General features: G+C 42.5%; 3 protein-coding genes and 1 long non-coding RNA gene across 6 annotated transcripts; 1 reads left to right on the forward strand and 3 right to left on the reverse strand.

Annotated features, from left to right (window-relative positions):
* Positions 1–7105: 7105 nt before the first annotated feature.
* On the reverse strand, positions 7106–68112 carry LOC142661905 (ATPase family AAA domain-containing protein 3-B). 2 transcript variants are annotated; one of them, XM_075839608.1, is made up of 16 exons: positions 67820–68108; positions 65534–65610; positions 63159–63260; positions 61337–61396; positions 59572–59641; positions 58278–58443; positions 58124–58193; positions 46126–46281; positions 45291–45347; positions 43895–44020; positions 38977–39101; positions 38649–38700; positions 34056–34126; positions 30310–30477; positions 24958–25066; positions 7106–7697 (listed from the first exon to the last, which is right to left on the reverse strand). In XM_075839608.1, the coding sequence occupies exons 1-16, from the start codon at positions 68010–68012 to the stop codon at positions 7518–7520; spliced, it is 1782 nt and encodes a 593-aa protein (XP_075695723.1). In that variant the 5' UTR covers positions 68013–68108; the 3' UTR covers positions 7106–7517. The 2 variants fall into 2 exon arrangements, with proteins under 2 accessions (XP_075695723.1, XP_075695724.1); XM_075839609.1 differs by lacking the exon at positions 24958–25066 and having other exon boundaries at positions 7572–7697; positions 67820–68112.
* A 67-nt stretch (positions 68113–68179) lies between these two features.
* Positions 68180–82382, forward strand: LOC142661906 (uncharacterized). Its single transcript, XM_075839610.1, has 5 exons — positions 68180–68399; positions 76634–76770; positions 77383–78217; positions 79634–79807; positions 80721–82382. The coding sequence occupies exons 1-5, from the start codon at positions 68344–68346 to the stop codon at positions 80884–80886; spliced, it is 1368 nt and encodes a 455-aa protein (XP_075695725.1). The 5' UTR covers positions 68180–68343; the 3' UTR covers positions 80887–82382.
* A 1031-nt stretch (positions 82383–83413) lies between these two features.
* Positions 83414–156951, reverse strand: VWA1 (von Willebrand factor A domain containing 1). Of its 2 annotated transcripts, XM_075839611.1 has the most exons (15): positions 156838–156951; positions 155749–155882; positions 150525–151015; positions 117897–118463; positions 103232–103510; positions 101796–102071; positions 99662–99937; positions 98869–99141; positions 97766–98041; positions 96923–97189; positions 96536–96811; positions 95228–95503; positions 93286–93558; positions 91203–91472; positions 83414–86480 (listed from the first exon to the last, which is right to left on the reverse strand). In XM_075839611.1, exons 3-15 carry the CDS (start codon positions 150595–150597, stop codon positions 86440–86442), a joined length of 3423 nt encoding a protein of 1140 aa, XP_075695726.1. In that variant the 5' UTR covers positions 150598–151015; positions 155749–155882; positions 156838–156951; the 3' UTR covers positions 83414–86439. The 2 variants fall into 2 exon arrangements, with proteins under 2 accessions (XP_075695726.1, XP_075695727.1); XM_075839612.1 differs by lacking the exon at positions 155749–155882.
* Positions 156952–162732: 5781 nt separating this feature from the next.
* On the reverse strand, positions 162733–165741 carry LOC142661499 (uncharacterized). The gene is made up of 3 exons (XR_012850751.1): positions 165570–165741; positions 163954–164048; positions 162733–162903 (listed from the first exon to the last, which is right to left on the reverse strand). It is a non-coding gene; the product is annotated as an uncharacterized LOC142661499 (long non-coding RNA).
* Positions 165742–282011: the final 116270 nt, after the last annotated feature.

The raw sequence follows: 282011 nt of genomic DNA on the forward strand, positions 1-282011 counted from the left end.
ACCGTTGGTCTCCAATCGGTGACTCTCCAGCTGTTGTGAGGCTACAACTTTACGTCTGTCAGGGCATGCTGGGAGTTGTAGTTTCACATCAGCTGGAGAGCCACAGGTTGGAGAACATTTCAGTAAAGGGGTTATGTGTGGACCGAAAATTATTAGCAGTGTAGTCCCTGCAGTATGTGAGTACACTCGCTAATATACATTCCGGTCCCCCGTCACGTGATTCTGAGATTTTCATCGGTTTTTATAGTTCTGCCGGGGGACTGGGAGTCTAGTTGCACAGTCCCCCGGCAGAACTATAACTATATTGTTTTACTCACAATAATGCGCGGCCATTAACAGGGTGTTTGACAGCCGCGACTGTGTCAGGGCTGCTCCGTGTGGCCTTACCCTAAATTTTTTTGCTATCCTTCTCCGTTATTTAGATATTGGTGCCGTTATATTTGGTGCCTGATATGTAAATAACTCCCTGAACTGTCAATAGGGCGTTTCTTTATTTCTAAATGGTAGGGGGCGTGATACTCATCGCTCTGACACTGTCCAATCAGCTACAGACAGTGTCATAGCGGCTTGTGCTGTGTGATCTCTCTCGCGTGATCACAGAGTCTTGTCGTTCTGCAGAGAGCATCAGGCGTCGCTGCTGCCGACTGTCGCTGATTGGACCGTGTCAGAGCGATAAATAACACGCCCCCGTGCCATTTAGAAATAAAGTAAAGGCTAGAGTGACTCAAGGTTTGTTCATCACGGCCTATTACATGGTGCACTCAGCTGCACATATACGGGCAGGTGAAAGGTTCTCTTTAAGGCCTTATTCACACTAATGTGTTATACGTGCGTGTGCCGGCCGTTAAAACAACGGCCGTCCCACGGACCTATGTAATTCAATGGGGCCGTTCACACAGCCGTTGTTTCAACGGACCGCGTGAAGGGTCCGTGAGAAAATAGGACATGTCCTATTTTTTCACGCTTCACGCATCCCTCCATAGACTCTAGTCTATGGGGGATGCGTGATAACGCGTCCCGCAGCGCAGAGTATGGATGCACCTCGGTCGTGAAAAACAGCCTTAGGAGCACGCTGGAAAAACATGACACAGACTTTTTCCTTGTTTGTTTTTTTTAATCCCCTAATGCCTTGAACTGGGCATAACATATTATATGAGTGCCGCCTGGAATGTGTTCCTTTAGGCTATGTTCACAAAGGGCGGATAGGCTACGTAAAAGCACACAGCAAAAGTATCCGCTCTGGTCGTCACAGGGAATTCCGGCTGAAAAACCTGCACCAAATTGTGATGCGGTTTGTTGGCTGGAATGTACGCTGCGGAAAACTGCAGCCCGGCCTCCTGAGATGACGTTACATCCCATGTGACCACCGCTACATACCTATGTTCACACGATTAACAAAATACGTCTGCAAATACAGAGCTGTTTTCAAGAGAAAACAGCTCCTGATTTTCAGACGTTTTTTGAGCAACTCGCATTTTTCATGGCCGTTTTTGGAGCTGTTTTCAATAGAGTCCATGAGAAAACTACTCCAAAAACGTCCCAAGAAGTCTCCTGGGGCTGTAATTTTACGCGCCGTATTTTGACAGGTCGTCGGCACAGAACATCATAAAGCCCATTGAAAGTAATGGGCAGATGTTTGCCGGCGTATTGGAGGCGTTTTTTCAGACGTAATTCGAGGCGTAAAACGCCTCCATTACGTCTGAAAATAGGTCGTGTGAACCCAGACTTATGCCTTAGTCAGACGAGCGTATTTTATGTCCGTGTGCTGTCCGTTTTTTTCACGGACACCACACGGACCTATGAAATTCGATGGGGCTATTCAGACATGCATTGTTTTTTACGCAGCGTATGTCCGTTGCGTGAAACTCACTGCATGTCCTTTGGTGCGTTTTTGCGGATCGCGCACCTATTGAAGTGATTCACACACCAGTTGCTAAAGAAATGCAAAGAAAAAACAATAAAAAATGTGCAACAACACAAAGAACGGATGCCACACAGAACACACACAGATGGCACATGGAACTGCAACGCATGAACAACGCTGCGTTTTTTACGCGCGCAAAACAGACACATACGTGTGAATCTAGCCTTATAGGGATGTCATTCGTTTGGCACAGTTGGGCACTGTATGGTGGTATTATTTTGGTGCACTGTGCCAGAATTTTTTGGTGCATTGTTCGGTGTTATTATTGAAAAGTTAAAAGGTGATCGGTGCCAGTGGCCTCCATAGTCTTTGATTCAGTCCTGCCGATATACAACAGGAGAATATCTACGGAATACAGCAGATAGAACATAACACTTCTTTTCCGACAGACTCTGTATAAAATCAGAGGCATATAGGTAAAGTATTGGCCATAAACTTCTATGGGGGCCGTATTATAGATCCATACGAGCTCCGAGATGTAATACGGCTTCGTGCAGGTTTCCGAACAGATCATTAAAATTGGAAATAAACGCACATATGTTTTTCCAACACTAAAAATCACCTCAGGGAAGTGCAGGCGCTCAGTAATAGATCCACATAATTAAATACGTATACACGTATCCTAATGCCGTATAGTGATGGCACACAGGAAGAGGGTTAAACCATCTCCTCCCGCCTGGCACGACGTTACGAAAAAAAGGTGAAGCTGTTGGCAAGCATTTTTCAGAAAATAAGAGCCGGATTCATTTAGTTGTCACCCTGACCAACACGATCTGCCGCTCACTGGCCACTGGGGCATGAAATAAGATGCCAGAAAGACTTGTGTAGGGGTTAGATGAGCAATGTGTGTTGAAGGCCAAGAATCCAGGGCAGAAACTGGTGTTAATAAAGAGATGTCTTCATTTGGCAGCGCTGTCTGAATGTGGATGAGTATTTGGGCAGAGTGCGGGGGAGGGGGGAATACAGTCATAGGCTTCCTGCAATAGACTGAGAAAATCCGGTATCCGAAATCCCTATAGACATATACACAAGTTAGACGGCAGATGGAGAAAGTCAATTCGAAGAAAATTTCAATATGTTGAGTATATTTGTGAAGAGTAAATATAAATGATTCCTTTGTCTACTTCGGTCAGGTTTATCAGATTCTGAGAAAGCTGGGTCACAATTGCAATGTCTGCCTTTAAAGCTTTCGCACTGCTACCCCAGATAAACCTGCTTAGTTATGATTAACCTCCAAGTCCAGAATTATTGCATAATGAAAGATTTGCCTTTCAGGATTCTAAGAAAGCTGAGTGACAACTTGTGGTAAACTGCAATAGTTGTCAATCTTTCATACAGATAACTGAGAATTGAGGGTAAAATATTTAACGGGTTTGTCGGATTTGGAGAATCTTTTTTTTTATTTTTTTATTTTTTTTTACTAGAAGGGCCGTCCGACAATAAACTGATCACTAGATGTCTCTCACTTTGGACCCACAGCGATCAGCTGCACTCTGTGGAGGAACAGGACAGCAAGTGTTTAATTTCTCTGCAGCACCACCACAGGTGAAATGAAGCATTACACATGTCTCACTGAAAACTGGGGTGTGCGTGCGTGCGTGCGTGCGTGACAGATGTGTTAAGTCCTCCAAAGAGACGCTCTTTCCTCTAACAGATGAGGGTCCTGATATGGTATCTGAATATATATTTTAGGAGTGAGAATAAGGGTATGTGCACACACACTAATTACGTCCGTAATGGACGGACGTATTTCGGCCGCAAGTACCGGACCGAACACAGTGCAGGGAGCCGGGCTCCTAGCATTATACTTATGTACGATGCTAGGAGTCCCTGCCTCTCCGTGGAACTACTGTCCCGTACTGAAAACATGATTACAGTACGGGACAGTTGTCCTGCAGCGAGGCAGGGACTCCTAGCATCGTACATAAGTATGATGCTAGGAGCCCGGCTCCCTGCACTGTGTTCGGTCCGGTACTTGCGGCCGAAATACGTCCGTCCATTACGGACGTAATTAGTGTGTGTGCACATACCCTAAAACAGTTTCATGCTTATGGGGCTTTTGCAATAGGACGCTGCGGAATCTCAGAAAAGGCGAGAGGCAAGTGGAAAGAATTTAAAAATAATATAATGAAGTGAATGGATGTAGATATTTGTAATGCCTCAGCAGCAGATGTTCTATCTGCATTACAGACTCCTATTCATATTAACATCTGCAGAACATTCTACCCCTGGAGGAAGGAATATACTGCTGCAGAGGGGTGGGAGAAATTGTGGACAATGAACATGCAGCCACCAGATAATAATGCATTAACAACTGAACTGTAGGTCTATTGTTTTTGCAGTCTCTTACCTTTTAGTTGACCAGACCAATTTTATCCAAGAATGTGTATGAAGAGGACCATGGATTATAAGAACTATGGGACTATCCCAAATTCTACTGGAGGCTATATGTCAGCAGTAAGTTAAAACAGGGGGAAAAAAAATAATTAATATTTAAAGGGGTTTTCCCCATAAGGGATATTTATGACACATCCACAGGATATGTCATAAATGTCAGTTACATGCGGATCCCACCTCTGAGACCCGCACCTATCTCTAGAACGTGGCCCCCTAATTCCCGTTCTAGCTTTCTGTGATCACGCTGCCTCCCGGCCACTTACTGATGACATGGTCGGGAGTTACGGAAACTGCGTAACTCGTCGAGCTACGTGGTTTCCGTAGCTCCATTGGTAGTGAATGACAGCTACGGAAGCAGCGTAGCACGCGAGCTAAGCGGTTTCCGGAACTACTATTCAGTTCTATGGGAGTAATGAAAACAGCGTAGCTCAGCGAGTTACACTGTTTCCGTAACTCCCGACCATGTAATCAGGAAGTGGCCGGGAGGCAGCGTGAGCACAAAAAGCTAGAACGGGGATTAGGGGGCCACGTTCTAGAGATAGGGGTGGGACCCACATCTGACATTTAGGACAGATCCTGTGAATATGTCATAAATGTCCTTCATGGGAAAAGCCCTTTAAATTCAACACTGGACCTACACTGCCGATCAACTTAGTCCCCCACGATTCCTGATGTCATCAGAGTGCATGTGTTATCAACCACAGTGATGTCACCACTGCAAGCAGTATTTGGCTGCCACAGTCACGTGGCGATAGATGGCAACAAGTAGCGGGAAGTCCGGTGACCACGCAGTGTGACAAATCTGCAATAATAGAGGCGACCCTGGCTTTTTTAGATCACTTGGTCTGTATATTAGCAGCACTTTATAAGCTTGACTTTAATAAGTTGTAGATTTTCTATATAGGTCTGCGTCCATGGCAGGGGCGTAGCTGGGTAAGGGGGCTGGAGGGGCATGCGTCCAGTGCTCGGTGTAGGGGGCTCTCGTTGCACAGTGGAAGTGGCCTGTAACAATCTTTCCCCCGGGTAGAAGCCTAGCTTTATCCCTGGTCTGTGCACTGGACCATTATATTGCAGAGTCTAGTCTACTAGAACGATCGGTCTCTATATGTATATGTGGTCAAGCTGCCCAGGTTTACACATCACCTAAAACAAATTTACATACAGATGCAAATATGGTAAACGGCTGGCAGAGAGAGGTAGGTCATCGGGATAACAACAGTCCCTCTAATGTAAAGATCTAGTTATCCCAGCAGCCCGGACATTAATAACCATTAGTGTATAGGACGATAGGTGGAGGTGTCCATAGCAATCAATTAGGTCATTGCTTTCTATAAATCCGTCCCACTGTGTGCAACGGGATATAATCACTGTGCCCTTTAAATTAGTGCATCTATAGAAGTCAGACGTTTATTGGGGAGTAAATAAATGAGGAACGCACTATATGCAAATTACACACGTCAGTGCCCCCTCTCAGTCAGTCAGAGAAGCCAAGAGAGCAGCTCGGACTACCGGGGTCTCTATGAGGAGTAATGGGTCTGTAACAAGTAGAGTGTATAAATCCATCTACAAAATAAATGAGAATCGGTCATCTCTTTATATGAGGGTATCTATTAGCAGTGCCGGTACAAAATCCCCATCGAACCACACCCTGGACTTCCAATTGGGAGTTTTAAGTACAATATGTAAAGCAGTGACTCACACGGACCCTCTTCTTGGCAGCTTTGTCGGGTGGGTCAGGTATCGATCAGATGGAGGATATGAGCGGTTTTACATACAGCGCACACATGTAATCATTGTTTGACCCAGGATTCTGGGAGGTGCGATCAGTGGGTACAAGTAGATAAAACATATTAAAAAGGGAACCCGTCACCATCATTTCACCTGTTAAACCAGCAATACCTGGTAGAAGTGGGGGAAAAATAATTTTTGTGTAACCTATAATTATCTTCTAAGTGGTCTCTGCACCTTGAGGTGAGGAGAGTTCAAGAGGTGAAATGCTGGTGACTGGTTCCCCTCCCAGCCCACACCCCCATAACGACATCCAAACTGCATCCATTAACAGTGCCAGAAGGGTGTTTTTTTTTTTTATTCACACAACACAAAAAAAAAATCGGCCTGCAGTGGCCACAAGGGGGAGCTAACTGCATACATCCTTATACAGCTCCCCACTAAAAAGTCAAAAGGTAGCAATATAAATACATAAGGCAGCAGGCTCCCCCTAGTGGTGGCTTCCAACAGCCCGTCCAGGAGACTTGCCTGCTGAGTCCAGGAACAGTCATGCAGACAGTATGTGACACCTGGGCTTTGGCGGGTTCTTAATGGAGAGCAGGGAACAGAACATGAATTGGGCACTCCTGGAATAGACCGCACAGGAATATTATTTGCATGGAAAAGTTTTAGTGAACCATCGTAAAGGGCAAGCACACTTTTCTACGCGGGGACTCACCGATTGAGCACATCTAGCGTCCACACATTGTAATACACATGCTGCCCAAATTCAGTCCCTGAGATCTAATAAAGGAGACCGTGTTTGCTTACAATTCTGCACTGACGATCATGGCTGTAAGGACGAGCTACTTCCGTATAATAAGTGTCCCCTTATAGCGGTGAATCAGGACTGAAATGAGGCAGAAGTTGCAAATTTTAAGCAATAAATGTGCTCGGTCTAATTAGGCTATTGTAAGAAAAAGTGGACTCCCCCTTTAAATAGCATCTTTAAGTCCTGTTGACCGACAAAGCACATAAACGAATGACACACAGAATAATAAAGAAGTTCTGTACGGCTGAGTTCATCTTCTTTATATAAGTTTGTAAATGGACGTTCTTGAACAATGACATTTCGCTACATTCACCCAGAGATCACTTTACAGCAGCTTCATTCAGGTTTAAAACCAATGTAATACATGTCTAGCATACATTAATAATTATGGGTACCCTAAAACAAATATAAAAAAAGAGAAGACACAAGTCCATCGGGGAATGAATGGTGAAGATGACGTGGCGGTTTCCTGAATGGAAGAGCCGTGGCCTCTGCTTCCTGTAACCCCTCGGGACTAGGAGGCAGCCATTGTTCCACTTGGTCCTCCCGTATATAGAGAAGGCACGCAGCGGACGTGGTCACGCGCAGCTATTGGCTAATCTCCCTTGTCAGAAGGTGGAGGCGGTTGAGTGGTCACCTGGAGACTTTCCCAGCTATTCATACAGGTGTCCCCTCTAGGTGAGGGAGCAGAGGGTTTCTTCCAGGTTCTTTGCCCTCTTCCTTGCCCTCTGCTTTCAGCCATTCCATCTTCTGCTGGTGCTGCCGGATAGCTTCGACCACGCGGGCATCAATCATGGCTTCTGTCAACACACCATCTTCTGACGCATATGCTGCAGCCTAGAATATAGAATGTCAAAAGGTAATACAATCATAAGGGAAGCCGATAATAAAACATCAAAAAGAAGCCTTACAATTCTGGAAAGAACGGAACACCCATAGATTTAGTGCTGTAACTATAAACGCTGAGCATTATGTGAGAGGGGCGAGATTGGGAGGAAACCCATGAGAACCCGGTCAGAACATGCAAACTTCATGTAGATGTTGACCCATTTAGATCAAAATTGTATTCACATGTGGCGTAATTTTACACCACGGCCGCAGCGAGTCCGCCGCATAATCTGCCGCAGAACTGCTGCGTATTTCCCACTTTTCATTGCAGAAGTCCGGAATAAATTAAAAACATGTAAAACAAACCATGTAAAACAAACCAATTTTGCGGCGGGTTCACTGTGGCCATATCCGTGGAATAAAATTACGGCACATGTGTATTCAACCTTAACCGATTACCTACTTCCAACGCACAGATATTTCATTATGAATGTGCACTACCTCAACATGACCGGGGCACAGGAGCCGAGCCCGCGCCAGACTTGTCGGGTGCAGGATGTTCCAAACAGCTGCCATCTGCCCGGAATCAGAACTTAAATTCTGGCTATTTAATTCCTCAGAAGCCGTGGTCTGTAGCAACCACGGCATCTGAGTGGCTAGACAGAGGAAGGGGACTTCCGTTGTACCCCAATCGCATGGTGCCAATCGGTTGCCATAGAAGCCAGAGGACTTTTGAAGGCCTCAAGGTCTGCCACCAGTGCCCTACAATTAAGCCTTGAAAAAAGGCAAGGTTTAATAGTAGAGCACAGATAAGTATTGCAGTGTATTGCATGAGCGATCTAACGATCAGGCCTTCAAGGGGCGGAGCATGACTTCTAGCTTTGATGTTCGTTAAATCCCTGGTGTCATGCTCCGCCCCCTCAGGCCCTGCAGTAGGCATAACAAGTTTTCCCTGGAACGTTACTTTAACATTAAAAAGTGGATTTAAGGTTTAGCCAGTCAATTGTCAAATGCTTTCTTACAGGCACTCTGAGCTATTAGATTGTGTCCCTGGCAGGGCCTCCCATTTATTAGTGGAGAGTTGTTAAACCCCGCACAAATCAGCCTACAATTTGGGTCCCTGAAAACACACAGGACATCCCCTTTAAAACCAGGAATGCAAGGGCCAATTTGATATCACTGAAGTCCAGACAAGAGACATATGGCCCTTTAATCAGTATCTAACTGCAGCACATTCACTGAAATAACCGTCAGCGCAAGAAAACCAAGAGAAATCACTTGTACAAATGTCTCCTCACTTCATCATGTAAATGAGGGTGTCACAAGAGGATTCGGTGCCTGGTACTTGTCCTATTCCCCGTGAATCATTCAATGTCAAACACCCTTATTAAACATGGAAATAAAAGTGTCACGGTCCAGTCCTGCCCTCCGCAGCCAGACCAAAGAATTCAACTGTGGCTAAACGGAGAAACCAGAGCTAGAAAAGTATGGACCGCCCTCCCCGGCAACAGACCGGGTGATTTAAAAAGCTTTTTCCCCAAAAATCTTAACCTACGATATAAATACAGGGCGATTTATCCTACAAAATTGCAAATTTGAATAACCCATTTTATAGTTCGATCGGTTACTGGGAAAGTGTGGTGGCAAAAGATATAGCCACCATTACAGCTCTTGGAGGTTGTCACCCAGCTTTCCCAGACTCCTGAAGAGCAAATAAGCCTCGTCACGCAATGCTACATCTCTTGCACCACTGCTTAATGTGATAGCGCTGCCATTCAGGAGTCTGAAAAAGCTTGGTGACATACAATAGGAGAGCTTTTATTGCAGCCATATTGTCGTAGAAAGTGATAATCGGGACCTTGACCTTGTTTGGTTACTTCCAGTAAATAACAATCTATCCAGGGCATGTCGTAAAGCATCTTTTCGTATAACTCTGCATTGTGCCATTCCTCTTTTATTCCTCTTGGAAATGTACGAATAAATTGATAAGTGGGTGTCACCATTTTCCTAGTCAAAGGGGCGTATACTTACGCGCAGACACTGTGCTGACAATGTCAGAGTATGTAGATACACGCTCCGTTGACAAGGTGAATGGTACCGCCCAGTTGTTAATTTATTCATACATTTCCAAGAGTAACAACAGAGGAATGGCGCAAGATGCTCCAGAATTTTCATTTAATGGGGAAAACAAGTATTTACTAAAACAGACATGTCAGGAGGGGCGACAAGTCCTCTTCAATGCTACATTCATACATGCACATTGCATCCATCTTTTCCCGGTGGATATCCCGATCATTGCATTAGACTCTTTACAATATTGGAAGACGAAACCAAACTAATGCGTTTCTTCATACATATAGCAAATCCGGAAAAGATAAATATGGCCCATCAACATGCACCAATTTTCTGGCGGGTTTGCTGACACTTCCACTCTCCATGGGATATTTTTCGCTAATATGTCTCCTATTAACTCAACATCGCTCTTCCCTTCTCCGAATGTCAATGGTGCAGGGAAGGGGGGGGGGGGGCGGGCGACGACTTCTGCTGACTGTGCATTCAGCTTCGGGTCAGGAATGATATAGAAATGAAGTGACAAGTCTTCCCAAGCTGAAAATAGGTGTTTGTATCTAGTGTAGTACATCGATGTGATATGTGACAGTTCCCGGGCTGCATCCTCCTCACAATGGCGGCAGCAAGAACATGAAGAAAAAAAAAAAAAAGAAGGAGTAAGCAGCTAAAATAGGGTCAAGTGGCCTCATACTGCAACCAGGCACTGGGAAGGATCAGGTACAGTAAATGACATGTGGAGTTGCTGTTGACTACTCTACATTGGTACAGAGTCAGTGGCGCGCAACTTTTTAAACTAAGGCAGATAGGTCCTCCACCTCCAGAGCCACAGTCAAGCACAATTCATAGTAATGAGACACCAATAGGGCAATTTACATAGGGTTCCTACGGAGTTAAACCAGCGGGCACTAAGAGAGTCCGCTGTCCAACTGAATTAGATGGTGGGGTGAATGAGCTGAAGAAGAGCACCATCAGCAACGTTCCTCCAATTATAGGGCATCCAACCCAGCTGGACCATGGAAGTGGCTTACAGCACCGCCGAACAACTTATTATCATGGCTCTTTAGGGGCATCCTATAGATAGTCCAATTAAAAGTGAACCAATGACAATGAAATGTGGACTCTCGATTCATATTAAACACATTCATGAAATGATCTCAAACATTTACTAGAACTAAGGATCAGTCAGTATGTGGACAGGGTGATCAATGGCAAGAAGCAGAGATACGGGGCCAAGTCCAGTTCTATGGAGCAAAGAGTTGTGCCGAGAGCCTGTTCTATGCTCCGGTGATGCGACTCAATCATAGATCCTGGAGCCAAGTTTTAACGACACTATAAGGCGGCATGCACACGTTGCGTCATTTTTTTAAATGCCTTTTTTAGGTGCGGTTTTTACATTTTGATGCGGAAATGGGTGCAGTTTTTATCCTGCGGATTTTGGTGCGTTTTTTTAAAAATTAACAGACAATTCTCAGGAGGAAACGCAAGATGAATTGACACGCTGCAGATTTTAAAATACGCACGGCAAATCAATTTACGCGCGGAAAAATTCTGCAACGTGTAGATGAGATTACTTGAAATCTCATTTACTTTATTACGCTGCGGATTTACAAAAATATGCGTGGCAAATCCACACGTAATACGCATCACGTCACTGGACGCAGCGTTCCTGGTTTCATTGGTATACAATTATATCTGCGGCTGCCAACCACTAGGGAACCACCACATGGAGCTGCTCAACAGCCACATGCTTGGGGATCACTTTCACGGGTCGGACATGTTCTTCGGGTACTGTAAAAGTTTATACGGGCTCACTCCATAGGACGGCGAGTCCAGGATAAACAGAGCTGAGCGCAAGGCCTTATTCACACCAGTTTGTCTGATTTAGATCTGCAAAACCGGACCGATTTTTAAAGCATATGAATGCCCGTGTCATTTTCAGGTCATTCTTTTTGCAAGCACTTCCCGGTTTCACGTTTTTTTTTTTTGCGTTTCTTTAGCAACTGATCTGTGATAAGCGGACAGCGCGCGGATGTCGTCACAAAGATCCTGAATGGGTTAATGACGGAATGAGAAGTTCGGCAGGCAGTTAAAGTGAACACATGCTCCGGCTAATGATGCCCCATTTCTATTCATGAATGCCGGGGAAGTTGGAGTATTCACATTCGGCAGCAATTCAGTGTACGCAGTTTGACTTCGGCAGCTGGTAGGTGAAAGGCCCATCCTCCCACAAATGGCTTTCTTGAGGGATTTTCCAGAGCAGCGGCCGTGTAATGTAGATTAACTGGAAAGGGAGAGTTCTCCCTCCTCTCATCTCCAGCTGAAGGTCATAGGAACGAGGAGATGCATTCAAGGAACACGAGAACACCTAACACGGGGTGGTTAAATAGGGAGTCCAGCGGATCCAGGGGTCACGGGAACAGACCGTGGACTCCACCGCCCAGTTAATACTTGCAATGAACCATAGGTTGCCAACAGATCTGGTTGAAAGTATGGACGTGGCATCTGCTGAGTCAATGTTTCATGCAGAAAGGACACTGGGGACCTATGGATACCTTAAGTACCTGCGTTGGGAGAATTCCTGGCGCATACGCCGTAGAGAAAAAACGTAATGGATGGCTAGGCTACATGCATGTTTATCACAAGCGTCTAGTTACCTGTATTAATCAGGGGCTTTATTAAACTTTCACCTCTGAGCTCACAAAGTAGCTGCACCCCCTGATAACGAATAGTGGAATGAATGCATAATCTACCACAACCAAACCAGATTTTTCTCGATATCTGAACAAAACAAGGTAATTCAAGTGAGCCGGCTCTACAGACGTCTTCATATCTACATAGAACATAAACTGTGCTTTGAATCTCAATAATTAATTGTGCGTTTAAAAATTAAATCGCCATTAAACATTTACAAATGACAACAAGAAGAGCTTGAAGGCGTCTATTATATAGACATAATTGCATGTTTTTATTTCAAATCAAACAGAATCTGCAGCCGGTGGCCATTATAATGGCAAGCTTTAAAGCATTGTCTAACGCAGGGGTCCTCAACGGTTGGACCATGGACGTCAGTTGCCCGGACCACTGGTGTCGCCAGGCGGATCCCCTGGCGTCTACCACATTCAATTGTATCTGCGTCCTCAGGAAGCTATCAGCACCTTGCTCCGCCATTCACTAGGCTACAAGCGATGGAAGGCCTGCAGCCTATAAGATGCTGGGGTAGGTTCCCTGCGAAGGCCGGCGCGATGATGTCACTGCATCATGCCGGCCTGCGAATGGGTCCCGTCTTGGTGTCTTATAAGCTGCCGGCCTAACATGGCTTAGTAGGCTGTGCAGCTCCATTCGTCGCAGGAATGAGGCTAGCCGAGAACAAGTTTTTTTATTTGTTTGGGGGGCACTAACTTCAGGGGGAAGTATAGGGCGCTATCTACAAGGGGCATTGTGTGGCATTGTCTTCAGGGGGCACTGTGTGGCAACGATCTACAAATGGCCACTGTGTGTGGCACCATCTACATGAGGAACTGAATGGCACTCTCTACAAGGGCAGTGGCAGATTAGTCTCGGATTTCTGCTGCAGATCCAAGGACCTATGGCAAATCCGACCTGTATGAATATAGTCTTACTATTGATGTTCAGCAGACCCAGGTAAATGAACCTTTACTAAAAATAGTTGAGTACCCCCGGTCTAAGAAGTTAGTGGTCAGCAGCATGATGAGAGGATGGTATAAAAATCGGATACAGAAAAGCACAAATCATCGAGAGACCTATTAAATATCAAAGAACATGTACTGTAACCCACACCCGGTATTATTAGGGATCCTCACCATGGTGCGGTGCCTCAGTGGGCAACAAGGTGGCATACTAGTCATTGCTGGCAGAGACGTGCAAGAAAAGTGCAAAAAAAAAAAAAAAAAAAAGCAAACACAAACGACACCGGGACGAACCAGGTCTATTAAAAAAGGGCATCGCAGTTCGAGGGTTGGACTTTTGAGGTTTGTGCCTGATGGATGAGCCAGTCAGACCCTAAAACATGCTGCCTTTTCAGCACACTTCATTGTTAGCCTGGACTCGAACATCTGAACTACGATTGTATGTTCTCCCTCATGTCCAAGGTTCCTCACACTCCAATTCATGCTCATAGGTCAATAGGCTTCCCATAAGATTTACCATTTTTGATCTAAAATTGAACAGCATTCGGTTTTATTTGGGGCAAAGAAAAATATAGATACAATCTGTATAACGGCCATCATAGCGCTGCATACAGGGGCAGTTATATTGTGAAATACCCATGAGTGTATTTTCTATTCAGTGTTGCTTTGGCTACGTGGCCCCAACACAATGCAGAGATATTCATTTGGAATCGGCAACGTTCCAGAATATTCCACATTCAAACTATTCTCCAATGTTAAAGGCAATCCCTAAAAAAAATTAATTTCAACTTTTTGGACAATTTCTTGGAAATGTAATGGTACGGCAGTCAAGAATGCACGCTGCGCTCCATTCAAAATCTATAGGAAGTGCGGAAACAGCCAAGTACATCGCTCTGCTATTCCGGTCAGTTCCATAGACCTAAAATGGAAAGGCAGGCGAGTGCTCGACCGCCGCTTCATACAACCTCTTTCTCACAGTGAGGAGGATCTGGTGGTTTGGGACGCTCATTCCCACGATCGTTGGGGGTCTCAGAGGTGGGGCACCTAGTGATCAGACAATTCACCTATCCCGTGCATAGGTAATAATGGTTGATTCTGGACAACCCCTTTAAAGGCGGACAACGTGGCTCCCATGAAAAACTTCCCAATTCTGCAGGGTATGGGAGAAGGGGGATGTGTAATGGAATAACTAGGAAGTGTTTCTCTTCAGGAGTAAGGTAAACGTGGGTAAAAAAAAAACAACATATGGCAATCATACTGGCAGCCATATTGATGGTCACCCGGCTTTCTATAATGGTTATATCCTTGGAACAAGTACTTTCTTCCTGGAAAGTGGATTGGTCGTCGTGGGCCAGTTGAATGGCCCCCTAGGTCTCCCGATCTGACCCCCTTAGACTTTTATCTTTGGGGTCATCTGAAGGCAATTGTCTATGCTGTGAAGATACGAGATGTGCAGCAACTGAAACTACGGATACTGGAAGCCTGTGCTAGCATTTCTTCTGCGGTGTTGCTATCAGTGTGTGAAGAGTGGGAGAAGAGGGTTGCATTGACAATCCAACACAATGGGCAGCACTTTGAATACATTTTATAAGTGGTCAGAAACTTGTAAATAACTCATGAAAGAATAAAGTAACGTTAAAACCAAGCACAGCATTGTTTTTCTTGTGAAATTCTCGATAAGTTTGATGTGTCACATGACCCTCTTCCCATTGAAAAAACTAAAGTTGGATACAAAATGGCCGACTTCAAAATGGCCACCATGGTCAACACCCAGCTTGAAAAGTTTCCCCCTCCCATATACTAATGTGCCACAAACAGGAAGTTAATATCACCAACCATTCCCATTTTATTTAGGTGTATCCATATAAATGGCCCACTCTGTATACTCTTTGGCCCTGTTCACACAGAGCTTTTTTGCAGATGTAAAAAATCTGCCTCAAATGCAGATTTTGACCTGCGTGTACTCTGCCGCATTTTTCGGCCGCGGCCATTGAGCACGGCAGGCAAAAAACGAAGCGAAAACAGATTTCCCTGCCTCCTATTGATGTCAATGGGAGGTCAGAGACGAACACCCGAAGAAAGGGCATAACGCTTCTTTCCGTGAGCGTATAAAAACCCTCGTGGAGAAATAACGCCTCCGTTTCCCACTAAAAGCATTGGGAGGCATTTTAGTGCGTTTTCCGACCCGGTTTCTGCGTCAAAAAAGTGCGAACAGGCCCTTACACCGTTATCTGGTTATCGATGTCATACTTTAAACTGCAGCACAACATTTCAAATAAAATTGTGCCTTCAAGTAATGTACCAATGTCATTTAAATGGCCACTTACCTATTGTGGATGATCCAGACTTTAGGTTGCGTCGTTGAATATAATTTATCGTTCTCGGTTATCAGCTATTTTGGGTTGGGGGTAGAGGCTGACAGAAGTAAACTTCAATAGGGTTACTAAAGGAAATCCAGAAATAACTCTGCGACCCTGCCCCATGATCAGTTCTTTAAATCGCTTGTTCTAAGACCCTTCAGAAACATTGAAATAACTACATCTGATAATATTGTCCCTCTTAAAGATGACCATGGGAAGACAATTGTAGAGGACAAAGGGAGGGCTGAGATATTAAACACGTACTTTTCCTCGGTGTTCACTGATGAGCTGCAAGTGCCAAATATTCAGGGGGACAGCGATAAAGGTTCCTCACCCAATATTACCTGCTTAACACAGGAGGAAATACAGCTGCGTCTGAGCAAATTAAATATTGATAAATCCCCTGGCCCAGACGGTGTTCACCCACGGGTATTAAGGGAATTAAGCTCAGTATTGGACAGACTCATCTTCTTAGATTTTCTCGTAACAGGATCAGTGCCACAGGATTGGAGGACGTCTGATGTTGTACCAATATTTAAGAAGAGTAAAAAGGTAGAACCGAGTAACTACCGTCCAGTAAGTCTGACATCTGTGGTATGTGAAGTATTTGAGGGTATTCTAAGAGATGAATTACAAATGTATATAGCGGAGAAAAGTCTAACAACGGATAAACCACATGGATTCATGAAAAACAGGTCGTGCCTAACCAACATACCCTGTTTCTATGAGGAGGTCAGCGCAGATCTGGATGTTGGTCATGCGGCTGATGTGATTTATTTGGATTTTGCAAAAGCATTTGATACTGTTCCACACAGCAGTCTTGTTCTGAAGCTACAGACACAGGGACTGGGGGAACGTGTATGAAAGCGGGTAAAGAATTGGTTAAGGGACAGAAAACGAAAAGCAGTTATAAATGGAACTTAGTCAAAATGGGTTGAAGTCAGCAGCGGGGTACCACAAGGACCGGTGTTAGGCCCAATTCTTTTTAATCTCTTTATTAATGACATTGTGGAAGGTGTCAGTTTTTGCGGACGATACGATACTTAAAACTCAGCTGGACTTTAAAATATTACAGAAAGACCTAGATACGCTGGCAGCATGGGCAAAAACATGGATGAAATTTAATGTCGATAAATGTAAAGTAATGCACTTAAGATGCAATAATAGCATTAATTCATATACATTAAATGGAACAAAACTGGGGATAACGGAACAGGAGAAGGACCTGGGTATTCTGGTTACAAATAAGCTAAGCAGCAGCACTCAATGTCAGGCAGCAGCTGCAAAAGCAAGTAGGATTTTAGGGTGTATAAAAAGAGAGAGATAAAAACCCAGGACTCAAATGTAATATTACCCCTCTATAAATCCCTTGTTAGGACACATCTAGAATATGGAATTCAGTTTTGGGCTCCACATTGTAAAAAGGACACATAGGAGAACTGTAGAGGGTTCAAAGGCAGGCAACTAGATTATTAAATGGGATGGGAGGGGTCACTTATAATGAAACGCTTGAGAAATTGGGCTTGATCAGCTTGAAAAAAAAAAAGACGTCTTAGAGGGGATCTTATTAATATGTATAAGTATATGTGCGGTCAATACAGAGAAGTCGCACATGATCTGTTCCTTCCAAGGACTCTCCAAAGGACCAGGCGACATTCATGGAAGAAAGACGTTTCAGACATCAATACAGGAAAGGGTTCTTTGCAGTTAGAGTGGTCAAGCTATGGAATACCATTCCCCAAGAGGTAGTAATGGCAGATACTATGTCAGCATTTAAAAAAAGGCTAGATGCTTATTTATTTAGGAATGGGATTGAGGGTTATAGTTAATCAAGCAATGAATGACGGGTAATTTATTGAGAAAGGTTGAACCTGATGGACCCGTGTATTTATTCAACCTATGTAACTATGTACAGGAAAATAGTCACAGCTCATAGGGCGACTTTATAGTCCTCGCGGTCTGCCTGATTGTGCCACTAATGATTCACTTAATAATCTAAAATTTGGCGCAATGTACTTGCATGTATAAATATTCAAGCCCCATTTCTAACCTTATACATGTACAACACCTGTAACAACTTAACATAAGAGGATTGCTCAAGAACGTCTATGTAATGCAAAATTTAAATTTTTAGGGGGGGGGGGGCAGTCCTCTATGAAATATTTTTAATATGTCAAACGCTTTAATGATGATTTAATTCGGACCATACACCCACACCTGGAGACATTCATCTTGACCAAATGAATGGCGTCAAGTGGACGCAGGTTTGAAAAAAAACAAACAAAACGTAATAATCAAATACAGACGCTACATAAAAAATAACCACAAAAGGCGGCTTCGAGGATAAAGGATCCGGTAAAGACGGTCGTCAATAAAAATGAGCAATTCAATGTGTCGCGTTTTAACCAAGTCTATTACGTATGAAGGATTGTCAAGGTTATGGCGCGTCTTTTTATGCACGCAGCACTATGCCCTTGAAATTTACCATATCAGCAAAGACAGGAAAACGTCTGATAACACAAAGAGGGAGTAAAATAGATTATTAGAGCACATGGGAATACGTCACCATCCCCACCGCTGGCAACAAAAGGGTTAATGCTTCCGTTTATTGGAGGCGCTGCAGTGTCTGGCTGCATTAATACCTATAAAGTGCTCATCCCTCACTAGTCATCACCAAACCCCTGCATCTCGCCGCCGAATACTGCGATGGTTTGCGCTTGGCTGCTTTTCTGAATGACTTTCTAAAAATAGCCAAGCTGCGGGGTCCCTGCCTGTCAGGGGATGTGAAGGGGGGGGAATAGGAAGAGGAATGAGAAAAGATGACGGAGGAAGAGGGAGAGAGAGCGTGAGCGGCTGTCCCTGCTGAGAGCTGCTAGCGTACTAAAAACCAGCATCCCGCCTCATTCATATTCATACTTTTTATCTCCCCCTGCGGACACGTTAACCCATTTCCGCAGACTTGGCTGACAAAGCAAGTCTTGAGCCAAGCTGGAAGGCGAGATACCCTTTAACAAGGTTACCCTCTCAGCGGAGACTGGAAGAGGGGGGGGGGGGGGGGGACTGGAGGTTACAGTGACAGAGTTCATGCGTTTATCAGGACAGATTCCTCTCGCTGCCGGATGCATAGGTGACCATGTGTTCCTCGACTCTCTAGGGCTACTAAATAATGCAGCATTTAGTGGCACAAGTGTAATGGCATCCATTAAATACACGGCACTTCTATGTTCTTCTCCGGCTCGGATGGAATTCTACAATTCGATATAAATTGGTGTAAAAGATTAACTGCAGTCTCCTCACCCTGAACCTTTTACCCTCTTGAATCAGCAATATTAGAACCAAGTCCCTTTCCCACTCACAAAATACATACACACACACATATATATATATATATATACACATACACACAACAATATAACAGTGAGCCTTGAGAGTTCCCTAATAAATCGTTCTGATGGTAAAACATGTTTTTATTTACCAGAGTTCCTCTTAAAAATATTTAAAAAGAGCAGAATGCAGGTTTAAATTGCATAAAGAGCATGATGTGGCCCAAAAATATATTTTCAGTTCCAAAAGAAACAAACTTGTAAAGATGAGGTTCGATTTAAAAGGGGTTTTCCGACCAAGTACAGGATATGCCATATATGTAACGTCTGATAGGAGAATGGGCTTCTGTGACCCCTGTTTTTTAATATGGCAGCCGTCACCAGCTGCAGATAGGACGAGAACAGGAGAGCGCTGGCTATCCATTTCAATCAATGTGGGAGTCATGGGATCCCTTTTCCCCCCCAAAGATGGGGGCTTTATACCCTACCTGTCAGACATATATGGCATACCCTGCAAGCATATCCAGTGAAAAAATGTTTACAACATGCCAAGTGCTTGTTGGGGGTTCAGCAATCAGATCCCTGACCCCAAACGTCAATTGTGAGGAAGCTGCACGTGTGGCCCCTCTCCTCTGCAATGAATGGAAAACTCATTTCACCTAATAAACTAAAATGATGCTGCATGTTCTGTGCGCCACCGCCCCATTCGTTCTATTCTATGGGACGGCCAGAGATAGCCAAACAATGTACTCGGCTATCTCCGGCAGTCCTGTAGAGAATGAATGGAGCGTTTGCACGTATGGGTGACCGCTGCTTGATTAATTCAGGGTACTGGGGACATCCAGAGGGCTACAAAAGTGACAACAGTGGCTCGGAGTAGCTGTCAAATCTAAGACAGAAGGCATCTCCATACGACACCCACCAGTGCCCTGAATGCCGATATTTATGGGTACCCCCCCTCTCAGTCACCCCCCCCATATCCTACATTTATTCATTCTGCAGTTGCACCCATGAACTAGGCTCGGCGTATCTTCTGCGGATGTGAGAAAAAAAACAAAATAAAAAAAACAGTTTCTCACAATCAAGCAAATCCTGACAAAAGGCAAGACGGCCTGTGGGGAGAGTCAATGTAAACGCTTTCGTTCAATGCAGTAGCATTGAGGCCTCCTGCTCCCTGGCCCTCGCTAATGCAAATGGTTATCCACCCAGCGGAGATAATGGTCTTGAAACACTGCTCTGCAGTCATTTTCTGCAATTTGTCACACCGGCTCAGCTGCCTGAGCTCAATCGGGTGTCGCGGCGTCGTTTTGCGCTCCCGCTCCCTTTTTTATACCATTATTTAGTTCTGCATTTTTCTACAAGTGTCGTGAAAAACATGCAGAAATAATGGGAAAAGCTGGAATCCAACAGCAAATAGATTCTAATTAGAGCGCCATACGCAGACCTTTTGTACAGTCTCGCCAACGAGAAGAATGTTAGAAGAAATCGCCGCCGCAAACATTACTCAGACACGGAAGTTCAGATCGTAAAGGTCCTACCATCCCTGGAAAGAATATATTTTTCAAAGACATTACTAAGATACCTTTTACCCTTAAGAGTGTTGCATTCAATTAGGTATAAGGTAGAAAAATCTCAGTCTGAACAAGGGACTAGAACCTGTGAATTAAAGCATTTAAAGAATGGTGGATAATTTAGGAGCCATTCAGCCCGATCGGGCAGCACTTTGTGACGTTCCACGAGCCAAGAAAGATTAAAGGGGTTGTACGATTTTTTTTTTCAGAAACAGCGGCACTCTGGTAGACAGGCTGAATCTGGTATTGCAGCTCAGCCTCATTGAAGCAACTAAAGCTAAACTGCAATACCAGTCGCAGTCAATATACAAGAGGAGTTGGCACAGTTTCTGAAAAAAAAACAAAAACATAAAAAGGCCCTTTTTTTCTAAAGCCAAACTTTTTCAAAGAGGATCTCTCTGCGCTCCTGAGATGTCCGTTATAATAAATACGAATATTCCCCCCCAAAAAAAACCAATTGTGGAGCATTTTAGTCTGCATTGTGCGGTTCCTCCTGGAAATATAGGAATAAGATTGACAACTGTTCGTTAACATTCCCCTTTCCAGTAGGGTGAGTTTTTACACAATATAACATAGTCAAGGGGGAATGTGTAGAGATAAACCCCCTTTGACAAGGGGAATGGTTTCGGCTAGTTATCAATTCATGCATACATTTCCAGGAGGAATAACAGAGGAACAGAATAATGAAGAGTTCTAAGAAAAGATGCTCCAGAATCGGTATTTTAGGTCAGAGACATTTTAGAAGAGCGGACAGGTCCTCTTCAAGGAGAGAAACTGAAATTGAATCCAAAATTTAGAAGACCGGTTCCACATGTGAAGGATGGTTCATTTGCTTATATTCTCTGTATGAAATTACATTATTAATTATCAAGCAGGATGCCGAATTACTAAGATATGTATTATGTGAAAGGGATTATAATAATGTTTAAATGGTTTAGTTTCGTGCAGCAGCCATCTTGTCTGGAGTTCCCATCTTGGTTTTTTTGTAGTGAATAGGAAAGTCATTGTTCCTTTAATACAAGTAATGTTGATTTTGTATGTTTTATCTTTGACCTTGGCTCCCATACGAAGTTTGCAGAGAAGGAACAGGGAGTGAGATGGGAGGGTGGCAAATATGCGTGTGGGAAGGTCTCCCCCATCTTACGGGAACATTCTGCCCAAGAGAGATAAGGCCACCTGCAAACCTGATGTGTGAAGAATTATAATGATGTATCTGGAATGTATCGTGTCTGTAATTGGCTGAATAAGTAATATTGTCACATTGTCTCCGATTGGTTAACCTCAAGCCTGCACCCCTTCTGAATTTCAGTATTATAGTTTGAGTTTGGAAATAAACCTTCAGAGGAGTATTTTGAGCATATCAGCAGCGTCTGTGTGTTTTCTTCTCCTCTCTCGATATATATCGGTGAAATATCCTAATTAGGATACTGAATAATCGGGCCTGGCCTGAGAGTCCCTTGGACTCGTATAAATTTCAGTCTAATATATTTTGAGCGATGGATTTCCACGACACACAACATTCCAACAGATTATAGAAGTTCTTATACCTCAACAGAAAGGACATGCAGAGTAATGGATAGCTCCAACCAATGTGGAAAATGACAACATTAATGGACCATTGTCGACTTGATACCTTTGCCATACAAATCTGCTAAATGTACAATACCTTATTCCGAAACCCATTTTTGCCATCAAAAATAGTCCCAATACAAAAATTATTTTACTAAAATCAGGCACAAAAGGATTTGTTGCCGCTTGAATATGTTTGGCTGCTGCTTATCAATGTGGGCCACGGCCAACAGATGACCTATGGATCTCCAGATTTATTTATGAAGATCAGGATAGATCACATTTAGTAACACTTCTGTATCAGAAATGGAAAAAGAAGAACAATTGCTATCTTTCTATAAGTTCCAAAAACAGTCGTGTAGAAGTCTGTAATAGAAGTCATTCACCTATGGATCGCTACAATGGCTTAGAGAGAGGGTCAGGCTCAGTCTCCACTGCAGACAGAGCAGTAGGGGGAAGGTTTCTGTTGCAGAAAGCTGCCACCAACCCAGAGAAAGAGTAACCTAGGCCCATGTCCATCATCCAAACCTACTGTCCACATGCTGAATTTGAGGGAAGAATTAGGCTTGATGCACACCACGTCTACAGTGTTTGCATATATGCTGGAAAATTCTCCCAATGTATGCTCTGATGCGCCTATAGACTTTAACGGGGTTGTAGCAGAATCGATAATTATTACGGATTGCGAGAATGAGCGTCCTGAACCCCCACGGCACCGCCCGCAGTGAGGTGGAGTTTGAATGAAGTGGAGGACGAGCCAGCTCCTGCCGCCCAAAAGGACATCTATGGGACTGACGGAAACAGTCGAGCGCTGTACTCCGATGTTTCGGTCAGTCCCATAGACTTTGAATTCAACAACTTTAGAAAAGTCGCAAATAGAAAAAGTGTCGCAATTTGCGGAAAAAATTGCTCCTATCTGGCGTATATTTCACTCTGTGGAGCACGGAGAGTTGAGGATGTGACAACTTTATTGGGGAGGTGTGCGCTTTTTAATAAATTTGTCGCATCTTACTGCTGCAGGCATTAAGCCAAGACTGGCGCATTAAATAGTAAATCTACCCCATTGAGTCAGAGAGGGGCATCATGGGAAGTTTTACTAGAATTTTTTCTTTCAGACTTTAGGGACACCCTCTAAACTGTCTGGATACATTACAGTAAACTGCAGAGAAACAAGCAGACAATAGCAAATCTCTCTGTAGAAAGGCATCAATGTTGAGGCAGTGGGTGTATGGTAATAAGAGCAATCCAAGCATTTTCCTCCACCCCATGTACTTCAACCAACGAGTATCACAATTTACAGAAAACCTACTATTGCGCCTTACAGACTATTTTTGTGACCATTATTTTCAGTTTTCTAGCGTAGAAAGGTTGTAAAAATTGCGTCTTTTTAACCATTTCCATGGCTCTCCCCAATTTGCAAAAAGGCGGGTGGAGCTTAAAACCAGGGGCGCGGCCAATTGCCCCATTTACTATAATTTACACCAGAAACTGGAATTTTAATGTGGTGTGTGCCTCTTAATAATTTGTCGTATCTTACTCCAGCTTGTTTTTTTAAAATTAAGATTGGCACAGACTTAATACATATACGGTAGTTTAATGATAGGACTATCTGCCCGCAGCCACTTAAGAGCTTACTGCATATGTATTTATACATTAGACACGATACTAAGGCCCCACGCACACGACCGTAAAAGTCATCCATAATTACGGCCCACAATTACGGACCCATTCACTTCTATTGTCCATGGACACCTTCCCGTATATTTACGGGAAGGTTTTCTGTGCCGTAGAAGCCTTCCGCAAAAGATAGGACATCTCCTACCTTTTGCTTTTACGTACCGTGCTCCCATGCTTTATAATGGCCTGTAAAGTCTGCGACAGTTATTACGGGCACACGACCGTAGATTTCAACCAACCATAAATACTGTCCGTAAATACGGATCCGAATTAACTTATAGTTATCCGTAAATCATCCTCAATTATGAAACGGTGTCCGTAAATACGGTCCGTAGTGCATCCGTATTTATGGATCCGCAAAATGAAGAAAACACAAAATGATATGCAACATCTGCAAACCCGATATCGCCAAGCAATGCTTCCGTAATTACAAACGGCTACGGGTGCACATCCGTAGGCGTTCATAATTACGGAAGCGCCCATAGACTTCTATGGGGAGTCCGTGCCGTAATTACGGACAAGACTAGGACGTGTTCTATATTTTACGGAACGGACACCCATCTGTAAAAATAGTTGTTCGTAACCCATAGAAATGAATAGTTCCGTAATCATGGATGAAAAATACGGTCGTGTACATGGGGGTCTTACTCTGTATGCAGTAAGCTCCTGAGCTCCCCCCTGTGGATGAAAAAAAGGCAGCCAAAATGTTAGTATTTAACCCGATGGTTTGTGAAGGGAAGCAGGGAATTTAAAGCTCTGAAAAACTAAGTTAAAACCCTGATAAAGAAATATTTTTAAATTAAAATCGGCACAGAAATTTGCATTTACAAACTCCATGGAGATGATACCCTGGTTAGATTTGAACTCAGGAGCCAGGTGCTGCAAAGCTGAACATAAATCAAGGTTCAATAGCCCCCTGACCCCATATATATGTATTTCTTTAACTATACAATATAGTAATACATTGGAAACTGGACATTGCTTCACATCATTCGTTTTCTGAACAGCCCATTAGTTGTCAAGTGCCCAAAAACTGCCAAATGACAACATACCTGCCAGGCGACACCCAGCTTGGAGATCTCTCGGCCAGACATGCTTTCGGTAAGTTTCGCCAGCTCGGAGCACTTCTTCCCGTAGTCAAACTGTGTAATTTTCAGCCGCCTAAACAAAATAATGAAACCAGATTGTAATGGCTCAGAGACATGAACTAATGGTGCACTTTTCTCTGCATGGGAGAAAGTACACAGTGCAGGACAATGGCTTCTAAAACGTAGCTAATGCATAGCGCAAGGTAAACATTGCGGGAGCGATTACTGTCTGGCTAGATGAAGAAGTGCTCGATTTCCTCCATTTAGTACACACTTACGTCACAGACCCATTCAAAACACATTTACGGACAAAAAAGAAACCAGAAAAATAGGGAACTGACAAGAGCCGCGAACACACATTTATACAGGATGTGATGGATCCGAAAAAACAAGATTTTTGTACTCACCATAAAATCCATTTCTCGTTGAATCCATTGGCAGACACCGCACTATGGGTACATTCTGCTGCCACTAGGAGGCGACACTAGCTAGGAAAGTCTAAGCTCCGCCCAAGAAGGCCATACCCTTCCTATAGACACTTGCTAAGAAGTGTTTGTACAAAAGCAGTAGGGGGGAAAAAAAAAAAAAAAAAGAAGAAGAATACAAACATGTCCACAGTCCCAGTAGAAAACCACACAGAACCAGGGCTCGGAATAAACAAAAAACCTGTGTCCCCCAATGAATTCAACGAGAAAGCCATTGAAAAACGCTTTGTCTGCCTCCCATTGATTTCAATGGGAGGTTAGAGACGGAACCGCAGGATTAAAGAGAAGATTACTTTTTTTTCCCCCGCAAGCATTTTTTTCTCTCTTCACGGGACAAAAAAAAACACCTGATTTCAATGTGAGGCAATTTCTGCAGTTTTTTGGCGCAGTTTCCCAAAAACTACAGCCATGCGACCCTTCTAACACTATAGATACAGACTGGCATCAGCAGAGGCCAGACAATGAATTTAGTAAAACAGTAAAAGTGTGAACAGAAGCCCTGGTAGCAGCCTTGAAAACCTGAGCAACTGAAGCTTTATAACGGACCGCCGAGGAGGCACCAACAGCCATCGCAGAATGGGCAGCAATCCGAAGGGGAGTAACTTTACCTTTGGACCAATAGGTTTACAAAAATCACAGACCAGAACCAACACGCAATCGTGGCCATGGATGCAGCCAAACCCATGCATGCCACTTAAGGACTCACAAAAAATAATTGCAGAACCGAAACGACCCAGTCATTCGCATGGGATTGGAAGGGTCAAAAAGAAGGGAGAACAATCTCTTCATTAATATGGAAGGTAGAGACTACCTTCTGCAAAAAAAAAAAAAAAAAAAAAAAAAAAAAAAAAAAAAAAAAAAAGACAGGACAGGTTGGAACACCACCTTATCCTTTTGGACGACAAAAAAAACGGTGACTTGCAGGACAAGGCAGTAAGTTCTGAAACCTGTCTGATGGAGGTAATAGCCACCAGAAAAAACACTTTCCCGGTAAGAAGACGAAGCGAAATGTATTTCAAAGGTTCGAAAGCAGTCCACTGAAGAGCTCAGAGAATTAAATTAATTTCCCAAGGCTCAAAGGGGTGTCTGAAAGGGGGGACCGCACGCACGAGCCACACCCTGAAAAAAAAAATAAAATAAAATAAAAAGTCTTCACCTGAGAACGAAAAGCCAAAGTTCTCTGAAACAGAATGGACAGAGCAGAAATCTGACACTAAGGGAAGATAAGTCAAGTCCATGTTCAAGGCCCGATTGCAGAAAAGGACAGGAATCTAGGTGTGGAACATTTTTTAAGATAGAAATGATTGCGTTCACACCAGCGGAAATAAGCCTTCCACGTACGGTGGTATACCTTGGCTGAATGAGGTTATCTGGCCTTCATTATTGACTGGATGACTGGCTCAGGGAGACCAGAGCCTTCGGCTTCAACAGTCACGCCGTTAAATGTTTCTGAGGTAAAGTGGGGTGGAATAGCAGACCTTGGGAAAAGAGGTTTGGAAAAAGCAGAAGACAACATGGTGCGGCTGCGAGAATGTAGATTAGATGTGCGCACCAGAACCGGAAAGGTCAGTCTGGAGCCACCAGAATCGCAGGAAGGCCCTCCCACTTGAGCACTTTGGGCAAGAGTGTAAGTGGAGAGAAAAGATACAGGAAAGAACTCTTTCCATGGCATGACCAGTGCGTCGACTGCGATGGCCTTAGGATCCCGTGACCTGTCCATGGAGGTAGGGACCTTGTGGTTAAGACGGGACGCAAAGAATTCCACATCTGGGTAGCCCCACCTTTGGCACAGTTGATGAAATGCCATTGGGTGAAGAGACCACTCTCCTGGATCCAGTCTCTCGGCTGAAAAATCATGCGGCACAATTGTCCACTCCTGGTTTGTGGACCGCTGACGTAACTGGAATATGATGCCCCGCCCACAGGAGGATCCGAGAGAATTCCAACAGAGTCAGCTGATTCCTGGTGCTGCCCTGGTGGTTCAGATAAGCAATCACCGTAGAGTTGTCAGGCTGGATCCTGACTGGCCAAATCTAAAGAAGTGTCCAGTGGGAGAGGGTTAGGAATTTTGCCCTCAATTCCAACAGGTCGATCTGCAAGGACCTTTCGTCCTGCAACTAAGTTCCTGAATTCCATCATGACTAAAATCTGCACCCCACCGGGACAGAATAGAATCTGTTGGGATGACCAGCAACTGAATGTGAGGAAAAGACCAACCCCATCGAGATGGTCGGTGAGGTCTGACCCCATCTTCTGATGGGACTCAAGTGCGCAGGAGAATAGATTTGTCCAGGGAGTTCTGAGACTTGTTCCAGTGTGAAAGCATTGCCCTCTGAATGTGCCTGGAGTGGAACAGAGCATATGGAAGGCCTCGAAGGACCACACCATTCTGCCCAGTACTCGCATGCAGAAAACAGATAGCTAAAAGTGTCCTGGCAAAGAAGTTACCTCGGTTCAAATAAAGGCTACATTATCCACTGGTAGAAAGACCTTTGCTGTCCTAATGATAAACATCAATCCCAAAAACCATCATGCTCGGAGTTGGGACCAATAGGGATTTTTACATGTTGACGATCCATCCAGATGGCAATAGAATTAACAGAACGACGGGCTTTTAAACGGACTGGCTCTAGGGACGCATCAAAAATAAACTTTGACGGATAAATTGAGAGAAGCCGCCTCAGCCAGAGGAATAGTAGAGGATCTTGATAGCCTAGCAAAAGAACATCACCAGAAAGACCACAATGAGACCAAATCCTCCTAAAAAAGCAAAAAGCATCTGTGCGTTTAGAAACAAAGACTTATGTCAACTCCTTGGTTATTAACTTCTAAAATTGCTATGGTTTGGAATACCTAGCTTGCGGCGCCGCTGGTGTTGTAAGGGTGTTTCCTCCTGAGAAGGAGAGATGGGGTCATCCCTTACAGGAAAAGCATCTCTTACAGCACGTATTAATGCCTGTATAGCAGCGGACAACCATGATACCCGTTTTGATTCTGAATAAAAAGACACATGTGAAGAAAGAGACTGATACACATTGGAGGCAACATGATCATTGAATACTGCAATGGGATTTCCCTGGAAAGAACTGGACGAGGAACGAGACCTGTCCAAGGCACCGCCTACACCTCTTATGGGATCTAAGTCGAGAAGTAGTCGGGAGTATTATCCAAAGGAAAGTAAGGAGGGCCCCTGAACAGCCACAATCTGGAAAAGCAAACGTTCCAAAACTGCACCATGTATTGCGTTAGTATGGAAATGTCCCCTGGGGCCTAAGGAAAAAAAAAAATATATACATTTAAAACAAAAAAAATTGCCCCTTCAGTAAGTGCCATATCCCCAGGGGGTGGGAGCCATCTGGGGGGGCCCTGGATAGCAAGCACTCTGGGCAGAATGGGGCAGGCCGGCTGCAACTAATCTTTAGATCACAACCACCACAGGCATTAGAAAGTAGCCTTGTCCACCTGTAGAGACTGCACGGTAACATCCGCCCAAGGGGTAGACATGACAGAAAGGGAAAAGAAAATACAGCAATGTTTGAAAAAGAAAAAAGGCCCCCCTGGGGAAGTACAAGAAAAAAACAAAACAAAACAATACAGCCAAAAAGTCTGGTCTACCAGACCCTTGGAGCGGTGTACCCCTGTGGATGAAGACAAGAAAGAGATGGCACCTGAATAGCTGAAGTCCTTAAATATTTCAAAATGGCGACGGCATTCAAAAGACCTAAGCTCTGCCCCACAAACCCGTCTCCCGTAAAAGGTCTTCCTCCAATCAAGAGCAGACACGAGGCAAGAGGCAATAGCCTGAAAAGGAACACCCGCCTGGGAGGAGGTGGAGCAAAAACGGCACAAACAAACGCGGCCGAGGCCAGACGCCAGCCGGAGGAAGATTAGAAAGCAAGGCCGGACTGACATTCTCAGAGAAGGGACTCCCATCACTTCCCCAGACAGCAGTAGAAACAGAGGGCGGATGGAACATACTTACCCTCAGACTTCTGCGGGTGAACGCAGGGTCACCTCCTCAGTAACCTGGCAGATACAGGGGAGCACTGGCACTCCGTCTGTGGAAGCAGAAAATATAACTTGACTGGCGGAGAGGGAAAAACAGAGCAGAGGACAGCCTGGTTTACGGCACCCGCAGTCGGTTAACAGACTGTAACCCCATCTGCAGCTAATGAAAGAAAATAAATAAAAGTAAAATAAAAAAATAGAAGCAGACCTGCCTGGGCGGAGCCAAGACTTTCCCTCTTAAGTGTCGCCTCCTAGTGGCAGGAGCATATACCCAGGGTGCTATTTCCCCAAATGATCAACAAGAAACACTTCCTACCGTAATGTGCCCTTAGAAGGAAACCGCGTACAGATAAATATAAAAATCATTCTCAGCAGCAGAAAGACGTCACTGATGAATCCCACTTATATGAATTCCTTACATTCATTTCTAGTAATTGCCGACATTCCCTTCATAGGAGTTATTACTATGGAGATGGGGGAAATATTAGACACCTCAAACCTTTTTGATTTATAACACACATCACTGCTATAAAGAACTCTCTATACGGTATAGCTCCCCTAATACATGTATGGCTCCACTAGATCTAATCACAAGGATCAAATGTTGCTGAATGGGTACGGTTATCATTCTAGTATAAAAAAGTGATCCATTGTAACTGGAATTTTCACATTTGATGCCATATTCCTGCTGCCATCCTCGTGTATATGACGGATTTAAGGCCCGTTTACACTAGTCAATTATATATTATACAAGTTGCTAATGAAACATTTTGGAACAGAAACCCCTCCGTTTTATTTGATCCCAAGAGTTGTAGGCACTTACTGCTTTCCCTCGCTTGCCGGCTTCAGGACATATTTATCAAAGTAAAGACGGACCAGGCGCTCCCTCTCCTCAAGCCCTGGAAGAGCAAAGTTGACAATCTCGTCTATTCGATCGTTGATGGCCCAGTCAAACTGTTCCGGCTGGTTACTGGCCAGCACCAACATGAATCTGCAAGGAATAACATACACAGGTTATGACCTCAAACCACCATGAGCAACGCGTCCGCAGTACTACTGAAGAACCCAAGACTGGAACAATCATGAGAGCCAATCCTTTCAAGATAGCAGATAACCCCGGTTGATTATCGGGCAGACAAGCGTTCATAGTAAACAGGGCAGCGATCAGCAGATGAAGGAGCAAACGCTCAATCATCTGCAGATCGTATCGTTTTAAAATCGTAAAATATAATTGTCGACAGCACATCTGCCTGTGTAAACAGGGGGACGCGCTGCCAACATGATAATGTACGGGGATGAGCGATCGGAGTAATGGAGTAACAACCGCTCGTCCCCATCCATAGCTCCTTGTGACAGGAACAAACGAGCACCGACCAACGAGGTCTCGATGATCGGCACTTGCTGCACCGGCCAAAATCAGCCGATGTAACAGGGGCTTAAAGGAGAATTACAATGTCTGTGTTAATTTTACCTGAAGCGCTTCTATAGGGGAAATGAAACGTTATACAGCACCCGTTAACCCATTTGGTTCGAATATGCCTCCAATTTCTAATCGGTGGGGGTCCAGCTGCAAGGACACCCACGATCTTCAGAATACAGGCCACAGAGCTGGTTAAGCATTTAGCACATGCGCACATACAGAATATTCTGCAAGCAGCCATAGCTTAGCGCTGGCGCGGAAAAACCAGGCATCCGGAAAGGCGGCTACGTTGGTAAATCACTTGATCGCTGTCATCTTGAGAGCGATTGACACTATCACCCCCGCCGTCCACTGCTAAACACAGCAGTTTAGGCCATTTTACAAGAAAGTAGACAACCCCTTTAAGGACGCATCTATTTTGGGCTTTGAGGACACAGGGATTTTTTTGTTTATTAATAACTGTGTTCCGAGAGCCATCATTTTATAAATTTTCCATATGAGGGCTTGGTTTTTGCAAAACGAAATGTATTTTGTTTAACTTTTTTTTTTTTAAACTTGTGATAGAGCTTTAGGAGGGCTTATTTATTGAGAGTTCTCTGACCCCACTGTTGCAGCAGAGTGTCTGTAAAAGTGTTGTAAATGTACGGCACATGCCGCCAAGGGCTTAAACAAAGGGCTCATTTATCAAACATTGTATTAAAAAGAAAATTAAAAAAATTGTCCTTGTTCATAGCAACCAATTACAGTGCAGCTTTCATTTTTCCACAGCAATTTAGGAAATGAAAGCAGAGCTCCGATTGGCTGCTTTGGGCATTTTCGATAAATGAGGCCGAAAAAAACTCTATTTATTCATTTATTAGTTATACCAGTTTTACCCAAAATACAGTTCCTATGGTTGCCATCACCCAGCTTTTCCAGACTTCAGAATGGCAAATCTGCCTAGTTACGTGGTTATACCTCCCCTCTCCAGTATTGCTGTATATCTAGTCAACTTTAGCTTCAAGGAGCCTCGGAATGACAACTCCTGTAAAGTCATATTGAGTGTAACCCAGCATTTCCAGAAAATAACACAAAAAAAAAAAAAAAGTGTTCTATAGGCCGTTAGTGTTTTTTTTTTTCTCCCATGAAGATAACCCCTTTTTAAAAAGCTTCTGTGGCGCTCAGCTGATCGCCGTGAGGGTCCAACTTCTTTAACCCCTGCTGATCAGCTGTTATCAGTGGAGGCCGCATCTGGCTGTACATTTCCCCTGCAGCAGACACTAAAGGGGTAAAGTCTCATAATATGCCGGCCATCCAGACCTGCTCTCCGTTCTGGCTCATAGCCAAGCAGAAGGACAGGGGTTGACGTGGCAAGACAGCCCCTTTAAATAACACAGGGACAGCTCAAGGAATATATAGGTTTGGGTTGATTATGTGGAATGAGCAATAACAGACTATCACCTACTCTTCGGCAACACAGAAGATATTAACCGACCTAAATAAATCCTAAAAACATTCCAAGATCAAAATCAGAAATGCATCATATCGTGCCTCCCAGACCAATAAAAGCTGCGGAATACGATTGGGCAGGTTTTTATTTGTCCTGTGTATTTCACGTCCCACCGTGTGCACAGAATACATGTCATCTTAACAAGCCGGACCATTAGCATTGCTCATTATAGAACAAAAAGTCTTTATCACAAGACATTAATCTGCTCCACAGGCAGAACTGAAGGGTGACATTAACCATCTGCAGTTCAGATAAGAACAAGAGTAATATCCTCCACACGGTTTGAATAGGTTGAGGTTGCTGCTTAGCAACACAGGACGCGGTATGTGGGTGACAACTCTGGATCTGAATACCCGGCATAGTCACCAACATAGATGGACTGTTGCAAGAATTCATGTAAAAGTCTGGAACAAAATGCTGGACCCTAGATTTCTAGGCAATGTATTTAAAGAGTCTCTGTCACCACATTATAAGTGCCCTATCTCCTATATAAGAAGATCGGCGCTGTAATGTAGGTGACAGCAGTGCTTTTTATTCAGAAAAACAAACTATTTTTACCACGTTAGGAGCGATTTTAGCTTTATGCTAATTAGTTTCTTAATGCCAAAGTGGGCGTGTTTTTACTTTAGACCAAGTGGGCGTTGTACAGAGGAGTGTATGATGCTGACCAAAGTAAAAACACGCCCACTTGAGCATTGAGAAACTAATTAGCATAAAGCTAAAATCGCTCCTAACGTGGTAAAAATAGATTGTTTTTCTGAATAAAAAGCACTGCTGTCACCTACATTACAGCGCCCATCTCCTTATGTAGGGAATAGGGCACTTATAATGTGGTGACAGAGCCTCTTTAAGTAAACGAGCAACCATGATGTTTTACATTAAAGCAGTTTCCTAGGACTGTTCCTTTAAGAAATATCTATGGCATTTACATATGACTAGAGAAGGGCGCTTGGTCCCTGTTACAATGGTGAGGGGGTCCACACTGAATGGGAATCCAGGATGTTATTAGGAGTACCCACCTTTCAGGATATTTTCCCGTCTTTAACATAAATCATCAGTAAAGTGTCTAAAAATGTATATCACCATATATTCAAGGGGGTCGGTAAATGTCAGCTGAAGAGGGATTCCTAGGATCCAACTGAACTCAGCGGGTACATAAAAAAAACCCAATAAAAATGTTCCCTTTGTTGATATTCCTTAGTTCTTTATCGATAACAATAATATTTTGGGGGGAGATCCGGGAGGTTTGGGTTGTTGCTTAGGAACAGATGCGGCTGCCAGCAGAGGACTACACTGGAGCTCCTCATCCCTACGGAGACCCGGGTAGTCACTCACTATTCCTCAGCTGTCATGGTGGGACAGATTGATGACAGCACCAGCACTTCATTATCTTGCTTTCCCTGTGAAAATATGGCTGACAAACCCTAGGGCTGGACAGGAGCCAAAATAAGTCAATGATTTATATTTCGTTTTACCTCCACAGTCGGTTTATGAAGCCGGTGAGGCATCAGAATGAGAACTAAATCCTTGCCCGAGTTTTTCTGAAGAACAGATTTATTTACAAGCCATACAATCGGAAAGCCTAGCCCTCTGGGCAGCTTTGAAAGTGGCATGAAGAGAATACAAAGATGTTGACGTGCAACATGAAGACGTGACTCACTTGTTACTCTGCTCCCCAGTCCTGTAGAGAAAAGCATTTAGTGTCGCTCTCAGATCCTCACTGATTTTCTCCTGTAAAATAAAACAAAGGAGGCAGCTGTCCAATCACATCTGTCTTTATTAAACGGTGACGCCGGCTATCCTGCCTCGTAAAACAGCTAGGTGAGAGAGTTAAAAAGTCAGCGGAAACCTGCCTCGGGTACCTCATTACTCTCCCGCAGTAGACCGCAGATCTCCTCACTGTAAGCGGGCTTAGGACGACAGTACGTCTTGCTATTATTCTGCCATCATGCCTCTCCTGACTGAGCAGTTACATTGTAGGACACAAACTGGAGCAGGTAGAGAAATAGAAAAGCTGGGATTTCTAAATCAAGTATAAAGTATTCACTCATGCGTTATTTGCAAAAGATTTTGTAGATGAACATCCCAAAAGCAAGATCAATAATTAAAGGAACACTCATAACAAAACTGACGCAATAGAGAAGGGCCCAAAAGGGGCGGAGCATGACAAAGGGATTCTCTTTGGGTTTTGAACCCCTGTCTAACACGCCTCGCCCTGCACTAGGTATAACATAATGGTTTTGCCATAGTATTCCTTTAAAAACCAAGTTATAGGGTGATACGGTCAAATACATCACACTCCGCTACAGGACCTCTTACAGTGTACATTTATACTACACATGATCTGACATGACCCTAGATGGCATCATTGGGGGTCCATGAAATGATACTCCCATAGATCCCTAGAACAAAGGGGCATTGGTGTTCTTTCAACTATAGACACCTAGAGGGGTGCTCCAACAAAAGACATTTGTGGCACTTCTGGGACCCCAAACTATCAGGAAAATGATCCCCCTGACCCCCTAAGGTCCAAGGAAAGAGATCAGCAGCACATCAGTCCCAGAAAAACTCATGAGGGGCATTAAGCAGGAGAAACTTTCAATCGGTGAAAGCAGTGTCGAGTCGTAGCCAGTCCAACTCCAAATAGACACAAAGAAAATAGAGAGACCGCAGCACATACAGTTGTCAAGGTATCAAAAAAAGGTGTCTTATAGCGGCGTTTCGACCCAAGTGAGGGTCTTTCTCAAGCAATTCTAAGGCCTGCGTCAGTGTCCAAGAGAATGCAATACCAAAGAAAACCCACCTCAAGATCTCCTCCTCATAGCGGTCGCTTGACCTACTGCAGAGAGAGGGTCAGAGGAGCCCGTTCTCCAGATAGGCGGGGTCACAGTGGTGCCCTTTAAAAAAGACAGTTGATTTCAATTCGTTTAATGCTGGTTCCTACCATCCCCAGGTATATACGTAGGCTTAGTCCCAGTTCTGGGTGTATGTGCAGAGTAGGTCCCCACCTATGGAGGTCGCCTTGTCGTGGCAGCTGGGCAAACACCGTTTTGATCGAAATGTGCACGAACAACCTCCCTATTGTAAGTAGATTTAGCAGTAATACATATTTATATTTAGTGGTTTAGGTGACATTGGTGTTCGCAGTGTGCTGTTGCCATTTTTTTGTGTCATTATATATATATATATATATATATTTATTTTTTTTCCCCATATTTAACTGCCTGCTATATATCCCATTGTAGAAATAATACCACCTTCCAAATTCCGCTAATCAAAATGGTTCTCATCCTGAGATCTATGGACTCCAGTGAGGGCCGTAAATTTTTTTTTTTTTTTAGCATTTCCTTTAATTATGCTGTAATATTACAGTATTAACAGAACAGGTCACCCGTAGGATTCATCTCACAATACTCAAAACGTCATTTACCCTGGTCCGCACTACTTCAGGTAGTCTGAGATTAGTTTGTGGTCTTTCCAGAAACAGTGCCACTCTTGTCCACGGGTTGTGTATGGTATTGCAGCTCATTCCCCTTTACTTGTATGGGGCTGAGCTGCAATACAAGACAGTCCATGGACAAAGTAGACAACTCCTTTAAAGGGGTTTTCCAGTCACAAGAAATTGATGGCCTATCCTCAGGATAGGACATCAATATCTGATCGATATCGGACCATCAATAGCTAAGTGAATGGGAGAAGTGACAGTAATGAAGGGGATACAACGCTCACATGACGGCCGCTTCAAAAAACAGATGATCGGCGAGGGTGCAGGGAGTTGGACCCCCACTGATCAGATATTGATGTCCTATCCTGATAGGCCATCAATTTCTTATGACTGGAAAACCCTAAACTAATTCCTGAAGAACATAGGTTTGCACATCTTCTTACTTGTACCGGATGCCATGAATATAATTTCATCCAAAATACCAGGAGGTTTTTCTTCACCATATGTACCAGTAATAAACAACTGCTTGATAGAAAACCCAACTATTGTATAGAAAGTACAGGAGGGAATGTGCAATCCAATAAAAGAAAGTGGCCAGAGCAAAATCCAATTTTAAAGCCCTATATGGGATTTGAAGGCCCTGAACCGATTACAAAGAACGCAGAATGGGACCAGTGCCTCAAGATGTCCTTTTGCCAATAATGATTTAAAAGGAGAAATATAAATCTGCATGTGGAGTCACTTAATTAAGCAAGAGGCGGTCAGCTGCCGGCTCAAACTCGCCGCGTCCTTACCAGACGGAATTAATTAGACCTTACAACTGGAGCACATGGATTGCTGACAGGGCAATACTGTCCTCAAATCTGTACTCCAAGCAACTGCTCTGCGTTTTAGAACATGCTCACCTATTGACAGGGAGGGCCTTCTCTGGAGAGAGCGAGCGATATTCCTAAAGCTGCGCTGCGACTCAGAAGCCGGCAAACCATAAGGGGATGCAAAGGTCTTGATTCTCACAAAATCAGCTATAAAGGGGTTTTACCATGAAGGACATTTATGACATATCCACAGGATAGGTCATAAATGTCAGATAGGTGCGTGTCCCAGAGGTGGGACCTGCATCTATCTCCAGAACGGGACCCCCTAAACCCTATTCAGCCGCTGTGTGTTTCGGCTGAATGAGGCGTTATCCGACCATGAAAAAGGTTATATTGTCGTGAGTTACGTAAACAGCTGAGCTGCGATGTTTCTGTAACTCCAATAGTAGTGAACGACAGTTCCAGAAGTAGCGTAGCATGCGAGCTCAGCTGTTTGCGTAACTCACGACAATAGAACGTTTTTCATGGTCGGAATTTCACCTTATTCAGCTGCACAGAGCAGCTGAACGGGGTTTAAGGGGCCCCATTCTGGAGATAGGTGCGGGTCCCAGAGGTGGGACCCGCATCTGACATTTATGACATATCCTGAGGATGCGTCATAAATGTCTCTCGTGGGAAAACCCCTTTAAGGCTTGTGCCGGTGTTACAGTATCTGTATCTGGTGATAGCCTGAGGCCTACATAGGATAATTAGCACATGTTCTACACGACATTCAAGGCAAAAAGCTGATCCGCCTTGTTATGCCCAGTTTAGGCCCCGAGAATGCGGTGCATGAGATTCAAAGAACGCCAAAGTGAGAACCCATCAAGCTTCACCCCGCACTAGGCACAAACCAGTGGTACAAGTGGTGTGCCATGTTTATTATGAGTTTTAGACACTCTTCACACCTACCTTGACAGGTAGGTGTACTTTAATAAGGGTCATTGATGTAAATTTAGACCAATAGAAACGTTCTCCGACTACTCCAATCACACTTAAAGAGGTTCTCCGGAATAGAACATTGATGGCCTATCCAATCAGCACATCGAAAGGTTGTGTTGCTCCGGCAATCACTGCAGCCCCCTAATGGTCTACTTTGGTACAGAGGCTTGTCCGTATGAGCGGCTGTGCTTGGTACTGCAGCTCATCCCATTCAAGTGGCTGCAGTCGCTTTATTGTGTCAATCGGCGGGGGTCCTAGAGGTCGTACTGCTGACCAAACATTGATAGCCTGTCCTAAAGACAGGCCATCAATGTCGCGGTCCTGGAGAAACTCTAGGGGGGGGGGGGGACTAAAGCTGAAGTCGGACTTTACTCCCTGCATTATATACATTAAGGCAATCTGCTGTGCTCTGTTGTCGGAATCCTGACAAACAAATGGAAACCATAGGTTTCCGTTTGCATCACCATTGATTTCAATGGTGACGGATTCGGTGCAAATGGTTTCCGTTTGTCTCAGTTGTGCAAGGGTTCCGTCGTTTTGACGGAATGAATAGCGCAGTCAACGACGCTATTGATTCCGTAAAAACGACGGAACCCTTGCATAACTGAGACAAACGGAAACCATTTGCGTCCGATCCGTCACCATTGTTTCAGTCAGGGTTCCTTTGTGACGGGAACCTCAGAACGGAACCCTGACACTTTTCAATGTACCACCTCTTGGTTGGCTTAGTCTACACCAATTAATTGAGCCAAAATTTTGGTGCATGACAGCGCATTTTAAGTCAAACCCTTTCCGAGAGACCACAACCCTTGTCGAAGAAGGCACAAAAATAGTCCAAAACTTAATAAATGTGGCGCACGGCATGTGCGCCAGAATTCTGCCTCATTTTGAATAGTAAATCCGCCCGAATGTGGGATTGACATCAGCTGCTCTATAGAAGTTGCACTTCTGTATCCTGCCGACTTTAGTTTTAGTGGCCCCTGTAAGCACAGACAGCCACGTGATTACATACCGTGGATCTCTTCCTCAGGAAAGCGTCGGCTTCATCCACAAACAACAGGAGGCTGAAGAACGATACAAGAGTTGTAGGAGCTAAAAATCTCATATCGATTATTGTCAAACTTTATGGTCACAGAAAATCCATTTGAACAGAACGGCTTTCATGTCATATACACGAAGTATTACACATTTAGAGGCGGGCATATGGCGGCGGCCATAGAGGGCGGGGGAGGGGTCCCACTCACAAAGTGGTTGATCGGTACAACGCCCTCTATTACACAGGACCAAACATTTCCCTTCACCATTATTATGAACACCTCATATTACTGGACATCACTCACCCTCTCTTGCTGGTGTTCGCCCAGTCGAAAACTTTATGCATTGCAGTAACTCCATCACGCCCCATGGGGGCAACATCACCACCAGTCATGATGGCGTAATCCATGCCGGAATGCACGGCTAATTTCTGAAGAAGAACAGGAAAGCAAAGCAGTGAATAAAACTTGATTTACAGCAACTCCAACAAGCACGGGGGGAACACCACCATATGGGCGTATTAAGAGTAACCGGTGGTCGGTAATGCACCGTATACCCCGGCCAGGCGAGGGACTTAAGATGAGGTTTTTGATCTTGAAAGCCATTCATTTCTCATTGCTGCCTCCATCAATGATCTTGTTAAACATTCTGAAATGGCCACAAGGGAGAGATCTCATATATCTTTCTTTTTGGAAGGTGGGAGGGGGCGGCCATTAATCCCATCAAGTGATGTGCTGTGTGTGCGCCTGTCACATAAATATAGCCCATTTCTCAATTAGGGAGACGACCAACGTTGGCTTTAAACATGGTCAGCGCACAAATCAATAGTGGCAGCTTCTGTATTACACAGCCACAACACAGCAAAATGAGCAGGGCAACTATTAGCCAGTGCAGAGGCCGAGACAGTCAGCCAAAAACCACAGAAGTCGTCTGATCATCTAATTAAAAAGCCGAAAAGAAACGAAGCGGCTGAGCGCTCACACAAGCGCTTCTTCGGCTTCGTTTTAGCGATCGGTGGGGGACTCCGTGCTCGGACCCCGACCAATCCAAACTTCTGACATGTCACTATGACAGGTCAGGAGTTTGTTAAACGTTTAGCTACATTTTAACCCCTTAGTGACCAGCTAAAAAAAAAATCCCGTTTTTGCCCCTCTGCCTTTCAGCGACCAAAGCTTTGATTGGCGTGGCTACATGAGACCTTGTTTCACGCGGGAGAAATGATTTATTTTTCTTCTGTCCAGTTTGGGGGTACAAAACGTTTATTGTGCAAGTTATATCATTTATTTATGTGGTGTGAATATAGGAAAAAGCTATTTTTGCCATTTTAGTTTTTTATCCTGTTCACGTGTCATGCGAAATAACCAGGTAAATTAATTCTTCAGTTTATTATAGTCATGTAGGTACAGAATAGGTGTAGGTTTTTTTTGTTTTTGTAATGTATTGGCAATAAAATATATTTTATGCTACATAACTGTTTTTGGGATATTTTTTTATTATTTCCGTTTGCATTTTTTTTTTATTTAATCCCATGAAGGGATAATTTATTTTTTTCCTACAACATGATGTTTTACTTATAATGTATTACCACATTCCTGCATGTGAATGGCATAGTGAAGGCATACTGAACAGACTACCCTGAGGTGCTTTCTAGGTCCCCATGGCTGAATGCAGAGGGTTCCCCAGTCTTCGATCGCTTTATCGGGTTTCAGGTGACACTAGCAAAGAAAGGAGCACCCTTTGATCGTGCCGCAGTCATGGACCTCGGACATCAAAGAGTTAAACAGCTTTCTCCGATCCCAGCTGTATTTACTAGGCTTCTCTAAGTATAGGAGATGTAAGTAACAGCTCCTGCTTAGAGAATGAGCACTCACTGGAGCGCTTGTAAACGTCTTTTGGCATCACTGAAGACTAAAACCCTGCCCCGCCTGCCATAAAAATACAGTGGGCCGTCGTGAAGACCATTTTACACAGGCCAGTGATCGGGCAAACGAGCGTTTATCGGCTTTTCTGCTAGTTTATGCGGTCAATAAAATAATCACTAGTCGGCAGCAGATCTCCTTGTGTAAACAGGGAAATGTGCTGCCGACACGATGGAAATGTATGGGGTCGAATGATCATAGTAATGATTGCTCGTCCCATACAAAACCGATCATTGCTCCTTGTGAAAGGAGAAAACGAGTGCTGAATGACGAGCTGTCTCGTTGATCGGCGCTCGTTTTCGCAGCCCATGTCGGGCCGTGTAAAAGGACCTTTAGAAGCGCCAACAAATTATCTTGCATATACTGTACTAGTCTAATTTTATAGGACTATAGGAAGGACTATTGCTTTCAATGACAACTGTGTATATACTTCACTTCCCCTGTGGTGGTGCTGCAGGGATAATGAACACTTGCTGCCCGATTCCTCCACAAACCACATGTGACCAATAAGGCTTACAGCAGAGTGACACCCTTTGATCCTTTTAATATTGGGGGATCTTTCCAACAAAAGGGGATTGTTGAAAGTAGACAACCCCTTTAATAAAATTGTACCACAGAGGCTGGAATTGGGAGGTGGTGCAACTTTCTCCTATACCCATCACCCAGATTCTGCCTCTTTGCATGAATCACAGGGCTTGTATTCAAGATAAACAGTTCGTGACTGTACATAACTTTGTCCATATAGTTATGTAACATCCAGTGCCAAAAACCGGACGACGCGGTAATATGATGTTACGTAACAGGTTTGTTTTTAGGGATTTTTCTGAATCGTGGACGGACAACCCCTTTAAAAGTGGAACTCAATACAATATGGTTAGGGCCAGTTCAAATCACCGTTCGCTTTCCTTTCCGGGGTTCCGTCGGAGGTTTCCGTCGGGTGAACCCCGCAACGGAAAGTGAAATCACAGCTTCCGTTTCAGTCACCACTGATATCAATGCTGACGGAAAAATCGCTAATAATTTCCGTTCGTCACCATTCCGGCAGGTTTCCGTTTTAACGACGGAATCAATAGCAGAGTCGCCTGCGCTATTGATTCAGTCGGAAAACCGGAAACCTGCCGGAATCGTGCCGAACGGAAACCATTAGCGAGGTTTCCATCACCATTGATATCAATGGTGACTGAAACGGAAGCTGTGGTTTCACTTTCCGTTGCAGGGTTCACTCGACAGAAACCTCCGACGGAACCCCGGAACGGAAAGCGAACGGTGATGTGAACAGGCCCTAATAATTTTATTCTTTAAGGATTTAGATTCCTCTCCTGTGCTCTGGTTCCGTTGCTTAGCAACAGTGCCACCTAAGAACATGTTGAACACTGCCACAGATTCTCAGTTTCGCTGTACTGCGGTGGTCAGTGCTAATAAGAATGTGACCTCTCTTCTTCCAGATACAAGACAAGAAGGAACCAGCCGAGAGTCGTCCTTCATATCTAATCTCATAATTAACGAAAAAACATTGAGACAATTTTTGTAATTGAAGACTGGGACAACAGGTTCATGTGGTGTCAGGTGTCAAATGTTTCTTTAACCCTTTCCCTGCCAACGATGTATGTAATACGCCAGGTCTTTAAATTATTGCTGCGACTAGAACCTTAAAGCGGCTCTGTCACCAGATTAGAAGTGCCCTGTCTCCTACATAATCTGATTGGCGCTGTAATGTAGAGAACAGCAGTGGTTTTTATTTTGAAAACGATCATTTTTGAGCAAGTTCTGAGCAATTTTAGATTTATGCTAATTCGTTTCTTAATAGACAACTGGGCGTTTAACTTTTGACCAAGTGGGCGTTGTAAAGAGAAGTGTATGACGCTGACCAATCAGTGACCAGACAGCGACCAATCAGCATCATACACTTCTCTCCATTCATGTCCGTCTGTATTCACAGCACAGCGTGATCTCAGTCCCACAGAAACTTTACCGAAGTGTCGAGAGTGTGAATAGACATCGCGTCCCGGCTGGAGGTGATGTCTATTCACCCTCAAGACACTTCAGTAAAGGTAATGTGGGTGTATGTGCCAGCACAGCGAGATCTTGCGAGATCACGCTGTGCTGTGAATGCAGATGGGCATGAATGGAGAGAAGTGCATGACGCTGATTGGTCAGCGTCATACACTCCTCTGTACAACGCCCACTTGGTCAAAAGTTAAAAACACACCCAGTTGGGCATTAAGAAACTAATTAGCATAAATCTAAAATTGTTCATAACTTGCTCAAAAATGACCGTTTTTCAAAATAAAAACCACTGTTGTTATCACTTATAATCTGGTGACAGAGCCTCTTTGATCCTGACATCATGAAAGCTTAAAGCTCTAGGTGCAATATTTGGGTTGCAGCACTAGTTTGCAGTCGGGAGCAGGAATAAACGTTTTACTTCCTGAATCTGTGAAGGGGGGGGGGGGAGGGAGCTGCAAGCGAGAGCAGGGAGGAAGAACACAGCCTGTAACTGTCCTCTCTCACAGCCTTCCAAAAAACTGCACCACAATTTGGTGCGGTTTTTCATCCAGAATTCCCTGCGGGACCAGGGCGGATACACTGTGTACTTTTATAATTTTTGTAAAGTGTGAAAATTGGCTGTCATGCATTATCCAATTGCTGTGATACTTTGTATGTGATATTTTGAATAAACGAATAAAAAAAAAAAAAAAAAGAAGTGTGAAAATTGTCCAGAAACCCTTGGCAGCTAAATGGTTAAAGAAGTTGCCTAGGATTAGAAAAAAAGTTGAGTTTTTTCCCAGAAATGGAGCAGACTGTTGTCCATGGGCTGTGTCTTGTATTGCAACTCAGCTTTAGTCAAGTGAATGGGGTTGAATTGCAATACCAAACACAGCCAAAAGACAAGTATGGCGCTGTGTCTTAGAGAAAAAAAAAAAAAAAAAAGGAAGACCCCGCCCTTTTTTTTTTTTCCCTAACCTTGGACAACCTTCTTAATTATTCAATGCTCCTAACATACTGTTCACAATGGAATTCTCCATGGTGGGAAATATTGTATCCCCGATCTGTTCACATGTATTTCTTTTACTACCAATGAGAAAAAAAAAAAAAATCACAACAGGCGCAATAGGTGTTCTGACCAATGAAGCCGATTTTTTGGAGAACCGATCATTAACGATCGTCTTTTCTGGTTGGTTAGTTAACGATGTTTATTATGTACATGGCCAACTACATGTAGTAAGAAATACTCATTACAATTCTACTACTTTACAACTATGCCATATGGCAATGGGAAACCGGCTACCTGTAAATGTTTTACCTTGGCAAAAAGAGTCTTCCCTGTCCCTGGAGGACCGTACATTAAAATATTCCTGTAGAGACCTTTGTTCTGCTTCGTGTTCCTTGTAGCAATTGCAATATCTCTTACTCGTTCTTCCAGTTTTGGCTGAAACACAAAGAAATAGATCATTCCCCACCCAGTCATGCCACCCATAGAAGAGCGAGCATTAAATGACAAAAGGGGACGGTGCCTATCTTTATGGCTCAATCAATAGCAGTCACAGGCCACTTCAAAAGATAAATGCCAGTTTGTTTTATGGCAGGGCCTCGACACATGGGCTTGTTAAAGGGAGGACGGACTCACTCAACCAATTAATCTGTTTAGTACATAACACAAGGATGACCTCATTGGTCAGTGGGTAAGAGCAAGTGACAGATAGAAGAGACTAAAAGGCAATTTTTAGCTACAGAAGGGCAGGGGGCAGTCGATTTTAGCATCGAGCATTTATGATCTGGATATTTTTAACTTGACAGGTCATGAATGTTAGATTATTGGGACCTCCGACTGCTAGAATAGGGGCCTGAATGAAGCCATGGGTATCTTGCACGCAACCGTTCCAGTTTTGTGGACCGCAAAATACGGATCCTAGTGGCTCCATGGGTTTGACCGTTATCTTTTTTGCAAACCCATACGCTAAAATGGGTGGGTCAGACCGCAAACGCGGACAAGAATAGGACCTGTATAACATTTGCATGACGGGCACACGGATCCGCAAATAAACTAATGTGTGCATGACCCCATAGAAAGGAACGGTTCAGTATGCGAACTGCAAAAAAACAAAACTGGATAGGACTGAAGAAGACAATGTTTGTGTGCATGAGCCCTAAAGTTGGGTTTACATTAGAAGATGTGCCCATAATGAGCGCCGATAACTAGAGGTCGATTGGCACTCATTTAAAGGCGAACGATCAATCGGGCCACATACAGTTTACATAATGTCGGAAGCACATCCCCAGTTTACATGGGGAGATGAGCTGCCAACAACAATGATTTTTAGGGCAGCATAAAAAAAACAAAAAAAACCTAAAATTAGTCGGAGAACGAGCATTTGCTCGATTGATCGCTGCCCTGTTTACACAGAGCAATGATCGGGAGCGAGCATTCATACAAACGCTCGTTCGCCTGATCAGTGGCCCGTGTATATGGGCCTTAAATGGTGTTCAACATTCAGCCTATATGTGAGATAAATCCCACAAATGAATAGAGGAGCCCTGGCCAACCGATTTGATGTTCCATAACGGTTAATTTCTAACATTTCAGATGAAGACTAAAATTTGTTGACTTTCTAAGAAAATTGGTAAGCACTTCCTAAAAAATTATAAGGAAGAGAATGGTACAAATACCATCCACTGCTCAATAGGTCAAATATACTTACACTAAGAACGACTCCTTCTAAGGCATCCTGGACTTTGCTGAAAAGACGTTTGCTGACCTATTGATGAAAAAAACAAAACAAAAAAAACACAAAAATGTCAATAGTAGTGAAGTAGAATATAATAGATAGATAGATATATATATATCTATCTCACACACACACTTTATAGCATGGTGATTTTTTTTACCTTTACTTGCTACAGAAAGTTTGTTAGGTTCCATGTTTGTGAAATGGCTCATACCCTAGATGAGAAATCTACCTAAAAGCGGTCTTCTCTGTATGTGATTCAGACAAGTTAGAAGATTACACTGGTGGAGTCAGAGTTCAGACCACCAATTTCCCAAAATATGGAGCAGCTAAACTCTAATCCTACGCTTTCCACTGTTTAATAGAGCACCACAGCCCATTGGCTCTGGAAATGGATGGTGGTCATGAACTCCACCTTTGCTATTTTCTGATGTGTACCCATGATACGTTAAAAAGGACACTTTGGGCTGGATTTCTCCTTTAAAATGTGGACTTCGGCATATTAGTTGAATGTGGCTGAGCTGCAATTCCAGACAAAGACAGTAGGACAAGAGTGGCGCTGTTTCTGGAAAAACAAAGTTGACCCCTTTTCTCATCTCAGACAACTCAATGAAAAAAATGGCCACCTAGCAATAACGTAATGCTTTACCTGCACTCGAAATATACTATACATGAACTATCTGCAGGGCAGGACAGAGATGGCTGGACTCTCCATTAGAGCAACTGCAGGTTATGGTCAGTGCTTACCTAACAGAAGGTATTTAACAAACAGGCCTAAAATATCCCACTAAACCCATAAACCTCTTACCTTCACTGGATGCTTGGCTGCCTCCAACACGGTTATACGGGATGTGTCTCTAACCAGAGAGGGCTTTCCAAGGCGTGCTTCAATATAACGACCAGCTACACCGGTGGCGTTCTTGGCAGAGTAAACACCTAATGCAAGTAGGGTCAACCCAGCTGCCTGCAGGAAGGACGACATCAGACGGGTCAGGCACACAGAGGATACACACACATGTCATAAAGCAACGAATGTACATAAATAGCATGTGCGAGCAGATTGCTCTACCGCCTGATGCCCACTCAGCTGGAGATCGGATAAAAATATGGATTCATCTAGTTCGCCCAGCAGGAAGGTGAATTAGGTCCAGTGAATTAAAATCGGGGTTCTTTCAGCGGATCTCTACTTGATCAGGGGACTTGACCTCTGACCAGATTATTAATAAGAGCCTCATCGCTGCTCCGTCCGAATACGGAGGTGTAGGAATAAAGTGAAACGGCTGACAACTTGATAGTGCTGATAAATAACAACAGCAAAGACCAATATTGTACAATAACGAGCTCCTCCGATTCATACACAGATAAAGAGGAAACCATCCTCATCCATGTAGAAACGCGGCATCAGCTCTAAAAGCACTTTGTAGAATGGAATACTTCTAACTGTGGAGTCAGAGGGGGCGAAAACGGCTCTGGGTACATTTTACGCTCAGTGGAAGTTGTCACTTTTCCGTACCACCTACCACAACCTGGCCTCTACAGCAGTTCTCATGTAGGTACGCAGATATTGAGAAAGGGCAGTAATGCTTAAAGGGTAACTAAACTTTTAAAAAACTTTTGACACGTCGTAGCGACATGTCAGAAGTCTTGATTGATCAGGGTCCGAGCACGGAGACCCCCACTGAGCGCTAAAACGAAGCAGCAGAAAAACTTGTGTGAGCGCTGTGTCGCTACGTTTCGGATAGCCTTAATGACATACCAACACGATCTGCTACTAGAATGGTGTTTTTTTATTTTTATAATGAGAATTATTTTATGTATTTGTTTCGGAGCGTCTGACTATTGGATGCCGCATTAAAGGAATTTCACAGTTTTCGATCTGTATAGGATAAAATAAAATGATCTGCCATCACACAGGTCCAGTGGTTCCCAGATTACGAGAAAATGACTAGACGATGTCATACTGTAGGTCTATGCAGTTATATACTTCTATGTGAACTTTACATCCGTTGCATTGTTCAAAACCAGATATATGTTTCCTTGTGTCTTCCATAGATCGGTATTCAAAACCGAACCTGGAAATAAAAGCCCCCGAGTTGTCATATCCCATTCCAATAGGGGGTATCCCTACACAGATTACCGTGCGAGGGGATACGCCCTATTGACAACGGGTATGGCAAAAACCAGTTGTCAATTTATTCATCCGTTTCCAGGAGGAATGACAGATTGACGGCACAATGCGGAGTATCAAGATACTTCATGGGCAAGCAAGTATTGGACTACAACAGACATGTCAGGAGAGATGACAGGCCCGCTTTAAATTAGAAAATATATTGTTGCATCGTCCGTCTATGCCAGCAATATATAAAGTGGCAGCCCGGCTGATATTGTGTAGGATGTAACAAATTTAGGTGCCAAGGAAAGGTGCCAAAGCAGCATGAAACCAGCAGATGACTGAACGCCTGCAAGAAGATCACACAGACCCGCCGCAGCATGGAGAGCAGGAAACAGCTATTATTGCGAGATCAAATTTAGATCATGACTGTATATATTCTGCAAAGACAAATGGGCCACTTTCCGTATGACAGAAGCTCGCCATCTCTGCTTGGCAAGCGGCAATCATCCTGCACTCACCAGGAAAAATCAAGACACAAGGGGGAATCTGACAACTTCTATTAGGGAAGTGGCAGAGGAGCCAAAAGAACGGATGCAGAGCAGAGAAGCTGGAATAGTCCCCGGGGAGGAGAGTAAATCACCAGCCGCTGGCATGATGAGGGGGTCACAAGTGGCACCAGACACCTGGGTGACAGAAGATTCTGTAAAAGTAAGCAATCTGAATGGGTACTACAATTTACACTCCAAGGAAAAGAGAGCAATGTGGGTCAGAAACAGCGGATGCCGATGGCACAGAATAGGTGCCAAAGTCTAATGTCTCGAGGGTATCAATTAAAAAATAAGTCGCTTCTACAGCCAGCTAACGGCGGTATCTTCAGCCGAAATCAGAGCGCAACATTAAAAAAGGGGTCCTCCATCTTTATAAAATACAGATCAAATCACCAGAACAATCTCTGTAGAGATTGAGCTGGCAAGGAATTCTGGGAAATTTCAGTTCTGAAGCCGGCAGAATTGTGAATGCAGCTCTGCAGTAGAACACAGGCTGTAATTCGGGTCAATACAAGATGACCAAAATGCTGTTCAAAAGGTGGACATACAACGATAGGAAGTTTTGTGCCAACCACAATATACGCTGAATAGAAGCAGCCGGGAATTTGACCCTCTGGACGGTCACAAAGGGAAGGAGTTCATATACATATCCAGAAATGACATTCAGAACATTGCGATGTGTATAAAACATCAGTTTAAGAAAATCTCATTTGAATAAAGATCTGGTTATGTGTTTGTATCATAGAAATATGTGACGTTGGTATTGGAGAAGCAATTGGCAATATCGTCCTCGTATCACCATGGTAACAGAGGGCAGAACGTCCGACATAGAATATTTATAAGAACTACATATTGATTATGGCAGAACCCTTACAAAACGGAACGTGCATATTTCTAGATCGCTTCAAGAACACAGGAGCACTACCCCCGCTATGAAGATTATATTATATATGAGCGAATACGCCATATTTAATGCGGACAGTTTCCTATTAGAGATTATATCCCATGTACAAACTCATATGGCAGCTCCGATGTACAGCCGCCTTTTTTGTTTTAAATCGAATATTAAATGCAGAATATATTTATTTGTACTGATATTGAATGACATCACGTCTTCTACTCCAGTCACATCCACAGCTGCATTCAAAATTCTGTTCCCAAGCTACTTGCAAGTTTATACCAGGCCCTGCACCAGTGTTGGATATAGTAAAAAAACAACATCTTCCGCAACGCGCCGCAGCAGAGCTATTTGTGGTATTTGATTCAGGTCAGTGGAATCCAACAGTATTTTGAATGCAGCTTTAGATGTGACTGCAGGAGTGGACACGATGTCACCCAAGATAAGTAAAGCGAAGTTATTCCAAAATATATGAAGACATACCACAGTAAAATGCTGCCAACCTTTTAAAATATCACAAGTACCTATCAAATTCTGACAAAACAAGGTGACCCAAAACCAAAAATTATCCATATATTAAAGTCAACACAATAGGGGGAGTCGTAGGCATTTAGCGCCGAAACACGCGATGGGGTGGACGCCCCCTGCGTTGTTACTTCTGAACTTATCATGGGTATATTATGTCCCTTTGCTCTTATTCATGCACTGACTATTTTTACACTGTATAGCCAGTCATTCACGCCATTTATATACTACTTATTATACGCAGGTTTGTGTAGTAATGGGGTCTTATGTAATTATTATTTCTCTTGCGAGTCACAGGGAGTTGTCTTTTTTTTCTCTGTAGGTCCGTGGATTCTTTTTAATTGTATATTAACTTCGCTTTTATTGGTCATTTCAATAAAGATTTTTGAATTTTCTATATCTTCACTTTGTAGGTCGGACATTAAGGGGAGGTTTATCAAAGGAAAAAGCAGAGGAGTTGCCCATAGCAACCAATCAGGTTCGAAAACTCGTTTTTCTGAGGCACTTTAGAAAATGAAAGAAGCAATCTGATTGGTTGCTTTGGTCAACTGCTCCCCTCTTCCTTTTTGATAAAGCTACCCTATTGGACCTCACTTATCAAAACTGAAGACAGGAAACCAGTCCTTGTTGCCCATAGCAACCAATAAGCGCTCAGCTTTCATTTCTTAAAGGGAACCTGTCACCAGCATTTCACCTATTGAACTCTCCTCACCGCCTGCTGGCCGCCACTGTCAAAAGTTCATTGCGGTTATCCCCTCTTATAAACTCCTCCTCTGACCGTAAATAACGGTCTGCAAACATTTTGCACCCTTTTATGGTAATAATGCGGCAGTCTCGTTCGTTCCTCTTCTTATGCCCAGCCACCGCCGAAAACTGTCCCGCCCTGAATGCCAAAATCTCGTCATACACCCGTGATGTATGGTCCGACACCCTTTTCGGCTTCATCCGAGCCCCAAATCTAGTAACTACGCATGCGCCACTATGGTGTCCTGTTACGTGCACGCACCAGAACATCGATGCACAAGCAAAGCTCTGATTAGTGGTTACGATGGGCAACAAAGACCGTCCACTGTTACTTTTGATAAATAAGGCCCATTGGCTGCAGGGACATCAGAGAGGTTGATCGCCTAGGGAGGGTGCGATTAAATTTACAGAGAAGGGGTCGTTTATAGCACCGATAAAACTACGCACGAGATACGGACATAACAAATTAGCTAAAATAAACCAAAACTGTAGTAGAAATGCAAATGGGAATTCAGGCCAGGATCAAAGCCATTGCCCCGGTGGGTTGCATTGAAATAGTTAACAGGCCCCAATTTCTGCCTCACAGCCGAAATCTTCACTCGTATACGTCTTGGAGGTTTCAATGAATCATTGCTGAGCCCTTCCGGAACCACGGTGGTTAAATGAGGCCCCTTCTGTGCCTTGCTCAAAACTAAATGACTTTTCAGACCTTGTTAAGACTCATTAGTGCAGTGATGGAAGGCCACAGGTAAAGTAATTTTCCTCATTAGCCATGGCTCAGTAGTCCCGGCGGTCCGGTCTAGAGCCCGCCCTGTCTGGGGTGAGATACACACAGATCACAGGCAAACGACAATAGACTATATAACATACATGCGGATAACTCCATATTTTGACAGGATATTTGCTACAAAATACTATGGCCACATTTACGAAGGCCGGCCATCTATATGCCAGTAAAAAGGGTAGTTGGGGTGATTTGCGCCAAGTTTAAATACTTAATGAATGTGGCACATTTTTATTTGAGTGCCAGTCAGGAAATTAAATATACACCTGTTATGAGAAGTTGTAGATTTGCGCCAAAACTTGCGCCTTTTCCACCTACCTCCTTTGGAGACCCCGCCCACTTTTCCAGGACTAAAATGACGCGTGTCACGATCACATTTCAGTGGTACAGTTCATGGTAAAAACGGACGTAGACTGCTTTATAAATGTGGGCTTATGTTCGGTCATTGAGTAAGGAACTTAAGGGTGTAAAACACGTAAGGGCGAGTTCAGATGTGGCAAAATGGTCGTGCATTCCCGGTGCGGATTATGTAATGTGTATTTTGCTAGATGCGCGGTGTTAGATATCCGCAAGGTCTAGTCTTGTCCTAAGGGTTCAACCATCAATAGTGCGGTTGTATAACACGTAAGCTCAAAATAAAAAAGTGAACCCCTCCTCTGCCTGTTTAACAGGAAACTCAGTAAAATAACTTCTATCTATTATAAAAAGCTAAATCCTCCTCAGCCATTAATAAGAAAATATGGAGGGTCCGCCAGGAGCATATGGTCTTATTTTCTCTATCAGGCTTCTCAATTATCTTACATCCGTGTTTTAAAGTGCACCTTTAACTAAAAATATGACCACACTCCTGAATTATGTGCAGTCTAAGATCAAAAGTTTGTACTTTAGAGACTTCTCCTGTTTTCAGTTTTAACAGGAAGTAGCTACCTGCCAACTCTCATTGTCAGCCATGTTTGCTTTCATGGTGCCAATTTCTCGGTCACCCAGTGCTGTCTTGACTTAGATCTTACAGTGCAGAGACCTGCCTGACAATCATCTATGACGAATCAATATCACAACAGGATCAGATTCACTGGCCAGCTTTTTATTTGTCAATCAGGGAAGGATCAGACAGACCGGAACCTTCACCCTCAACTATAGCCTATGAAGAAGTTACAAGGTTTTGTTTCTTTGTATGGAGATAAAAAACAAGGAATGATGGGAAAGTGTAGTTCAACGGACAACACCAGTGAGGGTGGAAGTAGCTAGCTTCTTCTACTCGGGTTTCAATACAAAAATCAGTATAGCTAGATGCCTGGGCACCCTGAAACACTTCTGTTCATATATGGCTTCATAAATTAGACTTGGGGAGGGGTGGTAAATTTGTATATGTCAATCCTATGGCATAATACATATGCAGGGGGGGGAGGAGGGTTAGGTGGCGCACCTACATAATTGTGACATAAGTTTTGCCTTCCATATTTTATGATGCATTTGCTCAATTTTTCCATACATGAACCCTGAAAAAAAAAAATCTTGCAAAAGGAGCACCTGTGAGCTGGCATCATGACGATTAATTATCTCCATTTGCTTCTATCAAAAGAATTTTGACTTCGATCTCTGGCGCGAGAATAACATTTTGCTTTGTCGAGTCGTTTCTTTTTTAAGCTCATGCAGGGGGCCGGGAAGGAGCTTTTATCCCGCTTCTGACATCTGTGCACGCATTAGGAAACAGACAATTACGTGCTCATCAAATCGAACTTCATGTCCTCTTTGCTTTGGAAGGTTCTCCATTATCAGAACGAGCTGCAGGGAATTAAACTCGCTTTTCAAAGGCAGAGTTGAGCGTTTAACGTCCAGGTTTATTTGTGACTTAGATCTATATTATTTGGTGGAAACCACCATACAAAATTGCTGCATTGGCAGAAGAGCCATTATCGGCCGATCTGCTCATTTTTCAGTCTTAAACTATATATCTTTCTAACTTACCGCAGGAGGAACTTACACTTGTATATTAGGAAATTGCACTGCGAGCAATACCATAATACACTTCATCATGCTAGGGGTCAATTTGAGTAATAGGGGCGGTCAGCCGTGGAAAGCAAATACCTAGCGGCTGCCCTCAATGGTGGTGTCAGCAGAATACAGGATCTGTATGCGGTCAATGGAGAGGGCAGAGGGGTGAAGGTCATCACAACCGAGCAGAGAGAATACAGGAGCCGTAAAGAGAATCTCTAAATTAGGATAATAGAAACATATGAGTAACATGCTCGCCAGGTCCATCAAAGCCCTTGACATAGAGAACTATCAGCAGCTTTTTTTTTTGTCTAGTTTAATGGGTAAAGGGGTTGTCTCATAAAGGAAACCGATTTACATATTTCCTATTTGAACATATGGACTTTATAGAGGGGGATTCTCTGCTGGGGACTCCCGTCTATGAGCCAGAATGACACAGGGCAATTATCGGGAACGAGCGTTCCATGAATGCTTGTCTGCCCGATAATTGCTTAGTGTAAAAGGGCCTTAAGACTACCACCAATCGTGAGAACAAGGGTCCTGAACACCACGCTCTTCCTCACTGCACCCCCAGCAGTGAGGGAGGGGCTTGAATAGAGCAGTTGTCAAGCAGGTGCCCGCCGCGCCACTCAACGTCCTCTTCCCTGCAGTCGAGCAGCGAGGACGTACAGGGGACTCTCATTCTAACAATCGGTGGGTGCCCCGGCGGTGAGTCTTTCAGCGATCAGAAAATGATCACCTATCTTGTGGACAGGTGATAATATTTGATTTTGGGAATACCCCTTGAACTAAACTTCTCACATGTAGGACGCATTGACGAAGTTGTAATGAGTGCAGCTTAATCCTATGCACTAAAAGCTTAGTGTCACATGTACTTTAAAAGTTAATTGTGGGTTTCTATTTTAGAATAGTACCCAAAAAGGGGTAATACACACACGGCTGCAACCCTGTCACTGGAAGTGGACATTGATATAGATGCTCATTTGGATTCACAATTACAAGGATGTACGAGGCCAGAGCAATGACAGGAAGTGTTGATGTGGGGACACAGATGCTGCAGGACTCGGACCTCTAAATTCAGAGTACACAGCAAAAGCCCAAGCGATTAACATGTACACCAAATGGCACTCCGAGAAGTCCCAATACGGGAAATGCAAACACTCCATTATAGCAAAGATTCTCGATGCATCATATATGAAGATGGAAAAATCATCCACCTGTATTGTGTTTATAGGTCAGGGGAAACGTAACAAAACGGATGGCCTCACCCCTGAAATGTTAGTGTACACACGGGGCCTTATGTATAGCGCAGATAGGAAGTTGCCCATAGCAGCCAGTCATGTTCCCTCTTCATTTTCCACGCTGTAATCTGATTGGTTGCTATAGGCAACTGCCTGAGTTTTTTTGCACGAGGCCCGTCGTTTATAAAAATCGTGAGATAAGAAGATCAGTCAAAATCGAATTTGTGACACTTTGTCAAAGAAATAAAAATAGATCTATAAGTTGTAAATAGAATTATGTTTTGTATAGAAACCCAGCACGAAGTGCGCCAGGCATAATGTTACCAAAGGAGAGCCCTGCATTGCACTACAGACACCGTCAGCTCAGAAATCCGCCATGTTTACCAGTAAATCCCTAACCGCAGAAAACGGCTACCTGCAGATAACTCTGTAGCACCATCTTCTGGTACAAATATGAAACTACACGTGCACGCTCAACAATCACAAGATCAACCTCCTAGCACAAGAAGATTAATGGCGCTAGCGTTTAAAGGGGTTCCCTTAAAAAGACGACCCCTTTTAGACTGAAGCTGCAGGTCAGGCTTCTCACATCCGGAAACAGCTGATTGCAAGAGACAGACGCTGTAGAATGTGCGCCCGCCGCTACTTTCAACGTCCTCCTAACTGCGGCGAGCAGGAACAGGACATTCGGGACCCGCGTTCACACGATCGGTGGGGGTCCCAGTGATCACATAATTATTACCGATCGTGTGTATAGGAAGAGGACCTTCGATTCTGGGAATACCTCTTTAAGCTGTATGGTCTATATAAAAGTACATTGCAACTTACTTCTTTGCACATCCTAACTGGCTTGAGTAATGTGTGTGTAAATCTGCGGACATTGATGTGGATGGCGATCTGCAGGCTTTGGGCCTGTCACCTCAATCATCAATAACTTGGCAAAGAAGTTAAATTATTAAAGAAGTGGCGGAAGACGGCAGCACCTGAAAACCACCCCAAGATAGGGCATGACTTATTCCGCAAGCGAACAAAAAAAAAACACCCGCAAATAAAAAAAAAAGAAAGAAAAGACAAAAACCTCTCTTTTCAAAATCAATAGAGGGGGATTTGGGTAATTTTCGCCACTGATTCGAACACCGTTTCCGCAGCAAGAATTGCTGTGAGAAATGGGGCCCTAATGTTGTTTCACGAGCATATAAAACGCCAAATCCTCCAAAAAAAAATAAATAAAAAAAGGTCTTTATTTCAGACAATACATGTGCAACGTTTCAACCCCCCCCCCCCAGGTATTTCCCAAGCAATTACAAAGTGCAGCATATAAGCTTCAGGAAGGGACACAATGGTAAAGATAGAGAGAAACAACTCGAAAAAATTAATTCAAATGGAACTGGATAAATTCCCCGGGGAATACCCAGCCTGGCGATCGCAAAAAAAACAGTGTCTATTAGTGATATTTTAGGACAATTTCTATTTTATTGGATCAGGCCTCATTCAACAATACTGTCTAACTGTAAAACTGTCCATGTTGCCAATAGCAACCAATCAGAGCTCAGCTTTCCCTTCTCCTGAGCAGTCAAAGGCTGGATTCACACGACCATGTTATGTCCGTAATGGACGGAACGTTTTTCGGCCGGAAGTCCCGGACCGAACACCGTGCAGGGAGCCGGGCTCCTAGCATCATAGTTATGTACGACGCTAGGAGTCCCTGCCTCGCCGTGGAACTACCGAACTGAAAACATGATTACAGTACGGGACAGTTGTCCTGCAGCGAGGCAGGGACTCCTAGCATCGTACATAACTATGATGCTAGGAGCCCGGCTCCCTGCACTGTGTTCGGTCCGGGACTTGTGGCCGAAATACGTCCGTCCATTACGGACGTAACATGGTCGTGTGAATCCAGCCTAAGAATTGAAAGCTGAGCTCCGATTGGTTGCTACGAGCAACAAGGCCAGTTTAACTGTTAAGACAGTTTTGATAAACGACGCCCGTGCCGTTTCCGAGATGGGGTTGGAACTACGGACTTCACCTGCAGAACTTCATTTTATCAACGTCTGGCGATTATATTGCCGTTTATAAAGGTTTCTGAGCGGTGATTTGTATTTAGATCATTTCATCACACGCGTATTTATGTCACATGTCGTAGTTAAGAACTTCTTGTGCGCATGGTGTATCCGGATTTTCAGTTATGTTTCTACTCTTAAAAAGTTGGTTTACACGATACGACTTCTTTTTGCGTTATGTATACTGTAAAAAATATCTTAATATGAGTAAATACCACGCTTTTTTTTTTTTTTTTTTTTAAAGTGACAAACTTCTGCCTTAATATCCCATTATATATGAGGTCAGAGGGTATGGGATATGTAAGGTCACCTCATGCGTCAAACTGGCAGAAAATTCTGATCATGTCCCACACAGGGATATGGGATTGACAATACCGAGACCCGCAGGGTTTAGGGTGTTCGAGTTGACATATGGATCAAAATGTGTCCCTTATATAGGGAAACAAGATGACACTGCGGACACTAATATTGTAACGAAGTGGTATACTTATAATTATCAGCAATGAAGATAGAGAGTATTCATTTAGATGCATGTAATGAAAGGGATACCATTATGTGTGTCCACTGTATAAAATATGAATCCTTTAGGGGGGGGGGGGGGGGTTTCCGGGACTTTGGTATTGATGATCCTTTTCATCAGAAGGTTGTGCCAGACTCTCAGTTCCGGGACCAAAGCTTCACCAATGTGACATTCTCACATATATCAATGACATAGATAGACTAAGGACACGTGAGTGCAGCGGTGTATACGAAGGCTAGGGCTACACGGCGACTTTGGCTGTGCGGCTAAAGATCACTGTGTTGCCCGCCCTGAATGTAATAAAAGCCAATGTGACCGCGTTGCGACCCACAGGTTGCCGTGATTTGACAGTTGTAAGAAATCCGAGCCTGCTGAATTTTTGTGAATGCGTGTCGCGGCAAATTGCGGCTCGCAACGTGGCCTAATTGACTTTCATTACCTGTGACGCAGGCAGGGCGACTCAGCGATCTCCGGCCACAGTCGCTGTATAGACCCTAGCCTTAATAGTCTCTCAAAGGCTGATTCGGAGGCTTGAAAATAGCTTGCCACCAATGTTTCAGCAGCCATTAAAGGAAGACAAGCCTCTTTTATACAGAAGTCAGTAGATTGCTGTGGTTTCGGATTCTCTAACCCCGAGTCCTGAACCGGGGAGCCCCCTCTAGGGTGCCAGCATGTCCTAGGAAGGCATATGGACTGGAGTTGTCCTGACACATGACACTCCGGGTATATTCACACGAGGTCATTACGTCCGTAATTGACGGACGTATTTCTGCCGCAAGTCCCGGACCGAACACAGTGCAGGGAGCCGGGCTCCTAGCATCATACTTATGTACGACGCTAGGAGTCCCTGCCTCTCCGTGGAATTACTGTCCCGTACTGTAATCATGTTTTCAGTACGGGACAGTTGTCTGGCAGCGAGGCAGGGGCTCCTAGCATCGTACATAAGTATGATGCTAGGAGCCCGGCACCCTGCACTGTGTTCGGTCCGGTACTTGCGGCAGATATACGTCCGTCAATTACGGACATAATGACCTTGTGTGAACATACCCTTACTAGGAAACTGGTGTCCTCTGGCACCCTGATTGGCACTTCTGAGGACCGGTCAGATACAAGGTGCAGTTATACCCCCTAGTTTACCTTGTCCTGGTAACAGATTCCTTTTCTGGGGCTGGTAGAATGACTGTATAGATACATCGCTACTCAGTGCCCGGTTTTTTGCTTCTTTTGGACACTGGCCATTCTATTATTCAGCTATTACTCCAAAATCACAGTGACGGCAAAGCTATATAAGATTTCAAGCGATGGTGCCTGGTTTTAAAGGCTGAATTTGGGTTGGGGAGGAGGATGCCCTATGAGCAGTAACTTAATGGGTACTCACAGCAGCAGTCACTTTGTCCCAGTCTGATACGAACGCCCGAAAACCTTCTCCAAACACCGTCCCTGCCGTCCTATAGGAAGAAACATCATCTTATGTAACGGACAAGCATAGAGTTAAAATAAGATCCTCGTCTAGAATCAGACTCTTCACATACTTGATGGACTCCAGAACCGTCTGCCGGTGTTCTGCAGCTTTCAGGCGGATCTGCTCACGGATGATGTCAGCATTTTCCCGCTCCACCTTGGCTCGAGCCCGCGCCTCTGCTTCTATCCGCAGCATTTCATTCTTGTGCCGTAACTCCATCTCATGCTGGATTGTGGCTGGACAGAGAGCACACGGCGTATCACTACCCATAAACATGGCCGACTTATAAGACAATATTTATTGGTCGTCTTCATGCTCTACTAAAAGGGAGGTGGGGCAGGGCTCAATGACAAACTAAAGAGAAAGAAAGGTAGGATCCAGCGAGGTGTAGTGGTAAAAGGAAACTCAGTTTCCACTTTATTAGACGTGAGCGATAAAATAAAGAACACAGGAGAAGGAACGCAATACAAGGTGGTCTAGATGGCAAAATGAGGGAGCCTACGCGTTTCGAACACGATCTGTGTTCTTATTCATGGCTAGTGACAAACAGTTATTGCTTCCTGCATCTCTGATCAAACTTCCCACTGTCGCACAGTGGGGTCATCACTGCTCCCAGGAACAGAATCATGTACCTATTAATATAAAACCTACAGGTGAAAACATGAATCTCACCAGTTGTGCCGCGCAGGGAGATCCATCTCTGCGGCCGGGAAATTATCCACAACGTTTCTAACTACTAAATGAATAAGAGGTTACACTGCGTTAACAGGACTCCATCTAGGGATTTCATGCTACAGGTCCAAATGCCCCATAAAAACCGGCGTTTATACATTCTACATACCTAATACTGCCAGATGGGTCAACGCCCCCCTCTTGGTATTTATTTTGCCTGCACAATCATCCAAGTCCCTAGTACAAGGGGTGATAGAAGACTCAAGGGCTGCCAATCCATAGGGAACTACGGCGCCACTTTAGAACTCCGTACCTGGTAAAGTGCAGCTATCGAGTATTCCGGTCAGTGGTTTAGAGAATCTGCTGTCACAGCACCTGACAAGCCTGCAGTTACTCTCATTGGAGAAAACACCTAGGAAGACCGGAGGTGCTGCTTTCCGTATTCTCTGGCGCCTATAAACCTGGTGTCTTCTTAAAAGGGAGGTGTATTCTTTTTTTTTTCCCCAGAAACAGCGCTACTACTGCTCATGGGCTATTACTGGTATTACAGCTCACCCACTTTCAAGTGAACGTGGCCGAGTTGCAATACCAGACATATGAAGAACCAGTGATTAAAGAAAAGTGTAGAAACAATTGGAACACACAATAATAAAAAGTCTAAGACGTCTAAAGATGAAAGATTCCCTATTTACCTTTGCGCATGGCCTCCTGTTTTTGGACAGATTCCTCTTGTTTTCGCAGATTCTCTTCATTCAGCAATTGCTTTACAGATAAAAATAGAAAACGGTTAGATTAACGAAGGCAATAAAAGTAGGACACATTGGCTATCGCCGAGCACACTCACTTAAAGAGGTTTTCCACAACCGGATCGGTGCGGGTCCGACACAGAATAGCGACCGAGCTGCAGTGGTCAGAGCCATCTGTTTCTGGCTCCAACTACTGCATACCCTTCAAAACATCCGGCGCCCCGGAGGCAGCCAGAGCAGCAGATCTCTGCGGGGTCCAGATGTCGGACCCGCACCGATCATATACTGATGACCTATCCTGTGGACAGGTCATCAGTTGTCCGCTCGTGGAAAACCCCTTTAACTTTTTCTGTGTCTCCCACTCTTTTCCATGGAGCACGACCATGGGTGGCAAGATCAGGGACCCACCAATAGCACTTAAAAGGTGTACGGTTTTTCATGGTTAAGACTAAGCCCCTAATTTCTAGTGAAGGGAAATCTTAATGCTACAATATATCAATGACATTGTAGAGAACTGCATGCCTGAAACTTAAAGTGTAGCTAAGGGTATGTTCACACGGCTTAACAAATTACGGCTGAAATTACGGAGCGGATTTCAGGCGAAAACAGCTCCTGAATTTCAGAAGTTTTTTCAAGTACTCGCGTTTTTCGTGGCATCCATTACGGACGTAATTGGAGCTGTTTTTCAATGGAGTCAATGAAAAACGGCTCCAATTACGTCCCAAGAAGTGACATGAACTTCTTTGACACGGGCGTCTCTTTACGCGCCGCCTTTTAACAGCGACGCGTAAAATTACGCCTCGTTCGAACAGAACATCGTAAAACCCATTGCAAGCAATGCGCAAATAGGCCGTGTGAACGTACCCTAAACGTTCGGCAAACTTCTGACATGTCATAGTGACATGTCAGAAGTTTGGATTGGTGGGGGTCTGAGCACTGTGACCCCCACCAAATCGCTAGAACGAAGCAGCTGAAGTGTTCGCGTGAGCACTCAGCTGCTTCATGTCTGTTCGGCTTTTTCCGGAAATAAACGTATCGGTGTATGGACTCAATAGAAAGTCTATGAGCCCGTACACAGATACATTTATTTCCGGAAAAAGCCGAACAGAAACAAAGCGGCCGAGCACTTCAGCTGCTTCGTTCTAGCGATTGGTGGCGGTCTCAGTGCTCGGACCCCCACCAATCCAAACTTCTGATATGTCACTATGACATGTAAGAAGGTTGCCGAACGTTTAGCTACACTTTAACAATAATTTGGGGAAGGGTCTGTCCTGTTCTGGTATGACACTACTCCAGTACACGAGGCACGTGCCAAAAATGGTTTGAGCTGGAAATGCCAGACTACTTTGCAAATATTCTTGATTAGAAATCTCCTACCCTTTTGTGTTTCAATCTCCTATGCAGACCTATGCGTTTCCTTGGTTACAGACTACATACCGTGTGCAGTCAAATGCCCTAAGGCTCTGTTCACATAAGATTTTTGCCTTCCGTCAGGAGGTATACATTGCACATATCAGTACCTGACTTCTGCTGTGACATTTACTTTTTACCTATTTTACCCCCTACCTGGGAACTTAGTTTCGCATTTGTTTAGCCGGAGGTAGAATCTGGTCCGGCTTTGAAACGCGTCGACATCTCTAATAAAACTGTAAAACTATCCTCGATAACATGAGCAATAATAGGCCATCTACACGCTGGACATAATTCTTACTTGTTGTCGTAACTGTTCTTCGTACCGCTGTCTTGCTAGTTTGTCTTGATACTGGGCTCTCTACAAGACAAAGAGATACAAGATAATCCATAAATGGGGACTGAACCAATTGAAAGAAAAATACTTATGATCAAGATTTTACAACTTCTTTCCGTTTAAAAGTATTTATGACATCTGGACAACCCCTTCTCGAAAGGGGAACCCGGCAGCTGAACCGCGCAGTGACCAACTGTTACCGCTGGTGGACATTGCAGACAGCAGGAGAAATGTAGTATTGCCTGGTCCCCACGCAAAACATGGTCAAGCTGGGTCCTACAGAGTAAGGGCCACTTTTTGCAGGGTCTTGAGTAGGGAATTAGATGTCCCATTAGAACACCCTGTCAAAGGCTGTACATGTTGTGGAATTACACCTTTAGAGACAACACAAAGGCTCTTGAAAAAAGAAACGCCCTTAAGAATGTGTTTAACCCCTACACACACCACAACGTAATAGCATGTCGTGGTGTGGGGCGTGATGTTTGGAGCGGGCTCACCCGCTGAGCCTGCTCCATATGCAGCGGGTGTCAGCTGTGTATTACAGCCGACACCTGGGACTAACTGCCAGGAACAGTGATCATTCTGTTCTTGGCCGTTTAACCCCTTAGATGCTGCGATCGTGATTGATCGCAGCATCTAAGATGTTAGAAAGATGGGGGGATGCCAATAGTTGTCATGACAGCCCAGGAGCCCAATGAAGGCAACCAGGACTGCCTGTCTTCATCTCCTGCTAAGGGCTTAACAGAAAATGAAAATGACAATATACTGTAATACATTAGTATTGCAGTGTATTGTACCAGCGATCTAACTGGTTCAAGTCCCCTAAGGGGACTAATAAAAAGTGTAAAAAACTAAATTTTTCCTCTGAAGTAATGTAAAAAATAAAATAAATAAATATACATAATTGGTATCGCTGCGTCCATAAAAGTTTGAACTATTACAATATACCATTATTTAACTCGCACGGTGAATGGCGTAAAAAGAATATAAAACGCCAGAATTTCTGTTTTTTGGTCACTTCATATCCCGCAAAAAATAAGCCCTCGTACCGCTCAAGCGACGGAAAAATAAAAAAGTTATGGCTCTCCGAACGTGGCGACAAAACACAAATTTTATTTTTAACAATTAGTCTCTTCCTTGTAAAAGTAGTATAACATAAAAGAACTATATAAATTTGGTATCACCGTAACCGTATTGACGGGTAGAATAAAGTTAACATGTCGTTTTTACCGTACGGTGAAAGCCATAAAAACTAAACCGCTCAAAGTAATGAGAAATCACAGTTTTTTTCCTATTCCACCCCACAAATAATTTTTCCCCAGTTTCCCAATACGTTATATGATACAATAAATGGTGGCGTGAAAAACTACAAATTGTCCCGTAAAAAACAAGCCCTCATACAGGTTTAGCGACAGAAAATAAAAAGTTATGACTTTCGGATCGTGGGGAGGAAAAAATGAAGACGAAAATCAAAAAAATGCCTGTGACGGGAAAGGGTTAAAGGGAAATAATGATAGAGCGTAAAATAGCCCGAATAGCTACAGCAGAAACTATGACCATTACATCCCCCAAACACTGCTCAAAGTAACACATGGACCTACGGAGTTATGCCCCTTGTATGAGGTGCCAAGGGAACACGCAACCACGCAGAATATCTGGATTAGAAACTGGTTGTCCCTTTTCAAGCCCATATAAATCCTGACAAATAAAATACTGTCGCCCCCTATGGAAGAAATTGTGTACCTGGACACACGGAAGTATTTTTCACTAGGAAATCTCAACTCACCGCTTGATTCTGCTTTGTCTCTTCATTTAAGGTTTTCCTGCGCTCGTCTCCTTGCACTCGGATCTGCTCGTTCTTCAGCTGTTCTACGGCGGCTTCATATTCCTAAAATCAAAATGTTTTTTAAAAGATGCAGAAAAAAAACACCATATGGAGCGCGGAGATATTCATGCTCTTCTATAGTTACCCCTATAAGCGACCCCTTGAAAAAGCTGACTGCGAAACGCGCGTCAGGGTGTCTGTTTGTGGTCTGTGGTTTGTCTTTTGGGGGAATCAATATGCAAAACATGGGTTGGTACTTGACCTAATTTGGATTTTTCCTGGTTACTTGTACATCTGTACCCCTTGTCTAGTAGTCATGAACTTACATACTAGTAATCTATGAGGTGTATTTTTGTATAGTGTTATTGAATATTTATAGACCAGACCCCAATATTGATTGTATATGTAATTTGATGCATTGTGATCCCTCACACCACCACATTTTATATATATTTTTATAATATGTACTAATAAAGGTATTTTTTATATACTGGATTATGCTATATTTTGTACTATTGGTTATTTTTGGGATTTATTGTGTCTATATGTTTCTACAAGTATTTTCTTTCTAGTGTTGATATATATGGACGTTAATTGTTGAAACGGTTTTGTTTGGCTTGGACTTTATAGGTATTGATAAACTTCTATAGTTGCGCTGACTATTTATACACATGAGATGGGAGTCAGGTTGAACATCTTTGTGTCCGGCAGCTATCTCCCCCATAAACATCCATTACAATTCTTGTACTGACTCAGAATTATAGCCTGTATATAACCAGGAGCTGCATTCACAATTCTGCTGGTTGTCAGACACACCCTTAACATCTTATCTGAGCTCCTATAATGCAGGAAAAAGATAGTTTCTCTGAAATTGAGATTTCTGTACACTGCCTGCTGTGAAGATGACAATTCTAAGAATGCAAAATAACCGGAGCACCCTCTGTGCAAAGCAGGTAATGCTGGAAGATTTGCACTCTGAAGCTGCAGAATAGCGAATGCAGCTCTGAAGTATCATACAGGCTGTAAGGGTGGTTTTAAACAGGCAGATTCTCTGCCAGGTAACTAACGGCGATAGATGATAACAGTATGTCGACGATTTACATGGAGCAATGACTGGGAGTATGGTAACAAACGATAGTTAATGCGATTATACGTCCTCTTAGGCCCCACGCGCACGACCCTAGTTTTCATCCGTAAATACGGATGAAATTGCGGACCCATTCATTTCTATTGGCCACGGACACCTTTCCGGATATATACCCGAGAAGTAGAAATGATCCGCAAAATATAGAACATGTCCTGTTCCTGTCCGCAATGGCGACACAGACTTGCCCATAGAAGTCTATGGGAACTTCCACAATTGCAGATGATCGGCGTTTGTTTGCTCCTGTCACAAGGAGCTATGGATGGGGACGAGCGGTGGTTACTCAGATCGCTCGTCCCCATACATTATTATGTCGGCAGCGCGTCGCCCTGTTTACACCGGGAGATGTTCTGCCGACAACGATAATATTTTACTTTTTTAAAATGATACGACCAGCAAATGATCGAGCTTGCTCGTTCATCTGCCGATCGCTGCCCTGTTTACACGGAGCAATTATCGGCAACGAGCGTTCTATGCCCGATAATCGTCATGTGTAAAACCAATAAATATTCGAAATTCCCTAAACTTAATCTAATGTGTTAACGAATACTGATTTATTTAGTGGAACTAGTTGGAAATGAAGGTTTATGGCGACAGAGGCTGAAAACGTATTTTCTGACAGAAATATTTTCCATCCATCAGAAATGGATCAGATATTCCTCTCTAGTGATAATGGACATTGCTATGACTGGTATTGCTAAAGAAAGCGTGCAGCAGATTTTACGCTAAAGATCGGGTATGGACAGGACAGGAACAGTGTAAAATGTGCAAACGTTATTGATGTGGCGTGTGATTGTTTTGCGAGTGCTTGGTGCAACTATTTTGATGTCGCAATTTTAGATGCTGGTAAAAATCCGGATCGTGTAGTCAATAAACGGCCTAATTAGGCACACAGGGGTGATTGTTATTTGATGAGGGGGGAATAACATGAAGAAAAGTCCATGCTGCCCCTCCCTTTGGGGTCATCTGCGGTCATACGGGGACAGGAGGAGAATCACAGCCTCTCCTCCTCTCCCTGCACACTGCAGAGATGGTCATCTATATACGGTCATCTGTATTCAGTACAGTCTGAAGAACCTCCTAGGGAGTAATTACAATTTTTTAATTTTTCCGCAGTTCACGCTCCATATTTCAAAGCCTCAGCACTCTCCTAAAGAACGGTTTACATTTTAGGTCTCCATTACTGATGTACCTTAATTTTAGCATTCTGCTCCATTTGAAGGGTCTCTTCTTGCATCTTTGCAAGGCCAAGGGCTTCTTTGGCATGTCCTGAAAGATGAAACAAGCAAAAGAAAGATGAATAAAGTGTTCCACTCCAGTCCTCTATTTAGACGGCTACAAAGAGCATCTCTCCCTTAGGAGGACCCGTCTCATCCAGGCATTTTAAACAGCACATTGATTTCAATGGGTGACGTATAATGCTAAATTTCTCCTGCAATTGCTTGTTCTCTGTTATCAGCCATTTCAAGCTGGGGAGGGGCAAACTGTAGGGATTACAGAAGGATATCTCCAGTTCTCAGACCCTGCAGGAATATTTACATACACACAGTTTCAGCTTGGGGGAACATATTTAAAACTTATGTTTTCCTACTGGAAAAATGAATACGACCTACGACACTATTCATAAATCTCCCCCAGGGTGTATTAATGGGGTTGTGTCATTCACCGCCAATCCTGGCAACGTCCTGCTCACACAGCTGAAAGGTTGTTACAATGCATCAGCCTGACCAATTTTTGTAAACGAAAAGTAGCAGCCGAAAGTGCTGTCCGATCCTGGGCTTCAGGGTGATAGTGCTTACGAACACTGATACATTGCAACAAACTGTCGCTGTGTGCGTAGGACTATGTCTGTAAGCATTAGCCTTTACATGTAAACAAGAACGTTTCCATTCACTGCCAGCAAACAGATTTTAAGAATAGCAAGGAATTGAAACGCAAAGTGTAATATAAAAATAAAGTGTGGAAACTGGAAAGCCTTTTATATAGCCAGTGGTGACAATACTGCAGCAACCAGAAGGCAATAACTTCATCACGTGACCTACAGTCCATAGACCAAGAGGAATGATGCAACCGTGGGTAAACAGTGACATTAGCAAATCAGGGCTGAGCGGGGGACACAGACACAACATGACAAGGACGTTACATAGAACAAGATACACGGCAGGTCGTGACATTGTGGAAACTGGGTAAAGGCTCAATTACAAAAAGCAACTTTTAGGCTGGGTTCACACTGTGCGTTTCTAGCATGCTTTTTTTGTGTTTTAGTAGATAAACAAAAAAAGTCTCAATTGGGAGTTTATCAACCAACTAAAAAAACAAAATATAAAAAAAAGGAAGTTAAAAACGCAACAAAAACTCAGTGTGAACCCAGCCATAGGGTCTGGAATGATAATTGATATATATATATATATATATATATATATACACATATACATACATATACATACACACAATAGTACATTTCCAGCGCCAGAGGATGACAGGTTATTGGAACGTAAAGTGGACCTTTCATTTCTCCAGACACGTCTACAAGTAAATACTTGTTTTCTCCATGAAATAATTCTGTAACATATTTTCTTATAACTCTACGTTCTGCCATTCCTCTGTTATTCCTCCTAGAAAGTATGAATACATTGACAACTGGGTGTTATCATTCCCCTTGTCAAAGGGCTGTGTCCCCCCCACAGTCACTGTCAGCACTGATTGGACAATGTCAGAATGTGTAGGAACACACCCCCAACTGGTAACATCCAGTTGTCAATTTATTCAGAACATTTCTAAGAGGAATAACAGAGGAACGACCCAACAAAGAGTTCTAAGTAAAGACGTCTCAGAATTGTTACTGCACAGGAAATTCAAGTATTTACTGACACAGACACGTCAGGAGAGGTGACAGGTCCTCTCTTTACCCCATCGATATATATATATATATAATTGATACGTTATCAATGTCTAGAACAAATGGGCCATGGCGATCGGTAAAACGCAGCAGGTCTTTGGGTATTTTACGAAACAGCGGCACTCACGGTTAGGCGCTTTAATAGTCATACTGCCATGTTTCCATCAAAGTGATCAGGCTGCTTAGCAACAATGGGCATAGCCCACATATAAGGAATAACAGCCAACTGGCATAATACAATGGCTGGTACCGTCATGCATGGGCTGAGGTGACGCGTCGCACTCTATGACATGGAGTAGGTAGACACTCAGAACACGCGCCATATTTATAAATTAGTTACGCCATTTTAAAGGTCAACGCTAGTCGGTGACGTGTAACACTAAGTATCTGTCATAGCGACAGACCACTCTTTTACGGTAACAAGTGACGCACACGAACAACATTTTGAGGAGCACATCGCGCAGAAAGACGACAAATGTAACATACAAGTGACAACATAGAGAATGCATGGGGGGACTACAAGTCCCAACACAACCTGTCATTGTTGCACCTGGATTTATTAGACTACCGTGCACTTACGTGATTGGTCGAGATCCCTGGCTGCTTTAGCTGCCCTCTCAAGGCCTGTGGGGTCGAAGTTGCTCCATTTGTCCTTGGGCTTGTTCTTGTCTCCCCCATCTCCATCCCCTCCAGGAGGTGGTGGGGGCATTGGCAAGCCTGGCACATCTGGCGGCGCAGGCTGCCCCTTGTTATAGCCGAATAACCAGGACATGCTCTATGAGAGGGGAGCGTACAGTAATATCACTGATCTCCTCTCACTGATACACACGTGGGGTATCCAGCGAAACACTACGCATGCGCATCAACCTCTACACAAGGTCATTTTCCGTACACCCACCCCGACTGATGACGTCACGGACCACACCAGAATGTCATTGGCTAAGCTCTGACCGGCATTCGGCTTCCTATATACGGAAAACGCGTGGGAACAAAAATGTTTTACACTTGTCGGAAAAGCGAAGTTTTGTTGAAGAGACTTCCGCTTAGCAACGTCTTGTTTGGCTCCTCCCCTAGTAACGTAGGATAGCATCAGAGAAGCCACCATGGCTCAGGGAGCGGAGGGAGCGTTCGTCCTGCACGGGAGAAAAGCGGCACTCAGGTAGGTGGAGAGGGCGGATGAAGGGAGACGTGGTGGCTCCTTAGAGGGGACATTATTCTCAGGAAGACTCCATAATTGCATCATTAACGGTTTAGGATTTGTTTGGTCTAATACTTGGTGGGGGTTAATTTGTATCAGTCATAGCACTACAACTCTCAGCATGCACTGCCAGCTGGGGTTATACACCCACTTGTGTATGGGCTTTGAGACTTTAATACAATTTGAGTCTTGCAAGAGGGTAAAAAGGGGAGGGGGATGGTGGGGGTACAACCTCTGTGACCCCCCGTTATCCCGTTTCTGGTGGAGTAGCGGTTGTACATAGGAATTAAAGGGGTTATCCAGGACATGGTGGGACGGATGGTAATTAAAGTTTAGGTCGCTGCAACGTTTCTACCGTAGTGATATTACGTAATCAATCATGTGACCACTGACAAAACGTCACCTACAGATAATGCAGGGCGAGGGCCACGTAAAAAGTAATGGTAAGGATATTAGGGAGTTTCTCCATCACCTTCCTGGGGCTTGTTTGCCACCCGCCAAGTCCTGGACACCCCCTGGAAAATTTATGGGAGATTGTACGACTTCTACGATACAAGAGAAGTCATTGTAGAGCTCTAGCCCAAATCTGCCCCATACATAAGCCGGCAGATCCTGATGAGACGTGCTGCCCCCTGCCGCAAGGGGTTCGATTTTAATTTCATGGGGTCGGGGCTGATAGACAACATCTATGTCATGTCTGTCTTCACCTCTTCTGAATTAAGCCAAATAGTAAACCGCTCTCTTCTTAGCGTTACAGCCCCTTTATTTGGGTAACTGCACGAACCCCCCGGCTATGAGAACTTTTGACAGGTCTCCAGCTCTTACGAAACTCCAAATCCCAGCATGTCCTGACAGCCACTGGCATGCTGGGAGTTGTAGTTTACAACTACTGGATCTTCGTGCAAAAAAATACAATATACTAAAATGGCGACAGTACTCTGCGAACAATAATGCCACCTAAACACTATAACTAGATAAATATGCAAAACTGCTGAATCTACTTACAATAGTAGGTTTTAGCGCATATTTTGATCAAATTGTGTGAGCCCACCTGCCACGACAAGGCGTCCTCCATAAGGTGGGTCCCTACGCTGAACATACACCCAGAACTGGGACTAAGCCTACATATACTTGGGCAGTGGCGTAGCTATAGGGGTCGCAATTGCGACCAGGCCCCCCACACCACATCAATATAATAATAATAAACTTTATTTATATAGCGTGTATCCGTGTATGATGGACATGAAGAGAAGGAGTGTGAGGCAATCTTATTCTGATGACTAATCTAAAAGGAGGACCATGGAAAGGAGTCAGATTAGGGAATGTTATAGGCCTGCCTAAATAGATGTGTTTTCAGGGCACGTTTAAAACTGTGGATATTGGGAATTAATCTGATTGTCTGCGGTAGCGCATTCCAGAGGACGGGTGCAGCACGAGAGAAATCCTGGAGACGGGAGTGGGAGGTTCGGATTATGGAGGATTTTAATCTAAGGTCGTTGGCAGAACGTAGTGCGTGAGTAGGGTGGTGGACAGAGATGAGGGAGGAGATGTAAGGAGGTGCAGCACTGTGGAGAGCTTTGTGGGTGAGAGTAATAAGTTTGAATTTTATTCGGAAGGGGATGGGCAAAGAGTGCAGTGACTGGCACAGATTAGAGGCGTTGGTGTAGCGGTTGGTCATAAAGATGAGCCTGGCTGCTGCATTGAAGATAGATTGGAGAGGGGAGAGTTTGGTGAGGGGAAGACCGACTAGTAATGAGTTACAGTAGTCAAGACGAGAGTGAATCAGAGCAACAATGAGAGTTTTGGCGTTTTCCTCCGTAAGAAAAGAGCGGATTCTGGAGATTTTTTTGAGGTGAAAATGACAGGAGCGTGAAAGTGATTGTATGTGAGGAGTAAAGGAAAGATCTGAGTCAAAAATAACCCCAAGACAGCGGGCGTGCTGCTTAGGAGTTATGATAGTGCCACACACAGAGATGGAGACATCAGGTTTAGGGAGGTTAGTAGATGGTGGGAACACAAGGAGCTCAGTTTTAGAAAGATTCAGTTTCAGATAGAGAGAGGACATGATGTTAGAGACAGCGGACAGACAATCACTGGTGTTCTGTATTAGAGCAGGAGTGATGTCACGGGAAGAGGTATATAATTGGGTGTCATCAGCGTAGAGATGGTACTGGAAGCCAAATCTGCTAATGGTGTGTACAATAGAAGCTGTGTAGAGAGAAAAGAGGAGCGGACCTAGGACTGATCCCTGAGGAACCCCGATAGCAAGGGGAAGAAGTGGAACCAGCAAATGATACACTGAATGAGCGGTCAGAGAGATAGAAGGAAAACCAAGAGAGAGCAACGTCCTTGAGGCCAATAGAGTGGAGCATGTTCAGTAGGAGTTTGTGGTCTACAGTGTCAAAGGCTGCAGAGAGTTCCAGAAGAATAAGGAGAGAGGATTTACCGTCCGATTTAGCCGCCAAGAGATCATTTGAGACTTTAGTAAGGGCAGTTTCTGTGGAGTGTAGAGTGCGGAAACCAGATTGTAAGGGGTCAAGAATGGAGTTAGCAGAGAGATAGCGGATAAGGCGAGAGTAGACCAAGCGTTCCAGGAGTTTGGAGATGAAGGGCAGATTAGAGACTGGTCGGTAGTTGGCAGCGCTGGATGGGTCAAGAGTTGGTTTTTTCAGTAATGGGTTTATAATGGCATGTTTAAAAGTGGAGGGAAAGATATCAGAGGAAAGAGAGAGGTTAAATATTTTAGTCAGGTGACTAGTGACAGCTGGGGAGAGGGACTGGAGGAGGTGTGAGGGGACAGGATCACTAGGGCAGGTAGTAGGACGAGAAGAAGAGAGGAGCCTGGAGACTTCTTCTGTTATTGGGTCAAATGCTGAGAGTGAAGAAGATGGAGTGCGGGAGGGAAGGGGATCGATGTTGCTTGGGGACTGGGAGATAATATCATGCCGGATGTTGTCAATTTTAACTTTAAAATAATTGGCCAGGTCTTCAGCACAGAGATCTGTGATCGGCGTCTGCACTTTAGGACTAAGGAGGGAGTGAAAAAGTTACTACGGTAACTCGGGCCGCGGGCCCCTGTTACTATAGTAACTGACAGTACTTACCTTCCTGGTTCCGGATCACAGCAGAGGTCCTGACGTCACAACGCTATTCGCTGCGCACAACAAGGTGATCCCGGATAGAGTCAGGACAGAACTTCCGCCGCGGCTGAAGAGGAGGGTAAGATCTCTGTCTGCTGAAGCTGATTGGCGGTGTCCGACTCCCAGGAGCCGGCCAGTCAGCTGTTTTGAAGGGGCCGCAGCACTCGTACGAGAGCTGCTTCCCCTTCATTCCCGTCACTTGTTCACATTGTGAATCCGTGTCGGTGATTCACAGTGTGAGCGAGTAGTGAAATGAAGGGGAAGCAGCTCTCGTACGAGTGCTGCGGCCCCTTCAAAACAGCTGACTGGCCGGCTCCTGGGAGACTGACCCCGACACATCAGCTATTGATGGCCTGTCCTGAGGACAGGCCATCAATGTTTATGGACTGGACAACCCCTTTAAGCCTACGATGTAGCAGGCTTAGAGGGCCCATGAGACAGGATCACAGATTGTGTGATGCTGTCTGCTGGGCCCTGTATCTAAGCCAATCACATGGTAGGCTTAGATACATGGCCCATGTGTGATCCTGTCTGATGGCCCCTGTATACAGTATAAGCCTACCACACTGTAGGTTTAGATACAGGGCCCCAGCACACAGTAATCTTATACTGTATAACATTACTGTCTGCTGGACCCTGTATCTAAGCCTACCTTGTGGTAGGCTTAGATACAGGGTCCCACTGACAGTATCAAACATGGGCCCTGTATCTAAGGGCTTATTCAGATGAACGGGATATACGTCCGTGCAACGCGCGTGATTTTCACGCGCGTCGCACGGACCTATATTAGTCTATGGGGCAGTGCAGACAGGTGCGTGATTTTTATGCTGCGTGAGTCCGCTGCGAAAAAGTCACGACATGTCCGTTCTTTGTGCGTATTTCGCGCATCACGCACCCATTGAAGTCAATGGGTGCGTGAAAATCACGCGCACCACACGGAAGCACTTCCGTGGGATGAGCGTGATTCGCGCAACAGCTGTGAAAAGGATGAATGAAAACAGAAAACCACCACGTGCTTTTCTGTTTACAAACATCCAAACGGAGTGTCATAATGATGGCGGCTGCGTGAAAAGCACGCAGCCACGCATCATACGGGGCTGACACACGGAGCTGTCAAGTGCCTTTTGCACATGTGTTACTAATCGTTTTTTGTGTGTTTTCTTACAGGTTCGGTCATTGGACTACATCAGATTCGCGGACTACTTCGATGACGGCTTTTTTTTATTATCAATAAAATGGTTAATGAGGGTTGTGTGTTTTTTTTATTTTTTTTATTTCAATAAAATATTTTTTCTATGTCTGTGTTTTTTTTAACTATATTAGTACCGCCTTAGTAATGGCCGCCGGCTGATTTACAGCGTCCATTGCTAAGGCGGGGCTTAGTGTTAGCCGGTGCAAAGGCTAACATTAACCCCCATTAATACCCCGGTACCCACCGCCACCAGGGTTGCTGGGAAGAGTCGGATACGATCCGGTACCTGACCCTCTGTAGTGATGGTAGGTCACTGGGGTGGCCGCAGGCTGGTATTATCAGGCAGGGACAGGCCAGAAACGGTGGCCCTTCCCACCCTGGTAATGCTAGGCTGCTGCTGCTTTATTGTATCTGGTTATGAAAAATGGGGGGGACCCCACGCCATTTAAAAAAAGATAAAATAAAAAATAATTGGAGAGAACGATGTGGGGTCCCCCCCCCAATTTTCATAACCAGCCAGATACAACACAGCAGCAGCAGGCAGCATTACGAAGTTGGGAGGGCCGCTGTTTTTGGCCTTCCCCAGCCTAATACTACCAGCCTGCGGCCGCCCCGGTGCCTGCCCGTCACTACAGATGGTCGGGTACTGTTTCGTACCCAGCTCTTCCCAGCATCCCTGGTGGCGGTGGGTACCGGGGTAATAATGGGGGTTAGTATAGCCTCTGCACCTGCTAACATTAAGCCCTGCCTTAGTAATGGAGGTTGTCAATCAGCCAGCGGCCATTACTAAGGCGGTGATAATAAAGTTTAAAAAAATAGAAAAAATATTTTATTGAAATAAAAAAACAAACACAACCTTCATTAACCATTTTATTGAGAATAAAAAAACGCTGTCATTGAAGTCTTCGTATCCGAAGTCCAAGAACCGAACCTGTAAAAAAACACAAACACACAAAAATAATCAGTAACACAAAGAAGCAAAATTATTATTCTTACCTTTCCTGGATCCAGCGCTGGAGCCGCAATGTCAGCGAGCTGAGCCCTGTATCTAATCCAATCATGTGTGATACTGTCTGCTGAGACAATGTATCTAATCCAATCATGTGTGATACTGTCTGTTGAGCTACTGTATCCAATCCCATCATGTGTGATACTGTCTGCTGGGCCCTATCTCTAATCCTATCATGTTTAATACTGACTGCTGAGCCACTGTATCTAATCCTATCGTGTGATACTGTCTGCTGGGCCACTGTATCTAATCCTATCATGTGTGATACTGTCTGCTGGGCCCAATAAGAACTTTTGTATCGGGGCCCATGAGCCTTTAGCTACGCCCCTGTACTTGGGGATGGTAGGAACCTGCATTAAACGAATTCAAATCACCCATGGCAGAATGGGAGGAGTGCAAGATCAAAAAATGGAGGCCGTCACTAACCCCACATGTATGCAATACATAAGAGACAAGAAAATTTGATCAGCACATTCCAACTTTCTTGTCTCTTATGTATTGCATATATGTGGGGTTAGTGACGGCCTCCATTGCTGATCTTGCACTCCTCCCATTCTGCCCTGGGTGATTTTTAAGTAGTTTAATGCGGGTTCCTACCATGCCCAGATATATGTAGGCTTAGTCCCAGTTCTGACGCCTTGTCGTGGCAGGTGGGCTCACACAATTTGATCAAAATGTGTTCTAAGAACCCCCATATTGTAAGAAGATTCAGCAGAAATGCATATTTATTTATTTATAGTGTTTAGGTGGCATTAGTGTTCGCAGAGTGCGGTCGCCATTTTTGGATTATCTATCTATCTATCTATCTATCTATCTATCTATCTATCTATCTATCTATCTATCTATCTATCTATCTATCTATCTATCTCATATCTATCTCATATCTATCTATCTAATCTCAGATCATATAACGATTAGTTCTCTAGATCAGACATTCCCTTTTAAGTTAAAAACAAAAATCTACGACATCTCTGAAAATAAGAAAACAAAATATTCGTTCCAATTTGAAAGTATTATGAGATTTAAGACACATTTTCTCAGATTAAATCCATAGTCTGCAGCTGCTGGCGAGTTCTCCTCTCCTCTTCGGTTTCCTGTAGCTACTTCCATGTCGTCAGTAACGATGTACGCTGTGAATAGGGAGATTTCGCTGTAGGGCCGCTCGCTGTCATGGAAACCTCTGGAGCCGTCCCACACATCCTCAATAACTGAGCCAGTAGAGGAGATTATGGAGGATCCCGGGCCTGACACATGATGATTATACTGCATTAGATTTTACCAACCTTGGGGGCTAAATTATTAAAGGGCACATGCCGTGTGTGTCACATTCATCCTCCTACTGCACTGGTATATAATGCAATTACCTGCTAATAAATACATTTACCTTCCCAATCGGTTAAGACCGGTTTACGGAAAATAAACATCATAACCAGTATGAGCGGTCCCAGATTCAGGCTCTCACGGATTTAGGACTAAAGAGTAAATTCTTAAAATCTGCACGATATACCAGGGAAATGGAAGCTATATTTACTAGAAAATGTCATGAAAAGCTGTGACCCTGTGCATGTAGTTCATGACTATTATTATTAACAATAGTAAATCATATTAATAATAAGGGCCAGATGAAAGCACGGGCAATTGGGGCATTTGTCCCAGTCCCCTTCTGAGGACCTTCAATGCCCCGCCCCCACTAATTATATATATATATATATATATATCTATAACATTATTGTGATGGTGTTACGGAGATGACAAAAAAGATTTGCTTCACCAATGTTTTGTCGGCGGGCAAATCTTTTACAGAGCCGTATTTGCCGCTTATACGACAACAGAGGTGGAAATGTGGATCTGTATTTCAGACTTTCAGCCTCCTTTGTCTTATATCTGGCAAAGATCATTATCCATAATATACTTTTTAGCTGCGATAATTCTAATAATAATATAATTAAAGGGGTTGTTTAGAAAACCCATTTTCATATACCCTATTAGTGAATTATTAGAGGGGGTCCTCTGTTCAGGATCCTCATTCTTTGGCCAGAGTATATAAAGAGCGTCTCTCTCTGGAGGACCTGTCCTGGCATGCATTACTTAGACAGCCCATTGACTTGAATGATCACGGTGTGATACTTAATTTCCCCTGTGGTGGCGCTGCAGGGAAATTTAATAATTACTGACAGGCTTCCCCACCAATTATAGGTGATCGCGGGGGGCCACAGTGGAGGGACACTTTGTGATTAGCTCATTATTAAGGGGCCCTTCTAACAAGTGGAGATTTTCCAAAGTGGAGAACCTGTTTAATGTAGAGCTCCACAGATCCGGCGCCCTTCACATCACGTTCATTCACTGCGTTTAGCGTGTACACCAGGAAATCTCCCAGGTTACACACTAAACATGTACATAGGCCTCCATTAGCTAGACGAAGGCCAAAGAGTGTCCTTTTGGCCCCTGTTGGGCTGGTTTACATCTGTATACTTTTTTTAAGTATGGAACATCACTGTATAATACACTATTACATACAACCGAATCCTGTAAAAACCTGCCGTTTTCCAATATACTTTCTTATCAATTCCTTGTGGTTTCCAAGATCTCTGCTTGCTGTCATTCAATAAGAACCTTCATTGTTTACTACCAGTGAAAAAAAACATATCCGTCCTGGTTATATGCATGTTTATGGGGGAGTCATGAGGAATAGCTGTCGGCTGAACAAGCTTTAGACCTCATATGTTAAATATACAGGGCTCTTGAGACATTTTGGAGGGGACGCCACCTTTTCTTTTTGTAATGTTCGTATAGATTATTCCGTTATTGTCTATTTCTACTCCGTTCTAAGTTTTATATCCTGCTACTTTATTAGGGAGAAGCCGTATGAATTCCTCAGTAATACACAAAAGACCACAAGCACCCATAAACTTAGCTTTCATGGGTCTTCGAACAACCATAGACTACATGGCAGCCGAGGTGGTGGACGCACGTTTTCGGAAGAATCAAATGGTAGGCACTAACCTATTTTCTATTTCGGTAGAACTTTCTTTTTAAAGGGTCCTCTGTATGTGTTGTACTTTATTAGGCTGTAGATATTTCAAAGGGTAACTAAACTTGCAAAAACTTCTGACATGTCATAGTGACATGTCAGAAGATTTGATCGGTGAGGGTCTGGGCACTGAGACCCCCAACGATCGATAAAACGAAGCTGCAGAAGAACTCGGGTGAGCGCTGAGCCGCTTCATTTCAGATCGGCTCTTCTCCGAAAGCCGAGCAGTTGGTGTACGGGCTCATAGTTTTTATTGAGCCCGTACACCAATTGCTCGGCTCTCAGAGAAAAGATGATCAGAAACTAAGCGGCACAACCCTCACCCGAGCGCTTCTGCCGCTTCGTTTTACCGATCGGTGGGGGCCTCAGTGCTCGAAACCCCACCAATCAAAACTTCTGACATGTCACTATGACATGTCAGAAGTTTTTTGAAAGTTTAGTTACCCTTTAAGTCGTCTTTCATGGGTGGGGTGCAAATAACGGTGGGGCGTCAAGAGAAGGTTAGCAAAAAAAGTGAAAATGGGAAATGTAAATAGTCGTGTTTCTAACCAGTAATCCCGCATTAAAACCAGGTAACACATTCTCTCCATATACCGGAGACAGTCTCACCATCGATGACCTGGAGAACAATTTAAGGAAACTCAAGGTACAGGTGGATAGTTTGGCTTCTAGTCTAAATTTCGAAAGCAAGAAACCAAAAACTCATATCCATGAGTGGCCAAAGAAAAGAGACAACTCCTTGTATAAAGACACCAGTGATCCTGCTCTAGACTCTGACTGGTTTTTAACGTCCAATCATCTCAACAAGCCACATGAAAAGTTTTCTGCTGAACAGAGTTCTGGGCTACCTACATTTTCTAAGTTATCCGTTAGCCATCCAGCTGTCGGCAATACATTTTCGGAGTTGAACTCCGCGTCTTTATCTTTGACCCCATCAGATGTTGCTTATAGAGAATCCATCCCTGTGAAGCTCGGTGCTCCTCATATTGTTGGAGTCAAATCCTTATTACCTCCCAAGATTGCTGTACGTTCTCGCTCTCCAGAAAGAACTAGAGTCTCCACAGTACGAGGAAGATCTCAGTCTCTAGATCGTTCCCACTCATTCTCCCCTGCCTCTAAGAAAGCAAGATGGCTGAGGTCACGTTCTCAATCACCAAAACCCATCTGGAGGCCAAACTCTGCCAAAGCCAATGCTTGTGCTCAACCTCTGCCAAGACTGAAATCCAGTGGCAAGACATCATCGTCCAACAGGCAGTCCCGCTCACGCTTCTACAGACCGGGAACGTTGGTCACAAGGTCCTTCACTCCTCCGAGGAAGATCAAGAGCTGTCTGAACCATTCATGGTCTCCTTACAGTGTCCCATCATCTGCAATATCGGCACCAACTGCAGAAGAGATCAGTGAGAGGTAAAGTCTTTACTTGGGTTTCAGGTATGCCATATCTTTTTGATTATTTATGTATTCAAAGGGGTTACACCATTTTATAAAGTGACGGCATATCCCAAGAATATTTCATCACTATATGATTGGTTGGGGTCCGACCTCTGGGACCCCCCACCGGTCCTGAGAGCGAAGGGACCAAAGCGCTGGTTTAGCGCTGCATCCCCTTCACTGTTTTTTCCTGCACCGTGGCACTCCTGCCACCTGCTGTGCAAGTAAATTCGGCTGTTCTGTAGTTACCTGCACATCTGGGTGTCCGGGAACTTCGATTTGCAGGGAAAACTTAGAGGGGAACACGGTGCTAGATCAGCTCTGCAGCCCCTATATTCTCAGTATTGGTAAAGGTCCTGGAGGTCAGACCCCCACTGATCATAAAGTTATGGCATAACCTAGGGATGTGCCATCACCTCATAAGATGAGAATAACCCTTTGATGTAGTATGAGGTGCTCCTGAACCCTGGTGTTTTGAAGCTGGTGAGTGCCCTCCGTTTGCCCAGACTTTTAACAACTAAACAAGGTTCATACCAACATTATTTTCAGTATGTTGGCTAAAGCCCATGATAGAGAGGAATAGGGACTTTTTCGAGTGGTGTACGATGACTCTGGCCGCTGTCTGGGCCCCGTACAGCAAATGATGAGCTCTGTCACATATCTCCTACACTCCAACTTGTACCCCATCATATGCATTTGGTTGGTATATGAGGGATCATGTTGGGAGTGGAGGAATAACATTATCATAATGCATAAAGATCATATTATCCCCCTTTCTCCTGCACAGTGGTCCACATATTGAGTAATTCATGGGCCCCTCTGTGAGAGTGAATATTATGACCTATATGAACCCATATAACAGACCCCATGTTTGCACAGTATTGTCTATTAAATGGTGCCCATTTATTTAATACAGGTGTTATTGTACGGGCCCCATACTGTGACTCACAGGAGGTCGGTGGTAGCTTCTTTGGACCCATTAGTTTGGACCCCTGACTACAGTATTATCTGTACTTCCCTGCTGGTAGCCCTGTCATGATGCGGCGCATGGACACTCTTTAAAATATACTCTATAAACTTAATTTTATAAATAATTTAGAATATATATTGATATATGCAAGTCTCTGCCATTTTTCTACTGAATAAAGCATACCCTCAATGATATTTTTTTTTTGTATGTGGGATTACATTATACCAACCTTAAACTGGTCCGATGCAATGCAAAAGGAGCCAACCCAACAACCAAAAACAACTGGCCTACGCTGTAGCACCACTGCAGCCCCAGCCGTACACAACCTGATCATTACTGTAAGGATCCCTGTAGTGCAGGCATACTCGCCCCTTTTCATCCCATATATGCTATTCTAATGAATACTGACTTATTTGTGTTAGATTCCTGAGGACACTGACAGGGGCAGATGTGGGGATTTCTGTAGTGGAAGCCTCTCCCTATCAGCAAGAGCTTACTCGGTTACGACTGGAGCGATTCCGCGTGGAGGAGGAAATGTTGTTGGAGATAAAAAGGCAGCAAGAGTTGGAAAGGACACGAGGACCAAAGCCCAAGTGGTGAGATTTACCATTTGTGAAGCCTCATAGGAACACCAGATGACCAGTTTTGTATTAAAGGGTTATTCCCGGCACTGAAAGTGTTGGCATATAGCCAAAACATCACATTTTGATGGTTGGAGGTCCGATTTTTAGGACCCCCCTGATCCTGAGAATAAAGGGGCCGCAGCGATGGTTTGGCATTGTAGCCCCTTGTTTTTCCCTGCATAGCGGCACTTCCAGCCACTCGCTGTGCAGGAACTGCAACACCACTCCATTGAATTCTCAGAATCGGGGGGCATCCCCGCAGTTGGGAAATTAAAGCATATCCTAGCAATATGTATTCACTTTCAGAGATGTGAATAAGCCTTTAGGTTTTGAGTAAAGTTCTTCTTGAAGCTTAATACTGCCAACCACCCTGTGCTGCCCGCGATCATTAATGTCAGAGATATTATTATTTGATCTGAGATACGATATGTTGGTGAATTCTTTTTAAGTAGGTGTTACTTTTTAAGTAGAAGCCTGCTTAGCGATCAGAGGCTTGCTACAGATCTGCCTTTTCTAGCCCCCACATCTGGCCATGCATTTCGCTTGCAGCACCCACTACAGGGGGAATTTAGCATTACATGCCAGCTATTCAAATGGATGGCCAACCATACAACGCATGGATTGGCTGTGTCTGCCAGAGATGTCCCTCTTTGTGCTGGTGAGTGAACCCCTTTAAAGCTCCTGGGCCCCAAACCAAAATCTGTAACAGGGCCCACAGGCCTGGGGTGCAACTGCAACCTCTGCACCCCTTATAGTTATACCTAGATGGCGTTATTTAATAAAACCAGTCCTGGTGATTAGTCCCTTTTGACAGGGTAAATTACATTTTAGGAAAGTGACCTTGTTTGTTCTAAACCAAGTTTACCGTCTTCGTTTTACCTCCCAGGTATGAGATGAAGAGCTCACAGTTCCATTATGAAGCTCGCAAGAATAATGAGCTGCTGAAGACCAGCAAGGATTACCAATCAATCTTCAATTACCGTCAGGATCTCTCTGCCTCGTCCAAGGATTTTCTGGAGCACTTCAAGATTACACACTTGGAGCCGGTATAAATTGTACCTCTGCTTGCAGATAATGTGTTTCCGCTTCCTGCGCCAATGTAGAGCTATGGGGGATGGTAATAAGGCAATGCAATGCAAATATTTGAACAAAGCTTGGTGTGTTGAATAAAAAAGGATTCAGAAGAACTGTATTCATTTCTGTATTTGAAAAAGCCTAGAATACATTGTCCCTAAAACACGGATATGGGTGTATGTGTTACTATAACTCAGGGGTATATGTTTAGAACCAGTGCTGTGGATTTGCTACAATTGTCTAAAGCCTAGTTCACATCTGCGTTGGAGGATCCGTTAGGGGCCTCCGTCGCAGAGTCCGCCAAAAATACCATAAACCGTAACGCAGGATGCTGCATTATTGTTTTCGGTAAAACCATGGACACCACGACAGAAAGCCGATGGAACCTATTAAAGTCAATGGGTTCCGTCGGCCGCCGGAGGTGTCCATGTTATTCCCTTGTTCTGAGCCTCTGACGGAGCAGAACAGCGGAATGACCAGCGCAGGTGTGAACAACCCCTGACATGGTCATACCATGATGCAGTAAAAGGGGTTGGCTCACCGTATAGATTGGTGGCATACCGCTAGGTAACACCACCAATCTATAATTGGCAGAAAGGCCCCTGGGAAAGCACGGTGCCGGTTTGTCTCCTGTAGCTACCATCAGGCGGTCGCATGGTCAGCCATTGACCATTATAAACCGACCATACAGGCTGAGCAGAGCCGACTGGAAACTAAACGGTCACTATCTCTACTAGTCATCAGCAGGGGTTAAAGCAGTGAGGACCCCACTATTCGGACATTATCCTGGCGGTCTGCTATTACAATCTATGCTGAGACGACCCCTTTTTAGACCTTACCACAGCAGATGTGTTGTTACTCTTTACTATAAAGGAAGGCAGCATTTGGTACTGTATTCATTTCAACTACTCTCTCTGCGTTTTACTATTTGATTACTGGGGAATGATAGAAATTCTTGTGTGTAGTGTGATCTGAACTATGAGAAGTAAACACTTGTACATGCATTTATTTAATTACTGTGCTAATTAATTAAAAAAGGGAAAGATAATTAAAACGGATGTGTCATGGGAGTCTGTTGTCTGGTAATGCTGGGGAGCAACCTCCTTCCACCAGTCATGAGAAACAACATAGAACCGTGATATAAACGGTAACCGATTGGTAATTTCTGGGGCGCCCACACATGTAAGTGAATTGGGGCATGTTCTATATGTCCTAGTTTAATGCGGTTTGTCATCGAGACTCTGTAATCATAAATTTGAAGAAAAAGTTATCTATATCCTTCGAATGGCTGTGATATTTTATTAACACCTGGACGAGAGAGGAAAGATTACTGTAAAAGAATTATTCCTGAATTCTGTACGTTTTACCGAAGAAACTTAGGTCCCTTTATTTCATGATTGCTCCTAGTGCCGTGTTTGTATAATCCAATCTGATCTTCTATCAATCTACGCCTAATAAATGAACTTTGAACATAGATCCATGTTAAATAATGTGTCATTTGTAAACCGTTATGGGGAGATCACTGATGGATAAAAGAGGTTTCTTGAGGTGCGTATCCTATGCTTGGGCCCTGATGCAAAAGTCATTCCTGGGGCCTTTCCTAACCGTTAAAGGGGTATTCCCAGAATCCACATTTATCACCTATCCACAGGAAAGGTGATAAATGACTGACTGCTTGGACCCCCACGATCACTAGGAAGGTTGTTCAGAGCCCCCTGATCCTTCTCACTGCACCCCCTACAGGGAAGAAGAGCTTGAATGGAGCTGCGGTCGATCATGCGCGCAGCCACTCTATTCGATGTCTATGGGACTGGCGGAAACAGCCTTGCATTGCACAATAGTGCATGCTCTTCTGCCACTCCATTCAAAGTTCAATTCACTGTGGTCGTACGGTGAGATGGAACGGGAGGATCAGGACCCCTGCATGAGTGATCAGTGGGTCCCCCAGCAATTAGGCACCTATCTAGGTGTTAAATGTTTATTCTGGGAATACCCTTTAAAGCAGTCCTATTATGGCCCTTTACACTGGCCAATTATTAGGCAAACAAGCATTGATAAACAGGGCAGCGATCAGCAGATGAATGAGCAAACGCTCAATCATCTTCTGATTGTATCGTTTTAAAAAGTAAAATATTATTGTTGTCGGCAGCGCATCTCCCGGTGTAAACAGGAAGACGCGCTGCCGACATGATAAATGTGTGGGGACGAGCGATCGGAGTAACGAGCACCGATCAACAAGCTGTCTCATTGATCGGTGCTTGTTGCACCGGCCAAAATTAAAGCTCTGTTCTGCCTCTGTTGCAGATTTGACGGGAAGAATAGAGCTGCATGCACCACTGAGAACCCTATTATAAGTCACTGGGGTCTGTAGGGCACTGGTGGTATGACTCGTATGACCGATTCGGCACTGCATCGTGTTCTAAATTATAAACAGAAACAAGGACGCAAGTCTGAACAGAGCCTTATAATTTTTGTTTTGTTTGCCGTAATATATCTTCTTACAGGGACGCGGCACATTCCTGCAGCCTGTAGAGCCCTTACCCTGAGTTTTACTTTTGAATAATTAAATTAACAATTTAATTCGTTCATTTCATTCCAATGAAAAAAAAAAGACAACTTATTTGTTCTTGTTCAACCCGCTGTTAACTTTTTTTTTAATATGAAAAATATGAAAGTTAGTAAAAATACAAAAAAAATGTTACAAACTTGATGCTGTGCTACCGGAAGCTGCAGGGAATTTTTGTTTGCCTGCAGCACCTCTGCTCTAAGTTTATAACAATTCTGCCTTCATGAAGAGCAGCTCGACTGATGAAAATCTATTAAAAAAGGGGTTGTGCAGGATTAAAAAACACATGGCTGCTTTCTTCCAAACACAGGGCCACACATGTCCTTCAATAGAGCTGAGCTACAATACCCTACACAACCCATGGACAGGTTTGGTTCCTGTTTAAGGCCTCATGCACATGGCCGTAGCTGTGTGCACAGTCCGTGATTACGGCACCGACGGGCTGTGGAGTGTCATCCATGGGTCGTCCACAATTCATTGATTTCAATGAGCCCGGACTGGAATCTGGACCGTATAATGACATGTCCTATTTTTTTTTTGCGGAAACCACAATCGTGTGCATTGTCCCATAGGTTAACATGTGTTTTATACTATCCGCAATTGCGGATAGTATACGGCCGCAAATGCACGGTCGTGTGCCTGAGACCTAATGCACGGATAGCCTCGGAGTGTCCTCTGCGGGCCGTCCGCAATTCAAGGACCGTGCACAAATTGATTTCAATGAGCCTGTACCGCAAATGAGGCCCGTATAATGACTTGTCCTATCTTTTTGTGGTCCGGGCTCCCGGCCAATGCACGGACCGTGGAAACTACGGTCGTGTGCATGGGCCCATAGAAATGAATGAGTCCGCAATTCATCCGGATTTTTGAGGATAAATTGCGGATGCAAAAACACGGTCGTGTGCATGAGGCCTTAGTCCGGGTCCCTCAAAACTGAACTTGTCCTCTGTTATACAGGGTTGAAAAAAAGGATCTGCTTTTTTCCAGAAACTGCACCACTCTCTTCCATGGGTTTTTTCTGATATAACCGCTCCGTTCCATTCACTTGAATGGGGCTGAGCTGCAATACCAGATGCAACCAATGTACAAGAGTGGCGCTCTATTTTGAAAAAAAGAGGACCCTTTTTTCTAATCCTGGACAAGTCCTTTATACAGTAAAGGAATAGCACAAAGCAGAGGAAAATAACTTTCTGACTGTAGTAGCTCTCCATAAATATCCTATATGACCATACATAATATCAGAGATGTAAGATTGCTCCTCCTTAATACTAAAATAGAGCAGCTCGCCAAAGGTTTATGATGATGGCCATAGACTCATTTGGGGGATTTTTTCAGGATAAAACTTTGATAATCTAATCTCTAAATTTCGGTCATGGTAGAAAATGTCCAGTTCATAGAACAACATTTTTTTGTGTTTTGGCACTAGATACGCACATGACGCTTGACATGTCAGTTCGTGACATTTGCACTAGAACCAGTGCAAAAGCAACTTATACTTTATTTCTCTGTAGATATGACAATAAAAAATGTTTTGTTTCTTGCATCTTGTATGGTGCATCTGACCTTCTAGCACAATGTCTGTTAAAAGGGTAACTAAACGTTAAAAAAAACTTTTGACATGTAAGAAGTTTTGATCGGTGGGGGTTCGATCACCGAGACCCACAGCGATGACTAAAACGAAGCGGCAGAAGCGATCGGGTGTGCTTTGTGCCGCTTCGTTTCTGATCGGCTTTCCTCGGAGCGGTCTACTGGCTCAATAAAAAGTCTGAGTCTGTACACTGCTCGCTCGGCTTTCCGGCACAGCGCTCACCCAAGCTCTTCTGCCGCTTTGTTTTAGTGATCGGTGGGGGTTGCAGTGCTTTGACTTCCACTGATCAAAACTACTGACATGTTACAAGTTTAGTTACCCTATTAGGAGTTAACAGTGGGGGGACCTCTATTACCAGTTTGCCCCATAGATTATAGTTGATGGCTTGGGGGTCCCAACAGTGGGACACTTTGTAATCCGCTTATTATCAAGGGACCTTTTAAACAAGAAGGGACTGTCCAAATTGGAGAACCCCTTTAAAGTGAATCTGTCTACAGACAGAAGCATTATAAACATGGACTCCAGTAGTTTAAATATGGACACCTTTTATACGTCCAAACAGGATAAAACCAGTGGGCGCTAACTGTGCCCACTACACAGCCCTCAAGCTTAAAAGTGAAGGGCTAAAAACTGCTTACTCTTATTCATTAAATTGGATTTTGAGGGAATTCCTGCTAATCTCCCTACCTGTCAAGCAAAGCCGAGATGGTTGGTAATTGGCCAAGAACTAGGAGACTTGCAGGGATTCCCTCACACTACACCACCTACCCAACTAAGTAGGCAAAATTAGTGTGCCCCAATCTGTGACTTGGGGTAAGGGATGTATTGTAGGTGGAACTTTTTGGTTTAGTCCTTTGTGGACTACTCTACTCTCGTGACAGGTGCCCTTTCATCTTGGTGCATTTCTTTTTGCTCAGGAGAGTTTTTTTCCCTCTTGTAACAGATCTCCTCATTTGCTGATATTTACATTTATATAAAAACATATAACATTAAACTTAATCTTGGACCACGAATATTAGGCCCATGTTCAAACCAGATGTCCATTGTATTATACAGCGGATAACCAGCCCTCTTGTGTTCACTCTCTTTCTTGCAGGTTACATATTAGGAACAATCTGAAGTGGTTATAAGAGAAATACACAGATTCACTGATGTCAGCAGATATCTTGTTGACCACAAGGATGTTAAAAAAATATTATCCCAAGATGATCTCCTCTTCTTCTAGTGGCCAAAATGCCCAAACTCTTCTTCCCGTTGACTGTACTTTTTTCCTTCTACAAAAATGTCCAATTAGATAAGGTTTCTCATCCTGTAGAGCTTGTGGCTTTCGTGCGCCTCCATTCATGATGACCATTATGGCATCTTCTTAACCTCCTTTTATCGAGTCAATATTCCTGAATAGTTGTTTGCCGATGTTCCTTAAGAGAAAAAGTACGTTGTCAATAGCTGAAATTAATTTACATATGAATTGGGTCCACTGTTCTCTTTAAGATGCGCTCAGGAAAAGTCTGCTACTATCCAGACAACCTGAGCTCTCCCCTAAGTGATCGTGCCGATCGCTCCATAAAAGATCTGCCTGATCATAGAGAGAACTGTGCTGCAGTTCAATCACAGCCGCATAGTCCTCTCTATACTTGACCTGTTCTGATCTGAACGATTATCTTCCTGTTACAGAGACAATGCTAAAGCCTGAAGAAGTAAGTAAACCACTAGACACCGGGTATGAAGTACTGACCTAGTCTCTAGACCACCAGGCATGCTGACATCAATCCCGTCACTGCCCTAGACCACCAGGGATTCAGACATAAACTTCTCATCTGCCCTAGACCACCAGGAATATTACCATAAACTCCTTGACTACCCTAGACCACCAGAGATGTGGGAATTGACCCCTTCAATGCCCTAGACCCCTAGGAATGTTGTCATAGACATTGTATAAAACCATTTACCTGGACGCCTTGTGGTGCTGTGTATCTGACTGCTGTATGGCCAATTATTTCGGCTTTCTACGGCAATAATTATTTGATGCGGTTTTGGATCGCCCGGCTCGGAGGGAATAGCATCCAGGCCCCTTACTGTTCCTCACACTAGCTACAATTGCTTAGTGGGAAAATTGCTTGGACAGATGTTTTTGGAATATATCGTTTTCTCTCTGATCCCTTTAAGGTCTCATATACATGGTAGATCCGGTACGCAGTCCCTGCACCTCCATGCTACAGAGCCGTAGTTACTCCATGTGCTGTTATATGGCGCCTCCATATTGCAGATGTTTTACTTCTAGGTGAGAATACAGATCCCGATGATACATGGCACATTTTTTTTTTGTCTGATTCATATGGGATCTAGCAGAGAAATAACTCTGTATGCCCCTACTAATTTCAAGTGGCATTTGCGACTGGTGGGGGTGGAATTTAAACCCCTGGGTTTAGGGCATAGAATTGCTACATTTTCAGTTTATTGCCAACCCAATTGACCATGTATTTTACCATTCATGTAACCTAGACATGGTAGATGGCATCAGGTGAGATGATCTGCAGAAGTCAAATCCTCTTCATATTGATACGCTCTTGAATTCTATTTAGCTAAATGCCGAGATACAGTTTCATGCCATGAACCTTCAGCATTTGTCAAGGATACTGCTCGATCCCTAATCATATTGAATGCTGAGTGGAATTGCTTATTGCATTCATTCTGTATTTCTTTGTCAAGGACAGTTCATAATTTTATACAAAGAGCTCTGTGAAAATCTCTCACCCCTGCTTAACTCACTCAATATTATTAATGTTGGCTGAAGACATTTCCTTCCAATGTAAATTATTTCTATTTTTGGCAGTTTGTTGCTTGGGTAGATTCCTTATACTATAGTGAACACAAACAGTTAAAAGAAAAGACCTAAAGAGGTTTGCAGACCTTTCAAGACGTTCTATATACTTTGTGCTTTATATTACGTTCAAATAGTTTTAGCCCTAATGCACACGACTGTGTGCGCCGCCCGAGTCTTCTCCGTGATCAGTGGAAAGATAAGACATGTTCTATCTTTCCACGAATCGGAGAGTCACCCACTAAAGCGAATGGGTTCGTGAAACTATCGGTTGCCAATCGGATGCTGTGAAAAAAGGGTCCGAGTAGCACTCCGTCACGTCCAACTGGGCTTAGGGTACTTAACACAGTAGATTCAGGTTGTGAAGCCAATGGCAACCATATTCTGTGCCGAAAACATGATCTGAGCGTCACTTTCCATTCCCGGCTTCTCTTGTGTATTATTCAGCAGAGGGTGACAAAGAGGAGAAAGAAAGTATGGCATCTATGGTCCAGCCTGATGCATGATGGGAGTGAACTTCTCAAAAAGGTTTCTAGTTATCTTTTTGGAAATATCTTGAAGGGAAGGTGTCACGAAATATATATATTTTTTTTATATATAATATTGCTTTTAGTATGATATTAAAGAGGCTCTGTCACCACATTATAAGTGCCCTATCTCCTACATAAGGAGATGGGCGCTGTAATGTAGGTGACAGTAATGCTTTTTATTTAAAAAAACGATATTTTTTCACAAAGTTAGGAGCAATTTAAGTTTATGCTAATGAGCTTTCTTAATGCCCAAGTGGGCGTACTTTTACTTTCGACCAAGTGGGCGTTGTACAGAGGAGTGCATGACGCTGACCAATCAGCATCATGCACTCCTCTCCATTAATTTACACTGCACTAGCGATATAGATATATCACTATGTGCAGCCTCATACACAAGCCCTAACATTACTAGTGTCCTGATAATGAATACACATGACCATCCAGCCTGGACGTCATGTGTACTCAGAATCCTGACACTTCTGACTCTTTTTTTGTGAGATTCCGGCAAGTGAAACGAAATCTCGTTTACCTCGTAATCTCGCGAGATTTCGTATCCGTTGCTGGAATCTCACAAAAAAGAGAGTCAGAAGTGTCAGGATTCTGAGTACACATGACGTCCAGGCTGAATGGTCATGTGTATTCATTATCAGGACACTGTAGTAATGTTAGGGTTCGTGTATGTGGCTGCACATAGTGATATATCTATATCGCTAGTGCAGTGTAAATGAATGGAGAGGAGTGCATGATGCCGATTGGTCAGCGTCATGCACTCCTCTGTACAACGCCCACTTGGTCGAAAGTAAAAATACGCCCACTTGGGCATTAAGAAAGCTCATTAGCATAAACCAAAATCGCTCCTAACGTTCTGAAAATAGATAGTTTTTTTAAATAAAAAGCATTACTGTCACCTACATTACAGCGCCCATCTCCTTATATAGGAGACAGGGCACTTATAATGTGGTGACAGAGCCTCTTTAAAATAAATGTTATTTATTTGTGTTTTTGTGTTGTCATTTTTACTTTTTTCTTTCTTTTACTTCTCTATGGGGGCTGCCATTTTTTTTTCATCTCTGTATGTGTCTATTAATGACACATACAGAGATAGAATATGGCACATACATCCCCATGCGCCGCTCCCACACAGACCAAAAAGAAGTTCTTTGGTAGAGCGACATCCGGCGCCATTTTCATGTGGACCGGAAGCCGCGGCCGGACAGTAAGATGACGACTTCCGGTCGCGTCTTCCGGCCATATGTTCAAGGCAGCGCAGACCCAAGGACTAGGAGCGGAGGCGGCGGCAGGAGCAGGTAAGTTATGTTTGTGTATGTGATGTGTGTGTATGTTAGTGTTATACTGTCTGATTACCACTGTATCTAATCCTCCTACACTGTGCAATCGCTCAGAAAATGGCGGCACACAGTGTAGGAGGTTTGAAGATTCAACCCCCTCCTTTCTCTTGGCACTAGCCAGGATAAGGGAGGGGGGATTGTGTGAGCACACTAGAGCGAGTGTGTCTACTCCAAATTTGCAGCATAAAGCAATGAGGTTGCTTTACCACACTGCCAATGCTGCAATTTTGGGAATTGCTCCCTCTAGTGACCAGCACATGGAAATGTTATAAATTAGAATATCATTTATAATATTTCCTGACTTGTGAAAAAATGTAAAAAATTAAAACAATGTGTAATCATTTATATACTAACTGTTTAACTGAACAAAAAATTAAATAAAAACATTTCTAGCGACACATTCCCTTTAAAGGGGTTTAGAATGCAGCCGTTGTTCCCAGGCACCCCAAGCAAACAGCTGATGGATGGCCATTCACGGTGGAGTCTCCCACAGCGGGGTCTCTATTACAGTGTGGCTCTATGTTCCAGGTCATAGAGGGAAATTCTGAGTGGGGTATGACGTACATCTTTGCAACCAACTGTATTTATTGATGTAATGTATCTAAAATAGTCTTGTTTAAAAATATCTTACCATTTTGTGTATACAGCTACTATGCAGACCTATGTTACATAGTTACATAGTTACATAGTTAGTACGGCTGAAAAAAGACACATGTCCATCATCCATGTGTCTGGCAAACATCTATTCTCTACTTTTTGACTACCTCCAAAGTGTCAGTTGCCAAAGAAGTAAGGGATAGGTGGAAGGGAGTAAAGGCCCTTTTACACGGGCCAACTATCAGGCAAACGCTCGTTCACAGAATGCTCGATCCCGATAATCGCCCTGTGTAAACAGGGCAGTGATCAGCAGATAAACGGGCAAACGCTCGATCATCTGCTGATCGTATTGTTTTAAAAATGAAAAATATTATTATTGTTGTCGGCAGCACATCTTGGTGTGTAAGCAGGGAGACGCGCTGCCGACAGGATAATAATGTATGGGGACGAGCGATCTGAGTAACTAGCGCTCGTCCCCATCCATAGCTCCGTGCGACAGGAGCAAACGAGCGCCGATCAACGATGTCTCATTGATCGGCGCTCGTTTACACCATGGAGATGCATAGGAGCTGTAGACACAAAATGGTGAATTCTAAGGGATTGTCTGGGATTAGAATAAAGGGTTCACTGTTTTTTTTTTAAAAAAAACAAAAAAAAAACCTCTTTTCATGTCCATGGGCCGTGTCTTGTCTTTCAAATTATCCCCATTCAAGCGAGCTGCAATACCAAACACAGTCAATGGACATAAGTGGCGCTGTTTCTGAAGACATTTTTTTAAAGTTCTGGACAACCCCTTTAAATTGAGGAGCTTTGTTAGGACTATCCATCAGTTTTGCCACATACCTGGTTGCATCTGAATCTTTCGGCACAAGTTTTTCCCCTCTCCATTCTTATAAATAGGCATGACACAGATCTTGTTAATGGTTCCTTCTGCCAAGTCTGTTAAATATGTACTGTGAGCCTGTGGAGCCACGCTAATGACCGAGGAGCGGCCTGCTTGCCTTCGGCATCGCACTCGATAACCCTGAACTTCACCATCTGCGGATCCCCATGTGGCCTTCACACTGTTGGTGCCCAGGTCTTTGAAATGCAGATACTTTACCTTTGTATCATCTAACAAAAGAAACAAATGTTTACAACTATGTTCACTTCTATTCTCGTGTCAGAAGTATTATAAATGCTGAAAACTGATGCATAGATTAAGGGCTATGTACACCTTTGCAACCAATGCATCTAAAATAGAAAATTAGCTAATTGCGCATAGTCTTGGTATATGCTACCGTTTAGTGTATACAGCTCCTTTGCAGAACTAAGTAACTTTCTGGTTACAGACTACAAACAGGTTATGTGGAATCCAAATGGTGTATAGACGCTGCACAATAAGGGTATGTGCACACAACCTATTTTCAGACGTAATTCGGGCGTTTTACGCCTCGATTTACGCCTGAAAAGACGGCTCCATTACACCTGCAAACATCTGCCCATTGCTTGCAATGGGTTTTACGGTGTTCTGTGCAGACGAGGTGTAAAAAGACGCCCGCGTCAAAGAAGTGCATGTCACTTCTTTGGACGTTTTTGGAGCCGTTTTTCATTGACTCCATTGAAAAACAGCTCCAATTCTGTCCGTAATGGACGCCGCGAAATACGCGAGTACTTGCAAAAACGTCTGAAATTCAGGAGCTGTTTTTGCCTGAAAACAGCTCCATAATTTCAGACATGATTTGTTAAAACGTGTGAACATACCCTCATAGGAAACCAAAAAATGTGTGTAGTCTGATCCTGCATATGTTAGTCCTTTCATCTTCCCCTTCTATTGTCTAAGGGTATGTTCACACGGCTTATTTTCGGGCCGAAAAACTGCCGAAAAATTGGAAGCAGAACGCCTCCAAACATCTGCCCATTGATTTCAATGGGAAAAACGGCGTTCTGTTCCGACAGGGCGTTTTTTTACGCAGCTGTTTTGAAAAGCGGCCACTTAAAAAAGCGACTGCGAAAAAGAAGTGCATGTTTCATAGAAAAACAGCTCCAAAAACGGCCATAAAAAACGCAGTGAAAAACGCGAGTTGCTAAAAAAAACTGCTGAAAATCAGGAGCTGTTTTCCCTTCAAATCAGCTCCGTATTTTCAGACGTTTTTTGCGAAGCGCGTGAACATACCCTGAAGACAGGCTTAGGGTATGTTTACACGCTTAATAAAAAACATCTGAAAATACGGTGCTGATTTTCAGCCGTTTTTTAGAAACTGTTTTTTTCGCAGCGTTTTTTACGGCCGTTTTTGGAGCTGTTTGTCAGCGTTATATCTCCTTTCTTTTTCGGGCGTTTACGGCCCGAAAAACGTCCGAAAATAGGCCGTGTGAACATACCCTTATTGTTACACATAAATGCATGTCTTTAGAATGTTATTAACTTACTATATTGTTGATCGGCGCTGGTTTTTTACCAATTTATCTTCATGTGTTAAAGAACGTCTATAAAGATTAGAAAAACATTTTTCTAAACTTTCCAGGTACTGAATTGCACCCATTACCTTAATTATTTTGGCCAGCTGCCTCTGAAGCTGCTCCAGCACTTTTATGTCTTTCTCATACACAGGTTGCCAAAACTGTATACAATATTCCATCTAAGCCCCTTTGTACGATCTAATGATTTTACCTGCCTTGGCAGCAGCTGCCTGGCACTGGTTGCTAAAGTTAATTTTGCCATCTAATTATATCCCCAAGTCCTTTTCTATTACCCTATAGATATAGAGCATATTATCAACTGCAAATATAGAAATCTTATTTTGTAATACAGTTTCCATGTAAATATATTTTAAAAAAAATAGATCCTCATATAAGTAACAGTATCAAGTATTTTTGAAAAGTCTAGATATACAAGATCCGACGTCCCCATCCTGTTAAAATCACGATGCTAGATGCAATCACTTACTGTCTTGGGTGCAGGCTATAGCAGATAATGTTTTTTCACCCCCATTTTTAAATATGGCAGACACTGTGACCAGGTACGTTGTATTGGATTTCAAGTTTTCCAGAACAGTGCTATTCACCCTGCTGTCCACCTGCAAGGTTTTTACGATATTGCTGGGGATTGGTCCATATTGAATTTCATATCCAGCAACACTGTCAAGACTGGGACCCCAACTGACCCGGAAATTGTGTTCACTGGGGTCAGAAATCAGGATGTGGTCTGGAGAAAGTTGTTCTGAAAAAAAATTAATATATATATATTATTCTTATACACCTAATCTGAAGTTAAAGATACAACGCCAGAGATTGGAGATCCACCGATGTCCCGAACTTCCTGCTGCTCCTTTTGCTAAGCAATAGCACAAATATATTAAGGTAGTATGCTCAAATAATTAAAGCGGCTGTCCAGGATTAGAGAAACAGTGCCACACTTCTTCATGGGCTGTGTCTGGTATTGCAGCTTTACCTCATCTAAGTGAATGGGGCTGAGATACAATACCGGACACACACCACTGAACGGACTGAACTGCAATATTAAACACATCCCATGTACAGGAGTGGCGCTGTTTCTAAAATAAGCAGATCCTTTGTCTAATCCTGGACAACCCTTTTAAAACCACAGTGTCTACAAAGAACAGTTCCATTCAGACCTGCAATTTAGTGCTATATGATCTATAGTAGGTGCATATCCTGCAATATTATAGTGACCTGTCTTGCAGTTTCTTCACTGCAGTTAAAGAGGATATTTTTGGGACCTATAAGTGCCCCCTCTATATTATCCCCATAGGAATAAATGGGCGGAGGGGTACAGCTGCTAAAATGGGCAGAAGGGACTTGAAGCAGTTTGGTGCTGTGCCCTATTGATTAATGGCACTAGATCATAAAATCAACATTTTTAGGACATTTTGCTATATTGATACATGGATGTATGGAACACTATTTTGTTTTTTGTGTTTTGATCCTCAGGCTCACAATTCTGCGCGGATTTATTTTCAAATTTATCCTTATTGCGGTGAAAGCTCAGTTTTTCTGATACAGAGATCAAAATCCCCTGCATATCCAGAGAGATAAACAATAAAATGCTGTCTTCCTGCAGCCACCACTAGAGGGAGCTTACTGTATACATTTATACATAGAACTCAATAATAAATCAATATTCACATCATATAATAAATTAATATTCACATCTTAATAATGTGGCCCACCTACAACCCCAGTGCCCAGATAAAATGCGAGTAGTATGAGACTTAAAGGGGTTGTCCACTACCGGACAACGGATGACCTATCCACCGGATTGGTCATCAGTATATCATCGGTTAAGGGTCTGACAACCGGACCCCGCACCGATCAGCTGCTTCAGCTGCCTTTGGATACCGGATGTCATTGCACACTATGCAGTGTACGGCGCCTGAAGCAGTTGGCTTCGTACATTGCATAGCGGCCGTGCTGCCGCTATTCACTTAAATAGGAGCAGAGTTGCAGTACTGTAGCTCGGCCACTATTCTGTGACCGGAGCCATCTGCTTTGGGCATGGATGTCTGGTGCCCGGACGCAGCCGTAGGAGCCGATTGGTGTGTGCACCAGGTGTTGGACCCCCACCGGTCATATACTAATGACCTATCTGGGGGTCATCAGTTGTCCGGTAGTGGACAACTCCTTTAATACTAAGCCATGAGATAGGTAGGAAATTATTTATTAGACAGGGATCAGTCTCTTCTCTATCTCCAACTATAACCACCTGGCTCCATAGTAAAACCATTGCTTGGCCCTCATGCGGTATCCTCCTATATCAGATGAAAGGAGGGAAGAAAATCTGATTGACGATTCTATGTTTATGTGACTATTTACATTTTCTTTGCCCTAGTGTTCCCAGGTCCTCTTCAAGTTATTGTGATGGCACTTACCCTCAAGGGTTGAGACTTGAATGCTCTGTGGTGGGACATATTGGACATTTGATTCAGAAAACACTGTGGCCCGGAATTGAGTATTTGGGCTTAAATTACTAAGAATCATATTCGTCTGGTCAAGGGATAGAGTTTTCCAAAGTTTCCTCCTTGGGTCTGATACTAATACAAGCTCCAATATGTAGGACCCTCTGTCTCCTGGCATCCTTGACCAGGCCACCTGGAAACTTGATGTTGTAATATCCCGAACATAGACAGCTCTCTTTTGATTGAGTTCTGTGAAGGTAAGCAGGAATGGTTATTCATCCTTTATATTGTATGTTTGTATTGGAAGTTTGCATAATGTTGGAAAACCACATATTTCAGTTAAAAAGGACCTGTTACCAGGTTATTCCCTATGCAATAAACATTAAGTATAAAAGTTCCCTTACCAAGGGTCATGGAAAGTGCATGAAGGTTAACCCCAACACTAAGACCTTCTGCTTTGGGTGCACTATCTCCATAGACTTCTGAGGTCAGCGTCTGTATCTGTGTCTCTCTCTCCCTGCTCTCTACTCATCCTCCCCTCTGACTTCTATTGGCAGCAGCATCTGTGTCTCCTTCTCTCCCTCTCCCTCTCTCTCCCTCCTCCTGCTCCCCCACAGACTTCTATGAGCAGTGTGTCTGTGTGTCTCTCTCTGCTCTCTACTCCCCCTCCCCTCCCTATAGACTTCTATCGGCGCTATATGTATCTGCGTCTTTCTCTGCTCTCTCATCCTGCTCCCCCTTTCCTCTCCATAGACTTTTATGGGCGGCATCTGTGTTTGTATCTGTGTCTCTATCTCCCTGCTCTCTACTCCTGCTCTTCCTCCCCTCTCCTCAGACTTCTATGGGCAGCAGCATCTGTCTCTCTCTCTCTCTGCTCTCTTCCCTAAAGACTTCTGAAGAGGCACACCCCCCACTTCATGGAGTCTGTCTCCTCTGCTCTGTAATTAGGGGTGGATTTTGCTTGATAACAGAGGATAGACAGCAGATTACTATAAAGGAAACACCTAGTGGCAGTAACTTCACATAGAATTTGCATGGATAAAACAACTACATTTTAACAGTAAGTAAATTACATAGTTGATATATATCAGGTATACTACTATATAAACATAAATTATTTAATAGTTAGTGTCCATTTAAGCATAGAAGTTTATTTGGTGTAGACATGGTGAGGTACCAAGTCAAATATCCAATTCAATCAGTAGCCAACGTTAAGGCCGTTCAATATATGAAAGGTTATACAGAAACTAGTGATCATGATTTCATTGTAATTCTGTATACCTGGGAGGGTGGAAACCCTGATATTCAAATTCTGGTCAAACTGCCCCTTGGAGTCAGGGATAAAGGTGACCATATATACGGTATCTGGGGTTAGGTTCTTAAATATAACACTGGTCTGATCCCCATAGAAATTGTGCTGTATGGTCTTGCTTAAATCCGTTAATGGTGCATATTCCAAAACATATTGCCCTGTGTCTCCAGGCAACTCAGACCAGGACAACTGGAAACTTGTAGATGTTCTGTCCTGAACTCGCAGGTTTCTTGCTTTAATGGGATCTGCAAACAGACACAAAGACTATTATAAATCATAAAACTAACTTATATTAATATACAGACTATCCCAAGAAATTAAATACTAGACTCAGGCTTCACCACCAATAAACTTACCTATAAGAGTAGAAACTTGAATTGTTCCATTCCGGACCCCGGACTCATGGATAAGGGAGACTTGGTAGGTGGTATTGGGGGTTAAGTTCTTAAACATCATGCTACTCTCATCCCCCGACAAAGTTTTCCGTAATTTTCCACTTAGATCCAAAATAGGGGAATATTCCACTACATAACTGCCCGAGTCTCCAGGAACTCTGGACCAGGTTAGCAAAAAACTTGTCGCTGTTATATTAATAACCTGCAACTTCCTTTGGTGAACTGGTTCTAAAACAAGATGGAGTCGTTATTATCTATACACAACACTCACTAATATTCGACATATAAGATGGGAAACACAACAAAGTCATTTTAGCTGCCATAAAAATATGAAACCATATCACAGTTCATTTGGGCATGAAGCAAACGGCTCTTACATGTACCATTCCTATTTGGGGGCGGTCCTGGGCAAAATTGAGGCAGGGCTTAAAATGACCCGCGATTAGAGATTCACATGTTGGGAGGCACCTTTTTCAGCTGCACTTATTTTACATGTCAGATTGCCTAGCACCCACTTTGTCCGAGTCACCAAAAATTGGAATTCCATGTATAGAAGGGGGTCACATGAAGTATCTGTTGTACAAGAGACTGGACCTCTTTCCTGCACAGGCTTGTTTTAGATCCCGCCCATATAGGCAAAAGGAAGAAAAAGAAGCCTAATGGGCATTGATTGCAGGTTATTGTGATCCTGCCATTAGAGGTTCCTTGTAGAACACGTCTTCGGGAGATACATTGCACTGTATCTACTCAAATGGGTGCAAAAATAAAAATGTTTTTTCTTCATTTAAGAAACATTACACCTACCTGAATGAGTGGAGACCATGATGACTTCAGGAAGAGCATAATTTGCACTGTTTTCCGGTATCAATGTGATCTGATAAGTAGTAACTGATTTTAGGCCACTTACAACCACACTGGTCTTATCTCCATACACAAATCTTTGTTTTGGCATCCCTGGATCAGAAACGGGAACATATTCCAAAACATAGCGCCCTTCATCTCCAGGCAGCCTTGACCAGGTTAAGAGAAAACCTGTACTTGTGATGTCCTGTGCCTGCAAATTTCTTTCCTTTGTGTGTTCTTTAGGGATACATCAAAATCATTATATATTAATCACAAGGCGCAAAATATGAAAAACTCATTAAACGTAATAAGTCAAAATAGCATTATAAGCTTAAAATAATACAAAATGAAATATTTTCTTGTTCATGCAAGGCTTAGCCCACTGGAATGGGAGTACAATGAAAATTGGTCCTCTCCTCCTCCTGGTGCACTACATCAGACCCATTATCCCAATACAACCGAGCGTGCACTTGTCCATCTTCCAATCCCCGAAAGGAGAGGACGTTAGAAGCCTCCAGACAATTGCTCACTCCCTTGACTGTTAAATCAGATTGCACCATTGAGCTTTATCCTATTTAGGCATATGGACCCTGTCTTTTAACCATTGTGGACGGCCGCTATATAGAGCGTCTAGGGACTGTAGGGAATGTGCTTAGATAGCATCGGGTTCCTCCAGCAATAACAGATCATGTGGGATCTCAGCAGTGGGACATGACCTCATTGACGGGTGCCCATCAATTAACAAGGGGTTTCCCAAACTAGGCGACCTCTTTTATATTGGAGGACTTGTGGAGAACATAGTAGTGAGGAAGAAGGATAGGGACAACCCGAGTGGGGCTTCTTCTTCTCTACAAGCCACAAAGCAGGTGCAGGAGCTTCCTTTATGGCATTTATGACCTTGTACACAAGTCTCGTCTGCTTACACTAATACGCTCTAACAAAGATGAAGCAGATTTTCTGTCGGGCTTATTCTTAGCAATGAGGGATGGTCAAAATGATACCAAGTATATGGATGAGAAGCAGATAACGTCATTTTTGACCAAGACAGAACCATGGTGTCTTACCTGGGAGGGTAGTGAGTTGTATAGTCTGCACCTGGATATACTGCATGCTGGATTCTGGAATAAAGGTGATCTGATAGGTTGTATTTGGGCTTAGATCTCCAATTACGGCACGACTCTCATCATACAATGACATTTTTGATGTTACATGTGGTTGAGACACTGATGCATAATTCACTGTATAATGTCCTGTATCGCCTTCTAACCTGGACCAGGTTAAATGAAGACTCCTTGAGGTGATATTGTGGACTTGCAGATTTCTTGCTTGGATCATGTCTGTAACAGAAAAGGAAAATAGTTGGTGAGGAAGGGAAATGTTTATAGGTAAGTTTATAGGTAAGTTTGATTCTTGACGTATCTCAGGATCCCCTCTTACTGGCGCTGGGTTATGTTCCACTGAGAGTTCTTGATGGCAAGTACAGTGTGGTCTGCATTGCTATTCTTGTCATAAAAAAGGAAACCCAACAGACCCCATTCAGAAGAATTCGTTGGGTTCCATTTGGAAAAATAGATCCGTCATAACTGTTACGGCTCCAAAAGCCATGACGGTAAGTGGACAAAGCCTAAGGCTAAAGATGTGAACAACCCCTTATCTAGCATAAGAGCTGCTCTCCACTGTAGCTAACAGCACGGAACCCTCCCCCCCCCCCCGTTACCCTGAAAAACACTAATAGGGCACTATCTGAGCCAGTCCTGTCCGCTCACCTGCCATCTCAGTAGGACATTATTTGTTATTTGGTGCTGTGTGCTACTGTGACAGACTCTTACTCATGACTATAGTAAATAGTCATCCTACCTGGTAAAGTGGAGACCGAGAGAATCTGTGATTGTGAAGCCTCCAGTTTGGATTCTGGAATAAATGTGACCTGGTAGGTGGTGTCTGGTGTTAACCCACTGACCACCACACTGGTCTGGTCTCCATAGAACGTCTTCCTGATCTTTCTCCTTGGATAAGATAGTAAAGCATAATCCAGAAAGTAACGTCCGGTATCACCTATTAGCCTGGACCAGCTGCCATTAAAACTGGTGGATGTAATATCCAGGATCTGTAGATTTCTTGCTTGGATATAATCTGCAGGACACATTAAATGCGGAAAGATAGAAGATTATGACAGTTCTGATTGGCTAAGAGGGGTTTAATGAAAGAGCAGGCTGACCATTTTGCTCATTGACATATATAACATACTTTATTGTGCCCCCCCCCTCATAGTTGTCATTATGGGGAACACAGTAGTTCAGGGGTGCAACTGCACAGTCTAAAGTAGCATTAGCAGGGTATGCCCTAATTTAAAAGGAGTCACTTTTGGTGGCAATGCACTATTACAATTAGTGATGTCACGATACCAGAATTTGGACTTCGATACCAATACTTCGTGTAGCATTGCGATTTCGATACCAATTCAATACTTTGCCAACAGTAATAATAAAAAAAAAAAGTTCTTCCATTTTCTGATGTGAAGCACGTGGTGTGAGGATGAATTTAACCTCCACGTGCCTCACATTAATAGTAGTTAACCCATCATGTTTCTCAGTCATAATGGGTTAATGTGTGAGGTACATGATGTGGTTAATTACTATTAATGTGAGGCACATGGAGGTTAAATTCATCACACCTTGTGCCCCACAATAAGGTCCCATGCACACGAACGTGCTTTTGCGGCCGCAATTCCCCCGAAACTCCACAGGAGAATTGCGGCCCCATTCATTCCTATGGGGCCATGCACACGACCGTAGTTTTTATGAGCCCGCGCCGCAGAAAGAACGGGCATGTCTTATTACGGCCATCTTCTGCGGTCCGGCGCTCATTAAAAATAATGGGCGCGGCCATGTGCATGGCGCGCGATTTGCGGGCGGCTCGCGGCTGACAGTCCGCTGCACATGGCTACGGTTGTGTGCATGAGGCCTAATAAGTGATAGAAAGCAGTTTTTATTTTATTTTTTTACAGCGTACACATCATAAATGAAAAATTTTGTGCAGGTTATTACGGCCGGGCCAATACCGATTATGTGTATATTTCATGTATTGAGACTTATTTTAATGTTTATTGTAAAAAAGTTGTATGTGTATTTTTTTAAAATTTAACATTACTTTGTTTTTACTTTATTTTTTAAACTTTAATGTACTGGCATATATCTATATACTGATAGTACACAGGCATATATCTATATTACAGTACATTAGCCTGTGTACGGATAGTACACAGGCATTTGTTAGGACATACCCAAGTATGCCCTAACAGGAAATATGGTAGGACAGCCCTGGGGTCCTTCAATAGACCCTGGGCTGTCTGCCCATATATGGTGTGGCCCTCAATCGCGTCACAGGAATTCGCTGTGATGCGATCCAGGGGCATCCCCCCTTCTCATTTTCCTCTGAATGCTGCAGTCAGCTTTGATCGCAGCATTCACGGGAATAATGGCGGAGATGAGAGGTTTCTCTGATCTCTGCCGTTATAGAGCGGGGCTGCGGCTGTGTAATACAGTCATTGTCCCGCTCCTGACAGGAAGTGCGTGCGCGGTCAGCATGAGGCGATGCGGCCGGCGCTGCACTAATGAGCGGCGGTTTAGGCACTGAGGACAGAACATGGGGGTGTTTTGCAGTGCGCCCGCCATGTTCTGTCTTCAGTGTCGCCGCTCATTAGTGCAGCGCCGGCCGAATCGCATCATCCTGACGGTGCACACTTGTCAGGACTCAGGAGCGGGGCAGTGACTGTATTACACAGCCGCAGCCGCGCTCCCATACATTCATGTATTACTATACTGAATTGTGCGGCCGCACAGCTAAGTATCGAAATACAGGAAATAGCGGTATCGAACCGTTTGGGGATGCAGAGTATCGAAACAGTATCGAAGTTTCGATGCATTGTGCATCCCTAATTACAATGGAGCACAGGTGAACAGTAATAAGAACAGAGATGTACACAGAATACCTGGGAGTGTGGACACTTGGATTGTTGCATGTTGAACATTTGGGTCATTGGCGTCTGGTATGAGTGTGACCTGGTAGGTGGTGTTTGGGGTTAAATTACTAAGGACCACACTAGTCTCCTTCACCGACAAAGTCTTCTGTAGCTTTCTTCTTGGATCAGACAGTGGTGAATACTCCAAAACATACTCCCCTGTATCTCCAGATAACCTTGACCAAGTCAACCAGAAACTTGTCGCTGTTATATCCAGGGCCTCCAGATTCCTTTCTTCCCTCACTTCTGAAATTGAAAAATATTCTAGTAATGGATCTAATAAATCCAATGTTTCTCACTAATTTATTTTAAAGACAATGGACACCTTTGAAATAGAGTTTTGTTTTTTTGAATAAAAATGTCTACCAGTGTGATTGGTGCAATTTTCTAATTCGCTTTTATTAAAAATAATTTTTACCTTTTGAGATACAGCTGCTTTGTATCCTGTATACAGAACAGTTGTATCTAGTGCTGAGACCTGAATCCGTCAGATCTGCGGGACTGACCGTTTCAGTGACAGCGGGTTCTGCATGTCTGAAGTTATGAACTTAGATGTGATCGATAACTGCTCAATCCTGCATGTCAGTGACACGTAGGACCCGCTGTCAGTGCTGCTGACCTAACGAATACAGGTTTCAGCTCTAGATACAGCTGCTCTGTATACAGGATACAAAGCAGCTGTACCTCAAAAACGAAAAATAATTTTTAATAAAATGTATTTAGAAAGTTGCACCATACACATTTTAATTAAAAATAATTTTTACTTTCTTTGATAAAACTGCTCTGTCTTCTCTATACAGAACAGCTATATGTAGCACTGAATCCTGTATCCGTCAGGTCAGAGGCACTGACAGCTTCAGTGACAGCAGATCCTGCGTGACACGCAGGATCCACCTGTAAACTATCACATCTAAGTTCATAACTTAGTCCTGCTGTGACTGAACCTGTCAGGGTTGCAGAACTGACGGATTCACTGAATAGCGCTAGATACAGCTGCTTTGTATAGAGAATACAGAGCAGCTCTATCTAAAAAAGTAAAAATAATTTTTAATAAAAAGTATTTACAAAGTTACACAGAACACACTGATATTTTTCTTACAATTTTTTTATACCTTTCAAAGGTTTACATAGCGTTTAATCATAGACCTTTTAAATATATCTAACTAAGATAAAGAATAAATAGGTTACAGTGGTTGTATGAACAAGACACCCTCTGTCCTTATGTCCTATTACGGCATATGGACGTCATTTAGAGGGGTGTTCCCTGCTCATGAATCCCCTTTATTAACCAAAGCAGATAACCGCTAAGAAAGTCTCCTGCTCTGGCAGACCGTGCCCGGCCATTTATTACCTCCCCCCCCCCCATTCATTTGAGCACTTTTAAATTATAGCAACATTAATTCTACCTTGGAGTGTGGAGACTTGTATGGTTTGAGGCTGGAAATACTCAATATTCGACTCAGGGTACAGTGCGACCTTATAAGTGGTATTTGCAGTTAACCCTGTAACTTCTAAACCTGTTTGATCCCCACGTAGAGTGTGCTGTAACTTCTTTGTTGAATCAGCTACTGGTGCGTATTCCAAAATATAATGTCCTATTTCTTTGGACAATAACCTTGGCCAGGTCAACTGGAAGCTTGTCGTTGTTATATTCAGTGCTTGAAGTCTCTTTGCCTGAATTAGTTCTGTAGATGTAGAGAAAAAAAAATATGAGATACATATAAAATAATTCAATTATTGTAACACGAAATATATATATTGAATTGTATACAAGTATAGTACAAATATTATATGGCTGCAGTACTTTAAAATGGACACAAGATGGCAGCATTGACTGTAGTAAAAATTCAATATTCAAAATCAACCCCCCTTCTGCAGAGATCGCTTCTTAAAAATAAAACAATTTGTTTGATTTCTCCAAGATCTCGCAAGGTACTCATAATATAATATACACCAGAAGAATAAACCAAAATTAATGGGATATTGCATTTTTCTCTTTTAGAATATTAGCTGCCTGGAGCTTTTATATTTTAAAAAGTTTTGTGCTGTTCCCCGCTTATTCTGACGTTGCATATTATATTAACTATTATATTCTTATAGAAAAACTGGATTAAAGTAATAAGACTTAAAGTTTTTTATTTTTTATTTCCTTATTCTAGCAATAAAATTCATTATTACGAACGTGCACCAATCTTTCTCCTGGCAGAGTGGGCGCCAGATTCAGGAAACTGGCAAAACTTTGACCTCCATTCACTTTGTTTTATGTTTTGGGTGAAAATCCTCTTTATTATGCCTGGTTTACACGAGCGTGTGCGTTTTGCGTACGCAAAAAACGTGGCATTTTGCGTGCGCAAAAGGCACTTAACAGCTGCGTGTGTCATCAGTGTATGATGCGCGGCTGCGCGATTTTCGCGCAGCCGCCATTATTATGACACTCCGTTTGGATGTTTGTAAACAGAAAAGCACGTGGTGCTTTTCTGTTTTTATTCAGAGTTTGACAGCTGTTGAGCGAATCACGCAGTTCGCACGGAAGTGCTTCCGTGTGACCTGCGTGATTTTCACGCGCCCATTGACTTCAATGGGTGCGTGATGCGCGAACAGCGCACAAATATAGGACATTTCGTGAGTTTTTTTCAGCGGACTCATGCTGCGCAAAACTCACGGACGGTCTGCACGGCCCCATAGACTAATATAGGTGCGTACGTATATCACGCTCGTGTAAACGAGGCCTTATTCAGATCCTGATTGTTGCAGATTTTTATATTCTACTTTGTTTGCCAGGAAAATAATTGAATGGAAATTGAAGTGACAAGTGACAACTACTTTACAAGCAAGAAATGTGCCCACAGTGATTGTCGCTTCCCTTCCCCCACTCCACTTTTAGGGTATGTTCACATGCAGAAGTAAAAACGGCTGATAACTACGGAGCTCTTTTCAGAGAAAACAGCCTCTGATTTTCAGCCGTTTTTTTGGGCGTTTTTTCTATTGACACAATGAAAAACAGTTCCAAAAACGGCTCAAGAAGTGACATGTTCCTTTTTACGCTGCGTTTTTTTTACACTGCGTTTTTTAAAACGCTAGTATATAAAAACGCCGCAGTCTGAACATAACTGGTTTTCCCATTTCAATGGGCAGATGTTTGTAGGCGTTTAGCTACCGTTTTTTTAGGCATATTTCGAGTCGTTTACACCGCGAAATACGTCTGAAAACTCTGCGTATCTCCCTTGAGGTATGTTCACACCCAGAGTTTTTAGGTGTATTTTGGGGCGTAAACGCCCGAAATACGTCTGAAAAAACGTAGCTGAATGCCGTGTTAGGGTATGCTGACACGCTTAACCAAAAACATCTGAAAATACGGAGCGGTTTTCAAGGGAAAACAGGTCTTGATTTAAAAAATTTTTTTTAGCAACTTGCGTAATTTGTGCCTGTTTTTGGAGCTGTTTTTCTATAGAGTCAATGAAAAACGGCTCCAAAAACGTCCCAAGAAGTGTCCTGCACTTCTTTTTCGCGGGCATCTTTTTACGTGCCATTTTTTAAAACATCGGAACAGAACGCAGTATTTCCCATTGAAATCAATGGGCAGATGTTTGTAGGCATTCTGCTTCTGATTCTTCAGCCGTTTTTTGGGACGTTTAAAGCCAGAAAAACAGGTGAAAATAGCCCGTGTGAACATACCGTAAGGCTATGTCCACACGCTGAACAAAAAACGGCTGTAAATATGGAGCTGCTATTACGGGAAAACAGCTCCTGATTTTCAGCTGTTTTTTTTAATCAACAAGCGTTTTTTACGGCCGTTTCTGGAGCTGTTTTTCTATTGAGTAAATGAAAGTAGCTCAAGAAGTGACATTCATTTCTTTTTACGAGGCATTTTTTTACGCGGCCACGTAAAAAAAACTCCCTGTAAAAACATCCGTAAAAAACGCTTGTTGATTAAAAAACGGCTGAAAATCAGGTGCTGTTTTCCCTTGAAAACACCTCTGTATTTACAGCCGTTTTTTGTTACGCGTGTGAACATACCCTAAAGGTCATACAACAGTTGGTCAGCAGAGGGTGACAATGAGCTCAGAAGAAAGCTTCTCTCAGCATAGCAAGAATATGAAATCTTTGCTCCATATAGGATTTAAGTAATTAAGCAAAACGACAAAACCCCTTAGGGTATGTTCGCACTCTTAACAAAAAACGGCTGAAAATACAGAGGTGTTTTCAAGGGAAAACAGCCTCTGATTTTCAGCCGTTTTTTAAGCATCAAGTGTTTTTTGCTGCATTTTTTACGGCCATTTTTGGAGCTGTTTTTCTATTGAGTCAATGAAAAACGACTCCAAAAACGGCTCAAGAAGTGACATGCACTTATTTTTACGAGGCGTTTTTTAAAAAACGGCCGTGTAAAAAACGCCCCGTGAGAATGGAACGCCGTTTTTCCCATTGAGATCAATGGGCAGATGTTTGGGGGCGTTCAGCCCTCAAATTTTTATCCATTTTTCGGGGTGTTTACGGCCCAAAAAATGGCTGAAAATAGGTAGTGTGAACATACCCTTAGTTGTAGTAGGGGAGCGAGCGGCAATAGTTGAACAACTGTCCACAACTAGAGCACATAGACACAGGTGAGACGTGACTAGGAGCTCCCTTATGTCTGCTCTGACTCAGGAGTGTCTGTATTTAGCAGGATCTTGATTTACTACGTCATAGACATCTCGTCAGCATTATAAAATCTGATATGTATCTAGTAACCAACGGCGTGTCGCTGCAGTACTCAGGTCTGAAGATAAAAATTGCTGTTGTGTCATAATTTAGATCTGGTGAGACGGCAAAACACAAAAAACATCATAGTAAAAAAAAAAAAATGCAAAACTTAGACTGGCCATACATATCAGGCTCAGTTCACATCTCGTTTTGTGCACACGTTTGTGGTATACGACGACGTATACGTTTTTAAAGTTACAAAACGTATGCATTTGTAACATATAGTTACGTTTTTCGTAGTATATGGCGTATACGTTTGTGTCCGTTCATACTTTTTTTGTTCTTTAGCTAAATCAAACTTTGTAAGGTCAAGATTTCCCACATAAGGTTCCAAAAAGGTATACGTTTTACATATGCAAACGTAGGGTTTAATATTGCATACGTCATCCATACGTCGCCATTGACTTCAATGCAAATAAAAACGTATACGTTTTTGAAAAGTAATGAAAAGTGTAGTAGACTACGCTTTTCAGGACATGGAAAAAAAAAGGATACAACATAAGCAAACAAAACGTAAGCACAAACTACAACATTAGGGCCTCTGTCCTGACCATAGAAACCAATGTGCACGCTGTGGTACGCGTTTTGACACTGTTTTCTCTTGTCAAGGAAAGATGATTCTGGCGGCGCTTATCTCTATGGGTTTGTCCACACGTAGCGGAATTGCTGCGCATTTTGCATCCAGAATTTTTACGCAGCGTGTGGATGAGATTTGTTAAATCTCATCCACTTTGCTGCTACTGTATTCTGCTGCATTTTTTCTGTCCGAAATTCCGTCCGGAAAACGTGGCAATCCCGCAGCGTGTGGACGAGCCCTAAGGAGGACAAAGCACTGCAAATGTTGACATCTAACCTGCCTCATCCTTGTTTCCACATTGACAGTTGTTAGGGGACAGTCATACATAGTAGATTTTATTCGACATGTATGTCCAGCTGAAGGTGAATGTCCACCTTTAAGGCTGGATTCACACGAGCATGTTCGGTCCGTAATTGACGGAACGTATTTCGGCCGCAAGTACCGGACCGAACACAGTGCAGGGAGCCGGGCTCCTAGCATCATAGTTATGTACGACGCTAGGAGACCCTGCCTCGCTGCGGGACAACTGTCCCGTACTGTAATCATGTTTTCAATACAGGAGAGTAGTTCCATGGAGAGGCAGGGACTCCTAGGGTCATACATAACTATGATGCTAGGAGCCCGGCTCCCTGCAGTGTGTTAGGTCCGGGACTTGCGGACTAAATACGTTCTGTCCTTTACGGACCGAACATGCTCGTGTGAATCCAGCCTTAACATCACGTCGTTTTTAGATCCGGCATTCTTTGCTGATTAATTTCTTAATATATCTTTATAGTGGTTGAAGGTCTTTAGAGCTTCAAATCCTCTGTATAGACATAGAGTTAAAGCAGTATTCCCATCTTTATCCACACGATATGCCATAAATGTCCGACAGATGCAGGTCCGCACGTATCTCTAGAACGAGCCCCATTACCCTCGTCCTACCTTTTGCCGCTGTTGCTGGGCTCCGACCACTTTCTGACGAGGTGGCCGGGTTTCCCGGAAACAGACGAGCGCGCTTTTCTACACAATTTCCAGAACTCCCATAGAAGGGAATGGGAGTTCCAGAAACAGCTTAGAACAGAGAGCTATGCTGTCTCTGTAGCTTTGGGTTCCGGAAACACCCATTCACGTCTATGGGAGCTCTTCTTCTGGAAACTCCGGCCACCTCATCAGACAGTGGCTGGGGACTAGCTACAGAAGGTAGGATAGGAGCCAGGGGGCCCCGTTCTAGAGATAGGTGCAAGTCCCAGAAGTGGGACTCACATCTATTGGAAATAAATGACATATCCGAGATGGGAATACTCTTTAAAATGATGAGTCTGGCTACCAGTAGTCACCACTAGGGGGAGCTTATTGCATACTGTCTTATTGTTGAGTTCAATGTATAAACAGTATGCATTAAGCTCCTACGCTCCCCCTAGTGGCGGCTGAAGGAAGTCAGAATTTTATAATTTAACTATATGTCTATGCAGGGGATAAAGTAATTACCAACAAAAATGGTGGGATGCCAATCTAATTTTACAATATAGTTTCAAGAGGGCATTGAGACAGCCATTTCATACTGCAGCTCCAGCAAACTTCAGTGAACTTATCACCTATTAGGTTAACCCTTGAAGGATATCTCGTAAATTTCCCTTTTTTAAGGTGCATTTTTCACAATGTTAGAAAACAAGACTATGAACCTAATTCTAATCTTAAATTCCACAAAAAATAAACCTACTATAGTGTCATGTGCTGGGTGACAATTGGGAAAGGATGAGGTATTGTTCTATATCACGTGTTTCTGGGAATACAAAGTACTCAATATCCCAGAAATGTCCTAAGATGTTGTAAAGTCTCAAGGTGGTGACCTAGGAGAATGGAATTATTTAGTTCCTTCGCTTGTAATTGACAAGTATGGGAGCACGGTCCGTAAAAAGCAAAAGATAGGACATGTCCTATCTTTTGCGGAGGCTTTCTAAGGCCCGTACACCTTCCCTTAAATATACGGGAAGGTGTCCATGGTCAAAATGAATGGGTCCGTAATTATGGACGAATTCTACGGTGGTGTGCATGGGGCCTGACACCAGGAAAAGCTCCTCACCATCCCCAATATCAAGGTGGTTAGATGTGGTAGATGAAGTATCAGAACACACTTGGTGTCTCTACTGTATGGTCTCCCAGACTTCACATAAAGTGATTTGGCAAAGGATAAAAACAGACAAACACAGAGCAGACCGTGGACATAATCTTTTGGTACTTTATTTCATATATTCACAAAGTGACACAGTAAAAAGCGCTCATAAATATATAAAATCTCCACGTTGCACGCCGAGCCTCTCCTGCCCGACCTTGGGCTTCGCTTTGTCCAGCTTCTTCTGGGGCATGACTAAAGCGTGCTCTGGTCTCTCATTAAATACACATTCTGCAACAGATGGTTAGGCACACCTGCATCTATACACATAGCACGCACATATACACATAGCACACACATATACACATAGCACACACATATACACATAGCACGCACATATACACATAGCACGCACCTACACACATAGCACGCACATATACACATAGCATGCACATATACACATAGCACACACCTACACACATAGCACGCACATATACACATAGCATGCACATATACACATAGCACACACCTACACACATAGCACGCACCTACACACATAGCACGCACATATACACATAGCACGCACATATACACATAGCACACACATATACAGATAGCACGCACATATACACATAGCACGCACATATACACATAGCACGCACCTACACACATAGCACGCACATATACACATAGCATGCACATATACACATAGCACACACCTACACACATAGCACGCACATATACACATAGCATGCACATATACACATAGCACACACCTACACACATAGCACGCACCTACACACATAGCACGCACATATACACATAGCACGCACATATACACATAGCACACACATATACACATAGCACGCACATATACACATAGCACGCACATATACACATAGCACGCACCTACACACATAGCACGCATATATACACATAGCATGCACATATACACATAGCACACACCTACACACATAGCACGCACCTACACACATAGCACGCACATATACACATAGCACGCACATATACACATAGCACGCACATATACACATAGCACACACATATACACATAGCACGCACATATACACATAGCACGCACATATACACATAGCACGCACCTACACACATAGCACGCACCTACACACATAGCACGCACCTACACACATAGCACGCACCTACACACATAGCACGCACCTACACACATAGCACGCACATATACACATAGCACGCACATATACACATAGCACGCACATATACACATAGCACGCACATATACACATAGCACGCACCTACACACATAGCACGCACATACACACATAGCACGCACATATACACATAGTACGCACATATACACATAGCACGCACATATACACATATCACGCACATATACACTTAGCACGCACATATACACATAGCACGCACATATACACATAGCACGCACATATACACATAGCACGCACATATACACATAGCACGCACATATACACATAGCACGCACATATACACATAGCACGCACATATACACATAGCACGCACATATACACATAGCACGCACCTACACACATAGCACGCACATATACAGATAGCACGCACATATACACATAGCACGCACATATACACATAGCACGCACATATACACATAGCACGCACATATACACATAGCACGCACATATAAACATAGCACGCACATATACACATAGCACGCACCTACACACATAGCACGCACCTACACACATAGCACGCACATATACACATAGCACGCACATATACACATAGCACGCACATACACACATAGCACGCACCTACACACATAGCACGCACATATACATATGGCACGCACATATACACATGGCACGCACATATACACATGGCACGCACATATACACATGGCACGCACATATACACATGGCACGCACATATACACATAGCACGCACCTACACACATAGCACGCACATATACACATAGCACGCACATATACACATAGCACGCACATATACACATAGCACGCACATATACACATGGCACGCACATATACACATGGCACGCACATATACACATAGCACGCACATATACACATAGCACGCACCTACACACATAGCACGCACATATACACATAGCACGCACATATACAGATAGCACGCACATATACACATAGTACGCACATATACACATAGCACGCACATATACACATAGCACGCACATATACACATAGCATGCACATATACACATAGCACGCACATATACACATAGCACGCACATATAAACATAGCACGCACATATACACATAGCACGCACCTACACACATAGCACGCACCTACACACATAGCACGCACATATACACATAGCACGCACATACATATAGCACACACATATACACATAGCACACACATATAAACATAGCATACACATATACACATAGCATACACATAGCACACACATACATATAGCACACACATATACACATAGCACGCACATATACACATAGCACGCACATATACACATAGCACGCACATATACACATAGCACGCACATATACACATAGCACGCACATATACACATAGCACGCACATATACACATACCACGCACCTACACACATAGCACGCACCTACACACATAGCACGCACATATACACATAGCACGCACATACACACATAGCACGCACCTACACACATAGCACACACATACACACATAGCACGCACATATACACATAGCACGCACATATACACATAGCACGCACATATACACATGGCACGCACATATACACATGGCACGCACATATACACATAGCATACACATAAACACATAGCACACACATACATATAGCACACACATATAAACATAGCATACACATATACACATAGCATACACATATACACATAGCACGCACATATACACATAGCACGCACATATACACATAGCACGCACATATACACATAGCACACACATATACACATAGCACGCACATATACACATAGCACACACATATACACATAGCACACACATATACACATAGCACGCACATATACATATAGCATGCACATATACACATGGCACTCACATATACACATAGCACGCACCTACACACATAGCACGCACATATACACATAGCACGCACATATACACATAGCACGCACATACACACATAGCACGCACATATACACATATACACATAGCACGCACATATACACATAGCATGCACATACACATATAAACACAGCCTACACATATACACATAGCCTACACATATACACATAGCCTACACAAATACACATAGCCTACACATCTACAGGTATCACACACATATACACATAGCATACACATATACACATAGCATACACATATACACATAGTATACACATAAACACATAGCACACACATATACACATAGCACACACATATACACATAGCATATACATATACACATAGCGCGCACATATACACATAGCACGCACATATACACATAGCGCGCACATATACACATAGCGCGCACATATACACATAGCACGCACATATACACATAGCACGCACATATACACATAGCACGCACCTACACACATTGCACGCACATATACACATAGCACGCACATATACACATAGCACGCACATATACACATAGCACGCACATATACACATAGCATGCACATATACACATAGCACGCACCTACACACATAGCATGCACCTACACACATAGCATGCACATATACACATAGCACGCACCTACACACATAGCACGCACATATACACATAGCACGCACATATACACATAGCACGCACATATACACATAGCACGCACATATACACATAGCATGCACATATACACATAGCACGCACCTACACACATAGCACGCACCTACACACATAGCACGCACATATACACATAGCACGCACATATACACATAGCACGCACATATACACATAGCACGCACATATATACATAGCACGCACGTATACACATAGCACACACATATACACAGAGCATGCGCATACACATATAAACACAGCCTACACATATACACATAGCCTACACATATACACATAGCCTACACAAATACACATAGCCTACACATCTATAGGTATCACACACATATACACATAGCATAGACATATACACATGGCATACACATATACACATAGCATACACATAAACACATAGCACACACATACATATAGCACACACATATACACATAGCACGCACATATACACATAGCACGCACATATACACATAGCACGCACATATACACATAGCACACACATATACACATAGCACGCACATATACACATAGCACGCACCTACACACATAGCACGCACCTACACACATAGCACGCACATATACACATAGCACGCACCTACACACATAGCACGCACATATACACATAGCACGCACATATACACATGGCACGCACATATACACATGGCACGCACATATACACATGGCACGCACATATACATATGGCACGCACATATACACATGGCACGCACATATACACATAGCATACACATAAACACATAGCACACACATACATATAGCACACACATATACACATAGCACACACATATAAACATAGCATACACATATACACATAGCATATACATATACACATAGCACGCACATATACACATAGCACGCACATATACACATAGCACGCACATATACACATAACACGCACATATACATATAGCATGCACATATACACATGGCACTCACATATACACATAGCACGCACCTACACACATAGCACGCACATATACACATAGCCTACACATATACACATAGCATGCACATATACACATAGCATGCACATACACATATAAACACAGCCTACACATATACACATAGCCTACACATATACACATAGCCTACACAAATACACATAGCCTACACATCTACAGGTATCACACACATATACACATAGCATACACATATACACATAGCATACACATATACACATAGTATACACATAAACACATAGCACACACATATACACATAGCACACACATATACACATAGCATATACATATACACATAGCATACACATATACACATAGCACGCACATATACACATAGCACACACATATACACATAGCGCGCACATATACACATAGCACGCACATATACACATAGCACACACATATACACATAGCACGCACCTACACACATTGCACGCACATATACACATAGCACGCACATATACACATAGCACGCACATATACACATAGCACGCATATATACACAGAGCATGCGCATACACATATAAACACAGCCTACACATATACACATAGCCTACACATATACACATAGCCTACACAAATACACATAGCCTACACATCTATAGGTATCACACACATATACACATAGCATAGACATATACACATGGCATACACATAAACACATAGCACACACATACATATAGCACACACATATACACATAGCACGCACATATACACATAGCACACACATATACACATAGCACGCACATATACACATAGCACGCACATATACACATAGCACGCACATATACACATAGCACGCACATATACACATAGCACGCACCTACACACATAGCACGCACCTACACACATAGCACGCACATATACACATAGCACGCACATACACACATAGCACGCACCTACACACATAGCACACACATACACACATAGCACGCACATATACACATAGCACGCACATATACACATAGCACGCACATATACACATTGCACGCACATATACACATAGCATACACATAAACACATAGCACACACATACATATAGCACACACATATACACATAGCACACACATATAAACATAGCATACACATATACACATAGCACGCACATATACACATAGCACGCACATATACACATAGCACGCACATATACACATAGCACACACATATACACATAGCACGCACATATACACATAGCACACACATATACACATAGCACGCACATATACATATAGCATGCACATATACACATGGCACTCACATATACACATAGAACGCACCTACACACATAGCACGCACATATACACATAGCCTACACATATACACATAGCAAGCACATATACACATAGCATGCACATACACATATAAACACAGCCTACACATATACACATAGCCTACACATATACACATAGCCTACACATATACACATAGCCTACACATCTACAGGTATCACACACATATACACATAGCATACACATATACACATAGTATACACATAAACACATAGCACACACATATACACATAGCACACACATATACACATAGCATATACATATACACATAGCATACACATATACACATAGCACGCACATATACACATAGCACACACATATACACATAGCGTGCACATATACACATAGCGTGCACATATACACATAGCACGCACATATACACATAGCACGCACATATACACATAGCACGCACCTACACACATAGCACGCACATATACACATAGCACGCACCTACACACATAGCACGCACCTACACACATAGCACGCACATATACACATAGCACGCACATATACACATAGCACGCACATATACACATAGCACGCACATATACACATAGCACGCACATATACACATAGCACGCACATATACACATAGCACGCACATATACACATAGCACGCACATATAAACATAGCACGCACATATACACATAGCACGCACCTACACACATAGCACACACCTACACACATAGCACGCACATATACACATAGCACGCACATATACACATAGCACACACCTACACACATAGCACACACCTACACACATAGCACGCACATATACACATAGCACGCACATATACACATAGCACGCACATATACACATAGCATGCACATATACACATAGCACGCACATATACACATAGCACGCACCTACACACAGAGCACGCACCTACACACATAGCACGCACATATACACATAGCACGCACATATACACATAGCACGCACATATACACATAGCACGCACATATACACATAGCACGCACATATACACATAGCACGCACATATACACATAGCACGCACATATAAACATAGCACGCACATATACACATAGCACGCACCTACACACATAGCACACACCTACACACATAGCACGCACCTACACACATAGCACGCACATATACACATAGCACGCACATATACACATAGCACGCACATATACACATAGCACGCACATATACACATAGCATGCACATATACACATAGCACGCACATATACACATAGCACGCACCTACACACAGAGCACGCACCTACACACATAGCACGCATATATACACATAGCATGCACATATACACATAGCACACACATATACACATAGCACGCACATATACACATAGCACGCACATATACACATAGCACGCACATATACACATAGCACGCACATATACACATAGCACGCACATATACGCATAGCATACACATAGCATACCTATTCTAAAACAATAAGCATGTTTTCATTAAAATGCAATATAAAATATATTTCCTCCACTCTTTTCATTAATAACAGATTATATTGTAACATCTGAAAAGAAACTGAGCATACAGCAGAAAAAGTCCACTGCAAAAAGACATTGTTCACATTTACTCTACTGCAGTCAGATTATAGATTCATATGATTCTGTGAAAACAAATTCATAACCGCAGTCCACTCTATTACAATTAATTTATTCTTTGCAATGACACTTTGCTAAACCCCATAAATCATGGCGAATTAATAAGCAGGAAAACAGTAACAGCAAATTACTGCACACAATAGATTCCTGTTCACACTTACTTTCTGTCAACCAATTTACAATTTAAATATTCACAGTCCACTCTGTCGCGATGAATTCATTATTAACAGTAGCTAGTTAATAAATGCAATAAATTACATCCTAAGGCTTCTTTCACACTACCGTTCTGTTACGTTTGGCATCTTCCGTCACAGGAGATGAATGAGAGTCCAAACGGAAAGCAGCGCTTCTGTTAGAATTACCATTGATTTCAATGGTAATTCTTTTGTTTCAGATGCATTCCGTTTGGCTCCGTTCGCTAGGTTTTAGACTGCACTTTTGCTTTCGTGTGCACGCTTTAGTCATGCCGCAGAAGAAGCTGAACAAGGCGAAACCCAGAATCGGGCAGGAGAGGCTCGTTGTGCAATGTGGGGATTTTATATATTTATGAGCGCTTTTTACTTTGTTACTCTGTGAGTATATGGAATAAGGTACCAAAAGATTTTATGAATCGCTGCAGTCTGCTCTGTGTTTGTCTGCTTTCACCCTCTGCAGAACCTCTTTATGTGAAGGCTGGGAGACCATGCAGTAGAACACTAAGGGTATGTTTACACGAGGTCATTACGTCCGTAATTGATGGACGTATTTTGGCCGCAAGTACCGGACCGAACACAGTGCAGGGAGCCGGGCTCCTAGCATCATAGTTATGTACGACGCTAGGAGTCCCTGACTCGCTGCCGGACAACTGTTTTCAGTACGGGACAGTTGTCCTGCAGCGAGGCAGGGACTCCTAGCGTCGTACATAACTATGATGCTAGGAGCCCGGCTCCCTGCACTGTGTTCGGTCCAAACCATATGTCAGTCCATAATATTCTATACACATATCAGTTCTTATTTGATCAATGCCAACTATGTTTCCACATACCAATGATTGAGTCCCGCAGCTCCTTTGTAATTATGCCCAGATCATCCTTATCAACAAACTTGAGAAACTTCTCATTCGGTTCACTGGCTGCAGCAGATAAATCCTGGAAGTTTCCTCGACCCGTTGTGGAGATAATAAATATTGATACGCCCATTTCCTTGAGAAGCTTCATTGGCCAAGAGATGTCATCAGTAGACAATCCATCGGTCACCCAAACCAGAACTTTTGGGACATCACCTCTGGAACCAAAGTCTTCTGAGAAAAGATTCTTCTTAACATAGTCAATAGCTTTTCCTGTATTTGTATCCCCCATACGTTGTTTTATTTTCTGGATGGCATGTTGGACATCTTTACTGGAACTGTATTGGTTCAAGGGAAATTCCAATGTAGGATTGGTACTGATCTGAACAATACTAGCTTGAACGTCCTGTGGACCATACTTGAAAGGTTGGAGAAGCTCTCCAATGAACTGTTTGACTTTGGAAAACTCATCATAGGTAACGCTTCCAGAACTGTCCAGTAGGAAGAAAAGGTCTCCTTCTAAATCTGAGACCAAGCTGGAATGATCTGAAAAAGAAAAAACGTAATTCTTTATATACATTTCAAAACAGAAACTTATTTATGAACTTTTTTTGTGGCACGGTCCATCCCATTTAATACCAGGCCTATGATACACCATAATCTGTCCATCAAGCAAACAAATCTATGCTGCTCAGTTATATCCATTCTTATGTTTTTGGTAAGACGGATCAAATCTTCAGACCTGTAGGAGTCATGAGTATACGAAGGCTGGCCATACACTTGAGATAGCTATCCGCTGAATGATTGTACGTCCGACAGCTATTCCTCCTGACTCCCCTATGCACATGCGTGCTCCGCTCGGCCAAGCGTGAATGTGTTTTCAATAGCGAGAATAGAGAAAGCTGCTGCCGGACTCTTCTGGTGGCGGCTTATCTCCAAACGAACAGTAGAATATGTCATGTTGAAATCCAACAGGCCCAAACCTTCTTTTCCCCGACATCTGCCGCTAGGGGAGAGTCGGGACGCCATCATACACATTGGATGGCCGGCCGGTCCTGCCAAATTAGTGGGTTTAGCCAACATACATCTAATGTGTATGGCCAGCGTAAGAAGTGGGCATAATGCTGTGGACGGATTTAATTGATTCCTTGCACAGTCCTAACTTACCAGATTCTCCAACCTCAAGACCTTTAGTTCTACCTAAAATCCACAGTTCATAGTAAACATGGTCAAACCAAATCCTCCAACTAGATACCTGTAATAAGAGGTGGACGGACACTGGCCTGGTAGAGGCCTTAGTAAATATATCCACTCATGGATTTAGGTGGAGTGCCACCAATGAGCCTCATTGACTGCGTGGGACAGAAGAGACAGCTGTGTACACGGTCGGATTGGACCACCTTGAGCCCACCAGAGGAGATAAGACTGAAGGCCAACCATTTAACTATACTGAACAAGTGGATGCCCCCTTTAATTGCATTGTAAACTATGTTGGACCTTGTGGGCCCTGTTGCGGCCTGGCCCTATCATCACCATGTCTGGGCCTGGGCCCTCTGGAGGATCTTAATTGATTCTTTGGAAAACAACACATATTTACGTACAGGGCTATTTTTAGGGGGAGACAAACTGGGCATGTGCCCAGGACCCCTGATTACTAGGTTGCTCATGAGGATGGTGGTATTATTTGGGAATGAAATTGCAGTATTATGTGGGAACTATATAAAGGTATTATGTCTGCTTTTTCTGGAGTGTTATTTGGGCACTATATGTTGGTATTATGTGGGCTGTATATGGCAGTATTATTTTGACACTCTATGGCGGTATGGTGAGATTGTTAGGGATGAAATGACGAGAAAAACCATGCTTGTTACCCAGGTTCCCAATTACTATAAAAACGTCCCTGTTTAGTTAGTTCAAGATGGGGTGTAGTTATAGGGCGTGCAGAGGTAACTGTTAAAACCAGGCCCTGGTGCCTGAGGCTGCAAAAAAGCCCCTTTGCCACATAAGAAGACACCAGTATTATAAATGGTACTTAGCTGGTGGGGGCCCTGTAACGTCTTGTACTGGGGCCCCGGAGCTTCAAGTTACGCTTTTGGTTCAAGAGTTCAGTCTTTCTTATACAGACTCATCCCCATTGAAAGAAGAGCAATCACAGTCTATCATATACAGGGGACATCACCTGTATCTGAATGCTCTAGATATCTTCCAGTCATTATATGAAGATTCACAGATAGCCACGTGCATGTCATTGTAGACATAAATCTCAAGCTTCTTCTCTTACCTCATTCTTTAGTAATTTTGTGTATCATAAAATGTAAATATGAAACAGTGGCCCTTGACCACAAAAAAACTCATTATTCTATGACACATCCGACTTGGAGCATGGTGGGGGAGGGGCAGTCTTTTTTCATATGAATCAAGTTGGTTCTTTACACCTGAGCAAAGTCCTTTCAGATGATAAAAGCCTCTAAATGTATTGTATTTGGAACCTGCCACAGTCCACCAGTATCTAACAACCTACAATACGTACTATGGTGAGTCCACTATAGGTTTTCTTTATAACTATCAAATGTATCCACATAAAAAGTAAAAGGACAGATGGAAGGGACTATAAACGTCAAGTTAAGCCTCAAAGGGGGGAATTTATCAATAGCTTTGCGCCCGTTTTTTGTCTTAACCTCTTCCCCACATTTGACCTAACTGTATGTCATGACCCGGAAAGGGGAGAATCGAGCGGGCTCGTAGGCTGAGCCCACTCCATACTCAGCGGGTGCTGGATATTTTGATAACTCCGATCCCGGCCGTTTAACCACTTAGATACCATGTCTATAATGGCATCTAAGCCGTCAGCAAGAGGGGAAGTGTCCCTCCGTCTCCCATCACCCCTCCCCACAACTATACAAATTTGGTATCACCACAGAATAAAGTTAACATGTTATTTTTACCGCACGGTGAACACCATAAAAAAAAAAAAGAAACTAAAAAAATAGAGGAATTGCTCTGACAAAGATTTTTTTCCCATTTTACTGCATTATATGGTACATTAAATGGTGCCATTAAAAACTACCATTTGTCACACGAGCGCTTCTGCAGCTTCGTTTTAGCGATTGGTGGGGGTCTCAGTGCTCGCACCCCCACCAATGAAAACTTCTGACATGTCACTATGACATGTCAGAAGTTTGTCAAATGTTTAGTTACCCTTTAAGTATTGATTGGGTTTATATTTTTTTGGGGTGATACCTTCTGTAAAGTTCAGATTTGCGCCATAAGATAGTTTCCGCAGCAGACACAGGAACGCACCTTCACCTCAGCACTTCACAGGGTTAAAAAAGAAAAAGCAAAAACACATCCCTAGCTAAAAGTGTGCCTATAAACCCGACACACCCAGGAACGCTGGCAAAAACAGACACGTCCTGCCAGAGATTAGAAACAGCTTGGCCTGAAGAGACCCGGGGACGTGTCAGAGACGTTGGTGTGAGATGTGTCCAGAAGCTGCTTCATTGTCTGGTGGGCACTCATCTGATATTACAGCGCCGGGTTCACACATCAGATGCGGCTGTTTAGTCATCTGCTCTTACTAATAACCGAGGACATGCAACCTGCACGTGGATCTGACCGCATCATCACTATTATATTAATGAATAACATGCAGGGACATAATCACGGAATCCGTGCCAGCACCGTGCACAATTACCCCATGCACAGGGCCAGGAATATATGTGCCCCTACTATCTCCAAATTTAATATGTGAAAAAAATAATGCCCCATGGAGACCCAACACGGGTCCATGCACACAGAATAGCCATGTGCACAAGGCCATAGATACTGAGTGTACACACATATACACACATGCGGACATAAATATATACATTACTTTCTCCTACGCAAGAACAGAGCCCTCACCATACATATAATGGCACTATAGGCAATACTCAACTCCCATACACTATCTAAAAAGCATGAAGGGGGTTGTAGTTGCCCGCACAAATGCCAACAATCTGATATAGGTTCATGCCTAATGCACGCAACCATGTGTCCCATCCATGATCCGTGGAAAGATAAGACATGTCCTATCTTTCCACGGATCGGAGAGTTGGGTCCGTGAAAACGGAGCCAATTCACCCGCTAAAGGGAATGGGTCTGTGAAAACGATCGGGTGCCACTCAGATGAAAAACGGCCCGGGTGGCACTCGGTCGTGTGAAACTGGCATTACTGTTTTATTTTGGTGATGTACTCGGGTTTGGGTGGGTCCCTCTTGGCCCCCATCCCAGTTCACTTTTCAAGTTTTTTTGGCTGGTGGATCTTGGGTGCAGACCTGATGGGGCAAATTAGATGGCAAGCCTTGTAGTAGCAGTTTTTTCTTCCCTCCAAAGAATGGAGACGTTGCAAAGACATTGCGGTGTCAAGACAGACGTAATTGGCTGACAAATACCAAAGATTACACATGACGTACAGTCTTCCAACCCAGGACAAGTTACAGCAAATTTATGAGATGCCACAAAACATTGCCGAATGATGTTCCTGCCATTTCCAGAAGCAATTCAATATAACTAAACATCTATTATAGGATTATAATAGATAATTAATTCTCTATGTTCAAAGTAGAATATACCTGTGTATACGAGCTCTGCAATGATTTTTCCTTGCTTTAAAGAGGACCAGTCACCTCTCCGGACATGTCTGTTTTAGTAAATACTTGTATTCCCCATAGAATAACAATTCTGTAGCATATTTTCTTAGAACTCTACATTGTGTTGTTCCTCTGTTATTCCTCCTAAAAATGTACCAGTTGGGGGTGTGTCCCTACACAGACTGACATTGTCCTATAGGTGCTGACAGAGTGACACTGTGTAGCGACATGCCCCTTCGAGTAGTGGAATGGGAACACCCAATTTTCAATTTATTCAAACATTTCTAGGAGGAATAACAGAGGAATGGCAAAACGCAGAGTTCTAAGAAAGTATTTTCCAGAATTGTTACTTCATGGAGAATACAAGTATTTATTAAAATAGACAGGAGAGGCGACAGATCCTCTATAAATTTTCCATATTTGTCTGGGCTGTAGGTGCAGCAGAGAGGGTTGTGGGTATCACATGGATGGCTGTATAAATGCAGATGTGGCCCTATGACTACCTCACCCAGGATAGATGGGCATTGATCATTATTTTCTCTTTTAAACATGGGTGGTTCCGATTTGGGCGGGAGACATATGTACCCCATAGCCAAGCAGCAGAACCACACAGCATCTTCTCACCAGTGTAGTCAATGAGTGCCATACAGTGCATCATCAATGGACTATGGCGGGGTGCAGGGGTGGGCTGACCATTGAGGCATTAGTTCAATGCTGGTGGGCTACCATGACCCCCTTAGTCAGCTACAGCACTTACAAAAATTGAGATGTAAAAAAAAATTATTTGCAAGTGATAAGTTCTCCTTGAATGCAATTTGTTAAAGGGGTAATCCAGGATTACAAAAAGAGACTGAATTTATTCCAGAACAGTGCCACTCTTGTCTAGGGGCTGTCTCTGGTATTGCAGCTAAGACCTATTCATTTAAATGAAGAAGAGCTGTAATACAAGACACAGCCCATGAACAAAAGTGGCGCTGTTTCTGAAAAAAAAAAAAGTGCACCCTTACTTAACACAACCCAAATGTATCCCGGCTCTAGTGGTTGCTAAGGGGCCCTTCAATGCTCGGTGGCCCTCACCACTCCTGATCTGCCACTGGTGGGATGTGATGTAGCAATGTGACAACACTACATCCTAATGTATGAAGAGGGATCCCGAGCAGCCTTACCCTGACAACATGATCACCAAGCAGAAGAAAGAACATTGTATAGGAGGGTTTATATTAATATTTCATGTAAAATGTATTCCCGATGCTCTTTGATGTTAGAAAACCCCAAACACGACTTGACAAGTTCCGTAATCGTCCCTAAGACCAGACATATATTTATTAACTATTGCCGGTCCTTGTGTTAGTAAACCTGCTGGAGCTATAGGTATGACTCAGGGCAATGTCCCATCTACATGGCTGGATATAGTATTAACCACAGCGTTTATGTATAACAGGGAAATTAGATTGCAAGCTCCGCAGCGGCAGGATGTCTTGTGACGGAATATCTCCGTGCCATATAAAGAAAGGGGCACAAGAATAGGAATGATAAAGGTTTTTTTTCCCAGTTTCATGTAAGTAAAGCTTAAAGGGGTAGTCCACCTGTTATGAGATATTGCTAGGGGATGATACTCCAGTGGTTCTCAATGATTGTAAGCCAAATACCCCTACTCAAATAAATATGTCTGTGACCATATACTGTGCTGCTAAAAGCTCAGCATGAGGACCGTGTGGGTACCCCTTTAAAACATGGCATATGACATTTTGATCGATGGGAGTCAAACCTCTGGGACCCCCAGCGATCTCGAGAACAAAAGGACTGGGGTCCTTACCGGTATGTTCCTGCACAGCGGTGCTCCTGCCGCCCCACCCCCCGCTGTACAGGGAACTTCAACATAGAATGGGGATGTAGCCATCTTTATCTTGACTTTTACTGCATTAAATACACAGTGACAAGATCCTTTATCTTGACTTTTTCAATGGCTTTTCTTGTGTGCTATCACTGCAGCAAGTTGTCAGAGTCAAGATACAGTTGGCTACATCTGTAGGTTCCTGCACAGTGGGTGGCTGGGAGCGCTGCTGTGCAGGAAAAAACTGTGACGGAGCTGCAGCAAATTACTAACGCTGCGGCCCCTTCATTCTGATGATCGGTGGGGAGTCCGGCAGTCAGATGATCCAGCAATATGTCATCATCTCTAATGGTCGGAAACCACTCTCATTGTAGACAGGGGCGTAGTTAAACACTCATGGGCCCTGGTGAAAAAGTTCTACTTGCCCCCCCCAAACTCCTCTTGATTCAGACATATGTTTCACCCCCAAAAAATATTCAAAATAATATATAGGAGACAGCATATTTACGACCCCTATAGCTCTGCCACTGGATAGGATTAGATACAGGGGCTCAGCAGAAAGAATCACAAATGGTAGGATTAGATACATTGGCTCAGCAGACAGTATCACACATGATAGGCTTAGATACAGGGCCCCGAACACAGTATTATACATGATAGGCTTAGATACGGGTCCAGCAGACAGTATCACACATGATAGTCTTAGATACAAGGCTCAAAAGACGGTATCACACATAATAGGCTTAGATTTGGGCCCAGCAGACCGTATCACAGATGATAAGCTTAGATACAGGGTCCAGCAGACACTATAATACATGATAGGCTTAGATACATGGCCCCAGCAGACAGTATTCATATACTTTCCCTTCTCGCTCTTGAGCTGGGTCCTCTTTAGCTCCGGACGCAGCCCTGGGTCCTGAGGCCGTTTAGCGCCATTACGTTGTAATGTCGCCATGCTGAATGGCGTCGGGACTCACCGCTGCACCTGAACCCGGAGTGAAAAGGTAAGTATAAGGAGAAGTTACTGTAGTAACAGGGGCCCGTGTCATTTAATTCATAGGCCCCAGTTACTACAGTAACTGTGGATAGACGAGGTGCGGGGGGCTATAGGCAATTGTGACCCCTATACTTGCACCACTGATTGTGGAATTAAAAGTTCTGCAACCTGTGTTTCAGAACCTTAGAATTTTCTAAATCCCTAGTTGCTGTCAGTGACTAGAAACACTTTTACATCCAGAGGTGAAAAAAAGTGTACAGGCCTAATGTCTCTCTCAGCTGAGCGTTTGCTACATTTGCATCCAGTTTTAACAATCCTCTGTGAGATAAACAACCTGGGCTCCGGGCTGATACGTTATAGCAAATTATCAGGACAGGAAACATTTGTGCTGCTGATGTATTGCCTAGACTAGATACAATTAAAGCAAATGCTCAGCTGTGAGAAGTATTAGGTCCAAACAGATATTTTAATCTTTGAATATCAACAAAAATGATCCCATTCACTGACAGCAAACAGAAATACATGATCTGGGATATGTAGGCTGAGTTCGGAGCAGTGATCATGCAAGGTTGTCTATACTTACCGTAATTGATCTAAAGAACACACGATGGAAAGAGCGACATTCTGCAGTAATGTCAGCATTTCCAGGGAGAAGGAATGAGGAATTTATCATGCTGCCCGCTCTGGGTGTATTTCCATTGTCTAAATATCACATTGTTTATTCTGTATTATGCACTTGTCCACTTGAAAACGTCAGAATAAAAGACATTTGTAGATTTGTTATTGTTTTCCCACTCACTGCCTGTTTTCTCACCCGCTTCCAGTTCATTGACATTATTATTTTTAATAAAAAGTATTTTGAAGGTCGCGCCAATCGCCCTGAAAGACATTTTATTAAGGACACGGCAGATTTTCGTTTTTTTTCCTCCCCGCCTTCCAAAAGCCATAACTTTTTTATTTCTTCGTCGACATAGCCATATGAGGTCTTGTTTTTTGCGGTACAAGTTGTAGTTTTTCATGGCGCCATTTATTGTACCGCATAATGTACTGAGAAGATGAAAATAAAATATGGGGGGCGGGGGTGAATTGGGTAAAAAACAGCGATTACACCATTTTTTTGGGGGAGGTTTGTTTTTACGGCGTCCATCAGGTGGTAAAAACTACATATTCGCCTTATTCTACAAGTTGATACGATTACGGCAATACCAAATTTATATGTCTTGTTTTATGTTTTACCACTTTTTAAAAAATAAAACTTTGCTAAAAAAAATAATGTTTTGTGTCGTCATATTTTGAGAGCCATAACTTTTTTATTTTTCCATCAATTTAGAGCGGGGGCGAGCTGTAGTTTTCACCGATACCATTTTGGGGTAGATGCGACTTTTTGATCACTTTTTATTCCATTTTTTTTAGAGCGAAGGTGACCAAAAAACAGCAATTTGCATGTTTTATCTATATTTTTTTTTTTACAGCGTTCACCGAGTGAAATTTTTTATTTTTTGGAACATTATAAAAAAACATTAACTGTTTTCAAAATTTTCTATTAGTTCCCCTAGGGGACTTGAACTTGTGATTGTTGGATCGCTTTCATGATATACTACAATACTAATGTATTGCAGTATATCGTGATTCTGACAGTCTCCTTTGACAAAGATGGCAGACCTAGGGACCTTCATTAGGCCCCCAGGCTGCCATGACAACTATCGTTACCGGCCGACCCCCGTCGCGGGGAGCACGATGGTGTGATTCTAACAATTTAAATACTGCGCTTGTGATTGACCGTGGCATTTAAGGTGTTAAACGGGCAGAATCAAAGTGATGTTTGATTCCGCCCATTGCAGTGAGGTGTCGGTTGTATAACACAGCTGTCACCCGCCGAGTATGGAGCGAGCTCAACTCAATACTTCCCCTTAACGGCTGTCACGTACATGTACGTGACATGTCGTTAAGGGGTTAAAATAATTTCATCGTTTTGGCATCTATCAGCCGGAGAAAAATCACAAAAAATACATTCTGAATAGTTGTAACCCCCCTCCTCTATCCGAGCCATATACACCTGCTTATCATTCCAGTCATCCTGCCGAGACGCAAACATCAATCTCTCTGCTGCTCTCTGATTGTAAAATATTTCAGAGCATCCTTCATTGTGCGCAGCCTGAACCACGGCACATTCTGAGACATATCCAATTCTGCGCTCTGTAATCCCATTCAAGAGCTATTAGAGTCAATGGATTAGACTAATGAGCACGAGAGAAGCTACAGACAAAGCAGAAGAAGAGCGGACAAATAATCGAAGATATTACTATCAACCCACGAGGGCTCATCAATCAGGAATAATGTACGAGGGCAACATGGAAAATTCTTCTAGCAAAAGTTCAATAAATGTTCTTCATTATAGGCTGAAATCCAAGAACTTCAGAAAATATTATATTGTTAGTGCAAGCGTATAAAATACTGAAGGAAATGCTTCATCTATCTATCTATCTATCTATCTATCTATCTATCTATCTATCTATCTATCTATCTATCTATCTATCTATCTATCTATCTATCTATCTATCTATCTAGTGGCGTAACTACCGCCGTAGCAGCAGTAGCGGCTGCTACGGGGCCCGGGGCTTGAGGGGGCCCGTGCCGCCAGCCGACACGCCCTCCCAAATGCCCGGTGGCGCCGCTAGCAGCCGTTATGGCTGCTACAGGGGTAGCACCGCTACTGTGGGGCCCGCGCCACCGAGCCTTACACAGGCACTCTCATGCCTGTAGGTGTCGCTAGCACCGGAGGGGGCCCCGGTGCTAGCGGCAGCCAAATACATGTATTAGCACTAAATGGCCGGGCATGTTCCGTGCCTGACCATCCAGTGCCTTACAATGACACTGATTGGCTAGCGGCGCGATGACATCATCGCGCCGCTTCCATGCTTGGAAGGTGCTGATTGGCGGGGCAAGTCATTCTGCCCCGCCAATCAGCGTCATTGAAGGACGCTCATTCAGCTCCTGCAGACATGCTCAGAAGAGAGCATGTCTGCATCACCAGTGAACAGCGTGGGAACCGGAGAATGTGAGTATGTCAACTTTATATATTTTTTTCCTCATAAAAATGTGAATGGCATTATCTATAGTGGGGGGGGGGGGTCTATCTACAGGGGGGGGGGTCGTCTTTATGTGGGCTATTATATATAGGGTGGTCTATATGTGGGGCAGTAGCTACAGTGGGGTCTATATGTGGGGGTGTGGGCCACTATATACAGGGGGGTCTATATGTGGGCCACTATATACAGGGGGGGTCTATATGTGGGGCACTAGCTACAGGGGAGGTCTGTATGTGGGGATGTGGGCCACTATCTACAGGGGGGTCTATATGTGGGGCAGTATATGTGAGACACTATACAGGGGTGGGCTATATGTAGAGCACTATCTATAGGGGAGCTATTTTTTAGGGTACTTTCTATAGGTGTGGGCTATGTGTGGGACACTATATACAGGGGTGGGTTACCTGTGGGGCACTAGCAACAGGGTGGCTATATGTAGTGCACAGTCTACAGGGGTGGGCTATATGTGGGACAATATCTACAGAGGTGGGCTATACGTGGAGCACTAACTATAGGGGAAGCTATATGTAGGGCAGCACGGTGGCTCAGTGGTTAGCACTATTGCCTTATAGCTCTGGAGTCCATATGTGGGCACTATCTACAGGGGCTTCTATGTAGGTCACTATCTACAGGGGGCACTATCTACAGGGGGCACGGTGTGTGTGTGTGTGTGTGTGTGTGTGTGACAGTTATATTTAGAGGTGTTGAGAATTTTAACTTTGTTTACAGGTGCAGAAATGTTTTAAAAGTGAGAAGCTGAAGACATCTAAACGGAAAACTGCAGAAATGGGTCATGGCTGGGAGAAATCCATCATAGATGTCTGAACCGGAGGGAGAAGAAAAGAACTAGAATCTGAGACGTCACCGGTGAGTCACTTAATGTAAATGTTTATTCTGCCTCTAATCAGTATTGTAGTCACTGTATGATCTGCAGCGAGATGATGGTGGTATGATTTTTTTTTGTGAAACCGCATCTCCCAGCATATCCTTATCATTGTTTCGGCCATGCTGGGAGCTGTAGTTTTACGCCGTACAAACCTATGCGCAGTGGCGTAACTACCGCTATAGCAGCCGTAGCGACTTCTACGGGGCCTGCAGCATGAGGGGGCCCGTGCCACCCGCCGGCACGGCCCCCTCCCATGGCCGCAGGCTCCGCTAGCAGCCGCTATGGCTGCTACAGCGCGACGCCACTGAAGGGGTTGTTCCTACAAAAGACATGCATCCCCTAACCACAGGATAGGGGATACATGTTGGATCGCTGGGACGCCCAGCGATGAGGAGAACGGAGGACTGAAAGTCCCCTGAAGTTCTCCATGACAAACCTCGGACTTCCGTAGTCTGTCTGCAGCTCCATGGAAATGACTTGCGCACCGGTCGTGCTTGTGCGCATGCGTGACCAGCGCTCCTTTCATTTTTATTGAACTGCGCAGACGCCGGAAGTCCGAGGTTAGTCATGGAGAACTTCGGGGGACTTTCGGTCCCCCGTTCTCCTTATCGCTGCCAGCGATCACACATGTATCCCCTATCCTGTGGATAGGGGATGCATGTCTTTTGTAGGACAAACTATAGGCCGTTTTTTTTTTGGGGGGGGGGGTCTGTATGCCGTTATCTACAGAGGGGGCTGTATGGCGTTATCTACAGGGGGCTGTGTATGGTGCTATCTATAGGGGGGCGCTGTGTGGTGGAATCTATAGGGAGGCACTATCTACAAGGGGGGGGGGGGGGTAGTGTGATACCCAGCAGAGAGGGGGGGGGGGGCCCAGTCAAAAGTTTGCTATGGGGCCCAGTCTTTCCTAGTTACGCCCCTGTATCTATCTATCTATCTATCTATCTATCTATCTATCTATCTATCTATCTATCTATCTATCTATCTATCTATCTATCTATCTATCTATCTATCTATCTATCTATCCTTAAAGGGGTAGCCTTGTATAGAAAATCAATTTTCAAATACCCTATTAGGGAACTCTGAGTTAATAGAGGGGAGTTCCCCTTTCAGGTTCCTCATGTATTACCCAGAGTGCAGAGCAGTTACAAAGAGCGTCCCTTGCTTTGGAGGACCCAGCATGTCCATGCATTACACAGACAGCTAATTAATTTCAATAGGGACTGTGTAATACCTAATTTCCCATCTACTGACACTGTGGATGGATTAAGCACTTGCTGCTGATTTACCCTAAATATTACACCTGATTCCTGAGGGTCCCAGCAGCTTTTAGGAGGGATTGTCTTCTTAGACAGAGCTTCACATCCCCGGCATTTAGCTATATTTAAAAGATAACATGCTGGCTACCGGCAGCTACCACTAGAGGGAGCATTGGAGCTCACTGCGTACTGTCTTTATAGAGTTCAATGTACAGATGTAGCCATCTTTATCTTGACTTTTAATGCATTAACAAGTGTCACTATCAAGCAACTTTAACTTGACTTTTTCAGTGACTTTTCAATGGCTTTTGTTGTGTGATATCACGCTGCAGCAAGTTATCAGAGTCCAGATAAATATGGCTACATCTGTATAACTCTATGTAGTTAGCTTCTAAGCTCCCCCTAGTGGTGGCTGCAGGTAGCCAGCATGTTATGTTAATAAGCACAGATTTTGAACCTATTCAGATTAAAAAACAAAATAATGTTCAAATATGGAAATTTACTTTAAAGTAACAAGTAGTAAGAAAACAATCCTGTTGAGTTACATAAGTGAATAGGTGCTCTAGGAATTAGGAAAGTTTCCACAAAATCCAGATTTCCAAGGAAATAGTTGGTATTATTTTTCTGCCTTAGGTGGTGTCACAGCAGAACATGGAAGCCTTCCAGCCGCCCATAAAGCCAATGCAGCAACTAACTTTACTTCTATCTTCATACTTCAACACCTACTGGAAACTATGTCAAGTAATTATTGCCTAGTAAATGTTAATACTATCCCAGCAATCCACCGTTACGGTATATACATTACATCCATCTATGCCTAGAGATGAGTCATTAAATAAACTTAAAATCAAATGTTCCATCATACCAATTCTTTAAGTTAAAGATCTCATCACATTTCATTAAATTTGGCTGGTTCAAAGGTCTCAACTCGTCTAGCTATGCGGAAGGAAACAGGAAATTTCAAACACCATAGACTGTGCTGTGCTGTAAATTTCACACAAACGTTACCGAAGTGTCAGGATTCTGAATAGACATCACGTCCTGGTTGGAAGTAATGTCTATTCACTGTCAGGACACTTGAGTAACGTTAATGTGTGTGTATGTGGCTGCACATAGTGATCTAGCTAGGAGACACCAGCGCTCACTTCCGCTCCAGTCCGATGTGTCCCGTAGGGTGCGCGCGAACGCTCGTGCCCGCTCTTAAAGGGCCAGCACGTGCACATGAAAACAATCATCATCATCAACTCACATGATTTCTTGAACTATAAGAAGGCCTCTGCCCTTCTGATCCTTGCCTGAGCAGTGTTTGTCATATCCTAGTTTGTCTAAGCAAATGTTCTCCCAGTGTTTTCCAGTTTCCCAGTGTATCCTGTATCCCGTGCTATCCTGGTTAAGTGCCGTGCTGAGCTGTAGTCATCCTGTGCTGTATACCACGCCTGTCCTGCTACTCCACGCCTGACGTCTACCTGCTGCCTAGTCCCAGCCGAGCCTGCCTTGCTACTGTCCGAGCTGTCACAGGTACCTTATACGAACTGTGGACTGTGACCTACCAAGGCGTTACGGCACAGTGGGTCCACAAACCCAACGTGACACTGTGTAAATGAATGGGGAGAAGTGTATGATGCTGATTGGTCAGCGTCATACACTTCTCTCCACAACGCCCACTTGGCCAAAAAGTAAAACACGCCCAGTTGTCCATTAAGAAAGTCATAAGCATAAAGCTAAAATAGTTCATAACTCCGTAAAAAATTATCCTAATAAAAAACACTGCTGTAATCTACATTACAGCGCCGATCATATTATGTAGGAGATAGGCCACTTATAATGTGGTGACAGATCCTCTTTAACATGTTAGTTAATTACATACTAGTGTAAAAAATGCCATTCAGATCTAATCTGACTTTTATTTCTGCAACTTGTGGCTCTCTAGCTGCCGTGAAGCTACAACTCCCAACATGTTCTGCCAGCCATTGGCTGTAAAGGCAGGTTGGGAGTTGTAGTTTCACAATAGCTGGAGATCCACAGGTTGATATTGACCCAAATAAACACTGTCTTCATCTTGAGCCATTCTCCGAGCTGCTTTTATGTAGCATCTCGATGACCTCAATTTCTCTGAGTTAGCTGAAGATTTTAAATGAGCCGTGACTGCCTGTTTCCAGGAAACGAGATGACTACTACAACTCTCAATGAAGATCTGCAGGACACCATCATCTCATGCCAAAAATATTTATTTATGACTGTGCCATTAAAGGAAACAAAAAGGCCAATGTACGTCATAGTGGTAGGCAGTGGTAGGCAGGAATATAGAGTGGGCTCACTATGTGGGTGTCAGCTGTAAATTACAGCTGACGCATCACTCAAATGGCTGTTTAAGCACGTAGCTGCCAATAGCAAAAGCGATCAGGGGGTGCCGATGCGTTTTAATGGCAGCTGAGAGCCTTTTGTTAGAAAAAAATTGTTTTTATTTAGTAAAACCCGTAAAATATTAAAAAAATCCTATTCACATCATTTTTTTTCCAGTTTCTCAGTACATTAAATGCTGCCATTAAAAGCTACAACTCGTCCCACATAAAAACAAGCCGTCATATGGCTATGTCGACTGAAAAATTAAATAGTTACGGCACTTGAAAGGCAGGGATGAGAAAATGAAGATGAAAAAACAAAAAATGGCCGGGTTTAAAGGAGTTGTCCACTACCGGACAACTGATGACCTATTCACCGGATAGGTGATCAGTACATGATCAGTGGGGGTCTGACACCAGGACCCGCACCGATCAGCTGCCTCGGCTGGCTCCGGACGTCCATGCCAGAAGCAGATGCCTCCGGCAACGGAATAGTGGCCGAGCTGCAGTACTGCAGCTCTTCTCCTATTTAAGCGAATAGGAGCAGAACAGCAGTTCGGCAGCACGGCTGCTATGCAGTGTACGGAGTCAACTGCTTCTGTTTCCGTACACTGTATACTGTGCAATGACATCCGGTGCCCGCAGACAGCCGGAGCAGCTGATCGATGCGAGGTCCGGGTGTCAGATCTGCACCGATGATATACTAATGACCTATCCGGTGGATAGGTCATCAGTTGTCCATTAGTAGACAACCCCTTTAAGAGGTTTAAGGGGCCGTCCAGGATTAGAAAAACATGGCTACTTTCAGAAACAGCGCCACATCTGTCCCTGGATTGTGTGTGGTATTGCAGCTAAACTCCATTAAGTCAATGGGGTTGAGCTTCAATACCACACACAACCTGTGAACAGTTGTGGCCTGTTTTCCTGGTCCTGTACATCTCCTTTAAAGAGGACCTGTCACTAGGTCATAGAAGTTGGACTGGTTACCTGAATAGCGCTGTCTCCCTGATTCCAGCACTGTTTTTCTTTTTTTCCTTGACCCCCACATTCCAGAAATATGGCCCACTGTTGTGTTGGCTCCCTATATGCTAATTTGCTGTTGTTAGCCAACAGGGGGGAGCTAGCATTCCTGTCTCTGATGCAGACCAATCAGCACGAGGCAGCATGAGGGTAGTTCACGCCCTGTTGGCTAATTACTGCAAAATAGCATAGAGGGAGCAAACACAGCAGTGGGTCATATCCCTGGCACAGGAGGGTTAGTAAACCAATTCAATTTATAAGACCTAGTGACAGGTTCTCTTCAAGTTTTCCATTCATCCAGGCCAGGCTATGTCTAGCAGTGGTAAGTCAACATCAACATGTTTAGAAATCTTGAAGATGTTTCACCACTCATCCAAGTTGCTATGTGGACGTGCTCATGTTCTGTATAGATGGATGGCCCTCAGGATAATCATGTCCTCTCAAGCTCCTGGGCCCCAATGCAAAATCCCTCAGACACCAAAGCCCAAGGGCGATTGCTGCCTCTTCACCCCTTATAGCTATAATTCTGCTGATTTTATTCATGATGTTCAGCATCTTCTATCCTTATATACAGAAATAAGGAACCTCTAGTAGACCAGGCAATAAGCTACTTTACTATGCCAAGATAAGGAATCACTGTTGTCTTCCAAGATAAGGAATCACTGTTGACTTTCTGTCTACCTGAAAACATTTTAGAGGGAACTTGCCTTGAGTTCTGGGAATTTGTAATCCCCAAAAATTGGGTTTAAGCTCCAGATGTCAGAAAATAGGATTGAAGGTGGTCTGTGACCATGTGCATTATAGTTTTATTGAGCTTAAAGGGGTTCTCCACCTTGGACAATCCCTACTTGTTAGAAGCGTCCCTTGTCAACAAGTAAATCACAAAGTATCCCCCTGCTTGGACCTCCAGCGATCAGATGCAATCTGTGGAGAAACCTGGCAGTAAGTGTACAATTTCTCTGCAGCGCCACCACAGGAGAAATTAGGCATTACATAGTGCAGATTCATATCAATGTGTTGTTAATATAATACAGGACAGGTACTCCAGAGCGAGAGATGCTCTTTGTAGCCGCTCTTCACTCTGACCAAAAGATGAGGATCCTGAACAAACGCCCCATCCCTAACGGTGATGCTGCCGTGAAGGGCACGTGACCACTGAGGCCAGCGACTGGCTGCAGCAAGACGTGACAGCTGAACTGCACGTGACCGCTGCAGGAGCTTCCAGGACCAGACTGGGGCAGAACGGAACCTCAGCACTGGAGCGAGGGGTCCTTTTATTTCTTATAATATTCAAGATCTCTGCTTACTGTTATTTTTCAGGAACTTTTATTGTTTACTCTCAGGGGATAAAAATCTGTCCTGGTCATGTGATGATCACATAGGTGCATGGTTCCTTACAAGCCAGAACTCTGATAACTGTAACTGTAACGAGCCGTGCCCCTGTGTGCCCATCACATGACCAGGACAGAATGAAGGATTTTACTAAAACGAGAACAAGTGGAGATCTTGAAACCATGAGAAATTAATGCAGAAAGTGTATTGAAAAATTGTATAACTTCATTATATATATAAAAAAATATATATAACATTTATTTGCTGCAACTGGACAACCCCTTTGACAAAATTTTACAATTTGGATTTCATCAAGCAAATATTCTGAAACTGCATATTCCTGTTCAAAGTCTGTGTACAATAGTTTAGGTCTTAGTAGTAATAATAATAATACTAATAATAATAATGATGATGACAATGGCAGCAGGAACATATATAAGTACGTCGTCCCCTATAGACCATACAGCGTTATTTTGTTTTATTTGAAGCTGTCTGACAATAGGAATCACTGGCTCTGTACCTGACAGGTGATCTATCCTGATGGTGAAGTTGCTGACAAAATGCAGAATACAGATCGATGTCAAACCACAATCCTGAAGATAATACAAGTCATTTGCTCCTCTGCAGTGGATACGATGCGCTATTTCTCTGACATGATTCCTCACAGCTCAGCGGATTATAAATCTCATGTGAAGGTTTCCTATATAATCCTATTAGCGCTGGGGAACTGCTTATCTCATAGCGGCAGTGTCCCCATATTTGTGGTAATGGACAAATGTTACTGTGCAGGTGTACGGCAAACCCCTACAGCATTCATGTAAAAATATGATGCTTTGAAGGGTGTATATCTTTTTTTATTTTCTTACCTCAGGACAGTGTCACGTAACATTTCCAGTACATACCAAACATAGAACATCATTCACTCATCAGGGTAAACGCCAATGTGGATATATATATATTATTCGTATCAGACATGGACATATCTTAGCCGGATTTAGGAGCCTGCACCACAAGTAGGGGACAGCTCTACACAACTGCATTGAGGAGCGATTTAAAAAAGAAAAAAAAAAGGTCTAGAAAACGCACTGCGGTGGCAGATGTGTGAGCCTGGCCTGACAGCAATTGAGCTCTTGCCCCCAAGGAGTCAGTAGGGTAGTTACAGCAGTGGCCCCGTTCCTCTTTATTAGTAAAATTGTGTCTGCCCTCTCTTCCCCACTAGCCAATAGGCATAGCAAACGTCACCCAACCCAACTTTCCCAAAGTCACAGTAGTCGCCACCTCCCCAGTAGTCACAGCAAGCCCACCCACATACCAAGTAGAAATATATATATACATAATGCTCCCATTCTTCATTTCCAACCCACGAGCTTATTCAAGGAGGTATGGATTTTCCAATTAGATGTTAGCAGTTTTAGCCCCTATGGTCAACAGCAGACAAGCAGCAAAAATGTTAAGTGAGGTGCAAAGTCCTTAGGTGGCAAAGGTAAAGACCATCGGAAATTGTGCCATTAGAAAAGTCAGAAAAGGCATCTTTCCAGCTACAGGAACCAAAGAATCTTCAAAAGAAAGATTAACTTAAAGGATATGTATGGATTTTTTGACCTTGCAAAGTCCCTATCAAAGAAATTCCCCAGTTACTATCTGCCCCCTCCACATCAATTCTGTAGGCACAACAACAACTCAAGCAGCTCTGCTACAGTAGTCCATATCTCTACTCCCTGGACTACTGTCCAATCAGAATCACTTAAATCATCATTTAAAATTATTATTTTCATGGTAATCAAACAATGATTGACTCAGATAGAGATCAATGTATACACCAAGTCTATATACATAACCTGGAACAGTCCCGATTCACGCTGGACTGTTCTGCAAAAAAGACCAAAAAATGGCTTGGCTTATGCAAATTTGCATAAAAAGAGGCTATTCTGTGTGGCTCAGGAGGCGTCCTTGTGCTAAGCGGGGGTGTGGCTTCAAATTTCCCACATTTTAGCATTCAGATTTTGGTAGGTATATATGTAGACTGTTCTATGGATACGTGTAAGTAAATGGACACTACACTATGGTCCCAAAAAGCTACGCAACGTGACTGAAGTTCAACAGACTGCAAAAGGTTAGAACTCAAATAGTGATCAATTGCATAAGGATAAAGTATAGAACCCCTGTACGATAACTTCAGGTTATTACTCTTGCCTGACATTTCTTTCTCTACTGTACAAAGTGATTTGTAGCTTTTTTATGCAATATATTTGGTGTATAGCAGATTATTTCTACTCTTTGTCTGCGTCATTTTCAAAATTGTAAATCAGAAATTGACTAATAGAAGGCTTAGCACCGCTGAAGGATGCAATTAGGCCCGGGCTAAAAGCCGCTGCACTCCAATACCAGTGGGAGTAATGGCTTGGGGAACATTACGCTGTAATTAGTGCCGTAAAATATGAGAATGGAACCTTGGCTGGAAATATCACGTTGGAAGTATATGAGTAAATGTATGGCACAGCCGATCTGTCAGGGGAACTTTCAAAAAAGAGGAAAGTTCTAATCCTGATTTTTAAGGACGTTCTCTGTGAATCTGGACTCCACTGGAAAGTGGCAAATGCCAGCAAGATTTTTCCATTGCACATGAAAAGTACCCTACATTCATTGCTTGTGCTGGCAGGCCCGGAATACAAAGAACTGTTGTGACTCAAGTGGCACAAAGACTGGCTGAAGAAACCCCTTCATTGCCGGGAAACCAGCAGCTCAAGAACAGCAGGGATGCCCAAACTCCAAGTGACATTTACAGGAACACATGATATATATTGACCCCATCTATGACTAATCTAGGCTTCTCGGAAGAAATGAAGTTTATTAATATTCTATATTGCTTGCAGTGTCCAAAATTACCTGAAATAAAGGGGATCCAGGGACTGTAGGAATAAAAGGGATGAAAGGACTGCAGGAATATAGGGAATGAAGGGTCTGGAGAAATAAACGGGATGAAGGGACTGCAAGAATATAGGGAATGAAGGGTCTGCAGGAATAAACAGAATGAAGGGTCTGCAGAATTAAAGGGGATGAAGGGACTGCAGAAATAAAGTGGGATGAAGGGACTGCAGAAATAAAAGGGATGAAGGGACTGCAGTAATAAAGGGGATGAAGGGTTTGCAGAAATATAGGGGGATGAAGGGACTGCAGAAATAACGTGGGATGAAGGGACTGTAGAAATAAAAGGGATGAAGGGACTGCAGAAATAAAGGGGATGAAGGGTCTACAGGAATAAACGGGATGAAGGGACTGCAGAAATAAAAGGGATAAAGGGACTACAGAAATAAAGGGAAGGAAGAGACTGAAAAAATAAAGGGGATAAAGGGACTTCACAAATAAAGGGCAGGAAGGGACTGCAGGAAAAAACGGGATGAAGGGACTGCAGGAATAATTTTACCCTAAAAATGAATAAATGGGATGAAGCGACTGCAGAATTAAAGGGGATGAAGGGACTGCAGAAATAAGGGAAGAAAGAGACTGCAAAAATAAAGGGGATGAAGGGACTACAGAATTAAAGGGGATGAAGGGACTGCAGGAATAACAGGCATGAAGGGACTGCAGAATTAAAGGGCACGAAGGGACTGCAGAAATATAGGGAATGAATGGACTGCAACCCTTGTTAATACCCATGAATAAGTGGCTCAGTGATTGGCATTGTTGTCTTCCAGCACTAGTGACTTAGGTTCAATGAAGGGCAACATCTGCATCGAACTTGTATGTTCTCCCGAAGTTTGTGTTGGTCCCCACACTCCAGAAAACATTCTTCCTATGAGATGGCCAATCTAATGAGATAGGGAAATTAGATTGTGAGCCCCATCGGCAAAAGGGACTAATGTGAGTGGTAACACTCTTTGTACAGTGGAATATGTTGGGAATGTCCATTTCTCTAGAACACGAGTGTAATAAAACCTAACTCCACTCCAAACTTGAAAATTCTGGTGGGTTTACAGGTAACCCCAAAATTTCTGTTAAACTCATAAGGGTCTCAGAAGCTTGATGGGGTCGTCACACTGTACAGGTGGTTTAGATGCATGTTTCATTGCTGTCCATACATTCCAGGAATTTTGGGGTCTCCAGTACAGAGCCCTATAGATGTTTCAATAATATATCGCAAGATAATCAAAAGTAGAAATTTCCATTAATGGACACATATCATCATAAAATAGTAAAATGATTCTATGCCTAAGCAGTTGACATTCAATGGCATTGCCCAATTTTACCCAAGAAATATCACACATACAAGGCTTTCTGCCATTATGAATTGAGAGGGGAAAATAAAAAAATAATCCTACCCATTGAGCTGTCGAAACATTAAAATGTGGGATTGATTTGCTAAGTTTCAAAAAGATAATTGGCTTCTATGAATTTTGTGGTGGTGGGCTCCTGCAGTGGGGAAATTAGATTGTAAGCTCCAATGGGGCAGGGAACAGCATTAAAGAATACATTAAGGCCTATTTATGTCCTTTTCCCCTGTAACTGGTGCATGGAAGTGTGTATGTTTAGTGCTATGTAAAACTAAGCAACCTATAAAACTTAAAAAGTGACATAAATATCATACAATAAATGAATTGTCTGCAGCAATAAGTCAGTGTCACTCACCATAGGGTACAATGGAAGACTATACAAAGCTGATGTATCTAAAATGCAAGCTGCAGAGGATGGATTCCAGTACTCCGAGTTTATATTACAAAGAAATAGTTTCATCTCTATTTATTTTACACATTGCGTAATTTGCGTATGTCACCTTGGGTTTACCGTTGCCATGGCATATTACTAAATAAGATATCGAGACCGGCGTGTATTTAAAAATTCCTAGGATCGTAGAGATAGATGAATATAGTCTGCAGTAGCTGCCATTGGCCTTGTGAGACACAAACTATGTCAGAAGTGGTCAAACTTTGAATTGAGTGATCTATTACGGGATCAGGGATAAGCACATGTGACATTTGGAGGACAATGCTTCAAATATTTTTCAGGTACCCCCATAATAGTGATAGCTGCCACAGAGGGTTACTTATTGCACTTTCTCCACAGCCATGCCTTCTTCATACATGACCTTGCTGCTCCTCCTCTCTGCAGAGCTCTGTGCTAGAGTATATATTATATGGAGTGCTCGAGAGCCATGCTATCTCATAGCACTGGCCGAGACTCTCGAGTCCTTATATGATTCGCCAATGAGCCATTCACTAGGAACGGTAGTGACGGGCACACTAAAACACAAGAAAGTTTTCGCGCTTATGTGTTGAAGCCAACAAGAACAGCCTGGTGGCCTGACCTCAAGAACTACTGGCCCCTGTCCTGAGGTCTACCGGTAGATCACAGTCTACTATTTGGCCAACACTGACCTATGTCTTAAGCCAGCTTAGTGCCAAAGTCTTGGCGAAGTCAATGATTACAGATTTCTCATATGGGCACCTGGAAAGAAAACTGTGTGATCCCATTAGCTGTCATCTACTGCTATCTGAATTACTGCCCTGGTCATACCGTATGCCATTCTGAATTACCTTATGAAGACCATCTTAAGAACTATCTTACAAGAAACCATCCAGCAGACTTCTCTTTAGAATGACCCTACATGAAGGGGCTGGGGTCATCTGTATCTAACAAATGTAAAAGTCCAGAGGTTCGAAAACTTTAGCTGCTCTGGGAACCGACGTTCCTAAGTCAGGTAAAATAAATTTTTTTACATTCTTAAACTGAGTTCCATGATGAAACGCATACAAAGGTGTGTAATAGGGTTGACATTCCCGGAGGTACCTGTAATATGGAGAATGATTTGGGTGGAATTATAGTCTAAGAAAAGGAAACTACAGTACAATGTTTCCAAATTAAGTAATGCACTTGGGGGGGGGGGGGGGGGGTGCGAAAGAATCCCTTGACTAAAAATTGTCTTGGGGGCAAAGGGACTAGGGGTCATAGGGACTGCGGAGAAACACTTGCAGTGATTACTTCTGAGAAGTTTCCAAGCTGTAGAAAAACCAGGGAGTGTCACTGGAGGTATTTCTAGTAGAAGGAGGTCTTGAATGGACATCGGGGAAAGGCTTGAGAAGCTAAATATGTATAGCCATGGATAAAGAAGAGAAAGCTTAGAATAGACTAAGGGATTGAATAATGCTAAGTTGGACACTTTCTAAAAGAGGATGAACTCAAGAACGGGAGGGCACCAACTTAAACTAGACGGGAAAAAGATCAGGAGTAACATTAGAGGGCAGAAGTGATGGACAAGATTTTTTTCTCCCTTCACTAATTTATGTTTCTATGACTGATGCTTCTTAAAGGAGTGGTCCACTTTGGGCAAACTATTTTTATTAGAAGAGTCCTCCTAAAATAAGCTGATTACAGGGAGTCCTGCAGGAACCAAGTAGGGAGTGTTCAATCCCCGCTACAGTGCCACCACAGGGAAAGTTAAGAATTACACAGTGGCATTGAAAATCAATGAGCTGCCAAAGTAATGCATGGACAGGCAGGGACCTCCAGCAAGCTCCATGCCCCAGCTTTATGGAAGTCCAAAATTGGGGACACCCCTCTTTAATGCCCTAATAGAGTATTTGAAAATGTGTTTTCTAAACCATACAATCACATTAACATTTAGGATTTTTCTTTCAGAGGATAAACTTTAGTAATAAGGGGACAGAGAAGGGAATAAATAATGAATATACACTGAAATATATGTTGCCAAAAGTTCTGTAATAAAGAGAAAATAGGGTTCGCGTATTGGTTCTTGCTGAAAAAGAATGCCACCTAAGTACCAAGCAGTTCCATTCCTGCCTCTAACAGCCAATGAAATCAGGAATTGTCATCTATGGATGGCCCCAAAGCAATGACATAGGTTGTGTCTATGGCAGAAACACAAATATATGTTTCAAAAACATGTAAGGCAGTGCCACTGGTAAATGATACTATTATATCAATCTCTAATCCACACTGTGAATGGAAATTGCTAACACTTTTATTTACCCTCCATAAAAACCTGACTAAATAAAATGGAAACAGATGGCCAATCAAAAAACAATCTCATCCTCCATGCAAACATTTTTACTGTACTAAAATATTTGCCGGCTGATCACATCGGTATTGGCAACCGACACTTATCTCTCACTTACATCACAGTCTTCACTTATTTAACATATGGAAATAGCATTCTGCCAAATCCAGTTTAGATACAGAATTCAAGGGAAGCAGGGGCCACTATTAAAAATATGTACCGTAAGTACTGTAATAAAAAATCTACCGTATGTAGCGCTTTAATGGGGTTGTCCATCTTGGGGCGAGGGAGCCTTTTAATGTAATAAAGCTATAGAACTTGCATATTCAAAAGATGACGGGATGTGCATGGATAAAATCCATGGGCCTAAAATCAGAATCATGTCTTTCAGGATTTCCTTTGTTCTTGTAGAGTCTTTGTGGTGACTATTTGACTCTCATGATAAGATTCAAGTTGTGTCATGATGACAACCTCTTCCATCTGCTCACAAAGAGCGTATCTCGCTCCTGGCCTCTTGTAGGGGCCCCATGGTAGGCAATCATTTGAATGACTTAAAAAAGCAGAGATCTAGGCTGCTGTATGCAGTGTTCAAGCACAGAGGGCTTGTTACCTCTCCCTGTGCCCAGGGTCGGATTATAGGGAAGGCACAAAGGTCATAATAGGGACCTATGGACACTCCACCAACCACCCTCCCTGCCCAGTCCTATCTATCTATCTATCTATCTATCTATCTATCTATCTATCTATCTATCTATCTATCTATCTATCTATCTATCTATCTATCTATCTATCTATCTATCTATCTATCTATCTATCTATCTATCTATCTATCTATCTATCTATCTATCTATCTATCTAATCTATCTATCTATCTATTTTATATGTATACATGGCTAACCTCTGGGACCCATTTCTCTCTGCAAACCGGGGACCCCTGTTGGCTGTTTGGTGATCCTATCCATCTTAGAAGAGGTGGCCACGCATGCATGTGGCTCTTAGTTTTGAAGTCTGAGGGTTAGTTCACACAGTGTATTTTGTCGCTGTTTTTAACGTGGAAACCCGTCAGAAACAGTGCCAAAAACGCCCAAAAACTGCTCACGGGAATAAGAAGCGACATGCCCTTTCTTCGTGCGTTTCCGTCTCTGACCTCCCATTGACATCAAAAGTGTTTTTCACTGCATTTTTTGGCCGTGCCCGAAAAACGCCACGAAATACGCGGCAAATGTTCTGCCGGCACGTCAAAATCTGCCTCAAAATTCCTAAAGTGATTTGAGGCATATTTATCCGCCTGCAAAAAAACTCCATGTGAACAGGGCCTAATGGCTTGGCTTGATTCATCATTTATGTAGCTGCAAGAGGGGTCACGTGGGGTCCAGGTTTTATACTTTTAACGGGTGTTTCACTTAATTTTTTGCTATGTGGCCTCCACCAACCTTTAGGCTATGTTCACACGGGGTATTTTGCCGAGTTTTTTGACGCGGAAACCGCGTCGCAAAAACGGCCCGAGAACGCCTCACATTGATTTCAATGGGAGGCGTCGGCGTCTTTTTCCCGCGAGCAGTAAAACTGCCTCGCGGGAAAAAGAAGCGACATGCCCTATCTTCGGGCGCTTCCGCCTCTGACCTCCCATTGACTTCAATGGGAGGCAGAGAAAGCGTATTTCGCGCTGTTTTATGCCCGCGGCGCTCAATGGCCGTGGGCGAAAAACGGCACGAAAATCGCCGCGAAAATCGGCGTGCAGGGAGAGGAAAATCTGCCTCAAAGTTCCAAACGGAATTTTGAGGCAGATATTCCTCCCCCAAAATACTCCGTGTGAACATAGCCTTACCTGGCACTGCCTGTCACATTAAGGGAAAAATATAATCACTACTGACTTCCCTTCATCGGTTAATGCGGCTTCAGAAACAAACCTTGTCAAAAATCTATATATTAATATTACATGTAAGCAAGCCTGTGTTCATGGGTGCTGCAGTTTCCCTATATTGGTACTGTTGCTCGTGTAGAGGGTAACCGCAAGGCGAAGAAGGTAAAAGTTATAACAAGCGGTCATTTAAAGGGAACACGTCCCCAGGATAGGCACCTTTCATTGCCCAAAAATGTTATGGGTCTACAGTACTAATGAGTGCACATGGATGTTGTTGCCTTGGGACATTGAGATCAACTAAACTCAAACTTTAACTTTTGACTGGATCTGTTCTTTAAACTTAAAGGGGTTTTCCCACTAAGCACATTCATCACGACTCCACAGGATAGGTGATTATTGTGCGATTATTGGGGGCCCCACGCCGATCACTAGAACAAGGGGCACTACCCCATTCCTATTCATTGCATGATCGCAGTGAGGAGGATTTTCAATAAAGCTGCGGTCGCACATGTGCACTGATGCTTCATTTAATATCTATGGGACCGACGGAAATAGCTGAGAGCTGTACTTAAAGGGGAAAACCCTTTTAAAGGAGCAGTTACTTTTTACATAGGTGATATGGGTGTTGAATAATTTTGTTTACATTTTGCATAAAGATCAGAAACCTGATACGGACCAGTTACGCTTAATCACAGTGCAGTCAACATAGATACAAAGATCATTACTACAACCGTTACACTGAGGTCATATCTCCAGCATTATTTTAATTGTTTATGGTCACTTTAAAGGGGTTGTCCTTATCCTGCTGGAACCACTAGGAATCAGATGCAGTCTGTGAGAGAACCCGTAACCAAGTGTTCAATTCTCCCACAGCGCCGCCACAGGTGATAGGAAGAATTACACCGTTTTTATTGACTTCAATGTTAATTATATTTAGCCAGCCGGCACACAAAAGACAGAACTTGGCTAATTGTATCTTGTGTGTTTAGCATTAGCTAAAATTCCAATTCCTTCCTTATCCGGAAGATATTTTAAGAGGTATTAGGCTTGTTAGAGAATTATAAACCCATTGAGCACCAAAGAAGGAGTGGAGTGCACGGTATACTAATACCTCATTATATTCTGTGGGTGGACTGAAACCACAAAAGGTAATTAGTGAGAACACAAAACAATTATATTTCACATTATTATGATGAACCGGGTTCAATGATTCTTTGTTATTTTTTATTACGCCCCTGGCAAATTCTGTTTTATGTCATAATAATACCAAGGCTTCCAGATAGACAGACTTGAGCTGTTGGTAATAATCATTATTATGTTATGTTTTTTTAATATCAGAGTGAGAGCAGAATTTTATTCCGGCATTATATTTTAGTTTTAAGGGAAATGCCTCGGAGAGTAAAAAGGAAATTAGTATGTAGGTGATGAATAATTGCAATACAAGATATCGCAGTGGTGTGTAGTTCAAATATATAGGACCCGGAGGCATCACTGAACTACGGCTACTGCGGCTTCAGAAACAAACCTTGTCAAAAATATATATCACATGAATATACACAAGCAAGTCTGTGTTCCTGGGTGTAGTACTAGTATCCCGATATTACAGTTGTGGCCCCTGTCGTAGGTAATGGCAAGGAGACGAGTTATAACATGCGGTCATTTAAAGAAAACATGTCTCCAGGTTAGGCACCTTTCATTATCCACTGCATGGTACGTTGAACCCCCTTTCTAATTCAGTGTATTTGGCTCTTCAAGCCATAAAATCTAGCATATAGTCACCCAATCTCTATAGACAAGAAGTAGAATGGGTTGTTCTGTAGAGTTCAGTAGAATGGGTGGCACCGTCATAGGATGTCACCTCTTCAACAAGTCCAATTGCCAAATATTTGCCCTGGTTGATAGTAAGTTCTGGAATGTCGAAGTTGAAATATTAAAACATTAACAACCGTGTTCCCCATGTCCTCATATGCATAGCAAGTTAAGGCAATATTAAACGGCCCAATATGGGCTGTTATAATGAGACAGCTTGTCGATCGGCGCTTGTTTGCTCCTTTCATAAGGAGCAATGCTTGGTTCTCTATGGTGACGAGCGATCAATTCCACGAGCGATCGTCCACATACATTTCCATCATGTCGGCAGGACCTTTACAGGGTGGGCCAATCTAATCCCGTCAAGTAGCCGTTTGACAGTACATATATGGATTATCAGGTTATGTTTAGGGAAAAATGGTATGGTCCATGGCAACCAATTCAATTCCAGCTACAGTATTATCGATTAAGCAAAACTCAAAAAAAAAATTGGGGGTTCTGGTTCTTACATAATACACATTTTCATCTCGGAACATCTTACTTTCAATGCTGAGATGATATGAAGGGGTGATACCGATACAAGACCAGAAAAATACAACTGCTTTCTCCCTGAAACAGCGCCACCCTTGTCCATGAGCTCCGTCAGATATTGCAGTTCAACCCTATTCAAGTGAATGAGACTGAGTTGCAATAGCCAACACAGCCCGTGGACAAGAGTGGCGCAGTTTCTGGAAAACAAAGGAACCTTTATTCTAATCCTGGACAACCTTTTTAATTTATGCAATGTGATGATTTTTCAGAATTTTTGGTGATAAAATATAGTCATACCGATGAGCAGAGTTTCCAACAGCCTGGTCAGAATTTTCCAAATAGATTGTCTACCTCCAGTCATACACGTCCATAAATAGCTCAGAATAGGAAGGCAGAAATAAAGAGTATTTGCATTCAATTAAATTTTCCAAGTATTGGATTGTACTGCTAAATTCCATATTTATATTTTTTATTATCATAACCTTTTTTAAAGGAGATTATATATTAACATTTATTTGAGAAAATCTGATTAATAATACAAGCTGTAATGTTAATGGCATGACCTGACCGCTGCCAATCAGTTTTTTCCCTTTTTTGCTGGCAGCACAACACCAAGACAGGCAGTTTAAAGGGTAACTAGACTTCCAAAAAAGGTGGGGATCTGAGCACTGAGACCCCCACCGATCGATAAAACGAAGCGGCAGAGGCACTCGGGTAAGCGATGCGCCGCATTCGTTTCTGATCGGCTTTTCTCGGAAAGCCGAGCAGTTGGTGTGCGGGCTCATAGACTTTCTATTGAGCCCATACACCAATTGCTCGGCTTTCCGAGAAAAGCCGATCAGAAACCAAGCGGCTCAGCGCTCACCCGAGTGCCTCTGCCGCTTCGTTTTATCGATCGGTGGGGGTTTCAGTACTCAGATCCCCATCGATCAAAACTTCTGACATGTCACTATGACATGTCAAAAGTTTTCTGAAAGATTAGTTACCCTTTAAGACCCTACTGTCTAATCACTACAGACTTTACATTGCGTTCTGAGGCATTACATCCTTTTTCCTTTGACTTGACTTTGGACTGACGCAGCCGTTTTGCATTAGGATGTGAAGGATTTTTTTTTATAAAACCGTCGTATTGGAAGGTCAATTATCCTTGAGTGATGACTATAAAGACCCGTGTATTACATGCACTACAATAAGACATTTCTGGATTTTAGGGTGTCAGATTTATTTCAGTTATATATCAAGGAAAATGGTTATTACAGCCGGTTATTTGCCAGCAGAGGTTACCATATGGTTTAGTCAAAATTAAGAAAACTACATGCAAAATTATTGCATGGAGATCCACCATGAGATTTCTTAGATCTCTTTCTGAACTCTGAGCTGGGGAGGCATGGCAGTACTCGTGTACTAAGCGTTTCTCTATGTCTAATTGCCATAGTAATCACATTTTTGTACCAATGAATTTAATTTCTTTAAGTCTCTAATATAAATTACCATAGGAAAAAAAATTAACGCAAGATTACTTGAATGGCCCAGACTACACAACAATTTTGCTTCCCAGGCAAATAATTACTGATTTCCTCACTGCAGTGCTCAGTATTGAAGAGGTAGTCTTGGATGCAACAATTGGGTTTAGGGTTGGAGGATCCTTCAGTTGGCCCAGTCAGTGACACAATAATGGGCTCCAATGGTCCAGTAGAAGACAACCCCACTGATTTTGTAGCCATTCACTTGCCACTAGGGTCTTTATATTATGGGTTGATTCCCAAATAACCTATAAAGCCTTATTGATTATATGTCATGTGTGTGCAATGAAAAGATTATGGTGCAAATGTGATGTACATGTTCTGTATAGATGGAGGCTAGCCCTCAAAATCCTCTTCTCTGATGCGTCCTTGGAAACTCAATTAGACACTGACAGAGTGTAGTGTGATACATTCCACTATGATAGGTGGCGCTATGTCACTGCCATGTAGTCCTAGACAATGAGGTGCTATGTAAGATGACTGCAGGAGACCGGTCAGATGGCAGGGTCGCTCAGATACAGTCTTCTGCTGTGAAAGCCAAGCATTACATTATAGAATGCAAATAACTATTATATCCATCTAGTAACCTTGTGTAAAGATCATCTATATATTTACAGAAGAGAAACTCTTCTATGTGATTTTCTACGATGATATATTAATAATTAGACTTTCAGTCTATAGTTAATAAATGACTTCCAGACACTATATAAATATATACTCAAATAATGCAACATTCATTATATGGAAAAAAGTATTGGGACACCTGCACATTACAGCTACAGGAGCTTTTATGACATCCCATTTTGAATCCATCGGAATTGTTATAGAGTTGGTCCCCCACTTTTCATCTATGACTTTCTCCACTCTTCTGGGAAGGCTTTCTACAAGACCTTGGAGTGTCTGGGGGAATTGTTGCCCATTTCTTCAGAAGAGCATTTATTAGGTCAGACACTGATGTTGGAGGAGAGGGCCGGGCTCGCAATCTCCGTTCTAGTTTTTTCCAAAAGTGTTGGATGGGGTTGAGGTCCGGGCAGTCAAGTTCCTCCACACCAAACTCACCCAACCATGTCTTTATGGACCATGCTGGAAGAGAAAAGGGCAAAACCCCGACTTCCTATCACTGGAACTAAGAGGCCTAGGGCAAACCATAAAAAGACAACCCCATAGCATTATCCCTCCACCACCAAACTCTACAGTCGGTACAATGCAGTCAGGCAGGTAACGTTCTCTTGGCATTCACCAAACCCAGACTCGTCCACCAGACAGCCACTTAGAGAAGCGTCGCTCCACAGAACACGTTTCCACTGCTCCAGAGTCCAGTTGCGACGTTCTTTACACCACTCCATCCAACGCTTGGCATTGTGCTTGATGATATAAGACTTGCATGTAGCGGCTTGGCCATGTAAATCCATGCCATGAAGCTCCCGGGCACAGTTTTTGTGTGGATGTTAATGCCAGAGGTAGTTTGGAGATCTGCAGTTATTGAGTCAGCAGAGTGTCAGCGACTTTTATGCACTATGCGCCTCAGCACTCGGCGACCCCACTCTCTAACCTTACGTGGTCTCCACTTCGTGGCTGAGTCGCTGTGGTTCCTATACGCATCCACTTTACAAGGGAAGAAATTTCACGCACTGACTTATTACAACGGTGTCATCCTATTACAGGACCACGCTGGAATTCAGTGAGCTCTTTAGTACGACCCATTCTTTCACATATGTTTGTAAAGGCAACTGCATGGTGAGGTGCTGGATTTTATACACCTGCGGCAATGGGACTGAATGATACACCTGAATTCAATGATTAAGAGGTGTGTCCCAATACTTTTGTCCATATAGTGCATTAGGATATTCTTCTACAGCACTATCATCAGCTCAGACATGGCGTCCAAAGGGTTCCAAAGAAATTAAAAGGAAGAGCTTTTTTAACCCATAAGTTTGACCCTCCCCTTTCAGTGGTACCCTAGGTAGCCATCTACTCCGATACCTCTCGTCACATCGCAATACCCAAATATTGAATAATTACAATAGTTTTTTGTTTTTTTTATATGAGTCTCCACATTTAATCTGCAGTATAACAATGTATAAATGAAGTTCCCCAAACAATCCGATCTTATAATATAAATTATAGACTGGCATACATCTGGCACACAGCTGGCACAGATACAACACATCCAACATTCTTAGTAACATATTTGCAAAAGTAAAATCCCACCGGGTTGCTACTACCAGCTCCTGTAGAACTAAAACTCTCAGTATCCTTGCCAGACGTAAGCTGCCAGGAATGTTGAGACCCAGTCCTTACACTCCTGGAGCACAACTCCCAAACTTACTATCAACTTATCACAATAAGTCACAGGTATTTTATTACTTCTCCTGGACAATAAGGCAACCAGACAGATTAAGTTCTCACCTGAAGAACTTGCACAGTGGTCTTATTGTGTGAATGGATGAGGAAGAGGCACCTGATAAGGACACTTACCTGCTTCTGGGAATGTCTGTCCTAGGGCAGGAGAGAGCAGAGAGTGCAGGTAGAGGACTAGCAAGACAAACATATCAAAGTGCAGGTTGGTGAAACTTGTCTGCTACCAAAACTTCTTCTACATAGTCCTCTTCAGCAGGGGGCATCGCAGGTTCCTTCTTCTTCTAAGGGTCTCATTCCTGGGGTATCTTACGGGGCAGGTTTATTTCATGACTGACACCCTTTCCTGCCAGAAGAACTTTGCTACACCCACTTGTGAAGAAGAGAAGTTTTCTCCAGTGACTCCAGTTTTAACCATGTGAGGACAGGAATTCAAGTCTTCTTGTATAGCATTGAGGGTCAGGTTGCAGAAAGACAAGCAGTGAAGTCACCCAAAACTTCTTATGTCCCACATGGAAGCAAAAGTTTCATTCTCAGACGCTACACACCCTCTGTGGACTCAGACACCAGGGCGGGAAGGGATTCTGCAGGGTCCTATAGCCAGTCTGTAACTGAAGGGAAAGTATTCATTTACTGAGTGACTTCACAATCAGCAACAGCTGGATACACATGTACAAGACTTGTAGAAACTATGGACACTAAGTGAAGTGTTGCAGAGCTGTGTTTGCTGTAGCCTGGAGCTCTCTGCTGTCACAGCATAGGAAATAACAAGTGTCTTTTTGGGAATGTTTGGAACTGGAAAATGTTACTGTCTCCTCTCTCATGTGATTTAAAGGCTATGTACACCTTCGAAAGCGATTTATTTTTATGTATTTTTAATAAAAATGTCTATCAGGGTGTTTGGTGCAACTTTATAATTAGTTTTTATTAAAAATAATTTTTACTTTTTGAGATACAGCTGCTTTGTATTCTGTAGACCAAGCAGCTGTATCTTGCACTGAATATTGTATCTGTCAGGGCAGCGAGACTGACGGGTTCAGTGACAGCAAGTCCGATAGAGCTGTTACCGATCACATCTAAGTCCATAACTTAGGTGTGATCGATTACAGATGGATCCTTAACCCGTCAGTGCCCCTGACCTGACGGATTCCGGTGTCAGCACACGATACAGCTGCTCTGCATACAGGATACAAAGCATCTGTATCTCAAAAAGTAAAAATTATTTTTAATAAAAACCAATTAGAGAGTTGCACCAAATAATCTGATTGACCTTTCTATATATGTGCTAATATATATATATATATATATATATATATATATATATATATATATAAAAATAAAGGTTTATAATGTGGTTCATTAAAAGTTAAAACATTTACTTATATGTCATCATCAATATTATGATTTACTAGTTTTTATATAATACAAGTCAATAAATGTTTTCCTTTGACAGATCTGTAAATAATATTTATGTAAACATCACATTCTGAAATCAGAACCTGACGATTATACAGAGAAATGCGGCGCTACATAGGCACTACTTATCTCTTTCTCCAGAAACAGTCTGTCACAGATCACTACTGCTGGAAGTTCCTTCTCCTATGCCAATTGTTGATTGACTGACATGTGCTTCCTCCCTCTGTAGAAAAGAGGTTCTTCAGCAGCTGCCGGGACTGTCCCAAATTACCGTCCCGGGACTTGTCCCAGCAACTGCTACATTCAATTGTATAGGACGCAGATACAATTGAATACTATGGCAGAGCTTTCTGCTCTGCCATTCACTCCTCCTGGAGTGGAATCCCCGGCCAAAGCGTTGCCGACACCATGGCCGGGGATTCCGCTCATAGTGGGTGCCGCTGACGATGTGACGGCATATATGGATAGTGAAGTCAAGGGCTACTCCAGGAGCGCCGGAATTCCCAGCCAAAGCATTGTTGACGCCCTGGCCGGGGATTCCACTCATAGAGGGAGCCCCTGACTTCACTGTCCATATAAGGGCAGTGAAGTCAGGGGCACCTCCTGCAGCGGAATCCCCGGCCAGAGCTTTGACGATGTGAGGGGATTCCGCTACTAGAGGAGCCATTGGCGTCACTGTCCCTATATGGACAGTGAAATCAGGGGCTCCTCCAGGAGAGGAATCCCTGACCAGAGCGTTGGCAACGCTCTGGCTGGGGATTCCCCTCCTAGAGGCTCTATGTACAGGGAGGGGCTGTGTGGCATCATCTACAAGGGGCTGTGTGGCATCATCTAGAGGGGGACTGTGTGGCATCATCTACAGGGGGTATGTGTGGCATCATCTACAGGGGGGCTATGTGGCATCATCTACAGGGGGGCTGTGTGGCATCATCTACAGGAAGCAGTGTGTGACATTATCTACAGGGAGCAGTGTGTGACATTATCTACAGGGAGCAGTGTGTGGCACTATCTACAGGGAGAAGTGTACAGCACCATCTACAAGGGGCACTGAGTCAGGCACAATCTACGCTGATTTTTACACTACCTGTAGCGGTCAGCACATATCGCCTAGCCCTAGTTCTAAAGTGAGACATCACCTGCATGTAAACAACCAGATAACCAGAGAGATACCGTCCACCATAATAGTTGCCAGCCAAACTAGTGCAGACATTTTTGTTTGTTTATATGTATGCAGAAATTCTGGAAAAGAAAGCCACGCCCGCTGGTCACACCTACCAGATAAGCAACGCCCCTCACAAGACACACCCACCAAAGACACTATCCTAAGTGTCCCTGAAAATGTTTTCAAATGTTGGCAAGTATGAGTGTATTATACATGACTGAGGGATGATAAAGTTCGGTCCTAGTGATCTTTCTTCTTACACTAATGAGGCCAACCACCCAATCCCGTCCTTATACAACTATATCTCTCAAATAAAGGCAGACTCATGATTGGATAAAATTGGCCACAGCAGCCAGATTATTAACAAACACTAAAATACGTGTGAGAATGTTGATTATATATATGTTGATGGTAATTCTTTCTATTTGTTGTTAAACAGTCATTCCAAGGAAAGAGGTCCTTGGAGCTAAGAAGGGGGTCTGCCTGGCAATCTGCCCATAAGTGCAAATTTACACCCAGCCGATTTCCCACAGGCTCAGGGGCAGTGTATCTATCTGCAGATGGCCAATAATTCACCCCTGCTCCTCGGAACACCACCCAGCAGGAGCCCAAAATGGCCAGACCCTCCATATTGCACATTTTGGGAGGGACCATGCCCACAATGAGTCCCTCACCCACCAATTTAACACCAACTCCAAGGACCTCCAACCTGCCCAACACTGCCGTGACAAATATAGAATCACTACCCCACAGCAACAATACAGCTCCGCTGCTGCAGACTTTGCTTTTAAAAAGGATAAGGTTGTTTCATATCTATCAATGGAAGACAGGAATCTGCTACAATCTCTTCAAAAAGATGTTCTGCAGCAGCTGGGTATTATAAGGAATAATGTACCCCTACTATATATTATCAAGAATATTGTAAGTCACATTGGAGAGGGTCACAGAACCTTTTGGTGACATCTTATATTCTTATAATTTACAGTAGGGGGCATATTATCCTATATATTATTATTGACAACTTTTTTTTATCATCTCTCATATTTATATGTTACTATTAAAGGGAGTCTGTCAGCAGTTTTGGAGCGATATAGGGGAGGGGAGGGCATTGGAATGATATCTCAGTCATGTGAATGACCAAAAAAATGGCGTTTAGCTTGCACAGCGCGCTGCGGTCCCAAGTATCACTCTCTGCTCGGAGTGACAGCTCTAGCAGCCAATCAGAAAACTGCTAGAACTGTCACCAAAAGTAGAAGGGCGGTGGTGGCAGCGTGCAACGGGGAGTGCCAAGGAACACTTGCACATCAAGGCCCTACCTCAGTAGCACTTATGACCGCGGTGCGAGGGAATTATACATCGGTTAAACATGCAACTTGCATGAACGAGACAAACAGGTAATGTTACAATGCCCTCCCCTATATGGCGATGCCAGCAGTTTTCAGGCCTTAATGGGGTTGTCCTGGCATGGGGGGCAGTTTTTCACATTGATGAGCTACTCACAGGATAGGTCATCAGTGTATGATCGGTGGGGATCCGACGCCCAGACCCTGCACCGATCAGCTGTTCCGGCGGTCTCCGAGCGCCGGAAGCTATGCAGGGGTCGACGCCGGTAGCAGATGGCTCCGGTCACAGTATAGCGGCCAGGCTACAGTACCGCATCTCTGCTCCGATGCATATAATACATATATGACTAATCATTGTGAGCAAGCCAAAGTCATTTAATTAGTTTAATGGTTCTTTCTGATTTTAATCTAAGACATTATTTCCGATGAGATATATATATATATAGCTTGGGCTTAATGTGACAGCTCATGTAAATGATGCAATTTTTGTGGTCGGCCTCATAAACAGAAATAAATTATTAAAAAAAAAATGTGATCATAGCGTCTCTTTGTGCCGTACTGAAGGTGCAGATGGTTATTTACTCTCTAGATAAACATCATGAAGTGACATCCTTCTATATTTACTGCCACCCCAGACAGCAAATCCTGCCCAGTCTTTGGTTAATCCTCCAGGTATTAGGAGACATAGTGTCCGGAAAAGTTTTGTGAGCGATATGGAACTTTTCTTTACCTGAGGCAGTGCAGTAATCCTATGATTTTTATAGACATTAAAGCTGCGGAATACAAAGAACCTTTATAAGCTGAAATGTCAACTATTACTTATTGGAGGAAACATTATTACGTATCAACCCCCCCAGCTGTAGAGGCGTACATTGGAGCTCCTAGACCCCATTGCTAAAAATCTGTAACGGCCCCCCACCTACCGTGTGCCATTTATAATACTGGTGTCTTCTTATGTGGCAGGGGGTGTTGGAGTCACTCAGGCACCAGAGCCCAGGTGCTTCTACCTCTTCAACCCATAAACCTGTTTCTTCCAAAAATAGCGCCACTCTTGTCAATGGGCTGGGTCCGGTATTACAGCTCCGCTTGCTTTACTGGAATGGGGCTAACCTGCAATACCCGCCACACCCAATGGACAAGAGTGGAGCTATTACTGGGGGAAAAAAAGCAGACCCTTTTTTCTAATTTTGGGCAACTCCTTTAAATATTCTCACTATATCCTATATGATAACACCCCTTTAACTTGCATGTTTGTTATGTCCGTGGAGGAAGCGGGTGTCCAACAGCCATTTATTTCAAGCATTGTACAAACTTATGTCCATGTAGAATTGTATATGCAAATGGTGCGTACAGAGAGGTATACGCAGACTTGTATTCTACGAGATATACACAAATTATAGTCCTTCTTATAGACCAGACATACCTTCTAATATATACTCTCTCCAGAGCTGAAATCAGGGGTCTGCAGCTGCAGGGAGTGGAAGCCTTGACTGTTTACATACATCTCATCCATGGACTTTGGATATGCACATAGGGATTTATGTAACTATCCCATCTCTACGGAGCAGATTTAAAGTTTTATTAAAATTTTGCAATATTTATTAAAGGGGTATTTAAATTGTATAATGTCATAATATTATGATTGTTGGGGGCCAGGAGCGGCGCTGTGCAGGAAAACCCTTAAGGCTGGGTTCACACAGGGTTTTTTGCAGGCGGAAATTCTGCCTCAAAATTCCGTTTGGAAGTTTGAGGCAGATTTTCCTCTCCCTGCACGCCGATTTTCGCTGTGTTTTTCGCCCGCGGCCATAAAACGCCACGAAATATGCTTTCTCTGCCTCCCATTGATGTCAATGGGAGGTCAGAGGAGTAAACACCCGAAGATAGGGCATGTCCCTTCTTTCTACCGCGAGACTGTTTTACCGCTCACGGGAAAAAGACGCCTCCGCCACCCATTGAAATCAATGGGAGGCATTTTCGGGCCATTTTTGACGCACTAAAAAAAAAAGCAACGAAAACCCCATTGAGCACGTCACAAAAAAAAAAGCACAAAAACAGAGCAAAACGATGAGTGTGAATCCAGCCTTGAAGAAGCTGCAGAATTTAACCAATGTTGTGATCGCTTCAGTCTAAGGATCGCGAGGGTCCCAGCAGTCAGACCCCACCGATAAAGAAGTGCTGGCATAGTCTATGGATATGTCACCATTACTAATGGTGGAGAACCCCCCTTTAAGAGCATAGGACTCTTTTAAACTGACCTTGGAGCCACATTCAACGCCAGGTGGCAGGAGCGCAGCCATAGGGAATGACATTGGTAAGAGGGAATTGCTAGTTATGCCTTTTCCCAGTATACGGTATGAGCGGAATATAGGATTATGTATTTATTTTCTATTATACAAGTTTGAAGGTTTAATACAAATCCTGGCCCCACCTACATAATGTTATACACGTGCGGTGCCGGGGGCACCAGCTGCTAGTTCTTGGTTGTATCTTCTTCACACCTCTGTTTACCTACCTCGAGGAACCTTTGCAGCCATTGGATTATGTTTGCGTTTCTGACTAAGTCGGACTGAATTAGCTTCTCTGGGTGTGGATCGTGTTTGAAGTCGCAGAGTTGTGTCAGCTTGTCTGTCTGAAAGGAGGTTCCTTTAATTAAACGCGTGACTCAGTTTAAGCCGTTAGAGCGATACAAAAATAACACAGAATTGCGTGGGATTGTGAGACCTTGAATCCCCAAACAACATGAGCTATGGATTCTTTCATGATAACGTTTAATATTTATTTCTTAAAAGACAACACAAATGAATAATTTAGGTAATAAGATGGTGCAAATCTGGGCTCCTACCCACTATCCCACTATGTCACTGGATAGAAATATGTTTAACCTGGGCTAGGTTTGTGTATTTAAAAAAAATTCAAATAGGAAAAACTTTGAACTCTCTTTGAATCCCTGTGTCATGCACCGCCCCCTTAGGGTCTAGACTAGGTATTACACAATTCATCGCTACTGCTCAGAGTGTACATTACCTTTAGGGTAGGTTCACACACAAAACGAAAAACGGCTGTAAAATATAGAGCTGTTTTCAAGGGAAAACAGGCTCTGATTTTCAGCCGTTTTTTAAGCATGAAATGTTTTTTGATGCCTTTTTTGCGGCCGTTTTTTTGTGCTGTTTTTCTATTGACATAATGAAAAACGGCTCAAGAAGTGACATACACTTCTTTTTACAGGGCGTTTTTACCATTGAAATCAATGGGCAGATGTTTGGAGGAATTCAGCTCGCATTTACGGCCCAAAAAACGGCTGAAAATAAGCCGTGTGAACATACCCTAAGGCAGATGCATAACAAGTAACCCCAGGGCCCTATTGGAAGACTTGAAACGGGGCCCCACTTCAACATGATCATCTATAGCAGCAAGTGAACGGAACGTTTTTGATTATTATATATGTTACTTTTTATCTTGTGCAGATACTCAATTTCTATCTCCCTTTCCATCAACCACCTTAATCTCTAATTATCCCTTGCCTTTGAGGCGCTTTCAATGCCTTGTTCACACTAGTCCGTATAGCAGCCGCTATACCTGTGTCCTCGTTGTTATGCCTTTGTCTTTTAGGTATTCTTTCTTCGGAGACAAGCCCTTTTAGTTTACAGTGATCTTAGGGTCCGGCACTTGGCACCCCTGGCAAACAGCTGATTTTGCCTGGCTCTTGTCTGGCCAGATATCTTCCCTGCAGTTGTCGAAATGTAGTTGTAATGTAGTTGTACATGGTGGCCATTCAGAAGAATGACTGTCCATATAATGCACAATGATACGGGCAGTGGCGTAACTAGGAAAGACTGGGCCCCACAGCAAACTTTTCACTGGGGTCCCCCCCTCCCCTGGGTGTTACACAACCCCCCCCTTGTAGATAGTGCCTTTTTGACAGCCCACCTGTAGATAACGCCATACAGACCCCCACTGTAGAGAACGCCATACAGCCCCCCTGTAGAGAATGCCATACAGCCCCCCCTGTAGAGAACGCCATACAGACCCCCCTGTAGAGAACACCATACAGCCCCCTGTAGATAACGCCATACAGCCCCCTCTGTAGATAACGCCATACAGCCCCCTCTTTAGATAACACCATACAGCCCCCTCTTTAGATAACGCCATACAGCCCCCTCTGTAGATAACGCCATACACCCCCTCTGTAGATAACGCTATACAGCCCCCTCTGTAGATAATGGCATACAGAACCCCCCTGTAGATAACGCCATACAGAACCCCCCGAAAGATAACGCCATACAGCCCCCTGTAGATAACGCCATACAGCCCCCCTGTAGATAACGCCATACAGCCCCCTGTAGATAACGCCATACAGCCCCCCTGTAGATAACGCCATACAGCCCCCCTGTAGATAACGCCATACAGCCCTCCCCCTGTAGATAACACCATACAACCCCCCCTGTAGATAACGCCATACAGCCCCCTGTAGAGAACGCCATACAGGCCCCCTGTAGAGAACGCCATACAGACCCCCCCTGTGGAGAACGCCATACAGACCCCCCTGTAGAGAACGCCATACAGACCCCCCTGTAGTGAACGCCATACAGACCCCCCCTGTAGAGAACTCCATACAGACCCCCTGTCGGCAACGCTATACAGCCCCCCGGTAAATAGCACCATACAGCCACCCCTGTAGGTAACGCTATACAGCCCCCCTGTAGGTAACGCCATACAGACCCCCCCTGTAGGTAACGGCGGGCCCCGTAGCAGTCGCTACGACTGCTACAGCGGTAGTTACGCCACTGGATTACAGGCACACCTTTATTTAGTGTACAATATGGGTTGCCATCTCTGCTCTATCCTGTTTCAGGACAAGAGTGGACAGTTTTCAGGTAAATCCTCATCGCACGAGAAGGCATCCTGGAAAAAGGCGTACTGTATTTGGAGAGAGGGGCCCAGCTATGGCAGGTTCCATGCGCTTTGCTACTGAGTGGCGGACAGTACCCATGCCTTGATTCTGTAGAGGAATTGCATTGTTAACAAGCAAGGAGATGGGGAATTGGCCCAAGGCTCATGGAAAGGGCATGGAGCGGGAAACAAGCAACAGGCCCTTCATTTCTGGGTGGAAAAAACAGGCACCATAACGGGTAGGCCCATTTTGATCCTTGCCCCCTCTCTTCTATGTATGCCACTGATCCAGAATATATGGTTCATAGTATCTTCTCCAGACATCTGATTCTAATAGGGAATAATTACCTACTCCACGTGAATGTTTCCTGTCCTATGGTTGTTCCCCCACAACCTGAAATTAGGATGGAGAAGAGCTGACAACTCTTTCAAATAGAGGATAAAGAGGGCAGAAGGAATAGCAACTTTACTCTATTCATGGCAAACTCTACATTGGCAGCCCTATAACAGAGTAATAGAATAGGATTTAGGGCCCGTGCATGTGTCCGCTTTATGATCGGTGTTGTAGAGATGTGTCCGACTGTACCCTTAATTATGGGCCTATACTGTGCCTCTTTGTGCCATTTTTACGAAGGCACACAGAGATTTTTCTTCTCGCTCGTTGTATTACAAAGGTTTGTGCTTATTGGATGCTATAGGTAACTTCTCCGCTTTTTCTTTGCTCTAGTTATGATAAATCTCCCCCGTTACACCATTGGTATGGTATTAATAGGCAGTCTTGGTTGTGTAAACGTTCTGCACGGATGCTTAAAAAATGTTAATCTCCAGGGGAGAATTCTGTAAAACTATTTTCTATCTTGACAACATCCGGGACCATTGCCAGAAACTGGACAAATGATGCAAACTCAATTGTGAGACTCCTTAGCCAGACTTCTTGTGCGATATTAGTCCAGAATTAATTACGTGGTCCTGACAGTAGAGACTGATCTCTGTATTTAGCAGGTGCCACAAACAGGGGCTGCAACAATTCAGTATAAATTTATGATCTACTATCATTTTGTACGCTTTCCAAATATCTTTCAAAAAAATGGGATCAATTTATTATGACCAAAGAAGTTTTACAAAACAATGATGAGTAGAGGAAGCCACCCCAGACTGATCGTACCTATGATAAGTGCTTGACTTCCTTCCTTGACCGTAGACACTTCCTGTCTTGATCAAGGCCTTCTGTGTGGAGTAGAAGTATCTATCGTGTATCTAGCTTTTATATTTTTATATAATTTTATCATTGCGAAAGTCTAGACTAGGAGGAACCATATTAGGAAGCAGCTGTTAAAGGTCTTGTCTAGTTCAGAGCATCTATTTCCATATACCCTTTGATAGAATTATGAGATAATAGAGGGCGGACCTCTGTTCAGGATCCTCATCTCTTGGCCAGAGTGGAGAGCGGTAGCAAAGAGGAACTGGAGGACCTGTCCTGTCCTACACTACACAGATATCCCATTGATTTGAATAGGAACTGTGTAATGCTTCATTTCTCCAGTGGAGGTGCTGCAGGGGAATTTAACACTTGTTGCCTGGTTTCCCCACGAATTACAGCTGATCGCTGGGGGTCCCAGCAGGGGGACACTTTGTGATCAACTTATTGTCATGGGATTGTCCAAAGCGGAGAACCCCTTTAAAGATCTTGACCAGGATTTAATATGCACTCAATGTTTCATTTTGTTTCCGAAGATGAAATCTTGGGGATTGCACTCTACTGTGGTGTTTACACATGTATATCTATATAGTGACTCTAAGGATGCACTGCATGTATTACAGTCTACAAACTCACTGGGGAATCTGTCTATCTATCGCCCTATCTTCGACCAAAAAGGACACATCACCACAGACACCTCTTCACGGTGTAAAACAAGTTGCTGTTTTTTTTTTTCTTCTAAAAATAAACATGCTTGACAAAGGCAGTTGCACTGTATGCCCTTTATGTATGTATCTGTAGGAAGAGCCGTCTGTGGTGCGGTGTCCTTTTTGGTCTTATGGATGTTGGATTGGCTATTCCATTGATTACGCGCACATCAGAGCTCACCTATATGCTAGTGTAGTAGGCCCTCATGCATATAGCCGCTGGGCCTTGGACTGTTGCCCTATAAAGGGTTAATATGTTTCAGTAGGCTTCAAGAGGATCTGTCACTAGTTTATTAATTCCCTATCTCCTAACTAATCTAATAGGCGCTTTGCTGCTGATAACTATAGTGTATTTAAAAAAACAAAAAACATTTATTATTTACAGTCATGAGCATTTTTCTAAATATTCTAATTTGACTATAATAGCCAAAAAGGAGGTGACTCTTTATTTTCACTCTGGGCGGTGTAATGTTTTCTGTGTGACGCTGTCCAATCAGCTTCTCCCCCTTCCCTGCCCAGCAACACAGCGTGATCATATAGTATACAGTTTCCATTCCTGACTGTGTTTTCAACTGGTGATATTTCGTCTTTCATATGCCACCAGAACCGCTATTCTAGGTGGTCCACAGCCGGAGATTTGGCTGTTTTAAGTGATCCCCCTTCCCTCCCGCCTCAGTCTCTCACACTGTGTGTGAAGCAGCTTCATGCTGATAGGACAATGACAGAGTCTGTGATGAGGCTCCACCTCAGTAGAATCACTGGTGTTGACGCCCATTTGTCAAGTAGAGGCTCATTTACATATTTAGAAAACACTCATAACTTTTAAAATAATAAAAGTTTTGAGACACAATTTGCACTAGCATTATTAGTGTGACAGCGCCTATTAGATTATTTAGGCGATAGGGCATCACTAAACTAATGACCGATCCTCTTTAAGTACAGTATTTTCAGTGACATTTAGAGCACTCCCCCTTTTTGCTCAGGTGAGGTTAGTGCTTATTGGGCAGGGGGCATTTTATTTAAATCATGGAGGCATATAAACTGTGTCCTCCAACCCCTCCCCCTCTTTTGGCCGCGACACTTTCCATCCTTCCGTCCCTTCGATCACTTGCTGGTTTCAACTGGATTCTTATGGGTTTTGGAGTGTTTGGTATTTCAAGTGGTGTTTGTCTTTTGGTAATGGTGTCAATGGTGTGGGTATCATTTTCTGATTATGTTATATAAAAAAAGCAAATAAATAGAATACAATAACAAAGTGAGTAAAATGGTACAGTACACCTGATCTGGATTACTTAAAAAAAAAAAAAAAAAAAAACTGAAAATCAAGCCGATATGAACATGGTCTATGTTTGTTAAAAAACAAACAAAATGGAAACTACTTGGCACTTGTTGGTGCCTGCTGTTACTTTCTGTATTGTTCTTTGATTATTTTCTGTATTATATGGTGATGGTGTTTTGTTGTCTCAGCTAGTGGGTGTTTAGAAGGAGTGTTTTACCTACCTGCTGTCACGATGAGTGTGTGGATCCACTGGGCCGTACCGCCGTAGCGAGACAGCAGCGGGTACATAGGATACCAAGTCAATGTCTATAGTTCGAATAAGGGTACCTGTGGTAATTTCAGACAGTAGCGATAGTAGGCTCGGATGGGACCTTGGCAGCAGGCAGACACCAGGTGCGGTGTAACACAGAAGGCGTAGAAGACGGTACCACACGACTCCAACTCTCAATGGCACAGGAACAAGGTAGCACAGGATACAGGTAGCAGGAACGGGAACACTGGGAACTGGAAAACACTAAGGGTCCATTTGCAAAGACTAACACGGGTAAACACAACAACGCTCAGGCAATGAAGGAAGGGGCAGGGCCCTTCTTATAGTCCAGGGTGATCATTGGCTAATTTGAAATACAATTCAAGTGCACGCGCAGGCCCTTTAAGGCCCGGAACGAGCGTGCACGCGCACCCTATGGGACACAGCAGAGTGAAGCGGCAGGGAGCGCAGGCATCTCCTGAGGAGGAGATGCAGGCCAGCGCTAACCGATCCATGGCTGCGGCCGTCGGGGGGTGAGTAATCCCGACGGTCCGTGGCCATGGGTGTCACACATGCCCTTAGAAAAGGCAGGCATTCGGTTTCATTGGCCTCTGGTTAAGGTCATTAAGTTCATTAAGGTTATTTTATTTAATACAAGTTATTTAATTATTTAATTCTAAAGTTGTGGCCGACCCCTGAGTTAACCCACATTCAAAAATAGTTTTTTTAATTTATGCTAGTAAAGTATTTAATTTTCTAGCCTATTATTTAGTTTAACATGCTAAACATATGCACACAGTCCTGTTTCTATCTATCTATCTATCTATCTATCTATCTATCTATCTATCTATCTATCTATCTATCTATCTATCTATCTATCTATCTATCTATCTATCTATCATCTATCTATCTATCTATCCATCCATCCATCCATCCATCCATCCATCCATCCATCCATCCATCCATCCATCCATCCATCCATCCATCCATCCATCCATCTATCTATCTATCTATCTTTTCTACATCCATATTTCTAGGCTTCCTTGTTGGGGCTTCAACTTCCAGTAATGGGTTATGAATGAAGAATAATTTTCTTTTTATACTCCATTAGAGTAATACATGTGTAATAACAGGGCTTTAACTTCACAATAAAGCCATAGAAGCAAGTAACAATGCAGCTTTCTCGCTTTCTATCCTTGCGCTACTCCAGGAGTCGGTATATTGGCAGTTTCGTAAAGGAAACCGTGGGAAATATAATCAGTGTGAGTCTTTCATTTCTGTTAATGACCGTCCTTTATAATTACCTTCTAATTAGTTAGTCACTTGGATGCCTCATCCCGTCACTTTCATGTGTTTTTCTCTTGCTTTATATAATAATTCAGAGACCACAGGATCATGTCTAGTGGGAAATGCAGAAAGAGCAAAGAAATAATATATTCACCAGAAAGTCTTTTTGCAGTAAATTACAGTGGTGTAACTATATACTGTATAACGAGTCAAATGAAGAATAAATTATCTGAATACTCACTAAATCTTTCTCCTCTCTCCTTAAACTAAGGCCTTGTTCACAGCAGTGTTGGAGGATCTGTTAGGGGCCTCCGTCGCATATCCCGACGAGATTACCGGAAACAATAGCGCATCATGCTACAATACAGTTTGCGGTAAAACCGCGGACACCCGGACAGAAAGCCGACGGAATGGGTTTCGTCAGCCGTCGGTGATTTCTGTGGTGCAACTGAACCGTCCATTCTGGTTTTTCCTTGTTCAGCTCCTCTAATGGAGCAGAAAAATGGACAGACCCGACGCAGATGTGAAAAAAGTCTAAAGGCTTATTTAGACGAACGTGTAATACGTCCGTGCAACGCGCGTGATTTTCACGCGCCTCGCACGGACCTATGTTAGTCTGTGGAGCCGTGCAGACTGTCAGTGAGTTTCACGCAGCGTGTGTCCGCTGCTTAAAACTCACGACATGTCCTATATGTCAATGGGTGCGTGTAAATCACGCGCAGCACACGGAAGCACTTCCGTGGGACGCGCGTGATTCGCGCAACAGCAGTAAAAATTATGAATGAAAACAGAAAAGCACCACGTGCTTTTCTGTTTACAAACATACAAACAGAGTGTCATAATGATGGTGGCTGCGCGAAAATCACACAGCCACGGATCATACGCTGCTGACACACGGAGCTGTTAAGCACCTTTTGCGCGCGCAAAACGCTGCGTTTTTTGGACGCGCAAAACGCACACGCTCGTGTAAATCCGGCCTAAAAGGCTGACACCGGTGGCATTGGTCATATGGACTGCCATACCAAACATCATGAATATCATGAAGCTCACAGTTTTCTTTTGCAAAGTATCCCTTAATTTTATAATATTGTCTCTGGGGGTCATCCCGTTTTATTGTACCATCCATGTGTTTTCAAACTGCACATTGTAACGTTTTTGGGCTTGGTATTGGTTGTTCATTTGTTGCACATTTCCCCCATTTAGTTAAATGGGGAAGTCAAAATATGCTACAAATGGCAAACGTTGCGTTTTTCACTTTAAAATAAACAAAACACCATACTCATCTCCCCTGGCGCTCCTGTAGCGACACGTCCCTGGTCTCCTGATTGGTCCCATGTGACTGCTGCAGCCAATAACAGGCTGCAGTGTCACACGGGACAAGACATCATCCCAGGAGGCCGGTTCAACAGAGACCAGTGAATGGGAGCAAGGACGTGTCGCTACAGAAGCGCCATGAGATGTGAGCATGTTTTTTTTCTTTATCCCCTCTTCTTCTCTGCAACGGCAATCCGGACAAAAACCTGCACCAAATCAAATCCGATTTGGTGCTGATTTTCTGCCGGAATTCTCTGCGGAATCTGGATCGGATTGGCTAGAGAGTTTTCCGCAGCAAATCCAACCCATGTGAACTCACCTTTACAGTATGGTTTCTAATATCGCCATGATACCTTTTTTTTCGCACTTAGCCTCAACGTCTCTTAAATGTCCATACACCAAGTGATTAGATAAATCTCCAATTTTAAAACCTTGTATAATAGTTATGAGAAACTTCATTGACTCTTAGGCAGGACACGGAGCCCTGTTGTTTCGTACATCATAGCTGTAGTTGCTCATAGCAACCAATCAGATTCCACCTTTCATTTTGCAGAGGCCTTTGAAAAACTGAGAGGAGAAGCCTGATTGGTTGCTATGGGCAACTACTCCACATTTTCTTGGCACTAGTTTAGATAAGTCTCGCCCTTCATTCTTTGATACTCTGTCACTTCCATGTTGAAGAATCATTCTGTCAGATGATAAAAGGATGTCTCTAAGAGAAACCGCTTTGAAATCTCACCAAATAACTTTATACATATAATTTTAGCTTTAGGGTATGTTCACACGGCCAAATTTCAGACGTATACGAGGCGTATTTTGCCTAGTTTTACGTCTGAAAATACGGCTCCAATACGTCGGCAAACATCTGCCCATTCATTTGAATGGGTTTGCCGACGTACTGTGCAGACGACCTGTTATTTACGCATCGTCTGACAGCTGTCAAACGACGACTCGTAAAAATACAGCCTCGTCAAAAGAAGTGCAGGACACTTCTTTCAGACGTTTTTGGAGCTGTTTTCTCATAGACTCCAATGAAAACAGCTCCAAAAACGGACGTAAAAAAACGCCGCGAAAACGGCGCGAAAAACGCCGCGAAAAATGCGAGTTGGTAAAAAAACGTCTTAAAAGCAGGGTCTGTTTTCCCTTGAAAACAGCTCTGGATTTTCAGACGTTTTGGTTGACTACGTGTGAACATACCCTTAGATCAACATATCTGGAATACTCCCTCATTTCCTACCCTACAACAGACGAACATCTCATCAGATTTTGGCTTTCTTACAAGGTCGTTACAATGGGCTCTTTGATTAAAATGGCAAATGGTATTAAAAATACATTTTTGGGGTATGTTGGGAAGAATAAAGCTGAAGAACTAGATGAATGCATTTGACTATTGTATGTTCATAATCAGATACCATAAGTCAAATTAGAAGAATTCCCATTACATAGAAGAAAGGGGGCCCCATAGTAAATATCAAACTCCCCATTATATGGAAAGCTTTGGTCACCCGGAACAGAAGGGACCAGGTGTTCGTTTCCCCATCCATGCCCTTTCTAATTCTCAACCCCCTTGTTTGCTAATAGCGTCCTGTACTGGTACCCACCACTCAACAGCAAAAATGGATGGTATGAATGATGGCTGTGCCCCCTCTCTCCGATGATCCTACAGTAGCTGCCTCTATGGCATATACGTCCTTACTCTCCATATTGGGGCTCAACTGACTGTATAAGTGATGTTTACCTGATAACTGGTTTAGTGGATTGTAGTTCATAACCATTTTATCCTTGTTGTAATGGAAATCAGTTCTCAATGCACAGACGTCCCATTGTGGGAGGTCTAATAGTGACTATACACAGCGGACAATTTAAATAAGCAAAGTTGCAGTATAAAGTATAGTGCAGAAAACTATGCAGGGCAAGAACAGCAGCCGAGCCTCCGACACCATCAGAAATGAAGCATGATGTACATTTCTGACTTCAATGTGCAAGATACAATTTAGCTAAGTGGATTTTAATAAAATGTGTATCATCTACTACTAGATAAACTGTATTGTATGCAGTGCTGGTCTTAGGAGCGTGCAACCTGTGAAGGCGCATATGGCACATCAACTGCCCTTGCGGAAGGGGGGGGGGGGGCACAGATGGCTCATCCAGGGCTTGCAACAATCACAAATCTTAATATTATTTATATAGTAATATTATATTGACTTTGTACAGCACTGTTGATGAGTTACTTAAAGGGACACTCCGGCCAGAACTAAACTTTCCCATGTGCTCCATGATGATATTCCATGTGTCAGTCTCTCACCTGTTATTTATTTCTATATATCAGACTGGGATAGTTGCTTAGCAGCCGTGTCGATCAGGCTCTGTGACCACTTTTTCTATTTGAGTCTACGGAGATCTATGTGTCCCCCATCACAGACTTCAGCAGTTCCAATACCACACTAGTTTTACACAGGGGGGACAGAAACTTCTATCATCAGCCACCACTGATACTTACACAGGTTCCTGTCACACAGGTATAATATAGAAGAATATAGCGCAGCCTCCCTGTCTGTATACTTATGGTTTCTCAGCTTATTTAGGAGAATATAGAGAGAATGATAATCCCAGCGTCCCCCAGCATGCAGAAATGGTATGGTCTTTAACTGGTCATGTGATGCTGTGTTGAAGCATCATGGGATTGATAGCAAAGCAGAGAGGAAGAGAAAGCTGGGGAAATCTAAGACTCAAGATGGAGGCTTTTTTAAAGCACAGACAAGGAAGCAGTTAAAAAAGTAAGTAAAGTATATAAAAAAATTGTAGAGAGTTGTGTATAGTCAGGTGGGGGGTGCAGACATGGAAAGTTGTATTACCCCTGGAGATCTTCTTTAATGTATGAGCTATATTTGGTCACCGTATATTGGTATTACTTGGGCACAGTATGGTGGTAATTACTTAGGTATTATGTGGCACTGTAACTACTTGCTGTGTATGGTGATGGTGGCACTGTATTGCATTGTTTTCGGCAACTGTAGGGAAGTTTTATTTAACTAACTCATGGCTCTGTTATTTGGGCACTGTACTGTATGGCGCTTAAAATTAGGAACTGTATAGTGCACTGTAAAGTTAGTACATAATATGGGGAGTTTGCACAGTGTATTGTAAGGCCAGCACTGGTTATATGTATTTTATCTAGATACCAATAAGATCTGTGTCATCCAAATTCCATTTCCTTTCAAAATATTCATTTTTTTCAAGCTGAAAACAGGTGCTATTAGGAGAGTTTCCAATTAAAATTATTTCATGTAATAATATCTCCAGGACCTTGAATTAGCAGTGGGTGGAAGTCTGAATATCTTCTCAAGCAGATGGTGCCCACACTGTTCCTTATACTTTATCTTCTATAGAATCTTTTAAGAGATCTTACTAAGCAAACATGTATCTCACCGAGAGGAACAGGTGCAGGAAACCTGAAGTCTGGATAACGTTTTGTTCAAAGACTCTGAATTCCGTCAGTTCATTTAAAAGGTATTCCTTACAAAGCAGGGACCCAGAGCAGAATTGCAGACAAACAGAAGCCGGGGATCAAAAGATTCTGTTGTCATTGTAAGAAAGGACTCCAGTATAATAGCACAGTACTAAACCAGAAGCCTTAAGGAGAAATGCACCCAATTTATGAGTAAATGTTCCATTGTCAGTTTATTGACCAACATATATGGAATTTGGTGAAGGGTTGATGATAATATTCCTTGCCGCCTAAGTGGATTGTCATGTCCACGCAATAGCCAAGATGGTCTAAAGGTGATATTATTTCTGGTGGCGGATAGTGGTTTAGAGGTTAATACAATATGGGCCCAATTTATCAAAACTGTCTAACAGAAAAACTGACCGTGATGTGGGTGGGTGGGGGGGGGGGGGGTGACAATGATGGTTCCTTCCAGTAGATTTAACTGTTATGGTCAAGGCTATCTCACTATCATTTAAAAAAATTACAAGAAATTAGATTTGACCATATAGCAGGAGGCCTACTTTCTCTTGTTTATAGTTTCCTTCAGGCGGGTTGGAATGGCACGCCATGGCCAAGTAGTTAGTTTACTGCAGAGGCGTTAAAGATTGTGACCAAGTGCCAACACATTCACCGTCACCAACCTTTCTCCCAAATAACGTCTCACAGTGGGAAGAAAGAAGTGGAAGGACCGCTTATTACCATCAGACTCTACATATAAGGTAGCATGGCATGAGAAAGCCATGCAGTTACTATGGGAAATTCCTGAACAGCAGGGACTCTAGGCATGGCGACCAAGTGCCAAGGCATCCACCAGTGTCATCCTTTCTCCAATATAACATCTCGCAATGATATAAAAAAAAGAACTGGAAGGACCGCTTATTACCATAGGACTCTACAGTTAAGGTAGAATGGCATGCCATAGTCAAGCCGTTACTATTTCCAACATCCTAAACTACAGAAACTCTAGAGATGGCGAGCAAGTGCCAAGACATCCACCGTCACCAACCTTTCTTTCAAATAACATCTCACAATGGGAAGAAAGAACTGGAAGGACCGCTTATTACCAGCTGACTCTACAGATAAGGTAGCTTGGCATGCCACAGCCATGCAGTTACTGCTGTATTTTCCCAAACTGCAATGTCTCTAGGGATGGCGACCAAGTGCCAAGAGATCCACCAACGCTATTCTTTCTCCCATATGACATCTCGCAACGATGAGAAAGAACTGGAAGGGCCGCTTATTACCAGCGGACTCTACAGTTAAGGTAGAATGGCTTGCCACAGCCATGCAGTTACTACGGAAATGTCCCAAACTGTAGGGGCTCTAGGGATGGCGACCAAGTGCCAAGACATCCACCAGCGCCATTCTTTCTCCTATATGACATCTCACAATGATGAGAAAGAACTGGAAGGACCGGCAGACTCTATAGGCATGTTGGAATGGCACGCTACAGCCAAGCTGTTACTATTGGAACATCCTAAACTGTAAAAACTCTAGAGATGGCGACCAAGTGCCAAGACATTTTCCACCACCAACCGTTCTCCAAAATAACATCTCACAACTGGGAGAAAGAGCCAAAAGAAGCGATTTTGCTACAGCCAAACAGTTACTACCAGAACATCCCAAACTGTAGAGGCTCTAGAGATGGCAAGCAATATATATATATCTTATATTCAGATAACTAGTAAATGGCACTTTTAATGAGAATTATTTTCCATAAAGGATTCCTCTCTAAGTGCACATCTCCAGCATGCAAGCAGTAATCGTAAGATGTGGACTTTTACATAAAAGAACAATGTGTAAGCCTCTCACTGATCATCTAATGCTGTCAAATGGCCCAACAGTAGTAATTTTGCCCACCTTAATTGGCAGAGTGAAGATGCAGCGCTTAATGTTTAGCACATACTGTAACTGACAGTATAAAGACTCTACCCGTTCCTGCTCCCCATGGACCTGTCATTAATCACTACTTGAAGCCTTAGAATCTGTCCTATTAAGATGCTTTATGTAGCCCCGGAGCCATTAAGAAGAAGGAGATAGCAATTATTGCTGACCTTATGAAACCTCCAATATGGCACGCATGGCTGAGATCAGATGAAATTCACTCTCTGCCTTATGACAATCAATTATTCAGTTCTTCACTAATCATAACAGATTTAAGGTAAAGAAGATGTAGACGTGTGCAGTAAGAGCAAAATAAGGATCAACTTTATGACAGCGGCGGCAAGTCTTCTTTACTGTGAGAACTGTGAATCTATGGAATAGTCACCGCAGGAGCCGTCACAGCAGGGACAGTAAATGGCTGCAAAAATGGCTTAGATAATTTCCTAGAACAAAAAATATCAGCTCATCTATCTATCTATCTATCTATCTATCTATCTATCTATCTATCTATCTATCTATCTATCTATCTATCTATCTATCTATCTATCTATCTATCTATCTATCTATCTATCTATCTATCTATCTATCTGATGCCACTTCATGCCATCACATACCACCCTCTCAGGACAGCCCAGTTCTTGCTTCTCCTACCCCCTCCCATCCTCTTATGGTGTTTATGCCATGACCAATTTCTATATTGAAGCAGGTCCTGGCACTACTTGACTGCTTCTGTAAGATGGAAGAACTGACAGTGTATGGGAGGTACTGCCATATAATGTCAGTGAATACGTTTGTAAGCATATATATATATACTGTAAGCTTTGTCAGACTTTCTAAATTATGGAAAAACCAGTGCCAGCAGGGTCCTCTTGCCCCTATCCAAAGACCGTTGATATTCTGGATAAATATAAAGCAATTTATTTGCCATGTTAGTGGGTTGGTGGTGAATCTAGGGGGATTGTGCAGTATGGTGGGTATGTGCTTAACAATGATGCTACGGGCTTGATTCTGACCAGGGCAACATCTTCATGGAGTTTGCATTTTCTGCCCTTGGGTACCTGCAGGCGCTTGCCTTCACTCCTGCACCAAATCTAAGACTATAGGCGACATTTAGGGTCTCAAGGCGTGAGATATGGGAGACGACGTAGTGTTCACACGAGCAGATATTTTTATGGACTTACTGTCAGTGATCCATTGAAGATTACTACGGTGAACCTTCTCCCTAAGCCTGGAATGGCTGATAACAGGGAGCAATAAATTGTATCCACCTGCACATAGTATAAGATTGCAGGTTTAGTGTCCATAAATAGAAGAAATCCAAAAATATACCTGATGTAAAAAATAATAACACCAAGTAGACAACAAAAATAAAATATGTAAATCTTTATTATCCCATACGGGAGAAATTACCCACAAAAAACATACATTTAAAATACAAAAAACTAAAAACACCCCGGATGGGAATGTGCACCAAGTCCCATGGAAATGACCATATGTTATAACAAGATGACAGCATAAGACATACTAGTAGAATAGCCAGAATATCCAATATCTAGAATGATCAACTTTAAACGGCAAGATATGACTCAATATTTATGCAAAAGTACATCAAAGTCTATCAAAGTCTAAATAGATCGTCATTTACCTGAAGTGGACATGGTAAAAGGAACACACTCCGATCCAAGGACCACCTCGACACGCGTTTCACTTCCTTCATTTTGTGTCCATAAATATAAGGAAAATTCTATATACTTAACCTTTTTAATCTAGTAGAAATAGGCTTTACATATGTCCAAATCACTTCATGAGGTGGAGGGCATGACGTTTAATGGGGAATATTATATGTGACGTGCCCTTTTGATGACAATCATTTGCAAATCATATTTGAATCAATTAGATTGTAAGAATGTTCAGTTCTAAAAGAAAGTGTGCCCTATAAAAATGTCACAACTCAAGTCAATATTATTTTCTGCCAAACTATTACATCGGGATGGAGCCATTGAGGGTGGAGAGGTAGTATTTAAAGGGCAAAAGTAGAGGAACGAACGAGACTGCAGGATTATTACCATATAAGAAAATGTTTGCAGAACGTTATTTACGGTCGGAGGAGTTTAGGAGAGGGGATAATGCCAATGAACTTTTGACAGCAGCGGCCAGCGAGGGGTGAGGATAGTTCAATGGATGAAAAGATGGTGACAGGTTCCCTTTGAGGGTGGTGTAAAGTCCCTTCTGCCCCATAAGAAGACACCTAATTATAAATGGTAGGTGGGCCGCCATTGTTACTTGCAGTGTATGATGGTATGATTAGGACACTGTATTGCATTTTTATTTTGGCAAAATATAGCTTTGTTATTTGGGCACTGTGGGCACTGTATGGTATTATTATGTGGACACTGCGTAGACATTTTGCATCAGTGTGATTGGTGAAACTTCCTAAATACATTTTATTAAAAATTATTTTGACTTTTTGAGATACAGCTGCTTTGTATTCTGTATACAGAGCAGCTGTATCTAGTGCTGAGATCTGAAGCCGTCAGTCTCATGGACCTGACGAATACAGGATTCAGTGCAAGATACAGCTGCTCTGTATACAGAATATATAGCAGCTGTATCTCAAAAAGTCAAAATAATTTAAAAAAAAATGTATTTAGGAAGTTGCACCAATCACACTGATGCACAATTTTATTTTATTTTTAAAAAAACGATGTCAAAGGTGTACATAGCCTTAAAGTAACTTGTCCATTGTCACTAAATATGACAATATGATGAGGTTTTTCTATTTGTTGTGATAAATTGGGCCCAGGGACAAGTCTTACGTCAGTACCAGCGTCAGACGGCCCACTTACTGGCCTTCACAGTGAAATCTAGTCGTTTTTTAAGAATAATGTATGCTGCCTAGGAACTGGTGATTAACATCAATTCATCTAATGGTCTGGCTGTAGAATCCATTTACTACTTCTATGCTACATTATAGAAACTGATCTGAAACAGCGATATAAATGCAAACCCTTTCAGCAGAGGAACATTTCTCAAGATGATAACATCACAAAAGGAGCTGCCAAGTCTGAAGATCGCTGCTTTACTCCTCAATGCAGACGTGAAAAAGAAACGGCGTTGCTTGATCTGGGATTAGCTTTGAAAGCAGCAAACGGCCAATTGCTATGTTTAGACTTTTTGTTTAGCTGGAACGCACCCCGTCCAAGGCTGTCCATAGCGCCATTAAATGTACATGGAACATTTCCAGTATTTTATGTCTATACATTCAGAAATGAAAAGATCTTATTTTTAATAAAGAACAATTGTATTTTTTCCCTTCCGGAACAGCTGTACATTTGGCTTGGCATCTCTATAGCTTTCCAGCGATATGCATTTCTTGTTAACTGTTTCAATACCATTATGTCATTTTTTGGATATCATGTTGCTATGGGTTAAGATTGGGTGAAAAGAACGGTAGAACAAGGGGCGAAGCTTTTTGTATCTGCTATGGTTTAACTTTTATTATGGTATATTACATGGCCTGTGTTAGGAAAACGCCTGTTCCCTTAAGATCACCATGACTACTGTTCTAACTTCTGGGCGGTTCTGGTTTTACTTTGAGCCGATCTAATTTCTCTGCCCTTCTGCCTATCAGGTGTAGGGTTAGTATTCATACCTGGTTCCTAAACCTGTTCTTTGCTTGTGAATTTCCTGTCTGCATGTGTTTTGATCAAGCTACTTACCTACACCCTTTACCTCTGACTTCTGGACTTCTTGGAAATTTACCTCAGTATGTTTTGTATAACCCCTTGTTTACCGATTTTGATTATCTGCTCCTGGCTGGTTTTGACCTGTGCTTTACCTGATATCCAATTACTGTTTTGGGCATTCCGTTTACCCTCTGGCTGTCTGGTTCTTGTTCAGGTTTGCCTGTATTGTACCTCTTATCCAACACTGAACTCTGCTAAGACAACCTGGGTTCTATGCAGCAAAAACCATCCTGCCTTGCAGTCGGCCCTGGTGAAGACCTTAGAGTAGCCTTATACTCTGTCGATCAGAGTTGTGACGGATTTAAGGTTGCGGATTTATTTGCACGCTTTCTCCCGGAAGTCTCCAGCAGCCTTTGGGGAATTACTCAACTTGCAATTCCATAACAGCCTGCTAGGGCTTTGGACATGTTAGCAGGGATTATTAGCTCTTTTACATATATATATATATATATATATATATATATATATATATATATATAGATAGATAGATAGATAGACTGTAACTGTGGCTGTCATAGAAGCTCCAACTACCACGGAAAACAGTCCTAATGAAGTGACAATTCTTGCTACTAAGCTGTGCTGGCTTTAGTTAGCGCTGTCATTTTACACTTGTCCTAGGTGATCGCTGGAATTAATATAGTCAGCAGCGCTCATTGAGCACTGTGTATACAGACATTGAGAATGCAGAAACAGTACCAAACATTCCTGCCTTCCCTACTAGGTGCTCGGCTGTCTCTGACAGCCAGGCATCCGAAATGCTGCAGCTCCTTATTTACACGACCCCTTAATAGCCACCGTAAAAAACATGTATGTTTTTATGACGGTCATTAAGAGGTTAATGCAGTGGTTGTAGCACATGTGTAGCATTGTAGGTGGACTAAGATACATAAATATTACTGTAAAACTCTATTGAGATGATCACCCAAAATTGCAGTGAAAAATGGTCTTCTAGAGGGGTGGTTAAGGAAGAGGACCAATATACAAAGGATACACAGTACCAGTCAAAAGTTTGGACATACCTTTTCATTCCATGGTTTTTCTTGTTTTTTTTATTTTATATATTGTATAATCATATTAAAGACATGATAACTATGAAGGAACACATGGAATTAAGTAGTAAACAAAAAAGTGTTAAACAAAGCTGAATATGTTTTATATTTTATATTCTTCAAAGTAGCCCCGCTTTGCATTTATGGCAGCTTTGCACACTCTTGGCATTCTCTGGTTTACCTTTTTCTAGGATCTGGGATGTTACAGTCGTACCCCTGTCAATCTAATTTAGATTTTAGAAGTAACATTAATTTTCTGATCTGTAGAAGTATTTTTCACTCTAATCAACTTTAACCCCTGTCAATGGATTCAAGGGGAGGGGGGGGGGGGATTATTTGTTATTTTATTATTGCCACTCCAAAATCTGCTAAAGCCTAGAATACTTATTAGCAACAGGAAGTAGCTGTCTGACAGCAACCATTGTCAAATTACCTCCTATCAGGCTACATATCCGTCATCTGGTCATCCAGATCCTCTCCCACTCTGTTCTTCCTGGCAACCACAGTGAGAGAACCCTACACATCCTTTCTTTCTCACTGTACAGATACATGTTTGGATGTTATCGGTGACCAAATATTTATTTGCCCACCAGGGATGTGTCAGACAGATCACAGACTTTACCCTCTAACTTATAGCTTATAAGGTCACATGTTTTTTCACAAGTTAAAAACAAGGAATACTGGGAAATAGATGACAATAGTGACGCCAGTAAGGGAGGAAGTATCTAGCTTCTCCTCCTTCTTGGATTTCTTTGTAGCTAGCAGCCTGGGATGTAATTACCTTAAAAGAAAGATGAGACAAGAGGTATTTTACCTGTCAGGAAGATACATGCTATGAGTTTTCTATGGGCTTATGGGATGGCCCCATTTACCAAGACTTTTCCTATTTTGAAAGCAATTTACTCCTTGTCATGGACCCGTTCTCCTATTTTTTATTTTTACACTATCCTTTCTGTTCTCTGTTTCTTGTTCATTTTGAACGTTATATCGTGTTGATTTATATTGCTAATATTATTTCGCTAGCATTTATGTAATATTTTTACGTTTATGGCTACATCTCAGCTTAAGCGAAAACGACTCCTCGATTAAGTATTTTCCAGCTTGTGCTTCCTAACCGAAAAAAACAACAAATTAAAATATGCTGTAGAGTCTATATTATAATGAATATGTAATATCCTGCATACAAATGAGTCCCTATAAAATTTAATTCCCAGATTCACCTTGTAGGCTCAATCTTGTTGCTGATCATGACTCTCACCTAAAACACCCTGGGCTGGGGGTTATCTTAGGATAATCGAATCAGGGGTGTGTGGCATTACGCCAGCTCATTAGCTCTTCATTAAGGAAATGATTTATTTCTATATACAAGGACAAACTTTGCTAGGGGGCTTATGTACAACCTCCTGTTAAAATCCCGGCACGGCAGCCTGCTAGGTAAAGAGATTGAACACTTACATTGAATCCATTATAGCATCAAAGAATGGGCATAGCCCTGTTGGCGGCTATTCTGAGAAAATAATGTATGTGAGATCAAACCTATAGCAGCTTTCTAGTCCTACTCAAGAATATACAGGAACCCGTAATCAATGATTTAAAGAGAACTTGCCAAAGGCGGATATTTCTTGCATGTTCTCAGTGTGTTACTCTATATGTCGCAATGTAAAATTGGTCAAAGGCCTCTAGTACATGGCAGATGTGTGAGCATGGAGGGCATACGGAGGCCAACAGAGTATTGGTGCCTCCATACTATAGAACTTCAGGGACTTACTGTGCCGCTGTATGGTGCCTTCGTACCGCACCGTAGACGCAATGCTCTATAACACGGCATCCGACAGACCATGGCAGAAGTTTTTTCCAGCCAGATTCATAGTAATGTTTAAAATAGAGGCATACAGAGGTACAGTTTGGGCCTATAGAAATCTGCCTATAGAAATCTATAGATGTAATGCGACATCTCGGGAGTTGTACAGAGCCGTAATATGGTTCTGTGATGAGCCCTTAGTCAATGCAAAGGGTTAACGCTCTAACAGTCATTGCAAGGCCAGGGCTACATACAGATATTTTTAGCAGGATTGCCCCCTAAAATGGATGGGGCATTTGGAAATTTGCAGAAAAGTGGGGGTTTGTGGAATGATTTCTTCGCGTTCCTGATGGATCAGTGGTGGGTATTAGAAGTTTCCGCGAATAGGGATGAACATATGTTTTGTAGTGTTGTAATGTAATCCATAGTACATTCAGTTGAGCACAGTTGAATGTAAATATGACCTTAAGGCCAAATTCAGACGAACGTGGGGAAACTCGGACGTGAAAAATTTCAGTTTTTCACGTTCGAGTTGCCCCCATGCGGGTTCCGTTTTCACAGATCCCATTAGATTTGAGTCTATTGAGTGATCCATGAAAACGGAATAAAATAGGACATGTCCTATTTTTTAACGGACCCTTCACATGGTCCATTGAAACAACGGTGGTGTGAACGGCTCCATTGAATTACATGCGTCCGTGTGATGGCCGTTGTTTTAACAGCCGTCACATGGTCGTATACCGCGTTCATCTGAATTCGGCATTACGCATTTGTCATTCGACAAAATATCAGGAAAAATATATCTGTAAAAATAACTGCAACTGTTGTCTGACAAAAGCCTGTGTGTAACTCCGATGTATCTAAAATAAAAATGGAGCAACTCTGTCAATAGTCTTAATTAAAAATCTCCTACTCGTTTGTGTATGCAGCTCCTATGTTGACCCATGAGTCTCTATGTTTACAGACTGCAAACACAACCGGTGTAGTCTCATCCTGTAGTCATAGGGCCCTTTTACTCGGGTCAGTTATTGGGCAAACCGCAAACGAGCTTTCATATGAACGCTCATTCCTGATCATTACCTGGTGTAAACAGGGCAACGATCAGCCGATGAATGATCGGCTGATCGTGTCGTTTATGCAATATTATCGTTGTCAGCAGCACATCACCCTGTGTAAACATGAAGCAAATACATGGGGACGAGCGATCGTAGTAACGATCGCTCGTCCCCATACACAGCTCCTTGTGAAAGGAGCAAACGAGCGCCGATCACTGAGCTGTTCCGTTGATCGGCACTCGTTTTTACAGCCAATATTGGCTGGTGTAAAAGGACCAATACTCCCTTCACCCTGTCATCTTTCTTTTCAACCAAATGTATGTAAACAGAGCTTGTCATCCCACAGGGGGCGTTGGGCCAAGTTGCAGATTTTCAGTACGAATTTGACTACAAAAATCCACAACAAATTTTAGTATAATACATGTGAAATCGGAGAAAAATATCAGCATTGATTTTAGGAACTGCCACCGATTTTTAAATATTACAAAGTATATTAGAAAATGAGCATTCGGCTTTCATTTATTCAAAGGAGGACTGAATGACGCAGCAGTGGTCAGATTGGTTGTTATAGGCAACACTTGCAATTTCGGCCGTAGTAGTTTCTATACATAGGGCCCCATGTATCTTTTTCTGCATATAAAAATCGTATTTATTTGGAGGCTTTTTGCGCATTTCACACATTTTTATATATTTTTTTGTAGATGACTCTATTGATGAGTCATATTTCAGTAAATAACCTCAGCAGCCATTCTATTTATTGGATCCTTTATTTTTCTCAGTCTCCAAGTTATTAAAACGTCTTCCTTTATAAGGGAATAAATTGTTTTGCTCGTACGGTTGAGTTTTGACATTTAGCTTTTCAAATTAAACACACAATGCAATCAAAATGAAATAGAGTTCAATAAAAACACTCCATTATAAATTACAACCAGCTTCCAGGGCTCCCAGCACATGAATATATTCTGCTGTCGGAAGAAAAATTGCATCGTCCAAAGTTTCCCATTGTTTCTACTTCTGTATAGACAAAATCCTTATAGTATGATAGAATTAAGGACTCATTCACACGGCTGTGTTCTGGGTCTTTTGTACGGAGCCGTAATAGGGTTTCCATTGAGGTTTATGGGGCCTCTGTATGCCTCCGATTTTATACAGATTTCAAAAATTGTACAATGCTCCATCGAACTCTACCAGGCATTCTACCCAGAAACATTACTTCTAGATTAGAATATCTCCATATATACGGCACTTGACGGAGCCTGCACGGCTGTGCACGGAGCCTGCGCAGCTATGGACTAAGGAGCCATAATCCTGAGCAGCGGCTGAACAAGCAATGCTGAGTTTTTACATGATTTGGAATTTTTCAGTCATTTTAGATGAAAGCAGAATATTGTGTTATGAAGTTTGTGACAAGGTTATTAACTGATAAGAATTTGAAGTAGGTGGAATCTGGAATTTTTGTCTGACGGATTGAATAGTTGATTCTCCTAGTGATTTATAGCAAAGGTAGAGAAACTCCAGCACGCACATGAACTCCTTCCGCCATCCGCTCTTTTTTCATAAAATTGTTTTCATTTTTTTTTTTTTAGCTATAAGGGTATGTTCACACACAGTGTGCAAAAACATCTGAAAAGCTGTTTTCAGGTGAAAACAGCTCCTGATTTTCAGATGTTTTTTTAACAACTTGCGTTCTTTGCAGCGTATTTTACGGCCGTTTTTGGAGCTGTTTTTCAATGGAGTCAATGAAAAACGCCTCCAAAAATGTCCCGAGAAGTGTCCTGCACTTCTTTTGACGAGCCGTCATTTTATGCGCTGTATTTTCACAGCGACGTGTAAAATAAAGGCTCGTGGGAACAGAACATCGTAATTCCCTTTGCAAGCAATGGGCAGATGTCTGTAGGCGTATTAGGGGCATTTTTTAAGGCGTAATTCGAGGCGTAAAACACCCGAGTTACGCCTGAAACCACTGCGTGTGAATATACCCTCACTCTTCTGTTATAATGTGGGCTATAGCTAAAAAAAAAAAATCAGGGTTAGTGGGGCGGGATTGAGGCAGGGGCATAGGGGAGGTCTCAACAGCGTAATGAGGAATGCAATATGTCTGCCAAAATGATCTGCCCCTTTACATAGGACACACCTCTAAACGCCTACATTTTATGTATTTAAATCACATGACCCCAACAGACCTCAAACTCAGACCCTACTGATCTGAGACCCCAGAAAGATCCCACAGTGATTTTACACTTCAGACTCAGACACAGTGATCTCAGATCCCATGATGGCACAATACACAATTAAAATATATAACAATAATAGATAAAAGACTCATTTTACAGAAAATGTGGATAAAAAAGGCTGCGATTATTATTAAGGGTCCACCGAGAATAATAATAAATTAGCATAAATATTTAAAACAAATAAAATATATACCACATATAATAATACATCAATTTAATAAACTAGTATAAAACCCACTAATAAAATATAGTGACAGAAAGTACAAATATAATTAAATAAAACAGGGGGAGGGCTGGTCCTCTGGAAAAGGCTGCTACCGGTACTGGACCCCCCAAAATTGGCCATTTTTAAAGGGGGGTTTTCCATTTTCTCGCTGTTGATGCCTAGTGGCCAGTAAAACACGAATCCAGGTGCTGTGCGGAATAGTAGAAGCTTCTGGAAACTGCTTGAAAAAGCATGGTAAGTACCAACTGTAACAGAAGAAGGAGGGGGGGGGGGGGAGAGAAATCCAGAACATACCAAAAACAAAACCTGAAAATAAACATTAAAATTAACCAAAGTTTGTCCGCCCAAGCAATACTGCTCTGGGTGGGCCCCTATCAAATCCTACCGTGATCTTAGATCCCAAACCACGCAGTGATCTCAGATCCCAGACCCCACATTGATCTCAGATCCCAGACCCCACATTGATCTCAGATACCAAACCCCACAGTGATCTCAGATCCCAGACCCCCGTGATGTCAGAATCAGGACCACACATTTATCTCAGGTCCCAGACCACAGTGATCTCAGATCCCAAACCCCACATTGATCTCAGATACCAAATCCCACAGTGATCTCAGATCCCAGACCCTACGGTGATCTCAGATCCGACCCCACATTGATCTCAGATCCCAGACCCCACATTGATCTCAGATCTCAGACCCCACAGTGATCTCATATCCCAGACCCCACATTGATCTAAGATCCCAGACCCCACATTGATCTCAGATCCCAGACCCCACAGTGATCTCATAACCCAGACCCACAGTGATCTCAGATCCCAGACCCCCCTTGATCTCAAATCCCAGACCCCACAGTGATCTTATATCCCAAACCACACAGTGATCTCAGATCCCAGACCCCACATTGATCTCAGATCCCAGACCCCACATTGATCTCAGATACCAAACCCCACAGTGATCTCAGATCCCAGACCCCCGTGATGTCAGAATCAGGACCACACATTTATCTCAGGTCCCAGACAATACAGGAATCTCAGACTTTAGTACAACACAGTGATTGTTGTACTTACCTGTCATGTTGATGTGTGTGTGTGTGTGTGTGTGTGTGTGTGTGTGTGTGTGTGTGTGTGTGTGTGTGTGTGTGTGTGTGTGTGTGTGTGTGTGTGTGTGTGTGTGTGTGTGTGTGTGTGTGTGTGTGTGTGTGTGTGTGTGTGTGTGTGTGTGTGTGTGTGTGTGTGTGTGTGTGTGTGTGTGTAGGGATTCAGGGGTGAGGGTCCATGACTGGCTCTAGTAGAGGTAATCAAGGAAAATTCCTTCATAAGCAACCTGGAGGAGATTCAGTGACAACATCAGAATACACAGGGCTAAGAAGACTTGTGGTTGCCACCCAGTACATCTTGGATAATCTGAGCCTAGTAATCTTGGATTGATGCTATGTAATGGATCAAAAACATTCTGCTGGATATTCTATTGTTCAGAAACCTACAGGAGATGGTAGCATCAGACATAATAATTACTGGTGAGAACTCACATAGAAAAATATGATTTTTTTACAGGAGTTCCCCTTTAAACTGAAGCTCCAATTGTTTAGAAGTTCGCAAGTTTATATCCATGAGCTATTCGTTGGGTATAATCACTAGTGATGCATGCAGCCAGGGCCGCCATCAGGGGGGGACTGGGGGTACTGCAGTGAGGGGCCCGGGCATAAATTAAAAAAAAAGGGGCCCGCACTCTGCCGCTGGAATTAATATCCTCACGGCAGTGTGACTCTTACGATTTCATTTCGGTGAAAGGAACAGGTCCCATCACGAAGCAGGGGCCCGTTCTTTACATCAGAATAAAACCGTAAGGGCCCGCTGGAGAGTGACATGTGCCTGCCCCTCCTCCTCCGCAACAGTGTGACAGCGTGTGGGGAGGAGACAAGGGGTGGAGACATCACAGCAGCGGGAGTTATGAGCTCAGCCTCGGAGGATACGTCCAGCAGTCGTCGTCTTCTTCTTCAGACACAGTGAGTACTAACTTATGTCTGTGTCCGGCTGCTGCTGCCCGGAGCCTCCTGAAAAGATCGCCTCCTGCCCCCATAGAAAGTAAATATCTTACCCACCTCTGTATTATGTTAACACTGCAGCATAGGATTGTATCAGCTGTACGGCTCTTATCTCCCGTCCTGTGTAACATGTGCAATAAACCTGTCTTCTCCCTCTGTTTACACAGGACAGGAGAAAAGAGCCGTCGTGGAGCTGATAGTGATACAATCCTATGCTGCAGTGTAAACTAATACAGACGTGGGGAAGATTTTTGCTTTCTATGGGGATGGGGTAGAGTTAGATGATAATGGGGGCAGGGAGATGATAATGGGGCAGGGAGATGATAATGGGGGCAGGGAGATGATAATGGGAGCAGGGAGATGATAATGGGGGCAGGGAGATGATAATGGGGGCAGGGAGATGATAATGGGGCAGGGAGATGATAATGGGGGCAGGGGGATGATAATGGGGGTAGAGTTAGATGATAATGGGGGCAGGGAGATGATAATGGGGGCAGGGAGATGATAATGGGGCAGGGAGATGATAATGGGGGCAGGGAGATGATAATGGGGGCAGGGAGATGATAATGGGGGCAGGGAGATGATAATGGGGGCAGGGAGATGATAATGGGGCAGGGAGATGATAATGGGGGCAGGGAGATGATAATGGGGGCAGGGAGATGATAATGGGGGCAGGGAGATGATAATGGGGGCAGGGAGATGATAATGGGGCAGTGAGATGGCATTGGGTAGGGAGGGAAATGATGCTAGAGTGGGAAGGAGATAATAATGGAGGGCGGATGGCACTTGAGTAGGGATGCACGATGCATCAAAACTTCGATACGGTTTCGATACCGTGCAAACCCAAACGGTTCAATACCGTTATTTCATGTATTTCGATACTAAGCTGTGCGGCCGCACAGCTCAATATTGTAATACATGAATGTATGAGAGCGGAGCTGCGGCTGTGTAACACAGTCACGGCCCTGCTCCGGAGTCCTGACATGTGCGCGCCGCCAGGATTATGTGATGGGGCCAGCGCTGCACTAATGAGCGGCGGCACTGAAAACAGAACATGGCGGGCGCACTACAAAACACCCCCACATCTTCTGTCTTCAGTGCCTGAACCGCCGCTCATTAGTGCAGCGCCGCCCGCATCACCTCGTGCTGACCGCGTGCGGGGCGGGGCAATGGTTGTATTACACAGCCGCAGTCCCACTCTATAAAGGCAGAGATCAAAGAAACCTCTCATCTCTGTCGCTATTCCCCTGAATGCTGCGATCAAAGCTGACTGCAGCATTCAGGGGAAAATAAGAAGGGGGGATGCCCCTTGGATCACGTCACAGGAATCCCTGTGACGCGATTGAGGGACATACCATATATGGGCAGACAGCCCAAGGTCCAATGAAGGACCCCAGGGCTGTCTTACCATATTTCCTGTTAGGGCATACTCAGGTCTGTCCTAACAACTGCCTGTGTACTATCCGTATATAGATATATACCAGTACATTAAAGTTTCAAAAAGAAAGTAAAAACATAAAGTAATGTTAAATAAAAAAAAAATACACATACACCTTTTTTACAAAACACATTAAAATAAGTCTCAATACATAAAATATACACATATTCGGTATTGGCGCACCCGTAATAACCTGCACAACAATTTTTTTGCATCATTTATGATGTGTACGTTGTAAAAAATAAAATAAAAACTTCTTTCACTTATTAATGTGAGGCACGAGGTATTATGAATTTTGAACCTCCATATGCCTCACATTAATAGTAATTAACCCCATCATGTACCTTACACATTAACCCTTTATAATTGAGGAACATGATGGGGTTAATTACTATTAATGTGAGGCACATGGAGGTTAAATTTACCATCACACCTCACGCCTCACATAAGAAATGGAAGAACTGTTTTTTTTTTTTATTACTGTTGGCAAAGTATCGCTTTGTTATCGAAATCGCAATACTACACAAAGCATCGGTACCGAAGTCCAAATTCTGGTATCGTGACATCCCTCCACTGGAGGAGGCATTACACAATGGGGGGGGGGGGGTGGGTAATAATTGGGTGAAAAGTGATGATATCTGAAGGGAGGGGAGAAATTATACATGGGGAGGGGTAGGGGAAGGAGAGAGTATACCTGGGTAGGGGGAGAAAGCTTATACCGGAGGCATAGTTAGCAACAGTCCTGAATTTGCAGGGACTGTCCTGAATCTAAAGAGGCAGTCCCGGCAAATTACTGTCCCAGACATGTCTCAGCCACTGCCATATTCAATTGTATCTGCGTCCACAGGATGCAGATACAATTGAATACTATGGCAGAGCAGGAAAGTATCAGCTTCCTGCTCTGCCATTCACCCATCCAGGAGCGGAATCCCCGGCCAGAGAGTTGCCGACACTCTGGTCGGGCATTCCTCTCCTAGAGGTAGCCCCTGAGGTCACTGTCCATATATGGACAGTGAGGTCAGGGTCTCCTCCTGGACTGGAATCCCCTGTAGAGAGTGCCACACACTCCCCTGTAGTTAGCGCCGAACATACCCCCTGTAGATAGCGCCACACACACACTCCCCTGTAGATAGTGTCACACACTGCCCCCTGTAGATAGCACCACACAATCCCATGTAGATAGCGCCACACAATCCCATGTAGATAGCGCCACACCCACCCTGTAGATAGCGCCACACACCCCCCCTGTAGATAGCGCCTCACCCACCCCTGCAGATAGCGCCACACACAGCCCCCTGTAGATAGCGCTACACACAGATAACGTGTGTGCAGCGTGTGAAGAGAATGCAAAAGCATCATCCAGACATGCCCGTGGCGGTGGGAGATCTTAGGGACTACATTTTGGTGAGTGACTCTGCTGTGTATAGGGCTTCAGTGCAATGATTTTTGTTTATATTGCCCTCCTACACCCTGACAGATTGTACATACACACACACACACACACACACACACACACACACTCACTTTCCCTTTTTGCCCCCCACAGAGCCGCTGTCTCTTGTCTCTTCCTTGTCACTCCACAGAGCCCCTGTGAGGTTGCGTCTCCCCCCTGGCTACCACTGCTACCTTCAGTTCTCCCAGCCCTGGCACTTAGTTTCTCCCCTTTGCCCTCCGACACCCACCTCCTGTCTCTGCCCTGCTCCTCCAAAGAGTTTTCTTTTTAATGTGCCCTACCTCCCGCCCCTTTACATTTCACCCCCCCCTCCTAATAACGAGGGGGGCGGGGGCCCAGACTCATTGGCAGTATGGGGCCCAGAAATTCCTGATGGCAGCCCTGCATGCAGCTCTATAAGGGTATGTTCCCACCGGCTGAATACGTTACGGATTTTCTGCAACGGATTAACATGCGGAAAATCCTCAGCGTTTGCAACAGCAGCAAAATGGATGAGATTTTAACAAATAACATCCTCCATGCTGCAGCTAAAATATGCACATAATTCATGCAGAAATTCAGCTGCAGAGCAACTTTATAATCCACAGCATGTTCGTTTTTACTGCGGATTCTAAACAGAGATGCTGCGTTTTTTCCCCCATAGACTTATATGGGGAGCATAAAATCTATTGTATAAAAAGCAAGTTGTGTTTTGTTGTGGTTTTCACAGCGATTCCAATGCAATTTTGCATTTGAAATTGCAGCAAAATTGCGTTTCCGCACATATATGTGCAGCACAAAACACGCACTATTTACTGTAGATTTCTGTGATTGATTTTTTGCAGATTTCTGCGATTCCGCTGCGGATTTTTCATATCATGGACACATTTAAAGGGGTTGTCAGTTTAGAAAACCCACTATCATATACCCTATTAGGGAATTATGGTTAATAAAGGGGGGTCCTCGGTTCAGGATCCTCATGTCTTGGTTAGAGTGGAGATCGGTTACAATGAGTGTCTCTCGCGCTGGATGACTTATATAGGAATCTATGAGGCCCTACTGTACCTTTGTGCACCTCCGATTCACACTGAGGCATACTGAGTTTTTTTTCTGTTTGCGTCTATAGTACAAAGCCACGGGGACTAAACAGATATAAGTAAGAAATATAATTTATAACGATTTGTTAGAATAGGACAACAGACTTATATTTATAGGTAACACAATTCTTTTTTAACATTATTTTTGTATTTTCTATTCCTGGAAAGAGAAGACTGTATAAAAAACATTGTTAGTTATTCTAGTAAATAGGTTTGTGTAATCTATTGTCGGAGTCAAATCTTTTCCTTCCCATAATGCCATTGTTTTCTGCCAAATTTATAAAAGTGTTATAATAATCTTCCTTTATAAAAAACGAGTGTGTGTCCTGCTAGGAAACAATGTGAGACTTCACTGGGGGTTTATTTTATTTATTATTTGTATCCAACATATTCTATAGCACGATATGCAGGCACTGGCCCCCATAGTAGCCCATAGGCTCTTGGCTGTTCCCCAAACCTGGGCCGATCCCTTCCCCACCGACACCCTGCCACGCCTGTCTATAGTCAACACCACGTCTGTGCATGCAGATTTAATTCAGGTTAGAGTATGCCCTTGTTCTTTCTCATGACAAGGGGAATGGTAACACTCAGTTGTCAATTAGACCTGGTCTACACGATGACTTGTTGAAGCGCTACTTAACGCCTTAAGGGCGCAGCTATTTGAAACAAAATGAATTTGTTTTTGCATCGCCTTTTTTATTTTTCTGTCGATGTACCTGGACTTGTTTTTTGCAGCACGTGATGTAGTTTTCATCGTTTTTATTTTGGGATACAGGGGGCTTATTGATTACATTTTATTATATTTTTTTGAGGGAATGGGAAAAAAAAGCAATGTAGCTTTTCTTGAATGGCATTCACCATGTGGTTTAATTAATGTGTTAACTTTATTTTTAGGGCCGTTACGATCATGGTGAAACCCTATATGTGTGTTTAATTTTTTTTTTACTCTTTTATTTCATAAAACCACTTTTCATGGAAAAACATTGTTTTAATTTATTTTTACTGTTCACCCTTTTTTATTTTTTCATAAACTTTTTTTTTTTTTTTTAAGTCCCACTATTAGGGGACTTCACTATGCGATCTTCTGATCGCTTATATAATGCTTTGGTATACTTATTATAAAATAACCTAATAGACATATAGCCAGGACAGGATTTGTTAGGCCCCCGGCTACCATGGAAACCCGTCAGCGGCCGGCTATTGCATTTACGCTCTACCAATGAGTGACAAAAACATTTAAATGCCATGATTGCTATTGACCGCGGCATTTAGGGGTTAAACGGCTGAGATTGGTGGATTCTCCAATCTCAGCCGATAACTCGGGAGCCCGGCTGTCAGTCACAGCCAGGCTCCCGTGGTGATCGTGTTGGCACAGCTTCTGTGGCCACGCGATCACATGCATGTCATAATGAGGAAATGAGCTCCTTAGTTAAATGCAGTTATTTGCGCTACAAAAAATTATTCATTCATTTACAGAAGGAATAGCAGATGAATTGCACAACACAGAGTTCTAAGAAAAGATCTTTTAGAAGTTTTATCTCATGGGAAATACAAGGAGTTACTAAAATACACATATCAGGAGAGGCGACAGATCCTCTTTAAATCCTTTGACTCACAGGTGATGTCTTCTTTTATTGGAGTCTTTCTCTTTCCTTTTCCACTCCATCTAGCCCTTACCACTATAATGACTTCTCCTGAAGACTTCAGTTTGCAGGTGAGACATATTTGTCCCCTCGATTCTGGAGCCATCACCAACCTATATAGCAACACAAATAAATTCAGACACCATACCAGACCAGACCCAAAAATGTATTCAGAATCCAAACTAGACATCTAAATTAATCAGATAAAGTTTAGAACCCAGACCGTAAATGGCGCAAATACAACCGTATGAAACTGTCCTATGTGACATACCCATGCTAAGACGCGCTTACATACCTATCAAACCCAAAATATTGGTCATATGTGTGAACTAGGAGCCTGCATTCTGTAAATGTCTCACATTAGTAAAACTATAACCATCATGGGAATATCAGGAAAGAGAGAAGCCTACTTTATTCAATGACACAACTCGCTCCTGACAACTACAAAATATTTCTTGTGGCAAAAGTCATGTATTTGTATTCGTTTTTTTCTGTCATGTAGCAGAATAATTTGCATACGTTTTCCACTATAAGAATTTTTTTTGCAGGGTTTCTGATATTACTTACCATGATCTGAACTTGGCAATTGTTGATAATTCTCTTTGGGTCTGTCCATACAAAAGCCCCAGTGGACACATTTATATACGTAGACTTCAGGGCCTGCAGTCCATGGATCGTGAAAAATATCACATTGGTAGAGACCCTTTTGAAAACTGGGCCGAATTGTAGGGAGGTCATAATCGGGAATTGATCGAGGGCCTCCACCACTTAGGGGCCTCCACATCTTGTTTCCTTCTGCATTCCTCAGACAATATAAAAGTTTTAATAGGTGGCAGAAGAGATTATTATGAAATATTAGTATGAAATATTTCCTCCAATATATTATTTTAATTTTATTTAATGGGTCATTTGAGTTTAGAAGGATTTAAACTTCAGGAATGTATAGGAGGCAGCTTAGGCTCTACCTAAGACATGGCCATCACCAGCTCATGTGGCTCACTGCAGCTTTAGATGGGAGTATTATATGGGGGAATGGAATATTGGATTTTATTGTAATCTGAATATTTCGGGTTTAGATGGAGCTAAGCTTAAACTGGTAAACTAATACATCAGAAAAACACAAAATCAGATGATTTGTACTTGATTAATGTAATTTTGTTTTGTACACAAGATATGAATGGGGTCCTTTGTAGGGTGAAGATCATGAGAATGTGTGACTTTTATCATCTACACCAAGAGGAATCACAGCTCTATGAAAAACCTTGTAATATCCACCATCATTCCTCTACTGTAGTAGCATCATTGCCTCTATAGACTGCTGATCACCTTCAGAAGCAAGTATAGAAGAAGAGAATGGAACCAATTTAAAGGTCCACAGCAAACTAAGGGCATAGTAATGGAGACCAAACACAGATCCCCTTAACTCTGAGGCCCAAGGTCTAATAGACTGTTATGACTCTGCAGGGTACAGAAGAATCGCCCAGAACCTTGGTCCAAGCCTCTTTTTCATTGAGAACCATAACCCATCAAAACGGACTATTTCTGCTCCCTTGGCTCTACTGAAATCTTTATAAAAACTAGAAGAGTATTTGCCTTCGTATCAATCCCTACCATATCACTCTCCTGCTAAAACCCTAAACCAGGCCCTAATCATTTTCCACCTCAGTTACTGTAACTCACTATAAATTGACTTTCCACTAGAAAAACTAGCTCTGCTTCAATTCCTCATGAAAGCAGCAGCAGTATTTCGGTCTAGCGGTTATACTAACGCCGCTGCTCTCTGTCACTCATTATACTGGTTTCTTGTAGAAGTAAAGTGAAAACTCTCCCACGATTTTCCTACTACACTACTAAACTCTCCCCAATGCTGCACACCTCCTCTCTCATCCACCAATCCATCCACCAACCCACTTGTGTTCTTCGCTGAGCTAATGACCTAGAGCTCTCATACATGTGTTTCATCCTCTCACTACCATCTGCAGGACTTCTCCCGTGCTGCACCTATACTGTGAAACTCACTGCCCCCCGATGAATAGACTTTCTCTTAACATTCAAAGTCTTAAGCATGCCTTAAAATTTATTTCTTTACAGAGGCCTATGTCCCCTAATCATAGTCCATGTCCCATACACAACCTGACCTGGTCATCCTCCCAGTCCTCAACTAGCCATCCGTGTCATATCACTCCACTTTATTTCCATTTTGTCTCAGATAATGGCTGGTTGTCGGGTTCATGCAGCTTCATTTTTATCCTCTTGCCAAAATAAGGGTCTGGTCCCCTAGCCAAGGTCCTCTCTCCTTTTGTCTCATTGGTTTTTCATTACTTTTGATTACTTGTCATTTTATTAATTTTTTTACTTCCTTAATTTGAAAGCGCTGTGGACTATATTGGCGTTATATTATTAAAGATTAAATTTTATTATTATTATACCTGGTGGAAATGTAGTTATTTTCAGTTTTCCCTGTAAAGACACAACAACAAGAATCTAATAGATACTTATTAATTAAAGGGTCTCTGGGACGCTGACGGACAATGACATTCCGGAGCAGTAAGATATGATCTGCCATTTGGGGCTATGATATCAGCTGTACGGGCTGCGCACTAGTTTTCCTCTCCAATCAAATTTTATATGATTCATAGAACAAAACGTTTATTCTCCAGTGAACAGAAGGCGTCTGTTCTCAGATTCCATTTTCTTTTACAAGGGCACTTTGAACTTAAAGTTTTTTGGCCATTGGATTTCATAAAAGAGTCAAACACAAGACCAAGAATAGTTTTTGTACTAGATCAACAACCACTACGGAGAGAGTGACTCAGTGACTGTGCGGTAATTGTGACTGATACATACTAATCTCTTTGTGTCTAATAATATTTATTGTCTGTAAGAGCAAAGGGAGATAGTTATCTACTTGTTGCTGGTTGTTGATGCTGGAGCCCCTGTTGGCATAGGGCCTACTAAGCATCTCGCTCTGTACAGTAGGTCCTTGAAGGAGGCCCTGGATATCATGGCAATGCGCTGATAGATCATGGATGTAATTACAGTAGCGGTGTCTCTGTCCAAAAACAGTGCATGGGCCTTTTGCTCTATAACAGCTAATTTGATAGGAGCAGGAGCGCCTCATGGCTGTGTACAAAATGTCTTAATAAATACATTTTGGGATCTGACAAAAGGGTCTAATGCCTCATACACACAACCCTGTGTGTGCCGGCCGGGTCCCGTCAGTGATCTGTGGAACGATAGGACATGTCCTATCTTTCCACAGATCGGAAAGTCGGATCCATGATGAATGGGTCCATGAAAACTATCGGGTGCCACTCGCATGCCATGAAAAATGGCCCGAGTGGCACTCTGTCGTGTGCAGTGGGCATTAGGTGCTGATGAAGGGGTCATGTGCACTGCTTTTTGTTGTGTGGCCTATACAATGGGGCAGGGCATATGTCTGTAAAAGTTTGGGGGTCTGGCCTATGTAAATAAAAACAGTGAGGGAATATATTAAAATTGGCAATTCAAACTCCAGTCTTAAACTAGTTTACGTCGGCGGGAGATACACTAACTATACTATGAGGTGCACGCCTGTTAATATATTTTCCGCAGCTTTGGCTGTCCTTGTGACATAAATGCAAGTCTATGGGGGTAATTTATCAACCTTTCTATGCCAGAAAAAGGTCACAAAAGGGCCTTTAGCGCTACCCTCGGGAAAGGGGGCATGACTTCCCGGAAAGGGGGAGTGAACACCGCAGCTCGACATATTTTATATTTTTGACGCCAGAAAACTGGTGTAAATTATAGTGAAAATCTATGGGGAGTAGCAAGGTAGAGGCCCATGCTGGGACTCGTTCTTTCGCCCTCGATCAAACTAACCCCTATTGGACAGTTAAATAAAAAATATTTCAAAAAAATTATACTCACTTCACTGCACCTCCTACTCCACTTAGGCTCCCTCCTCATTCCAGCGCGGGGCAACGTCAGGACGTTGTATGCGACACAGCACTGATGACACTGAAGTGCTGCAACGCATATAAGACCCTGAAGGTGCTCGGCATCAGGACCTTGTATGAGCCGTGCTGAAATGATGAGGGGACCCGGAGGGGAAAGGAGGTGTGGGGAGTATGTGTTTTTATTTTATTTTATGGGTAAACTGGGGTGAATGTATGGCCCATGGCCGCGGTTGTTGCGCTACAATTGTGGCGCACTCCCCGGCCCAAAGATGCAACACATTTATTAAGAGGCTTTTGCAAAGACTCCAATTTTTCTTTCTATTAAGACTGGTGTATGAATCGCCAGTCTTAATAAATAACCCCCTATGCCAGCTGTAAGCAGGTGTATATTTGCACCATAATTGACGCCAGTTTATGGTGTAAGTATGGTAAATCTGTTGTTCCATTGAAGGCCACGTCCCCTCCATGAAACCCCGCCTCTTTTTAATCACCACTTTCTAAATGGTAACTATACGACTTTTTTACGCTAGAAAACTGGAGTAAACTATTTAATATATTCCCGCCAATGTCTGTACTCTGTGGAATGTATTGGATTTGTTTGTGTAGTTAAATAATTTATGGTTGGTTGTACTAAAATAGGATTAAACATTGACAGAGTCTTGTGACCTCCATAGTCACCAGTCTGCATAATCAGAGCAGAAAACAGGTCATAGCATTTACTATTCCCCTTGACAATGACAGTGGGGGCCTTAGAGGGCTTGTCCAGGATTAGAAAAGCATGGCTGCTTTCTTCTGAAAACAGCGCCACACCTGTCCATGGGTTGTAGTCAATCAATGGAGCTGACCTGCAATGTCAGACACAACATGTGGCCAGGTGTGGCGCTGTTTTTTGAAGCAAGCAGCCATGTTTTTCTGATCCTACACAACCTCTTTTAGTGGAATATAGAACATTAGACCAAATCATAGAACATTGAAGGCTGGGAAAGAAACAGAAGAATCTGGTGCATCCATTGTGGCCAAGCTGGAAGTACTTATCTATTTTATAGGATAACGAGCATTAGTTCTGCTGAATAACGGAAAGGTTGTGAAACACTCAATGTCATATGGTCAAGATGTTAATCTTAGTAATGTCGCTGAATGTTCTGAGTATATACTCTAAGATATATTCTTGAGTCTCCCTTATAAAGATAACTCAATTAAAGTGTAAAAGGGTTTTTATTTTTTTGTTTTATTCTCCAGAAATAGCGCCACTTATATCTAAGGGCTGTGAATGGTATTGCATCTTAGCCCCATTTACTTACATGGAGCTGAGCTGCAATACCAGACGCAACCTATGGACAAGAGCGGCACAGTTTTGGGAGAAAATACCTTTATATCTTATTTCTTGCAACCCCTTTAAGTATAGAATATACAACTATTTTAGCTATAGGATAACATGATGACTCTTCCTGAAGTCTCTCCATGAGTCGTATTTAATATCCATGCAGGAAGCATATAGGGCATCACATCTTGTAGTCATCAGTTGGACAAAGAATTGAGTAATGTTACAGTTACTTCTTATACTGTGGGTTTACAACTTATATATGCAACTGGATGAATTGCTGACATTCTTAGCGGTAAAATGCCAGCTGTCTGGACAACATCATTTACTGCAAACAGTCAAGTATGTGAAATATAAATATATTCAAAGGGAACATAAGAGAAGACATAAATGTAAAGGACTGGAGGAGATTATATGTAGGGTCGGACTGGCCCATCAGGGGACCTCTAGAGGACACAGTTTCTGATACAATAAAGGGGCCACAATTCAACAGAGCCACAGAGGTATAGCTGATTTTTTTTTTTAGAAAAAAATAAATCATACACCATACCACTTATGTTCTGTTTTCCTCTGTTCTCGCTTAATTCCATGCACTGCAAGAAAGTTCCAAATATTTTTCCTGAATGTTGTTCATCCTGATTCTCATGGTTCATGAATAGAACGTCAGAAACATAAGGAGAACTGGCAGATACACATACAGAGCAAAAGTGAGGATGCAGAAGTGTAAGTAATTCTATGCCATGGAGCTTTGTTTTTCTTATATAAAGGTTAAAATTTCCAGTATAGATATAGAGTTACATTATACCATTCCACCACTAGAGGGAGCTTACTGCATACTGTTTATAAACTGAACTCAATAATAAAACAGTATTCACATAAGCTCCCCCTAGTGGTCACTGCAGGCAGACAGAATTTTATTTTTTAAAGGGTAACTAAACTTTCAAAAAAACTGGTGACCATGCTGCATGAAAACAACTATGCCCCTCTAACATTGATGGGATACTAAACGCTTTTCAACATCTTTGAATTTAAAGGGTTGCTAAACTTTAAAAAAAAAAAAATTGACATGTCATTGCAACATGTCACAAGTTTTGATCAGTGGGGAGACCCCCGCCAATCGCTTAAATGAAGCGGCAGAAGCACTCGGGTGAGTGCTGACCTGCTTAGTTTCTGATCGGCTTTTCCCAGAAAGCTAAGCAGTTGGTGTACAGACTCATAGACTTTCTATTGAGCCCGTACACCAATTACTTGGCTTTCCGAGAAAAGCCGAGCAGAAACCAAACTGCTTAGCACTCGCCCGAGCACTTGTGCCACTTCATTTTATCAATCGGTGGGGGTCTCAGTGCTCGGACCCCCACCGATCAAAACTTCTGACATGTCAAGTTTTTGGACAGTTTAGTTACCCTTTAAGGCTATGTTCATGCAGGTAATTTGGAGCTCTGTACCAGAAAAACAGAATTTTGGCTGTTATCAAAATATATTAAGAATTACATTTTGAAACTATTAAAAAATCACAACGCTGTACAATTCACTTTAAGGTTTTTAATTACAATTATATAGGTAAAGTATATATGATGTCATTGAGTATTAATATTAATAATAAGCATGTTATATCTTTCAAAGAATATGTCAATGTTTTAATTTCAAAGTATTTTTTCAAGGGAAGTTTAGTGAATGTTCTGAATTTGCCAGTGGCACAAGTGCATCATAAGACTACAAGAACTACAATGCTGCCCATTGATTTACCTGGAGGAAATGCTCCCATTCCTTGGTGAAAGCTTAGATAAAGAATGATAAATAATAAGTCCTGCGAGTGTGACGGAGAGACCTGAATACATTATTAATGAAGAATCTTGCTGCAGAGAGTACGGAATAGCAGAGCGCACGGGGGAACTAAACGCTGCCCACATAAACATTACATATTCTGCTTAATGAGCGCCTGGCATGTTCATCTCGCTTGTAATTATTGTATAGACGCTAAAGTAAACATTACTTACCCTGCGCCGCAATCTTAAAAGTTTACTCGTAATTTATCATTGTGTATAGTTATCGGAGCGCCCTGTCTCATAGGGTGTTATAAGGTGTCATGTAGGGAGGGTGTTGCTGGTGAATAATGACAAGCAAGAATGAGAAGTATGAGGGGGGCTGAGCTGGCAAGGCGCCAATGATGATTTTTCAAGTAAGCTCTAATTGATTGAAAGCCCTAGTTTCTAACATGTAATACCAACACCGACACGGTCAACTTATACATAGTTCTATAGGCTGGAAAGGCAGAAATGCAAATCAAGTTCTACCACTCTTAGATTTAGGCCTCATGCACACATCTGCTCCGTACAATATATACGTAATAAGGCGCCTATAGAAGTCTATGGAGTCAGACAATACTGCCGTATGCTTCCGAATTCATGCCAAGGCATACTGTAACGTTCAGGTCCGTGTGATACCAATGGAAAGTATCAACCGATAATAATATTGTATGAGGGAATTGTTATTTAAGCAGTTCCCCAATGTATGCCAAAGTGTAAGTTCTGGATGAAGTAGAATAAGAAAAGCTCTGAATTAGCTGCCTGGATGTAATCATTGTGATCAAACTGATAATATGGTAACTTGTAAAAATGTCTTTTTAGTCAATAGTTGAACACATAGTAGGAAATTACCTTCCATTTTTCTACGTGCCAAATTATATTATAGTGAAAGAGGATGACATTCGGATTTGAGCAGTGATTACTGTCTTTTTATACCAAATTGATATGCATTAGATGAAATGTTCAGGTGAAAAGCAGATTCTTGTAGAAGAAATAAACCTTAAATACAGATGTGTCCATGCTTAACTGTACTTGATTTTGGTTAAGGACTCCAAGTTATCATTAAACAAACTCAATATAATATCACGACATGCTAGCAAAGCCCTTGACAGGCAGCAATCCACATCATCACCACTGTGTAGCCACACATAGACATAAATAGCATAGACATCTCGTGAGAGAGTATCATGAAATCATGTTTTGTTTTTTTTCAAAGCTGGTCATCTCGCGACTCACATCTCAGGATATGCTGAGATAAGAGGAAAGCCAAGGAAGGACACATCTGTACCAACCAGAGTTATCTCCAGAAGAAAGATGGAAAATGAATAATAATAATGTGAAAATATTCAGTAAAAATATTGTTTCCTTAAGATATGTTCACATCTGCAGTGGAGGCTTCGTTCGGAGCCTCTGTTGCAGATTCCTAAAATTTGACAGGAGAAATAGCGCTGCATGTAGCACAATTTTTCCTGTCAAAACGACAGACACCTCAGCAGAATCTGACAGACCCCGTTGGGTTCTGACCGATTCAGCTATCGCGTCGTGATTTCCATTAATAACAGAAATCTTGACCAAGTGTGAACATAGGTGAAAAACAGGTCTCATGTACACAACCTTATTATGGCGCTCAGATGTGTGGAGTCATAATACAGCACCCATAAAAGTCTATGGGGCCCTACTATACCTCCATATGCCTTCGATTTCATACGGAGGTGTACTGAGTTTTTTCTGTCAGATTCTGTTCTAAGTGTGGCGTGCTTCATCCATGTCATACTACGGAGGTATTCTACCCTAGAAAAATATTTTAGAGCAGAATATGGCCTCATACACATGACCGTAGTGGTGGGCACGGCCCATGATTTGTGGCTCGGACGGCCGCAGAGTCTCACCCGCGGGCCGTCCACAAATCACGGGCCATGCACATTAATTTCAACGAGCCTGAACTGCAAAATGCGGCTGTAATAAGACATGTCCTATCTTTTTGCAGTCCAGGCTCCTGGGCAATGCGTGAACCATGGGAACTACGGTCGTGTGCAAGGGCCCATAGAAATGAATGGGACCGCAATTCACTCACAGATTTGCGGGGTGAATGGCAGCCGCAAAAACACATCCGTGTGCATGAGGCCTATATCTACAGAATACGGTGCTAATGTTTATCACAACCACATGGATGTTTCAAGGGTCCCAAGGTCTCCTCCTAAACATATGAAAGTATAATTGAAGTTTTGATCAGTTGGGGTCTGGGTGCTGAGTCCACTATCATCACTACAACGAAGGTGGAAAAGCTCTTAACTGAGCACCGTGCACATTTGGCTTTGATCAGTGCTCCTCAGAAGGCTTAATATGAGTTCTATATGAGCTGTCTTAAGCCTAACTATAATCGCCGATCACAGCGGAAGAAGGTGCAGGGTACTCAACTGAGCACTTCTTCACCGTTTCAGCGATGGTGGGGATATCTAAGCACCAGGACCCCACCAAACAAAATTTGGCTCGTTCTTGTACTTCATGTAATACTACATTTCCCCTGTAGTGGCCTCCAGTGAAAGCTTACTCCAGTGATGATACTGGATCGCCGGGATGTTCTGCAACGTGACGAACAGGGATCAGCTGAAAGGGAACTTTCCCTCTAAAACATTTACCGTAGCCCTTTTCTGATAATATTCTAATAGACGTTTCTTGACGCTGTATTTCTGAAAGCGTCTCACTAGTGTTCTGAATGGTATATAAAACATATAAAACAGAATTGTTATACAAAGTTACAGTCCATACCAACACAGATTTATATTTCCTTCAGGGTTTATAAAAAGCTGGGTGACAACCGTCTATGGGCACTGTAATTGCTGCCATTGTTATCTGTTAGACTAAGATGTATGGGCTCTTTAAATAAATGAAAGAAGTTATTCATACTGCACGATTGTAAGTCGTGATGATGTACAATCCTATTATGCCAGGTAAATAACACGACTCAGGAGAGCGCACATATAAAATGCCTTTATAGAATAATATTTACAGACGGCGTGATCAGGGTAACAATACTGGTGCAGATCCTCCAGGACATCACATCTCCTACTTAAAGGAGAGCTCCATACTCTGCAGTGCTATGAGACCTCTCATTAGGAGAAAAGAAGGCGTAAGAATGAATAAGGAAATGGCAGAAGATTATTTAAGTGCGTGCTAGTCGTCATATTGCTGTGATTGTACGTGGCCTACAATGGCTGATCGCCTATTAGATATAATATAGGGGTGGGACTATGTCGTCAAAAGGGGCAAGGGTAATGCTAATTTGTATGAAAAGGGGGCGTTCCTGGTCAATTTTGAGGACGATTCTTGGTAGAACATGATTTAAAATTCCCGTGATTTAGGACTCAAATGTTGTTAGGAATAAATAAATGATACGTGGAACAGCGTCCGTCATATTCCATCATTTATTGTTTGTCATAATGGAGCAGATCAGAAATTGACTGGACATTTGTATGCAGATATTTTACTTTATACCATAGAGGTTGCTAGGAGTTATGTCTGGGTTGAATTTAGTTCAGAGATAACCATATAATAAGGGCCTGAAGGGGCAGTGTCTAGTTTTAGTGTTTTTGATTCGGAGTCCTGCATATCCCCTTATAATCCATCTATATCCAGAACAGCATTTAAACTTCTGCTGGGTGATAAAGTACGGCGAGACACCCTGAACAAATTAGTGGGGACCCTACCATCAAACGCGCTCTGGTTCAGTTTATTATGGATGATTAAAGAGGACCTATTACCTCTCCTGACGTCTGTTTAAGGGTATGTTCACACACACTAAAACTAAAAATGGCTGTAAAGTACGGAGCTGTTTTCAAGGGAAAACAGCCCCTGATTTTCAGCCGTTTTTTAAGCACCAGGCGTTTTTTGATGCGTTTTTTACAGCCGTTTTTGGAGCTGTTTTTCTATTGAGACCATGAAAAACGTTTTTTGTTCATTTTATACATTTATTGAACGAGTGAATGTTATTTATGGCTTAGAAATTCGTCCAAGGAAAAAAAAGTTTTAAAGGGTAACTAAACTTTCAAAAAGCTTTTGACATGTTTTAGTGACATGTCAGAAGTTTTCATCGGTGGGGGTCTGAGCACGGAGACATCCACCGATCACTAAAACAAAGCGGCTGAAGCGCTCAGGTTATCGCTGTGCTGCTTAGTTTCTGACCGGCTTTTCTTGGAAAGTCGAGCAAGTGGTGTAAAGTCTATGAGCCTGAACAATGCTTGCCAGGCTTTCCGAGGAAAGCCGATCATAAAATAAGTTGTACAGCGCTCACCCGAGAGCTCTTGCCGCTTTGTTATAGTGATCGGTGGGGGTCTCAGTGCTTGGACCCCCACCGATCAAAACTTCTGACAAGTCAATATAACAAATTGAGTTTAGCTACCCTTTAAATTCAAAGATATTGGAAAGTGTTTAGTATCCCATCAATGTTAGAGGGGCATAGTTGCTGTCGTGCAGCATGGTCACCATGGTTTATTCAGCAGGGCATCTCTCTTAGGGTATGTTCACACACAAACTTAAAATACGTCTGAAATTACGGAGCTGTTTTCAGGCGAAAACAGCTCCTGAATTTCAGACGTTTTTGCAAGTGCACACGTTTTTTGCGGCGTCCATTACGGACGTAATTGGAGCTGTTTTTCAATGGAGTCAATGAAAAATGGCTCCAATTATGTCCCAAGAATTGTCCTTCACTTCTTTGAGGCGCCGTCTTTTTACGCGCCGTCTTTTGACAGCGGCGCGTAAAAAAAAAGCCTGTCTGCACAGAACACCGTAAGACCCATTGAATTCAATGGGCAGATGTTTGCCGACGGTTTGGAGCCTTTTTTCGGCCGTAATTCCAGGCGTAAAACGCCTGAATTACGTCCGTAAATAGGGCGTGTGAACGTACCCTTACAGTCACATGCTGTAATATAGTGGAGATGCTATCCCTTTAATGTCACAGACGTGCTGATTGGACAATTCAGGCATTAGTCCTTGCAAACGCCAACTCTTGAGGTTTCCATTAATTTCAATAAAGGGAGCAGTCAGGCACACACTAGGATCAAATAACTGCAACTAAAAAGTATTTTAATGGCGTACCATAAAGAAAATGTCTGAAAAAAACGGTGCAATCTGATTTTATTAATTTTAGCTAAATATCAGGCCGAACAGGACCCTAAAAGCACGTCCAGATGTGGCGGAATTGCTATTGAATTCCGCTGCGGTTAGTCCGCAGTGGAAATCTGCTGCAGCCATTTTTTCAATGGTTTCTATAACTTTTCAGGTAATTTAGTTGAGACGTTACGGAAAATAACATTGCAGAATTTAGGCTGCGCTGCAGAATTTTCCCTCCGCAGCATGCACTGTCTGTTGCAGAGAAGCAGCGGAAATTTAACTGCAGATTTCAGCCTTTGCAATGCAAAGGCTGAAATCTGCAGCAAGTCCGCTGTGATATCAGCAACATCTGAATTACCTGTCAAATATGCAAATGTTGCTGCAGATTCGTTGCGTAATTGCAGCGAATTTTCAGCTACATTTGCAGTGGAAAAATGCCAAGGGCTTGTCCGCACGTAACGGAATTGCTGCAGAAAATTTCTGCAGCAATTCTGTTGAAAGTAGCAGACTTTCCACTGCAGCAAACACTGCACCATTTCCTGCGTTTCTGACTGCAGAAAATGGTGCAGATTTTGCTGCGTTTTTCACAATGTTGGGAGATATTGACATCTCCTCTAAAAAACGCAGCAATTTAGCCACTTTCCGCAGCAGGAATTGACATTCTGGAGGAGGCCATGGCAGAGCAAGTACCATTTCTGCATGCTGGGGGACGCTGGGATTATCATTCTCTCTATATTCTCCTAAATAAGCTGAGAAACCATAAGTATACAGACAGGGAGGCTGCGCTATATTCTTCTACATTATACCTGTGTGACAGGAACCTGCCTATGTATCAGTGGTAGATGATGATAGAAATTTCTGTCTGAACCCTGTGCAAAACCAGTGTGGTATAGGAACTGCTGAAGCCTATGATGGGTGACACATAGATGTAACTAATAAAGCAGGGTCCTCATATGAATGCAATGACCACAAGGCCACGACTGGGAGGTGGGAGGTTTTGCATCCATTTTGAAGAAAATAGGTGGCACTGGGTGCTTGAAAAACCAAACGCCCTAACATTAGTCTAAAAATCAGGAATATTCAAGCTAATATTTATATGTATAAACATAATCTATAAATTGAAAAAAATGAAACAAATGAAAAGAAAAAATTTCAGAAGGAATAAGAAAAAAAAAGACAGATTATTATGATAATAAAATGTATTGTCCATTAATTTGTATTCCCAGAACCGCTCATGGTTCGGTGACAGATGTTGACAGCTGTTTCTTCTAATTCCCCTTCTTTCTGTTGAATCGGTGTCTGAGTTTACTTGGTATTCCTGTGTGCGTCCAATACAGGGAATGCCATCTCAGAAGTCACGCAGACGCTCGTACCAGTCACCCGCCACCACTAAGCAACCGTATTTGCATTGGCTTCATGACTAGGTATACAGCTGGTGGAATTTAATGCCGGAAGCACGGGGATGTTTGGATGGCCTGGCACCTTGGCTCCGACAAACACTATTTAATTGATAAAACACCTGCTGTAGCTCGGAACTCTGCCAGCCACTAACAACAAGCAGTGGGTAAAATTGGCTGCAGCTATGGAGAAAAATCATTGAGAACTGAGAAATGTCTCTACTGCAGCAACACCCTAAATCATCAAGACAGATGGACCAGCGATATATCAGATGTACCTGTTAACTCCCAGCTCCCGTCCATGCGGGTTGTAATCTTAATAGCACTAGATGGCTCGATTTTATAAAGGAAAACTTCTTAATTTGGCCAATTATGTGAATCCAGCAACGACTCCCTCAGTTTTAATTTATGTATCATCTGTCTGTCTGAAAAAAATTATATATAATATCAGGACGCATACGCGATACAAATACAAGCAAAACAGTAAAAAGAAGCTTGTAATGGGGTTAGAGTGGGGTAACAGTTTGCAGTTTATATGTTATTCAGGGCCTATGTAAAGTTCGCTGATAACCCCTATGGGTACTGGAGTTGTATTATTTTAGGAGGCTCTTAAAGGAACAGTGTCATCACAATTTTTTTTTTAATATGTTAAAGATGTTAGTGCTTTATTAAAAACGTTTATATTTATTTGTGTGTTTGTGTTTTACTTTTTCTTATTTTTACACTTTTTCTTCTCTATGGGGGCTGCCATTTTTTGTTCCATTTCTGTATGTGTCGATTAACGACACATACAGACATGGAATACGGCAGCCACAGTCCCATAGAGACTGCGAACGGGTCCCGTCCCATCCACTTCTGTGTACGCCGTCTGTGTGGGAACTGCGCATGCGCCGCTCCCACACAGTCCAACTTGAAATTGGCGCCGTCCGGCGCCATTTTCCTGTGGACCGGAAGTCGCGGCCGGACAGTAATATTACTACTTCCGGTCGCGGCTTCCGGACTTGTGCACTTGGACCAGCGGCAGCAGACGGAGCGAACGGGCCGGAGGGAGCCGCGGCGGCAGGAGCAGGTAAGAGATTTCAATGTATGTTCGTGTTTGTGTGTGTTTACTACTGTATGTAAACCTACTACACTGTGTGTTAGCTCAAAAAATGGCGACACACAGTGTAGGAGGTTAGACCGTTCAAACCCCTCGTTTATCCCGGCACTAGCCAGGATAAAGGAGGGGGGGGTGCTGAGAGCTTACTAGAGCGAGGGCTTTTTACCCAATTTTGCAATGCTGCAATTTTGGGAATAGCTCCATCTAGTGACCAGCAATGGGAAATATTATAAATTAGAATTAATTTATAATATTTCCTGACTTGTGAAAAAAATAAAAAAAATTTGAACAATGTTTAATCACCTACACACTAAATGTTTAATTTAAAAAAAACAAACATGTTTTTCTGGCAACACATTACCTTTAAAGGGGTTATACGGGGACCAAAAAGTATTAGCAGAGTAGTCACTGCAGTATGTGAGTAAACTCGCTAATGTATATTCCTGTCCCGCGTTGTGCGGATTCTGTGATTTTCATAGATTTCATACACTGGACGTTTAGTTGCACAGTCTTCTTTGATGACGATACGACTCTTCGTCGTGTACTGTATGTACAAGCAGGAGCAGTAGTACAGCGGGGCAGGTCACATGATGAAGATTCGTATCGTCATCAAAGAAGGCTGTGCCACTAGACGTCCGGTCCCCCGACAGTGCTATAAAAATCGATGAGTCAAAGCGACGGGAGACCGGAATATATATTAGCAAGTGTATCACATACTGCAGGGAATCATTTTTGATCCCCGCATAACCCTTTTAAATTTAAGAATGATTTGAGGGATGTTTGTGATCTCTTTTTCTGTAGATCTTATATTCTTCTGTAGAGATAGGTTTTACCGTTTGTACAACAAATCCTCCTCCCACTGCCAAGAGCTGAATTTACCTTTAATCAGTTCTGCACATAAGTACTAGTCACACATTTCAAGAGGGAGATTTTTATTCCATCAAACACTAGAGTCTTTCCAGCACATTGATTTGCTTTAAGAATTTTGATGATGTTTTCTCGGCGCAGAGAGCGCAATATATCACCGTGGTATCTGATAAACACTGCGCTGGATTCATTGCCTTAGTACTTATCTGAAGCCAGCAGCCCCACATACAGAATGTGTAGTGTCAGAGGAATTGTGGGTTCTGTAGAATTGGTTGGGTCACACTACACACCCCGCGCTGGGAAAACTGATGGAGTTCCTCTCCGTAATTCATCAATCAAAGAAGCGCTAAGTAAGCAGAAGGATCAAGAAAGGGTCGATTCCACATATTCCAGTTTAGAATCTGTACAGATCTTATCTTATCACTTCCTAGCTGGATGGAGCGAGAGATGAAATTATGGCTATATTATTTAATACTACAAAAAAAAATCTGTGACATCCTTATGGTTTGTATCGGTGATAATTACGGGTTTGTATATATTGTACCAACCCAAAGTGGTCCACGGAAGGACAACCGGAGTACCGGCGACAGGGTGATAGGAGCTCAAGGCTCATTATTGTATATGGGGAATGAAGGCTAGCCGTCTGGTCCGATCCCACAGTTGAGCTACTGTAGCACAGATTGCTGAAAGTTACTGCTGGCTATAATAGAAAGGTGTCCGAACACACAGAGCATCGCAGTTTGCTGTATTTGTGGCTGTGTAGCCGCAGACCAGTCAGAGTGCCCATGCTGACCCCCCTCCACCATCGAAAGTGCTTAAAATGGACACGTGAGCATCAGAGCTGGACCATGGAGCAATGGAAGGAGGTTGCCTGGTCAAATCAATCACGTTTTCTTTTACATCATGTGGACGGTTGTGTGCATGTGCGTCGCTTACCTGGGGAAGAGATGGCACCAGGAAGCATTATAGGAAGAAGGCGGAGGCAGTGTAATGCTCTAGACAATGTTCTGCTAGGAAACTTGGGTCCTGGCATTCATGTGGATGTAACTTCAACATGTACCGCCTATTTAAACAGTAGCGTAACTACCGCCGTAGCAGCCATAACCCCCCCCCCCATGCCCAGTGGCGCCCCTTGCAGCCTCTATGACTGCTACAGCGGTGGGGATGCCACATTCAATAGTATCTGCATCCTTAGGATCCTGTCGGCGTTGAGGATGCTGTGGAGCAGCTCCATTCATCGCAGAAACGGGGCCTAGATGAGTATAATTGTTTTTGTTTTATTTGTTTGGGGCGCTATCTACAGGGGGAGGAGGGGCCGCTATCTACAGGGGGCTGTATGACTATCTACAAGGGGAGGTGGGGAGCACTATCTACAAGGGGAGGTGGGGCCACTATCTACAGGGGGGTGCTGTATGGCACGATCTACAAGGGGGAGGTGGGGGCGCTATTTACAGGAGAGAACTGTATGGCACTATCTACAAGAGGGAGGGGGATCTATGTACAGGGGGATGGTGGCACTATCTCTGGGGGAAGGGTGGCACTATCTACAGGGGGAGCTACAGTATATAGCACTATGTACAGGCGGGGTGTCTGGCACAATCTACAGGGAGGGTGTATGGCACAATCTATGGGGGGGGCTGTATGGCACAATCTACAGGGAGATGTAGGTCACTATCTATGGTAGGCTATATAGCAAAATCTACAGGGGGGCACTATCTACAAGGGGGGGGGGGGCTGTGTGTGGCATCCAGGGGAGGTGGGCCCAGTGAAAAGTTTGCTGTGGGGCCCAGTGTTTCCTAGTTACGCCCCTATATTTAAACATGGTTGGAACTGATCCTTTGCCCAGGGGTGACAGAATCCCTAGCTACAATGCTGGCCATATAATATAGAATACTGAACGCCTCCTGCGGTGGTCACTGCATGGAAAATGTCTGTCTGACCTCTGCTTCCACTGGCAAAATCATCTGATAACAAAGTAGTTCCAATCTGAAAATAATTGGCTATGATGAGGTAACCCCTTGAAGAGGCTCTTTATGAAATTCTTGAGGTCGGTGTCCTTTGACAACCAGCTGCAGATCGGAGCACAGCTGTGGGTGATCGCTGACAGCTTAAAGCTGCACCACAAAGACTGCGGCAAAAAATGTTCAACATTGTATATAATATTACCGAGAAACAATTTCTTGTAATTTGCAGACAGTTTATAAAATGAATATATAGACTCATTTCCCAAGAAACTCAACATTTTCCACTTAATTGCAAAGACTTAAACATTTAGCCGGAACAATAAAAGTAATGTGATCCATTTACCATAAGAATTGATTATCCTACAATTTATCCTACAATATTCTAATGCCACTGCAATGTCAAAAGTGATAAGTTACCGTAATTGTTCCATTCAGTTCCCATTGTATCATTCTAGATTCTATAGAAAGACCCAGATACATTGTAGATAAACCTAATCCCTCCAAATGAAGCTTCTCAATTGATTTGTCGCACACTTGTGATCATGCATGTGCTGTCTTTTCAGATGGCAGAAGTTTGGCAGTAAAATAACAATATATCTATAAATTAATACTGAAAGAGAGTAATATAGAGCCCAGATGTATAGTGGAATGTTTTCCAGTAATGTAATACAGTAATAATCCTGCCATGATTTTTTTTAATAACACTCATCCAAGTCTCTTCCACATTGCCATCTTCTCTCACAAATACATTTTTTATGGAGACTCCAATGATGGTTGCTCCATATGTTCCTGCAGATCAATGAGCTTACCATCAAATTGCTCACTAGGTGGCATAGTAGATAATAGTGGCTGCAGATCCGACTGAGCTCCTATTTTTTGGGAGTTTGCACCCTTCATTGGCTACCATATGTGAAGACAAGACCAGGTAGTGATAAGGAATATAGCTGCCAGTGAATTAGCAGATGTTATTCTTGGTGGTGGGACAAATCACCAGACACCAAGGATTTTAATATTTACTTGCTTACCCAAAGAACAGCAAGGATATTAGCCACCCTCACTAATGGGCACCAAGGATATTAACACCTATCTATCCACTAAAACTATGGAATATGATCCTCCGCCCTTTTGGACTCCAGGGTAGAGGAGGATAATTTAATACTACAGAGGGATTTGGGGAAGATGGAGGTTTGGGCAGAAAAATGGCAAATTAAGTTTAATGTGGATAAATGTAAGGTTATGCATTTGGGCAGAGAAAACGCATTCTACAATTAGGCAATAAAGGGTGAAACACTGGGTAAAACTGCTACTGAAAAAGATTTGAGGATATTGATGTAAAGTGGATTTAATTTTAGCAACCAGTGCCAGGCAGCTGTTGCCAAGGCAAATAAAATCAGGTGATGTCACAAAAGCGGCATAGATGGTCTTGACAAGAACATAGTTTTGCCTCTATGCAAATCACTAGTCAGACCACGTATGGAAAAATGGGTAACATTTTGGGCACCTATCTATAAGAAGGACATAGCTGAACTAGAATGGGTGCAAAGAAGGGTGAACAAGGTAATTAAGTGAAAGGGTGGATTGTAGTACCCAGAAAGGTTATCAAACTTTTGGCTGTTCAGTTTAGAAAACAAACGGCTTAGGGGCGATCGCATTACAATGTACAAATATATAATTGGACAGTACAGATATCTTTCTTAGCTTTTTACACCTAAGCTTGACACAAGGACAGGGGGCATCCTCTATGTCTAGAGGAAAGAAGGTTTCACCATCATCACAGACCGGGATTCTTTACTGTAAGAGCATTGAGACTATGGAACTCTCTGCCACAGGAAGTTGTGATGGAGTTCAAGAATGGCCTTGATGCCTTTCTGGATAAATATAATATTACAAGTTATGAGCACTAGATTCTGAAGATGGGAGGTTGATCCAGGGATTTATTCTTATATATTCTGATGTCCATATTTGTAGTCGGGGTGCAATTTTTACCCTAATTAGTCAATTGGCTTCCACCTCATGGGGGTTTTAGATTTGCTTTTGATCAACACGGTAGTATTATAGGTTGGACTTGACGGACCCGTGTCTTTTTTTCAACTTTATCAATTATGTAACTATGAATATAATTTACCTTACCCCAATGGACACCACGTATATTGTAAGGTTTGTCCTAATTACTGGACACCAGTTAATATAACCTCCCTCCCACTGGACATATGGAAATATAACCTCCCTCCCACTGGACATATGGGAATATAACCTACTTTTTCCATTGTACAGAAAAAAAATATTACTTTCTCACCTCCTCGGCCCTAAGGGACTAGTGAATATAACTTCCCAACATCACCACTAGACACCAGGGAATTTATAGCCTACCTCTTTATCCCTATTAAATACCAGAAAATACAATTCTCTCTCCCACAAATGGAAAAAACCCAAATATAACCATCTATTGAAATAAATGGGCTATCCATGTAATGCACATACTAGTCTGGTCCTCCAGAGAGATAGACGCTCTTTTTAGCTGCTCTCGCGTTAATAGATATTACAAATAACATACCCCCCTCTATCAACCAATAGGGTATTTGAGAATGGGTTTACTAAACCAGACAACCCCCCCCCCACTTTAATGTAAATTTACTGATGGTTGGAAACTGTGAACTAGAAAACGTGGGTGGTTACTAAAATCGGGACACATTTTAGAAATATATGATAGAAAGTTAGATAGGAGCAAACTCTTGCAGAAAACAGTTATACAGTATAATAAGTAGAATTAAGAGATTCCGGTATTTAGAAGACTAATGAAATATGACTAATAGGAAATAATTAAACGCTTTAAATTACAAAATTAATCAGAATGTAGGAACTAGTTAAGCATAAAATTCCTGTAATCCATCAAAAAATAGTGCGACCATAACTAATAATCGGAAAGGAAAAAGAAGCTTGGAATTTAGGCGGATTTATGCTATTAATTCCGTTGAGAATATGTGTTTTTAGTGTAAGATTAAAATCAACCTGGACATGAATCTGAGAAAAATTAGATTTTTCTAAACTTAATTTGAGAATAACTCAGCTCAGTAATGACTTCACCTGTCAATAAGGGCTTATTCAGACGAACGTATAATACGTCCGTGCAACGCGCGTGATTTTCACGCGCCTCACACGGACCTATGTTAGTCAATGGGGCCGTTCAGAGAGTCCGTGATTTTCACGCAGCGTGTGTCCGCTGCGTAAAACTCACGACATGTCCTATATTTGTGCATTTTTCCTTCATCACGCACCCATTGAAGTCAATGGGTGCGTGAAAATCTCGCGCAGCACACGGAAGCACGGAGTGTCATAACGATGGCAGCTGCGCGAAAATCACGCAGCCGCGCACCATATGATGATGACACACAGACGGCGTACACTGCAGAGAATGGAACGGCTCCCGTTCGCATTCTCTATGGGGATGTATGTGCCGTTAAATCGACACATACAGAGATGAAAAAAAAAAATGGCAGCCCCATAGAGACGTAAAAGTAAGAAAAAAAAAATAAGTAGAACACACATAAATAAAATGTATTTTAATATCATACTAAAAGCAATATTATAAAAAAAAAAAAAAAATTCATCACACCTGCCCTTTAACACAAAATATTCCTGTGGTTTGGGGCTAAATTTAGGGCAAAATTCTTAATAGTGGTCAGGTCTTCTTTTTTTTCTGATACAGAGCTCCAGATCCCCTGCATTTCTTCACACAGCAATAGAGTTAGACAATATTCTGTTTGCCTGCAGTTACCACTAGGGGGAGCTCACTGAATAAGGAAATATACAGCTCCAGTTGAACTAAAAAATGAATCAGTATATGTAAGTTCCCCCTAGCGGAAGCAGGAAGAATGTTATTATTTAAAGTTGAATCAGGGAAAAGGAAAGGGGAAAAGGATGTGGTCTGTGAAGAAATTAATAATTAACTTTTATTAAGTATGCATTAAGAAAATGATTAAAAGGTCCAATGGTGCAATTTGGTATGTGTGAGTGACCCCTCAATTCACATACCCTTGGCCAAAAATTAATAGATGAGGTAATATATAATATTGCTGTCCGTTGTTCCGTTACTGCAGTGGCCACTGCAGTTTAATTATCTGGTACTAGTAACGGAACAACGGACAGCAATATTATATATTACCTCATCTATTAATTTTTGGCCAAGGGTATGTGAATTGAGGGGTCACTCACACATACCAAATTGCACCATTGGACCTTTTAATCATTTTCTTAATGCATACTTAATAAAAGTTAATTATTAATTTCTTCACAGACCACATCCTTTTCCCCTTTCCTTTTCCCTGATTCAACTCAGCTCAAATTGGTGGTGCACACCATGTGGTCTCTCTGACATGACATATATTGTGTAATAGGTGATCCTCACCAATCCTTGTTATTATTTAAAGCAATATTCCAATCATCAACAATTATGGCATATCCACTGGATATGCCATAAATGTCTGAGAGATGCAGGTTTTATCTCTGGGATCCGCATTAATCTGCAGACAGGATCACCCGGGCACCATCACGCATGGTAAGGCCCCTGCCACATAAGAAGTCACCAGTATTATAAATTGCACATGGTTGGTGGGGGCCCTTTTACAGATTTTGCATTTGGCCCAGGAGCTCCAAATTACCCCTATTATTATAATCCAATAATATAGAATATCTGATAATCCGGCATCATTGATACTGGATTAGAAGACATTAACTTGTTCCCCCTGCACTTTCTAGCTCCTTAGGACAATGGTAACCAGAGGGCTATGCTTAGACAGAGTATCTTAAGCCGAGTTGTCATTGTGGGTGGTGTAAATGATTTATTTCTGGTATGTGAGCAAATGTTTTCTTAGAAAATTCTTCATTCAATAGTGCACCCCAGATGGGACAAGCTCAGACATTGTATATCATGGGAATGCATCCAGTGAAACATGACAAGTGACTGAGCAATATATCTAAAAACATCATCCATCAAAGAAAGTGCAGCAATATTAAAGACATTAAACAGATCGCATGGAAATATTGGAATATAACTTTGCAGAGTACAACATGCTATTAAAGGTGTAATGACCTGTCAGGCTTAATGTCGTAATTACCTTGTATTATACAGTAGCAGCCTACACAGCATGGCAGATATGTGCAGAACATATATAGAGCCAGACTAGAGATCGGGAACCAGCCAAAATATTCTTCTCACTGTAATGGCCAGGATCGCTGGTCATGTCACCAGACCTTGCCTTATATGGACAGGCAGCCCTGGGGTCCCTAAATATCTGATGTCACCAGTCCTGGTGGTCGCTGTATCAAGGCGGAGAGTAAATGGAGAGGTTGCGGCACGGGAGCTGGGCTATTTCCGAAACCACAATTGAAATTAATAGAGAGATGCGCACATACACGGCCACCTCAATTCATTCTCTACCTGGAGAGAGCCGAGACCCGCATCTTTTAGACATTTATGACATATCCTATGGATACGCCATAAATGTCTGTTAGGAATAACCCTTTAATCTCTGTATAAATAAAAAGTTCTTCAACTTTCTTTGTGTTTCAATTCATTACCATTTTTAAGATATGTTTTTTCAGCTGAGAAGATACAAATGTATCCAGTCTAGATAATGCTCTGTGAGGTAACCAGCCTGAACGCCTGACTGAGTGATACATTGTAGCAAAGTAGTAGAGATTTTTGCAGCTGCTGCTGATGTATTTAGCTCACAGAGCATTGTCTATATACAATTGTAGCAATCTCGAAGGGGAAGTTCACACAGGTCGGATACGCTGCGTAAAAGCACACAGCGTATCCACCCTGGGCGTCGCAGGGAATTCCGGAAAAAAAAAACGCAGTAAATTGTGGTGCAGTTTTTCAGACAGAAGGTCAGCTGTGGAAAACTGCATGTAGAAAAAATAAATAAACGTTTCATACATACGTAGTCATGGCGACGCATCTTTCTTCCGTCCTGCAGGTGGCCTCCTCGGATGACGTGTCATCCCATGTGATCGCTGCAGCCTCTGATTGGCTGCAGCAGTCACATTGGATGAAACGTCATCCCAGGAGGCCGGCCTGGATGAATAAGAACAGAATTATGGGTAAGTATAAGATGCTTTTTGTTTTCTGAGTTGCGATTTTTGCGGTGGAATCGCAGCTTTTCCGCCACAAAAAAATCGCAACATCTGCTATTTATTGCGGGTTTTACCTCCCAATTGAATACAATGGGGAAGACCCTCAACAAAAGTGCAGCGATAACGCAAATACAATTCACATGCTGCAAACAAGGGTCAATTTCTGAGCGCTTTTTTTGCTTATCATTTACGCAACCTATGGATCACATTTGTTCAAATCCCATTCACTCTGCTGCTACTGTATTATGCTGCGGATTTTCCGCGAAAAAATCCATTGCGGAAAATCCACAGTATTACTGCACGTGACCATACCCTAAGGGTTCTTTTACACCGGCCAATTATGGCCGTAACAAAGAGCACTGATCAACGAGACACCTCACATGGAGCTATGATCATTAAAGTATGAGGAGTGATCGTTACTACCCCATGCAGTCCCCAGGCATTAACATCGTGTTCACACAGGGAGATGCGCTGTCGACATCGATAATATTTTCTGCTGCATAAATGATACGATCAGCCGATGAACAAACGTTTGCCCACTCATTGGCCCGTGTAAAAGGGCCCTTAGATGGGAATAGGACTGGCTATGTAGAGCTTTCTGAATGAAAGAATAATGTTCTCACGAGAGCTGGAATCTCATTAGAATCTCATTAGTTTCTATGGGCAACTGCTCCACTTTTCTTTACTTTTTATTTTGCATCAATTCTGATAAATCTCCCGAAGAATATTAGAACGTTGTACAACTTTTCAAATGTATGGTGATTAATACACGTCATGTGTATTCAGAATCCTGATACTTCTGAATCTTTTCTGTGAGATTTCCAGCACGGGAAACTAAATCTCGCGAGATTACGGAGATAAACGAGATTTCGTTTCCCGTGCTGGAAATCTCACAGAAAAGATTCAGACGTGTCAGGATTGTGAAAACACATGAACGTCCAGGCTGGATGGTCATGTGTATTCATTATCAGGACACTTGATTAACGTTAATCAAGCAGAATCGCTGTGTATGTGGCTGCAGATCATGTTCTAGTAAGAACGCGATTCTGCAGTGTAAATGAATGGAGAGGAGTGCATGATGCCGATTGGTCAGCGTCATACACTCCTCTGTACAACGCCCACTTGGTCGAAAGTAAAAATACGCCCACTTGGGCATTAAGAAAGCTCATTAGCATAAACCAAAATCGCTCCTAACGTTGTGAAAAAAGATCATTTTTTTAAATAAGAAGCACTGCTGTCACCTACATTACAGCGCCCATCTCCTTATGTAGGAGACAGGGCACTTATAATGTGCTGACAGAGCCTCTTTAAATACACTTTTTTTAAAAACTTTTATTTAGAAAAATATACAAATTTATTTTAATTGAAGAAAGGGGAGAAAAGGGACCCATACCCTTTCTAAAAAAAGGGGGCCAATGGCCAACATTTTGATAATTTTGTAACTTGGTCAGGAGGTTTTTTCGGAGTGTTTTTATATGTAATGTTGAGCATTGACCCCCTTTGTTGGGCATTAGCCTCTTTGGGAAATGGTATTTTCTTTTTCTCTTTTATAAAAACTTGTGTATGATTTTTTCTTGTTACCCCATTGTGTGCTGGATACGTCCCAGGACTAATTTTTCCTCTTTTTCTTCTTAATTTTTACAATCAATACCGGGACGGCACCGCTTTAGTATCTGCTTGAACCTTTGAGGTCACCTTTGGATACCTTTTTTATTAAAAATGTGGGACCATGATGTTTTGTAACAACATTGAGTCTCACACAAGCTGGAAGAGATCAGTACCCCCTCAATACTGTGACAACTGCCACAGCACCAAAAAAGTGCAATGTGATGAGACTCATGAGGTGGTTCAGCCAGTCTGGTGCCATTGGGCATCATATTCTTTCCTAGAAGCAATGCTTCCAGGGGAGAATACTTCAAAAATACAGCATCCCACGGAGGGTATCAGAGTAATTTGGAGGTACATTATTGGGTCATAGAAGGCTATGGGCACCGTACAACATGATACTATAATATGGTCGTGTACATGAGGCCTAACATTGATCCTAAATAAGTTTTAATAAGCAATCTGGGATGTAGCGGTTTTCTCGCAGCCTACAAATTGACGCTTGAGATGTGGATGTATTGCCAAATGCTCCACTGAGCGCAGCACAAGCCGCCTGTCTGTATTGTTTATATATTTGTGTATGAAATAAAATGCATATCCGTGAATAGAAATGTCATAACATTGGCTGCGCCTGCCAGTGTCTCCCAGTGATTCACAGGAAGCATCAGATTTGATAGGAAACTAGACAAAAATGCATAAAAATATGTACAATTAAAGGAACTCTGTAAAACAAACAGAATAACAAATAACAAAAATGCAGCTGTGTAACAGCAACAATAACTTGTCTCTGTGAGATTTCTTCCAGTCATAACAGAATGATATCAAGGATCAGGCAAACGGGGGCATTCCAAGGTCTAAAAACCTCACTTATCCTGGTGCCAAGTGCTGCCCCCAAGCAATAAATAATGGTATTAATGGTATTTATTAAAAGCAGATATAATCTAATAATGAAAAATAAAATGTTTAAAAACAAAATAACCATGATTAGTGATAACAATCCTAATACAGAGCCCATGTGGTGGCTTTTGCAACAGCTTACTGGCTCTAACTACTTACAGAATGAAAGGCACTATAAGCACACCTGTATTCTTCTGGTGGCACTGGCAGAACGGTCAATCCCCTGCCAATGTACCCCCTATAGGAGCAGCATTAATTCAACTTCGGTATCAGAATTATAGGGATAAAAAGAGGGAACGTTAATCACCTGAAGATATAACTGTAACCAAGACATGGACAAAAGTTATAGAAGGACGGCTGGGATGATCCTGAGTTACAGTCTGTATGTAGATTAGTTTTAAAGGTACTTTACCCTCCTTGATACTGAATTTGACTACTAAATATTCTTTAGTGTTCCCGCCCCATATAATATATTATTTAGCAGCTTCTTCTTCAAGCTGACAGCTGATTGGCCTGCCATGTGGCTTCCCATTCACATTTGTGCAACAGTCAATGTGATTGGTAAAATCTATCACTGATGCTCCGGCCTTTAGACTCATTCAGAGATGGGAAAACCCTTTAGTCTTATTTAATCCTAAGTAAAACTTTAAAAGAGCTCAATATGATAATAAATAAAGAAGATGAATGGGAGTTTCCAGGTCTTAAAAATGAATGGCCTCTTCTTAGAACAGGCCATCATTAATTTATAAGTGGGGGTCCGATTCCTGAGATTGACAGTGATCAGCAGAATGCAGTGGTCACGGCGCTCCAGTCAGTGCCGTGTTCCCGTCATTGTTTACACAGCACTGTACATACAGCTGTGGCTGTGTCTGGTACTGCGGCTCAACCACCCATTTAAGTAAAGTCACACTTGCATGTAGAGAGCTGTGCCATACCAGAGTGATCTCGAGTGTTGGACCCCCACCGATTAATTATTAATTTTCTATCCTAAATATTGATGACCTATGCCAAGGCCATCAATATTAAAGTTTCAGAAAACCCCTTTAACATGGCAAAGTATTTGGATGCTTATTTTGTTTTGCTCTTATTTGATCTTACAATGGATAATAAAAACGAATAAAAAAAGAAATACAGGATAAAATAGTAAAAAAAAAAGGCAATAAAAATTAATGGTGAATTTTCTTTTTAGATGTTTTTTTCAATGTTTATAAAAATATATTCTTAGTATATGCAGTATAATATTAGTAGAAACAAATCCCAGGTAAGTGATGTGAATTGGTCTTTTGCCTTCTAAGTCTTGTATAGTGTAATAATATTTTAATTACTATTCAATACTGAATAAGATGTGTGATCTTTTCTGCACAACATTGTCTAGTGCTGCATACAATGTACGGCTGCTGCGTTCTAGTTCAGGCGCGACATTCCTTGACTTATTTGGTGCATGAAAGAAAATCATTGACAATTTGATCTGAAGTCATCTGTGCAAGTTTCACAATAAAGAAAAAAGCAATAAAATATATTGAAAAAACTTTACTTTTGTTCAACTCATTTGTTTTTCTAAAATTGATTTAAATTCCATAACTGGAAATCATTACATCAGTCGCCTTGGACTAAGGGTCATTTATTAAAATGCTCTTTAGAAATTGTTGAGCTTTTTATATTTATGAAGAATGAACAGTATTCAATCAGTCAAACTTCAGTTCAGTATAATAATTTTTAATGGGGGCCCCATAGCACCTCTGAGACCCAGACCCCATCTGACCCCCATCGCAGTGACATATATGTCTACAGTATCACACAAGTGGACACCATGAAGTCATTGCACGATGTCAGCTTCTAGAAAAAGATGGTGCCTGGTGGGGCGCAGGTTCAAATTAGCTTGTGGCCACAAGGTGAATGTCAGGGGAATAAGAAAAAACAACCTGGGCCCCCTAGGTTGCCAAGATAGTGGAGGCCCTGTTACACATGCACTGTGCATCCTTCTTATAATTTTCTCCTGAGAATAAGACAAATTCTTAATGTGGAGTTTCATCTTGGAACCACTATAAAGGATATATTTTGGGTGCAGAGGCTTGGAAGCAAAGAAATCAATGGGCCCACTCCCATCTCTGAGCCGCACCATCTTTATTAATGTTAATGTCCACCATTCCATTTTTAGGTTCACAATTCTGTGCTGATTAATTTAATAATATATCTGTATCGGGGATATCAATTTTTCTTGGTAAATCGTTTAGTTCTGGCTGTAGGCAGCCCCTCCCGTACTTTACAGCCACTATCAAACTCAGTGGGAGCTGTATAAAACGAAATGCTGTGAGCTCCACCTAGCAGCGACTGGAGGTAGCCAGTATGACAGAGCCATGAGAAGAAGAGGAATCAGTTCAGTGCTGGCCGCCTCCCCACCACGAGCCCAATAGCAGTTACACGTCTTGCCTGGAGATTGTATAAACCTCAGTTTCCTAATATAATTTTGTTATGAGAAAAGCACCCCTAAACCACAGGGATACTATTATAATAGTCTTGCTGTGCTCATTTTAAAATTTCCTGCATTTGCCAGGAAACCCGACAGCAGACTACAAAATGTCATTTACAGAAATCTCATGTCTGTTAACAGCCCTGCAGATATAGTTTGTGTCTACTGACATTAATCCCTTGATAGAGCACAGGCCTGAAGTTATGGGCTATCAAGGAATCTATGTCAGTAGACACAGCCTATAACTTCAGGTCTGTGATCTATCAAGGGATCGATGTCAGTAGACACAGCCTAAAACTTTTGGTCTGTATCAAGAGATCTGACATAGATCCCTAGATAGAATACAGACCTGAAGTTATAGGCTGTGTCTACTGACATAGATCCCTTGATAGAGTACAGATCCATAGTTATAGGCTGTGTCTACTGACATTAATCCATTGATAGAGCAGTGGGTAGTGGGCACTTTCAATTTCCCGGCACTTTTTCTACAAACCCATCTGCAGATTAGAAGGTAACCTTTGATATGACTTGGAAATATAGAAATCTCAATTCTATGAGCAGGATGAGCACATCATTCAGTGCAGCATTGCTAGCCTTCCGGTCTATCGATCGGGGGTTTGTCCCAGTTCATGGGCCCCCACTAATACTACCTTCTGAAATATCTCAAGAAGTGGGAAGATAAACCTTGTGGACTTTGTTGAATGAAGTGAACCTTTACTCGAAACAATGGTGATTAAACCCAAAAAAGTTAGACCTTCTAGGCACTGTTATTAATTCTATACTGCGTACATCATCACTCTCATAGGTTCTCATATCGAAATGAATGTGACCTGCCAATATAAGTGATGACTACTTCTTACCAAAGGTTAAGGCTGCCTTGAAGTAACTTGGAAAAGTCAGAAGTACTTTAATAAAAATCAGTAATTTAAACTTGTTTTTGTGTGAAGTGAAGTTGCTTCGTAAAACCAGACAGTGTGACTGATGCTCTGAGCTATTCTGCAAATTATTTTGAGTCTATCTGCCAGACCCCTTTAGATTTGTCCTGTAATGTTCCTCGCTTTCATTACTTTCTGAAGAGTGATGTGTTCCGCTGATTAAATTTCCTTTTAAATGTTTGTATAATTACAGGAAAGATACTAGCATCTATTTAATTACAATCCAGCCTTGTAAAGTCATGAAAGAACTGCTTCAAAAAGAAAACTTATTTTTATAGGGTTTACACACAACCGTTAAAATAAGTTTCTGAAAGTATTAAAGTGTAGCTGAACATTTGACAAACTTTTGACATGTCATAGTGACATGTCAGAAGTTTGGATTGTTGGGGGTCCGAGGACTGAGACCCCCCACCAATCGCTAGAATGAAGCGCCTGAAGCACTCGTGTGAGCTTTCAGCTGCTTCGTGTCTGTTCGGCTTTTTTCCAGAAAGCCGATGTATCGGAGTACGGGCTCATAGACTTTCCATTGAGTCCGTACACCGATACATTTATTTCCGGAAAAACCCAAACAGACCCGAAGTGGCTGAGCACTCACACGAGCACTTCAGCTGCTTTGTTATAGCGATTGGTGGGGGTCTCCGTGCTCAATCCAAACTACGACATGCCAGAAGTTTGTCAAACGTTTAGCTACACTTTAAAATATGGATCTTCTTGTTTGTTGGTTGGCCAGGCCATAGATATCACCATTTTTAAAGGGAGGACACATTCAAATGATGGAAGAAGTGGAGAGATGGAAGAAAGCAGGACTGCCGGATCAGACAATATAGATTTTGTTTGCAGTCTGTAACCATGGAGACACATAGGTCTGTCTGGGAGCTATATACCTAAAACAGTATATTTTGAATCAACTATTTAAAAAGTTGCTTAATATCTTATTTTAGAAGATTTGGGGCACTAAAAATTATTGTGGTGGAGAAGATTTGGGGCACTAAAAATTATTGTGGTGGTCATAGCCTTTAAATCTATAATTGCAACTTCATTGGTATGGGCAGAGAGAAATATGAAGCCATTTCTATATTTATTTTGACAGATGAAACAAATTGTTCGGAAATGATCATGCTACTAATATAGACATAACCTCAAGGGGCTTATGCCGGATTATTGCTGACCATTAGACATGTGTCAGTATCATGAGGTAGTAAACACTTTCAATAAGGACATCTAGAAAATGTCTTTAAAGAGCACCAGTCTCCTTTACAGTCAATGATGTGATACAATACATCCTCTTGTGATTAAATTAAATGATGTCTCTTACTCGTTTATTATCACATTGAGCAATTTTTCAGGAACTTTTATTTAGTTGTGAATAAGTCTAAGGGGTTTGCCTGTGTCTGAATGAGTCTATGGGGTAGATGTTTAGTGAGTTCTTTAACCAATCACATTCCAGTACTCAGCAGTGAATGTCAGTCACATAACAGGCCAGTCACATGTCAGCATGCAGAGAAAGCTGCTGAATGATGTATTCTAATAGGGCTGGAGGGGCGGAGCCTCTAATGAATAAATAGAAGCAGCATTTTTGGATAAGGCCAATAAATATAATTCAGAAGGATCACAATGTAAGTTATATGAAGAAAATAACCATCACAATATATTTTATTATACCCAGAATGATCAGATTTCATTAGGCTTTGATTATATATACACAATCAATTTTGGCCGTCCAGTTCAGAATCAGGAAACTTCATCATATTAGGTCAACAGCCGTCATTCTTCAAGGTCTTCCGTGCCATTGTATTTTAGGGGAGTTGTTGAATTATAGTATCTAAAGAATGCAAAGCTGTAGAAAATTATTTGGTATCCTTGGGATATGTTCTATGCATATACTGTCTTATGCGCAGAGGTCCAAAAGTGCACAAATAACCCCTATCCAGGTATCAACGTAGTATAATTCTTATTATAATACACATATATAGACATTTTCCATTGACATGCCTGTAAATAATATTTGTACAAACATCACATTCTGATGTCAGAACCAGACGACTATACGGACATGAGTGGCGCCACATAGGCGCTGCTTATCTCTTCCTGCAGAAGTAGTCTGTCACACATCACTTTTGCGTAAAGTTTATTCTCCTGTGCCAAACACACAGATTGATTGACATGTAGTATTCACTCTTACTTTAAGAAGAGGTTCTTAAGCAGCTGCAGTGTCTATTATATAGTTCTATGATCCTGCTCCAGCAGAACATCATAATACACACCTCAGATTCTGCAGACCTTCTTTTTGAAAAGGATGGGGGTGTTTCATATCAATCAATCAATGGTGGACAGGAAACACCTGTAACGCTGGTGGCTGCCGATCGACGCTATCCAGCTTTCAATGACGGCCACCAGCATCTATTACCTCTTTGCCGGCGTTCCCCTCCTCCCTAGGGATGCCGGTATGTACTGCCCCCACTTGCTGCTCGCTCCTGTAAGGTGCGCGCTCGTGCCCTGGTGACCTCGTAAAGGGCCAGCGCGCGCACCACTATAATCTTCCCTAGCCTATCGCTGTGCACTCTGTCCTATTTAAGCCCGTCCAGTCCTCCTTCCTGTGCCTAAGCTATGTTGTGTCTGCCCATGTTCATTTAGCAATTGGTCCCTTAGTTGTATCTTGTACCCAGTGTTCCCGTATCCTGTTTCCTGTATCCCGTATCCAGTAATTGTGTTTGTTCCAGTACGAAATATAGTGTCGGAGTCGAGTTTGTTATCTGTGCCAAGAGTCATCTGAGCAAAATGTCATCACGCCAAGTGTTCTCATGCCAAGTGTCATCACGCCAAGTGTCTGCCTATCTACTACCCAGGTACTCTTGTCCTAAAGACTTTCAATGACTGTTGATTGGCCAGCTGCTACTACGCTATGGCGGAGCGGCCTAGTGGGTCCACATACCCCATAGCCATGATAACACCTTACTTGTCAAAAGAGGTTCTTCAGCAGCTGTATAGTGTATTATAAGGAATAATGTTCTCCTTACTATTAGGAATATTAGCATCCCACTTTGAGTACCATGACTTGTATGAATGTAATTGACCTGCGCCCTAATGCTTTTATAAGTTATAGTAAGCGAAACATTATCCCAAATATTATTAGATTTATTATCATCATCCTTTATTAAGGGTATCTTATTTATAGGGATCTGACCCTTTGATATACTTTTTCTTCATAACTTATACAACAGACTACAAAAAATATCATATCGAGTTTTCTACGTACTGGAAAGATTAATGAAAAGTGACTTAATTTCCGCACGTGAGTATAAATGCTGTAATTTGCAGATGATTAAGCATACAGGCTTGTGATAATTACAATTTTACATGCACAATCCCGGCTCAATGTAACATGACGTCCTTGTTAGAACCAGCTGTTACTGGGGCACAGCAAATGAACAAGCAAATCCCACTGGAAATCTAGAAAACACTATTGCAACATGGCGGGATTATATCATATCAACAAAGGGCAAATTAAATATTTTCTAGGTCATTTAATAATTGTAGATAAATCCATTGTTGTTTGGCCAGATATTAAGCGCACCACGGGGATGACGCCATATAGGACTCAAGCATCAACCGCAAAATGTCAGCTTCTTACTAACTTACGTCTTACGTTAGTGAGCGACTACCATGATATATTACCGCAACAAGTAGTGGTTATTATTAATATATACCGTAGTCATATTAGAAATAGCAGAATGAAAATTGGATGAATTAGAAATGACAGAATGAAAAATGGCGGCCTTACCATTGAGTCCTCTTGTCTCAATGTAATTAGTCGTAAATTGACAAGTTCTAGTCTAAACAAAATTTGTTTAGTCCACACTTTAACATTTTATTACTATTACATCCCTGATATAGATGGATCAGAGCAGATGTAATATAGCTAATACTGAAATTCTGCAGCTAAGAGCGGCAAGTGGCTATGAAGGAGTGAGTAATAGTATCATGAGGAGTAGTCAGATTCTATGTTCATAGTGTAGCATCCATGGCCTCGGGCCGTCGGGTTTACTCACCTCCCGACGCCCGCAGCCATGGATCAGTGAGCGCTGGCTCGCATCTGCTTCCTAGGAGACGCCAGCGCTCACTTCCGCTCTGGTCCACTGTGTCCCGTAGGGTGCGTGCGCAGGCTCGTGCCCGGTCTTAAAGGGCCAGCACGCGCACATGAAAACAATCATCATCATCAACTCACATGATTTCCTGGACTATAAGAAGATCCCTGCCCTTCTAATCCTTGTCTGAGCGTTGTTAGTGTATCCCAAGTCAGTCTTGCAAATGGTCCCTTAGTGTTTTCCCGTTGCATTTGTTACCCATGCCCTGTTACCCGTATCCTGTATCCCGTGCTGTGTTTCTGAAGCCTCTTAGTGTTGGAGTCATGCTCTACTGCACATGCTGTCGTTTGTCACATCCAGTGTCTTCTGCCACCTCTAGTACTGTCAGTCACGTCTGGCGCAACCTGCTACACCGACCTCCATCTGTGCTGAAGCCACAGCTACTGTCTGTACTAGTTCAGGTACCCGATTGTTACGAACTGCTAGTGGGTCCACATACCCTGTGACCGTGACACATAGAGACTTTGGCATGTATGTGGCTAAGGACAGAACTCAATACATGGATCTCTATTCATTCAGTTCCATTCTAAAGATGGCCATAGATTTCAGATAGTTATCGACCAGTCAATCGTTTGCCCAATAGCTATTCCTCCTGACCACCCGATACACATGCACGCTTGGCTCGGTAAAGCTGCTGAAAGACTCCTGGCAGTGGCTTATTTCCTTGCAAACAAAAGGATCGGGCATGTTGGAATCCAACATGCCTGACCCTTCTCTCCCCCGACATCTGCCGTCCGGGAAAAGTCGGGATACCGCCATACACATCAGATGGTTGGCTGGTTCTGCTGAAATCGTTGGGTTGGCCGACATACATCTAATGTGTAAAGCCAACTCTACAGCCACAAACATAATCTTTGCCTTCTCCCCATTCCCAGACCTTTATAGTGTAGCTAAACTTTCATAAAACTTTTAAAGATGTCATAGTGACATGTCAAAAGGTTCGATCAGTGGGGTCCGGGTGCTGAGACCACCAACCATCGCTAAAACTAAAAGGCAAAAACGCTTAGACGAATACTGTTCCCCTTTGTTTCTGATCGTCCCTCCCTGAAAAGCAGAGAAAGCAGTGTATGTCCTCACATAGAAAGTCTATTACTCTGTACACCCCTGTCCGAGAAGAGACGATCAGAAACGAGGGAGGAACAGCCCCTTCATGTTAAAAATCGGTGGAGGTCTCAGCACCCGTACTCCCACTGATCCCAACTTTTGATATGTCACTATGACATGTCAAAAGTTTTATAAAAGTTTAGTTAGACTTTAAGGACGCTCTAGTTAAGTTACAAAGCATAAACACAAGTGCATAAGTACTATAAAGGCAGCCCATGCGGCCGCTATGGAGTTCCTAGAGAGAGGGAGGCCATTTCAAAATGGTCTCGTCCGCATTTAATGGGTGGTGAGAATCGACACACGGATGTGATCTCCATAGTTGTTGCAATGTTAGCAAAAAACTAAGTGGAAGATGTGATGAGGGCACCAGGGCTTCCCGCTGCGGGTGGTTAGGAGTGTGTTGGTGTCAAAGCTGTACCTTAAAGGAGCCTAATTTTTATATTTGCTATGGGGCTCCACATCCTCTATGTACGCCTCTGCAAGAACACTTAATCTAATGACACTATTAATACCCCCTTGTAATAAGTTCTTCACCCAATTAAAGTTGGAGTCTCTATAATTGCACTGGTCCCTGGTGGGGTCTCAGCTCATGGATCCACACCACTCTTTCTAGAGAGGAGTCTGGTTACAGATCAGCAATAAATGCTGCTGTTCATCCAAAAAAAATAAAAAAATTGGATTCCCCGCTGGCCAACAGTCTAAGAATAGGGATCGGTAACTCAACTCCATTGACTTCTATGATCATAAATTTGCTAATCCATATTCGTAGACTCTATTGAGCTCTACTTTCAGCAGAAACTTTGTCACAAAGCGAGTTTGTGGGTCGTATTACCTCCTTTAAATGCTGTGTGACTTTGGCAATAGCAGTGCCATGGTCAATATTATAAATGGGGGTAGGGTGTACTGCTGGTTGTCCTAAATTGAGCACAAAATACAGGTCTCTGCTCCTGCTCATGGACACCGAGCAAAAACAACATTAAATGCAAATCTTCTTTTGAGTAATGGATTAGACTGGAAATGAGTCCTAATATATATGCAGCATTATTTCTGTCTGTGCACTCGGCTCTCTTATTATTCTGTATCCAGGGTACATGAAGTGACATGTTTATGGCCTGGGTGAAGCACATATGTATTGGCACTCCTGTGCTCAGTGCAATGCTGACAATTAGGCCGCACCGCTCAGAATAAATTGCAGTGATTACCGGACTGTCAGGATGCGTTAGAAAAGATAATGTTGTTTAGCACCAATGATATTTTACCCTATTCCCGTAGCGGCTCAGGCCCCTTGTTAGGTGACAGACGATGTCGCTTGTAATTCACATCTCTTGATAACACTTTATTTTAACCTTGTTTTAACCAAAATTCCCTCTCACCAATGCAGTAATAGCATTAAACGTGTGACAGAAAGCAAATTAAACCATGGTAAAATCCACCGGTTAAAGCCGAGATGGACTGTTATCGTGTTGGCACAATGGTCTAGATTTTATTATAAAGATTCAGGCAATGATTGTAATCATTATATTTTATTCCTAATCAGGACCAGAACCCAAATAAGTTCCTTTGTTACATTCGTGCTTTACCCATTTGCTATTATTGTACATTTTAGATCTTATTTTATAAAAGGCAAGCCAAGATGGCAGTCAGAGATCACTGTCAACAAGCCAAGAAGGCAATTGCAGACTGCAAGAATTGCAAGATGAAAAACGCAGAAAACCATCATTAAACCAAGGAGGTGGTCACACAGAGCTCTAAGCAAGCCACAATGGAAGCCACAGACAACTGTAAGCAAACTATGATGGTAGTCATACACAGCCAAAAGGAAGCCAAGTTGGAAGTCAAAGACAACTGTAAGCAACCCAAGACGCAAGTCGAAGACAACCATAAGGAAGCCAAGGTGGAAGTCACAGGCAACTGTAAGCAACCCAAGCTTAAAGTCTCAAAGTGGTAAATCAAAGTAAAAATAGCAGTCACACATCTAAGCTGGCCAAGATGGCAGTCACAGACAAGCTTAGGCAACCCAAGTTTGACAAGCCAACATCGAAAACAACCGTAAGCAACCCAAGATGGCAATCACACACAGCTATGAGCAAACCAGGATGGCATCACAGGCAACTGTAAGCAAGTCAAGATAGCAGTTTCACATAGATCTAAAAAAAAAACAGGATTGAAGCCACGGACAACTGCAAGGAGGTCAAGAAAGCAGGCACGCATAGCTCTGGGCAAGCCAAAATGGAAGTCACAGCCAATTGTAAGCAAACCAAGATTACTGTCTTAAAGCGTTAAATCAAAGCCAAAATAGCAGTTACACATCGTTCTAAGCTGGGCAAGATGCCAGTCATTAAGTCATTAACAACCGTAGGCAACCCAAAATGGTAGAACCACACTGCTTTTGACAATCCAACATGGAAATCGAAAATAACCGTAAGCAACCTAAGATGGCAGTCACAGACAACTGTAAGCAAGTCAAGATAACAGTATCACATAGCTGTAAGATTGCTGAGATAAAAGCCACGGGAAACTTAAAGAAGCCAAGAAAGCGGGCACACATATCTTTAGGCGAGCAAAGATGGTCACAAACAACTGTAGGCATGGGAAGATGGCAATCACAGACACTACAATCTTGGGGGTACTTTGACGTAATTTATTTGAGTAGTTGACTTAAAAATGTTGAAAAACAGTGAACTAAATGGGTTAATATCTGGCATTTATTTTAATGTTGGGTGGCAGGTATAGGTGGGTGCCAACCAATAATGCCAACATTACTGCTTTTAAAGGAGTTATCATCCAAACTTTACGTTATTATACAAAGATACTGGAGCAGGGATGGGTCACATGAATTAACCAATCCAAAGTTTGGCAAAACTTTTTGACAACCCTTGTTTGAGCTGTAATTGTGGGCATATTGGTTGTCACCCAAGTTTATGTATAATTTCTGTATAGAATTATGAACAATTTGTCAGAACACGACTATATCTTCACTAGATTTTGAGGAAAATTCTCTTTAAATGATCAGTTTGGTGTTGTTGAAACTGGACTTATTTCAATATATGGCAGAATGAACATTATAAATCGCTAATTTCACCTCCTTTATCACAGGAAACAATATACAATATTTGCCATGCATTATACATTCAGCAGCTGCTTTACTAGTTTCATCCTTCTATGATATGATCCTTCCTGTCTCAGCAAGTAAAATAATATTCCAGTAACCAGCTCGTCGTCTTCATGTAATGTAATACTTGTTAATAGATATCCTTTATGTAGGGCCGCTCTTTGTTAATGTACATATTTCTACTCTATACTGTGTGTTCAAAATCGGCAGATACATTGACTTAACATTTATTCAGAGCACGGCGCGGAGGTCAATTTATTTTGACCTGCAAAGGAGATAGAGAAATAATTTATTTCATGAATTACATAGTAGAGAGCAGCAAGTGTATTATACAACATTCCCCACACTATCAACATTTCATATCTGTTCTATGACCCAGCGTAGTATAAATTATTCCTATAAATCATAAGAACTGTACAATATAACTCACATTCTGCTCATTTCATTCAGTGTTGCGTTTCTCAAACCTTCTCTATCTATAACACGATTGTGGTGGTAGACATATCTAGAACTGGAGAGCTAATTTGTGTTTGAAATTCTGTATATGCTACTGGAGGCCTCATGTACATGGCGTGTGCATGGACCCTACACGGAGGCACATAGGGTTTGTACAGTCCCGTGGCATGTAGCTGTAAGAAATAGTGCTGCCAAATGGCAGTGTATTACGGAGAAGGAGCGCAATTTTTTCAATACTGAATCCAATAAAAAAAATTGTAAATGCAATCAGAGGCATATACAGATGTAGCCATCTTTAAACACCTCTTTTACACGACTGAGTTCGGGCCATGAAAAACGGTCCGTGTGTCGCCCAGATTTCCCAGCCCGACCGCGGTACAGGAGAACGGGACTCCTGCCATCATAGACATTTATGATGATAGGAGTCTGACTCTACATGGAACTACTTTTCTGTACTGAACAAAATAGAACTATTGATCAGGGGAACAAACTACCAGATTGATCAGATATCAGCCAGTCTATTGGTAGGTTATAAAATAAATATTACTTGTGAAGTACAAGGGTCGTCTGAAAATGACCTAGGCCCCAGTGGCATTGAAGTTCATGGACCCGGGGGGCGTGTCCGGATGCCGAGGAGAGCGGTCACATAAGTTTGAGCTCCTCTCCTAGCCTCAGATAAAGCGGCTCATAACCACCCTTAAAGGTCGGATACCGACACAAAAATATACCTGGAGACTCCTGAAGTAGCCACAAAGCAGCAGGGATGGTGAGAGGAATATCTAAACCGGCTGCCCCGGTTAAACTCACGTCCTTCTATCCCCCGGCGGGAAACTCACAAAATGGCGCCGGCCACACTCTGCAGGAAAACGCTCCGGTCCTAGGAGCTCCTATCCTCTCCCAGGCAGCACATTGCACAGCAGACAGTCCAAGTGTGGAAGGAACTTCAAGCACACCAGACAAGCTGTATGCACTGGATTTCAGGTCAGTCTCTCTCCCTCCTAGTCTGCCCAATCTGGGGAAATCTAGGGAAAGCAGCCCGTCTGAGGAATCAGCCATCACCTTATCTAACATGAGGAGTCTATTGTCAGAATTAAGGACATCCATGCAAAACGATTTCCAAACTGCCTTTACCACACTGTCTAAGGACATTAGAGATATTGGTGATCGCACAGCTCATCTTGAAACAAAAATGGATGAATTTTCCTCTGCTTTTAATACTTTAGTGGACGCTCAAAATGAGACAGATGAAGACATGCTAGCAGTAAAATTAAAATTGGCTGACTTGGAAGACCGCTCCAGAAGGAACAACATTCGTTTCCGCGGTATACCGGAATCCATCATGCCAGCGCAGCTCAGAGAGTTCCTGATTGATTATTTTTCTGCTTTAATCCCAGAGGCGGATCAAAGAGATTTGATGATTGATAGAGTACACAGATTGCCAAAACCCAAACATCTACCGCAAACAACGCCAAGAGATGTTCTGGCAAGAATCCATTTTTATCAAACAAAAGAGGCCATCTTGAAGTCGGCGTTTAAAAATAACGACATCCCTGAGCGGTTTGTGGGCATCTTGTTGTACGCAGATTTATCACCAACCACGATGAATCGCAGAAGAGAATTTGCGCCTTTCACAAAGCATCTACGTGACCAAGAAATTCCCTATAAATGGGGTTACCCGGTCAAGCTCCTCATCACGAAAAATGGAGCCACCCATGTCCTTCACACACCCAAAGAAGCAGCGTCTCTTCTAGCAAAATGGTTTCCCGACTTTCAGCCTCGAGATCATCAAATGATGGCGAAAAAGAAACCACCGGTATTATCCCAGGAATGGACACAGGTTGGATCTCCTAAGAATCCCTGAATTCAATCTGATTGAATATAGAGGAGAATGACCCAGCAAGAATTTTGGACTCCCTGTTGAATCCAGAATAAGGAACTCACGGTGTTGTCTGATATCCTTTTTTTTTTCTTTTTGATAATCTTATTGCTGCAGGTTGTACTGTGCCTTTAAATAACCATGTGGGCTAGGAAGGCACTTATGTTACACGTGTTGTGTCTCTTCCCCCCCCCATGAGGCCAACTTCCTTTACAAGGAGTTGGCTAGATATATTTGAACATATTTTCATATGTGTTCTCAGGTTTTTATGTTACAAGGTATCACTACTGATTGATAAGAAAAATACGTTATGTACATATAGTCTTTCTTGTCGGGGAATAACGGAGATAAGTGGTCCTCACTCACATAATATTACTCACGTAGGGGAGATATTTAGAGATCAGGTATGCTACAAGAGTACACAGTATCGATCTTTCTTAGGGTATAATGGTCTTTAAAATATCATCTTTGAATGTGAAGGGCCTTAATAGTCCATTCAAACGCTCTCTCATGTGGAAAGAGTGTAAAATGCTGAAATGTGATGTGTTATGTGCACAAGAGACACACCTCTTGGAGAAAGACATCCACAGGCTTAAAAATGCACAGTTCCCCCATATTTTTTGTACCCCAAACTTAGGCAAGAAAAAGGGGACGTTGATTGCTATCAAAAATTCTTTGGCCTTTCAACTTATACAAGTAACTTATGATAAATGTGATAGGTTTGTAATCATACAGTGCCTTATTAACAATGAGAAATACACCTTGGTCTCACTATACGCTCCTAATAAGCATCAAGGCAGATTTCTCAAACGTCTACTTAAACGAATTGAGAATAATAAATTTGGTTCCCTAATACTATGTGGGGACTTCAATAGAGTACTGACTCCTCAATTAGATAAGAGTAGGAGCAAACCAAAAGAAAAAAACACAGATATATATAATATTTTATTCAGGGGAAATCTCTATGACACATGGAGAACTTGTAATGCCTCAGAAAGAGATTATACTTTTTTCTCTCACCCCCACAAATGCTATTCTAGAATTGACTTTATTATTGCTGACCAATGGTTACTCCAGCGTGTGATCAACCCTAGCATTGGGACAATCACTTGGTCGGACCACGCCCCGGTCTCTATCTCTATTAATGAGCAATATAATCGAGTTCCCACCTCCCCCTGGCGCATAAACAACTCCTTACTAAACAAAGAGGAATACAATGCACAGATACACAAAGCGTTGACTGACTTTTTCGAAACTAATAAACCGGATGACACGTCCACCTTTAACAACTGGTGTGCACACAAAGCAGTAATCAGAGGTCACCTTATCAAAATTGCGGCAACAGCAAAGAAAATAAGATTAGCTAAAACAGAAGAATTGTTGCTTAAAATTAAGAAATTAGAAGATCTTAATAAAAAGAGAACCACGAGAGGTCTAACAATCGAATTAAAACAATTAAGAACACAACTTCACCAATTGTTATACCACAAGTGTGAATACGCCCTGAGAAGGAGCAGAATGATCTATTACTGGCAGGGTAATAAGGCTGGGAAGATGTTAGCTAATAAATTTAAAAACAAAACTTTGAAGGCTAAAATACCCTATATTTTTAAACCATCTGGGGATAAAATACCCTATATTTTTAAACCATCTGGGGATAAAATCTTAAACCCACAGGGGATAGCTGAAGCCTTTGCTGAATATTATGGTCATTTATACAATTTAAACAAGGATCCTCTCACCAAACAACCTACGCAGCAACTTATAGATGGCTTTCTAGATTCGGTCAATTTACCGTCGATCCCGAGTGATCAAATGACACTCCTTAATGCACAATTCACATTATCAGAGGTACAAAATGTCATTAAACAACTCAAGATTAATAAATCTCCCGGACCAGACGGTCTAACAAACGAATATTATAAACAGTTCTCTCAGATTATAGCCCCTCACCTAGTATCAATGTTCAATCAGGCCACTATTTCAGGTCGTTTTCCTAAAGAAATGCTACAAGCACTAATAATTACCCTCCCGAAACCAGGCAAATCTCCTGATAGACCCGAAAATTTTAGACCAATTTCTTTGCTAAATTGCGATTTGAAAATATATTCAAAAGTGTTGGCCAACAGGCTGGTCGATATCCTTCCTTCTCTAATCAATATTGATCAAGTAGGATTTATTAAAAATAGACAAACGGTAGATGGAACTAGAAGACTAATCAACATCCTTCACTATGCAGAAACGCATAACACCCCTTCTCTGCTCCTATCATTAGATGCAGAGAAGGCCTTTGATAGGATCCATTGGGGTTATCTAGAGTCGGTTCTGGATAAAATAGGAATAGTGGGCCCGTTTGGGAAAGCCATTTTAGCTCTATACTCCGGTCCTTCCGCCTCCGTATACTCAGCCGGATTTTTATCTTCACGCTTTGACATTACAAATGGAACTAGACAGGGATGCCCCATGTCCCCTTTAATTTTTGCGCTTTTAATGGAACCTCTGGCTGAGAAAATAAGGTCTTCTAGTTCAATTTCTGGAATCACAATAGGGAAAAAGGAACACCGTATAGGTCTGTTCGCGGATGATGTAATAATAATATGCTCTTCCCCAACCACATCCCTTCCAGAAATAAGTAAAGTTTTATCAGAATTTAGTAATGCGTCTTACTACAAAATAAACACTTCTAAGTCACAAATTCTGAATATGGGGCTTTCCCAGAAAATGGTAGCACAACTTAAAGCATCATTCCCCTTCAAATGGGTGGAAGACGCCCTGCCTTATCTAGGGGTTAATCTAACATTTCCAGTCTCAAAATTGTTTGACCAAAATTATATTCCTCTCCACAAGAAAATCATTGAGGACCTACATAACTATAAACACCACGGTGTTTCTTGGTTAGGTAGAATAGCTGCCATCAAAATGTTAACTCTTCCTAAGATTCTCTACACTTTTAGGAATGTTCCCATATTAGTGACAAACGCTTTCATAAATAAACTGCAATCCATCTTAATGAGATTCGTATGGGGGAAAACCAAATCAAGAGTTAAAGCAGATATTCTTTACAGACCCATGCGTGAGGGGGGATTGGGATGCCCCACTCTATTACAATACTATAGAGCCGCTATACTCGACCAATTAAAATCGTTATGGTCACAGGATGCTTCTAAACATTGGGTTTCCATTGAATCATCTGTATTGGGAAGGCACTCATTAGCAATATCCCTATCTGCTTCCTCTTTATTTGGGAACCATATGAGGTCCACACATCCTACAATAAGGGCAATCACGGAGTTATGGCACCACCTAGTTATTAAACATAGCCTGTATTCTACGGATTATGAGAAATCTAGTATTGCTCTACTGATGGCTCTCATTCCAGATCTTGACATCTCTACTTGGATGGCTAATGGATTACTCCACATGTCCGATTTATGGGAAAATGACATCCTGATACCCTTCCAAACTCTGGCCCAAATGTACAATATTCAGAAACATGACTTTTATAAATATCTACAAATTAGGCATGCACTGACATCCATACCCAAACCTCTCCCAACATCAGAATCCAAATTAAGCAAATGGTTAGCAAATAACTCATCCTCCAGAGGTAATATCTCCCAATGTTATAAATTTTTACTAAACTCCTTCCCAAATGACTTGCATATATACAAACAAAAGTGGGAACATGATCTTGAGGTCACTATATCTGAAGATCAATGGAACTCGGCCTTCTATGCTGTCTCATCGATCTCCAGATGTACTAACCATATTGAAACAGCCAGAAAACTCTTGTATAGATGGTACCTCACCCCGGAGAAACTTCATAAATTTTACGAAGAATCAAAAGAGTGTTGGAGATGTAGCAATACAGGCACTATGTTGCACATCTGGTGGAAGTGTCCACATATCCTGGAAGTGTGGAGAAAAATGGGTCGTTTTCTATCAAATATATGTGGTTATCCAATTATCCTAGATGCCCCATTATGCTTGTTGGCAATTGGTGCCGACAAGTATGATCGCACTCACAGAGCAGTTATCCTACACACTATTATAGTGACTAGATTCAAAATAGCAAAATACTGGAAAACCAATAAAATCCCATCCTTGTCAGAAATTATTCAGGGAATAAACAACAACTGCTGGTTTGAATCTATGATCGCCTCTTCCTTAAATAAAAAAAGCTCATTTGACAACATGTGGGATGTTTGGACCTCCAGCCAGTATTGTAATGCGATACACTAGATTTATGGATATTCACACATACAAACCATATATTATTGTGCAAAAATACCATTGAGACTCCCTGATGTATTCCCTTACATACTGTTTTATTGTTCATAATGATTTATTGTACACAAAGCTATGATATGGTACTGATACCTTTGTTATGTTAAGTTATGTAAATTTATTTCTATTTTTACTATGTTAAGTTGTGTAAGTAAGCTTAGTTCCTGCTTACTTGTATGTTCGATTTGAAAAACTCAATAAAAACAAATGTGATAAAAAAAAAAAGAAGTTCATGGACCCTTGTCAACCATGAGAGCCATGATACAATTGGGTTGAGTTATCAAACTACATGCCCTGCACTCTAATTTTGTAAGTGCTTTAACTGACTAAGGGGTCTTGGGCCTCCTCTCGCCATGAGCCCCTGGGCACTGCCTAAATTATCCGATCACCCTGGTAAAGTGTTATTTGTAACATATATTTTAAGCAGGGCTTTTAAGAGGATCTGTCACAAAGTTATATAAGTTGAACTGGTTAACAGACCGGAATAACGCTGTCTACCTAAATCCAGCGCTGTTATTTTTTTCCTGGACCTCCGTTACAGAGATATGGCCCACTGTTGTATTGGCTCCCTATTTGCTAGTTTGCTGTAGTTAGCCAACAGGGTGTGATCTGTCCTCAAACTGCCTCACGCTGATAGGTCAGCATCAGAGGCAGGGGAGCTAGCTCCACCCCGTTGGATATCTACAGTTTGCCTATAGGAAGCCAACACAACAGTAGGCCATATCTCTGGAGCAGGGGGGGGGGGGGGTCGAGGAAAAAAAGAAAAACAGCGCTGGAATCAGGGAGACAGCGCGCTATTCAGGTCAGTTAACCAGTTCAACTTATATGGCCTAGTGACAAGTCCTCTTTAAAGAGAAGACTTATAAAACTTTAACCGGATTTAGACTAACCTTCCACCAAGATGATCGAACCTTGTCATGGGCACATTATAAGAAATCCAGTTTAATCGAAAAGATAATTATTCTTGGAAAAACTGATGGGAAATGAGGATTAGGGACGAAGGTAATTCATTTTGTGAGATGTGGGAAATTAGACCTTTTCTGAGCAAAAACGTAGAATTTTTATTGTCATTCAGAAACTCATTTGTCGATATTTGTAAATATCTTAATATTGTAAGATGAATGAAAATATATATGTCGATTTCGTTTCTCTACTAAGTGCATAGCATGCTGTTATATTGTCTCCCTATGCAGCATCTTCCTCATAAAATAACCCATTTTTTTGTGATAATGCATGAACCATATAACCCCGCTCTTCCCGCTGTATTTAATCTATAATTAGATACCTTTGGAGCGTGAAACTTGTCTTTATGTTCTACAGAAAGATGGTGATTCTGCAGTCTATTCTTTCGTCTGTCTTAATGCTTCAATGAACCGGAGTTTTAAAGCATCCGCTTTATACGCCAATTTACTCCAGTTCCCTTTATTGTCAGACATAGTAGTGCCTAAAGTATGTTGCTATAAGAGAGACTTACACTGATTTACTGTAATATGGGGAATGATAACGCAAAGCGGAATTTGATCTGAGGGGCTGACTGCAGATGTCGTCTTATAAAGAATGGAAATTTATGATGTTTTTTTCTGATGTAAAATTTTGGTATTGCAGCTGGTATTGTAGGACCGTGTGTGCCGTCTGAGTCCCGTCAGTGATCCGAGGAAAGATAGGACATGTTCTATCTTTCCTCGGATTGGAGACTCGGACCATTTTTCACAGACCCGATTCACCCGCTAAAGTGAATGGGTCCGTGAACACTATCGGGTGCATCTCGGATGGCGTAAAAAACGGCACAACGGTCGTGTGGATGAGACATTATACTATGCATTGTATGTATTAATGCAGTGTATAAGAAATTATAGTATTGTATAAAGCATTAATAAATCACTTAAAAACAAGGGGGGTACGGCGCATCCATACATTACTAATACGGCCACTACAGAGGTAATGTGTGGATGGCCGTGACCGTGATCACCACACAGACTTATTTTAAAAAGGGATTTTATTATCATAATTGTTATTTATTTTATATATTTTTTATTTGTAATTATTTCTGTTTCACTTTTATTGCTATTGATGTCATCTATTTAAAAAATATACTATATGTATTTTTACATTTGTTCGTTTTTATTATTTTATGTTTTTTGTCTTCAATACATGAATTTCCTTACTGTATCACTTAAACAGGCTTGGTTTATTAGTATTATTTTATTTGTATTGTTATTTTTTATATTTATTTGCTGTTTATTTAAAAGAATAGAAGGTAGAGTGCAGCGGTACATCCAAGTAAAAGTTGTAGTTTGCAAAGCGAAATTGACCGCGTTCCGAGTCCCATTAATGTAGGTAAAGGAATAAATCGCAGCACTCCAAAGTCTCGGCGTTAAAATAGAAAAGGTGGATTATTCATCAAAGGTATTCTACGTTTCAGTGCCCTCATGGGAACTTTTACTTGTAAAAGGTCCCGTGAGGGGACTGAATCGTAGCATTACCTTTGATGAATAAACCACCTTTTCTATTTTAACACCGCAGAATTTGGAGTGCTGCGTTATTCCTTTACCTATTTAAAAGAATAAATATTTGACAATTCTTTTTTGTATTATTTTATATATTTATTGTTTTATGCAATTCATGCATTTCTGTATTATGTTACGTAAAGAGGATAAGTTTAAATATAAAGACTAATGCTAAAAATCCTCTGATTCCTAAAATTCAGTTGGCTTTATCATTATTCAGGGTTTGGTTTCACATAACATGGATTTCCATGACATACGTTTCTGTGAGGATCTATAGAGTGGTGCAGTGTACAAAATCCCTTCTGATCAGTCTGAAAACCACAGTGATGATGTAAATAATGAGAAAGTCAATAACTGTATAAGGTACATACACGATGACAATCATTACAATATTGTGGAATAGATGGATTTTCCATATGAAAATCTCTATTACATTACGGAGAAACTACGTAATGTATGGGATACAAAATTGAAGGTTACAACCAACGTTTGTGCAAGTGCAGCATATACAATGGATGAAAATCCAGCTATACTTGTTCAGTGTTGCTTTCAAATTCCTATTGTGCCTGGAGGAGATACAAGATATTCTTGACTACTCAACATCCCATCAAGCAGTTTGGCAATACCTATTTTATGCAAATTTAGGTAAGCCATGCCCCCTTTAAGGTCCGTTTCTTGAGAAGGCTTTATATACTGTGAGATTTATACATCACATATCATAAAACAGCAAAACATATTAAAGTCTTTACTGATACACTCTATGGCCCAACGCTTGTAGACATCTGACTTTCACACCTATATGAGCTGGCTGGACGTCCCATTTCAAAACCATGGTTCTTAATAATAGAGTTGGTCCGTCCCCCCCTTTTGTGGCTGTAACAACCTCCACTCTTCTGGAAAGGCTTTCTACATGGTTTTGGAGTGTGTCTGTCGGAATTTATTCAGCCAAAAAAAGCGTTTGTGATGTCAGGCGCTGATGTTGGATGAGAAGATCTGTCTCACAATTCTCGTTCCAATTTATCTCAAACGTGTTGGATGGGGTAAAGGACAGGGCTGTATGCAGCCACTCGAGTTCCCCCACACCAAACTCGTCTCACCATGTTTTTACTGACTTTGCTTTGTGCATTGGGGCACAGTCATGCTGGAACAAGAAAGATCCCAACCTCAAACTGTTACCCCAGAGTTGGAAGCCACAATTGTGTAAAATGTTGTGTGTGCTGTAGCATTAACATTACCCTTTAATGGAAATAAGGGGCCAAACTGCAAAAAATAGCCCCAGACCATTATCCCTACTCCACCAAATTACAGTAGGCACTATGCATTTGGGTAGGTAGCATTCTCTTGGCATTCACCAAAGCCAGATTCGTCCATCAGACTGCCAGATAGAGAAACTGGATTCATATCTCGAGAGAACACGCTGCTCCAGAGTCCAGTGGCGGCGTGCTTTACACCACTCCAGCCTCCGCTTGACATTGTGCATGTTGATCTTAGGCTTGTATGCAGCTGCTTGATCATGTAAACCCATTTCAAGAAGCTACCGACTACACTTCCTGTGCTGGTGTCACTTCCAGAAACTGTTTGAAGCTCTGTAGTGAGTGAGACAACACAGGATAGCTGATTTCTTCACATCATGTACTTCAGCACTTAATGGCCTCGTTCTGTGAGTTTACGTGGTCTACCAATTCATGGCTGAGCTGTTGTTCCTTCTAGACGTTTCTACTTCACAATAATAGCAGTTACAGGTGGCGGAGAGCAATCTAGCACATCAAAAATGTAATGAACTGACTTGTGGCAAAGGTGACATTTTATGACAGTGCCATGTTTAAAGTCACTAAGCTCTTCAGTATGACCTATACTACTAGCAAGGTTTGTCTATGGAGATCGCATGGCTGTGTGATGGATTATATGCACCTGTTTTAATATTAACGGAACAGCAACATTTCAAAATGTAACGGAAACAGCTGAACTCGATAATTAGGAGGGGTGTCCGCATACTTTTGGCCATATGATGTATATGCCAAAAACCCCAATCTGTCTCTACAATCTAGATTCACACCTAATTATTTAACTGGAATCGTTGCGATTAACCTGATCACTGATAAAAGCAAAGACCAGGGACGGACTAAGTGTCCTGAGGCCCGAGCAGAACTCGGGCTCCAGTGATCGGTAGAGTACTGTAACTGCTGCGGGTACAAACTTTAAGGCGTGTCGGCATGAGCCCCTTCCGATGCCCCTGGTACATGTCACTGCTCCATATTCATCATTCTTGATCAGGGGTCACATTTTAATCAGCTTTCTCATTTAAAGTCACATTCTCACCCCCTCCGCCACCACCAAATCATATAGTGCTCACAATACTGCAACATGGCTTTCTGTAGCCTAACAATAAAGACCTGTTTAACCACAGTGAAGGAACGGCTACAGTATATTTCAATTATTCCTCAACCAACGGCTCAAACGAATGTGTCGGCCTGTTATGGAAATGATAATTAACAAAGCCGATCCTTTACTGGACATTAATATTCACCATGCTTAAATTATAAATGCCGCATAAATGGAGATGGCATATTACAAGCATGCATTTGGATGTATTATAATTGGGATCATTGTATGGTTGTTAGAACAGTAGTCACCATTGTCGTATGCATAGAACAGACACTGGTTGTCATAAAGATCTTCATCAAACCCAATCCCACCTACTCATATACTGGGAAATCAAGGAAAAGTTCCTAAATGCAGCAAAATGCACATGGTCCATACGGCTAGAGTGACGTCATCAAGTCCTAGGCCCACGTGTATCTAGCTCCATGTGACACTTTTTTGGGCGCATTTTTTGGAAGAAATTAAAGTGCATACTGTGTGCATGTGATTTATTAAGTATTTGCGGCATGAAGAATTTATGTTGCGTGTGCCACTTTATGATTTATGTCAGCAAATTCGGCATGATTATGAGTGGAATTACTTCTTAGCAATATTTATAAACTAGGACTCTTTAAAACTTTGCAAAAAAAGGAAACTAAAAGCACCACACGGTTTCCAATATAAAATGAGACATATTTCACAAATGGCGTGCAATATTACATGAATGTGTCGCAGAAGCTAAAGAAACTAAAAAAACAGACACAAAACAAAATAAGACTAACAAAGAATAAACTAATCTTGTACACATGGCCTATTGTGTTTCCAGCACCTTGTTGAATCTATACCACAAAGTATTTAAGCAGTCCGGAGGGCAAAAACGCAATAATAGAAAGGTATACCCAATTAAGTGGCCTGTGCAGTGGCACAACTAGGATTCATATGGCCCCATAACAAAGACTGGGATGGGCCCTTACCACCTAGATGATAAAATAGATTAGATAGATTAGATATTAGAGAAGGGGTACCCGCATGAAACAGAAGGTTGGCTTGACTAGGTCCACTCTGCCTCTGCGCCCTATAGCAGATGCTACGGCTATAGAATTTGGAATTGTGGCAGCTGAATGTATAATCACTTGGCACCAAGTATAATTTAGAATATTTTACATGACAACATGTATACTTGAACGACGTAAGGGACTACATGCAAATTTTGCTACAGTTCAAAGTCCATTAGTTGCTCCTTTTCTTTGGTAAGTATGACATTGCCATGATTGTGCATCTTACATGTGGACATAACTCTGCACATGGAACTTGGCGACAGATCATACTTGCCAACTCTTGCATACTTGTGTGGAACACACCTGGGGAAAGTTAAGATATCCTGGACTCCCGTAAAAGCAGGCTAAACACCCCGTGTCCCCACAACGTTGTCTGCAACTGCACCCGGTGGTGAAGAGGACTACAGGAATGGTGAGAGGTGCGTATCTGCTGGTTTATATGATCCGAGGTCTATTTGTTTCTGGGGTCTGTATTTATTTAGGTTCTGGTAATCTTATCTGGGGTCCTTATTCAGAAGGTCTGTGGTCTATATTTGGGTGTCTTGGGTCTGTACTTTTTAGGAAGTCTGGGGTCTGTATTTCTTTAGGGGGTCTGAATTTGTTTAGGGGGTCGGGTCTGTATTCATTTTGCTGTGTGATGAAGGGGTCATATGCATTATTTATGATTGAATGCCATAGTTTGGGGCATGTCCTATATAAATGGGCAGAGCATACCAGAAAAAATATTGCTCCCTGATGTCCCTTCTCAAAAGTTGGCAAATAAGCGACAGATTTGGATTCTCACTATTCTTGATCCATTAACTAATGCACTGCCACTTGGACTTGGTCTCGGATAAGTCACTGCACCAACAGTGGTCCACCAAGAAACAGGCTCTTAGGGGGAGGAGCATGACCAAAAGAATTCTCTGTTCTTTGAATCCCTGTCATGCTCCGCCCCCTCAGTCTTTGCACTAGGCATAAAAGTGTTACCCAAAGTTTTTCTTTAATGTACCAACCGATAGATCTTTCATAGAATTTTCAACTCTGAGTTTTCCTGCCCTATATCCACTTTTAGCCTTTGCTGTGAGCCACTCGCCAGTACCAAGTACTTCTCAGATAATAAACTGTCCCAGGAGTCACATTTACTGAAAATCCTAAATGCGCTATTAGCAACCAGGCATCTCTCCTGCATCCTAATTCCACATTCTAGGTTCAGATTAATTAATCTTCCAGCAAGGAATAAAGACACTAAATACCGACCTGACTACAAATCAATATGTCGTCCCCTGAAACTAGGAAAGTTGGGTGATGTGACACATGAGAAATTAACCTTGGAGCTTCCCTGAATAATAATTAAAGTTTGCTCTGGGGGACTGGGAAAATTCTAGACAATGCTAATATGGTCAAATCTCTACATTCTCTATTATTACTTTGTATATAGTATACAGTAAATAATTCATTTACATGCCCCTTTAAAGGCTAACTAAATGTTCAAACTTCAGACATGTCTGAAGTTTTGATTGGTGGTGGTCCAAGTCCTGAGACGCCCACCAATCACTAAAACGAAGCGGCAGAAGCGCTCATGTGAGCCCTGAGCCGCTCCGTTTCTGTTCGGCATTTTCCAGAAAGCCGATGTAGAGGAGTACGGACTCATAGACTTTCTATTCATCCCGTACACCGCTACATTAATTTCCGGAAAAAGCCGAACAGAAACGAAGCGGTTCAGCGTTCACACAGGCGCTTCTGCCGCTTCCTTTTAGCGATTGGTGGGGGTCTCAGTGTTCGGACCTTCACCAATCAAAACTTCTATGTCCCTATGACATGTCAGAAATGTTGTTGAACGTTTAGTTACCCTTTAACAAAACAGAGGGCTCCAATATGACAAGATTGCATTACTCACTATAAATCAGCTCCCTGACCCGGTGACTGCCGGATTTCATTCTATTCCTTTCCGAATGAGCAAAACCTGTGATCTGAATGAATCTGAAAATGGCATTGTGGGTACCAGACTCGCAGGTTTTAGCCTCATTGGAACCACAACCGTAGTTTAGAGCCACATATGTTGTATTTGCTACTCATCCTATTCCTTTTCATTTTATGAATTTGCCATTTAAATTCTGTTTTGTGTATCTGTACCCCCAATATTTCATTCATAGGTTCAAACTGTATCCTATCTTAATAGGATATATAGTACTGTTCATCCTGATCTTCCTGGTTCATCAATAGAACCCTACTGCAAATATTTAAATAGGAAGGGCTGCGGGGGTAACAGAGCCAAGGAGATGTAACTCTACATGACAATACAAATAAGGTGTAACTTGAAGCTCCTGGCCCCAATGCAAAATCTCTGACAGGGCCGAGGAAATTTTACACGTAAATGATAATACTGGTAATCTCCTCATCTCCTTTTTTCCTTGCTGCTGCGGAGATCGTTCTTCTCAATCACTGCAGCTGTTGTGTGACACCTGAGGGGGGATGCAGCTGCAGGATCAATGACAGGAGAAAACAGTCCGTGAACTTCTGCTGATGGAACCTGACTACAGAGGAGACTGTTTGTAGTCAGGATCCACTAGTTAACCACAGAATTCTGTGTACCAGCAACAAATACACCCAGCAGTGAAACAAGACTAAGCAGGTAAAATAGAAATAACTACAACATGGTATATTCTTATATTTTATAGCTATTGGCCCCAGCCTGTCTAAAGGTGAACTTGTGCTTGTGAGATAACCCCACATAAAAAGCCACCTTATCAGTGAATTCAACAAATGTTATGGAAGTCTACAAGCACTAAATAGGAAAGCCCCTTTAACTCCAAACTGCCATTATTTTGTGACTGACTTTTTAAGTAAGGTTAAGTTCACATCTCGTTTTTACTATGTGTTCGGCTTATGTTCCAAACATATCCATAGATTTTAATTGACCCAACGTATGCTAAAAGAGTGACCTTTCTGCATTTTGAATTTTTTACAATGAGGCAATGTATGCAACAATTTTACTGGCATATGGGCTGAATGTGATAAAGACACAAAGTGTGAACAGAGCCCATATTGTCTATATGACATTCACGTAAATGTAATAAAAGAGCAATACAATGGAGTTCAGTCTTAGCTAAAAATCAAGACCAAAAGTTTATTGGCTTCTTTTACTTTAGAAGCTCAATCTCTTTAAAATCCCAGATTGCCGCTGTGTCCTTTACCAATCAGTTATGATAAAGACATGTCACCCTGTGTCATTTTCTCCATGTACTCAGCCCCTGACACCACTACATTATAATTCAACCTTGTAATCATAATCATTTATTTATAGATCACGTGGTGACGCATTATTATTATAGACTGAGGGTACTCGCCAAGTTCTTCTATAATGAGATTTCTTGGTGTGCTTATCACACTATTTCATTAGTAGACTCTTTTGCTTTTATGGCAGATATTCCACTTTAACCTATTAGTGCCCACAGGGGCAGACACTGACTACAGAGCGGGCCGCTGTGCCAGAAGTGTGTGCGGGCTCCCCTCATGTACCGCTGTCTATCTATCTATCTATCTATCTATCTATCTATCTATCTATCTATCTATCTATCTATCTATCTATCTATCTATCTATCTATCTATCTATCTATCTATCTATCTATCTATCTATCTATGATCATAAGAGTGTGCGTGCTCCAGGGACTTGACCGTCGTCCCTTATGTATAAAAAAATGAAGAAGTAGGCAGCAGTCCAAAAATAAGTGAAAAAAATAGCTACTTTATTAGCCCTGAGCCTTGAGAAAGTCCCTAGTGTGTCGAGCTGAAACGTCGCACCAGGGCTAATAAAGTAGCTCTTTCCAACTGTTAATTTCATAGAGGGATAGAAAGCAAGGAGCCCATATACTGCCCTTCCTCAGGGTCCATCTACCATCGGTCTCCGCTTCTGCTGGGTAGAGAAGGTGAATGGTGTTATAGTTTTAAATGAATCTTCAACAAAACAAAAAAAATAAATTCCAGCATACCTGTAGCCAGGAGTGTAACTAGTAAAGACTGGGCTCCATAGCAAACTTTTGATTGGGTCCCCCTCCCCCGCAACCAACACCCACCACCACATCCCCCACCCTCCCGACAATGAATATTTATCAATTCTGTGTGCAATGCAAAAATACAGCTAGGCCACCAATGTTCTCATATTAACCTTTAGTTACAGGGTTCCAAAAATTGTAACAAACAGTGAAGCACGAATATTATAACATTTGTTATCACTTAATTATTAGGACTATGAAATAACAGAATTATTAAAAAATGACTCGGAACTTAAAGCACCGGGACACACCCCTGTAGATAGTGCCACACAGATCCCCCTTGTGCATCGTGCCACACAACCCCCCTTGTAGATCGTGCCACATATCCCCCTTGTAGATCGTGCCACATATTCCCCCTTGTAGATAGTGCCACATATTCCCCCTTGTAGATAGTGCCACATATTCCCCCTTGTAGATAGTGCCACATATCCCCCCTTGTAGACAGTGTCACATATCCCCCCCTTGTAGATAGTGCCACATATTCCCCCTTGTAGATAGTGCCACATATTCCCCCTTGTAGATAGTGCCACATATTCCCCCTTGTAGATAGTGCCACATATCCCCCCTTGTAGACAGTGTCACATATCCCCCCCTTGTAGATAGTGCCACATAGCCCCCTTTGTAGATAGCGCCACACACCCCCTTGTAGATAGTGGCGCACACAACCCCCCATTGTAGATAGTGCCGCACACAAACCACGTTGTAGATAGTGCCACATACCCCTGGGCTGGGTGGCATGGGCCCCCTCATGACACGGGCCCTTAGCAGCCGCTATGGCTACTACAGCGGTAGTTACGCCAATGCCTGTAGCCCCTGTGTCGTTTTTAGAATGGGATATAATCTGAAAATGAAGATTAAATAGTTAATCAACCAAACATTTTAGCAAAGTTTTAAATCCTGCAAACCGGTATAAGTAATACTAAAAACATCCAGTCCCTTCGCATGATATATAAGAGCTGGGAGCCTGGTGGGAGTTGTAGAAGGTTACAGATGGTGAGAATGATGGCCCCATCTGTAGAGTGTTGTGATAGCTCTGCTTGTGTCATTTACTGCTGCATAGCTCTGCATGCTTGTCCACAGCCAACAAAATACAAGCAGATATATTGAATTTTCATATGAGTTTCATAAATGGCCCCCAGTTTTGTGAAAAAATTAAAATTAAAGGGGTAGTCCGACCCTTAATACATTCTATACCAACTAATATCCGACATTGACTGCGGGTTCACATGATGGAGAGAAGAGACGTCCTTGTGGTGCTGGAGTAAACAAAAGCCGTAGGGGATAAGGAACATGCGGATGTGGCGCTGGCCCATGGGCATTTTAAAAGGTGAGCATAGTATCTTTCCTGCCCTGCTTTATCAAATGTCGGAAAACCCCTTTACACAGTACAAAAGTAGAAACTCCACTTGCCCCAATGGGAACAAAGTCACAATGCAACATGAAGAACATGCCATTAAAAAAAATAAAAATGTAAAATGCTCAAAAATATTTCACTTTAACAAAAGAAAATGAATATGTAAATCAGGAAAATAAAAAAAATTAAGAAAAAAATGCATGCACATTTTTTACATGTACAGGTACAAAGCAGTTCCAGACTGTGTGCATCGGACCACTGTCAATAACCTGGAGTGAAGGGGTGTGGGCTTCATACAAAAACATAACCTTTGAAATAGGTTTGGTGGTAGTAGCTCAATACATTTTTTAAGAATACAACCTCATTCCAAATGCCAGTGGACATGGGATTCTATATTCTCTTGTATGGCAGGGGGTGAACTGTCTCCAGCTGGGACCTAAAAGAACAGACGGGCAATGACTGAACAATATAAAGCTAATTAACTGGTGCCAACTAAAAGGGGAGGGTGGGCAGGACACTTCTCAGGGATGGTGAAGTTATGAACTTAGATGTTATCGGTATGGGTATGTTCACACGCTTAATAGAAAACATCTGAAAATACGGAGTGGTTTTCAAGGGAAACAGCTCCTGATTTTCGGCCGTTTTTTAATCAAACTCGCGTTTTTCGCTGCGTTTTTTACGGCCATTTTTAGAGCGGTATTTCTATTGAGTTAATGAAAAACGGCTCCAAAAACAGCTCAAGAAGTGGCATGTACTTCGTTTTCACTAGCACTTTTTTAAGCGGCCGTTTTGAAAAACGGCCGTGTAAAAAAACTCCCCATCTGAACAGAACGCCGTTTTTTCCCATTGAAATCCACAGGCAGATGTTTGGAGTTATCCTGCTTCCGATTTTTCTGAAAAACGGCCGAAAATAGGCCGTGTGAACATACCCTAACAACTCGATCCTGAGTGTCAGGAAAATGCAGAACCCGCTGACACTGAACCCGTCAGTCCCGCTGACCTGACGGATACAGGTTTCAGCGCTAGATACAGCTGAACTGTATACAGGATACAAAGAAGCTGTATCTCAAAAAGTTAAAATAATTTTGAATAAAAAGTATTTAGACAGTTGCACCAAACACACCGATACACATTTTTATTATTTAAAAAAACAAAAACAAAAAAACTATTTCAAAAGGTGTACATAGCTACATTATAATATTGTACAAACAGGACAAGAATTGTCTCAACTGGTCAACCCCTTCACAAAACGATCACACGATCAATGCGGGTCCTGCTTTTTTACCCTCCCCTACATGTAGCCATTAATTTAAATGGGCACCACAAAATACTATTATTTATAGTATTACGTAGGGGAGGGGTAATATTATAGCGCAAAAAACACACACTTAATTAAATGTAATACATGGTCATGTCAAATTCCCCAAAGCGGGAGCCGACCTTTCTAGAGGTCCTCCACTCTGGTTCATAGAGGGGGGTTTTCCTGTATGACACTGATTTATAGAAAGGGGTTGCCAGATAGGGTACCAGCTTTAATATTTGGAATTTAAATGCAATGAAGAAATGAGGCTGGGTTCACACGACCTATTTTCAGACGTAAACGAGGCATATTATGCCTCGTTTTACGTCTGAAAATAGGGCTACAATAAGTCGGTAAACATCTGCCCATTCATTTGAATGGGTTTGCCGACGTACTGTGCAGACGACCTGTAATTTACTTGTTGCCGTTTGACAGCTGTCAAACGACGACGCGTAAATTGACTGCCTCGGCAAAGAAGTGCAGGACACTTCTTTGCAATGTAATTTGAGCCGTTCTTCATTGAGGTCAATGAAGAGCAGCTCAAGATTACAGGCGTCAAAGACGCCTCGCATAATACGAGGAGCAGCATTTACGTCTGAAACGAGGCAGCTGTTTTCTCCTGGAAACAGTCTGTCTTTTCAGACGTAAAAGCCTCTCATCGTGTGCACATACCCTAAATGTTAATCCCATAGAAGCCACTTAGGGTGTACCATATTGAAAAATGGGTTAGTAAAGCTCTGCTCGAAATAATCTTTTCACTCAGCAGGTCCAGATTGATAGGATGATGTGGATATGAGATCATAGAAGTTTTTTTAGTTCTTCTTTGCTGTGTGTTATTGAATCTATCAGCTCTGTAGGACTAGTCTGTGGTCCAGTGTCTCATTTATTCACATCATTTCCACCTCTGGGCTGTCAGAACGACAATCTCCAAGTTCCCCACAGGAACTCCGGATCAGTATATTGATTACTTTTCTCACCTGCGGACATGAAGGTACATGCTCAATATTATCAGTTAATGAATAGTCATCATGTGATTAATTCTATTCATGGAAAACCTATTACATGGAACATAGAGGAGTTATGTCTCATCCCTACAAGCCTTCGAGGAATGTGTGAGATCCGGCGTGCTGGAGAAGTATTCTGCGGAGACATTTTTCAAATTTTTTTGGGTTGTAATTTATTACTGAAGACATAAGGCTAAATTCACACCGCTTCTATTGTACGAGGCTAGAATATTTTCTGGAAAATTTGCCTACGCTTAGATGCTGACTTTAATGGCCAAATTTATGCTAAAAGGTATATCTGGCCTTTATCTTGCAGCTCCGACAGTCTTTTACAGGTGCAGTCAACGACGCTTTTAAGTACAACTGTATACAGAAAAAAAGTGCGGTTAGGATAAGTGTTTTTTTTTAATGTTTTTTTTTTTTTAAATGGCAGTCAATGGCAGATGTATATACTGTGCCTTTTTTAGCATACAGTTACATATGTCTGATCATATATTTGGTAAAACCGTGGCAACCGCTATGTGAATGGGTTATGGTAAAAAGACTACCCTGTGTGAATAAGGTAATAAAGGCGTAGTCCAGGGGCGTAACTAGGAAAGACTGGGCCCCATAGCAAACTTTTGACTGGGGCCCCCCCCTCTGCTGGGTATCACACAACCCCCCCCCCCTTGTAGATAGTGCCTCCCTATAGATTCCACCACACAGCGCCCCCCTATAGATAGCACCATACACAGCCCCTGCAGATAACGCCATACAGCCCCCCTGTAGATAACGCCATACAGACTCCCTCTGTAGATAACGCCATACAGCCCCCCTGTAGATAACGCCATACAGCCCCCCTGTAGATAACGCCATACAGCCCCCCCTGTAGATAACGCTATATAGCCCCCCCCCCCAAAAAAAAACGTCCTATAGTTTGTCCTACAAAAGACATGCATCCCCTATCCACAGGATAGGGGATACATGTGTGATCACTGGCAGCGATAAGGAGAACGGGGGACCGAAAGTCCCCCGAAGTTCTCCATGACTAACCTCGGACTTCCGGCGTCTGCGCAGTTCAATAAAAATGAAAGGAGCGCTGGTCACGCATGCGCACAAGCGCGACCGGCGCTCCATTCATTTCTACGGAGCTGCCGACACAGACCCCGGAAGTCCGAGGTTTGTCATGGAGAACTTAGGGGGGACTTTCGGTCCCCCGTTCTCCTCATCGCTGCCAGCGATCACACATGTATCCCCTATCCTGTGGATAGGGGATACATGTCTTATGTAGGAACAACCCCTTCAGTGGCGTCGCGCTGTAGCAGCCATAGCGGCTGCTAGCGGAGCCTGCGGCCATGGGAGGGGGCCGTGCCGGCGGGTGGCACGGGCCCCCTCATGCTGCAGGCCCTGTAGAAGTCGCTACGGCTGCTATAGCGGTAGTTACGCCACTGCGTATAAGTTTGTACGGCGTAAAACTACAGCTCCCAGCATGGCCGGAACAATGGTAAGGATATGCTGGGAGATGCGGTTTCACAAAAAAAATCCTATCACCATCATCTCGCTGCAGATCATACAGTGACTACAATACTGATTAGAGGCAGAATAAACATTTATATTAAGTGACTCACCGGTGACGTCTCAGATTCTAGTTCTTTTCTTCTCCCTCCGGTCCAGACCTCTATGATGGATTTCTCCCGGCCATGACCCATTTCTGCAGTTTTCCGTTTAGATGTCTTCAGCTTCTCACTTTTAAAACATTTCTGCACCTATAAAACGAAGTTAAAATTCTCAACACATCTAAATATAACTGTCACAAACACACAACATGTCCCCTGTAGATAGTGACCTACATAGAAGCCCCTGTAGATAGTGCCCACATATGGACTCCAGAGCTGCAAGGCAATAGTGCTAACCACTGAGCCACCGTGCTGCCCTACATATAGCTTCCCCTATAGTTAGTGCTCCACGTATAGCCCACCTCTGTATATAGTGTCTCACATATAGCTCCCCCTGTATATAGTGTCCCACATATAGCCCACCCCTGTAGACTGTGCACTACATATAGCCACCCTGTTGCTAGTGCCCCACAGGTAACCCACCCCTGTATATAGTGTCCCACATATAGACCCCCCTGTATATAGTGGCCCACATATAGACCCCCCTGTATATAGTGGGCCACATATGGACCCCCCCTGTATATAGTGGCCCACATATAGAGCCCCCTGTATATAATGGCCCACATATAGAGCCCCCTGTATATAGTGGCCCACACCCCCACATATAGAGCCCCCTGTATATAGTGGCCCACACCCCCACATATAGACCCCCCTGTATATAATGGCCCACATATAGAGCCCCCTGTATATAATGGCCCACACCCCCACATATAGACCCCCCCTGTAGCTACTGCCCCACATATAGACCCCCTATATATAATAGCCCACATAAAGATGACCCCCTCCCCCCCTCATAGATAATGCCATTCACATTTTTATGAGGGGAAAAAAAACAAAAACTTGACATACTCACATTCTCCGGTTCCCACGCTGTTCACTGGCGATGCAGACATGCTCTCTTCTGAGCATGTCTGCAGGAGTTGAACGAGCGTCCTCCAATGACGCTGATTGGCGGGGCAGAATGACTTGCCCCGCCAATCAGCGCCTTCCAAGCATGGAAGCGGCGCGATGATGTCATCGCGCCGCTAGCCAATCAGTGTCATTGTAAGGCACTGGATGGTCAGGCACGGAACATGCCCGGCCATTCATGTATTTGGCTGCCGCTAGCACTGGGGCCCCCTCCGGTGCTAGCGACACCTACAGGCATGAGATGGCCTGTGTAAGGCTCGGCGTCGCGGGCCCCACAGTAGCGACGCTACCGCTGTAGTAGCCATAACGGCTGCTAGCGGCGCCACCGGGCCCCCTCAAGCCCCGGGCCCCGTAGCAGCCGCTACTGCTGCTACCGCGGTAGTTACGCCACTGGCGTAGTCCCATCTGAACAACCCCTTCGCTACATAAGGAACTATGGGCAATTAACGTTTTGACACTGGTCCAGCAACTAAAACCTCTCATGGTTCAGTAGTAAGATGTGGAGGGGCACATAGTGTCCACTGAAGGTAAAATGTGGTATTACACAGAGTCCATTTAAGATCGCCCTGAGTCTTCTAGAGCAACGGTCAGAGGCGTATCTATGAAAGACTGGGCCCCATAGCAAACTTTTGACTGGCCCTCCCCTAGGTGCCATAGGCAGCCCCCCTTATACATAGTGCCCCCTGTAGATTGTGACATACAGCCCCCCTGTAGATTGTGCCATAAATGCTCCCCTGTAGACAGTGCAACAGCCCACCCTGTAGACAGTATCACAACCCACTTGTAGCTAGCTCCCCACCTCCCACTTGTAGATAGTGCCATACAGCCCCCCTGTAGATAGTGCCATTCAGCCCCCCTGTAGATAGCGCCATACAGCTCCCCCGGCATATAGTGTCACACAGCCCCCCTCCCTTGTATATAGTGCCACACAGCCCCCCTCCCTTTCATATAGTGTCACACAGCCCCCCTCTTAGTAGAGATTGCCACACAGCCCCCTGTAGACAGCGCCACACATAGACCCCTGTAGATTGCGCCACACAGCCCCACCTTGTAAATAATGCCATACAGCCCTCCTAGTAGATAGTGCCACACAGCCCCCCTTGTATATAGTGCCACAGCTCCCCATTGTATATAGTGCCACACAGCCCCCCTTGTATATAGTGCCACACAGCCCCCCTTGTATACAGTGTCACACAGCCCTCCCCATGTATATTGCCACACAGCCCCCTCAAAAAACATTTTTTTTACTTATCTTGCCCCATTCACGTGACGGAAGGAGCGCTGCACATCCTCCGGGCGGGACGCAGGCCAGCGTGATACAGTGACGTCATCACGCTGGCCTACGCAGGGAGTCTTCCCAGCACTTTATAGGCTCCAGGCCTAATGTGGCCTGCAGCCTATAGTAATCAATTGTATCTGCGTCCTGGGGTACCTGAGATGACATCTTTATACCCTAATAGGGCATATGCACGGTGTTGTCCAAATGGGTGTATAGCTTTTGAAGGTGAATTCCAAAATAAAGTTTGGTCTAGTTTATTGATCTTTTTTTGGCATCCTTAAAATGTTATTAAAGGAGTTTTCCCATAATCAATATTTATCACCTATCCACAGGATAGGTGATAAATACCTGATCAGTGGGTCTCCGACCTGCTGGGACCCCCACCTGTCTCGAGAACGTACTTACCATGCCGTTCCTGGGAGCCCCATAGGAATAGATTGGTAGTGCGCATGTTCGACCACTGCTCTATTTATTTCTATGGGGCTGCCAAGCGCTAAGGATTAGGGGAAACCCCTTTAAGTATTGTTGTTGACTTTTGCCCATTATTATATCGTATTGAATTTGTATCTGTAGGCTACGACACAATGGTTCTTTCTAGATACAATTTCATTCAATGCAGAATTTGTAAAAGACAAGTGCATAACAAAAGATAATAATAATAATAATAATAATAATAATAATAATGATGATGAACAACTCAAATAAATGGTATTAATTCAGATTAAACATTCTAAAAATAAATCAATACAATAGGGGATCAATAATTGCATTGAAAGATGGTGATGGCATTTAGAGGTGTAACTTGAAGCTCCCGGGTCATAATGCAAAATCGGTAACAGGGATCCCCAGTTACCATGTGCCCTTTATAAAGCTGGTGTCTTATGTGGCAGAGGGGCCTGTGGGCACCCTCAGGCACTAGGGCATAAGAGCAACTTCTACCTCTTCACCACCCAGAGGCATAACTATAGAGGCTGCAAATCGCCTTTAATCCCAAAGTCCTCTCCACTCCATTGTCATGGTCTGTGGGTATGTGGACCCACTACGCCGCACCGCCGTAGTAGTGAGGCAGCTGAGCAAACAACAGAGCACCCAATTAATACAAAGTCCCACGCTAGGGTACCTGAATAGTCCAGATAGTGGAAGAGGCTTTAGCACGGATAGTGGTGGGTGCAGCAGGTTGAACCAGACGTAGCGGATGACAGCAGGTGCAGCAGGTTGCGCCAGACTTGGCGGATGACAGCAGGTGCAGCAGGTTGCATCAGACGTGGCGGATGACAGTGTTTGGAGTCGTGTCCTGTTGCACCTGCTAACAGGCTCAGGAACAAGGACACAGGACAGGATACAGGTAGCAGGGCACGGGTAACAATGGGAACAGGATAACACTAAGGGACCATTTGCAAGACTAACATGGGAATACTAACAATGCTGAGGCAATGAGCAAAGGGACAGGGCCCTTCTTATAGTCCAGGCTGATCATGGGCTAGTTATTGATGTTTCACATGCGCGCACACTGGTCCATTAAGGCCGGGCGCGAACATGCGCGTGCACCCTACGGGACACAGCAGAGTTGAGAGGAAGTGAGCTCTGGCGTCTCCTGGGGAGGAGTTGCGGGCCAGCGCTCACCAGACCTTGGCTGCGGCCGTCGAGGGGTGAGTAATCCCGACGGTCCGTGGGCATGGATGTTACATCCATATTAGAAGACCAGTACTATAAATTACATGTTATAGTTTATATATTAAATCTGGGTAAGAATTGCATTAGGGCTCAGCAGCTTCAAGTTATGCGTCTGGCACCGTCTATAGCCACATCCCTGATGGCATTTTTAGTTAAACAATTACCCTTAGCCCTAATGCACATGACCGTGTGTGCCGCCCGAGTCCATGATCCATGGAAAGATAGGACATGTTCTATCTTTCCACGGATCGGAGAGTTAGGTCCTTTTTCACGGACCCAATTCACCCGTTAAACTGAATGGGTCCATGAAAACTATTGGATGCCGTGAAAAACTACCCGAGTGGCACTCGGTCGTGTGCAAGACGGCTATGTTTTTCCCACCTGAACACATATAGTCTTAGGACTGAGATTCATCTGGTCTAGACCTCATGAATGATTGAAGCGTCTGATTATAAAGAACATATCTGCTCGTCGCCACAGACATAACATTTCCAGAGACACGATTAAATATTTATTCACGGCAATGTTCGCTCCATGTTCTAACTTACATAACCTCTTCCCTTCGGATTTCTTACCTGGGTCATTTTGTTAAACTTGTAAGAACACTTATCAATGATGGACTAGGAGACCCAAGAAAACATTCCATCCCATGTGCTAAAATTGTAAAGCATTAAACTGGTCATTTTCTGAGCCGTACGCGGTTACAAAAATGAAAACAACTTTTGCAACCTGTTTTAGTTGCTTCAATGGATCTAAAATAAAGAATAAAGCAACTTTGCTGATTGTCTTGATTGAAAAAAAAAATACAACCGTTGTGTATACAGCTCCTGTGCAGACCTACAGTGAAGGAAATAAGTATTTGATCCCTTGCTGATTTTGTAAGTTTGCCCACTGTCAAAGACATGAACAGTCTAGGATTTTTAGGCTAGGTTAATTTTACCAGTGAGAGATAAATTATATTTAAAAAAAAACAGAAAATCAAATTGTCAAAATTATATATATTTATTTGCATTGTGCACAGAGAAATAAGTATTTGATCCCTTTGGCAAACAAGACTTAATACTTGGTGGCAAAACCCTTGTTGGCAAGCACAGCAGTCAGATGTTTTTTGTAGTTGATGATGAGGTTTGCACACATGTTAGATGGAATTTTGGCCCACTCCTCTTTGCAGATCATCTGTAAATCATTAAGATTTCGAGGCTGTCGCTTGGCAACTTGGATCTTCAGCTCCCTCCATAAGTTTTTGATGGGATTAAGGTCTGGAGACTGGCTAGGCCACTCCATAACCTTAATGTGCTTCTTTTTGAGCCACTCCTTTGTTGCCTTGGCTGTATGTTTCGGGTCATTGTCGTGCTGGAAGACCCAGCCACGAGCCATTTTTAATGTCCTGGTGGAGGGAAGGAGGTTGTCACTCAGGATTTGACGGTACATGGCTCCATCCATTCTCCCATTGATGCGATGAAGTAGTCCTGTGCCCTTAGCAGAGAAACACCCCCAAAACATAATGTTTCCACCTCCATGCTTGACAGTGGGGACGGTGTTCTTTGGGTCATAGGCAGCATTTCTCTTCCTCCGAAAACGGCGAGTTGAGGTAATGCCAAAGAGCTCAATTTTAGTCTCATCTGACCACAGCACCTTCTCCCAATCACTCTCAGAATCATCCAGATGTTCATTTGAAAACTTTAGACGGGCCTGTAAATGTGCCTTCTTGAGCAGGGAGACCTTGCGGGCACTGCAGGATTTTAATCCATTACGGCGTAATGTGTTACCAATGGTTTTCTTTGTGACTGTGGTCCCAGCTGCCTTGAGATCATTAACAAGTTCCCCCCGTGTAGTTTTCGGCTGAGCTCTCACCTTCCTCAGGATCAAGGATACCCCACGAGGTGAGATTTTGCATGGAGCCCCAGATCGATGTCGATTGACAGTCATTTTGTATGTCTTCCATTTTCTTACTATTGCACCAACAGTTGTCTCCTTCTCACCCAGCGTCTTACTTATGGTTTTGTAGCCCATTCCAGCCTTGTGCAGGTCTATGATCTTGTCCCTGACATCCTTAGAATGCTCTTTGGTCTTGCCCATGTTGTAGAGGTTAGAGTAAGGGCTTATTCAGACGAACGTTGCGTTTTTGCGCGCGCAAAAAATGCGGTGTTTTGCACACGCAAAAACCACTTGACAGCTCCGTGTGTCATCCGTGTATGATGCGCGGCTGCGTGATTTTCGCGCAGCCGCTATCATAGAGATGAGTCTTGTCGACGTCAGTCACTGTCCAGGGTGCTGAAAGAGTTAACTGATCGCCAGTTAACTCTTTCAGCACCCTCGACAGTGAATGCCGATCACAATATCGAGAAACCTGTTAAAAAAAAGAAAAAGTTCGTACTTACCGAGAACTTCCCTCCCGGCCGTTGCCTTGGTGACGCGTCCTTGGTGACGCGCCTCTCTTGACATCTGGCCCCACCTCCCTGGATGACGCCGCAGTCCATGTGACCGCTGCAGCCTGTGCTTGGCCTGTGATTGGCTGGAGCTGTCACTTGGACTGAATTGTCATCCTGGGAGGTCAGACTGGAGGAAGAAGCCGGGAGTTATCGGTAAGTCAGAACTTCTTTTTTTTTTTTACACGTTCATGTATATTGGGATCGGAAGTCACTGTCCAGGGTGCTGAAACAGTTGAACTCTTTCAGCACCCGGACAGTGACTATCTCCTGACGTCGCGTACCGGAAAATTTTTTGCCGGGTTCAGGCAAAACGAGTTCGGCCGAACCCGGTGAAGTTCGGTTCGGTTGTCCGGGTTCGCTCATCTCAAAGACACTCCGTTTGGATGTTTGTAAAGAGAAAAGCACGTGGTGCTTTTCTGTTTACATTCATCCTTTTGACAGCTTGTGCGCGAAACAGGCAGTTCGCACGGAAGTGCTTCCGTGCGACCTGCGTGGTTTTCACGCACCCATTGACTTCAATGGGTGCGTGATGCGCGAAATACGCGGAGATATAGACCATGTCACGCTTTTTGCGCAGCGGACAAACGCTGCGCAAAAAGCACGGACTGTCTGTACTGCCCCATAGACTTGTATTGGTCTGTGCGTGGCGCGTGAAAACCACGCGGCCCGCACGGACCCAATACACGTTCGTGTGAATCCAGGAATCTAGGAGTCTTTTATACAGGTGACCATTTAAGACAGCTGTCTTTAATGCAGGCACCAAGTTGATTTGGAGCGTGTAACTGGTCTGGAGGAGGCTGAACTCTTAATGGTTGGTAGGGGATCAAATACTTATTTCTCTGTGCACAATGCAAATAAATATATATCATTTTGACAATTTGATTTTCTGTTTTTTTTTAAATATAATTTATCTCTCACTGGTAAAATTAACCTAGCCTAAAAATCCTAGACTGTTCATGTCTTTGACAGTGGGCAAACTTACAAAATCAGCAAGGGATCAAATACTTATTTCCTTCACTGTATGTATCTTCATAGATAATCCTACAGTCATCTGGTAATCTCTATAGGATATCAACAAAAGTAGAGGAATAGGGGGATGGGAGTAAGACATGGCAGCAGGATCAAACTACACACAGGGCGCAATACACAGGAGTTGCGTACACAATAATAAAAATGGTTGGAAAAAATAACAAATCCTATAAGAATCATTTAAATTTGATTACACTGGGGACTTTGTGTGTAGTTGCACAATGTTCAGAGAAAACAGCCTGTGATTTTCAGCCGTATTTGAAAAGTTTTTTTTTAAGCGATTTTTCTATTGACACTATGAAAAACAGCTCCAAAAACAGCTCAAGAAATGAAATGCTCCTTTTTTACGCACCGTTTTTTAAAACAGTGGCATAAAAAATGCCATGAAATATGCCTGACTGTGTGTGAACATACCCATGTGAATTTCCCATCTTAGACATTTATATAAGTGATTGACCTCTCACCACTGGAACTGGGACCCCCACCTATAGAGAGAATAGGACCCCTTGACCCCTGTGCCACCGGGTGAGGCAGCAGCTTCATCCAGACGGAGAATAAATGGACGGAGAATGAGGCTAAATGAACACGTTCTGGAATTTGATACAGAAAATTTGCATCAAAACCGCAGGTAATTCCGCAGGTAAAATCCGCACTTAATAGTTTGTTTTTACGCTGCAGATTTTGGTGTGTTTTCTTTCCAAACTTGTCAGATGAACTGGCAGGCGGAAACACAAAATAAATTGACATGCTGCAGATTTTAAAATTTGTAGCGCAGGTCAATTAACATGTGGAAACATACTGCAACGTGTAGATGAGATTACTTGAAATCTAATTGACTGTGCTGGTAATATATTACGCTGTGGATTTGCCACCAGAAAATCCGTGTAGCGAATCCACACGTAATACGCATCATATGCAGGGGGCCTTAAAGACCTGAATGAAGAGAGCTGTGCACATGTGTGCCTGACGCACCTGGTAGAACAGGGCCCCTGTTCTACCGATAGGTGGGGTCCCACTGGTGGGACCCCTACCTAGGAGACATTTATGGCATTTCCTGTGGATATGCCATAAATGTCTAAGATGGGAAAACCCTTTAAAGATGAGATTCCAATATCCTATAAACAATTTATAATGATTGATGTCTCCATACAGATGGGAATAACAGAATACCAAATACTTCATGCAAGGAGTAAGTGTAGGAAGGATATATTTTTCTGCAAAGTACATACAGTACAGTAAGAGGTGGAACACTAGCAAATAAATAAAATAAATAAAAAAAGATATATAATCTGAAAATGAAGACAAGAGGTTGTGATATCATGCCAGTCTATTCTGTAAACCTCGTGGTATGACAGGGATGTGCGGTGATGAATGTGAACTCCTGTAGAAGTCGGCAGCGGGGGTGTAACGCCCCAGAGGAAGATCAGTTTTACAAGTTGTTATGAAATATCTTCCACTTATTGTTGTAGTCACTGAGCTTTTCTCACCTGTCACTTTCTTCATGTCAAGGCTAAAAGAACTACACTAAATTCTGCTACACTTGTAGTCAGGAGCCTATAGGTGTAAAATGCCTTGTGTTAAGATCAATGTAATGTGAGTATTCATCTATCAGTATAGAACTATGTATGTATCTATTCGACCACTATTCGGTCCATACCACCTTTCCCACAGTGCCGTCCTTAGGCATGAGCCTCTTGTGCCTAATGGCAAAGCCAATGCTGGGTATAGTTGCACTAAATGACATTATAAAGTAGCAATATATTGATTTACAGTTCTATAGTCAATATAATCACTGGGGTGTACAAATGGGGGAATGGGTCATATCGACCTCAATAGGTAATTTTAAGACAAAAAAAGTTCTGATTGCCAAAAAATGACTTCAAACATCACAGCAATAATGCTCGACACAAGAGCGCAATGCCTGTGAGCTGGTCATCTAAGGCCGCTGGAATACAACTGCATTTTTAGTATCGGTATTATAGCTGCAACACACTGGACCCCCTGGTTCTATGAAACGGAACTCCGATAACTCTATGAGGATCTGGATTGTTAAGAAGAACTACAAGAGGCCCAGGTGTGAACATATTATGGCCGTGTCAAACCGGGGATGGAGACAAATGGTGGGGGTTGCACTAAACAATATACATTCTAACATTGATATATTGTAGAATTCCAATCTTGCATCCCTGAAGAAAAAGAAGCATGCAAAATTGGGTAAAGCTCTGTTCACACTTCACTATATTTGGCGTATGCCAAATGTATCCATTGAGCCCCCCATCCACCCAACATATGGTAAAAGAGTGTCCGTTTGGCATACACTGGGCCAGTATTCATCGGCATACTCTTTTTTGCACTTTATTTGAAAGCTTAGTCTTCTGTGCGCGGTATCCTTGTTTTTATACAGTGTCATAGGTCCCATCGGAGATATACGCCAGGAAATCCTCCTGACATATTTCTCCAAAGGACGCAAAGACAAAGTGTGAACAGATCCTTAACGTGACTCCTCTATTTTAGTATGTCTTGTTATTGGTCAGCCGGTTACAATTTGGATAAATTTAAAGAAGGCTCCGGCGTCGTTTCCTAGAGGTCAGTGCTTTATGTGAACGGTCTCCTTATAAAGCCGGTCGTGACTATTTATTTTGGGTAAATGAGGCCCCACTGGAAAGTATAAAATTAATGACCATTTTGTATCACAACAGGATGTGCCGAACATCGTGCCGTATAAATAGCGTACATAGATTCCCCCGCAGTCATTTATTTATGTGCTACACTTCCGAATATTTGTTTTCCGTGCTTATATTTCTTACATGACGTGAATGACATTCTGGCTTCCTGAATCACAGAACTGTTTACAATGACACGAAATGGGAATACGCTCATGTTCTTCATTAACCTCTTGGTGCAATACGGTGTAATTGTACATCCTCGTATATGAACATTGCCGCAGCTTGGTGAACATCATGACAATGCTATATAGGGGAGTGAACTCACTGGTGCAAAGTACTGATGGACAGCCATTCAAAACCCTACTATTCAGGAGTGGAGTGACTGCTTAGGCTTAATTCACACTTGATTTGCAGCCTTTGCTTAGCGTAAAAATGTATCCAAAGTCCCGTATACACCTGGCGGAGGCCAAAAGAGTGCCCTTTTGGCCTCCGTCATGCTGGTAGACGTCAGCATGTCTTCTTTTTAACTGTATAAAATATTGTAATCTGCTTCCCTACTGCATACAGAGGCAATCCGCAAAAAAAGTATACCATGCGGTATAGGTTTTTCTTAACATGGGAGCCTATGGGTGACGTATACCTCCGATACACTGCAAATGCTGAGTGAATAGACCCTTCATTTTACAACTGCACACAGATAAGATTATGTGTAATGCTCCATGTTTAGTATCAGTCTATTACTGTTAAATGAGGCGGGCAGCCCAGCAACTTCTAAATACACCCTACAAAGTTAACACCCCCTTCTCCCCCAACATCACAAGGTAGGAATTCATTCCACAAAATGATAACATACACTAACTCCACTGTATCCCACTGCACCTGCGCTTGTTTCCTGGACGCAGTGTATTACAGTGGAGGATGCAGAGTGATTTGTCTGGTCACATGATGCTGCACCATTTGCGACCATATTTTGGATGGAAGCAGCGTGCGGTCGGAAGATACGGCTTTGATAACAAGGGGCGTGACTTCTAAACATCTAAAAGGGCGCAGAACTTCTAATAAGGAAACTTCATTTCAACTTTAGTAACTTCATTAAAATCATGTTTTCAATGGATTTCCGCTTAAACTAATATAGACCCCAGATCAGACCCTCTCTTAATAAATACAAACCCCATACCAGATCCCCTAAATAAATATAGACCTCAGACCCGCTACATACAGACCCTAAATACTTACCTTAAACTAATACAGACCCCTAAAAACAGACTCGATACCCCCTAAATGCAGAACACAGACCCCTAAATACAAACTCTAGGCAACACCCCTTAAATAAATAAAGACCCCAGACCGGACCCCTAAATACAAACCATAGATGACCTAAATATAGATCCCAGACACCATAAATAGATACAGATACCAGACAAGATCCCCTAAATAAATACAGACAACCTAAATACAAATGCCAGACCAGACCCCCTAAATACACATAGTAGATGCCTTAAATAAATACAAAGTAATAAAGGGCCTCATACCAGACATGCAGATACTTACCTCTCCCCGTTTCTGCAGTCCTCCTTACTACCGGCAATGCTGCAGACAATGTATCAGAATCTAAGAGAGATCATACCCCCTTAAGGAGTTTCTAGGGGGTAAAACGGGGAGATTCCTTAGAGTCCGCACCTCAGTTTAACCAGTGTCAAACTAATTGCGGTACAAGGGTCCACTTTGGTGAGGGTTGGAAAAGATATTTCTCATGGTATGCACTGTGACATATATATAAAATCCTCTGATCATTTGATCAGAATTATGCTTAAAGGATAAGTCCACCTTAAAATACTTTTTTATTGTTTAGATACAGAAATAATCTACATCAAATATTTAGTATCTTTGTAAATACACTACATTACTTATCTGGTAATGATTTGGAGTTACCAGTTTGTATTATACTCCAGAGCTGCATTTCTAATTCTGCTGGTAGTCACACAAAAACAGATTAGCCAATTCCCTAAAGTGTAGTGGGGTGTTCTTTTTCCTATAGCAGATTACTGTACAGTACTTGGTATAAAAAATTACACTGCCCTGTATGCAAATCACTACAGCAAATCAGCAAGGAATGCGTGGAAAATGTCATCTGTGAAATCTGCAGAATTGTGAATGCAGCTCTGAGCTATGATACAAGATGTTACTCAACATTAAAATGATTTTCGAAGATATACAATACATCATCATGTAAACAATGGGGGGGGGGGGTCAAATATCTGTACTGGACCTAAGTTACCCCTGCTCAAAATAATTAACCCCATTAACCAGATAACCAATGACCAATCTGATTACGTGATGGAAGAATTTCGCGTTTTCTTCCCTAGTCACCAGCAGCTTCACGTTTTCTGTGCTGGTGAAATAGTCAGCTGCTATTATGATTAACTGTTCGGCTTTATCCCTTCACTAAGAGGAAACAGATGTTGCTGAATAAATCTGCTTGGCCGCGGTTTGCTAGAAAATAAATTTTAATCCTGCAAAAAGCTTGAATATTTAATATGCCGAACTCTCCGTCCTTTATCCAAAATAAATGAGGTATAACAAAGAGTGTACCGGGGATACACAGCATCTATATTTTTTAATTTATTTATTTTATAACATAGGTAATTGTTTTCTTTTGTAACAAGATGTAATATGGCTAAAGCATAAGAATAATTCCAGTTGCACACGACTGATGTGCCACTTGGGCCGTTTTTAATGGCATCTGATAGTCTGCACGGACCCATTCACTTTAGCGGCTGAATCGGGTTCGTGAAAACGGACCTGATTCTCTGATCCGTGGAAAGATAGGACATGTCCTAACTCTTCATGGATCACTGACGGGACTCGGCCGAAAAAGTAAAGACATTCCATTGGTTTAACAAAATTCTGAATTTACATCAGGAGACATTAAACACAAAGAATTAACATAGTGGCGTATGTAAAAGCTATTACGAACAGAAAAAGGTAGCGGGGAAGGAGGAGATGGTAAATTAATACAAAAATCTCCGGATTCTTAAAAGAAAAGAAAAGACAGAGGCTAGGACTTCCGTATCTTACATATTATCCCTATTAAATTATGGCGGAAAAAGGTTTGTTCTCAGGTTGGCGTTAGTGACCTTTGCTTTGTCAACTAATTCCCAAATTTTACAGACTTGGTGCGTGTGTATAAATGGTCAATTTTATTGAGCTGTTGGGAAATAGGTGGTGTAGACGTCTGTTTCCAATATAACGGGAGCATAGAACGTGCTGCCGCCAATAGAATCATAAAAGAATGAAGTGAGGAGAGCAGCCCAATGGTGGTAAAGTAAAAGGCCTAATAAACAGACCTTGGAATTCGGGGGAAAGCGATACAGAGCAGATTTGTGAAACAGCCTGACAGATTTGTGCCCAGAAGGCAAGTATGTCTTCAGATTGTCACCCGATGTGGAAGGGACTTCGGTCCTTAGAGCATCTCCAGCCAACAGGACATTTGGTGTAATCCGCGGGGAGTATAATACCATTAGTTTGCTTGTATTTTTATACATCTGGGTATTTTCGGAGTAAGAGATAACAGCATTTTGACTGCACAGCGAGAGAATGGAGCATTCAAATCTTTTTCCCATGCAGATATGGAAGGCGGACGGGCAGTAGGCGTTTTGTTAGTCAGCAGATTATAAATCACAGAGGTTTTCTTTTGAGGAGGTTTTTGAGTCAGAGCCATTTTCACATGTAGTGGGTTTCTGGGTAAAATCTACTAAACTCCTATTTTTTAATATGGACCACAATAAAAAATTTAAAAGATCCTTCAAGATCAGTACAGTGAATTTTTTTGAAATCCGGCATGTAATAATTTAGAAAGTTTCATAATTTGAAACCTTGCTTCCAGCACAAAACTGCAATATGACGACATTTCAGAAGACCAGAAGCAGTAGATAGGCCAAAGAGTGCCCAGCCCCTGATCTAGCAAATATCACATAAACAAATTTACAAAAGCTCCGCTAACTTTGCATCCTGTAAAAAAAAACAAAAAAAACTGGGCTGTTGGGAGGTAGGCAGTACTGACGTTTGATCACATGAAGTTACAGGCCCATAGCGTTTACTTGTATAAGGCGGAATTCACATTGAGCCTGCATTGCCCATAGAAAAGTTCCTAGCGCATACGTCAGACGTATCCATTCACCCCCATTCACCCAACTGAAGCCAGAAGAGTGTCCTGATGATTTTAATTGGGGTCAACATTGCAACCAAATTTTCATTAATTCATTTAATTTCAGTGAAGGCAAAAATTAAAACCAATGATTGTATGTTTTCTCTTCCAGGAGAATCAAAAACAAAAATAGTCCCCCCTACTGGTATTGGATTATGCCATTACACCACACATTACCCAGATAGGAGAGCCCAGGGCCTATAGCCCCATTCCTGTATTTACTAATAGTGTCATTGTGGAGAATATGGCCCATACAAAAGGCGGATGGGGCCAGCCTCAGTTGGGTCTCCTCTTAACATGGGCCACATAACAGCTACATGGCCTTCCTATATGGTAACAACTCCCTTGCTCTCAAGATTGTACAAGATTTTCTTCATTTTGTTTAGTTTTATATTTGTTTTGTCAAGTCCCTATGTTTGCTAGTTCCCTAAACTGTAAACTGATGTGGAATATGCTGGCGCTATATAAATAAAGAATATTATTTTCAAACATATTGCAGAATGTGCCCCCATTCATAGCGGAAAACTGGTTCATGGCTCTTTAAGAGATTCTTTAACAATTTTATTCTCCTTTGAGTTTCCAGAATGCAAATTTCATTGATTTGCGACAAATCCTAAACCTGGTGAATCGATTCTATGATCTCTACTATTGATGCCACAAGCGTTTGCTTTTCCCTCAGATTAGTTGCAATCCAGCTCGAATTGTCAGTCTAATTTAGTCATAATGATGGTGATCACTGACTAGACTATAATCTTCTTTTCTTTGTAGGTGTAAGAGGGTTTTGAAAATGACTCTTTATTCATCACAAATTCTCTTAGAAAAAACCTGAGGGTCATATTGGTTCTAATAGTAAACCCCTATTTTATGAAAGGTGTACTTAAAGAGGACCTGTCACCTCTCCTGACATGTCTATTTTAGTAAATATGTGTATTCCCTGTGAAATAACAATTCTGGAGCATCTTTTCTGAGAACTCTGTGTTGTGCCGTTCCTCTGTTATTCCTTCTAGAGGTTTATGAATAAATTGACAACTGGGTGTTACCGTTCCCTTTGTCAAAGGGGCGTGTCCCTACACAGTTTCACTATATCAGCACTGATTGGACAGTTTCAGTCTGTGTAGGGACACATCCCCAACTGGTAACACCCAGTTGACAATTTATTAATAAATTTGTCGGAGGAATAACAAAGGAACGGTACGACGCAGAGTACTACGAAAATATGCTCCAGAATTGTTATTTCATGTGGAATACAATTGATAACTAAAACATACATGTCAGGGGAGGTGACAGGTCCTCCTATACAGCCCGATATGGGCCGTGAAAAAGAGCGCAGATCAACGAGACCGCTTGTTGATCGGCACTCATTTGCTCCTTTCAAAACTAGCAATGATCAGTAAGGTATCGAGCGATCATTACTACGATCGCTTGTCCCCATACGTTTTTATCATGTCGGCAGCAGCACATTTTCCTGTTTACACAGAGATGTGATGCTGACAACGATAATATTTTCTGCTGCATGAAGGATACGATCAGCCGATGAACGAGCGTTTGTTTGTTCACTGGCTGATCGTTGCCCTGTTTACACAGGCCAATGATGGGACTGAGCGTTCATATGAACGTTTGTTTGCCCGATCACTGGCCCGTGTAAAAGGGCCCTTACGTGATTGGGTTGTTTCACAGCAACCGCTTTCCATATGCCCTAATAAGGCATATAGACTTCATAGGGGGTGGTTTTCCTACTCAGGACTCCCCTATATTAGCCAGACAAAGAGCAGCTCCCGCTCTGGCTGGACTGTCCCATCCATCCAACACTACATTACTATTGTGTATGGCCAGCTGCAACTTCCCAGGTTGACTTCAATTTTAAAAAAAGTCTTATCTTGACTAGAAAACCCTTTGAACTCCCCACTCCATCTTCCTTTGCAAAATAAAGGAGATGTCACTGCTAGTGGTATAGATGTTAAAGGGGTTTTCACACGAGGGATATTTATGACATATCCACAGGATGTCAGATAGATGCGGGTCCCATCTCTGGGACCCGCACCTATCTCTAGAAAGGGCCCCCCTGAAACCCGTTCTAGCTTTGTCCGCTATCATTGACTCCCGGCCACTTCCTGACTTTATGGTCGAAAGTTCCGAAAACAGCATAGCTTGCTGAGCTACGCTGTTTCCATTACTCCCATAGTAGTGAATAGCAGTTACGGAAGCAACGTTTCTGTAACTACCATTCAGTTCTAAGGGGCTTACAAAAACAGCGTAGCTCAGTGAGCTACGCTGTTTTCACCTTCATGGTCGGAAATCAGCTAACACACAAAGAGGTAGAACGGGGGCCCCGTTCTAGAGATAGGTGCAGGTCCCAGGGGTGGGACGCGCATCTATCTGACATACTATGGATATGTCATAAATGTCCCTCGTGGGAAAACCCCTTTAAGGTTTGCTTGTCTGCTTAAAAGTGGCTACCGCAGTCAGGCCTTGTATTGACCGCTTTGGTTAGCAACAACTATGGGATCAGGCCTTCGCTGCCAGGAGTCCCCATGTTGCATCTGCAGAGTAGTCGCCGACCAGTGGATCAAGCAGGAGCTAGTCAAGGTCAGAGATGGAAGAATAACAATCACAGTAGACAGGCAAGTGGACAACAACAATGCAGGGAATGAGGCAAAAGCAAATCAGGAGAAACCCAAGGTTAATATCCAACCGTAGTAAAACAATTCCAGGAACGGCATTAAAAGGATAGTCAAACAATCCGGAGGTTAGCCACAGGTGTGCAGACAGATTAGAGGAGAAATCGAGAATCAAGCTCAAGTAACAAACCAAAGTCATTATATAGCAATAGTACAACACAAACTATCTAAGAACAGAATCAGGCAACCTAAACTAATAACTGGCACAGACAAGTGCACCAGAGAGATCCAAATAGATCTCTCAAATCTCTGATTGGCCAGAAGACTGGACTACCTAAATGCTCAATGAAGTGCTCAGATTGGCTGATCGGCCAATTACAGACAGGCTGAGCGACCCCGTATATTGCGCAGGTGTCGAGGGCAACTCCGCCATGGACTTATGGCGGTTGACGTGAAGTGACAGCGCAGGTGTGCGGCAAGGTAAGTACGTAACACTAAATAACAGCTTCTACAAAATAAAAGGTGACCATGCTGGCATCCATAATATTGGAAAGACACATTGTAGGGTTCTCTAGTGGATGGGTCTTCTACTAAACCTGCCACCAAAGATCACATGGAAAGTACCGAGCAAGCTTGGTGTTCACATAGATTATTTATTAGGGTTTCTCTCTGTCTCTCTATAAATTGACTGATGAGTTTTCATTTTCTTGCCTGGTTTATGGGCCAGTTCACCATGATACATTCTTAAACTGATTTGTATTTTTCGCTATCGAAATCTTGAGATCATATATGAAAAAGCTTCTAACCCCTAAATCCAGTCTCCTGGAAATGATTTCTGGTGGAGGTTGCTATAAAGTAACCTCTTTCCACTTTACATCTCAGTTTTTATTTTCTCGTTGCTTGACAGCTATCATATATGTTATATTTCATCACCGCTACGGAGTAGAAGATGGCAAGTAAAGTGTTTTACTAAAAGCTTCCTAATCATTTCAATGACCTGGTATATATATATATATATATATATATATATATATATATATATATATATATATATATCTTCCTTTAAGTGCACAATAACTTGGTATAATATTATGGTGTTATATAACAGTGCTGGTCACTAGTCAATAGCCAAAACGTATAATACGATGTACATATATTTACCTGACAAGCTTAATCCATGTCTTTGTATGTAAAGAAGGGGGTGTGGGGGGGGGGGGGTAATTAAAGGTACACCTTACTTATTCATATCCCAATGTGAGTTTTCGGCACCTCTTCTACTTTTGTGGGTATTGGCTCTGGTTCTGAGAATTAGACATATGACCCTTTTCTGTGTGCAAGTGACCCATATCTTGCATCAGTCCTGCAAAGAGTCAGTCATTTGATATAGTGCACAGGAGTCTATGTCTGTGTGCGATTCCACAGACGCAAGTAATTTACACATTGGAAGACAAAAGAAGAGATAGATAGATAGATAGATAGATAGATAGATAGATCTTTGGGCACATACCACGGAAGTTAATACAATGGTGGCCAGCTATTCCTGGAGCACCAAAAAGTTGATTTCAGACTCTATTTAAAGGAGTTGTACAGGATTAAAAAAAAATTGCTGCTTCTTCATACAACAGTGCCACACCTGTCCACAGGTTGTGTGCGGTATTGCAGTGCATTTCCATTCACTTCAATGGAGCTAAACTGAAATGCCAGTCACAACCCATGAACATGTGTGGTGCTGTTTCTGGATTAAGCTGTCTCATTTTTCTAATACTGGGCAATCCCTTTAACCTTCAATATTTGCAATCTCTGTGTTGGGATTATCATAAGTAATTGTTCTTCCGCTGACAAATTCATACCAGAAAGGAATGGAGGCAGTGACAGCTAATTAACTTCTAATCATATGTAAGACGGGGGAGATCCGCAGTAATTGCTATTCTGGGTGGGCATGGAAATGTGTGTTTTATGTTTTCTCATAGAAAATTGCCATTTCGACACTCAGAAAATTGCAAGATAACAAGCAGCACTAACTACTGCCATAAAGTGACTCTCGCTATCTAAAACTGACAGGGACTAATGACGGAGATGACCTGATGTCCGCCAAATAAAATTACACTTTAACTATTAACACACCAACTAAATGTAGTAAGTATCACGAACAAATACACAGTAAACACTGAAGTCCCTGTTCTTCCCAAACCTCTGTCCCTACCTACTTGTACGACCCGACCTAAACGACGGCGCACAACTGGGCGGCGTTCCCTATAATATTACCAGTGAAACTGACAAACAGATGAGACAGAGACAGTACGAAATAACAGGGTCACTTGGGAAGTACACGGAGGGAGAGGAAGGGCAATTGCGCCACGGATAAGTCCGGGCGCAAAAGGTGGAGTCAGGCAGGCAGAGTCAGGCAGGCAGGGTCAAACCGGGAGAGTGCGGAAAAAAACAAAAGTCAGAAGGCAAAGAAAAGTCAGGAGTCCAGCCGAGGTCAGGTCACAAAGGAGTCAAAATGCGAGTCGCTCAGGGGACTCTGAACTAAGGGAAAGCACCAGGCTCAGTAACTCTAATTACAGGCAAAGGCCTATTACCCCCAGGTTGAACTAAATAAGGAGAGGACGGGAGCTCAGGAACATCAGCCCGGCTTTGATTGGCCTGAGGCTCTTGAGCTCCTATTGGCTGCAGACTGCCTCAGTCTGCCAGGCCGGGCGACGCACGAGCGAGTAACTCTCGACGTCCTGGAGACCGAGGGAGCAGCAAGAAGGGAGTACGTGACAGTAAGGTAATGAATTATATACTATAAAGCTGATTATACTATAACTTGTACTTAGCATGAAATAACAACTCTGGAGCATCTTTCCTTAGAATTTTGTATTGTTCTGATCCTCCATTATTCCTCCTGGAAAGGTATGCAAAAATGGAGAAGTTGGTGTTACAAGTGAACCTACACTGAGGGACACTGCCAGCTTTCATTGGACAGTGTCAGCAATTATTGAGGGAAATAGTAACAACCAGTTGTCAATTTAGTCATGCATTTCCAGGAGGAATTACAGAGGAACAGCTCAACTTTGCGGAGAACAAAGTTTTTTTCAGACATGTCAGGAGAGTATACAGATCCGTGTATTATCAAAATCCCATATCACGCATGTATGGGAAAAAATGACTGCCCCCTTAAGCCTTATAACCATTTGCACAGCCATCACAGAAAACTTTATAGTCAAACACTTCCTATAATTTTATGTTTTTGTCTCTCACTCTCCTTATGCCATAATCAAAGGGTATTTCAGAATTTAGAAAAATAGTTATTGATATACAGTATATCAGTCTCTAAAGGGTTACCAAGCCATTCCTAAGGCTCTAGGACCCCATCAAACCTCAAAGGGAACCGTTATCTCCAGATTGGGAAGACTTGGAACCCTGATGAATCTTCTGAGGAGAGACCAGCGAGCCAAAATGACTCGAAGGCTGCAATAATAACCCATTGTATGGAATGCTGTCCCAGGAGGGAGCCATATGTTCTCCGCACATTGTGTTATTCCTGGCAGGCAGACGATTCTACTGCAGGGACCTTGTATCAGACATCTTTCTGTCTCTGCCAAACTTACCCTTGATCCCAAGTATGTCTCTGCTGCTACCTGCCTAGGAACAAGCAATATGTAGGAGAACGTGGCGTGACTATAGGGGTGCAGAGGTAGCAGTAACACACATGTTCCCATGCCTAAGAGGCCCAAAGGCTGCTCTGCCTTGTAAGAATGATGTGATGATGTCCTCAGGACCACCAGTAGAGGAAGGACATGTGTTACTTGTCAGACCAAACATGGGGTTGAGGCAGAAGAATCCTATACAAGCCGTAACTCCGTCATTCTACTTAATAATAGGCAGATATACTAACGACTAATTCATGTAAAACCGCTAGCAAAAATATTTGGTTAATAATAATTATTTATTGAGCAAGTGCATTTTGTGCAATTCCCTATTTTACTATTATTAGCTAAAGTGCTTGTACTGTAAGAAGTCGTGATGTAAAAATGGAGCAGGAGAAAAGCAGGGAATAGAACTTCTTCTGGCTTCCCTGCCAGCCATCAATGCACATGGCAATCCTGAGCCTGTGTGCAGTGACCTTTATAGCAGCCAGAGGTGTAACTTAAAACTCCAGAGCCCTAATGCAAAATCTGCAAAAGGGTCCTCTAACTATGGCATTTCAGTGCTGGCGTCCTCTTATGGGGCAGAGGGGCAATTGGAAACGTTGTAGCGCTAGGGCACAGGTGCGACAGCAACATCTGCAGCCTCTATAGTTGCAAGGTTGGAATGGCGGGCAGGAGCGCAGAGGAGATCAGCTCCATGGTGCTTCGGTTTAAGGGCTTATTCAGACGAACGGGATATACATCTGTGCAATGCGCGTGATTTTCACGCGAGTCGCACGGACCTATATTAGTCTATGGGGCCGTGCAGACATGTGCGTGATTTTTACGCAGCGTTGGTCCGCTGCGTAAAAGTCACGACATGTCCATTCTTTAAGCGTTTTTCGCGCATCACGCACCCATTGAAGTCAATGGGTGCGTGAAAACCACGCATGTCACATGGAAGCACTTCCGTGCGACCAGCGTGATTCGCGCAACAGCTGTGAAAAGGATGAATGAACACCACGTGCTTTTCTGTTTACAAACATCCAAACGGAGTGTCATAATGATGGCGGTTGCGTGAAAAGCACGCAGCCACGCATCATATGCTGATGTCACACGGAGCTGTTAAGTGCCTTTTTTTCGCAGGCAAAACGCCACATTTTTTGCGTGCGCAAAAAGCACACGCTCGTGTGAAACCGGCCTAACACTGAGATTTCTATATCTCTGAGCTTCCTTTATCACAACCCTACTAAAATTAGTGGATCTGTAATGCAAATGCTCTTGTTCTTATAATGCACAGTAACTCACTTTTTAGAGCAGCAGTTTATGATCAATAACTGCTATTCTTACTTTAATTAGAGATAGGAAGTTGCAGTCATTGTCAGCCATTTTGGGGCCTTTGGACTATTGTTTGGTCACGCAGTCACCCAGCATGCATACATGTAAATAATTCCACGTACCCCTCCCGCCTCTCTCTTCCCTCTCAATGGATGCAAATCCTTCTGTATATTTTCCCAGTCACACACACTTCTATGTCTTCTGGGTTTTCTTAGATTAGTACACAAGGGAAAAGGCTTTTCCACACAGTGGCAGGCAGCCGCATAACAGCCCACAGGCACCTGGAGGCAATGACAATTTCTTCTCTTAAAGTTTCCTATTATTTCAATTTAAGTGGCCATCAAGCTGAGATCAACTATAAAATATGGTTAAATATGTAATTTGAAGTAAAATATAAGTTGTTTTATAAACCACAGCTTTATGGATCATTTTGAATAAACAGCTAAAACATACTTTCCTTAAAAATTTGGTACAATGGTCCTTATAGCATTTATTTTGTGCCATGTTCCTTGTCCTCTTAGTATAAGTAGATGGATTTCCGGTTTCGTTGTGGCACATTTACCCTGCAGTAGTGGAGCAATGGGGTGTACTTGCTGCGCGTTGCGTTTTACATGGCCCTTGCACCATTTAAATGCACCAAGCATAGACAGGGAATGGGCCAGACTCCCCCCTGTCCTTGGTCTATCTCATTTAACTGTTAATGGGCCATAGATCATCCTCGTTCTGTTACAACTAAATATGAAATATTTGTTTTGCGCTGCTGTGAATCTGGACATGAACAACTTGTACTTCTCTCTCAGGGACAATTGGTCTTTTCCTCACAGCTGTTGTTTTTGTCCTCATGTTTGTTATGTTTTACATTGTATCACAGAAGTATCTACTGGGTATTTCACGCTCTGGTCAGACGATGAAATCAGCCACATTATGTGAGAATAGAAAACCATGTGGAAAATTCTGCAGCGTCATATTAAAGTGAAACTCCAGTCATCAGGGGTATAATAGACATTCACAATTTCATGTAAAAACATCAAAATATAAGTGGTGCTAAATCTTTTTTATTCTGTCACTACCGTCATATCTCAGGGTAGGAGACCACTGGGCAAAATATTATTTTGGGGGCTCATACAATTTAGCCATACTGTGCCCAAATAATACTGCTATAATGTGCCCAATTAATACTGATATACTGTGCCCAAATAATACTGCTATACTGTGCCCAAATAATACTTCTATACTGTGCCCAATAACAGTGCTATACTGTGCCCAAATAATACTGCTATACAGTGCCCAAATAATACTGATATACTGCGCCCAAATGATGATGCTATTCTGTGCCCAAACAATACTGCTATACTGTGCCCAATAACACTGCTATACTGTACCCAAATAATACTGCTATACTGTGCTCAAATAATACTGCTATACTGTGCCCCAAAAAATAATATACTGCACCCAAATTATACTGCTCTACTGTGCCCAAATGATGGGACATATTGATATTCCATTTTATATGGGTTATATTTAAAAGCTAAGTTTTTCTCTACTAACAAGTTTCAAATTTGGAAGGTCTAACGGGAACCAGCCCGTCGGTCATTCACTGGGAACTATCAATTTTATTATAATCCCTCTAGGTCGCAGTGAAGATTTTTATAGAATGGATGATTTGCTATTACTATTATCTCGATATTGTAAAATGAAGCTATTAGTATGGAGCTTCTGTAAACTTCATCGATGGCAGGTATATGGGCACATTCAGACATGGCGGAATTGCTGTTGAATTCCGCTGCGGACAGTCCGCAGTGGAATTCTGCAGCAGACGTTTTTTACATTTGTTTCTATACATTTTTAGGAAACTTAGTTCAGACGTTGCAGAAAATAACTGTGCAGAAATTAGGCTGCGGTGCAGAATTTTCCCTCCGCAGCAGCTCATGACGTTGCGGAGAAGAATCGGAATTTCACTGCGGATTTCAGCCTTTGCAATGCAAAAACTGAAATCTGTGGCAAGTCCGCTGTGATATCTGCAACGTCTGAGTTACCTGTCAAATATGCAAATGTTGCTTGCTATGTAATTGCCTCAAATCTGCACCAATATTTGCAGTGGAAAAATTCCGCCACGCCTGAACATGGCCTATTTATACCAGTCTCCTTATCAGCAAAGCTCAGACTCAAGATTAAAATAATGACTTAGGCCTCATGCACACGACCATATTTTTGTCCACCCGTAAATACTGGCGTAAATACGGGTCCTTGGTCATACGTATTCAACCCGTATTGCACCAGTATTTACGGGAACGTTTTTGGCTGCAAAATTGCACTGCACTAATCGGCAGCCCCTTCTCTCTATCAGTGCAGGATAGAGAGAAGGGACAGCCCTTTCTGTAATAAAAGTAAAAGAAATTCATACTTACCCGGCCGTTGTCTTGGTGACGCGTCCCTCTCTTGACATCCAGTCCGACCTCCCTTTATGATGCGGCAGTCCATGTGACCGCTGCAGCCTGTGATTGGCCTGTGATTTGCTGCAGCGATCACATGGGCTGTAACGTCATCCCAGGAGGCAGGACTGGAGGAAGAAGCAGGAAGTTCTGGGTAAGTATGAACGTCTTTTTTTTTTTACAGCTTTATCTATATTGTGATCGGTAGCCACTGTCCAGGGTGCTGAAAGAGTTACTGCAGATCGTTTAACTCTTTCAGCACCCTGGACAGTGACTATTTACTGACGTCGCCTAGCAACGCTCCCGTAATTACGGGTGCACACACGTAGTCACCCGTAATTACGGGAGCCCCATAGACTTCTATGGGCTGCCCGTGCCGTAATTACGGCCTGAAATAGGACATGTTCTATCTTTTTCAACGTCACGGGCACCTTCCCGTAAGCATACGGGGAGGTACCCGTGGCCAATAGAAGTCTATGGGCCCGTAATTACGGGCCGTAATTACGGGAATTTTTACGGTCGTGTGCATGGGGCCTAAGTGAGTGTGTATGCGCCTTAAATCTTCAGCCCACCACACTGCCTTCTTCTATATACAGTTCCTGTTTTACTAAACTCCCCATCTATTCCATCCACATCCTCTGCTTTGCTATATGTTCAGCTCAAGTAAATAAATCTCCCAGACACATCCCAACTGATATATTACTAATCTTTTATTACAAGTCAGCGAAAGTGCTACCAAAAGCGATAGTTACAGTGCTGAGGTTTACAATTCTTCATGCTCCATGTTTGTGCTGATAAATTTAAAGAAAAAATTATTTACATTAAAGTGCAGAACCCAGTAAAATAAAAGATAAAATAAAAACTGAAAAAAAAATGTAAATAAAATTCCATGAGTTTTGCAGTTACATTTTTTTTCTCCATTTCTTTGAATGCTAAGTGATGGACTGATGGTCTGAGATGCCCACTTAAGTCATGAACTGTTGTCCTGACTGCTGTTCCACAACTGACTTTGACGAGCCACCATCGAGTAGTTCCCAGCTCTATTATTGCACCCAATTATCTACGGTCTCCCCCCTATTAGGGAATTCTGAGATAATAGAGGGGTTCACTTATTCTGGACCCTTATCTGTTATCCAGAATTAAAGTGGCTACACAGAGTATCTCTTGCTGTGGAGGATGTGTCCTTTTCATGTATTTCAGGGACCCTTGATTTCAATTGGCATGGTGTAATACTTAATTTGCCCTGCAGTGGCACTGCCAGGAAACTCAACACTTTCTGTCGGGATCCTCCTGCAGATGACAACTAAACTCTGGGCGTTCCAGCATTGGGAAACCCTCTAATAAAAAGGGATTGTCCAAAGTTGACAACTCAATTAATATCTCTCTCCACTCCATCATTCAGATTTCTCCCCTTTCCCAACAGCAGTAACACAATGGTCACTATCTACTAAATTCTTTAATGCTAGAGGTGCCCCCCCCCCCCCCAACATTTGCTTTTCAGTAATGATGCCCTTCCATTATATCACCATATCAGTCAGTAAAATTGGTTGGTTTTATGCCATTTTTTCCTGATCTTCAAGTTCTTGTCTCTTTGACTGAAAAGTAAAAATGGCGCTTAAAGCCGATGTTCTTATAATGGTCGGCATTCTTTGCGTCCAAACAGAGTGTTAACCATTTTTCTAGTGCATGCCAACTATTTTGGAACTGGAAAACGACATAATCAGGTTGCTATAGATGTAACATTGTTTTTCCCACTTCTTCTGCAACAATTCCCATAAACGTCTCGCAGTATATACAACGTCTGCTATAAGTGTCTCTAGGAAATCATTTATAGGTCAACAACTGCGCACTCCATATAACTTACACTGATATAATGAAATACTCCACCGTCCTGATTTCTGCCAGATCTTCTATGAATTCCCCATGAACAGTGATCCATCTACTCCCCATGTAATTACTTCCATGCTCCGTGTTCTCCGCTGATACATTGGGCAGCATTTTATCTGTGCTTCTTTTCATCTTGTCCTATTTTATGAAATCTTCATTAAATGTAAAGTCGGTGACCGCTATTGCCCAAGCAGGGAAATATTTGCATGCCTGAGATATTTTACAGCAATTTGTTATATCCAATTTCATAAATGTCTCATTTCTAAAAACATTCTTCAGTATAAAAATCTCTATACTTTTTAGCACATGATTCATAATTTAAAATAGGTCCCTGAGGTTTTTAGATTGAGTTGGAGAGCTGGAAAACAACAAGTACAAGGCAGAATGACATAGGTATTTTAAAAGCTTTACAGAAAACAAGACATGAAATAAATAGATTATTATTTTTATTAGTATAGAACACTCCCCACCCAAATAATGGAATTAATAGGTGTTCAAAAATGTTCCTGTTCTCTTTTTCTCCACAGTTTTCTAATTGTTAGAGCAGCAGTTTGTGCTCCGGAGCTGCACTTCTTACTTTATTTGGATATTAAGAGTTGCTTTGGATCACCCAGGCACCAAACTGGATACAAATATACATAGATTCTTCCCTGCTCTTTCCACACCAACCCCTGCATATCTGTTATTCTTGTCTATGGCCCTCCCAGTTACACTCCTGCCCCTTTTATGCCTACTTGAATAAGTACACAAGTGGAACAGGCACTCTTTTACTAACATAAAAGAACTGCCCCATGACTGGTCATATATACCATGGTAGCTAGCAATACGAACTCCTCATTAATGTCATCTTAAAGTGAAGGTGTCATGATTTTTTTTTTTTTATATAATATAGCTTTTAGTATGTCATTAAAATAAGTTTTATTTATTTGTGTTTTTGTGTTGTACTTTTTACTTTTTTCTTTCTTTTACTTCTCTATGGGGGCTGCCATTTTTTTTTTCATCTTTGTATGTTTCGATTAACGAAACATACAGAGATGGAATACGGCACATACATCCCCATAGAGAATGCGAACGGGAGCCGTTCCATTCACTATAGCGTACGCCGTCTGTGTGGGAACGGCGCATGCGCCGCTCTCACACAGACCAAAAGGAAGGTCTTTGGTAGAGCGACATCCGGTGCCATTTTCATGTGGACCGGAAGCCGCGGCCGGACAGTAAGATGACGACTTCCGGGCGCGGCTTCCGGCCATATGTTGAAGGCAGCGCAGACGCAAGGACTAGGAGCGGAGGCGGAAGCGGCGGCAGGAGCAGGTAAGTTATGTTTGTGTATGTGATGTGTGTGTATGTTAATGTTATACTGTCTGATTACCACTGTATCTAATCCTCCTACACTGTGCATTCGCTCAGAAAATGTCGGCACACAGTGTAGGAGGTTTGAACATTCAACCCCCTCCTTTCTCCTGGCACTAGCCAGGATAAAGGAGGGGGGATTGTGTGAGGACGCTAGAGCGAGTGTGTCTACTCCAAATTTGCAGCATAAAGCAATGAGGTTGCTTTACCACATGCCAATGCTGCAATTTTGGGAATTGCTCCCTCTAGTGACCAGCACATGGAAATGTTATAAATTAGAATCTAATTTATAATATTTCCTGACTTGTGAAAATTTTTTAAAAATTAAAACAATGTGTAATCATTTATATACTAACTGTTTAACTGAGAAAAAAAAAAATTCTAGCGACACTTTCCCTTTAAGGTATCTATTCTATTAAATGGAGGACACAATCTTGAAGAAACCCCCCATTGATTGACAAAGGGGTAGAAGTGGCAATTGTCCTATGGGCCTCCAACCTCTGGGGACCAGCTTGACTGTTTCTTGACCTGATCAAACTCCATCTGACCTGACTACTTCTATGACCAACTATCAGTAACACCAGTAGGTGTCTACTACTAGAACAATGACCCAGGCACAACTCCGAAAGTCCAAGTCTCTTTGGAATGCGAAAAATGGGATGTTAGCTGGTGCCAAAACAATTGAGACACAAAGTGTCCATATCCTGGTGATTATTCAAGTTAAAAGTTTAAATATCAAAACATCTTTGTAGGACATGAAAGGGTTAATCAGATGAAGCATTACGACTCTGACGTCCTCAGTAATAAAAGCTCCGGTTAAGACACGACTTCACATTTTTTATTCACTGGAGCCCTGCAGGGACGTGGGGCTTTAATTTCACAATATATCGTCTCTGGATTGAAGCTGCTTCACTTGGAATTGTGCATCAGAAGAAATGTATGGAAGTGTTTTTCCACTGTCAGGTCAAGCAGCAGACAAAAGCTCTCAAAATTAATAGGGTTGTATTCTTTTCCCTGCAGAATAAACAAGAGAGGGCTGCTGAGGAGGACGGAACCCTGAAGCTTCCTGATATATTTTTGTTCTAGAGTTTAACTGTTCCGTCATCTAAGGCCAAAGGCGTTTAAAAGTGAATTAAGTCTTAAAACAATATGTTTTTATTTTATATATAGTACACTGATTTTTATTTTATTTTATATATATATATATATATATATATATATATGAGTATGTTTTATCTCTGAAATAGTAAAAATAGCTCTGGAACTTTTTATAATTCAATCAATACTCCAGAACTTTTTTGGCACGTTATAGGGATTCATTTTTTATTTCTTCTTCTGGAACTATTCATGATAAACTAAATGATAGCACTCAATGCCAGTCTGCTGCAACAAAAGCTAACAAGGTTATTATTTTTTGTATTCGAAAAGGGCATGGCTTCTAAAGAAGAAAGTATTATTTTATTCCTTTACAAAGCATTGGATATGCTACATCTTGAGTATACAGTCCAGTTTTGGGCACCAGTTTATAAAATAGATATCAGAGACCTAAAGAAAGTTAAAAAAGGGTAACCAAATTAATGAGAGGCATGGAAGATCTTAGTTATGAAGAAAGACTGTCAAAACTAAATGTATTTACCAGCCTGAACTGTAAAGTTATGGAATATTCTCCCAAAGGATCTGCAAATGTTTGAAGTATAGATAGATTTAACAAATAGACATCTTGTTTGAGAAACACAATATTCAAAGTGATGGTAGGTAATGTAGGATCCTGATCCAGGGATCTGTCTGATTGCCAGTAGGTGGTAGAGAAGGATTGTTTCCACTCTATGGCAAATTGAATCATATAGTGTATGGAAGTATAAAAGATTGAATTTGATGGACTTGTAAGAAATATTAGGAAGGACTGCCTAAAGGGTAAGCTTACCCCAAAATGAGTTTCATTGATAAACAAATAAAATTAGCCTTGTGGTGATCTTTTGTTAATGTGTTTTCTTTCTTCATCAATGAAACTGCAATGTTCCTTCACATATCCCAGTTTGCCTGTATCAACAACTCCTGCAGCCCTGTTTTCTGAACTCCAAAGTTATATTGTATAAAGCCCACATTGGAGTTATATCGGAGTTGCCCCACATTTAAAAAAAATGTTGTTTGAGGTTAGAAAAAAAATATTTTTTTCTAAAAACAGCACCTCTCTTGTCCACGGGCTGTATCTGGTATTGAAACTCAATCCCATTCAGGTAAAAAGGGCTGATCTGCAATACTATCAAAACCCCTTTAACATCACTATACATCTGAAATATATTTTGGTGTTGAGAATTGTTTTTAGCTTTAAGAAATGTATTTTAGTTGAAGGTTAAACTGGTCTAAGAGCTTTGTAGAACCACATGGCGTTAATCAGTCTTCCCATTGATTTGAATAATCACCGTGCAATGCTTAATTTCCCCTGTGGTGGCACTGCAGGAAAATTGAGCACTTACTGCTAGGTTTCATAACAGATTACAGCTGATCACTGGAGGTCCCAGTAGGGGGACACTTGGTTATCAGCTGTCAAGTGACCCTCTTACAAGTAAATATTTAGGGATATCCCTTGCTCTGGCCCATCTTTAACAATGCATGAAGACTCAATCACAAGTGCCTATATCAGTGGTCACCAACCTGTGGCTCCCCAGCATGCTGTGAGTTGTAATTTCAAAAAAACTGTAGAGCCACACGTTGGAGACCAGTGGTCTGTAGTGATCCATGTAGCTCCAAAGAGCTCTGTGGATCTACAGAGCATGAACTGTTCTTGTTTTATCTGTAGTGGGCGCTGTAGGAAAAATCTTTACTCAAATAGTGTGCTTAATCCTTAAACAGGTATTTCTCGTTTTACTAACTACTGCTATTGTATGTAGGAAATAATGAAGAAAATCCTGTGTGTTCTATGCACAGTTACTTTTGCAATTTACAAGACGTTCTTTACACTTCAGTGGGTAACTCAATTCCTCATCAGTTGAGTCGTATTTGTCCTGACAATTGAGGTTTCCAATGTTCTTTTCTTCCAGCTACTTTATAGTTTATTTCCTTGTATTACAAGACCAGGGGAGTTTACCATTTGAAAAACACAGAACAAAGTATTCCAACCTTTCAGCTTTTATTATCAAAATTGCACAACATAAAGTGTTTTGAAAGGCCTAAGAGTTATATTGTGCAATTCAAGGTAAGATTTCAGGAACAACATGTGAATAATGCTGCTATGGAGGACAGGAAAGACCACTTCCTTCTGTTTGCAGATTTTAAAATAAGTTGCATATTGATTGGGTTTTGAAGGGCTTTTAAGTAATATTAATTTTTGGAGCTGCAATACCTGGTACAACCTGTGGACAAAAGTGGCGCTGTTTCTGGGAAAAAAAAAAAGCAGAGCATATTTTGTCATCTTAAACATCTCTTTTGAAGAAGCAGCTCTAGACCAGGTTGGAATTTTTGAAATAGTCGCAAGGTAAAGATTGCTGTTGCATTGTGGTTAATCAGAGGTTATACCGTAACTCACAGGTGATCAAAAGTCGATGTGTAGCCCTAGCCTAACACATACTTTGATCTTATGTCTCCCAGTCATTCTCCTAAGGTAAAGCATATATACCAGGGATATACAGGCAGGCCGAGAATTTCAGATTATATACAGATGTAGCAATCTTTAACTTGACACTTAACAAATTAAATACACTGTAGCAAGAATCTTTAGCTTGGGTTTTTCAATGGCTTTTGTTGTGTTATGTGATAAGTTATCACGCTGCAACAAGTCATCAGGGTTAAGTTATGATCTTGATTAAAAAATTCCAACAATTTTTTGTCTACTGTTCCTATGTAGACGAATGCCTCTCCATGGTAACAGACTACGAGCAAACTCCGAGTAGTCTGATTCTGCAGTCATACTCCCTACCACCCATCCATCCTCTACCCTCTTATTAACATACATTTAGTAGGTTAGCGAGAAGTAGCCGAGAGATGGAATAGAGTCTGGCTACTGGATCAGACTACACAGGGTTTGTTTGTAGTCTGTAACCATGGAAACACATAGATCTGCATAGAAGCTGTACAAACAAAATACTTGGATATTTTAAAACAAAACTATTTGTTAAGTTGCTTCATTTTTAATTTTAGATGCAATGGATCACTAAAAAACATGGTTCAGATGAGAAGTTTGAAGATCTACTGTTATATCACTAATGATTTTATTTTGTACTAAAGGGTTCACAAAATCTGTCTTGGTTTATTAGTAAGAATTCCAACCTGTGAAGGAAAAAGCAGGTATTTTCCTTAAAAATTGAATAATCTAAAGCACGCATAGCTCCAAGGATGTCCAGAGCCTTTCTCTGCCAATGCCTTCAACCTGCCAATGCCTTGAACCTGCCGTGGACTGATGTTATTTTCTCAAGGATTAATGTGTTCATTGATGTTTTTCTCATTAAAGTTTCATTAAAATTAATAAACACCTATCCTAAAAGAACAATATATTCCACATATGTAAGATACATTTTTTAACAAAACAAGTTCCAAAAGCCAAAAGTTACGCAGTCTAAGGCCTCATGCTCACAGCCGTGCCCGTAATCACGGTCCGCAGCCCACATTTTCAGGCCGTTCTCCCATACAAAGTATGGGAGCACGGCCCGTAAAACGCAAAAGATAGAACATGTTCTATCTTTTGCGGTACAGTTCTACGGCACGGATACCTATAGAACTGAATGGTTCCGTAATTGCCGACCGTATTACGGTCCACAATTACGGAGATTTTTTATGGTTGTGTGCATGGGGCCCAAGAGAAATATTTGTACCCTTCAAATTTCAATACAATGTGGAGTTTTCTTTCAACTTTTTAATATATTTACCAGTTTCTGTTAGTAAAGAAGCCATCATAATGGACAACCTCCTGTTTCTACCTCTCTCTTCTATTGTATCTGCCATTTCCCTTACGTCCTGCAGCAGCACAGTATTGGGGTATCTCTGCCCCTGTGAACTAGTAGGACACATGGAATTTTTAATTTAATCAAACTAATCAACTAGAGTCTCCTCCCTACATAAGGACGTCTATCCCCCCCTACCATGTGGGTTTTTTTTTTGTCCTTTGGACTTGGATAGATGGGTTTGCTGCTTGTTTGCATTGTGTTAGGGTATGTTCACACACTAGACTAAAAATGTCTGAAAATACAGAGCTGTTTTCAAGGGAAAACAGCTCCTGATTTTTATCCGTTTTTTAAGCCACTCGTGATTTTTCGCTGCTTTTTTTACGTATGTTTTTGGAGCTTTTTTCAATACAGTTAATGAAAAACAGCTCCAAAAACGTCCCAAGAAGTGTCCTGCACTTTATGCGGCCGTTTTCCAAAACGGCCACGTAAAATAAACGGCCCGTCGGAACAGAACGACGTTTTTCCCATTGAAATCAATGGGCAGATGTTTGGAGGTGTTCTGCTTCCGATTTGACGGCCCGAAAAATGGCCGAAAATAGGCCGTGTGAAGATACCGTCACTGTTTTCATGTTGTTCTGCTGAACTTCTGACATTGCTGGGAGATGTACTAGGGGTGTTTTAACCCTATGCAGTCTGGAGACTGCTGCTGTAACCGGGTTTAGCAGTTGTTACAAAAAATGCACCTTAAACGGTTTTCTTCCTCTAGGAAGCTGAGGACGGAAGTGCCCGGAGAGTTCAGCGTTTCTCAGATAAGAGTCTTTGAGAAAGTTTAGTATGTTTAGTATGAGGAGCGAGCCTCTTCCGTTTGTTGATGTCTGCATTTAGCTGAACATATTGCTGCACTGCCTCATTGAGCGCAGCTATTGCTTGGTATAACTTCTCTATTTCTTAGCCGATGTATTTGACCTGATGAAGACACCGGTTCGGCATAGAAACGCGTAGTGTATTTTATGTTTGTTCTAATAAATGTAGTCTTGTTTTGAACTACTGGATTCTCCGCAATTGGATGTTAGCAGCGCTATTTTTTGAAGCTCCATTTTTTTGCATATACATTACTTAAACTTGTCAATCCCTTAAAGTTTCAGCCATCACTGTTTCATATTTTAATGTTTCATCAGGTTTCCGGGGTAGCATTTTGTCACATTTAGTCACATTGTATCACTAAATACAGTTAAATGGGCTACAATATAGCGGGAAGACTCCTTTCTATGGTACAAACTGAATTTGAAGGGTCAATAAATAGTAACAAGTTCACATTGCATGAGGACTATTCACCTCTCAATCCGGAAAAGAATATCTGCAAGGAGGAAAGTGCTACAATTCCTTGAGGCCACATAATTTTACTATTCAGTACTGAACGCTACCTTAGTACGGAATATAATGAACTTTGTCTTTCAGGGGCACAGTAGTACGAGGTGCAGTGGTAGCAGATGCACCCAGAAGTTGGTGC

The sequence above is a fragment of the Rhinoderma darwinii genome, chromosome 10, assembly GCF_050947455.1.
Source record: "Rhinoderma darwinii isolate aRhiDar2 chromosome 10, aRhiDar2.hap1, whole genome shotgun sequence".
NCBI classification, from domain to species: Eukaryota; Metazoa; Chordata; class Amphibia; order Anura; family Rhinodermatidae; genus Rhinoderma; species Rhinoderma darwinii.

Coding starts and splice junctions, on each gene's coding strand:
- LOC142661905 (XM_075839608.1), bottom strand. CDS start 68,012: ATGTCCTGGTTATTCGGCTATAACAAGGGGCAGCCTGCGCCGCCAGAT. Junction 63,261..65,533: donor AGCAGAATGCTAAAATTAAG/GTACATCAGTAA, acceptor TTTTGATTTTAG/GAATATGAAGCCGCCGTAGA. Junction 46,282..58,123: donor GGGACAAAGTGACTGCTGCT/GTGAGTACCCAT, acceptor TCCTTCCTGCAG/GCAGCTGGGTTGACCCTACT.
- LOC142661906 (XM_075839610.1), top strand. CDS start 68,344: ATGGCTCAGGGAGCGGAGGGAGCGTTCGTCCTGCACGGGAGAAAAGCG. Junction 76,771..77,382: donor GTTTTCGGAAGAATCAAATG/GTAGGCACTAAC, acceptor CATTAAAACCAG/GTAACACATTCTCTCCATAT. Junction 78,218..79,633: donor GCAGAAGAGATCAGTGAGAG/GTAAAGTCTTTA, acceptor TATTTGTGTTAG/ATTCCTGAGGACACTGACAG.
- VWA1 (XM_075839612.1), bottom strand. CDS start 150,597: ATGTTTGTCTTGCTAGTCCTCTACCTGCACTCTCTGCTCTCTCCTGCC. Junction 99,142..99,661: donor CTCGGTCTCCACTTTACCAG/GTAGGATGACTA, acceptor TTTCTGTTACAG/ACATGATCCAAGCAAGAAAT. Junction 97,190..97,765: donor CATGGTCTCCACTCATTCAG/GTAGGTGTAATG, acceptor ATCTTGTTTTAG/AACCAGTTCACCAAAGGAAG.